The 288,358-nt window shown below is 41.9% G+C and overlaps 2 protein-coding genes across 2 annotated transcripts; one reads left to right on the forward strand and one right to left on the reverse strand.

Annotated features, from left to right (window-relative positions):
- Nucleotides 1-267: 267 nt before the first annotated feature.
- Nucleotides 268-105,192, reverse strand: LOC126195095 (E3 ubiquitin-protein ligase RNF14-like). Its single transcript, XM_049933558.1, has 8 exons — nt 104,948-105,192; nt 104,743-104,873; nt 69,380-69,797; nt 67,039-67,304; nt 25,413-25,571; nt 22,891-23,119; nt 12,020-12,192; nt 268-1,224 (listed from the first exon to the last, which is right to left on the reverse strand). The coding sequence occupies exons 1-8, from the start codon at nt 105,114-105,116 to the stop codon at nt 988-990; spliced, it is 1,782 nt and encodes a 593-aa protein (XP_049789515.1). The 5' UTR covers nt 105,117-105,192; the 3' UTR covers nt 268-987.
- Nucleotides 105,193-105,442: 250 nt separating this feature from the next.
- On the forward strand, nt 105,443-192,956 carry LOC126194913 (ribonucleoside-diphosphate reductase large subunit). The gene is made up of 14 exons (XM_049933284.1): nt 105,443-105,572; nt 108,581-108,669; nt 124,305-124,482; nt 134,860-135,020; nt 143,574-143,776; nt 145,530-145,755; nt 146,949-147,190; nt 170,861-171,062; nt 171,151-171,300; nt 171,515-171,736; nt 172,789-173,001; nt 184,519-184,614; nt 184,688-184,876; nt 191,019-192,956. Exons 1-14 carry the CDS (start codon nt 105,530-105,532, stop codon nt 191,232-191,234), a joined length of 2,430 nt encoding a protein of 809 aa, XP_049789241.1. The 5' UTR covers nt 105,443-105,529; the 3' UTR covers nt 191,235-192,956.
- The last annotated feature ends 95,402 nt before the right edge of the window (nt 192,957-288,358 follow it).

The following is a 288,358-nucleotide window of genomic DNA, read 5'->3' on the forward strand; positions in this document are numbered from 1 at the left end:
TTTGGACCACTGCAATGAAGAGTGCAACTTCTACTACAGATTCCAAATATATAATTTACTTTCACAGACAATGTTATGATAACTGTTGTCTTTCACACAAGCCAGAGCTGACAAGTGTTGCTCTTTGGAGGGCTGAAAAGAAAAAGAAGAAAGAAGCTGAAAAGAAAAAGAAGAAAGAAGGAAGGAAAAAAAAAAATCACAAATATACACAGTTTTAAAGAGACAAAATTATTCTTGTTGGATGACCACAAAACAGGAAACCTCACTTTATCTTATTAGATGTTGTTTAAATTAAAAACAGATGCTTAAGAAATTTTTCACTGTGTTTCAAAACAGTAAAAATATACGGTGAACATTATTGTACATAGACCAACAAATTATATATTTACACTTTTTACATACAAGTTCCATAACAAAATATGCTGCATATGCCTGTCCAAGTATAAGAGAAAGCTGCCCATTTGAATTTTTTAGGGGAGGTTGAAAAAAAAAATTAAAAGGAACTTCTATTTTGAAACACCAAAAGTCTTGGTTTCAATACCCGTAATGACAATATAGTATACAAATAATAACAGCAAAAATAACAATAAGTGTATTAGAAACTTGGCGAGACATAAGAAAACAGTCAGAACCTTCCACTTTGATCTATACCTAGTTGCACAGAGCTTGTTACTACCCAAGTACAGCTCACTATCTAACAATTATTTTCCAACATTTCTATAAAATTATTAAATCAAAAATATATTCTTGTGTGTTATCTGATACAGTCAAAGTGTTTAAATACACAACATAATTTGTTTCTGCAACGGGGACAGATGATACTTCAAGCATAATACTACAGTAATAATTCTGTTAGCACTCTTGTACCCGAACATGATCTTAGAACACGCTAACTGTACAATGTTTAATAGTCTATGACCTGTAACCCTGAAAGAACATTTGTCTTAACTTAATCGAGAATCATCAGACATCTGAACCAGATTCCAGCTATGCAACAAGACCTATGAAGGCACCAAATTCTTCCTCTTCATCTTCCTCTTCTTCATCCATTTCAGCATCAAGCTCAGCATCAAGCTCTACTCCATGGAAAAGCAGATTGAAGCACTTAGATGATCTGCTACTAAAATGCAGGTAAGGGCACTGTGGATTCAGACGAGCACTACAAATCCAGCAGAAATAGGTATTGCATCGCCAGCATACCATTTTGTTGCATCCATCTGATTTCTGTAATGTTAGTAGCAGTGATTCACAAAACATGTTAACATTTTCTGTATACAATGCATATATATAATGAATATTATGCATTTCATCTACAAGGTGAACAACCACTAATTTGGTGTACACAGTTCTCACGTAATTTAGTCTCAAAAATCATGTACTAAAAAGATATATGAAATTAAAGATGGGTGGGTTGCTTAATGTTTATGTAAATGCATATTCAATCAAGTACAGAGTTGTTCTCTTCAAACAACGGTCAAATTTTGACATCATAATGTTTATTCTTTGAATTTAGTTAAAAAACAAATTTATATTAAATTCAAATAGCCAAAGGGCAATGTAAACCTCTAGAGGTGAAAAATTTTTGTGAGAATCATTCAGAAGGAAATGTTAGATATCAATTGGGTGCACAGTTTTGTCAGTAATACGTTACACGACAAAGAAATAGGAATTTTGCAACTATCATAAACTTGGCTCCTAATTATTCATCTTCAGGTAAAATTTCCTACCAACAACTACAGATGTGATGTGTTAGCACGCAGTATGAAAATACGTTAACATGAGTTAACAGACATTAACTGACAAAATTATACATAAAAAGCACAAAATTGTCATAGTTCAACAGTATACTATAGAACTAAAACAATTCTGTGTTTTTCATTTATAATTACAAAATTGTTCCACTAATCAGTAATGAAAGAATCACACTTAACAGGATATTAACTGACATTACCTATATGCAGCTTTACTGTACGATTAAACGATGATGGCGTCCTCTTGGGTAAACTATTCCGGAGGTAAAATAGTCCCCCATTCGGATCTATGGGCGGGGACTACTCAGGAGGACGTTGTTATCAGGAGAAAGAAAACTGGCGTTCTACGGATCGGAGCGTGGAATGTCAGATCCCTTAATCGGGCAGGTAGGTTAGAAAATTTAAGAAGGGAAATGGATAGGTTAAAGTTAGATATAGTGGGAATTAGTGAAGTTCGGTGGCAGGAGGAACAAGACTTTTGGTCAGGTGAATACAGGGTTATAAATACAAAATCAAATTGGGGTAATGCAGGAGTAGGTTCAACAATGAATAAAAAAAATAGGAGTGCGGGTTAGCTACTACAAACAGCATAGTGAACGCATTATTGTGGCTAAGATAGACATGAAGCCCACGCCTACTACGGTAGTACAAGTTTATATGCCAACTAGCTATGCAGATTATGAAGAAATTGATGAAATGTATGATGAGATAAAAAAAATTATTCAGGTAGTGAAGAGAGACGAAAATTGAATAGTCATGGGTGACTGGAATTCGACAGTAGGAAAAGGAAGAGAAGGAAACGTAGTAGATGAATATGGATAGGGGCTAAGAAATGAAAGAGGAAGCTGCCTGGTAGAATTTTGCACAGAGCGTAACTTAATCATAGCTAACACTTGGTTCAAGAATCCTGAAAGAAGGTTGTATACATGGAAGAACCCTGGAGATACTGACAGATTTCAGATAGATTATATAATGGTAAGACAGAGATTTAGGAACCAGGTCTTAAATTGTAGGACATTTCCAGGGGCAGATGTGGACTCTGACCACAATCTATTGGTTATGAACTGTAGATTAAAACCGAAGAAACTGCAAAAAGGTGGGAATTTAAGGAGATGGGACCTGGATAAACAGAAAGAACCAGAGGTTGTACAGAGTTTCAAGGAGAGCATAAGGCAACAATTGACAGGAATGGGGGAAAGAAATACAGTAGAAGAAGAGCTTTGGGTAGCTTTGAGGAATGAAATAGTGAAGGTAGCAGAGGATCAAGTAGGTAAAAAGACGAGGGCTAGTAGAAATCCTTGGGCAACAGAAGAGGTACTGAATTCAATTGATGAAAGGAGAAAATACAAAAATGCAGTAAGTGAAGCATGCAAAAAGGAATACAAACGTCTCAAAAATGAAATCGACAGGAAGTTCAAAATGGCTAAGCAGGGATGGCTAGAGGACAAATGTAAGGATGTAGAGGCTTATCTCAAGGGGTAAGATAGATACTGCCTACAGGAAAATTACAGAGACCTTTGGAGAAAAGAGAACCACTTGCATGAATATCAAGAGCTCAGATGGAAACCTAGATCTAAGCAAAGAAGGGAAAGCAGAAAGGTGGAAGGAGTATATAGAAGGTCTATACAGGTGCGATGTTCTTGAGGACGATATTATGGAAAGGAAGATGATGTAGATGAAGATGAAATGTGAGATATGATACTGTGTGAAGAGGTTTGACAAAGCACTGGAAGACCTAAGTCGAAACAAGGCCCCGGGAGTAGACAACATTCCATTAGAAGTACTGACAGCCTTGGGAGAAGGCTCTCCTGACAAAACTCTACCATCTGCTGAGCAAGATGTATAAAAAGGCGAAATTCCCTCAAACTTCAAGAAGAATGTAATAATTCCAATCCCAAAGAAAGTAGGTGTTGACAGATGTGAAAATTACCGAACAATCAGTTTAATAAGTCACAGATGCAAAATACTAACACGAATTCTTTATAGACGAATGGAAAAACTGGTAGAAGCCAACTTCGGGGAAGATCAGTTTGGATTCCATAGAAATGTTCGAACACGTGAGGCAATACTAACTCTACGACTTATCTTAGAAGAAAGATTAAGGAAAGGCAAACCTACGTTTCTAGCATTTGTAGACTTAGAGAAAGCTTTTGACAATGTTGACTGGAATACTCTCTTTCAAATTCTAAAGGTGGCAGGGGTAAAATACAGGGAGCAAAAGGCTATACAGTTTGTACAGAAAGCAGATGGCAGTTATAAGAGTCGAGGGGGATGAAAGGGAAGCAGTGGTTCGGAAGGGAGTGAGACAGGGTTGTAGCCTCTCCCCGATGCTATTCAATGTGTATATTGAGCAAGCAGTAAAGGAAACAAAGGAAAAGTTCGGAGTAGATATTAAAATCCATGGAGAAGAAATAAAAACTTTGAGGTTCACCGATGACATTGTAATTCTGTCAGAGACAGCAAAGGACTTGGAAGAGCAGTTGAACGGAATGGACAGTATCTTGAAAGATGAACATCAACAAAAGCAAAACAAGGATAATGAAATGTAGTCGAATAAAGTCTGGTGATGCTGAGGGAATTAGATTAGGAAATGAGACACTTAAAGTAGTAAAGGAGTTTTGCTATTTGGGGAGCAAAATAACTGATGATGGTCGAAGTAGAGAGGATATAAAATGTAGACTGGCAATGGCAAGGAAAGCGTTTCTGAAGAAGAGAAATTTGTTAACATCGAGTATAGATTTAAGTGTCAGGAAGTCATTCCTGAAAGTATTTGTATGGAGTGTAGCCATGTATGGAAGTGAAACATGGACGATAAATAGTTTAGACAAGAAGAGAATAGAAGCTTTCGAAATGTGGTGCTACAGAAGAATGCTGAAGATTAGATGGGTAGATCACATAACTAATGAGGAAGTATTGAATAGGATTGGGGAGAAGAGAAGTTTGTGGCACAACTTGACCAGAAGAAGGGATCAGTTGGTAGGACATGTTCTGAGGCATCAAGGGATCACCAATTTAGTACTGGAGGGCAGTGTGTGTGTGTGTGTGGGGGGGGGGGGGGGGGGTAAAAACTGTAGAGGGAGACGAAGATATGTATACACTAGGTAGCAGTAGGTACTGGGAGATGAAGAAGCTTGCACAGGATAGAGTAGCATGGAGAGCTGCATCAAACCAGTCTCAGGACTGAAGATCAGAACAACATTACCTATATGAACGTCCAAATAAATGTGTCTAAAGACTGCTAACTAGCAGCTATATTTGATCATAAAACTTGATTATTATGTTTCAGACTGTTGATAAACTTGTTATTTTTTTTTACGATTCAGTTATTTTGGTATATTTACAGAAAATTTTTAAGTTGTGGGTCGAATAAAATTATTGTGAGTAAAGGGACCACCGTGCAGTTCAGGACAGACACAAAAAGAAGATTAGACACGAAAAGAAGATTGAAATCATCACTAAGCTTTTGAACAATTTTCAATAAATAATGTGTATATAAATCATAAAAACCCTGACCAGGTTTCAGCATCATTAAGGCTATCTTCTTCAGAAGGAAAGTCGCATTAATGTTTTAAACATATTATAAAATAAACATCTAAAATACTTCATAGTTTTAAAAAAAATTAAATGGAGTACACGGAATAAAATTATACATAGGATTCAGCATCTGTTAAGAAGTAAGGAGGCAAAGCTGTTTTCTCCACGAATAGTCAGGGGTGGGGTGGGGGGGATGGGGTGGGGGGAGGGGGAATTATTATCCATCGCCTGGGATATGTGCCCGGTGTTTAATATCGGACAGACTGGTAGAGCTTTTGACATAAGATATACGTAACATTTGCTAGGGAAGAAGGGTACTAATGTTCATAATTCTACTTTCATGGAATATTTCTTAATATTGGGACACAAACCAAAAGGAGTAGAAAAAAATGATGATTCTACATATAGAGAAGACACTTCGTGTCTTGAAAGAACTTCAGGTCCTTATGAATATGAACAATAACTGTGGTCTTGTAAACAAGCAACTACAGTTAAGAAACAAACACTTCTTGAACATTTCAAGCCATTGCTCACAACTATATGAGGTTTTGGTTCACGTTTCCATGTACTTCCATTTCAAAACATCATTTCTCCCTTTTCCATATGGACTCTATACTTTGTTACTGACAGCATACCAGATGACACTGTATACCACATTCTGTTTTGTAGATTCTATGTAAAGTATATTTCCTCCTTTTTCACTTATTGTAACATCTTGATAAAATCCTGCTACAGTAAGTTCTTTATTCTTAGCATGTATTTGTAAATAACCACTTAATTTATTTTATGCTACATACTGTTGTTGTCATTTTTATAAAAATTATTTTATTCCTTTTATTATCTTTTATGAATTTTTTTTATACTACATACATTTTACTCTGTTTAAAACATCTAAATATATAGCATACTTATGTATTACTGTAACAGTCTTGTATTTCATGCCGTTGAATGTTTGTCACAATACCAGCACCAAGTACGTGGTGCACTCTACACTACATTTACCTGGTGTCACAACTAGTTGCCACATGTTGAGTCTAATGTCTGCTATTTTTACAAGCAGTACCTGTTTAACAATTTTTACTGTTTCCATGGAGGGCTTTATTCCATGTTTTCTGCTGTCTGACTTTAGCTTCATAGCTCATCACATAAGTTTACAATTTTAACATAATGTAACTTACATAAGTACCAGTTTCATTCCACATACTCCGTTTCAATGTTGTAAAGTATTAAGTATTTTAGACATTTATTTTATATTTAAAATATTATAGGTAACTTTCCTTCTGAAGGAGATACCCTCAGTGGTACTGAAACCTGATCAAGACTTTTACACTCATCTTCAGGAAAAACAGAACAGCTTGAATGCCTAGAGATAGGATGTTCATATTCACAGGACGTGTACATTAGTAAGTTCTGCAGAAATGATTACCATTTCAGTCACCTCGGTTCGGCACGTGTCCTGCTGCCTAGTAGGCCCAGGAACTGCCATGGGTACTGATAACTTGTTCCATACCAACGCTTATAAAGCGTGAATGGCATTATGTCACATACACCTGGTTCCAAAGTTCACCTGTGGTGGTTGGCATTCGGTTACAGCACTGCTCCCATTGTTTCACCATATCTGACACATCTTCACTGATGAAAAGTCTGGTAATACGGTGGGCCAGAGCAAAAGGCTGACATTCTGTGACACCAAGAAGGCATTCGTATGTGCAGCAACATGTGGTCATGCATTGTCTCACTGAAAAATGGCGTGTGGGGTGCTGTTCACAAGGTCACTCTGGTCACAGCACTCTGGATATACACCAACTGTGATTTGTGGTTGTATGCAATAGCACTCCCACACCACAAGACCTTGAGTTGGCACTTTATGTCTTGTGCAAATGCAAACACTGTGATGCTGCTCCGCATCTTTGGCAAACCAAAATACAGCCATTATTTTCAAATAAACAGAACCTGCATTCATCCAAAAACACTAATGCCATTCCTGTCCCCATTGATGTCGTTCCAAACACCATTGCCGTCTAGCATGTTTCTGCACATTCGTCAAAGGTGGAAAGAGAAGGGGATAACACACATGTAACCCGTGCTGTAATAAACGGCGAGGGACTGTCACCACTGATAGTGTACAATGTGTTACACTGTTGCCCCAGAGCCGAGGAGGATGCAGATCTGTCCTGCAACCTGCAATGCCATTTTGATGGGGGGGGGGGGGGGGGGTCTGGGTGGTGCGACCTGACCCATCTTGTCGTGTTCTACGGTGTTCTGTGAACCATTCAGCAAACACCTGTTGCACTGCCGAAACACTTTGTCCCACACAAGCAGCAATTTCCCGGATGGATATGTCACATTCTCTCACACCAATAACGCATCCTCTTTCAAACACACTGATTTGATGGTACAGTTCATTCATACATCTGAGAGGCATCCTGCATGTCTGCTCAAGTCAAGCCACACTGATCTGTTATCTTCAGTTTACAGTGACAATGAGAGCCACAGGCACATTTTACTGGTACGTGACTTGCGCCACAATATTGATATTGACCTAGAACCCGTAGGCCGACATGGTCCAAATGCCAATCATTTCTTCAGAACATACTATTGTAGATGTCCTGTGAATAAGAATGTCTTATCTCTAGTTGTTCAAGGTCTTTCATTTTTTCTGAACATCAGTGTAAAATAAATTTATGCAGCCTGTTGACTGTATATTCCTTTTACTGAAAATTTATTTACGGTTGCTGCTGTCAGCCACTTTTAAAATTGTGCAGCTGAACAATGTCCATCCTGTAAGATAATTAACAAAATCACACACAGACAAAAACAAACACATGTGCATATACATGGCTACACTGCCCCAGTTGGAACAGTGTAACCACCCATCTTTACAGGTTTCATGATCGGTTTGTTTGGGGCAGGGGCCCAAACAGCGAGGTCAATCAGGATGGCTGGATGCAGGTTTGAACCGTCGTCCTCCCAAATGCAAGTCCAGTGTGCTAACCACTGCGCCACCTCGCTCGGTAGGTTTCATGGAACAGGTAGTTAACAGCATTGAAAACTGTACCTTAAGAAAGAGGCCAACTGTAGATATATATGGAAAACTATTGTCTGTCGTGGTTCACTGGTGATTATGTGTAAGAACATCAGAAAGTGTGTGGTAAGAACTCTGTACAGGCAAACGTTCAAATATATAAATATTTTAGCAACTGAACCTGCTGATTTTCCTTGTGGTTTATTGAATACAGTATCCAATTGTACTATGGTCAGTGGACCAATTCCTTGGCTTTGAAATTTATCTGTCAAACTTCTTGGACTTCTTTCTGCGCGGGTTATGTCATAGTGATTGTCTACGAACTTATGTGAATAATGACGTATTTTTTAAAAAAAACAAAGATGTGACTTACCAAACGAAAGCGCTGGCAGGTTGATAGACACACGAACATACACAAAAATTCAAGCTTTCGCAACCAACGGTTGCTTCATCAGGAAAGAGGGAAGGAGAGGGATAAAGGATGTGGGTTTTAAGGCAGAGGGTAAGGAGTCATTCCAATCCCGGGAGCAGAAAGACTTACCTTAGGGGGAAAAAGGACAGGTATACACACACACACACACACACACACACACACACACACACACACACACACACACACACACACACACACACCTGCACATATACAGACACAAGCAGACACTTGTAAAGGCAAAGAGTTTGGGCAGAGATGTCAGTCAAGGCGGAAGTACAGAGGCAAAGATGATGTTGAAAGACAGGTGAGGTATGTGCGGCGGCAAATTGAAATTAGAAATTAGCGGAGATTGAGGCCTGGCGGATAGTGAGAAGAGAGGATATGATGAAGGGCAAGTTCCTATCTCCGGAGTTCTGACAGGTTGGTGTTAGTGGGAAGTATCCAGATAACCCAGACGGTGTAACACTGTGCCAAGATGTGCTGGCCGTGCACCAAGGCATGTTTAGCCAAAGGGTGATCCTCATTACCAACAAACACTGTCTGCCTGTGTCCATTCATGCCAATGGACAGTTTGTTGCTGGTCATTCCCACATAGAAAGCTTCACAGTGTAGGCAGGTCAGTTGGTAAATCACGTGGGTGCTTTCACACGTGGCTCTGCCTTTGATCGTGTACACCTTCCGGGTTACAGGACTGGAGTAGGTGGTGGTGGTGGTGGTGGTGGTGGTGGTGGGAGGGTGTATGGGACAGGTTTTACACTGGGGACGGTTACAAGGGTAGGAGCCAGAGGGTAGGGAAGGTGGTTTGGGGATTTCATAGGGATGAACTAAGAGGTTACGAAGGTTAGGTGGACGGCGGAAAGACACTCTTGGTGGAGTGGGGAGGATTTCATGAAGGATGGATCTCATTTCAGGGCAGGATTTGAGGAAGTCGTATCCCTGCTGGAGAGCCACATTCAGAGTCTGATCCAGTCCCGGAAAGTATCCTGTCACCAGTGGGGCACTTTTGGGGTTCTTCTGTGGGAGGTTCTGGGTTTGAGGGGATGAGGAAGTGGCTCTGATTATTTGCTTCTGTACCAGGTCGGGAGGGTAGTTACGGGATGCGAAAGCTGTTTTCAGGTTGTTGGTGTAATGGTTCAGGGATTCCAGACTGGAGCAGATTCGTTTGCCACGAAGACCTAGGCTGTAGGGAAGGGACCGTTTGATGTGGAATGGGTGGCAGCTGTCATAATGGAGGTACTGTTGCTTGTTGGTGGGTTTGATGTGGACGGACATGTGAAGCTGGCCATTGGACAGATGGAGGTCAACGTCAAGGAAAGTGGCATGGGATTTGGAGTAGGACCAGGTGAATCTGATGGAACCAAAGGAGTTGAGGTTGGAGAGGAAATTCTGGAGTTGTTCTTCACTGTGAGTCCAGATCATTTTTTAACACAGGTTGAGAAACCACAAGCCCATACCAATTATGCTAGGTTCATTTGAATGTGTCTAGAATTCACTGAGACAGTAAAATGTAAACGACGTGTGATTAGGGCCTCCCGTCGGGTAGACCATTCGCCAGGTGCAAGTCTTTCAATTTGATGCCACTTTGGTGACTTGTGCGTGAATGGGGGATGAAATTATGATTAGGACAATTGACAGTGAACTAAATCATGTGTTCTGGCAGCAAGTGGACATTTTGAAGACATTATGTGAGGTTTGTTACTTATTTGTAACACACCGAAATGATAAGTGTAAGGAAAGTTGACGCAACTGACACATGCATGCAAAAATACTAAGCGCTTTCGGACTTGTGTTGATACAGCCCTATTTTTTTTAATTTTTTCATGATGCATCCAATTCATAAGTACTGTATTGTCCTCTATTTTTGATACTGCATCCACAATCAATTACCAAAGTAACTGGAGACAAATGTGAAATGCAAGCCATAAAAAATAGGAGAGAGAAAGTTCAGCAGATTTTTGGGGCCAAATGTGAGAATTAGCTGAGGGAGATAAGTGTGTAAAAAGTAATGCAGTCAAATAATGATGAAATACCACGAATAAAAGAAGGAAAAATGTGCTAAATATGTCCAAACGCACTTGTAGATTGAAGGCACATAACCAAGATGGAGTAACTTTTGGAGCTATCAGTTCCTTTCACAGGGAGAACAGAGGGATAGGTTGAGAAATGTTAGAAAGAGGTGGAAGTCACTCACCCCAAGTTGAGAGGAACCCACCTCATGTCTTTGCAACCTCCCCAACCTATGCCTCTTTCCTTCCTGCAGAAGGAAAAGATAGTTCTGGAAGCTAGGAATAATTCTTTACTTTCTAATGAGTTTACTGGCAGTCCTAGAATTTATTGCCCTGAAGGTAAAAACTATCCAGCAATTCTGTGCCTTTGTAATTAAATGAACAATCACCATCAGTGATTGGAAGGGGGTAGAGTAGCATGGGGAAGTACTGCAACCCGTGGAACCCAAGTGGCTAACAAGAACTGGCTAAGGGATAGAGATGGTTATGACAACCAAGGCTGGGTGAGAGGGTGACTGGGAATATAAGTCTAATTATCCCATGAATCAAGATGCCATAGCAAATTGAGTATCTCAAGATGAAGCCCCCATAGTACCAACTGTCACATTATAATGACATGCCACACTGCTCATTCTTCATACTTCTACATAAGAATTCTTAAGTTAATATCAATTTTCTCCAGGCTCTATAAAATATTGCTACATTTCCTTTAAAAAACTCACTCATTCCAATACAGGGATCGGAAAGTTAACTGGAAGAGTTTCTCTTTACCACTGTCAGCAATTGTCATGTTGAGATGTTGAGCTCATTACCTTAACAGCAGAAGTTAATCTAACTTCTTTATGAATTTTACACCCAGAATACTAGAGGTATTATTTTAGGTCACTGTCAGGCTGATCAGGCATAATATTTATGCATAATTGTTTCACACCATTAAAAAAACCATCAGAACAAGAGAACTCTATTTGTCACTGTAAGAGACTTCTACAAAAATCAGTGCCATCCATTGAATTTACATGAAAGTAAAGCTGCCACGATGAACCTGAAGCCTGATTTGAACACACAGTGCTTTACTAGGCATGGCTCTATTGGAGGTGGTATTCTATTGCCTTCCTCCAACCTCTGAACTATGGGCAGCTTTGCATTTTTCACATTAACAAACATGACAAGTGGTGAAAGAAGTGGTAAGTGACAAACAGAAATTTAGTAGCATAATACAGAACAAATTATTGAAAAGGTACCTTCTAGCCAACAATTCAATTATTCTTACCTCTATGGCAGCATTACAATTAGGACAGTTCTTACTGTTGCTACTAATCCATGCTTCTGACATTGTATTGTCAACAAGTAATTGTAACTGCCTTCTACCATAACGCTGCTCCAGCACTTCCTTTTGCTTCTCATCTGCTGACCGATATTCCTCCACAAGCCGCATTTTTTCATCTATGTGCAAAGTGAGAGGGCAAATTGTTTAACAGAATATAAAGTTTATATGTTTTAGATTGAGTAGTGCACAAAAATGTTAATTTTACCAAATGTTCTTTGGCTGCAATCTTTTAACGAAACATAGCCTAAATGTTGTTTAACATAATCCTTTTACCCAGAACATAAATGCCATTAAAATGAAATATGATAAGAATTTGAACTCTACACAAAATAGGCGCATTGCCTTAGGGGAAAACAGACTGTCTTCTAAATGGAATTTTTTTAGTTACATATTTCAGACTCGGTTAAAAAATAAATGGTATCATTACGAGTCTAGACTTTTTAGCAAGTCATCATCAGATAATCTGTTTAAAAAAGAAAATGGGAGATAGTAAAATACTATGAAATTAAACTACAAAACCACATCAACACCTATACACAACTACACACAATTTTCTATCCAATCATTTTTTCAATACTTTTTTCCTTGGCTCCGGTTGCATTCAGTGCAAACAAGCAACGCATGTTATGTACAGGACAAGCCACTAATGCCTGTGTCTGGCTAGTCAGCAGATATTGTAATGACAAGTGGCCCATGTGTGAAAGTACGTTGAGAGGCGTGCACACTGGTCATAATGGTGCAGTTACTGCAGCCTCTGAACAATCAACTACATGACTAAAATTATATTAAAATCTGTTCATAATTAATAAAGAAAGAAAAGACTCAATATTCCTCAAAAGACACCAAAGTACTACAGAAGACTGTAATAATTTTGCAGTTATGTGGGAATCGGATTGTAGCCTGATCAGCAGCAATAATTTATGAAGAGGTATGAAGGGGAATTCAAAGTTATAACACCACTGATATTAGAGTCAGTAGAGTCTGAGCCCCCATACATACCTGTCACAATAGTCAAAGGGTGGCCTACCTTTGAATCCGGTACAACATTGTAAATGTTCAGTTTTAGGTGACAGTCTACAATATGTGTACAACTACAGTCAGTGCAAGATGGCAACTGTTGGGAGGGCGGAAGTAGAGATGGTTTTGCATCAGGAGGCGCTCTCCCAGTTTGCTCCTTGTCTTTTTTTCCTCAGGAGGAGGCTGGTGACCTGTTGCCACAAGTAGACGCAGTGAAAGAATGTTCAGAATTAGTTATTTATTTCCATAAGTTTCAGTCAGTTTTTCAACTCGCTGTTGACATCGGCTGTCGACGCCTATTGAGGATTTGTGTCTTAGTGGCCTTCAGCCCGCTTGAGGTAGCTGCTGCTGCATCCTTTGTTCCCTGCTGTCTGCTTAATGGCAGTTCACTGACTGTGGTGGCTCCGGCACTGCCCATACAGTGAAGGCGATGCGTGTGTTGGACTTACTCATGTCAATCTGGACAGAACTCTGTCGCCTCCCATTCACCACTGCTTTTCTTCATCTGCTGAAGTGAGATGACGGTTGAGGTGTAGCTGCTTAGTACGATCATCCTCTGAAGTATCAGAAACACTCATGTTCCGATCCAGGATGATAGGGAAGACCCCCCAGGTTCACCCCTCTGCTACAGCGATGGACTAATGTTGAACTCTGCGACTGGTGATCATAGCGAGGCACCCATCTTTTCCAGTAGTGGTTGTCGTTGTTCAGTAGTGTGCACTAAATCTACAACACGTTACTGTAATCTGGGAATTGAGTGTGAACGTTATTCACATCATCGATCTGTCTGACCAACTGCATTACAAGCTAAAATGCTGGGGTATTTATGGAGCAAAGTCGTGGCCAATGTTTACCCAACATCACTTGTCATGACCGTATAGGTCTAGCTGTTATGAAGGTATCAGCCAGGGGTTCTCACTCTTCCGTGCATGCTTAATGAGTTTGTTATAGTATATGACCGGCTCATAAAAACTTTTTGTGGCAACTGTTGCTTTAGTAATAGTATTTCTTTCATCATGTCACAAAGTAGGCGTGATCCCACCTAGCTGCTCCACACCACTACATTTCTGCTGAGGTCCATTGTTTGTTTCACCGGAAGTGCCAATGTTGTGTTTTCCCCTGACTCACTCTCGGTGCTGAAATATTCTTCTTCTTGCCCCTCATGTTGACACTGCCGTAATTTAAGTGAGATAGCTTTGCTCTGAGACTTTCAAAATGTTAACAGTCTGCTGCCTTCTACGAGGCTGGCCTGCAATCCCTCTCCTTCAAAAAATTTATACAAAATTTTAGTAAAAACAAAAATCTTAATACAAAATATTTCTCTACTTACAAAATTCTTTACCAACTTAAGATTGTTAAATTTCTGTGTTCTTTCTGGCACAACCCACTTAAGGGGGATCTCATGTGTGGTTTCTAAATCTGCTTGCATAATTTTGAATCTTAGGAAAAGATACACTGCACAAATCACCACTAGTATGGTGATTATACTAGTGTCCGTAAGACTAATGGTAACTGTGTTCTGCTTTCATCCATGGTGATATCCCTGAAGATGTCTTAACATTTGTTCGACAGCAATTTGCCAATTTTTTGCACCAATTAAGCTGTATATGTCCTACAGTATGGTAGCATCTGGCGTGTAGTTTACAAAGGAAACATTTTAAATAGGTAAAATTCTGAAGGGATTTTCTGTCCAATACAATGCTGGTTGTGCACTACAAATTACTGTAGTATGCATGATGGTTGTTCATAGGTGAAAGTATACTCCTGCTATAGCACATTCTGTTCCGTTGATTAATATACCACTAATCTGCAATTCCACTCATCATTCCTGTAAAAGTATCGTTTTTGTAATGGTTCACTATTACCATTTGTGGCTTGTACACAGTATAAATCCAATGATTTCCAACCCACTGAAAATGTGTTTCTGGCTTCATAACCACCTTCTTACAATTGGGTGCATTCATATTTCCTTAAAGTAGGTTTGCTTCGCAACATTGGTTATCTGTTTGAACTACTAATGCAGGACAAATAATAATAGTTTCATTAATACAACTACCAAGAGATCTACTGATAGAACTACGCACATTTTCAGTTATTTAGACACACGTAGTAGTTCATTAACCAAGAATTTAATCCATCTGTCAACAACACTCCGCGCAAATGGATATGCACAAATCTTATAACATTTAAATTGTAAATTATGACTTACAGCTAGTTACAGGGACCTGTACATTAACATTAAAACACACACACACACACACACACACACACACACACACACACAATTTATCTTGTATAAACTTGTTGCTCTCATTTATGGAAATATCATGCCACAGACACGTGGTAAATTCCTTTTTCCTCTTGAAATATTCCTTACAAAAATCTTTTTAGTGTTAACAGTGTAGTGGTTAATTGTTTATTTGTAGGATGCTGGACAGCTTCTCTAATTGAAACTTTCCTGGCAGATTAAACCTGTGTGCCGGACCGAGACTCGAACTCGGGACATATGCCTTTCGTGGGCAAGTGCTCTACCAACTGAGCTACTCAAGCACGACTCACGGCCCATCCTCACAGCTTTACTTCTGCCAGTACCTCGTCTCCTACCTTCCCAACTTCATTCTGGGAGCTTCTCTAATTATTTTTGATTTTATTCAATGGTCACAAACTGTTTGCTAATTCTCTTGTTAGCCTAGCTAACCCTACCACCCTGTGTAACATTTTCAGATGACTATGTTACACTTAAAATTCTTATTCATCGCAATACTTGTATCATTAACATATTGCAGTAATTCAATTGTTCTTTTATGCATCCTTTTTAGTTATATTTAACAATCCTCACTCCAGACCCATAATTTGTGTCATATGCCAACCCACTATTGTTCCTGTAGTGTCTTGTTACTTCTTGCACTTTAAAAATTGTACTATTCAGACTTGAAATATCATTATCTGAAGTGTCAAACATGGTTTTTAGTAGTTTACCACCCACATTCAGCCATCCTCTCTTTCTCTGTATTAGAGAATGTTTTACCCATTACTTGCTGCAACAGCTCTCTCAGCTTATCATAGCAAAACTTAAGCTAATAATTATATTGCCCCCATTTGGTGTCTTTCGCACTTCTGACATGTCTTGCAAACGTTTCACTTCATTCCTAACCTCCCAGATATTGAAGGTCAGTATCAACAACCATCTGTGATTTTTGTGATCTTACTTGTTGTAATACCTCTGTTCGCAAAGCTGCTGAGACTACAGCACATGCACCACAATTTTGTGTGTGTGTGTGTGTGTGTGTGTGTGTGTGTGTGTGTGTGTGTGTGTGTGTGTGATTTTTTGTTTTTACTGCTGAATGCTATGGTTGAAAGCTTTGTGTAGGTGTCTTAACTGTGCCTGTCTGCAACTTGACATGTCCTCTTTATGGTAAGTAGCAATCTATCTTTTCCTGCATTGTTAATTGTAACTTTACATTTACAGGTGACTATCTTCACCACCTGATAAGGACCCTGAAACTTAACCAAAAACGTTTTTTCCTACCCTTCGGAATGCAAGGGTTCACAAGTACTACCCAATGACCCATCCAATACTGTGGTAAATTCCTCTTACTTAACCCCACATGCTCTTTACAGTCTAGCACTTTCATGTTTGCCTATTTTGCCCTTTGCCACACTTCCTTTAGAATTCTTGCAAACACCTTGTCATGTTCACCATCTTTTCCCAATTTTAGTTGAAGCACACCAAATGGAGATGGCACTCTGCATCCATGTACAACCTAGTAATTTGATAACTCTATTCCTGTGCAAGTTTTTCAACTGACGACACTAACTACAAAATCTAAATATATGTCACAGTGTATGTGTTGAGAATTCATATAATGGCTTAGCATCTTTGGTTTAGCCCTATGAACTCTTTCTGTATGACCATTTGCCTGAGGGTGGAATGGACTCTTAAGTAATTTCTCAATTCTCAGGAAGCGACAACTGCTTAATGAGATCAGACATGAAATTTTGGCCCATAATAATTGCTTGCAGCACCCAAAATTTAAGTATCCAATGATTTACCATAGCATGAACTACGGTGCTCGCTTTCTGGTCCGGTATTGCTATAATTACTAAATATCTCTAGAAGTGATTGATAACTGTTAACACATACTTGTTACCCGATGGACTCTCATGAAATTACCCCAAAATATCAGCTCCTATCATTTGAAATGTATAGTCGGACTCTGGCAGTCCTTATGATTTTATCTTCTCATGGCAAAAAATCAGAATGCTGCAAACACAGAATACAGTTCTTGACACACTGCTGAACGTCAGCACGTTTTGTTTGCCATCAGACGCTTACTGCTACTCTTCTGTGTGTTCTCCTCTTACCCCTGTGACCTAATAATGTATGATCATGTTCTTGCTGTAATACCTCTGTTCGCAAAGCTGCTGAGACTACAGCACATGCACCACAATTTTTTGATCTGCATAATATCCCATCTTGTATGACAAACTGTGGCAGTTTGCAATACGCCTGACAGTCTTTTTTATTGCACTTTCTTCAGATCTTTGATATCAAATCCAGAGACTTGCAATGCCCAATCTTTTTACTAAGTGTATCAGCATTTTTGTGTTTTAACACCCAGTTCGTGGATTACATCATACTGAAATTCACTTAGTTCCAAATCACATCTTGTTAGAAGACTTGATGGAATTTTTGCCATCGTAACCATTCTAAATCTGCATCATGATTAACCAAAGTGACAGATAAAATCAAAAATAAGAAATACCATATATCAATACCAACATCTTTTCAGTGGTAGAATAATTTTGCTTGGCCTTATTAAGATGATGAGAGATATATGTGATTGAGTGTTCTTTCCCATCAATGATTTTTCCAAAAATTACTCCTAAAACTATACTACATGTATCACAACACAATATGAATTCTTTTGTGAAATGTGGAAAAATTGAAATTGGATCTGAAGTTAATACATCTTTTAAATTTTGAAACACTGTCTGACACTCAGGTGTCCAGCTAAACATAACATCTTTTTGCAATAGTTTTGTTAGTGGTTGTGCCACTTCAGCACATCTCTTCATGATTTTTCTGCAGTAATTTGCTAATTCAAGGAAAGATTGTAATTGTTTAACTGTCTGAGGGACCAGAAAGTCATGTACTGCTGATGTAAAGTGTTGATTTGTCCTTATTCCAGTTCTGCTAATTATATGCCCCAGACAGTTTACTTGTGATGGTGCAAAGAGACACTTATCAATACTAAGCGTAAGTCAAGCCTCTTCCAACCTTTCAAATACCATCTCCAAATGCTGAGCAAGCTCTTCTAGACTTTTAGAGAATACAATTACATCATCTAAAGAGACCATGCATTTGTTTGGCACCTCTGAGGACTCCATCTAATAAATGTTGGATATAGCTGGCACTTCCAACCCAAAAGGCATCCTACAATAATGGTAGTGACCAGAAGACACAGTAAAAGCTGTTTTATTTCTATCCTCAGGGTTTACCTCAATTTGATGGTATTTACTTCTTAAATGTAGTGTTGAAAAGAACTTGCACTGACCTAAATTATCTAATGTGTTAGTGTATCCGCTATCCGTCAGCAATTTTTTAAAAAATAGGAAGGAGGAGAGTATACAGTTCCAACAAAACCAGTATTTATTTCTTCCATCTGGTGACTTTTTTAATTTAATTACTACGCTCACTGGCCATGGCCTAACACTATCTTCTATAAACCATTCTAATAATTGCCGATCCATAAACCGATTTACTAAAGACTCTAAATGCTTAGGTAACTGATACTGTCTTCCAACTACTGGTGAATGATTGTCTGTATTCTATGCTGTGTGATTGGTGTGGCAGGTAACACTTCTTGTGGATTCAACAAATCCTTATATTGTATTAGCACCAATTCCAGTAACAATCTATCTTCACCCTTAAGATACTTCACTTTTTCTTCAATGCATGTATGTCAACAGTTCGCTCTGTTCTGCCTTGTACCCTAGAATTTTCAATATCTTCCTTTTCTATAGCATCTAATCTGGCTATAAGTAATCCCTTTGGAAGAGTAAGTTCATCTTCCCCAACATTATCCATGCTTATTGGCACTGTAACCTAACACACAATAATAACCCTTGTATGCATTATACATCTACCTAAAAAAACAATGCTGCTCATCCAACATGTTATTAATTGCTAGTAGTTCTATGAAACACCCTTTGGAACATTAATATTACTGGTACCCAGTAGTGCGCAAGCAATCAACACCAGGCTTGTGCCAGAAGTCACTTTTGTGCAATCAGGCAATAGAGTGCAAACATTATGTACACCATCGATCCGTGTGACTGACTGCCTTATAAGCTAAAATGCAGGGGTATTTATGGAGTGAAGTAGAGTCTAATGTTCACCCGACATCACTTGTAATGACCGCATAGTTCTTGCTATTATGAAAGTACCAGCAGTTTTCACTCTGCCGTCCTTGCTTAAAGAGTTTGTTATAGTACAGGACTGGTTTGTAAAAGTTCTTGGTACGTGTTGATGCATTAGATATAGTGTTTCTTTCCTCACGTAATGAAGGTGATGTGATACTGAAAAGCTGCTCTGCTCCACTACATTTCTGCTGAGGTCTGCCGTCTGGTTTGCCTGAAACGCTAATGTTATATTTTCCTCTGACCAGCTCTCAGTGGTGAAAAGTTATTCTTCATGCCCGCCTCATGTTGACACCACCTTAATACAAGCGAGATAGCTTTGCTCTGGAACTTAAAAAATGTTAACCATTTGTTGTCTTGTATAAGGTTGGCATGCAACATTAGGCAAAAAAATCTTGTGTTGTTTTAGTGGTGTAATGATGATAAGTGGAGACTCAATTATGTGAACCTCAGTTATAAGAAACTGGTTATAAATTAGCCAATAAGTATGATGTAGGTACTTCTGAGATAAGTGATATAGAGAAGAATACAGATTCAATTCTGACGAACACCTGCAAACTTGATAGTGAAGACTGGAGTCACTCCTATTCTTCTGAGGAGATCCTTGAAAAGTTAAGCGGATTCCTATGTTATATATTTAAAAAAAAAGATGATGTGACTTACCATACGAAAGCACTGGCAGGTCAATAGAAACACAAACAGACACATACATGTTTGTGTGTATGTATGTGTCTGTTTGTGTTTCTACCGACCTGCCAGCGCTTTCGTATGGTAAGTCACATCATCTTTGTGTTTAAATATATTTTTCCCGCGTGGAATGTTTCCCTCTATTATATTCCTATGTTATATTGTTGATTGTGTTTAATTAAACTCGTAGCTTGACTTTTTTTGGGTTCATACACCTTTTATTTTATCTGTTATTACTTTTATATTGTAATTTCATGTACTGGGACATTCCATGATCTTTGAGATTTGCTCCTCAATTTGGCCCTATGGAACTAGATGTGTAAATAAATAAATAAATCAAGAAGTGATGAATAAACTGAAAAATGAACTTGTGGAATAAACTCTGTACTACTGATTTTTACAGGAACGATCACCTTGACATTATGTATTAATGGTAGAAGGATAATCATATGACAACTTACACAAAAGATAACCATATGTGGATGATGTACATTGTCTTTCTAGAGTTAATAATTAAAAAAAATTGCTTTTCTTCATCATTCAGTTATCCAGATTTTTGATTATTCAAATGACATGACAATAATTAATCAGGATAATGAAGTTGGTTGGTTGGTTTGGGGAAGGAGACCAGACAGCGAGGTCATCGGTCTCATCAGATTAGGGAAGAACGGGGAAGGAAGTCGGCCGTGCCCTTTGAAAGGAACCATCCCGGCATTTGCCTGGATCGATTTAGGGAAATCATGGAAAACCTAAATCAGGATGGCCGGACGCGGGATTGAACCGTCGTCCTCCCGAATGCGAGTCCAGTGTCTAACCACTGCGCCACCTCGCTCGGTGGATAATGAAGTCTCCACTGTACTGTGTACCTTGTTGTTTATCACTGATACTGAACTGCTACCATCACGGAGTGTGAAGCAGTATAGAAGTATTATCTGCATACAGTGTCTTATATTATAAGTAGTAGCATAACTGCTTATTAATCAAAGTAACTCATGTATGTCAACTGAAAACAACTGGCCACATAACTATTAAACAACCATACAGTAAGTGGGAAAAATAGTGCATCATTTACAACAGGAAATGTCGAATGTACGTATAATATGTAATAATACAGACTGCTCTACTGTTCCATCCATCAGCTGGTGGAGAAGAACCACGACAAACAATGACTTAAGGAATAATAGAGGCAGTGCACTTTTGTTAGGTACCAGGAACGTTACCTATGTAAAGGGACTGATAAGTACCTGCAACATTATAGTTAACATAATTTTGTAATTTAATTTTCCAGTATTTTACTGTCCCCCCTTTCTTTTTTAACAGCTCATCTGATAATGACTTGCTAACTTGCTAAGAAATCACAATAGTTTTTGCATACCAGAGGCGGAAAAAAATATCAGCAATGTTACCAGCCTTAGTCTTAACTAAGAAACTGGGACTTCATGTGGAGAAATTTGTAAGTGTGAGTCACATGACAACTGTAAAAGCGCAATTAAAAGAAAAAGTAAGTTGGTAATCGTGATCAAAGCTGTGTGTATGTACAAACACTGGTAGACAAATAATATTAAGATGGCTACAATATGCATTATGAAATTAAATTCGGAAACTTACTATCTGTACAGTGATTCCAGAATGAAAAGCTAGTATGGTGATACATATTTGTTGCAGCCACGAAGTCTAGAAATGAGGCTGAAAGTTCACAAGTAGTGCAGTAGCTGTGGCTTATGCTATTCATCATCTTCAGGCACAATGTGTTGAGATTATGAACGACACAGCAACTATAAAAGATATTGTGAAAGGTAATGCCAAGTGATACTGGATGACATTTCAACAACTGTAAACAGCCATTATGGTCCAGCAAATGAAATTGTGCAGGAAGTGCTCTAATTTCACAAAGTAGCTTCAAAATTGGTGCCCCGGCAGTTGACTACCGAACTGAAATAGTGATGCGTGTCAATAATTTCTATGATGCGCTGAACAAAGTGAAGCTTCTCTTCATGAAATGGGTTTGAAACCTGAGTCCACTAGCACAGACCAGAAATATAATGACCAAGGAATGGCACTCAGCCTCACAATCCAAATGAAACAAGTATAAAATACAGCATGGAAGATTATAGCAACCTCTTTCTGGGATGAAAAGGAGGTTACACAGAGGCACTGTAAGTCATGAAGATTCATTGTCTCTCATGCAATAAACAAATACACCCTAAAAGACATCCACACACTACAATCTAATTAAAACAACAGTTTGCTATCTGCAAGTGCACTGCTGCAACATGACAATTCATGATTTCATACAACCAAACAACAGTTCTGGCCATTACAGATGTAAGGTTTGGGTGCCTTCTGCATTCATCTTACTCAAGACCCTAACACATTTAAGAAATAGAAGTAATTGTTGCCATTCATTACTAACAACAGGTACACAACACAACACAACACCTTTCATGTAAAATGTGTGTTAACATTACATGAAATCCAAAACACTCTCTCTTACTCAGTAAAGTACAGAACTACTCCAATGCAGCATTACATGCATAAAAGTTATTTAGAAAAAAAAAGTAGTTTCCTATGTTTATATTATGAGACATGTATGTACTTTATTCATGCCCTATTTCTTTAAAGTTGATGAATTATGTATAAAAATGAAATCTCATACATCAACAGTGTGTGTGAGAAATAACACATACCTGACTTATAACGGCATGGTTCAACACCGTGGTAGACCATCTTGCAGTACACACAAAAAACATAATTGCAAGCTGGGCATGTCGCCATTTTCTCATCAGGATCACGTGTTGTTGGGTACTGGCAAAAGGACCTCGGACAATAAATTACATCCTCCATTGAATCTAACATAGCGTTTAGAAGCACAGAATCATATTTTTGAAATAATTCTCGGCTCACAAGTTCCTGCACCTAAAATGAAGAAAGGAAGTCTTTTTTTTGAACTTTTAAAGAGTCTACACATTAAATCTACAATATTTTGTTCGTACAATGTGTGGTTTTATTACAATATGCTTGTACATTTGCATAAAATGTTGCGAAAATTAATAAGCAAACAGTGTGAGTGCAAAGACTTCTCACTATTGCCAACTTCAATGACTTAATACAGAATACAGTAGTTCTGCAGTGCTCATTATGAATTTGATATTTCATTTCACTGTGCTTCGTTTCTTCAACATCTGGGTAAAGGAGCATTTCCTAATTCACTGAGGGCACTATCTACCTGTACACTTCTAATTTCATGTACCAGGCACCATAAAACATGTCTTCCAACTACAGTGCTAGAGGGAGTCAGATTTAGCAAAATTTGTTTCCTGCCGGAGAACGTACTAATTCAAGAGTATTAGCAACTGAAATGTAATTGACCAAAAACATTTTCATTTAATAAATGACTTTTCTGATTATTTTAAAGAAGCATTTCATTTTTGCATCCTGCTGCAATAATGACAGTACTGGAATTTATATTTCAAAAGCTTAGGCAACAAACAAGAAATGAGTCATCTCCCTTGTGCCACCAATCCTTCAGTAACAAATTCTGTAAGGGAACAAATTGCAAAAATGCAAGAAAGCCACACTAGATAAGATAAAGTCAGTAACTCATAAGTGTGAAATTCGTACATCCAGAATTTCCAAACTAGAGACAGTGAAGGACATCAAAAATCATTTGTTGCCCTAAAAAATGAGCAACCAAATCATTGAAGTCATTATGATATTTAATTACAGACAAGTTAAAGCAAAGGACAAGAAACTGAGTTATGTGCCCTGAACACAGAAAACAGTGTCATTGGCACCACTGATATTGATATTGACCTCTTTGTTACTGTTCCACAGTCAAGAGTTCTGTTTCATGCTATACTTAACACAAAACTGGTTTCTCTTAAATTTTTGGAAAGGAGATTTGGTAATTGTTGGCTGCCCACAATTCCAGCTCTTTATGGGAACCTATATGACTGAACAATTAAAAAACACGTGGCAATTGTTCCAAAGGTATATGCCAATATATATGTATGTCTGTGCAATCTAGTTAGCATACCTTCTTTGTCTTTTAGCGTATGTATTTTGTTCAGCTCTTCTCATTCGTATAATTTTGAATTTTACCCTGGCTGTTTCGAGCCAGATAATGTCTCTATATAGAGATGTGGGTTGCACCATACTTTTAACTGTTTATTGACAATTTTGTAGTCAATAATACTTTGTATCCATCAACAGTAAGTATATTTGCTTATATCTTTTGTCTGAAATAAAATTAGTTATTTTATTTTTTAAAACAGTTGTTCCTATCAATAGAATTGTGTCTGCTGTACGGATTCCTAATAGAGCTTGTTTTCACTTTTCTTTTTCACGTAGGTGCAGATAGTAGTCTAACAGTGTACTTTCCCCTCTTTGTTTTCAGATCTGCTAAATTATTCTTCCATGACCACTATGTTAGCCTTACCTCTAATTTAATACCTCTTTGGATTCTTAGTCCCTAGCCCTCTTCTGCTCAGCAGCAATTAAAATGTTAATTTTGCACAGTTCCATGGTGTTTTATTTCTCTCTGGTTCAATGGCAATAACCAACATTCCATAGCATTACTTTAAAGGCTGGATTAACCCTTTTGCTGCAGTGAATTTTATCACCCTGAGATCCACCTAGTCCTTTGACTTAGGAGTAGGAAAATTTAAAGCTGAAAATAATATCAATGTTTTGCAGAACCCCTGATGGACCTGGGCTTTCTATTGAGAGTTTTTTCTACCTGCATTTGGAAGGCCTCCATTTTAGGGCACTGATGACATCCTCCCTCCCTGCTTGTACCCTCTCTATTTGCTACACTTCTGAAGAACTGCACTGCCTTGAGAATACAGTGAATATATGGAAGTGTAATTTGTAAGCAAGTTTACTAAGCAATAATACACAGGCATTTCCCAGGGTTTTATCGTTCTTGCCCGTGTGCCATAATCAAGTCTCTTGATACTGTACCAATCTCGAGGAAGTAGAAAAAGGGAAATTTAATAAAATGCATTCCTGTGGAAAACAGAATAATTTCATGTCCCAATGAAGAAACTAAACGATATTAAGTGTAGAAAAACTTTCTAGCAGTAACTAAAAAAGGCATTAAACACTTCAAAATTATCTGGAATTGTAAGAGGTAAAACAACACAATTTAAAATCCTGATTGAACTGCTTAATAAATAACATGTTACTAATCGTAAATAAAAAAATGTACCTGTGCAGGTGTCGCTTCTGAGGTGCATTTATCCTCAGGGCAGGCTATATGATGGACAGTGCCCTCTTTGATGCGGACTTCAAGGTACGAGGAGATGCAATTGCGACAAAACACATGACCACATGGGTCAAACTTTGTGCTCTGTGCACCCACTTTATCCTTCAAAAATAAGAAAGTATGCTTATAACATATTGCAAACACTGATTTTTACACAGGGATAGGACTCATGTGGCAAGAGGGTTGGGAGTGGATATGATGTACCACAAAATTGTGTAGATTCTATGGGTGGCAGAATACCACTCTGGGAGGAATGAAAAGGATGGTGGGCAGGATGTTCCTCATTTCTGGACATGATGAGAAATACACAAAGGGTATTAGCAATTGCATTTTTGATGTCTGGTGGTGTCTGTACACACACCACATTCTTCAACTCTAATGGAAAATTCAAGGTATAAAATTATCTAGTGTCAGAGGAAGAAACTCCACAATGAACTAAGGTAGAACACAGATAGGCATTTTATTAAGTATGTAAGATGCTAATAAAGAAAATAAATAAAAAAATTAAGTAAAAGGGAGGAGGAAGAAGAAGAAGAAAGAAAAGAAAAAGACTGTGAAGGTAGCCAAACAAAGTTATAATGTTCTAGATGTGTTAAGTACCATTTCTTTCAAAAGTGATTTTACTCGCTCTAAATGTGCAACATCCATGCGAGTATTTTATACTACTGAAATTCAATGTGGAATTACATCAGTTTAATGTGCAATAGTTGCACACTGTTTGTTGTGTTGTGGGTACTTACAGCATTTTTATGTCACAACTGTACTGTCTATACATTCCATTGTATGTGGAGAAAAATGGGGAGAGTTGTGCAGCATTTAACTGCACAAATAAATTCAGGAGTGGAACCAGTATTACCTTCCACAGGTATGTGGATATGTTTGGATGTTTTATATTTGGGACTTAATCATAGCACTTACATTTTCAGAAGGGCTACATCACTGACTTTACATTGTTTCATCGGTAGCTGTTATTTTTTGACAGTACTGGTGGACATGAGGCTCCAAACATTTCAGATCCTGGTGCTATAACATAGCTTAGATATTGGTAAGACCACCACACGATCAGGTATCAGGGCAATATTGTAGTGTAACAGATGCCAGAACACTCATGTGAAGCTAAATACATTTAACTTTGAAAATTTGGAGCACTAAACAACGAAATACTATGATTCACGCCCATGCTAATGTAATAAGCAGCACTTAGTTGTGAATAAACAGTTATGGCAAATTTCTTGTTGCAAGTAAAAAATAAAAAAATAAAATAATAATAATAAAAAAAATCAGTTAGCTGAAATTGCTTGCTGTTTGTTTATAAATTAAATTCCTTTCTTGTAGTTATACAGGGTGGTCCATTGATAGTGACCGGGCCAAATATCTCACGAAATAAGCATCAAATGAAAAAACTACAAAGAACAAAACTTGTCTAGCTTGAAGGGGGAAACCAGATGACACTGTGGTTGGCCAGCTAGATGGTGCTGCCATAGGTCAAATGGATATCAACTGCATTTTTTAAAAATAGGAACCCCCATTTTTTATTACATATTCGTGTAGTACGTAAAGAAATATGAATGTTTCAGTTGGACCACTTTTTTTTGCTTTGTGATAGATAGCACTGTAATAGTCACAAACGTATAAGCAGGTGGTATCACGTAACATTCCGCCAGTGCGGACGGTATTTGCTTCCTGATACATTACTCGTGTTAAAATGGACCGTTTATCAATTGCGGAAAAGGTCGATATCGTGTTGGTGTATGGCTATTGTGATGAAAATGCCCAACAGGCATGTGCTATGTATACTGCTTGGTATCCTGGACGACATCATTCAAGTGTCCGGACCGTTCGCCGGATAGTTACGTTATTTAAGGAAACAGGAAGTGTTCAGCCACATGTGAAACATCAACCATGACCTGCAACAAATGATGCCCAAGTAGGTGTTTTAGCTGCTGTCACGGATAATCAGCACATAAGTAGCAGACAAATTGCGCGAGTATCGGAATCTCAAAAACGTCGGTGTTGAGAATGCTTCATCAACATCGATTGCACCCGTACCATATTTCTGTCCACCAGGAATTGCATGGCGACGACTTTGAATGTCATATACAGTTCTGTCACTGGGCACAAGAGAAATTACGGAACGATGACAGATTTTTTGCATGCGTTCTATTTAGTGACGAAGCATCATTCACCAGCAGCGGTAACAAAAACCGGCATAATATGCACTATTGGGAAACGGAAAATCCACGATGGCTGCGACAAGTGGAACATCAGCGACCTTGGCGGGTTAATGTATGTTGCGGTATTATGGGAGGAAGGATAATTGGCCCCCATTTTATCGATGGCAATCTAAAGGGTGCAATGTATGCTGATTTCTTACATAATGTTCTACAGATGTTACTACAAGATGTTTCACTGCATGACAGAATGACGATGTACTTCCAACATGATGGATGTCCAGCACATAGCTCACATGCAATTGAAGCGGTATTTAATAGCATATTTCATGACAAGTGGATTGGTTGTCGAAGCACCATACCAGGGCCCGCATGTTCAACGGACCAGACTTCCCCGGATTTCTTTCGGTGGGGAAAGTTGGAGGATATTTGCTATCGTGATCCACCGACAACACCTGACAACATGCGTCAGCATATTGTCAATGCATGTGTGAACATTACGGAAGGTGAACTACTCGCTGTTGAGAGGAACATCGTTACAGGTATTGCCGAATGCACTGAGGTTGACGGACATCATACTGAGCATTTATTGCATTAATATGGTATTTACAGGTAATCACGCTGTAACACCATGCGTTCTCAGAAATGATAAGTTCACAAAGGTACATGTATCACATTGTAACAACCGAAATAAAATGTTCAAACATACCTACGTTCTGTATTTTAATTTAAAAAAACCTACCTGTTACCAACTGTTCATCTAAAATTGTGAGCCATATGTTTGTGACTATTACAGCACCACCTATCAAAATAAAAAGGTGGTCCAACTACAACACTCATATTTCTTTACGTACTACACGAACATGTAATAAAAAAAACGGGGGTTCCTATTTAAAAAAACGCAGTTGATATCCATTTGATCTATGGCAGCGCCATCTAGCGGGCCAACCATAGCGCCGTCTGGTTTCCCCCTTCAAGCTAGACAAGTTTCGTTCTTTGTAGTTTTTTTGTTTGACGCTTATTTCGTGAGATATTTGGCCCAGTCACAATCAATGGACCATCCTGTATACTTAAATGAGACAACATGGGGGGAGGGGGCAGGGGCGGGGGGAGAGGAGAGAGAGAGAGAGAGAGAGAGAGAGAGAGAGAGAGATATATAAAGGAAAGAAGGACTTACTTCCTACGTTACTGTTTATACCACACCACCATATACATTTTTTTTTCCGATTTGTGCAATGATACTACAAACTGATTATCTTTCTTTTGTATTGTTTACAAGTCTTAAGACATTTACATTTAGTCATTGTTCATCAACTATTATAGCACAATATCTCTGTTGGACTTAGCCCGTTTCGACGGAGTAACGTAATGCTTGGAGTAACGTAATGCTTGAGACATCTTCTGCTCTCAAATTTTTAGTTTTCTGTTTCTGGACAATCCAATGCAATTTTCTCTGGACTTGTAGCATAGTTTATGTTTTCTGGATGACCAAAAATGTTTAATATCATTAAAACATGGTTGCTAATTCATATGTCACACAATTTTTTTGTTGTATCTGAAAACATTACTTTTGGTCCTTAGCACATTTAAAATGAGAGACCTTCAAATGATAAACAGTAAGTATAAGAGTGTTTAAAATAATTCTTCATAAATGTAACAGAGGCAGATGGTGTTTTAGTGGAGTATCTGTGTAAAGTAAATCCCTTTGGACTTCATCACAAAGCTGAACATCTTGCCCACTTTTGAAAATTTTTGATAAAGGCTGTGGGAAATTTTACTGTATTAGCCAAGCACCCTTTTTTTCAAGAGGCTTCTTGAGCAAATTTTTTAAACATATTCTGACTAATCACAATCACAAAAAGTTTTACTAACAAAGAATCTGCCTAAAATGTTAACATTACACCTATTCTAAATTTATGCCATTTATTGATTGTCTATGTTTTGATAATACCAGGAGAAATCAATTAAATGGTTTACATTAATCTGACCATTTGTTTTATAATTTTACACTTGCTAACCCTGTCATCTGTGATACCACTATTTTTAATCATCATCATCATCATCATCATCATCATCCCAATACCACAGCTGTGAAATTTATATCCTCATTGTCACAAATATTTGTCTGTTTCTACCACATATGTGGCAATTTCGGAGGTTTTGGTTACTGCGGGACCTGGGAACATAGCTGGTTCTATCTGAATACCTCAATGAAAATGTTTGTGGAGAACCATCGACCTAGTGTACCGAAAATGTGATTCAACTGAAGAGCCAACAGGCTTCCACTGACTGACGGTCGAATCCTGATGGTCCCGTGCCCACTGCGTATCATAATTGATGAGGTTGCTGGGTCAACATGTGGACACGTAGGGGCGGTCTGTTGCGGAGCTCCATCTTCAACAGTGTACAATGAACAGTGTGCTCCGAAACACTTGTGCATTCACCAGCATTGTGCTCTTATTCTGCTCAGAGTCATGTAACATATTTCCACCCCAAAACAAACTTAACAAATCTTCAATTTCCTGAACACCTTTCCACTGCTGAAAGTTTATGCTTCATGGTTTCAAAATCCTTTGACAATTGCTGTTTCGCTCCGACTGCACTAAGAGAAAGCACAAGAAGCTTCACTTAATGTAATTGTGTTCCCCAAACACATCAAGTGTGCAGAACCGGAAAATACACTTTGTGCTAACGAAATTGCAAATTTCAGCATAGCAATATATTAGACTGTGATAACACATCAATGTGCCGTGCCATCTTGTCAAATCTGGTTTAATTTTAGGTGATGATGCAGAAAAAATTCCAAGCCCTATTGAGAGAACACTTGATATCCTAAAAAACTAGTGCCAGTTAAAGGAACTGAAAGCGAAACTGCAAAAACCATATGGAGCATTTTGAAACCAAACATGTGGAGCTTAAAATGCAGCATAATTATGAACTTATCGAGGAAACTCACTTGACTGAGTTCCTTGGGTTAAACACTGACAAGAACTTAAGCTGGAATAGGCATATTGACTTCCTATTAAATAAATCTAAGTATTTTGCTTATGCAATGGAAATACTAGCAAACGATACTGACTTTACCACTAATTAATGGTCAGAATGTAGTTAACATGAAGCTAGATACTTTAGAAAATGCTGTAGTGGATTCTGTGTGAGAAATGTTACTATTCTGCATAAGAATTCAAGGATTAGGATCTGTTATTAGCCGCCCATCAACTGCTCTGCATTTAGAGTTAATGGTTTTGACTTGTCTCCTGTAACTGAAGTAAATGATTTACATTACACATGTTATGAGACTAATAAATCACAAATTCACAATGACACTCTTTGGTACACACTTGTGATCTCCCACATTTATGACCATTTAATAGCACTCCACTGCATAGTCTTCAGGTGCACTGATCCTATGCCTTCCACTACAAGACTACTGGTGGCTCTCTCTCTCTATGACTACTTGGCTTTAAAACACACTATAAAATGTGTGATTCAGAAGTTTCAAGACTGATTCATTTCTGAGTAGGGGAGCGCGTGCGTTCTGCCAGGTGGGGGAAGTAGTGGGGGGTCTCAGGGAACGAACTGTAAGGGATGAGCCAGACAATAAGAGATTTTACTTTATTATATGAGCCTCCAACCGGTAACTTCATTTTTCCATTACGGCCAAGCCACGGCCGGCAGTGTTAGCTGCCTGTAAATTCTTTCGTCCCACGGTCTAGTAACAGGAAGTCAGCACCGAGGAAGGGCACCTTGTTCACGCGCCTCTCTCGTGTGCTGACGAGGTAACGCCGTCCCAGGCGTCGCTTAGCAGGCAACGCTCTGGAAAGTTCCATGCCGCCCGCACGGTTTGCTCGGTCCTGACCAATCAGGGCGGAGGAAGCCGCGTGGTGCGTCGAATATACCCGTCCGCCCGTCGCCGGGCCCGCGCTCTTGTATTCTTGCTCACCCGCGAGTCGGATGCGCGCCCTGTAGCATTGAACATCTCCCGCTTCTCCCGGTGCTACGGCACTGCGGACTTAGTTTTGGCAGACAACCACTTCCGGTAGCTTCGCGAACAATGTTCGCCAAATTGTAAGCTCTGGCTCACCCTCACCTCCCTAGGCCTATGTAGCCCCGTTCATCATGCTTTAGCCAATAAATGGCCTTTCTCTAAAAATTACCCTATTATTCCGCAACGCCCACCGCCTGCCCATACCCGCCATCCTGTACAAATTGGTGTCAGAAGTGGGATTGCGTTCCCGTAGTGACTTTGTCGCTACACTAAATTTTTCCCGGCAAAACGCCGTACACTTCGCGCATGGAATGCGCCAACCGGCCGCCACGTTTGCTCCACGTGGGCCGTGGCTGCTCCACTAAACACGCACAGGGCGCGCGCTGCAGCGAGGCAGCCCACGCTAGTCAGCCACGTGAGCCGGACGCCGCCGCGCTGCCCGCTGCCTGAGTTCGAGGGGCCTGCGCTGCGCTGCGCGACCGGCCGGGCCGCCGTCATCCGCCGCCGTCATCCGCTGCCGCCGCCGCCCGCCGCTGTCACCGACGCGCCAGGGGCCTGCCGCCATCGCCGACCGGCCGAGCCAGCGCCGTCCGCCGCCAACACATCTGCCGCCGCCCGAGGGTCCGGACGCCGCCGCCGCCGCCCGCTGCCGCCCACCGACCACCGCCGCCGCAGCCACTGCACCATGCCGTCGCCGCCACCAATGCGTCGCACCGCATCCATCGCCATGTAAGTCGCCGCGATGCTTGCAACTATATCTTCGATCTTCCACCGCTGGATTGTGAATCTTTGTGGCCGTCCTTTTTTTTGTAACAATCATTACTTTTTTCTGGTCACTAGCGTCCCATAAAATTGTAAACATGCCGATAGGGACACGAGCGACGGAACGGGATACCCCCGTAGAGGCACCTGTCTCGCAAGACCCGCTCGAGGCCATAAATGCACAAATGCGCCAGTTATTCGCACAAAATCAGGAGCTACTTGAGCAAAACCGCGTCTTGAAACAGACGCTGGAAGCTAGTGCGCGAACTTCCATACCTGTGGCTAGCTCCACCCCTGTAACAAATGCTCAAACAGAGGTAACTAACACTAATTCTGTTTCTAATACAAACGCCACACTTTCTGCTAACATGGCGACTGTAAGTAATTTTCCTGCGGCTGATTTCATTCCCACGTTTTCTGGGAAGTCCCACGAAAATGTGGCTATGTTTTTACAAAACATTCGTGATGTGGGTCGCACGTGTGCCTGGCCGGATGAAGTTGACAGGGGAAGCCCGAATGTTCATAGAAACGGTGGACGAATTGCGTGACACGCACGAATTCGAAGTATTGGCCCGCGGATTGACTATGCGTTATTCCGATACCAGAGGTACCGCATATTACAGAGATCAATTGTCAACCCTTAGGCAGAAGCCTAATGAGGATTTTGATGCCTTTGCAGATCGCATACGAGCAGTGTCTTGTCGTACCTACAAGCTAGGTGGAAATGCCAGTGAAAACAGAATTTTGCGCTCAGAAGCGGAAGCGCGTGCAATTGATGCATTTGTTCGCGGTATTGACCCCCGCATCGGAGGAGAAGTCAAAGCAGCCTCCCCCACTTCTCTGTTTGAAGCTGTTCGTTTGGCAATGCTTCGCGAAGAGGTGTTGCGTTTTTGCGCTGCGGCACCATGCCCGCCGGACCCAGTACCGGTCCCAGCAAAAGAAGTATTTTGTCAGCGTTGTGGGAAGCCCAACCATACGGCAATGCGCTGTCGCGCGCCGTATTGCACTATTTGCCAGACAGTAGGTCATGCTAATAATGTTTGCCCCACAAAGTCTCCATTTTCTAATCAGATGCGCGGCCACCGCCGCAACGTGGGGTCGAATCAGGGAAACGCTTGGGGGGCAGGTTCCGCCACCCACCCGCGCCCCCGACAAAAATAATACACCCGGTTAGGACCGAAAAATGTAAAGAGGTGGAACACGTTAGTCTATTTGGCGTACTCGGGAACAAATCAGTTAGAATTTTAGTTGATACTGGTGCTCAAGTTAGTGTATTGTTTGTGGAGAAAAATGATCGAAGGGTGTTACAGCCACCCCGGTACCATATCAGTGGCCTTGGAGAGGAAGTAATTGTCCCTGCAGGTTCGTGTGTAGTGAGTCTGCAAATCGACGAGGGTAAATACAGTCAGAGGATGGAGGTAGTAAGGTTAAAGAAGGGTGAATTTGACATCATACTAGGGAATGACTTCCTGCACCGTTATCAGGGGATAGTGGATTATCGAACGCGAACTGTGCAGTTCGGCGAAGCAATTCACCGATTTGCCAGTGCGCACCCCCGTCAGACGCGAGGGAGCTGCGAAAGGCGCCGTTCACAGTCTCCCATAAAACCGCAGATGTGGGCGATAAAAACCACTGACCATGTGAGGATAAAAGGCGGAAGTGGAAAGATTCTCTGGATAGATGTCAAAAATCAAGAACAGCCCAAGACAGACATTCTGGTTGACCCGCTCACCCAGAATGATGTTTTAGATCGTAAGTCAGTACATATAAAGAGAAGTATCTGCCGACCGGAGAGGAGACAGAAGGGTTTTGCGATACCAGTAAGTATAGATAATTTTGGTGTAGAAGATGTTGTGATACCGAAGGGTACTATTGTTGCCAGTGGTCAGGAAATTTTTGAGGAAATAAGAGGAACTGAGAAGCAGCGAGATAAAGATGAGAAAGGAAGGAGAAGAAAGAAATGTTCAGTTAGAGAAGTGCGATATGTCGCGTCGACGTTAAGGAGTCAGTTAGCAGAGAAGTTAGGTCATTTAAATAGTGAGGAGAAAAGGATGTTGCAGCCGGTATTAGAGGAATTTTCGTGGTTATTTGAAGAGAGGCAGTTTCTACCGGCTACGGATTTGGTTCAGCACGAAATTCCGACCGGAGAAGCTCGGCCCATTGCACAAAAACCTTACCGTATACCATATCATTTGCAGTCTGTAGTTGAAGATACGATTCAGCAGCAATTAGCTGCAGGAATCATACAACCCTCCTCGAGTGCGTGGGCGTCTCCCGTGGTCGTTGTGCCAAAGAAATCAGTAAATGGGGAGAAAGCCTATCGCCTATGTGTCGATATGCGGGCAGTAAATCGGGTAACGACACCAGACACATATCCGTTACCGCGCATTGATGAAACATTGGACCAATTGGGCAACTGTAAGTATTTTACCACCCTTGATTTGCGTTCTGGGTACCATCAAATCCTTGTTGCACCCCAGGACCGCCATAAAACTGCTTTTGTTGTACCTACAGGATTGTATGAATTTGTAAGGATGCCGTTTGGATTGAGAAACGCCCCTGCCACTTTTCAAAGATTTACAGACTTGCTGCTGCGTGGGTTGAAACCTACAACATGCTTGGTGTATTTAGATGACATTATTATTTTTTCTAAAACGATAAAAGAACATGCAGAAAGACTGAGGGATGTTTTGCAAAGGTTAAAAGGAGCTCATTTGAGTGTAAAATTAGAAAAGTGTGCTTTCGCCCAGTCACAAGTACAATATTTAGGTCATATAATAAGTGGAGAAGGTGTCAAACCGGACCCCCGTTTGACCACCGCAGTTAAGGAATTTCCAACACCGACAAATGTCAAAGAACTACAGTCATTTTTAGGCCTTGCAAACTACTACAGACGTTTTGTGAATAATTATGCCACCCTTGCTAAGCCCCTGACTAATTTATTGAAAAAAGGAGTTAGTTTTATTTGGACCAAAGAATGTGATAAAGCTATGCAACAAATTCAACATGTTTTAACTAGAGCCCCTGTACTAGCGTACCCGGATTTTGAAAAACCATTCATACTCTCAGTGGACGCCTCAGATTATGCTGTAGGAGCCATTCTGTCACAAGAGATAGATGGCGAAGAACGACCAATTGGTTATGCGTCTCGACAGCTTAATAAAGCAGAGTCAAATTATAGCACAACTGAGAAGGAACTTCTAGCACTCATGTTTGGTGTAACTTATTTCCGATGTTATTTGTATGGGAGAAAATTCACTGTCATCACTGATCACGCCGCGTTACAATGGATGTTGAGCTTAAAAGACCCTAGTAGTAGGCTCACTCGTTGGGCTTTGAAATTGAGCGAATTTGAGTATGAGGTGAAACACAAACCGGGCAAGTTACATCAAAACGCCGACGCATTAAGCCGAAAAGTCAGAGTGATCGTAGCTAATGACGTTTCTATTGAAGAATTAAGGGAGGCACAGCAAAGAGACGTCGAATGTCAGAAATATGTGGCTTTGCCTGAGTTTTCAGTTGAAGATGGAATTTTATATCGAAAGACCCATTTGGGTAAACAGGTAGTAATCCCGAAAGAATTACGTTCCAAGATTATCGCACAGTGTCACGATAGCCTGCAGGCATGTCATAACGGCCTTCGAGCCACAAATTGCCGAATAGTCGCCCGTTATTTCTGGGCAGGAAGACGGAAAGACGTGCAAAAGTATATACAAAATTGTCTACCTTGCGTTAAGAGGTCATTACCACCTCGAACGAAAGTGCCTTTACAGCAGGTACCAGAAGCCACTTATCCCTGGGCAGTAGTAGCAGCAGATATTGTCGGTCCATTCCCTGTGAGCCCCCAAAACAATCGGTATATTCTGTCCCTTATAGATCATTTCTCTAGGTTCTTGATTCTCATTCCTATACCAGATATGTCTGCTGAAACAGTAGCGCGTGCTTTTGTCACCAATTTGGTGTTACCATACGGAAGCCCTGAAGCTGTACTCACAGACCAGGGTACGAATTTCATGTCTGCGGTATTTACCGAAGTTTGTCGGTTATTGCGAATTAAAAAGTGGCGAACGACACCATTCCACCCAAAAGCAAACGGTCGCCTGGAGCGAGTCCACCGCACTGTTATGTGCATGCTGTCTTACTATGTTAATAAACATCACTCTGACTGGGACAAGTATGTTCAATACGTTACGTCAGCATATAACAGCCGTGTCCATGAAGCTACAGGGTACTCACCTTATGAAGCAGTATATGGCCGCCCTATGAATTCGCCTTTTGAAATTGACAAACTGCCCCCTGGAATTAAATCCAAAGATGTGAAAGGTCTAGCTCGACGTCTAAAATCCATTTGGAAAAAAGTAAGAGGGAACAATGCCCGAGCCACCGCCCAACAGTTAAAGAGAAGTAATCAAAAAGCAAAAATGCCTGAGTACAAGGTAGGAGACCTAGTAATGTTGAGCAATCCAGTAGTTAAGAAGGGAAGAACCAAAAAGTTTACACCTACTTACGAAGGACCGTACCGTATCATCCGGCTTACTTCACCAGTAAATGCGGAAATTCAGTTAGCGGAACGGACAGTGATCGTTCATTTTGACAGATTGAAACTGTATAAAGGACCCGAGCCACCCCCACCTAATAGTGAAACCGGGCCTATTACGCCAGTAGTTCCACCCAAAAAAGCAAGAAAGAAGGTAATACAACCACCTAGACAGCAACGTAGATATGCTCTAATGGTATGTAAACAGTTGGAAAAGTCCTGCATGAAGCAAGAGAATCAATTGACGGTAAACACCGTCGTTACTATACATTTAATTCAATTGTGCATGTTAGTTATAAGTAGACATAAGAATTGGCAACTGTTGGTAACTGGTAATAGAATTTATGACTCACATGTTAATGGAAGAGATGAAAGTTATGTAATCATTTTGTCTTGTCATTTAACGTCTCCAGTAACGTTATCGTAGCAGTCGAGAATTAAAAACACAAACATTCTTTAATCATGGAATTAAGGGGAAAGTTGTCCTTGTCAACAGAACACTTAGAGAAAGAATCAGTTAATCTAGAATATATCAAAGGGATTCACATTTCACCTGTTAATTTAGTGAATAGTGCACGAACGCAGCTACTAAAGCTTTACCATAAAAACATGATAGTAACACGCCTTCGTAACTGCCAGTAGATCAGTGACTACATGCTGCCGTCTACCTGTCCTTTGAAATACGCCCAATTACGTGTATGTTTTGCTAAATGATCACACAACGATAATAACAAGAATAAATACGTCCAAGTTAAACAACCAATATGTTACTCTAAAGAAAAGGAGTCTTCCTCAAGTGCTGTTTTATTGTTTTCATGATGCGATGTGAACAGACAAGGTAAGTTTTCTTGGTACCACGTATTTCTGTATATTAAATGCCACGGAAGGAGTCGCGTAAATACCGCCGCTGTTGTCTACAGCTGTTTACATGCGCCGAGTCCCGCCCCTCCCTGTCAGCTGGCGACGCGGCCCCCTTCCCTTCCCTCTCACCGGCCTGCCGAGAGAGCGGCCATTGCAGTTCCCCCTTCCCCACCCGCCACCTCTGTCTTTTGCACGTGCAGCATCTGCACCTTCCCCTCGCCCCTCCAACGCACCCACCCTTCGCTCTGCACGCCACGTGCGTCAGCCACGCTACACCTTCGTACATTCGTACGTTGCAGTTTAAACAGCAAACCTAAAGGGATAGTTATAGAAATAAAATCACCAGCTTAATATTGCCCTACAGATTTTATTAGTCTTATCTAAAGACGGGAATCTATTTTTGATGTCTACCCGTGTTTTCAGTAAGGAACAAAATCGTGAGAGAGAACTTTTTCCTGGTACGCATTGTCTAAACCATCAGGATTAGAAAACATTGGAATTTCAGATCGATCTCCGGCTATGTTGTATGACCACCACGGTAAATAAACGGATCTATATGGCGTCAAGGAAGCCGGCACTTGTCGCTATATCTGTCCTGTAAACGACCGCTGTGTGGGAAACGCGTTAGCCAAGGAGTTGGGTTTGGAATGCCATCGCAAAATACAGTTTATCTAGAAGCCTAACACCTGCCAGTTACCTAAATTTTAGAACAGAGTGTTTACGTAAAATAATTGGAACCCGATAGTTTTGTGACCTCTAGCGATTTAAGTTATTAGAGTCCCTTAGAAAAGAACATCCTCCATGCATAACTGTCGTGAACAACATAAGATAATTCTGGAAGGAAGTTTAGTGACAGTACCGAGAGACTAAACTCCACGCGTAGCAAGAGGACGGACCGAGCGTGAACGCCAGTTATGCTGCCGAGCCAGTGAAACCGGACGCAGCCGTACTGTCAGCTGTACTGTCAGCAACTTACAATCTCACGAGGGCGACGCCTGTCGCACCTTAGCACCTCAAGCTGCACTGAATCTCAACACAGAAATTCTTAACCATTGTATAACGAACCCTTTGAATAACTTTATGCACATTCTCAATAGTCAGGAACTTACTTTGCTCCCTACACACTTTTTATATGACACATGAACTTTAATTTTATTGAAAACCAAAGCACCGACAGGTAAGTCATATCGACGTCTTCGAGATGCAACCAGCTTCGTCGAGCCGCCAATTTTGATTATATGGAAGCAGGTAAGTGAGAGAATTAACAAAAGGAACAACAATCATATCCTTGAACGATTGACTGGGTGACTGATAATCACAAATATTTGCAAAAACAAATCAACACAGCAAACAGCATATCACATGTTTAATAATTATTGGTCTGTTCATTGAAGGCGACACAAAACCACTTTTCATCAGAGTCTTGTTAAAGGAAGTATTAACGTGACATCACACTATTCCACAGCATTACACACAACATTGCCATTACTTAATGACAGTTTTCTTGTGGGTAGAAGTACCAAAGATTAGTTCGAATGAAAATACAAACGAGAGCATAAAGGAATACCAAGGGATGCTTACATTCATTTTGCTACGAAATGTAACTGGAGAGTAAGGAAGTTTTGTTTGAAGGAAATATTATTTTGAACCTTTGCTTTTGTTGCGGTTTTGCCACCGCTTGTATCACTATGATGAGTTGCCAATTACTTATGTCAAATTACTTATGTCTAATTACTTGTGTCTAATTACTTGTGTCTAATTACTTGTGTCCAATTGCTTAAGTCCATGTATTATCTTATTGTTGTTCATTTTGACTGTTTTATTACTACCTATTTAGAGAATTTTGCTAAAGTTTGGCCAGCACCAGTAATTTAGTATTTGTATCAACCTAGTGTTCCCATGTGTCACTGTGTTACTATATTGATGAGAATAATCATTTTGTAGGATTTCAAGTATGCTAGAGTAAGTTCCCGAGTACTGCCAATTATTTGTTTAATAATAATGATGTCTTAGGTGATAAATTGTTTTGGAAGAGTAGTTTAGGATGTAACCATGCTTTATTTTGATTTGTGTTTGAATGTTTATCTGGAGGGACATACCACATGCCTACCCCCGTGATAGATAACGTAAACAGAGTGAATCACACCCACAGAACGAGCAAGCTTTGGCCATATACCTAGTCTGTTGGATGAACAAGAGAACCACACCCGCAGGGGCACGTACCTGACGTGACGCGAATGGCGATCGCGCGGAACCCTAGCTGTCTATGCCGTTTCTTCACTTTTCATCTTCCCGGCATAGTCTGTTCTACCCACTTTCATCTTTCCACTATCAACAGAACAACACATGAAGAGTTATGCACACCCGCAAGGGCACGTACCTTACGTGACGCGGCTGGCACCCGCGCGGTCCCTCAGCTGTCTGTGTCGTTTCTTCTCTTTTCCGTTTCGCGACATAGTCCAACCTACCCAATTTCATCTGTCAACTTTCAACAGACACAGAACTATTCAGCCCAGACTTTGATCTTTCATCTCGAAGAAGAGTTCACGAGAACAGTGTTCCGTGCTCTCTGACGACAGCTGATCAGGCAACATCAGACGCTGACCGCGTCTAGCCCGCAGCTAAACGCCAGTAAGCGGAAATCTCTGTTCAAAACCTTGAGCCTTCTTTGTTCCCCCATTGTATTTTCCGAAGGAATACCGATTATTGAAGTAGTAGCATTTAACTGTATGACGTGTCCCAGGACACTGCGATACAAGCAAGGATAGACGGAGTTTTAAGCAACCAGCTGGGCCCGAGGAGGCCAGCACTACGGAGTTACAGAGACGGCGAGTTTAGTCGCAAAATGTTGAGAGGATGAAGACGGCGAATTTGGTCGCAAAGTAAGGTTTTGTTGCAAGATGTTGAGAGGATGAAGACGGTGAATTTTGTCGCACAGTAAAGTTTTTTTTTTTTTTTATGTAAGAGATGTCGAGTTTGAGGAAGAAGTATGAAGCAGCTATTTTGGAATCGCAGAATTGTCGTATACACAGTTAAGTAGGCGATAACGTCGTGTAAACGATGCGCCTTGCACTATACCTTCATAAAGGAAAAGTCCTTCAGAAATTACGCTCAAATTATATTCTAATCCAATTTCTTACGCTTTCTGTCTCCACTATGGAAATCTCTAGATTCCCTTCGAGTTTTATTTTTCTCCTCTTGTTAGCAACAGCCTTGACACCCAACGACACAATCTGCACCCCACCTGCACCAAACTGGTGTCACTTTTCTTTGTCAATTTTACTTGATGTTCAGCAAATAAACTGAGTTCCGAGAATGTTCTTCTCAAAAAGTGAATGTTATTACACTTAGATGGTTAGCCCAAGGAGGCATTTCACTTTTTTTTTTTAGTTATTGATATGGTATTTGCAGCAATTTATAGTATTTGTGTAACTCATTTTTATATTTTCGTGAACCAATTTACTAATGCATAATATAACAAAGCATCTAGCGTGATCTCACGCGTAATCCCACTTCTATTTTGTTTGTCATCGGTGAATAAACCATATCGATTACTCATATCTATTTCCCTTTGGAGAGAGTGTAAAATACAGACACCGCAATGAACAGCGTCGGTAAGCTTCATCGCTCTCTCTCGCTCTTACATCTGAGGCATGCTTCCTACGCCACGCACGTGCGCACTGCGTGCGCACGTAGCCGCCCCGGCTTCGCTTCTCAGCTGCCGCGTGCAGCTCTGACGCGGCCTGCCATTGGAAGTTATCTGCCGCGCGCCTTTCTGACGTAGCGCGAGATTGGCCTTGCAGTCAGCTGCCACTCTGACGTAGGCTCCGCGCAGATCTTCCACAAACGGTTCCTGTTGGAACACCACTTACAACCTTTTATGCCTCTACGGCTTACTCACTTAGTATTCGCGCCCCTTTAATTATGTTTTTTATACCTGGGAGCTTATCCGTGATTCCCTGCTTCATCTAATAAATCAAATGATCACCTCCTATCGTCAATTGATGACTTGCTAAAACATGAAAAAGGACAAATTTCTTACCTTCGCCTGTTGGCACACTTAAATGAATGGTAAACAGCCACAAACTAAACAAAAAAGAGAAAACAAGAACCCATCAGGCATGTGCCCTCCCTTAGTTTCAAGAGTGCAATTCTAATATCAATTAATGTGGAAAAACTAGCGTAGTGTAGTGAAGTGTTCCCTTAGTGATAACTCCCTTTTCAACTGTGTTTTGAAACATGTGGACTTCCCCTCATACCCCCCCCCCCCCCTGCGCTGAGTTCCAGTGCACGGACCTGGCCACGGCCACGCCCCCTACCCGCCGGCAGCCTGCGCGCTGCCCGCTGAGGACAACACACCACGCCGCCTCGCGCCAGGCGCCCCGCAGTGACTCACCAGTGGTGATATCTTTACATTTTCAACTTATTCCAACAAAAGAAAAAAAGACGTTTTTACTTCAACTTAGCAACAAGAACACTTGACATGTTTATCTAATTCACACTGCTATGTTGTGTCCTAATTTTGTTTTGATATTCTATGATATTTTATGACGTTCTGATGTTTTACAATGTTTTGATGTTTTATGATGATTCTTGTATACACACAATATTGTTCACATGTGTAAGTCCCCTTGCGACCCTTAGGAGGTCTTTAGAGTCTCTACACCCTCCCGTAGATTAAGACCCCTGCCGTCTTCCGTGAGGGCCATTCTTAATCAAGTGATGTTCACTTTCTTTTGCAAGATAAATTTGTTTACATTCAAATAATAATTACATTGAGCGAATTCACGTACGTTCTCCGCTCCCACGGAAGGGGGAGGAATGTAAGGGATGAGCCAGACAATAAGAGATTTTACGTTATTATATGAGCCTCCAACCGGTAACTTCATTTTTCCATTACGGCCAAGCCACGGCCGGCAGTGTTAGCTGCCTGTAAATTCTTTCGTCCCACGGTCTAGTAACAGGAAGTCAGCACCGAGGAAGGGCACCTTGTTCACGCGCCTCTCTCGTGTGCTGACGAGGTAACGCCGTCCCAGGCGTCGCTTAGCAGGCAACGCTCTGGAAAGTTCCATGCCGCCCGCACGGTTTGCTCGGTCCTGACCAATCAGGGCGGAGGAAGCCGCGTGGTGCGTCGAATATACCCGTCCGCCCGTCGCCGGGCCCGCGCTCTTGTATTCTTGCTCACCCGCGAGTCGGATGCGCGCCCTGTAGCATTGAACATCTCCCGCTTCTCCCGGTGCTACGGCACTGCGGACTTAGTTTTGGCAGACAACCACTTCCGGTAGCTTCGCGAACAATGTTCGCCAAATTGTAAGCTCTGGCTCACCCTCACCTCCCTAGGCCTATGTAGCCCCGTTCATCATGCTTTAGCCAATAAATGGCCTTTCTCTAAAAATTACCCTATTATTCCGCAACGCCCACCGCCTGCCCATACCCGCCATCCTGTACAGAACTGATGCTGCAGCAGTTGCCTCCAAAACCCTGGAGAGTGTGCATCGCTTGCAGTGTGGTTGCAGGTCATTGACCTCAGTCGAATAGTGGGATAGGCGAAAATGGAGTATCACTTGGAGCAGCGTTATGCGATTAGGTTTTGTGTGCGACTGAACAAAACTGCCACGGAGACTCTCAGTATGATTTAAGAGGCCTTTAAGGAAGAAGCCATGTCCCATGCAATGGTTTTCCTGTGGCACAAACGTTTCAAAGATGGCCGTAGGAATGTTGAAGATGACGACTGCTATGGGAGGCCATCATCAAGCCGAACAGATCAAAATGTGGAAAGTGTGCGGGAACTTTTAAACAATGACCATCGACTTAGTACTAGATTAACTGCCATTGAACTGGGACTCAGAGTGTGGAGTGTGGAGGATTGTGACGGAGAATTTGATGATGCGAAAAGTTTGGGCCAAACTGGTGCCAAAAGTTTTGTCGGTGGGTCAGAAGAAACGGCACCTGACTGTTTACCAGGAAATGCTCCAGCGGTTGAATGTTGATCCAAACCTTCTATGGAAAGTGGTTACTGGTGATGAGACCTGGGTCTACAAGTACGATCCTGAGTCGAAGCGTCAAAGCGTAGAATGGCACAATGCTTCTTCACTGAAGCCTAGAAAAGCTCGCTTGAATAAGTCATGTGTGAAGTGCATGCTGTTTTTTTATGGTAAGGGAGTGATTCACAAGGAGTTTGTTGCTCGTGGCCAGACTGTCACAGGTGGCTTTTACGCTGGAGTGCTCCGCCGCTTGAGGGATTGAGTTCGCCGCATCCGCCCGGCGATTGGATTCTCCACCACGACAACACACCCGCTCACACGTCGCGCGCTGCTGCCAATGTTTTGGTCAAGTTCAATGTGACCACACTGCCGCAGCCACCCTACAGCCCCGACTTGGCTCCAAGTGACTTTTTCCTCTTCCCCCGAATCAAGACTGGCCTAAAAATGAAGCGATTCGACTCCATCGATGCCATCAAGCAGGCTTCGATGAGAGCCCTTGACAGCATGATGCCTGAGGCCTTCCTGAAGGGCTATGAAGAGTGGAAGACGCACTGGCAGTGCTGTGTTGATGCTGAAGGATCATATTTTGAAGAATTTTAGACCACCATACTTAAATGTCCAATAAATTTCTAGTTCTGAGTTAAGTCTTGAAACTTTTGATTCACACCCTGTATACATCCTAAAGTGCTATTTCACAAATGACTGACTGGCAATTATTATTATTATTATTATTATTATTATTATTATTATTTCTCTTTCCTGTCTCAGACGTTATGTCTGGTTAAAAATGGAAAGTGACGCGGACCTTGCTCAAGCGTGACTTCCTTTTAACTGTACGGTATATGTTACATTGCATTTAGGAACTTTCGGGTAATTGAACATGTATCAATAATTACAGATTTCTGTAGTTGTATATATACGTTTGGATGTAGCTGTATTGCGTTGATGTACTGGTGGATATTGTGTGGTATGCCTCCTGTAGTTGATAGTATAATTGGTATAATGTCAACTTTATCCTGATGCCACATGTCCTTGACTTCCTCAGCCAGTTGGATGTATTTTTCAATTTTTTCTCCTGTTTTCTTCTGTATATTTGTTGTATTGGGTATGGATATTTCGATTAGTTGTGTTAATTTCTTCTTTTTATTGGTGAGTATGATGTCAGGTTTGTTGTGTGGTGGTGTTTTATCTGTTATAATGGTTCTGTTCCAGTATAATTTGTATTCATCATTCTCCAGTACATTTTGTGGTGCATACTTGTATATGGGAACGTGTTGTTTTATTAGTTTATGTTGTATGGCAAGTTGTTGATGTATTATTTTTGCTACATTGTCATGTCTTCTGGAGTATTCTGTATTTGCTAGTATTGTACATCCGCTTGTGATGTGATCTACTGTTTCTATTTGTTGTCTGCAAAGTCTGCATTTGTCTGTTGTGGTATTGCGATCTTTAATAATATCCTTGCTGTAATATCTGGTGTTTATTGTTTGATCCTGTATTGCAATCATGAATCCTTCCGTCTCACTGTATATATTGCCTTTTCTTAGCCATGTGTTGGATGAGTCTTGATCGATGTGTGGCTGTGTTAGATGATACGGGGGTGCTTGCCATGTAGTGTTTTTTTTTTCCAATTTACTTTCTTCGTATCTGTTGATATTATGTGATCTAAAGGGTTGTAGAAGTGGTTATGAAATTGCAATGGTGTAGCCGATGTATTTGTATGAGTGATTGCTTTGTGTATTTTGCTAGTTTCTGCTCGTTCTATAAAGAATTTTCTTAAATTATCTACCTGTCCATAATGTAGCTAAAAACAAAGATGATGTGACTTGCCAAACAAAAGCGCTGGCAGGTTGATAGACACACAAACACACACAAACATACACACAAAATTCAAGCTTTCGCAACCAACGGTTGCTTCATCAGGAAAGAGGGAAGAAGAGGGAAAGACAAAATGATGTGGGTTTTAAGGGAGAGGGTAAGGAGTCATTCCAATCCCGGGAGCGGAAAGACTTACCTTAGGGGGAAAAAAGGACAGGTACACACACACACACACACACACACACACACACACACACACACACACACACACACAAGCAGACATTTGTAAAGGCAAAGCTTCTAGGTCTGTGTTACTCCAAAGGAGTAGGTCAATATTGGTATAGCATAAGTATTTATAGCTTTTGTTTTGTTTCTTGCTGTCAATTCTGTTTTCAGTATTTTTGTTGGTCTTTGTCTATATTTTTCTTTTAGTTCTTGTTTAATATTTGTATTATCTATTCCTATTTTTTGTCTGTATCCTAGATATTTATAGGCATCTGTTTTTTCCATCGCTTCTATGCAGTCACTGTGGTTATCCAATATGTAATCTTCTTGTTTAGTGTGTTTTCCCTTGACTATGCTATTTTTCTTACATTTGTCTGTTCCAAAAGCCATATTTATATCATTGCTGAATACTTCTGTTATCTTTAGTAATTGGTTAAGTTGCTGATTTGTTGCTGCCAGTAGTTTTAGATCATCCATGTATAGCAAATGTGTGATTTTGTGTTGGTATGTTCCAGTAATATTGTATTCATAATTTGTATTATTTAGCATGTTGGATAGTGGGTTCAGAGCAAGGCAGAACCAGAAAGGACTTAGTGAGTCTCCTTGGTATATTCCACACTTAATCTGTATTGGCTGTGATGTGATATTATTTGAATTTGTTTGGATATTAAGTGTGGTTTTCCAGTTTTTCATTACTATGTTTAGGAACTGTATCAATTTAGGATCTACTTCGTATATTTCCAATATTTGTAGTAACCATGAGTGGAGTACACTATCAAAAGCTTTTTGGTAATCAATGTATGTGTAGTGTAGCGACCTTTTTTTAGTTTTAGCTTGATATGTCACCTCTGCATCTATTATCAGTTGCTCTTTACATCCTCGTGCTCCTTTGCAACAGCCTTTTTGTTCTTCATTAATAATTTTGTTCTGTGTTGTATGTGTCATTAATTTCTGTGTAATGACTGAAGTTAATATTTTGTATATTGTTGGTAGGCATGTTATGGGGTGATATTTAGCTGGGGGTTGCTGTGTCTGCTTGATATTTATATTTCAGATACGTTATTCCATGTGTAAGTGTATCAGGGAATGTGTATGGGTCTGCAATGTAACTGTTAGATGTGAATGTGTTGAGGTGAACTTCTTTAGCCAGAAATTTGCTATTTTATCTTTTCCAGGGGCTTTCCAATTGTGTATAGAATTAATTGCTCGGATGACTTCACGTTGCAAAATTATCGCTTCGGGCATATGTGGTATCATCTTGTATATGTCTGTTTCTACTTGTATCCACCGTGCATGCCTGTTATGTTGTACCGGGTTTGACCATATGTTGCTCCAGAAGTGTTCCATGTCTGTTATGTTTGGTGGGTTGTCTATTTTAATGTGTGTGTTATCTATTGTCTGATAAAATTTCTTTTGGTTTGTGTTGAATATTTGGTTTTGTTTCCTTCTATTTTCACTTTTTTTGTATCTTCTAAGTCGTTTGGCCAATACTTGTAATTTCTGCTTCTTTCCATCTAATTGCTCTATAGCTTCTTGTTGTGAGATTTTACCTAACCTTTTTCGTTTTTTGTCTGATAATTCATGTCTTATAAATTGTGTTAGCTGTCCGATGTCTTTTCTCAGTTTTTCTATCATGATCTGTAGCCTGTGTTGCCATGTTGGTTTTGTGGGTTTCTTCTGTGTGTTGGTTTGTTCCGATCTCTGCCTAGTGTGTATATTTAGTGTAATGAGTGCTCCTATTTATCATCATCATCATCATCATCATCATCATCATCATCATCATCATCATCATCATAATAAACTAACATCTTTTGGTATCTTCAACTCTCATTTTTATTATTACTTATTTCTATGAGGGTGGTTTGAAAAGTTCTCGGAATCACCACGAGAGGTCAACGCTAGCACAACAAATTGTTCACATGATATTCATTGGACTGCTGTCTGTAAACAGGTGCCATGTCAGTGCTCTTGGAAGAGAGCTGTGGCGGTGATGTGGCTCTGTTGTTTTTCAAATGAATTTAAACTGGGTGGGGAGAGCTTAGATGATGATCTGTGCAGTGGTCGGCCAAGATGCGTCACTACTCCAGAAATCATTGCAAAAGTGCACAAAATGGTCATGGAAGATGGCCGACTGAAAGTGCGTGAAATTGCTCACAGTTGCCAGATGGCATCTGAAAGGGTATATCTCATTTTAATTGAAGAATTAGAAATGAAGAAATTATCTGCAAGATGGATGTCGTGACTCTTGACGCTGGATCAAAAACCCTTGAGAATGGACATATCGGACCCATGTTTGGCCGTTTTAGGAGGAATGAACAAGATTTTTTGCACTGGTTTGTGACCACAGATGAAAATTTGGTGCACTACTATACCCCAGAGACAAAACAAAGTCAAAGCAGTGGAAAAATGTTGATTCTCTGCCACCAAAGAAAGCAAAGAGAATTCCTTTGGCAGTAAAGGTCATGGCATCAGTCTTCTGGGATGCGAAGGGGCTTCTGTGTGTAGATTATCTCCCTACATGGCAGACAATTACTGGAGAATACTATGCTAACCTCCTGGACAAATTGCAAGAGAAGACACACAAAAAAGGCCAGGTTTAGCAAGGAAGAAAGTCATCTTCCGTCAAGACAATGTGTGCCCACACACGTGCCGTCGCTATGGCAAAATTACACGAACTAAGGTATGAGTCCCTCCCCATGAACCATGGACCTTGCTGTTGGTGGGGAGGCTTGCGTGCCTCAGCGATACAGATAGTAGGTGCAACCACAATGGAGGGGTATCTGTTGAGAGGCCAGACAAACGTGTGGTTCCTGAAGAGGGGCAGCAGCCTTTTCAGTAGTTGCAAGGGCAACAGTCTGAATGATTGACTGATCTGGCATTGTAACAATAACCAAAATGGCCTTGCTGTGCTGGTACTGCGAACGGCTGAAAGCAAGGGGAAACTACAGCCGTAATTTTTCCCGAGGGCATGCAGCTTTACTGTATGATTAAATGATGATGGCGTCCTCTTGGGTAAAATATTCCGGAGGTAAAATAGTCCCCCATTCGGATCTCCGGGCGGGGACTACTCAAGAGGATGTCGTTATCAGGAGAAAGAAAACTGGCGTTCTACGGATCGGAGTGTGGAATGTCAGATCCCTTAATCGGGCAGGAAAGTTAGAAAATTTAAAAAGGGAAATGGATAGGTTAAAGTTAGATATAGTGGGAATTAGTGAAGTTTGGTGGCAGGAGGAACAAGACTTCTGGTCAGGTGACTACAGGGTTATAAACACAAAATCAAATAGGGGTAATGCAGGAGTAGGTTTAATAATGAATAGGAAAATATGAATGCGGGTAAGCTACTACAAACAGCATAGTGAACACATTATTGTGGCCAAGATAGATACGAAGCCCACACCTACTACAGTAGCACAAGTTTATATGCCAATTAGCTCTGCAGATGATGAAGAAATTGAAGAAATGTATGATGAAATAAAAGAAATTATTCAGATAGTGAAGGGAGACGAAAATTTAATAGTCATGGGTGACTGTAATTCGAGTGTAGGAAAAGGGAGAGAAGGAAACGTAGTAGGTGAATATGGATTGGGGCTAAGAAATGAAAGAGGAAGCCGCCTGGTAGAATTTTGCACAGAGCACAACATAATCATAGCTAACACTTGGTTTAAGAACCATGAAAGAAGGTTGTATACATGGAAGAACCCTGGAGATACTAAAAGGTATCAGATAGATTATATAACGGTAAGACAGAGATTTAGGAACCAGGTTTTAAATTGTAAGACATTTCCAGGGGCAGATGTGGACTCTGACCACAATCTATTGGTTATGACCTGCAGATTAAAACTGAAGAAACTGCAAAAAGGTGGGAATTTAAGGAGATGGGACCTGGATAAACTGAAAGAACCAGAGGTTGTACAGAGTTTCAGGAGAGCATAAGGGAACAATTGACAGGAATGGGGGAAAGAAATACAGTAGAAGAAGAATGGGTAGCTTTGAGGGATGAAGTAGTGAAGGCAGCAGAGGATGAAGTAGGTAAAAAGACGAGGACTAGTAGAAATCCTTGGGTAACAGAAGAAATACTGAATTTAATTGATGAAAGGAGAAAATATAAAAATGCAGTAAATGAAGCAGGCAAAAAGGAATACAAACGTCTCAAAAATGAGATCGACAGGAAGTTCAAAATGGCTAAGCAGGGATGGCTTAAGGATGTAGAGGCTTATCTCACTAGGGGTAAGATAGATACTGCCTACAGGAAAATTAAAGAGACCTTTGGAGATAAGAGAACGATTTGTATGAATATCAAGAGCTCAGATGGAAACCCAGTTCTAAGCAATGAAGGGAAAGCAGAAAGGTGGAAGGAGTATATAGAGGGTCTATACAAGGGCGATGTACTTGAGGACAATATTATGGAAATGGAAGAGGATGTAGATGAAGATGAAATGGGAGATACGATACTGCGTGAAGAGTTTGACAGAGCTCTGAAAGACACGAGTTGAAACAAGGCCCCGGGAGTAGACAACATTCCATTGGAACTACTGACGGCCTTGGGAGAGCCAGTCCTGACAAAACTCTACCATCTGGTGAGCAAGAAGTATGAGACAGGCGAAATACCCTCAGACTTCAAGAAGAATATAATAATTCCAATCCCAAAGAAAGCAGGTGTTGACAGATGTGAAAATTACCGAACGATCAGTTTAATAAGCCACAGCTGCAAAATACTAACACGAATTCTTTACAGACAAATGGAAAATCTAGTAGAAGCCGGCCTCGGGGAAGATCAGTTTGGATTCCGTAGAAACACTGGAACACGTGAGGCAATACTGACCTTACGACTTATCTTAGAAGAAAGATTAAGGAAAGGCAAACCTACGTTTCTAGCATTTGTAGACTTAGAGAAAGCTTTTGACAATGTTGACTGGAATACTCTCTTTCAAACTCTAAAGGTGGCAGGGGTAAAATACAGGCAGCAAAAGGCTATTTACAGTTTGTACAGAAACCAGATGGCAGTTATAAGAGTCGAGGGACATGAAAGGGGAGCAGTGGTTGGGAAGGGAGTGAGACAGGGTTGTAGCCTCTCCCCGATGTTATTCAATCTGTATATTGAGCAAGCAGTAAAGGAAACAAGAGAAAAATTCGGAGTAGGTATTAAAATCCATGGAGAAGAAATAAAAACTTTGAGGTTCACCGATGACATTGTAATTTTGTCAGAGACAGCAAAGGACTTGGAAGAGCAGTTGAACGGAATGGACAGTGTCTTGAAAGGAGGATATAAGATGGACATCAACAAAAGCAAAACAAGGATAATGGAATGTAGTCAAATTAAGTCGGGTGATGCTGAGGGAATTAGATTAGGAAATGAGACACTTAAAGTAGTAAAGGAGTTTTGCTATTTGGGGAGCAAAATAACTGATGATGGTCGAAGTAGAGAGGATATAAAATGTAGACTGGCAATGGCAAGGAAAGCGTTTCTGAAGAAGAGAAATTTGTTAACATCGAGTATAGATTTAAGTGTCAGGAAGTCGTTTCTGAAAGTATTTGTATGGAGTGTAGCCATGTACGGAAGTGAAACATGGACAATAAATAGTTTGGACAAGAAGAGAGTAGAAGCTTTTGAAATGTGGTGCTACAGAAGAATGCTGAAGATTAGATGGGTAGATCACATAACTAATGAGGAAGTATTGAATAGGATTGGGGAGAAGATAAGTTTGTGGTACAACTTGACCAGAGGAAGGGATCGGTTGGTAGGACATGCTCTGAGGCATCAAGGGATCACCAATTTAGTATTGGAGGGCAGCGTGGAGGGTAAAAATCGTAGAGGGAGACCAAGAGATGAATACACTAAGCAGATTCAGAAGGATGTAGGTTGCAGTAGGTACTGGGAGATGAAGAGGCTTGCACAGGATAGAGTAGCATGGAGAGCTGCATCAAACCAGTCTCAGGACTGAAGACCACAACAACAACAAGGTATGAGTTGTTGCCACACCTGCCTTATTCACATGATATGGCTCCATCAGACTTCCATCTCTTCCCAAAACTGAAAATTTTTCTTGGTGGATTAAGATTCATTTCAAACGAAGAACTTATAGCCGGAGTTGAGACCTATTTTGCAGGCCTGGAGGAAACTCATTTTCGAGATTGGATCAAGGCACTGGAACATCGTTGGACCAAGTGCATTAATCCACAAGGAGTCTACATTGAAAAATAAAAGAAGTTTCAGTGATGAAAGCACTTTTTTTTCCTGTTCCATGAACTTTTCAAACCCTCGTATGTTGATGTTGCAGAGAAGCAGTACAGAAGCCTGTCAAGAATTTTCAAACGTCAATGCAATACTACAATGATCACAATTGAAATTTCTTATTGATATAGCACTACTGCAAAAGTTAACCATGCGGTAACACCATGGCCACTGATCGATAGTGCACTTAATGAAGTAATTTAAGGTAAACATAAAAAAAAAATTCTCACAATAGCAGTCATAAATACTTGTAAACTTGTAAACAAGGCTTTAAGATAGTTCTTTCTTCACTGACCACTTCGTTGAAAAGCTATGCCATTTATGAAGTTTTGTAAAGTTTTTGAAATGGTAATCAACAGAGTTATATTTTGTAAAATTTGTGTTACTGTAACCAATTACAGTATATAATTTTAAAAATATTATTAAAAACATCACAGTGAGGGGAAGGAACAGACAGCAGCGGTTCCTTTTTTTTTTTTTAAAGGGAGAGTGTTGGGCTTGTTATTTTGTGTAATCAGACAACGGAAAATCCAGGATGGAATGTAACAACATAATGAAAAGGAATGTTGCTAATCACCATCGTTGCTATATACTGAGTAGAACTCCCCTTTTCATAATGTTGTTATTTTGAGTAAGTTATTTGTCATTTAAGCCGGACATAACAACCCCCCCCCCCCCCACGCGCACGCGCACACACACACACACACACACACACACACACACACACACACACACACACACACACACACACACAGAGACTGAAATTGTGTAATCAGTTTTAAAACTTTTAATAAGGGAGAGATGCAACAGGGCACACTCTAAATTGATAACTAAAATTTATATACCACACATGCACAACCAATGACAAAACATGTGCAGTGTCAGTTATTACGACTTATGATATAATAATGAAGATGAACAGTTTTAACGAAAAACTAGACAGCTACAGCAAAAATATGTGGCTTGCTGACAAGTAATCAAATCACAGTCTTTTAGTTAAATTGACATTTTATGGGATGATGGTACAGTCAACTAGTGGATAGATCATATCTTTTTTTTTAAAAAAAAAAAAATTGTACACAGTAATACAAGCAAAATAGTCCAGGGACATTATTCTGACTGGGGAGAAATCACGTATGGGGTTTCTCAAGGTTCCATCTTAGGTCCACTATTGTTCCTCAGATATATAAACGCTCTTCCTTCTCGTATATAACAAGCAGAATTAGCTCTGTTTGCAGATGACACAAGTATGGCAATCAATCAAGGCGTATTTACAGGAACAGAAGCAACAGTAAAAAAAGTTCTTAACATTACCATTGACTACTTTTCTGCGAACGGTCTCACCCTCAATTTTAGAAAGATACAACATACACATCTAGCATATTACACCAATGATAAGTGTAACACGTGGCGAGGAAACGATTGGTAGGGTGGAAACTTCAAAATTCTTACCGATCCATACTGATGAGAATTTAAAATGGAAAAAATACATATTGGAACTTCCAAAGCAACTTAGTGCACCCACATTTGCACTTGGAATAACAGAAAATCTTTGTGAAATAATGTACATAATTAATTACAATACCAGAAGGAGAAAGGACATTCATTACTCCACATTGTTTTTCATAGCACAAAAAGGGGTGCACAATGCTGCAACAAGATTTTTATCACTTACACAGTGCTATCTGGGAAAGTTTCTCCTTCACAACTATTACCAATAGGAGAATCTCTATTACTGTAACATGTAAAAGGTGGCGGGTAGGAATAACTAATTCATGTGTGTATATTTTTTTTCTTTTTGGAAAAAAAAAGACAAAGAAGAATGTAAAGTTCAGAAAGTAATCACTTGTACAAATATATTTATGGTGGGATGTAAGATGACTCATTCCACATCATAGAAATCTATTGTGCAGAATGACATATGGAACATGCAACTAACTAACTAACAAAAAATAAAATAGACGAGCCACCCACTCCCGTACACACTAAAATCGCCAACCTAAACCCTTAAGTCTGGAGTTCAGATGACACACAGAACATTAAAAGTTTTAAAACCCTTGACTCACTGTAAGCTGAAATACAGGACCACTTAAGCTACCATTTGTCCTCTTGTCCAAATACAAGGGTCACACAGAAAGTAATGCCCCACACTATGCTCTCTCAGATTTTCTCAGCATATAGTGCGCTTTCAGGTGTTCTGCTGAGTTGTTGTTTCCATTTTCTGCACAATATTTCAATGACAAATTCAGCCATCATTCTTCATATGCTGAAAGTGTTGCTGTTATGTGTGCTCACTGTCTGGATTCCAACCGCCCTGGTTGGCTTTCTAAACACAGTACAGAAAATGCTAGCAATGACTCTGCAGAACACCTGGAAGCACACTACGAATGGGATTGTACACTGGCACTAACGAAAGCAGGAGCAGACAACCTCTGTAAGCTCCCCATATGCTACATACAAACATTTCAAATTTCCCACAAGTTTTCAGATCTCTGAACAGTGATAATCTTGTTGGTTGATGAATGTAAGATGAGACCCTGAAGCCTCCCTAAATTTTTAGTATGGTCTTCCCTCCTTTTACATTCTCTCTCTCTCTCTCTCTCTCTCTCTCTCTCTCTCTCTCTCTCTCTCTCTCACACACACACACACACACACACACACACACACATAAATAGCACTCTGTGGGACACTTTACTGGGGACATAATGCTGCCCATAGATAACAAACAATATCATGCTTAATGCACTACCTTGAAGGGCACTTCTGTTGTTCCAAGGCATCAGAAAGGACACTACAGGTTACACAAGGATGGATTCATAAATCCGTGAATGATGAGAGAGCACGCTGAAATCACTTATTTCTTATTGGCACAGAAGTCATATTTACTCTGTGTATAATCTGAGAAATGTGCCAACAAGAGTTTCCAAAGGAATTGTTGAGAGTATGTTGTTTCGTGAAATTGGAGAATTGTGTTTTGATAAGAAACAATTTTTTGGTGGTATAGTGATGAAAAAAAGGGAGGAAAAACTGAGAAAATGTTATGGAGACCCTGCTCTGTCACAAGGCATCATTCACTGAATTTTTATGCGAACACTAGAGCACGGGAGATGCCAAGCACACATAACACATGCTTGATGTTTGATTTGTACGTGGCGCATGTTTTAGTTTTCATAGCTTGTACGGGCCACTTACTTGTCTGGCAGACGAACCAAGTGCCGCAGACTGTGAGTTATATTATAGCTGGCCACTCACTTAACATCATGTACCACTTGATTCCTACCACATGTAATGCGATCATCAGATATTTCACACTATAAGAATGTACTCCCTTTCATTGTGTCAACATATGCTTCATTTGCACTACTTGGAAATTAACAATCTATCCACAGCAAAGATATTTTTTAATTGTTATTGCTTTTACAAACGATAGTCTTAGCATAAAAAATACCTATGCAAATACTGCAACTGGCTGGATAAGATTGGCACTATAGTGAAGCTCAAACATTCATTGAAACTTCCATTCACATTTCCCTAGATATTTAATGGAAATAATAATAAACGGGATTTTGAGATTTGCTGATGATGCAGAATGTAACATTGCAAAAGTGACACACTAGCCTGAGAGTTGGGCTCAGCTGCATGGTCTTGTGACCCATCTGGGTGGGCCCATGTACAGGATAGCACATGATGCATGACACAGGTTGGGTGGGCTGAAACCAGCACAGTGCACGGCTAGTTGAGGTCACAAAAGAAGAAATCTTCAACAAAGTTTGTGATATTGCGATGGAAGACCTTCACATGAAAATCCACACAACAGCCAAGACCATAAACATTTTGAGTGAACATATAAATAATATTCTGCATGAAAATTTGGTTATGAGAAGCGCATGGGCAAGATGGGTGCCACAAATGTTCACAGTTAACAACAAGCATAGCCATGTTTCGTACCACACGAATGTTCGAACATGTTTAAGTGTAATCCTGACGAGTTTTTGCAGTGTTATATCATGGCTGATGAAGCATGGATTCATTACTTTCACTGTGAAACAAAATTGAAGCAGCAGATTTCCTCTGGTGAACATGCTCAAAAGGAAGCAAAAACATTTTGTCACTGGGAAAAGTCATGGCAACATAACACCCCCCCCCCCCCCTTTCTTTGGGAGGCAAGGGATTCTCAAGGTGTGATATTTAGAGACTACCTTGTGAAGAATAAAATAATCACTCTTTTATACTATGCTGAAGCACTGTATAAATTTCGCAAGACTGTTAAAGGAACAACCACATTTGATAAAGAAAAAGGTTCTCTTTCACCAAGAAACTGTCTGCCCACACATCTGTTGATACAATGACAAAATTTGCTGAACTGCATCATGAACTGCTATCTCATTCACCCTATACTCCAGAGATTGCTCCGAGGAACTACTTCCTCTCCAACAAGCCCGAAAAACTGACTTGGTGGGGAGAAATTAATATTCAAGGAAGACTTCATGATAGAAACAAAATCTTATTTGGCAGTCCTTCAAGAAGTGTGTCTTCCGAAACGGTTAACACATTGTGGAACTGTTTGAGGAGGAGTGCTGAACTGAAAATGCATTCTTGATAATTTTGGAAATACACCAAACAAAATGGAGAAGGGATGGGAGGGGTGGGGATGACCATCACACAGAAAGATCATAACACCATATGTTGAACTGTCCAAGGGCATTATACCTCCATCTAGTATCAAATGCTATTTCAAAACTGATGAAAATACGAATTAGGTGAAGCTTGCACAGCATAGCCTGTGACATGGCCACCTCAGCTAGGGTTAAATTTCATTCCAATCCAACACTGAAAAATATTGGAGAGTTGCCTGTATTATAAGATCCAGATAAAGCAAGGGCGACCATATGTACCAATGTCTTCCTGCCCTACTGGAGAAGTGTAAGTACTCTGGTATTTATGGTCAAATCCAGGTGTAAGGAAGGGAATTAAAATAGCTTCTGCTTTTAAGTCAAGAAAATTTTCCATTTCATAAATTTAATTAAAAAGGTATCATAATTTTTTTATAACTTCCAGTGATACACAATGACATGTTGAACCTTATTTTGTTATGAGCAGGTATGTGACAGACACCAATGAATTCAACTCTCACACGAGGATAGGCTAGTAAGAAAAATCGTTGCTAGAACTGAAGCCAAACCACTCCTCTCAGTGTCCACTTGATGGTCAGAAAGGTGCATTCTATGTGGCAGCAACAGTAATTCAAGTAAAATACTCTGCAATTTTCTGGGTTTTCTCTCTCTTACTGCTCTTGACAACACCATTTCCGATTACAAAACGTGTCCATACAATCAAAAGCTTAGTGTAATGATTTATGGAGCTCAGGAAACCTAGCTAGGATTTCTTGCAGCATTTGGCCCTCACTACCTGGAAGACAATGTGAAGTTCTCCCCAGATGATAAGTATTTGAACCTAGACAGTGCCATGTGCCCACCACTGATACGAGAAATATTCATCACTCTACTAAAAGGTAGGTAGTTGCTATTGCTGCCTTAAGGATTTCAGCATAGATGTATCATTATTTGGTGAATTGTATACATACAGAGTGTGGAAAAAATTTGGAAACACCAAATTCACAACACATTACCATGCCTAATGTGTTGTAGGAAAACAAATGGCATAAAAAAATTCCAGTTTTATCAGAATGGATAAATACAGGTCCTGTATTGTTTTCTAGGTAATTTTATACCGTTCTACCTGCAAAATAGTTGGGAGTTCAGATAATGACGATGGAGGTGGATAGTGATCATGCATTCTTCTCTCCAAAGTAGATAACAAAGGCTCAATAATATTGGGATCTGGTGACTGTGGTGGCCAAGGGAGATGTGACAATTCATCCTTGTGATCACAAAACCAGTTCTGGACAATGTGAACTGTGTGAACAGGAGTCCTGTCATCCTGGACCATAGCATTACCATTAGGGAACAAACACCGTACCACAGCATGGACCTGATCTGTCAAAATGGTCACATAATCACTGGCAGTAATGTAACCTTGCAGGGTAACCAAAGACTCATGGAATACCATCTTATGGTTGCACAAATCGCCACCGAACCCAGGTGTATTTAACTCTTTGGACATAAATTCCACCAAAAGTTGGAAACCGCAGAAATGACTCATCTTGTGCTGGCATACGACTTCGCCAGCACACAACTCGGCACTAAGAAACACTGTGTATAAGGCGCTGAATTATGCGGACCTACGACAAGAGAAGATCAAGAGACACCCCCCGACTACACACCGATAATGATCCCGGAGTAGTGTACATACAGGCCACAGCCACTGACAGACAGCTCAGTCTCAGTACCTCAGTATGTCACATCGGGACTAAGTTTGAATTGCACCTCAATACGTTGCACAGTACTCTAGTCTTCCACAGTGATAGTTGTCGCCTCGCACCTTAGCTAGCTGTGAGGGAATGTTAGTCATTGTATATAGCTGTGATATGACATGGACAAGATTCAGGAATTAGTCATTTGATTGCCGTTAACCACAGAACTTCAGATTGGACATCACTGAAGTTAAGTACACTATTGGTTCATATAATGAAGTGTATTTTGTGTTGTAGTAAGACCAAACCGGCCACCCACCTATCATACCACTGTCTCTTCATCCAGCCAGGAACCACAGAAGATCAGAGGAGGGAACACCAAGTGGCGACGATTCTGATCAAGTTTTGTGTGCTTTTCATGTGTTTTACATTGCTGCAGGGGAGCTGTCATAACAGTGATTCTTTTCACTAATTTGTTCTTGTTGTTGCATGTATTACAGGATGAGAGCTGCAAAACAAATCTAGTTCTCTTTTCAGAGGCTTTGCACATTGCTTTCATTTTGTCTTTTCATACGAGGGTCACTCAATAATTAAAGAGACAAACTGGTCTGGAGAAAAAAGCATTTATTTTTACAAAACAATACTTTTTCTACTTTTCAATATAATCCCCTTGAATATTTATGCACTTGTTCGAACGGGCTACAAGCTTTTTTATTCCAGCTGCAAAGAACTCGCTATCTTTATGTTTGAATCAATTTCCCACAAACTTTTTCACATCCTCGTTGTCCTTAAACCTCTTCCCACGTTTGCCTCCCTCAGTGCACCAAACAAATGGAAATCACTAGGTGCTACATCAGGACTGTAAGCGAGATGGGGCAGTACTTCCCAGCCCATTTTGTCAATGGTTCCACGGGTTAGTTGAGCAATATGAGGACGTGCTCTGTCTTGCTGGAGAATTACACCTCTCCTCTGAGTTCCACGTCATCTCTCTCTCATGACTGGCTTCACCTTGTTTAAAAGCAAATCCGAGTAGTACTGGGTGTTCATTGTATGCTGCTCTTCGAGATGATCACAAAAAACTGGATCTTCAGCATCCCAAAACACCGTCAATATGACTTTTCCTGCTGATGCTTGGGTTCTAAATTTTTCTTGACAAGTGAGTTGGTGTGCTTCCACTTGATGCTTTGTCTTTTTAATTCTGGCTCATAATAGTGAGCCCAAGTTTCATCAAAAGTTAAAATTTTGTTGAAGTGCTCACCTTCTCTTTCACAATGTTCCTTTAGCTCTGTGCACACTCTCAACCTTGTTTCCTTGTATAGCCGCCCCAACTTCTTTGGGACCCACCTTGCACGTGTTTTGCGGTACTTCAGCTTGTTACAGATAATGTTATGAACTGTACCAGTACTAACTTTAACCTTATCAACTATAATTTCCACAGTCACACGGCAGTCGGCATGAATAATGTCATCAATTCAACTTTCATGTGAGAGAGTTGAAACTGCAACTGGTCGGCCAGGACGGTGTTCATCAGTCACTGAGTCATGACCATTTTGAACTGTTCTACCCACTTGTAAAAATTTGCACAATTCATACAACCTTCACCATAAACTTTAGTCATTCTACAGTATATATTCACTGGTTTCTCACCTTCAGCAAGTAAAAAACGAACAACAGAATTTTGTTCTACTAATGTGGACGTTTCAAGTGGACTTGCCATCTTGAAATGTATTTTTGAGGTTATAAACAAAACAATGTTGATACATCAGCTGATCAGGGCTCATCCCAGTGATGCCAAATTAAAGCCATAAAAGTACCAAACTTGCCCTAATAACAGTTTTTTCCCCAGGCCAATTCGTCTCTTTAATTACTGAATGACCCTCATATTTTGCTGTAATTTGTTAGCGTCAGTATGGCTACTCCGCCCCCTCCATCCTCTGCCCCTGTGCCTCAGCCATAGGCTGCTCCTGCTCTGGAAGTAAACCAGATTTTTCAGTTTCAGAACCAGCAAATAGCCACACTGCTGTCTACTGTACAGCAACTGCTTGCTGCACAAGCAGGGTCGGCTGCCCAACTGACCAACCAACTGATCCAAAAAGTGGCACCAAACAACATTCCACTCTTTCGGCACTTCGACGAAAAATACGAGCAATGGCTCGAATATCCCACCCAGTTCCAGGCCCACTGTCAAGTCTGTCAAATTCCAAGTACTGTGAAATCTCACTATTTCCTGTCCATCGCGGGAACCCCTGTGTTTTGCTTAATTCAAACACTTTTCCCTGCGTTGTCTCCTGACGCTCTCTCCTATGATGAAGTATAGGTGTGTTAGGTCCATATTACGAATAGCAGATTCAAGTCACAGCAGCCACATTTCAGTTCTTCTGCCTTAAGAAAAAGCTAGTACAGATGTATCGTCAGTGATATGCAGACTTACAGCATCTCACTTGGAAGTGTAAATTCAAGTGTAATTGTGGCAACTTTTATAGTGACATGATGATCCTTGATACGATCACATACAATGTCCTTGATAGCAGAATTAGAATTAGAGAACAGATTATCAAGTACTCTGATCCTTCACTTCTTAAGTATTACAGATATTAGAACAATTCGATTCTGGCACCACAGCCGCAGATAAATTTGATCAGGACTCAATTCGTCGGGCCCAGTCGGCTCTTGGCAATGACTTCCCCACTCAGCTGCCACAATGAGTGCACACACAGATGTGCAGACAGCCCAGTAAACAAGTAGCCAGGCCTGTAAATCTAGTGAAGTCTTGCCCTCACTGTTTTGCTCGCCATAACCTGTAACTGCCTATCTTGCAATGCGACACGTAGATCACGCGTAGAGAAAAGCCATGTCCAGGCAATATGCTTGCAATGGCAAAAGAATGCAAATTCTGCCTGCTCTCGCAGCAACCAGTCTCATGCACATTCTGTGAATGCAGTGTTTGCAAAACTGACTACAGGTTCCTATTTGTTACTCTACAAATTGCTGGCCGCCACACTGACTTTCAATTGGACACAAGTGCTTCTGTAACTTTGCTTAATCTTGGAAAGTACAAACAGTTAGGCTCACAACACCTGTCAAACTCTAGCATGCACCTCATTGCATATAACAGACAGGAAATCCCAGTACTTTCACAGTATAGTTTGCCTGCCACTTACAAATCTCACACTAGGACAGTGAAATTTACTGTGTTGCAATCAACAGACAGTGAAAATATTTTTGGTTAAGATTCATTTGACTTGTTTGGCCTTAGTGTCCAACACAATGTAGCTTCTGTGACTGTTTTTAATCCAAACGACAGTGTAGCTAGGTTACTTAAGAAATTTCCTGAGCTCTTTTCTGATGGGCTTGGCAAAGCTAATAATTTTGTAGTGCACATTACCCTGAAAGAAAACGCACAGCCTAAATTTTTCTGGACTCGGTCTGTTCCCATTGCTTTAAGGGGCAAAGTAGCCAGTGAATTAAAAGAATTGCAAGGCAATCATGTGATTGCTCCAATACAAGCTACTCTGTCGGCAAGTCCATTAGTTTTGATGCCCGAGCCTGCTGATTGCATTCACATTTGTGTTGACTTAAACTACAATCAATGCACAGACAATAACCGACACTTATCCACTGCCTCACCCTGAGCTTGGCGCAGGCCATTACTTGTCTAAGATAGATTTGCATGATGCTTATCTGCAAATAACACTAATTGAAAAATCACAGAAAGTGTTCATTTTAATACACTGTTCGAACTACCTTGAAGATAGTCATCTGAGGTCATACGCCAGAGAAACGCATTACAAATTTTCGTACTCTTTTTCGAAAGTTCTTAGATGCAGGACTCAAGAGCCATCTCAAAAAGTGTGACTTGTTCCAGACAGAACTACAGTACTTAGGTTATATGATAAGCAGTCAGGGTGTGCACCCCCTCTAATTTCATTTGCCTGCAATCCATGACCTACCAGTTCCTCGCAATGTATTTGAACTGCAGTCAGTGCTAGGCAAGTTGACATACTACATTCGTTTCACTCTGAACGCTTCACAGATCGCTTGTGTTGGAAAAATGTGCCTTTCGTGGGGACCAAGGAGTGTCACTACGCATTTCAGAAACTCAAAAATGCCTTGCTCAGTGACAGATGTTTAGTACATATTGATCCTGCCAAACCAGTGATTTTGCAAGTAGACGTTTCCTCAAAGGAATTGGCGCGTACTTTCGCACAGAATTGGTGCACAAAAAAGACATATTGCTTTTGGCTCAAAATTATTAACACAAACTCAGTGCAGTTATTCACAAATTAAAAAAGAAGCTCTCATTATTGCGTATGGTCACAAGTTCTATTTAGTGACAGATCACAAGCCTTTTCAGTCCTTGTTTCAAACATCAAAGCCGATTCCTACATGTAATGCTCAAAAATTGCTACATTGGGCTTTGCTTTTATCCCTGTAATATCCTTTTACAACACTGAGAATGAGCACATGTGATTGTCCACTGTAAGATTGTACTGAGATCACACTTTGTTGTACTGAAAGGTTATGCCGATGAGCAAAGTATCGGCGCACTGCTGAGTTCTGAATACTGTTCAATGAGCAAGGCGAAGACGTGCGATGTGATGCAACAAAATCTTCAGATCAGGATCTGCTTCCGTGGTCTGAGCAATGTCTGCTATTCAATGGAAAAGATTGCAGCAATTCAAAGCCCTGCGCGTTGATCTGGCAACAAGATGTGTCAGAGGAAAGATCGATGAAAATAATCACCTCTTTATAAAATTTTGTAGTTTTTGCACTTGCTATTATTGCTGGATAGGATGTTGTAACCGTTATTTATTACACATAACCGCCCAGTTAAACAGTTTACTAATTTGCTGAAGGCCCAGGAGAACAGAGAGAATGAAATCACAAATATAAGAAGGGAAGAATCTCTGATTAAAGTCCTTGTTTTTAATGTTACAGACTGTCATATGTGAATGGACATGTACTATGAGGAAGAATAGAATGAAAAAAAAAAAATTACTCACACAAATGCAAGTAAAAGAAAACAATCACAGGAAATGCCAAGGTAAGTATGGTTGTACTCACAAAGATAGAAATGCAGCAGTCAGATAAAAGAAAAACAACAAATATTTTAAAATGGGAAGAGTTGGTGAACTTCAATAAGGATTTTTGGGTATATTTGCCATATTTAACAAGCAACTGAAAGCAGCTGAGAAAAATTGCACAGCAAAGCAACTGATACCTTCATACAAGAGTACAGTAAGAGAAGCTGTTGCCAGAACAGGTGCGATCTTTCAAGGTATCTCAGTGTGCAAAAATACATTACTGTATGGGTTAAGGCATTCTGTTCCAGTGCCTGCCTGTCGGCTTGCAGCAAGGCACCACAGGCACATGTGGGCAAACAGCTGATGTGTGAGCAGTAAAGCTGCTAGGTAAAAGTTCTCCAGCGGCTGAAAGCACACTGTCAGGGTTGGTCAAGTAGTTCACGCATGTGCAGAATGAATGTAATAGGGCTGCCAAGTCGGTAGCCTATACTGGCTGTGCCTGCTCCCGAGTAAGTTGAGCAGTGCTTGGTAGAGTTGAGACAGCCTGGATTAAGAGGTAACATTTTGTATAAAACCAACAAGAGAGAATATTATGAAAAGGATAGATTGCTACTCACTGTATTGTGGTGATGTATAGTTGCAGACAGGCACAACAAAAAGACTGCTTAACAAGTAAGCTTTTGGCCAAACGGCCTTCTCCTGAATTAGACTACACATACATTCACGCAAACACAACTCGCACACACATGACCACTGCCTCTGCCTCTGGCTGCTGAGGCCAGACTGCGAGCAATAGCACGTGATGGGAGAAGCTATCCTTCCAGGTGGTGAGGGTAAGCCTCCTAGGCATGGTCCTGTTGCGGTAATAGTTGTATTTACTTAATTGCAACATAAAAACAAATCGTAACTCTTATGACTCCTTTACTAGAAAATTATACAACAGAACAGCATAAAAACAAGTGAAGAAACATAAGTCCGAGACTGCACCAGAGATAATAATTACAAATGGCAATCACTTGCACACAGCATTACACTGCACTTCACCACTCCCCCCTTAGTGTCAACGGTACTTTCTGTTGAAACGGACATGTCGTCCAGAATGGGTTACAACGGGTTGTGCAGAGGCTGCTGATGGTGCATTAGAGGTAGCGTCAGCCCCATTGGAGTTGGTATGCCCTTACACTCCTCAAATCTTCGAATTGACTGATCCAGCTAGTTGCATGGAGTCCTATAGTATAATGTGAAGTCTGAACCATGGTGCAACTTCGAATTTTTCAGTGACAAATCAATGCCACAGGAGAAAAATGTGGTAAGAGACTGAAAAAATTCCACGATCACATCAAGGATTGAATCTCAGAGCTTTTAACATTTACCTACTTAGCTATCTGGTCTTGCACATAAATCGCAGCACATCGTATACGAGGCCAGCACTGATAGTTCTTTTTGAATGTGAAATTATGTTTCAACAACAGGCATTTGTGAGTATGGGGAGAAGAGACCTGTTTGATTGTTGGAATATGAAGAAAGCTTTTGTACTCAGAGTATCCACAATAACGACTGACATCAACTGAACACACGAGAACTGTGATTACCATTGGACACACACATACACATGTATTTATGGCCATATTAAAGGTTTTCTAATACCGTATGATTTAATGTGCTGTTCTTCCTCAGTAGTTACCATCTTTAGCTAACACTGTGCAGTGAATTTTTGTTAAATAGTGTGCCAGATTAAAAACTACTGACATCGCTGCAATACTTTTTTTACTAATTAGGGTTTTAAAACAAGAATTATTTATCTCTGCCTTGAGTATGTACACGTTAAGTGTGGCACTGCTCTTACAACCAGCCTGCAGTGAAGTTCATCCAGTGGTGATACACCATATAGAAGGGACACTGTGCCTGATGGGAGAAACAATATGGCTTGGGTGATGGGGTTACTTAGGTGGAATGGGGCAGCAAGTGGGAGGGATGGCAGGGTAGGGGTGAGGGAATGTGTAGTGCTGACTGTAGGAGCATGCACTGATAGTTATGTGGCTGTGAAAGCAGTCAAGTGATCTACAAACTTGGGTGCAACTACTGAGCCGCTTTCTACAAGGGTGTGACAACTATCAAGCTGTCTGTCGGCACAAATTGCCACAGACAAACTGTGCCTACAAGTAGTCACACCACTCAGTTGTTGAACATGCTGTCCAGCAAAATGTGCTTCATTCAATGGCTGCTTCACAGCCTGCACCATTTGGATCCTTCCTACCAGCATCAGTTTTTCTGGAAATGCACAGGTGCGAACCCTGCCTGCAACATATACTACATCCCCATAAACATCTTGCCCCAACCTTAGTTAATCCCTGCCCTTCCCCTCCTTATCCCCTTCCCTGCTCCCGCTCTAGTACTACAAAGCCTTTTATTCCACAAATGCACCCAACAGCCTTTTTCCTCTTCTCTCCTGCTCCCCTTCCCACCAACTCATCCCCAAATGTTGGATTGCTTCTCCCATCAGACACAGTTGCAGTCTGTAGTACAGACACAGAAAGTGGACGTGTGTGTGTGTGTGTGTGTGTGTGTGTGTGGTTTTCTACATCATGAGGTGGTCTTTTGGCCGAAAGCTTAGATGTATTGTAGTGTTTTCACTGTGCCTGCCTGTCACTCGTCTCCTCTACATGAGGAGCAGCAATATATTCTTTTCCTAAGATTGTTATTAATCCATCCTAGACTTTCCATTTTTAATCCAGAGGTGGTGGTATTTTGCAAATACCCATTCAGCTACTTCTGATGTAAAAGTATTGACACACACACACACACACACACACACACACACACACACACACACACACACAATATTATAGTGGTATGCCTGTAAGAAGGTAGCTGCATGATGTATTCTGCACAGAGACAGAGATGGATGGAGAATATTTTGTGGCATCGTCTGAGCATTCTGCCTCTGTCCCACATCACACACTCCACCCATAGCCTAACCTGATAACTAGCAACACTGGGTTAGTCCCACAGTGGGACACTGTTTCTGTTTCTGAATCTTCCTAAGCAACTTTATATGCTCAGACAACTACTGCTGTTGCATGTTAACATAATAGTTTATGCTATATGCCATCTATAATAAGACACAACAGCAGCCTGGTATCTTTATCAGACATAAACTGACATGAAAATCTAAGCTTAAATGTTCTACACTCAAGTCTAAGTGCATGGCAACAGGCCATCATATTGGAATGAAGCTACCTGCTTAACTGCCATGTGGCAATATGGCCCTTGCTGCTGCACATTGCTCTATCACCCACCTTATTACGTGCACACCACTATAGCAGATGTAGAAATAATTTTTTCACTGATAACAAAATGAGAGGAGGACATTCCAATGTATAAAGAAGAACAGTTATAAATAATGTGAGGAATAAACAGACAGTAACTAGGAGTATATAACATATGTAACAATTACTCTCTATTTGTTTCCACTACTCATGTCAGTAGCCACACTGCAATTGCTCGTTTCAATGACCTAAGTGCTTTCTTCTTACTGTGGATCAATTGCTGACATCCTACTCATTTGTCTCTCATATTTTGCATTTATATAGTATATTATACTTGACATTTAAGCCAAAACAATTGTCACATTCATATACATGCACAACATACCTGGAAACAGATCTTGCAAGTGTAGAAATTGCGTTTGAAAACTTCTTCATCTCTGATTTTATTGTAGTCCACAATCACTCTAACAACTGAAGTGAATGGACTGATGTCGAGAACGGCACGTGGGTCTCCTGTTCTGCTTTGCCTTGAAGTGAATGCTATGCCATTTGCTTGTGGAGCAGTTGCTGGCATTTCATATGACTTTTCCAGAATGTTTTCTTTAGTTTCAGTTTTCCTCTGTCTTATCCCTGCGTTATCTTCTTTAGTACCTGCCAGTTTTATAAATACTAAAATTGCTAAACAACTAAATATAAATTAAGGCTTATTTTATTATATCAGGCCAGTAGGTTGTAAACTGAAGACATTTTACAATTACGCTAGTGAAAATTCCAAATGACATGAGCATACATAGGATTGAAATTAACTGTTAAAAACCTTTATAACTACATTGCCTGACAAAAAAGTGAAGCACCCAGAAGATACTGTAAAGTGTCAATGTAACTTAGTAATCACACTTAGCACCGGTGGGTCTGGAAATGATTAAAATTGCAAATCTCTGTAAAAGGTAAAATTACCACTGGAGTGTATTAGTGTTGTGTGTTCTTACCAGGCCTGGTCAGGTATATACAGGCTGTGCACAGCATTACTTGTGAAGGACACAGAGATGCCATATACTTGTGTGAGACTGCGATAACACCTATTAAGAGTATGAAGGGAGCCCCATTTCAGGTCTCCATTTGGCTGTCTGGTCGAATCATGCAATATCCATATTTTTGAGGCATTCAGATGTAATTGTGTCAACATTGGATTGCACTGGAATGTGAGGACAGGCATACACATAGTCAAAGTTGTCAGGTCTGACCGTCACAAGGGAGGATAGCCATACTGTATATCAAGCACCACATTGTAACCTCTTAACATCTGTGCCTGGCATCCAAGAACAAGCAATGGATTCACTGCAACTTGATGTGTCATCCTGCACCACTGGTCAGAGACTAAAAGCAGCCAGACAAGGGAATAAGTATCTCATGCACATGTTGCTGCTAACACAGCATAAACGGCTTTGTTGGAGTGGCACCTTGAGGGAGGAAGCACAGACCGCTGATTAATGGCATCACACTGTGTTCAGTGATGAAATGTGGTTCTGCACTTCCCCAGATGACCATCAGTGAGTATCGCAGTGACCCGGGGACAGGGTCCATTCTTTCAATGTTTTTCGAGATGCACAGCCGTGTTAACCTGGCATTATGGCACTAGGAGCTACCGGGAGGGGGTGGGGGGTGGGAGGCACGTTTTTCCAATGTTCTGAATATAATAAGATTATTTTCTTTCAGAACAATCAGTAGAACACATCACTAGTGATCAAAATTATAAACTTTCATGGCTATGTAAGATTTGTTATCTGTACGACTGTTTCTCAGTATTTTAGGCCAATGTTCTGTATCTAATGTTTTTGTTCCTGTGAGTGGCCAAAATTCAACAACAGTAGTCACTTCATAACTGAAGCTTCCTTATATTGAGGCCACTGAATACACATCTCGCCATGTGCTATTGTACCAAAACAAATCTCCAAAGTCGTGGGTGGCTGGCTTTCCTACCTATTTCCGAAATAGTCCTATTTCCTGCAACATTTTCCTTTCTCTTGCTGTGCGAAAAAGCTTATCCAAAATCCAGTGTTTTTTATGTCTGCTTTCGTTCATCTGTTACTGCCATTTGCTACAAATCCTTTTCTACATTTTTAGTAATTTTTTTCTGCTGTTTCACACTTCTGTGGATTGAAAATAATGTACCATGTAAGGTTACAATTGTCTTTAATACTTCTTACACCCACAGTCTAAGATGCAACAAAATTTTTCTGTGTTTACAAAAATCCCTTAGTGTCAGGTTGTTTTACGTAACGAAAATTGTGTATAAGCTAACATTCACAATGGAAAGTCCTGGACAGAATGACAACAGTAGGGAAAGGACAAGTTGCTACAACCCACATAAAAGGGTTTGAGTTGCCGACAGGCACAATGAAAAAGAATTTCTGAAACAGAAGCACACACATTCACAGCTCACACACAAATGGCCACTGTTGTCTCCTTAGCACCGGGAGACGGTGTGTGTGTGTGTGTGTGTGTGTGTGTGTGTGTGTGGTGTGTGTGTGTGGGGGGGGGGGGGGTGCGCTATTTCTGATGAAGGGGACAGTCCAAAAGCTGAACATTTCTAGTATTCTTTTTCACTGTGCTTGTTTGTGACCCAATGCAATCTTTATGTGATGAGTAGCTACCTATTCTTTCCATATTGTAACTAACATTCACAATCACATTATACATGTGACACAGTCCTCAAGAAAACTTACCTGTATCACTTTCACTAGGTGGCGATGGAGTGTAGGTGTAACGATTTTCCCAGTTTCTTTGGGATTTCCAGTTAGTTCTATATCCTCTTCTTCCTCTGCTTGAGTAACCCCGACCACGAGTGTTGTGGCCTAGCTTCTTGTCTTTCCCATCTGTAGCCAAAAATATATTCCTGAGACTTTTGTTTCCATGTATGTTTTCATTACTGCTTGGATCAAAAATAACCTTCTGAATGCTCTCTGATCGATGATTGGCAATGAACTTCTGGTTGAAAGTGTACATTGCACTCAGATCTAGCTTTTCTTCATGGCCTAGAAATTTCAGTGCTTCCTCTTTCAGAAACTGAGTCCAAAGGAAAAGTATTTCCATGCCTTTGTTTTCTTCCCATATATCATCTAATTTCCTGCACAATTTTGAAATCTGAAACAAAATTTTAATGTATTTGGTAAAAATTTATTAGTGAGAAGCATGTTTACAGAGAGATGCTATCAAAATGTCCAGTGATACTTTAAAACACCCCCCCCCCCCCCACACACACACATACTTAGGACATTCAATGAGATTATCAGCACTATTGCATAAAATAGAGTGTTTACAGTATCTAATATTCATATTACTAAATGAAACATAATTAAAAGGTCCGTTACAAATGTCTCATTGTCTGCCACACATTTAAACTTAAGAATAATGCTTTTAAATACTGGTACTAGAGACAGAGAGGGGGGGTGGGGGGGTTGGGGGTGGGGTGGGCTGGGGGGGGGGGGAGGGAGAGAGAGAGAGAGAGAGAGAGAGAGAGAGAGAGAGAGAGAGCTAGCTTTTTCTCTGACGTTTCAGCAGATATTTGCAATTTCATTTTTCAATGTGTAGTTGGCGTCACCTCAAATGAATATTGCCCATTATGTGTTTCATTTAACACCCAGCGATGACAGAAAGCACTGGTTTGTTTTTCATTACAAATAAATTTGTTATTAAAGTGGAATTTCATGTGCCTGTTCAATAGAGCCATGTCAAGCAAGTCATTTTATCAATATTTATTATCAGGGACAGTAAAACACTAAGAATAACCAGTGCTCCAGCAACAACTGAGCAGCACTGCCTCAAGGTGGTAGCAGCCAGTATGGTTGACGGCACTGTTGTCCCTGCTGGAAGACTGGTTACTCTGTTTTAGTGTCCCTATTAATATGTATCGACAAAATGAATACTGCACCAAACAAATAAATTGCTTTAAAAATAATTCTGTTTGTAAAAGTAAACAAACTGATGCTTTCCATCAACATTGGGCACCACAAGAAAGATGTGATGACCACTATTTACAGCATGCGTGAAAGAATATCATGTCTGTTTTGCATTTTTAGAGCTATCACCAAACATGATTTCAGCGCCTTGGTATTCTCATAGAACTGAAAGAATGATATGCCTGAAAACAATATGGGGGTGACAGATTTTAGACTCTTGGAATAGGTTTAGCTGGACCTACGGTCTGAGTACACACCATGGGGTCTGGCCTGGACACGGACCACCAAACAAAATGGGAGGCAACATATACAAATAGGGTCACTCTCCAGGTATATTCGAGTTTCCAAATGCATTCCTATTTCAAAGCTTGAACTGGATCTCTCTCTCTCTCTCTCTCTCTCTCTCTCTCTCTCTCTCTCTCTCTCTCTCTCTCTCTCGTGTGTGTGTGTGTGTGTGTGTGTGTGTGTGTGTGTGTGTGTGTGTGTGGGGGGGGGGGGGGGGGGGGGGCGACATATTCCTGGAAGAAAAAATTAACAGTTAATTCAGATGGCTAGGGCGGGGCCAGTAACGTCATGTAAAGCTGCACATGTGCATTATATGCTGCACACATGCAGTCCATGGCTCAGTCTGTCTTGACACTACTCAGTATGTCTCGGCTTTGCTCAGTCCTTCTGGGAACTGTTTATGGAAGCAACAGAACCACTGAAACATTGTCATAGGCATTACTGTGCCTAGACCAATGCACTGAGGTAACAAGACTAGAAGAGTACATGTCAGATTGATGGCTGGGAAAGTGCCAAAGCTGCACTAAAATGTGCAGAGATTCCATCATTGAGATAACACAGGCTAAAATCAGACAGTAGTTGTTCTATCAGAGGACACCTTCCAAGGTGCTTTTTACTTCCCCACTGAAGTGCCTGAACATGAGGAATAGTTCCGGGTGAGGGGGGGAGTTGCTTTGTTGGTTGATCGTCTTTGGATACATTATCTTCCTGTCTCGAGAAGGCACATAAATACTACACCGGATGAATCAGAGGTCACTCAAACCCACAGGACTACCGCTGTACGAAGACGCACCCATTCACCATGAACATATGTCCGAATGAGCATACAGATTCCTCCTCGGGATGTAAGGGGCTGGTACAGTTCCTACAGAAGGGATGGTAAAGTTTGTAGGTAAGGTGTGGTTGCCAGAGAACTGTGCAGACTGCCAAGTAGGATGATGGTAAAACAGCCCATACATGATCATACTTGTTTGTCAGATTCACTTGTTTCTGCTCACAGGCTTGTCAAACAAGCCTGTACACATACCAGCAAAGTGTCAACTTAACTTCACTTCTGAAACTGACATTGTTCACATTGTGCAGTACTCTGACTGTAGTGGGAATGGCTACCAATGCAAAGTATTACTTGCATTGACTTTAGCACTGCGTAGAAAGAAAAACAAAACAAGATGCTGGTCCAGGGAATGGTTAAAATTTACAAAAATATATCCATGAAAATGTGCTACGAGAAATAAACACGCAGAACCTGATATTTACATCAACTTTCTCCAAATGGACAGTTAAACTTTTAAAAACTGAGTTATTTTGCCCTCACACAGAAAAAGGTTACACATGTAAGAAAAAAATCTCTTCTACTTTGTCCTCTAATGACAGTTCATTAAAATACCACAACATGGGAATATATACACTGTCTGTGGAAGGTCTGGAGAACTTCAACAACTTTTTTTCTTTCTCACTCTCACTTTTATATTGTGTGTTCAAAATTTATCTTCTTCTTAACCGCTTCCTGATTGATATATGGCTTGGAAGGATGCAACACCTCTACCATTTTGGTAACTGCCAGTGATATTTTATTCTTTTTTCTTTATTTCAGTCTCCATAGTTTTGGAAACTCATGGTACAGGGAGATAAATTTTAATCAAACTCTTTTTCAATAGACATGCACAGTGAAACATAAGACAATATCAATGTCTCTTACCTTGTAAAATCTGCCACCAATCAAAATTTCTCAGAAACACATTAAACACACAATATTTGACAAACACATCTAACAAGACACACGCCACATCAAATATTGGATATTGTGTAAAGAGGAATTGCTGTTACAGTTCAAGTGTGCCTGCACTTCTGGTCAGGTGAATACAGAGTTATAAATACAAAATCAAATAGGGGTAATGCAGGAGTAGGTTTAATAATGAATAAAAAATAGGAGCATGGGTAAGCTACTACGAACAGCACAGTGAACACATTATTGTACCCAAGATAGATACTAAGCCCACGCCTACAACAGTAGTACAAGTTTATATGCTAACTAGCACGCAGATGACAAACAGATAGAAGAAATGTATGATACGATAAAAGAAATTATTCAGACTGGGAATGGAGACAAAAATTTAATAGTCATGGGGGACTGGAATTAGATGAAGAAAAGGAAGAGAAGGAAAAGTAGTAGGTGAATATGGAATGGGGTTAAGGAATGAAAGAGGAAGCTGCCTGGTAGAATTCTGCATGGAGCATAACTTAATCATAGCGAACACTAGGTTTAAGAATCATGAAAGAAGGTCGTATACGTGGAAGAGGCCTGGAGGCACTGGAGGTTTCAAATGGATTATATAATGGTAAGAGAGATTTAGGAACCAGGTTATAAATTTTAAGACTTTTCCAGGAGCATATGTGGACTTTGACCACAATCTATTAGTTATGAACTGTAGATTAAAACTGAAGAAACTGTGAAAAAGTGATAATTTAAGGAGTTGGGACCTGGACAAACTGAAAGAACCAGAGGTGTAGAGTGCTTCAGAGAGAGCATTAGGGAACGACTGACAAGATAGGGGGAAAGAAATACAATAGAAGAAGAATGAGAGATGAAATAGTGAAGGCAGCAGAGGATCAAATAGGTAAAAAGACGAGGGCTGGTAGAAATCCATGGGCAACAGAAGAGAGACTGAATTTAATTGATTAAATGAGAAAATATGAAAAAGCAGTAAATGAAGCAGGCAAGGAGGAATACAAACGTCTCAAAAATGAGATCGATAGGCAGTGAAAAATGGCTAAGCAGGGATTGCTAGAGGACACAAGTAAGGACGTAGAGGCATATATCACTAGGGGTAAATAGATACTGCCTACAGGAAAATTACAGAGACCTTCGGAGAAAAGAGAGCCACTTGTATGAAGATCAAGAGCTCAGATGAAAAACCATTTCTATACAAGGAAGGGAAAGCAGAAAGGTGGAAGGAGTATATAGAGGGTCTATACAAGGGTGATGTACTTGAGGGCAATATTATGGAAATGGAAGAGGATGAAGATGAAATGGGAGACATGATACTGCGTGAAGAGTTTGACAGAACACTAGAAGACATAAGTCGAAACAAGGCCCCGGGAGTAGACAACATTCCATTAGAACTACTGATAGCCTTGGGACAGCCAGCCCTGACAAAACTGTACCATCTTGTGAGTAAGATGTATGAGACAGGCAAAATACCCCTCAGACTTCAAGAAGAATATAATAATTCCAATCCCAGAGAAAGCAGGTGTTGACAGGTGTGAAAATTACCGAACTATCAGCTTAATAAGTCACGGCTGCAAAACAGTGACACGAATTCTTTACGGATGAATGGAAAAACTGGTAGAAGTCAATCTCAGGGAAGATCAGTTTGGATTCTGTAGAAATGTCGGAACACGTGAGGCAATACTGACTCTACGACTTATCTTGGAAGACAGATTAAGGAAAGGCAAACCTACATTTCTAGCATTTGTAGACTTAGAGAAAGCTTTTGACAATGTTGACTGGAATACTCTCTCTCAAATTCTGAAGGTGGCAGGGGTAAAATACAGGGAGCGAAAGGCTATTTACAATTTGCACATAAAACAGATAGCAGTTATAAGAATTGAGGGGCATGAAAGGGAAGCAGTGGTTGGGAAGGGAGTGAGACAGGGGTGTAAGCCTATCCCCGATGTCATTCAATCTGTATATTGAGCAAGCAGTAAAGGAAACAAAAGAAAAATTTGGAGTAGGACTTAAAATCCATGGAGAAGAAGTAAAAACTTTGAGTTTTGCTGATGACATTGTAGTTCTGTCAGAGACAGCAAAGGACCTGGAACAGAAGTTGAATGGAATGGACAGTGTCTTGAAAGGAGGATATAAGATGAACACCAACAAAAGCAAAACGAGGATAATGAAATGTAGTCAAATGAAAGCAGAAGATGCTGAGGGAATTAGATTAGGAAATGATACGCTTAAAGTAGTAGATGACTTTTACTATTTGGGGAGCAAAAATAACTGATGATGGTTGAAGTAGAGAGGATATAAAACGTAGACCGGCAATGGCAAGGAAAGTGTTCCTGAAGAAGAGAAATTTGTTAACATCGAGTATAGATTTAAGTGTCGGGAAGTCTTTTCTGAAAGTACTTGTATGGAGTGTAGCCATGTACGGCAGGGAAACATGGACAACAAATAGTTTAGACAATAAGAGAATAGAAACTTTCGAAATGTGGTGCTACAGAAGAATGCTGAAGATTAGATGGGTAGATCACGTAACTAATGAGGAAGTATTGAATAGAATTGAGGAGAAGAGGAATTTGTGGCCCAACTTGACTAGAAGAAGAGATCGTTTGGTAGGACATAGTCTGAGGCATCAAGGGATCACCAATTTAGTACTGGAGGGCAGCGTGGGGGGGGGGGGGGTAAAAATTTTAGAGGGAGACGAAGATATGAATACAGGAAGCAGATTCAGAAGGATGTAGGTTGCAGTAGGTACTTTGAGATGAAGAAACTTGCACAGGGCAGAGTAGCATGGTGAGCTGCATCAAACCAGTCTCTGGGCTGAAGCACACCACCACCACAACCACCACCACCACCACCACCACCACAACAACAACTACAACAACAAGTTTCACTGAGCTATGTTACTTATCAGTGAGCCATCGTCTGAAAATTACTTTCATCCTGAAGTTTTGCACACCAGTGTATTATCCTGCCATTAAAACATCAAACAAAGTTAATCTTCACTTTTATTATATTCTATTAATTAGCAACTAAGTGCCAGAGGGTCCAATGGAAACACTATTGACTGTAAAGAACACTTTATTCTACTTCAGTACATGCTTCGCTGTAGCTCAGTGAGCCAGAACACGCCTCAGACTGATTACTCTGGCTGGCACTTGCGTACTTGCAGCGTCTTCCACCCTAGTCAGAGGATGCTGCGGAGGCAGCCTGCACTGGTGATGGCTGGCCAGTGGCCTCTGTAGACCACAGCTATGTCACACGGAGACTGTTGTGTGCAGGTTTTGACTCACTGCACTCGGGCAGGAGTCAGATGGCGGCTGGCACAGAGGCCAGCTTGTCCTACGGGGAACTCTCTGCTTGCAGCAACAAGCACAGCCTGGTCTTGAATCCGCGCCTGCTGCTGACAATGCCCAGTCGTCCTGTTGTCTGGTACAACCCTGGCATGGTGGTGGTGGTGGTGGTGGAGGACTCCGGCATAAGGAATGCTCTGCCTCAAAATTCAAACATATTTATGTTGGTCTGAGGTGCATTCATTTCATTAAAACCTGGCACCTAGTCACACTGCATATAAAAAGATATTTGCCCTGGTGCGGTGACACTGAACCACCTGCTACAGTTTTTACCGCTGCGTGGTGCACTTTTCTGCTGAGTGTGGCTAGCCTCGTCTCTCAGTCCTCCCCCATGTCTGTTACTCTGACTCACATGTCGCGTCACTACAGCTACCAGATGGCTTTCTCACCACTTCTCATTACTTTTGCTAAGTGACTGGGTACCGACACTACATCCCAGATACTGTCCCCAGGGACTGCAATATTCTTGCATCTAAACACTTGCATACAAGCTTGAACTGCCTCAAAATTCGAGTTCAGAGTGCTGGCTGAGTTTCCTTAGTAAGCGATCTAAGCATCAATGTGTTGTTAAACAGGCTGCTCTCAAAGTTCACAACCTGTGCTGAATGCTACCCATAATTGCTTTGTTCGTCTCTGGTAACCTCCTTGCAGCTTCTATTTTGTTCATTTGCTCACATTGCCTGTCTCTGCTGTCCCAAACTTGGTTTTCAGTATTTCCAGCAGCTATCCACACCCTTCTTACCCTCCTCGACTCATATAGCACCATCCCTATCACTTCCTGCATCTCCTGCTTCAACCATGAATGTGGCCAAAGCAACTTCTGTGTTCCTTCGACATCTCCCTAAAGTACTCTGTTACTATTAGCTAATTACTGCATGCCTGTGAATATCTACTCTAGCCTCCTTATCTTATTTCACTATTTCCATACATTAAATACTAAACCCAATGACCATCTGTGGCTTGATAATATTACACTTTGCTGACTGGAGAAGAGAGCTCCTCCGTCCAGGTGATGATCTTGGAACACCTCCACTCCATCCCTGGCAAAGATGATCAGCACTGTCAAAACTAGCATTCTTTTCTCACCTCCCTCTGCATACAAACCTCAGGGCAAAGACTATTATCACCAACCCTCTGCTCAGAAGCCTGCTGTCTCCAAACAGCATGTCTTATCACAGTGAAGATAATTCCTATCTTAACACAAACACACAACCTTGCCTCAAATAACTTTCATTATCCATACAATATACCAAAATAAAAAAAAAAAAAAAAAAAAAAAAACACAATACATATCAATTACTTCCTCTGCCTCAACCAAGCCTGAGGTATACAGGCCTCTCCTTCCCGTTGCTCATCTTTTCACTTCCTCTTCCTTGCCTCCTTCGTCAATTTCATCAACACGCCTCATGGAATTGCTTCTGGCTCACCCTGAATGATCATAGAAGCCCAACATGCACAACTGCTTACCTCTTTCGCAACTTGGTATGGTCTCTGGTACTGTGTTGCAATTTTTTTGCTTTCCCATTCACAGTATATGAACTCGACAACATCACCCATTGGCCTACTTTGTACTGAGGTAAGTTTCCACTTGCTTTACTGCCTCTTCTTGCTTCTCCAATGCCTTCGTCTTTGCTTGCGGGACCTCCTTCCGGAGTTCCCTCACAGTTCCTGCAAATTTTTGGTCCGACTCTCTATTCCTGCCTACTTTGTCTGACCATGTCGAACGGCAACACCATCTTCTTACCATACACCACCTTGAATATCGACAATCCTGAGCTAGTTTGCACTTTACAGTTATACGCACTCACTACGAAGTATAAATATACAGGGTGTTTCCATAAGAGTGTACAAAAATGTAACGTGACATGAGAATGCTCCGCTGAACAATTTGAGGTAGGGTACTGGATTCAGAGAAGCCAGCTTAAAAAGATATGGAAGTAAATTTGTCAATCACTTTGTCTAGCAGTACTGCTTTCCAGATTATTTACAACTAATATGTGCACAGGTTTACACATACTGTGATGTTTATTTATATGTACATTATTTCCTGTGAGGAAACAATAAGAATGAGCCTGATTATTAGGAAGTTATGATGCAGGTTTTGATTACTTTACTTGACAATAAGGGTCTCCGTTGTATCTCATTTACATTGTCCCATGACAGAACGTGCTATGAATCAATGACAGACCCATTCATTACTCAGTGCTATTCAGAGATGTACAGTACAATACGATGGAGCAGTAACAGTACTGTTTCGCAGAACTCATGGACATGCACATTGTGTATGGGGAAGTACGTTTCAATGCTCTCGCTGCTGAGAGACTGTACAGGGAACGATTACCTAACAGGCATCATACTAGCTGCACATACTAGCATGTGGCAAGTACTCCAAGAACAACAGTTACACCCATATCACCCACGAGTTCATGCAATGCTTGTGACTGACTTTGCACCAAGGGTTACATTGTATCAGTGGTTGCTCCAACAATGGATTGATTGACCAGATTTTCTCCAAATAGTGCTGCTTACTGACAAGGCCTCATTTGATTGTGATGCTATTTTGAACTGCAGCAATAGCCATACGTGGGATCAGAAAAACCCTCATGCTTTAGAAGTCACCACCATCAAGTGGATTTTGCTGTGAATATCTGGGCTTGCATTGTAGGCAACAACCTCAATGGGCCATCTGTACTTTAATAAGTTCATGCAAAAAGTTCTAACCGAGTTGTTGGATACTGTACCTTTGTATATTCGTGAGAGGATGTGGATACAACATGACTGTGCACAGTCTCACTTCAGTGTGGACATCCGCAACCATCTCAATGCTGTATTTCCTGGTCTCTGGATTGGAAGGGGAGGCCCTATTGCATGGCCTGCGAGGTCACCTGACTAGAATTCCCTTGATTATTTCCTATGGGGATATCTCGAGTCACTTGTGTATGACACCCCCCGTGGATATGGAGATGGAATTAATTGCCAGAATTGTAGTTGCCTGTGATATGATTCGAAACACACGAGGGATATTTGTTAGGGTGTGTCAAAATCTTGTTCACTGATGTCACGCTTGCATTCAGGTTGATGGTCATAACTTACAGCACGTTTTGTAAGATACAGTACACATGGTATGTTCATTGGATGGTATTTGCATTTAGTTAACTGCAAAATAACATATAAAAAAGTACACAGTAATATGATTTTATTCCTATTATCTTCTTAAGCTGGCTTCTCTGACTCCAGGTTCTCTACCTCAAATTGTTCAGTGCAGCATCTTCTAATTCCTGTTAAAATTTCTGCAGGGTCTTACGGAAACACCCTCTATGTCCCAACCCAAAAGGTGTGCATTCACGTAAGAACTAAGCATCTTCCTACCTGTTTGATGAACATGTTCTGTCCTCCTGTCAGCGTAAGGATGAAGTGGATTAGTTCTCAACTTCTTTACATTTAATAACCAGTAATTCTTCCTTCAGGCCTGACATTAAGTTCATCCCTTGGTCCGTTATTATTGTCTCAGGCACCCCAAACTTCAATACCTACTTATTAACTAATGCTTGTGTGACTGTGGCTGTCTGTTGTTCTGGCATCAGCACCATCTTAATGTAATGAGAAAAATTGTCTATTATGGTCAGCACAAAACGATTACCTCGTGTCTACTTGAATGGTCCTAACATTTTGCAATATTACCAGCTTCTGATTCAAATCCAAACACTACATACATTCTATACAGTTTTTGATGTACTGATTGACAACCTTCTTTCTTCCCTTCTGCCAGTACCTTTCTGCCACTTGCCAATTCATCAACCTGAATCCCCCCCCCCATAATTGGAAAAGTTGTGATCTTGCATTTCACATAGTACTTCCTTCCATCTATTCTGCTGGCACAGCCACCTGTGGTCCTAAATTTGTTTCTCTACACAATAACCCTGTTTACACTCTTAGTCAATGCTCTGTGCTGTTTGAAATTCAGCGAGGTCTGACCCAATTCTTGTAATACTGGTATTTTCCTGCTTAACCTGCTCACATTTCAGTGTTCCTTCCCTGACTTGTGGGTTACTTTGTACTCGAATTCACTCAGTTTTAATGCCCATCTTGTCTGTCTACTGGATCGATCCTTCAAACCTAGTAATCATTTCAAAGTTGTATGGTCTGCCACTACCTTGAACTTCCTTACATAAGGGTAACACTGGAAATATTTTACTCCACACACCAAGCTAAACATCTCTCTATCTGTTGTAGAATAGTTTTTCTATGCTCTGTTCACTGTCTTGATGCAAAGGCAACAGGATGTTCTTGAACATCAACCTTCTCGCTCAAGACATACCCTAAAGCATGGTGAATGCGTCGCACAACTATTTAAAGTTCTTCTGAAACTCCAGAAACACTAACACTGGACTCAGTGTTAACACCTTCTTTAATTCGACAAACACTCCCTAACATTCCTTCGACCACATGAACTTAACATCCTTTTTCCACAACTGTCCGAATGGTTGTGCAATATCCACAAGCTCTTTAATAAATATTCTATAATAATTTATGAGACCTAGAAAAGATTGTAACTCCTTAGTTTTGCCTTATACCGGAAAATATTTCACTGGTTGCACTAATCTAGAATCAGTTCTTACACCACCCAACTAATTACATGGCCTCAATAGTTTACTTCTAACGCAAAACAACATTTCTCAGTACTTAGTGTCTAATGGATTGCCCGTTCCCCTCCTGAATACTTCCCTCAGTCGTTGCCTATGCTCCTGCACAACCATGCAAACTAAGTCTTAATGGCACTGTTGGCAGTTTAACTGGATAGTCCTGTAAATATGACACTGCTCATGACTGATCAACACGAACAACTTCCCCTAGTCGGAATGTGTTCTCACAGAACTCCACTACACATCACAGAAGATTGACTATGGCGTGATATTGACGCAGATAGTCTAACATTAGGATGATGCTCTGGCTCTCACTTATATGACAGACCACTTCCACTGCCTAAACTTTGTTGTGTCAATGAAAAATTCATTATTGCCAACCCAAGTGGTAGTATATCACCAACCCCTATTCCATGCAACTTGTAATTTGTAATATGTTGGGTTCCAAAGCCTCCTACCAAAAAACTCTTGAGGACATGACACCTGTGCCCCTGTGACCAATAAAACATCATATTCCCTACCACCTTTGATGCCCACTGTGGCACATTCTGCATCTGCATTTATTTTTACTGCATGTATCTTTACTGGGAACTGCTTCCTGGGCCTCTGAGGCTCCTCCTTAAGTTTAACAGGCACTTCTTAACACATACACGCCCTTCCCTGGACCACTCCTATCATTAGTCCTATTAGATTGTTGGGAGTCTACGCTACCACTAAACCCCTCTGTGGTTGGTAGCATTGCCTCTGCACATGCCCTGTACATCCACAAAACATTTTACATTTGACACAAACATGTTCCTCCAATCCCTGACACTGCTGAAGCATCAATTCCCTCACACTCCAATGCTAATCTAACTGTTGTGTGGAGATCTTTAGGCATTCCAGTGCAATCTCTTCTAGATATCTCTAGTGCTGTACCTCTTAGAAAAGTGTTAAGCACATGTTGCTCTGCTTCCTGTACCAACACTTTGGTTACATCTTTAATCTGTGTTAATTCTGAAGTATGTACATTAAGTTTCCTAAGTCTATATGCAGTCTTCAACTGCTTCATTATGCATTTCAGAAACCACACTGCACTGTTCACAGAAAAACTGTGCACTGTTCTGCTTCCTTTATCTTTTTTCTAACCCCACCTGCATTGATCAAAAGTCTCTGCTCTGTGCAGCATACAAACCACTTCATTTCTCTTGTGAAATGTAACCCTGCTACCTGTAAATAATTGCTTATCTGATGAAACCTCTACGTTTACCGATGATTTCACACATGTGCTAACACATACTCAGATTAAATACAAGAAGAGGGAGAGAATAGGTTTGCAACAGCCAGATCCTTCTTAAAGTCTGACTAACAAATATCTCCTCAATTTTCTTTACTAGTTTATTCTCCAAAACCAACTTATCCACCCGTAACTGAGCTACCCAATTTGCCACTGACTGTACAGCTTCCTCTCTGATGACACCTTGTGTGTCTAATTTTGCTATTGCTTCACCATTACTCATTCTCATGATTAAAAATTAATAATCTAACACAGAAATAATAATCCAACAATAACCCAGGCAGAACACTCTGTGGCTACCTGCTCTACCAACCCATTTCTTTTGCCTAATCATGCGTCACCTGGACACACTATACTCTCTAGCCATGTGCCCAGAACAATTACACATAATGCAAACAAATGCTACAGACTCGGCACAAGAGGCAGAATGTCCAAGGATAACACACTGTGTTTAGCACACAGGTTCTAATCACTGATCTCTAGAACTGTCCTTATACTGTATAAGTCCACTGCTTTCTCCAATTTTATAAAAGTAACCCTTCTATTATAATGCCCCCAAATCCTTGACCCCCATGACTGTCACCACAAAAATTAAATAGTCTCAGCCATTCCAAACAATGATACTATAAGCTGTGGTTCCGACGTTGCACTGCGGGAGGGGTCACACCCTCTGCTGCTGACTGAGGCAACATTGGAGTCCACTTCTGATACCACTCTGAAGAGTGGAGTTGCACTCCATGGTTCAAGTGGTGAAGGTGACAGACAGGAGGGCCCAGAGGAAATAATGCTGACAATAAACAATGTGTTATTCAACATCAGTACAGGCTTTGTCATGGCTTGGCAAGGCAGAACACACCTCACTATTGAGCCTGGCTTGTGCTGATGTGTGGGCAGTAGCTGCCACCCTGGTGAAGGTATGCTGTGTAGGCACCTGCACTGCTGATGGCAGGCCTGTGAACAGCCAGCGGCCTCTGTCGGCCATGCCCACAATGTCAGTGGGATGCAGCTTCTCCAATGGCGATCGTGCCTTCAGTGGCCCCTCGGTCCCACACACATTACCCTGACGGCGTGTTGTGTCTGCTGTGCACGGCATTCAACTCACTGTCCTCTGGCAGGAGTCGGACGAATGCTAGCATTGAGGTACTAAGTCATGCGGGGAACTCAGTGCAGATGGCAGCAGCTATGAACAGCAGGTTGATGGTGCTGTGGCATTAAATCCTGCAAGGAAATCTGTGCTTGCGGCAACAGGCACAGACTGTTCTCGAACCAATGCCTGCTGCTGGCAAAGCACCTTTGTCTCTCTGTTCGGAGTGGTGGTGAAATCAAAGCATGTGCCAACTTCACTCTCAGTAACTGGAAACATCTTGTCAGGTGTGCAAAGAAGAGGGGGGAAAAACCCTCCACCCAACTAAGACTCCCCAGCTTTTCTGTACTAATTAGCTAGTTTGCCAGCAAATGTTTGTTTGTATCTATTTCTGAAAACCAGATGCCAATGCAACCAGAGAGGCCACAAATACCAACATTGACATGTTACACAAGAATAGCACCCAAGGGCTTAGCCTGTACCAGCTCAGGCCAAGAGAAAGCCTGTCAGTAAAGTCACCAGTGACCAGTGGCATGGCTCTGGCATAGTGATGGTGGTGCTGCTGGACCCCAGCAACGAGAATGCCTCTGCTTCAAAGTTCAGACACAGTTATATCAATCCGAGGTACGCTTGTTTAACTAAAACCTGACACCTAGTCAGGTCACCCATAACAAGAGACTCGCCCTGGTTCAGTGTCACTGACCCACCTGCTACCGTGATTACCGCTCCATGGTGCACTTTTCCACTGTGTGCAGCTAGCCTCATCTCGTAATGTTCCATGCTTATGTTATTCTGACCAAGATGACATCACACTGTGGCTACCAGTCCGTAGCTGCTAATTTAGTACTTCATGGCAGCTTTTTTATCACTTCAGATTTCTGGGCAGGGACTACTCAGGAGCATGTTGCTAAAAGACTGGGTAGCGGTGCTGAACCCACGATTTCCAGGTTGGAAAGTACCGCTCTAATTGCTGCACCAACTATCTACGCTGAACTAATAAAGTGTTTGAAAGTGATAACTGTTGACATCCATTTCTTTTCTTTTGGTAACTAAGTCCTAGTTACCTAAATCCTGTACAAACGCATTTATAGGGACTAAACTGCTCAATTTCCTTGTACTATCACCTTACCCAAATGGGAATGTCCTCCTGGAGTAAACTATCATGTTCGATGTTATATCTGCAAGTGGTGGCAGCATTCAGCTACAGTGACTGACACTCTAATGCAGCAAATTGTCACTGCATCATTTGTTCTATAACAGCCAATAAGATTAATCAATGTCAGATACACGCACCACCTTGCTTAGAGTCCAGCCACTTTATTCATGAGCCATAAATCGTTAATAGGCTATTTGCGACTGTCCTTGCTTTGGTGGAGGAAGGAAATCTGGTGGCAGCGGAGGCAGGGGCACAGTGCAGTATTTTTCAGAACACAGCGCAGTGATAGACAAAACAATATTGTGATGCGGGAGAATCCAGTAGGTGTGTAGGAATTCCCAGATAATGAACTTATAAACACGTAATAGCAACATACCATTTTAACCCTGACGCCCCCCCCCCCCCCCCCCCAATGAACCTTGATGGTGAAAGGGAGGCTTGCTTGCCTCGATGATACAGATACCTGCACCAAAGGTGCAACCAAAATGGTGGGGTATCTATTGAGAAGCCAGACAAACATGTGGCTCCCGAAGAGGGGCAGCAGCCTTTTCAATAATTTCAGACACAACAGTGTGGATGATTGAGCTAGCTTTACAATATCAACAAACATGGCCTTGCTGTGACAGTACTGCGAACAGCTGAAAGTGGAGGGGAAACTACTGCCATACTTTTCCCTGAAGGCATGCTGCTCTATTGTATGGTTAATGATAATGGCATCCTCTTGCGTAAAATATTCTGGAGGTAAAATAGTCCCCCATTCAGATTTCTGGGTAGGGACTACTAAGGAGCATGTTGCTACCAACAGAAGCAAAACTGGGGTCCTATGGGTCAGTGTGTGGAATGTTAGATCCATTAATTGGGCAGAAGGCTTAGAAAATTTAAAAAGAGATATGGATAGGTTGAAGTTAGATATAGTGGGAATTAGCAAAGTTTGGTGGAAGGAGGAACAGAACTTCTGGTCAGGCGAATATAGGGTTATAAATACAAACTCAAATAGGGGTAATGGAGAAGTAGGTTTAACAATGAGTAACAAAATAGGAATGAGGGTAAGTTAATATGAACAGCATATTGAATGCATTATTGTAGCTGAGTAAGACATGAAGCCCACACGCACCACAGCAGTGCAATTTTATATGCCAACAAGGTCTTCAGATGAAGATATTGAACATGTATGATGAGATATAAGTAATTGTCCACATAGATAAGGGAGATGAAAATTTAATTATGGGGGACTGTAATTTGATAGTAGCAAAAAGAAGAAGGAAACAATAACAGGTCACTTCAGACTGGAGGAAATGGAATGAAGAAGAAAGTCACCTGGCAGAATTTTACAAAGAGCATAATTTAATTATCACTAACACCTGGTTTGAGAATCATGAAGGAAGGTTGTGTATGTGGAAGAGACCTGGAAGCAATGGAGGGTCTCAGACTGATCGTCTAATGGTAAGGCAAAGATTTCGAAACCAGATTTTAAGTTGCAAGACATTTTCAGGTGCAGTGTGGACTGACCACAATTTACTGTGTTATACACTGTAGATAGGAAATCAACAAGATAGGACCTGGATAAGTTGAAAGAATAAGAGGTTGTTTATGGTTTCAGAGGGAGCACTATAGCCGAACACATATAGCTAACTCTGAGAGATGAAATAGTGAAGGCAATAGAGGATAAAGTAAGTAAAAAGACAAGGCTCGGTAGAAATCCTCGAATATTGAAGGAGATATTGAATTTTATTCATGAAAAGGGAAAATATAAAAATGCATACAATGAAGCAGGTGAAAGGGAACACACATGTCTAAAAAATGAGACTGACAGAATGTGCAAAATGGCTAAGCAGGAGTGGCCAGAGGACAAATGTAAGGATTTAGAAGCATACATCACTAGGGGAGGGATAAATACTGCCAACAGGAAAATTAATGACACTTAATGGAGAAAAGATAAGGAGCTGCATGAATATTAAGAGCTCAGATGGAAAACCAGTGCTACACAAAGAAGGTAAAGCTGAATGGTGGAAGCAGTACATAGAGGGTCTATACAAGGGAGATGAATATGAAGGCAATTTGCAGAACTAGAAGAGCATGCAGATGAAGATGAGATGGGAGATATGATACTGTGAGAAGAATTTAACACAGCATTGAATGAACTATGCTGAAACAAAGCCCCTTGAGTTTAGACATTCCATCAGAGCTACTGGTAGCCTTGGGAGACCCAGCCATGACATAACTATTCGATCTGATGAGCAAGATGTATGAGACAAGAGAAATAGCCTCAGACTTCAAGACAAATTCAGAAGATAGCAAGTGCAAACAGATGTGAATATTACCGAATTATTACTTTAATAAGTCATGGCTGCAAAACATTAATATGGATTCTTTACAGAAGAATGGAAAAATTGGTAGAAGCCGGCCCAGAGAAGATCAGTTTGGATTCCAAAGAAATGAAGAAACACACAAAGCAATACTGACCCTATAACTTCACTTAGAAGGTAGGTTAACTAAAGGTAAACCTACGATTATAGCATTTGTAGACTTCAAGAAGGCTTTTGAGAGCGTTGACTGGAATACTCTATTTGAAATTCTGAAGTTAGCAGTGGGTAAAATACATGAAGTGAAGGGCTATTTACAACTTGTACAGAGATCAGACAGCAGTTATGAGTTGTGGGCCTTGAAAGGGAAGTAGTGGTCGAGAAGGGAGTAAGACAACATTGTAGCCTATCCCTGGTGTAATTCAATCTGTGCATTAAGCAAGCAGTAAAGGAAACCAAAGAATAATTTAGAGTCAGAATTAAAGTTGAGAAAGAAGAAATAACAATTTTGAGGTTTGCCAATGACATTTTAATTCAATCAAGACACAGCATAGGACCTGGAAGAGTAGATGAATGGAATGGACAGTATCTTGAAAGGAGGATATGAGATGAATATCAACAACAGCAAACCAAGGATAATGGAATGTACCTCAATTAAGTCAGGGGCTGCTGAAGGAATCTGACTAGGAAATGAACATTCGTTGTTGCAGTTGTTGTAGATGAATTTTGTTATTTGGGCAGCAAAATAACTGGTGAGGTCAGAAGTAGAGAGGATATAAAACATGGACTAGAAATGGCAAAAAGTGTTTTTGATAAAGAGGAATTTGTTAACGTTGGATGTAGATTTAAGTATTTGGACACCTTTTGTGAAGGTACTTGTCTAGTGTGTAGCCATGTATGGAAATGAAACATGGATTATATATAGTTTAGACAAGAAGAGAAGCATGGAAATGCAATGCTACAGAAGAATGCTGACGGTTAGATGTGTATATCAAATGACTAATGAGGAGGTACTGAATAAAACTGGGGAGAAAAGAATTTTGACTAAAAGAAGGGATCAGCTGATAGGACACTTTCTTGTACTGCATGGGAGAGTATGTATGTTTATGTTTATGTTTGTGTGTGTGTTTGTGGGGGGGGGGGGGGGGGGAGTAAAAAATCTTACAGGGAGACAAAGAGGTGAATACAGTGATGAAATTCAAAAGGATACAGGGCAACAAAGAGATGAATACAGTAAGCAGAAGGAAACAGGTTACCATAGTTATTTGGAGATGAGGGTTGCACATAATAGAGTAGCACAGAGAGCTGCATCAAACCAAGCTTCGAACTGAACAACAAAACAAACAAAAACATTTTTAAATGCTATGCATTTCAAACATACTACTGCATTTCATGGTTCTGTGAGCAGAGTTCTGCAGGATTACAAAGGAAACGTGGCCACCAAGGAGAAACTCAGTGATTAATATCGACTCCACCTACTAGCATTTGCTGAGGAATATATTTATAGTGACTAGTGGTATGTAATTCTTCATCATGAATCAGTATATTCCACAACACATGGTGGTCCAGTATGAGTGTATAGCTGCATCATATCTGTTTTCACCTGAGTCATCTCACAGTGACCTAGTGTCTTTTAATAGTTGGGGGCTGAATTTATTCTTGTGGACTTCAGATGCTTCGCAGGATAGATGGTTGGTTTAAAAGAGGGGTGGAAGGGACAAAACTACGAGGTCATCAGTCCCTTGTTCCTAATAAAGCAATGCCGCAAGTGTGAGAATAAAACAGATGAGACATATAACACAAAAAGGGAAGACCACAAGAACGAAGGAAAGGCAACGAACAGTAAATGGAACATAAGAGGATAAGAAAACAACAGAGAGATGCAAGAAACAGTTAGAAGAGAGTAAAACAAGGAAGCAGATTACAGTGGCTGGCCGACCACAAAAATAGAAAGGAAAAGCCAGTCACCCTGTAACACATTAAAACCTCCACCCTAAAAGCACTAGGGTGTAGGACACAGAGGGACAAAGGACATGTTCTAAAACTCAGATCGAATGATAAAACCCACCCTCACAGATGAAACGTAAAACCAAATCAGCCGATGAGGCTCTGTCTGCTAAAATGAATGATAACGAGTCTGGCAACAGAAGATGAAGTCGCAGGGTAGCCAAAGAAGGACAGAGCAGAAGAATATGGGCCACTGTCAACCAAGCGTCGCACCAACACTGAGGTGGGTCTTCACAGTGCAGGCGGTTTCGTGGGTTGCCCGGGCATGGCCAATGCGGAGCCGGCAGATAACCACGGAGTCCCTGTGAGAGGCCCTCATCGAGAACTTCCACACATTCGTGGTCCCCTTAATGGCTCACAGTTTGTTGTGCATACTGAGGTTTTGCCATTCTGTCTCCGAGAGCTGAAAAGCCTTGCGGCGTAATAACGAACGCAGGTCAGTTGTGGGGATGCCGATCTCCAGAAGTGGTTTCCGTGCAGCCTGTTTGACCAGCCTGTCAGCGAGTTCATTTCATGGGATTCCAATGTGACCAGGGGTCCAGACGAATGCCACTGAATGACTGGACCGTTCCAAGGCGTAGATGGACTCCTGGATGGACGCTATCAAAGGATTATGAGGGAAGCACTGGTTGATAGTTTTCAGGCTGCTTAAGGAGTCAGTACATAAAAAGAAAGACTCCACAGGGCATGAACAGAGATACTGGAGTGCACGAAAAATGGCCACCAGCTCTGCAGTGAATACACTGCAGCCATCGGGTATGGAATGCTGTTCAATAAGGCCACTGGGAATGTAGGCAAAGCCAATGTGACTATCAACCATCGAGCCGTTGGTGTAAACGACTTCAGAGCCTCGGAACACATCGAGAATAAAGATGAAGTGACAGCAGAGAGCTGTAGGGTTAATGGAGTCCTTAGGGCCACGTGAAAGGTCCAGACGATGCTGCGGCTGAGGCATACACCATGGAGGCGTACGTGAACGGGCCGCATACAAACCGCAACAGTTAGCCCCAACCTGGTCCTCCAATGCGGGAGATGGACTGCCGTGGGCGGGAAAAGGAGACGGTAATTCAGATGCTCAGGAGAACTACGTATGTGTGCTGCGTAAATTGCGAGCAGTTGTGTACATCTGATCTGCAATGGAGGGACCCCAGCCCCCACCGGTACGCTGGTCACTGGACTCATCCTAAAAGCTCCTGTTGCTAGTCGAACCCCACAGTGGTGCACAGAGCCGAGTAAATGCAACACTGAGGCCACTGACGAGCCATACACCACACTACCATAGTCAAGGTGGGTTTAGACAAGTGCTCTGTAGAGCTGCAGCAACATAGAGCGATCTGCCCCCCCAGTTGGTGTTGCTCAGGCAGCAGAGGACATTAAGGTGCTCCTAGCACTTCCACTTAAGCTGACGACAGTGACTAAGCCTAGTCAATCAGGCATCGAAAACCAGTCCTGAGAATCTATATGTCTCCACTACAGCGAGTGGATAGTCATTAAGGTAAAGTTCTGGTTCTGGAGGAACGGTACAACCCCAACAGAAGTACATAACACACGACTTTGTGGCCGAAAACTGGAAACTGTGGGATACAGCCCTCAACTGCTCCTTGTGGATGGCTCCCTGCAGGCGCCGCTTAGCAACACCAGTACAGGTGGAGCAATATGAAATGTGGAAGTTTTCTGCATACAGAGAAGGTGAGATGGACAGCCCTACAGCTGCTGCTACACCATTAATAGCCACTAAAAATAGACATTCAACACGAGCCCAGTGGGACCCAAACCCCTGGATGGGGGGAGGGGGGGGAGGGGGGAGGGGGGGAGGGGGGGGGGAGGACACTATGGGAGGCACCAACTTGGACACAGAAAGAATGAAGCAAAAGGAAATTCTGGATAAAAATCTGGAGTGGGCCTCGGAGACCCCACTCATACAGTGTGCAAGGATATGTCGTCCCCAGGTTGTGTCATACACTTTTCGTAAATCAAAAAGGACAGCAACCAGGTGTTGGCATCTGGGAAAGGCTGTTTGGATGGCAGACTCTAGGGACATAAGATTATCAGAAGCCGCCATGACAAAAAGCCAATAGGCCACATGACTTCAGGATCCAACCCAAACGCTGACACACCATACGTTCCAGCAGCTTACAAAGACGTCGGTGAAGCTTATGGGCTGATAGCTATCCACATCAAGTGTGTTTTTACCCGGTTTGAGCACCGGAACGATGGTGTTTTCCCACCATTGCGATGGAAAGACACCATCGCACCAGATTCAGTTGAAGATGATGATGAGGTGTCACTTGTCGTCAGATGAGAGATGTTTAATCATCTGACTGTGAATCTGATTTGGTCCAGGAGCTGTGTCAGGGCAATGTGCAAGGTCGCCGAGGAGCTCCAACTCTGTAAATGGGGCGTTATAGGATTCACTGTGGCGTGAATTAAAAAAGAGGACTTTCCCTTCACACCGCCGTTTGAGAGTGCAAAAGGCTGGGGGTAATTCTTCGACGCAGAGGCTCGAGCATAGTGCTCAGGAAAGTGCTTGGCAATCGCGTTTGCGTCAGTAGATAACATGGCGTTTATGTTAACACCGGGAACACCTGTTGGGGTCTGGTACCTGAAAACACATTTGATCTCTGCCCAGACTTGGGAAAGTGATGTATGGCACCCAATGGTTGAGAAATATCTCTCCCAACACTCCTGCTTCCGTCGTTTGATCAGTTGAATGGAAGCACTGAGCCATTTAAAGGCTACAAGGTGCTCCAGGGACGGGTGCTGCTTATGTCACTGTAGAGCTTGCCGATGCTCCTTAATTGCTTCAGCGACTTCTGGCGACCAGCAAGGGATTGTCTTTCGCCGGAGGCACCCTAAAGAGCGTGGGATCTTGTTTTCTGCCACAGAAACGATTGTTGGAGTCACCTGCTCAACCATCACATTGCTGTTCCCGTATGGGGGAGATTCAACAGTGACAGCAGACGTGAAAGTTTCCCAGTCCACCTTGTTTAAGGCCCATCTGGGCAGGCATCCATGGGCTTGATGCCAGGGCAGTGACAGGAAGATGGGGAAGTGGTCACAACCACACAGGTCGTCATGTGCTCTCCAGTGGATAGATGGGAGAAGTCCTCGGCTTCAAATTGATAAATCAATGACCGAGTTACTACCTCGAGCCACACTGAAATGTGTTGCGGCCCCAGAATTTAAGATGCAGAGGTCGAACTGAGACAGTACAGTTTCGACATATCTGCCTTGGCCTGGGCATTAAAATCCCCCAAAAGTAGGAAAGGTTTAGGGAGTTGATCAATCAGTGGAGTTAATACATTCAGGGATACTACACCATCTGGAGGAAGATATACATGGCAGACAGTTATTTCCTGCATCATCCTTATTCTGACAGCCACAGCTTCAAGAGGGGTTTCAAGGGGGCACAGGTTCACTACAGACTGAATTTAGGACGTAAACACGAACTCCACCTGACACTCTATTACAGTCACTATGGTTCCTGTAGTATCCCTTATAGCTGCGGAGGGCAAGGGTCCACACTGCCGGGAACCAGGTTTCCTGGAGGGCAATGCAGAAAGCAGGTGTCAGCTTAACAGTTGCTGTAGCTCAGCCAGGCGGTGGAAAAAACCGCCTCAATTCCACTGGAGGATGACGTCATCGTGAGACTGGGAAGGCATGGAACACTCAATGAGGCAGTTTATGACTCAGGGTCACCAGCTGCCACTGACTTTTTGCCTGAGCAGTCTATATCCATTTAGTCAGAGGGTCTGGCGAGATCTAGGTCCTCAGCACATGCCAGTATCTCCACCTCATCCGCAGACGCACAGCTTGGAGGTAGCGGGTGGTGTGGGTGCGACCGCAATTCCCTTGATCTTGGGGACCTTCTTTTTGGATTTCTCTCACTGATCCTTGGGTTTCTCTGGCTGGGAGGGCATCACTGATTCTGTCTCCAGGACTGAGGATGAGCGTGAAGCCCTGTGACCAGCCGCTTTTGGGCTCTTCAGCCACTGGAAGAAACCTGGGAGGGGAGTGACCTGAGGGACCCCTTCCTAGCGAGAGCAGCTGAAGAAGTTGTACACTTCTCTGGCTTAGAAGTGGGGACGGACGTCCCTGATGGTTGGGGGGTGGGGTGTTGCTCCTGAAGTAGGTGGTGCAGTGTAGTGCCCCCCACCATCAAGGGGGCAGGTGTAGTCTTCTAGCTCTGAGAGGTGACTGTGGTTGGCAGAGCTGATGGAGCTAGAACTGTTGTAGTGGTGACTTAAGATGATGTCATGCGTACAGGATGTAAGTGTTCGAATTTCCTCTTTGCCTCAGTGTAGGTCAGTCGGTCCAGCGTCTTTTACTCCATGGTTTTCCTTTCTTACTGTAGGAGAATCCTGCAGTCTGGCGAGTAAGGTGAATGGTGCTCTCCACAGTTGACACAGATGGGAGGTGGGGCACATGGAGTATTGGGATGTGATGGGCATCCACAATCTCGACATGTCACGCTGGAAGTACAGCGGGAAGACATATGACCGAACTTCCCACATTTAAAGCACTGTATTTGGGGAGGGATATAGGGTTTTTACATCACAGCGGTAGACCAACTTGACCTTCTCAGGTAATGTATCACCCTCGAAGGCCAAGATGAAGACACTGGTGGCAACCCGATTATTCCTTGGACTCCGGTGGATACGTCGAACAAAATGTACACCTCGCCGTTCTAAATTGGCGCGCAGCTCAGCGTCAGACTGCAAAAGACGGTCCCTGTGAAATATGATACCCTGGACCATATTTAAGCTCTTATGTCATGTGATGGTTACAGAAACCCCCCAGCTTGTCACAAGTGAGTAACGCCTGTGACTGGGCAGAGAATGCTGTTTTGATCAAGAATGACCCAGATCTAATTCTGGACAATCCCTCCACCTACCCAAACTTGTCCTCTAAATGTTCAACAAAAAACTGAGGCTTCGTCGTCATGAAAGATTCCCCATCAGCTCTCGAACATACCAGGTACCGGGGCGAATAAGATCCACTGCCATCCTTAGCCTGACATTCTTCCCACGGTGCAGCCAGGGAGGGGAACGATTTGGGGTCGTACTTCTGAGTAACGAATTGAGCTCGTGAATGCTTAGAGACTGCTGGTGTTTCACCACCAGCAAGAGATGATGTACTACGCTTCATCGCGTGTCATCCACCCTGATGTCACTCAATCCAATCAGGGGTCCTCCCCACGGGCGCCACCCAGCCACAGCAAAGCCCACCTGGCAGGATGGCCATTGCCGGGAGTCCTGATGCCGCAGGGGGATGGGCATCTACCCCTTGGCATAAGTGGGGAGTTAATGGCGCAGGTATCAGCAGAGCGATACCTGTGTGGTTGGTTGGTTTTGGGGAAGGAGACCAGACAGCATGGTCATCGGTCTCATCGGATTAGGGAAGGATGGGGAAGGAAGTCGGCCGTGCCCTTTCAGAGGAACCATCCCGGCATTTGCCTGGAATGATTTAGGGAAATCACATATCTGTGTGGTCAGGGGGCTACAACTAACAGGGTACATGGTGGCCCCACCAGAATGGACTGGCTACCCTGCTGGATATCAGGTGCAAAAAAGTCTATGGTCATCATCGATGCAGAAAGCTACACTGCATAGTGCATGGTGGAAAACGCACCCAGGAAGGTGTCCTCGCCGAAGAGACGGAGAATGAGTGGGACTGAAATGCAACGACGAGAAAGTGGGCTAAAGATCTCAATGCACGATGGACACAATGCATCATGTATGTACAGCACCTTTCCCCAATTGGCTCGCTCTTCGGGAAAATTTTGAAGAATGAAGGTCAAACCCTACAGGGGACCATCACATAAAGGCCGAACCGTGCGAAACTCCTTTTAGTCGCCTCTTACGACAGGCAGGAATACCTTAGGTGGGGGCACAGGATAGATGGTTGATTTGAGTACCCAGTATACTCATATTGGGGGTAACATTGTGATCCCTTCAGAGTGACTGTATCAAATGGGACTGATCTGTTTGCAGGAGACAAATGCCAGCTATGGTATTGTAGTAGTTTGCAGAAAAGAATGAGATCTCTCTTCCTGGCTAGCCTCCAGCTGCAACTACAAACCACAGCCCTGTTGAAAATGTACAAGCAGAAATGAAACATACTTGCGAGAGAAGTTGCCTCATCTCGCAATGAGCACCTGCAATCAATTTTGGACTGTTATACTAAATGCCTGGGAGGAGGTAGCCGAAAATGGGAACATTACTTACCTGTCTAATTTATTGTGTACAGTTATTTTACAAATTTTATGAATGTCTGAATTGTATGTCCTTTTGTTGAAAGGTAGGAATTTAAGCTTGCAAGTGACGGGTTGGGTATAATTGGACATAATGTAGCCAGTGAGTGAGCAGGACAGGCAGACGGAAGTGCAGCGCACTACGAACAGTCAGAGTTAATACAGTGAGATAGGCATTCATCAGTGCAATCAATTCTCTGAAAGGATAATTTGTGTATCAAGATATTAAATTTTGATCAGCATGGTGTAAAGCTGTCATAGGAAGATGTGTACTGAATTTCAGGAGATTGAAGTGCACTGTTGGGCACTATTACAAAAGAATTGCTAGTTTGATGGAATTGCTAACCACTGTCAAGTTGAAGTCAAGTGTATGCTGTTAATGGATCATTAAATGAAGACTGAAATTATATTCAATCAAAAAATGTTTGTGAAAATAATATTTTTACCCATTTCACCCGATTGTATTAGGTAATGTGACTTTACAGCAAAACAGGGGTGCGTACACTTGATTATGAGGAAGAGCCTACAAATAATTATACAATCTGAAGCTAAAGGTTCAGTTCAAAAGTTTGTAAAAGTTTTCCACTCAGTCGAATCTGCAGGAGCCAACTGCCTACATAGCAGTTTGTCACTGCACTACGATGATCTCCGCAGTTTTATGCACACTGTATTATAATTATTATAAATGAAAAGAAATGACAGAACATTACAGGAATCACTCAAGTTTCAGAGACTGGCTGACCTACTACAAATATGTGATTTGCGTATATGAGGAAGCAGATAATTAATTCAGACTGATGATCTTCTTGGTGAACAAATCTTGGCAGTGTATGTAATTACTGGTGTGTGGTGAGATGATTGACTCTATACAGTTTACATTAACCTCCTGAGGATTACTTAATTTGTTGATAGATACAGGGTATATCAAAAAGAATCATCCAATTTTAGAAAAATCATAACTTTTATATTATTTGAGATACACACATGAACAACACACTGTTGGGAAGAGCAAACTCTCGAGTTTACATGGTTCCTGCTTGTAGCAGTAGTGCGCGCCCACTGCAGTTCTGGTAAAAATGGAGTCGGGCCAACAAAGCATTTTGTTTTCTACATTTTGCACAGTGCGGGTCAGTAATAACTCTTCATCATAACTTTCATACTATGTATAGTGAGGGTGGTCCTACAGTACAGAGTATTAGATGATGGTATGAACAATTGCGAGAAACAGGTTGTTTGTGTGAAGGCAAATTGCTGGGCCGTCCCCTGTTGTCAGACACAGACGTCAAACACATCCGCCATAGTTTTCACAAGGAGTCTGCAGAAATCTTGTTCACCGTGAAGCTCGACAGCTCAACATGCCCCCGATGTCACCTGGCGTGTGTTGCGTCGACATTTACACATGAAACCATATAAAATTCAGCTACTGCAAGCTCTTTATGAAAGTGATGAACAACAATGTGTGGAGTTGGGTAATTTCATTCTTGGCAAGAGTGAGTATGACAGTTTTCTTCCACACTTAGTGTTTAGTGACGAGGCAACCCTCCATTTAAATGGAAAGGTGAACCATCAATGTGAGAATATGGGATACGGCACAACCACATGAAGTTGTAATACAGCATGAGAGGACTCTCCAAAATTTAATGTGTTTTGTGCAGTTTCATGCGAAAAGGTATTTGGTCCATTTTTCTTTGTGGAGAACACTGTTACGGGAAGCAAATATCTTGATATGGTTGAGAACTTTCCCACAGTTGGAAACTGATTGGAACGACTTCATTTAGCAACAAGATGGGGCACCGCCATACTGGTATCTGGAAGTGCAGGAATTTTTAAATCAAAGGATTACTGAATGTTGGATTGGTCGCACTGGACCAAAGGATTACTGAACGTTGGATTGGTCGCACTGGACCAAATGATTCAGCCTTACATTACTAGCCTCCAAGGTCACCGGAACTGACTAAATCTGATTATTTTTGTGGGGGTATTAGAGGACGAAAGTTGCTACTCACCATATAGCAGATGTGCTGAATCGCGATAGGCACAACAAAAAGATTCACAGTTGTAGCTTTCGGCCATTAAGGCCTTTGTCAGCAGTACACACACACACACACACACACACACACACACACACACACACACACACGTCTGCAGTCTCAGAAGACAACTGAAACCACATTGCGAGCAGCACTAACAGTGCATGATGGGAGTGGTGACTGGTAGGGGTAAGGAGGAGGTAGGGATGGGGAGTGATGTATGGTCGGGGTGGCACAGTTTAGACAGAGGGCAGGAGAGAAGTTGGGGAGGGCGGGGGGAGGGGGGGGGGGTAAGTAGCAGAAAGGTGAGAAATGAAAAGAAATTAAAAGACTGGGTGTGGCAGTGAAACGATGGCTGTGTAGTGCTGGAATGGGAACAGGGAGGGGGCTGGATGGGTAAGGACAGTGACTAATGAAGGTTGAGGCCAGGAGGGTTAGGGGAACGTAGGATGTATTGCAGGGTAAGTTCCCACCTGCGCAATTCAGGAAAGCTGATGTTGGTGGGAAGGATCCATATGGCACACGCTGCGAAACAATCATTGAGATGAGGGATCTCATGTTTGGCAGCGTGTTCAGCAACAGGATGGTCCACTTGTTTTTTGGCCACAGTTTGTCGGTGTTCATTCTTGTGGACAGACAGCTTGTTGAGTGTGATGCCTACATAGAATGCAACACAGTGGTTGCAGCTTAGCTTGTAAATCACGTGACTGATTTCACATGTAGCCCTCCCTTTGATGGGATAGGTGATGTTAGTGACCGGACTGGAGTAGGTGGTGGTAGGAGGATGTATATTTATTAATTATTAGTTATTTTCTTCTTTGATCCTTGTGACTTCTTGCCAATTTTAGTGAGTTTTCACCTTCCACTATCATTGTCTTCCTCAGATTTCATTTCATCCTTTTCGTGTTTTTCACACGTATTTGGGCAGATTTTTGTGTAATTTTTCACACGTAATTCTATTTTTTTACATAATTTTTTTGCATTTTTTGCGCCACCATGGATCCTTGCTCCTTCCATCTGCATCAATACAGAAAAGTTTCCTTAACCCTAGCCAGATCCCAGTCCCACATACTGTTCCTGTGTTGTTGCTTGGCTCATGAAATCCCCTCTAATGGCCTTACCATCAAATTACCCATCTCTGGTTGCCACCCCTCCTTCCACAATGACCGCCACCTGTTCAGATTCCGCCAATCCTTAGCCCTCACCAACGTAGTCTTGAAAACCAAAATCAACCAAACCCAATCCTCCTTGCAGTACCTTCTCTCCATCCGCAAAATTCTCCTAGCAACATGCACACCACCACCTCAAAAAGCTCTCCATCCTACTCACTTCCTATTCCTGCCTCTGAGTACCACTGTCCACTACTTCTACAACAACCTCCAAACCGCCCCTCGCACCCTCACAGCTGACAAACCCTGCCTCGCAGACCTACTACAGTTACCCCATCCTCCAAAACTCCCTCCCACTACCACAGAGAATCCTGAACCTAAACATACCCGCAACATAGTCATAAACCTTTCCTCCAGAAGCCTCCATCCCACAGAAATATCAGTCCTTTCCAATGGGCTCACCTTTTGCCCCACTCCCAAATTCAATCATACAGGACTAGTTAAAGATCTTTCCTCCTTCCCCTGGTCCCTACAGGGGAAACACTTTCACTACCGACCCGACCAATCAGACTCAACCAAAGACCAATACTGACTGAACCTTGCCTAACTCAGTTCATTCCTCTATCCAACTGAAATCCACCCCCGCTGCCTCCAAACCACCCCCTGTTAACTTTCCAGAATTTCTTAACCAGTAACCTTGCCTCATCATCATTCCCCAAACCCCTCAACATGCAAACTAACATCACATCTGCAGGAAAAAAAAAAAAAAAAACCACAGTCCACAATCTTAAAACTAACCCTGACCTCATAATCCTACCTGCAGACAAAGGCTCCACCACCGTTGTTTTGAACTGCAAGGATTACGTGGCAGAGGGACTCAGTCAGCTGTCAGATACTGCCACCTACAAATCTTGCCACAGTGACCACATTCCAGTAATCCAACAGGATCTCCAGTCACTACTCAAATCCTTAGGCCCATTCCAGAGCCGGCCGAAGTGGCCGCGCGGTTCTGGCGCTGCAGTCTGGAGCCGCGAGACCGCTACGGTCGCAGGTTCGAATCCTGCCTCGGGCATGGATGTGTGTGATGTCCTTAGGTTAGTTAAGTTTAACTAGTTCTAAGTTCTAGGGGACTAATGACCTCAGCAGTTGAGTCCCATAGTGCTCAGAGCCATTTGAACCCATTCCAGAACCTCTCCCCAGAGTCCATCTCTCTACTTACCCCTACCACTTCCCGCACTCCCACCTTCTATATGATTCTTGAAGTCCATAAACCCAACCAGCCAGGCCACCCCATTGTGGCTGGTTACTGTGCCGCCACAGAGAATCTCTGCTCTCTTAGACCAACACCTTCAACCTATCCTCCTATATAAAAGACACAAACTATTTCATCCATCGAGTCTCCACAGTTCCTGTCCCTTTACCACATGGTGCCCTGCTCATCACTGTTGATGCCACATCCCTGTACACTAACATTCCTAATGCCCATGGCCTTACTGCTACCAAACACTATCTTCCCAGACACCCTATGGATTCCAAAACAACAACCTCCTTCCTAGTCACCATGATCAACTATATCCTCACCCACAATTACTTCTCCTTTGAAGGCATTACCTACAAACAAATCCAGCGTACGGCTATGGACACCCGCATGGCGCCAACCTATGCTAACTTATTCACGGGCCATCTAGAGGAATCCTCCTTAAAAAACCAGAATCCTAAACCACTCACCTGGCTCAGATTCATTGATGACATTTTTGTATATGGATTGAAGGTGAGGACACCCTATTCAAATGCCTCCAGAATCTCAACTACTTCTCTCCCATTTGCTTCACCTGGTCCTACTTAACCCAACAAGCCACCTTCCTAGATGTTGACGTCCACCTCAGAGATGACTGCATCAGTACCTCCGTCCATATCAAACCTACTAACCACTAGCAATACCTCCGCTTTGGCAGCTCCCACCCATTCCATACCAAGAAGTCCCTTCTGTACAGCCTAGCCACCCATGGTGGTCTCATCTGCAGTGATGAGCAGTACTTCTCAAAATATATCGAGGGTCTCACTGAAACCTTCACTGACCGTAATTATCCTCCCAACCTTGTACAAAAACAAATCTCCCGTGCCTTATCTTTCCAGTCTCCCACCACCTCACAAAGTCCCACCGTCCGGCCACAGAGGAGCATTCCCCTCATAACTCAGTACCATCTGGGACCGGAGCGACTGAATTACATTCTCTGCCAGGGTTTCAATTACCTCTTGTCATGCCGTCAAATGAGAAATGTCCGGCCCACTGTCCTTCCCACCCCTCCTACAGTGGTATTCCGCCTTCCACGGAACATACACAATATACTCGTCCATTGTTACACAACCCCTGCTCCCCATCCCTTTCCTCATGACTCATACCCCTATAATAGACCTAGATACAAGACCTATGCCATACATCCTCCTACCACCACCTACTCCAGTCCGGTCACTAACATCACCTATTCCATCAAAGATAAGGCTACCTGTGAAACCAGTCATGTGATTTACAAGCTAAGCTGCAACCGCTCTGTTGCATTCTATGTAGGCATCACAACCAACAAGCTGTCTGTCCACAAGAATGAACACCGACAAACTGTGGCCAAAAAACAAGTGGACCATCCTGTTGCTGAACACGCTCCCAAACATGATATCCCTCATCTCATTTCTGCTTCACAGCCTGTGCCATATGGATCCTTCCTACCAACACCAGCTTTCCTGAATTGTGCAGGTGGGAACTTTCCCTGCAATACATCTTACATTCCCGTAACCCTCCTGGCCTCAACCTTCATTAGTCACTTTCCTCACCCATCCAGCCCCCTCCCTGTTCCCATTCCAGCAATACACAGCCATCGTTTCACTGCCACACCCAGTCTTTTAATTTCTCTCCTTTCCACTACTTACCCCCCCCCCCCCAACTTCTCTCCTGCCCTCTGTCTAAACTGCAACACTTCACTGTCAGCCACCCCCACCATACTATCCCTCCCCCTCCCCGTCCCAGCCTCCTCCTTACGCCACCCAGTTGCCACTCCCATCATGCACTCGTGCTGCTGCTCGCAGTATGATTTCAGTTGTCTGAGACTGTAGGCGTGTGTGTGTGTGTGTGTGTGTGTGTGTGTGTGTGTGTGTGTGTGTGTGTGTGTGTGTGTGTGTGTGTGTGTGTGTGTACTGCTGACAAACGCCTTAATGGCCAAAATCTATTATTGTGGCTGGCCGAAGTGGCTGAGTGGTTCTAGGTGCTACAGTCTGGAACCGCCCGACCACTACGGTCGCAGGTTCGAATCCTGCCTCGGGCATGGATGTGTGTGATGTCCATAGGTTAGTTAGGTTTAAGTAGTTCCAAGTTCTAGGGGACTGATGACCTCAGAAGTCAAGTCCCATAGTGCTCAGAGCCATCTGAACCACATTTTCTATAATTGTGTGAATCTTTTTGTTGTGCCTATCGCGACTCAGCATCTCCGCTATATAGAGAGTAGCAACTTTCCTTCTCTAATATTGTTACATCCCAATCTGGATTTTCCATTGTTTGATTTTATTTTTGTGGGGGTTAATAAAAAACTGTTTACGTGTCTCTGTTGCCAACAATGATAAATAAACTGAGAGATCGCATAACAGCAGCTGTAGAAGCTGTAACTCAAGACATGCTTGCTGCAGTGTGCGAACAATCTGAATACCGCACTGACGTAAGCTGTGCATCTCAAGGGAGGCATATTTAACACCTATGAAGAGGTACGGGGGGGGAAAAAAAAAAAAAAAAAAAAAAAAAAAAAAAAAAAAAAAAAAAAAAAAAAAACTTTTTGAATTTCCCATTCACCAGAAAACAAAATTCATTACATATGTTCATTAATTTCAGAAATATAGATGTGGCAAATTGGTTGATTCTTTTTCATACACCCTGTACTTTATTGGTTTAATAGCCACGACATGAAGAGAGAACGACATTCTGAAGTTTATTTTGTGGAGAAATTTCAAATAGCAATTTTGATCATGCAGACTGACTGTATGTTTGTACTGTATGAGTGGGTGGATAGGACATACAAATGCGTACACCACTTACAACATATTTATTCGAGATCATTCTGTACTAGAGAGCCTTTCAACATACAATCAGATGACCACAATTACACGGCCACATAGTAACTAAGTGGTAGACATCAGTACACAGACACATACCTAACAACTTCACACTAATAATGGCAAGGACAATACATCTCGAAGATACCCCTCCTAAAAGGATGCTGGTGGTCACTGAAGTGTATGACCTTTGAATTTGACAAAGAGGGGTTAAATCCAAATCCTACTGTCATGCGCCTGCTTATGAGCCTCTTGAGTCCATCACCAAACTATGAAGTCACTCTACCAAGTTCTGCAATATTCATGTATTTCATACTGCTCTTCCACACTTGGTGCCATCTCTCAACTTTAAGTCCCTTTTCCACAGTACTGTACACTCTGGTGTTACTGGCTCTTGCATAACATGCAAAGCAATAAAAATTTCAGTGACAAACTTTTGCGCTGTCAAGTGTACATGATAACACTCCAACCTGCTTATAATGGAGTGGCTACTGAGTTTGGATCTCAGCCTACGTTGGGCTTCACCAAGGTCTGGGTGCCACGATGGCTGCACTCAGGTGGCCACCTGCTGTTACATTGGATGCCCTCCACTGCACACTTCACACAGAAAAAGGAATGCTTGGGAGCAGCACTGAGGTTGACATTAGGAGACTTACAGTGAGAGAACAGGTAGAGACTGCAATTGTGTAACAAAAAAAATTGGTGTACTGCAGTAATTCAGAGTTCATGCTTGCTTCTGTAAACTTACAAAATTCTTGAGCTCACTTAGTGAATTTCTAACTGTTCAGTTAATGAAATAGCAAATTCATTATGTTAACTACAACCACAGTTTAAAACAAGAGGAGTATGCTGTTTCCTGTGGTATGTCTTTTCCATAATAAGACTGAGCCGTTCAATTGGTTTTGATGGTGGCCCACTCCAGCCCTGACAAGTAATATTAGCAGTTACTGGGAATACGGAAGTGTCCAATTTGACCCGTCTGCTTTGACCCATGACGTCATCAATATGGTGGAAATGGCTATTCTGCGCATCTCCAATATGGGGCCTATGATAAAAATAAAAAAAATAATAATTTTACAAAATCTACAGGAATCAGACACTTCCCTAAAATTGTCAACTGCAGCTGACGATACCAAAACACCAACACTTACAGCAAAAACTACTGAAAATGGAATTAGACATTTCCCTAGACCACAGCTGATGGTGCCAAAACACCTATAACTACATATAAAAATAAGAAAATTGAAATCAGTCAACTATAAAGGTCAACTATAATTACTGATACGAAAAAACCAACACCTACAACCACAAAAAACAAAAACAAAACCACAACACCTCAAAAATTAAAAACTGACTAATTTCACAAGACATTCTCATGCTCTAATCCCAGTTGGTTTGCATACTCCCTTTTTACTGAAAAACTGCTCAAAACACAATTAAATGACTATTGTACAAAATTACAGGAGTGAAAGATCTTTAGAGCAAGTCTCATCATGAGGCAAGGCCATCTAGGTGAAGGTTTACTCACCAGCCTCAACAAATTTGCTGGGTATCAATATGGTTTGAGTAGATCTGCCTGCCTTGTAGAACTACATAAAATACATCTTTATTGAAGCTGGGATCAAACAAATGCCTTGTAAAACCACAGGAAGTGAGACCCCTGTGAACTCCCCAGCTTTATTTGACAATACATTTAAGAATGTGAAGATCTTTCTGGTATCTGATTTTCAGCTCCACACCATGCCAATTTACTACAAAAATGACACATTTTAAGTGTGAGGACTGCAACAAACAATATCAAGTGAGATATGCACTGTCAGTGATGATCAAAATTTGATGCTGGCAGTTTATTAATTAGTTACATGTTTGTAAGCTCATTTCAAAGTTTTCTCCTGAAATAATGTAGTATGAGTGAGTTTACTATTTATCAGACCACCACATGCAACTACAGTTAAAAACTAGTTTTTACAGGCTAACAGTTTTAAAATGAAAATTCATCTACGAAATAGGAGTAAAAGAAATGATTTCAGATTAGATTTGAAACATGCTTTGCTACCTGTCACACATTTTTATGTTATTGGCTAAATTTTTGAAAAAAACTGTTGATGCATATTGGACTCCTTCCTGAGCCACTGACACCTTTGTTAGCAGGTAGTAAATGTCATTTTGACCATTGCTGAGGTATGGACATGACTATTCATCTCAAAGTGCTGATGAATATATTTGACACAGCTAAGTGGCTCCAAGTTTGTGTTACATGCTCATGGGGTGGCTCATCCAATAACGTATGTCTGCAGAGGAGGAAGTAAATATGTTTACAAACTAGTTTTTTAATTTTTTTATTACTGTTATAGAGAAGTTATAGAAGATTTTACTTACAAGTGCACACATGCACAAGATTTCAATTAATTGTGGCTATAATGACTATGTCTATCAACTACAACTCTGTAATGAACTTATTTGTGTTACGCTGCCCTAGATCACTTTTAGTAAGTGACTAGTAACATAATGTATGTATATTAATTCAACAATAACAGTATTACTTTACAGGCAAACTACCTTCGTGCATTAATCAGTAACCCAACCTACTTGAGAACAATCAAAAGAAAATTTTTCTCCACTCTGTACAACTGATTTTTAACTGTGGTGACCCAGGTTAATTACAGTATAACTGCTTTCCTAGCGTTAGAGATGCAGGTATCATGAAAAAATTGAACATAGTGTGAACAGTTGTGTTGGTTTCATGCGAAGTACAGAAGTTCTTTCCTGCATTTGTTTTGTAATTATTTATACATGCAAGACGTACTACATACCTCTATCTTTCTCAACCATTTGCACGATAATGTGAAATCCGGTGGATTCGTCGATGGGTAATCGGGAGGTAAGCTGAAGTATAAAACCAATGGTGGCAAGTACCTGATACTAACTTCGGTGACTTCATTATCTGCAAAACAGTTGAGTTTCACAGCATACCATAACAATTATTTTAGACTAGCAGCAGACATTGCATCACAGTACCTTCTTTCCTTAGGTCACGATAAATGATTTTAAAATCAGACGAAATATCTGGGTACGCATAGAATTGTCCGCCAGATTTACCACTGTCTTCTATAATTTTAATTTCTTCTGCGTTATATATGCTTTCCAACGCAGAAAGTTCATTTTCTTGACTTTCTTTATCTGACATCTGTATACTTAATTTTCTTAACTGTACGACCGACTTCTGCTGGTCTTAACATTTGCTTACTGCAGAGTGCAGACTCTTTGATCCGCCGCCGTTTGTCGTAGCACTATTGTCTTATCATTGTTCTCTCGTTCGTTGTCGAAAATAAATTTGTTGTACTTACCCGGATATCGGTTTTGATGCACACTGTGCTGGAATCTAATTCCTTAAACTTCAAAAACTTCTTTCCGATTAAAATGATGCGTTACATAATTCTTGAATTTTCGAACAACAAGCAAATACGACAAGTCTGGGAAATTTAATTGTACCCGTTGGCTCACCTGACTACTATTTTACCCGCGCTTTGCATCGAAATACACCGTGGCGGGTAGTTGTGTACGTTAGGCGTATAAGCGGCAAACGTAGGCTTTTCTGAGATGGTTGTTGAAAGATCTGGTAAAATGTTTGTTTTGAAGAGAGGTAAGCTCGTAAATACACAAATAAAATTACATAAGCAGCAAAATAATTCGCATTTGTATGTTATTTTTACGAATATCAATGACTGAATTCGTCACTGTGTAGTTTTAAAGGATTACCATCATACATTTTTTTTAAAAATTTTTTACAGGAAGATGCACTCCATATAGATTCATAATACATAATTCTAAGGTATCATTGGAAGAGCACATACGATGTAGAACACTCATTCATATTTGTTAGAAGTAGTCATAGTGGCACGTATGCAGGGTCGTTTATTCAGTCATCTTCGTTGACTGGTAGAGAATAAACAACTGTTACTCCAACGCATGTATAAATAATTACAAAACAAATGCAGGAAAGAACTTCTGTACTTCGCATGAAACCAACACAACTGTTCACACTATGTTCAATTTTTTCATGATACCTGCATCTCTAACGCTGATTTTAGGAATATCGTCTGTCGTGAACCAGTAAGATTAAACCATCTAAAATCGTTAACGTACTTTACCTGACTCAAAAACAGTGTGGGGTGTGTTAAGAAGTTGCACTAACGGCCTTACTCGTCAATTAATATTACCTGGCTTTTAAGTAATCTTAGACATCGTCGAACCATTGGTAACTAATTAGGTAGAGGATGAGGGAAGACGGGAAATTTTTCAGTGGTTTTGGATGTTTCTTAAGCTGTTTTTTCGCAGCCAGTTGCTTAATATTCTTTAATTTGTGAAATGATGGTGCTTTAACGTTACTGACAAAGCGAACTTGAGAAAGTATAAGTGTAGAAGCACTATGGGACATTGGCTTGCAGGTAGAGCTGGTACTCGCAGTTTAAGTGTGAAATCAAAGTAACTGTGTTATTTACATTTATTTTAGGAGGATTAGTAATAGTGTGTTCCCAAAGTTTCCCATTAACTGTGGCTGTTTAAGTTACTGTGCAGATTCCAAGTTTCCAGTGTCTAAATAAATTTAAGTGTTAACCTAACTTAAAAATGTTTCTAATCTTCTTTTACTGTTGAATTCGTGTTACTTTTGCCAGACTTAGGTCACAAACAACAGATAATGAGGTGGCAGTGAACTGGGGGACTTACATATATGTCACACTTTTTTTTATCATTATGTAGCTCTACTAATTAAATTGGGGAACCGGAAACAAATGGAAAAGATGGTTTTCTTATAAGGTCACCTATTAAAACTTCAGTTGCATATAGGTTAAGCTTTTCTAACCAATTCACTTGGGTCCAGCACGTAGCAAAGATAGGGCCTATACTTAAAAATTGCTCAAGGTCTGCCCCCACACTTCCTGAATACAAGCACACAACTTGCACCAAATTACATGACACAGCCCTGCTGTACATTTTTAAAGTCATGGTTGTCAACAATAAAGTGCTGTATCTTTGTGTGTTGGATTGTTAGAGGGATGATGAAACCATTACAAAGTTTTTTGGAAATGCAAATCCACCATGGATGTAACAAAAACAACAATAATTTATGTAACAATCACACCACAAATTATGTACATGATCATTCAGAAATATTAGTATTAGAGCTGTACATCCTTGCTGATGCTAAGAACTTGGCATGGTTTGGAGTCCCTGTGCCAAAGAGTCAGTGTCTCTCGATATTTATTGGCAAAATCTGCCTCCAGGTGATTTGAAGTAGTAGTCACAAAGGATCAACAGGTTGCTGGAGAATTGTGATGAACTCGTGGGTGACCAACCATGTGTCAGGTATGTCTGATGGGCAACATGTCAGATGAATGGAGAACAGTGGTACCCATTATTCTCCAAAGGAGGCTGGCCATAAGTAACTAAGTATTGCTGAAATATAGCAAATGGGCCGGCTGCAGCAGCTGAGCGGTTCTAGCCGCTTCAGTCCAGAACCACGCGACTGCTACAGTCACAGGTTTGAATCCTGCCTCGGGCGTGGAAGTGTGTAATGTCCTTAGGTTAGTTAGGTGTAAGGAGTTCTAAGTTCTAGGGTACTGATGACCACCAATGTTAAGTCCCATAGTGCTCTGAGCCATTTGAACCATTTATAGCAAATGGATTTAACTTTTGAGATGATCAGTACCTCAAGCTCTAAACCTTTCTTGAAATGTCAGTTGATCAGTGTGACCACATAATGCAGAAGTGGGGTGTGACCACATAATGCAGAAGTTGAAGACACATTTTATGTTCAGCATAACCTACCAATACTGAGCAGTAGCTTCATCCGGTGACGTAATGACGTGGCATGTGAATCCATACATGCACAAACAGGAAAGAGAACTGAACACTGATTTTTTTTTTATTTATATATATTTTTTGGAATGTAGGCCTAGGTTGTGATGACAGATCTTTAGTGTATTGCCAGACATATGTTACTTTGAGGTGAAGTCCTATTTGTAGCTCCAATTAATCCACATGTTGTACCCTTCGGTGGTAAAAATCTTCACGTTAAGAAATTGTATTCTGTACTGCTCAGTGGAAACTGTCAGAAATGAGTCACTGTGTTAGGTCCTAACATGTATGCAACATGCTTTATAGTAGGCCTATGGTATGAAGGGGAAATGTGTGAAATAATTATGCCTACTTTATATATTTGAGTCCACCAATAGTCATTCATTTGCCCATTGCAGCACTGGTCATTTGTTGCTTTTGGGCATTGGAAGCCTACGCGGTTAACATAGAGGGCAAAGCTGTAGGCCTGCACTCCCTTAGTTGCTTATATATAGCACTCTGCAATCTTTTAGTCAGATAGTATGAAAATCAGTTAACAAGATACCGTACAATACTGTGAACTGCAAAATGAAGAGCTATTGAAAAATCAGAGAGTAGTAGTTTATCATTCAAGTTTGGTATAATCTTCTTTTAGTCTTCCTTTTTTCGAGTGGTGGGTGGGGCATCAGCTTGAGTAGGGTGGATGGTAGAAAGGGTTTTGTATCACGTAAGGCACAGTGTTCACCTCTCATTTTGTGGCTTAGGCCCTGCATCAAGTTTTTTCTTAATCTATAATTTTGTGGTGTTTTACAGATGGAAGGAAAGAGGAAGTCCATTTTGACAAGATCACGTCCAGAATACAGAAACTGTGCTATGGATTGAACATGGATTTTGTGGATCCAGTAAGTGGTATTCTGTTGTTTTATATAGTGCAGACCAATATATTCTTGTCTAGAAATCCTGTGTTCGTGTCGTAATTGAATTTGCATTGGCCATAAATTATTTTACAACTTTGAAATTCACTGCTGAATTTGTTTTCCTCAGTAACAGCTCTCACATGTTTTTATGAGTTTAAAACACACATAAAAGTGTAAATACCTATTACAGGGTGTATACGACCTGAGAGATACGGGAAAAACTCGGGAATTTTTTCATCCGGGAAAAACCCAGGAATTTTGTAGAAATCTGGGATTTTTCATTGTTTTAGATTTTAGTTAAATTTTTGTAGGTTTGATGTGTAAGATTTGATACGCTGACAAAGAACTTTAGCCCACTACTGCTGAATAACACTGCAGCAATGAAACATAAATCTGAGAATAACAGCAAAATAAAAGTTTAGTTGCATAGAAAATGGGTAATTTAGACAATGCACAGACCAGTTTGCCGACACCAAGAAGTGTCAAAAGGCTTTATTTAGGTCAAAGATTATGCTGTACGTCCTTAACAACTAATGTGCATTCAATGTGTGTGACGTCACAATTGTTTACATTTGTAACAGATCACTGGTAAATATTCCGAATAGTGGCTTGAGAAGTGTTACTTTCAAAGTAAATTTCCACACAAGATTATTTATGTTACGTGTAAGAATGTGCAGTGAATTTCTTAAATCACAGGGCATTATAACTCTCATTCAAAATGTTATACTTTGAGGATCAGCCATTTGAAAAAATTCTGGCCCAGAATATAAGTCATTTATGCCACCATTTAAAATTTTACCGGCACATTTGTATTTGATATGACTTAACGTGTAACACATGCTAAAAGAAGATCGAGCTTCTAGTTAGTTTTCATATTTAATGTTGTTCTTTCATAGATAAAAAATTATGCAATCGATGGCAAAAAGTATAATTGACCTTAAAAAAAGTGCATAATGTGTTACTGAGCAATGTCACAAGTCTCTTCATGCAATAACACTTCGACTTTTCTATAGTATAGAAAAGATGAAGTGTTCTAGCATGCAGAGCCATACCAGTTGGCTTCTTATCTACTCTTTTTGCCGGTGAATTGCCTCTTCGTCTCTGAACAGCTCTAACGTTCGCTACTACTTCTTTCTAACTAATACTATGAATGGGCAACAGAAGGCAGCACCGGTCAAGTGACAGGTAGCGGGACATCCGTACCTTGCTCTCGTACGAAATCGGTCCAGTTTTAGAGCGAAAACCTGTGTCAAGCACAGCTACTATATTCCCCGCTCTAAAATTTGCTTTCAGTAAGGACAAGTATGTCTTTTACCTCTTCCATTCCTTAATTTTTCTGATTTTATTATTGTTTTTATTTAAATACAAAAGCTTGCGGTTTAACCATTGTTAAAGACGTTTAATTACTTTCTTTCGTTTTAGAATAATAAGAGATTTTTTCCGTAAAATTTGTCCCGAAAGTTTTGCAGATAATAAAGTGACATATGTCACAATGACTAAATTAAGACTCATCTACGAGCTTGCCACTTTTAGTGAGGAATACCCAGAATCTTTTTCACACAAAAAAGCTACTTCGAGAAAAGGGGCCAAGGGTCACTCCATCGTGTAGAATACAATGAAAATCGAAAGAAAGAAATGTCAAGAAAGAATTGATCAGATCCAGTCCAATCCTGATGTTCACCTTGACCCAGTATCTTGAATGACAGGCCTTCTTTTCCGTTAGTAGCCTTTCCTCTGCACCATTCTTCTGTTTTGTCAAATAAACCTTTGTAATTGTAAGGTTGCCAGAAGGAAGACGACTTCTTTTCGCCTTCCCAGTCTTTGCATTATCCTTGTCAGACCCTATGCTCCTTCTGGACCCATCTCCGTGCCCTACAGCTCCTAATCCAGTGAACGTCCCCACTGCAAGACGTGCCCAATGCACCCTCCTACCACCACCTATTCCAGCCTTGTAACTGACAAAACATATAGTAATATGAAAGGGAGAGCCACCTTTGAAACGACACGTCATATACCGTCTGTTGTGTAAACAATGTTTTCAGCCTTTTACATTGGCACGACTACCATCAAGTTATCTGTTAGGATGAATGGGCATAGGCAGGGGGTGTATACTGGAAACACACAATATCCTGTAGCTGAGCATGCTCTACAGCGTGACAGTCATGACCTCGGTGCCTGTTTCACCACATGCGCCATCAGCATTCTTCCTCCAGACACCAGTTTCTCTGAACTCTGCAGGTGGGAACTAGCGCTACAACATCCCCTTGGTTCTCGCCACTCACTTGGCCTTAATTTACGTTAACTTCTTCCATGTCAACGTATCTTCACAGTAACTGATCCTTTCTTCACTCTGTTTTAGTTTTCCACATCTTTCATTTTATGACTTGTCTTTTTTTTTTTTTTTCCTGTCTCCCTCTCACCTCTGTTGCATACAGTGCACTTAGCTTTTCACTCTTATTAACTCATGCATGATGTTTTAACTATAACCTGTCCTAAACTTCTCCAGTCCTTTTCCTTCACCCCTCTTCATTGGAATCTTCAACGTTTCTGCCAGAGGAAGGAGCCATGGCTCTGAAACCTTGCATAAGTAAAACCTTTTTTTTATATGTGTGTTCTTCGAATGCTGATTGGTGATTTTTTTAGCCATCCAGTTGAATTATATTGTTAAAAATTGGTTAAACTCTTATAATATTGGTGGTGGGTTATATACTACAGCACATATTGTTTCGAAAGAAAGAAGTGAAACATGTAGAAGCTCTGTCAATGTAGTGAGAGATGAGACTGTTAAAGATCAGATGAATTGATCATCCAAGGGACAAAGTGGTTCTGCAATGAATAAATGAGAGAAAGTGCTTGTAAAGAACATGGGAAAAATGAAGTGGTTTGGCACATTGTGACATGAATAATAACTGAAAATTTTAATTGATGGATGGAGAAATGAGAAGAAAAACACACACACACACACACACACACACACACACACACACACACACACACACACACACACACACACATTACAGAGCCACATTTTATGGGTTCCTTCATGTTAGTATTCATATTTAAACATTCAGTTGTACGGCAAGCAGTACTGAAACACCATAAAACATGAATATATCGTATATTTGTGACAAGCCAGTGCAAACGTAAAGTAAAATAAATAACATGAATATCTGTCATTTAGTTATGTGTGCATTCAGCAAAATAATCACAATTAACAAATATCATATCCGTAATTATCTAAAATACATTTGGACTGTGCTTGCAGATCTGTGGCTTATGACTGAAGTGTCACATCTAACATCTTGTGGGGTATCACTAAGAATATAAATCATTAATTTGTATGTTGGCGTGGGGTTATCATTTAAGACATTACCTATTATAGTTATTGCACATAGTGGTTTCACATGTAAGAAGTTCAAGTGAATAAAGGCAATGTGCTCGGAGCTAACATAGCAAAACTAGCATAATTAACAGACAAGACAAAACTTTGTATTCCCAAGTATGAGAGACCCCCCAGGGGGCTTGCCACTCTTTGGTGGGTTCATGCTTGGCTGCCACGGGGCCCCAGTCTTTGCAGCATCTTTTCACTTCTGTGGTGAATGTCTATTCTCTTGCTGTTCTTTTTCCCTTCCCTTGGGGAACATCTCTCGGGTGTTATTTGGAATGTTCTGCATTGTCTGTCACTAATGTAAGAACAGTCTCACCACTGTTTTTCATTCCTTTACCTTTCTCTGTTTCCCTTCTCCTCTCGTTCCTCCGCTGCGGGGTTTGAGGGTCCTTTTTTCTTCTTCCCCCCTGTGCACTCCTGAAGGCCAGCCCATGCGTCTGACGCATAACAGGTGACTGGGTAATGCGTAATTCCCAACCCCGGATCGACAGGTAGGGTTCGCACATACCCCTGGCACTGGCCAGGCCCAGTGATTGCCTGAGCTGCAACCTTCGGTCCCTCTGTCAGGTGTTCAGGACGTGTGGCCTGAGGTGTGAACAATCACCTAAGGTGGGTGTGTCCGCTTGTGATGAGGGCCCCCAGTTGGAAGGAGTGCGTCATTGGAGACGCCATCATCTTTCCAATCAACGTCTACAAAACGTAAATGTAATGAGGCTAACAATTCAAAGACCCTTCCCACTGCACCACGGTTCCTCGTGGTCTCATGCACAGAAGACTGTCAGTCCTTTGCCATGGTAAACACGTTTATTATTCAGAAAGGTGTTGATGCATTTGCTGGCCCTGTGAAATCCTACTTTCGTTTATGGAATGGCACTTGGCTTTTGGAGACTATTGGGATTCTCAAGCACAACAACTGCTTGTTGCCTCGCTTCTCCACGGTTACTGTGTTCGTTTCGAGGGACATAGAACTCTGAATTCTTCCTGTAGTGTAATTTACGCCAGGCTGCTTGACGGTCTAACAGAGGCCAAAATCCAATCTTACCTCTCTGATCAGGATGTCATTGGGTGATGCAAAAGGTAGATTCCTCCATAGTGCCTACCTGCGCTCTTTTTCTCACCTTTGATAGAGTAGTGCTTCCATCCGAGATCAAAGCAGGCTATGAAATTATCACAGTCTGACCATACATCCCGAACCTGATGCGCTTCTACCTGTGGCATCGTTTCAACCACACTAGAACGTCTTGTCAACACCCTGCCAAATGTGTAACCTGTGGTAGGGATGCATATGAGGGCTATTGTCTGCTTCCTTCTCCCCGCTGTATCAACTGCAATGGCGGCCATGCCACCTCCTCTTGGGATTGCCCATGTATCTTGATGAGTGGGCTGTCCAAGAGATGCGGGTAAAGGAAAAAGTGCCTTGCACAGTCGCTCGCAAGTTATTGGCTAGTCGCAAACCCTGCATTCTCGTGTCTGGCACTTACAGATAGTTCTGTTCTTGTTACCCCCTCGGTCCATGAAGGACACGGCCACACAGACATGCGACCTCAAATTCAGCTCCGAGGTTGTGAAATCGCCCAATGTCAAGGTAGCATCACCATCCTCCCATTCAGCTGTGCAACAAGCCATCAAATGCTTACCTCAAGGGGCGTAACCACCAGCTACTCAACCGGTAGGCCGGAAAGGGTAAAAGGAGTACTCCCGTGAAGGCTTCCTACGTCCCTCCAGCCAAACAGCGCCCGAGACTTCCTCTGTTAACCGAAAGGCTCGAAGAAGTTCACTAAAGGCAAACATTCTTCTCCTTTGCTGACGCGAAGATCCTCTTTGATGGTGTTGTCTTGTGATACCTTAGCCCGGCTGGCCTCCGTGTCGCTGGTGTGCACCACCAACCATTTCTCAGCATTGGACTCCACTGACCGACAGCACAAGCAAGCCGATGCTTGTACGGACCCCAAAGAGCAGGTTCCTCGTGCTCCTGTGCCCTGTAGCAGCGACTCCTCACAGGTTGTCGCTCAGCAGATGCCGAGGTGACGCCCCTTCATTTTTTCCTTACCATGACTCTCCTCCAAATGGGATGTTCGCGGCCTCTGGTCCCACAAAGAGGATTTATGGCTGCTTTTAGCATCTTAGTGTCCCCTTGTACTCTGCCTACAGGAAACGAAATTACATCCTCATGACCGCTTTGGTGGACTGAGGCATGTTGCGACGCAATTTGTGCAGGGAGACGCGCTCTCCACATTTTTAATTGTCATCCTCCAGTGGCAAACTGCATTCATTATAAACAGATGTGTGCAAAGTGTCGTTGCGTTTGTTGGGATAGCAAAAAATCTAGCTGGGTTTCATTCGCCAGTTCTTTTACCACTTCCACCCCTTCCTACGTCGTGTAGGCCAACTTCCGATGGCTCTCTGGGCCAATTTCTATCGTGACAGTAGAAGATGGTGTTATCATGGACCCTATTGCTGTCTCCAACACCTTGGGCCGCCATTTTGTGGAAATTTTGAGCTATTCCCTCCATCACCCAGCCTACCTCCATTGGAAATGAGCGGAGGAGACTCGGGCGGTACCCTTCTCTTCTCAGAATCATGAGTGCTACATTGCCGGGTACACTCTGAGGAGCTAGTTCATGCTTTCAGTTCATCCTGATCCCCCTGCCCCAGGGCCAGGCGCTGTCCACACTCAGATGTTGCTGCACCTTTCTCTTGCAAGCAAGAACTTTCTGCTTAACATGTGCAACCACATCTGGCCAGAGGGCTCATTTCCCGGACATTGGTGTGAAGTCACCATCATACCCATACCTAAACCCAGTAAGGACAAAAACCTTCCTTTAGCTACTGCTCCCCTCTCTCTCACCAGCTGTGTTTGCGAAGTGATGGAATGTGTGAATTGTGTCCAGCTGGTATGGTGGCTTGAATCTCACAATTTACTAACGTCTGCACAGTGTGGATTTAGAGTGCGTCATTCTGCAGTTGACAATCTCGTTACTTTGTCCACCCATGTCATGAATGGTTTTCTGCATAAATCCCAGACTGTGGCCATGTTTTTCGATTTGGAGAAGGCCTACGACATCTGCTGGAAAACACGTCTTGTCCGTACTCTTTACACATGGGGCTTCCATGGCCGCCTGCCCAGTTTCCTTCAGGAATTTTTAAAAGACCAATTTTTCAAGGTGCGTGTGGGTTCTGCCTTGTCAGGCGCCTTTATAGAGGAAAACGGTGTGCTTTGGGTTTCTGTCCTGAGCATCATCCTCTTTGCTATCGCCATTAACCCTATAATGGCCTGTCTACGCCAGGGCATCTCCAGCTCCCTTATTGCTGATGATTTTGCCATTTATTGCAGTTCTCCACGTAGCTGTCTCACTGAGCGGCACCCTCAGCGATCTCTTGATCATCTTTACTCCTGGAGCATCGACGGTGGCTTTTGTTTTTCTACTGACAAAACCGTGTGTATGAATTTTGGATGGCACAAATGGTTTCTCTCACCATCTTTACATCTTGGGCCTGTTGCCCTACCATTCATTCAAACTACGAAATTCCTGGGGCTCATGCTGGATAGGAAACTCTCTTGGTCCTCCTGTGTGTCTTACCTGACAGCCCACTGTACGCGGTTCCTCTATGTCCTGTGTGTCCTTAATGGTATTTCCTGGGGTGCTGATCGGACCATCCTCCTCCGTTTGTACCAGTCCCTTGCCTGTTCGAAACTTGACTATTAGTGCTTTGTTTTTTGCGTATGCATGTCTGTTCCTCTTACACTGTCTGAACACTATCCGCCAATGTGGCATCCGTTTGGCCACTGCACCTTTTATACTTGTCCGATTGGGAGTCTCTATGCTGAAGCTGCTGAGCTACCACTGTCTTAACACTGTGACTTTCTCCTCAGCAGCCCCCCCCCTCCCCCCCTCTCCAAGGGGTCCGCAACTCTTTTGTGAATACGTGCGTGGCGAGCACGGGGCCCCGAGCTAGTGCAGTTATCCTTCCTTTCCGGGCTGCCCTACCCCCCTTCCCCATCCCTCCTCATCCCCAATCCTCCCCTCCCTCCCCCCCTTACCACCCCTTCGCACTCCCTCTTCTTGGGAGTAATGTATCGAGCCTTCATCCGGAGGCAGACGTTAGAAAACTCCAGGATCCTGTTTCCTTTGTTTTTCCCCAACCTCACGCTTTCTTCCTCTATTGGTCTTTCCCTATGTTCACTCTTCTCCTTGCTTTCATGCCCTTACTTCTATCTCTGCTTCATTCTCCTTGCCCTATTCTCCTCGTCTTTTCCGTGTCATATTCTCCGCTTCGGCATTTGAGATTCATTCTTCTATCCCTCTCTCTCTCTTTCCTCTTTTCTTTCATCCCTGTGCGTGTCTGAAGGCTGCCCCACGCGTTCCCACGCGTAGCCGGTGACGGGGTAACGCGTAACTCCCCGCCCTGGGTAGACAAGTAAGACACGCACGTACCACCTGGTAAAGGTCAGGCCCAGGGAGGGGCGATTGCCTGAGCTGTTACCTTCCAAACGTGCCGATTGGTCCCCTGTCAGTTTCTAGGGAGGTGTGACCTGAGGTGTGGACAATCACCTAAGGCGGGAGTGCCCTCTGAGAGGGCCCCCACGAGGAAGGAGTGCACCATCGGAGACGCTGGCAATCATGGGGGATTCGTCCGCAATGGATTTCTCTTCTTCTTCTTCTTCTTCTTCTTCTTCTTCTTCCCTGCCTTCTGCCCAAAAAAGAAAGCTAGATGAAACTCCTGTTCCGAAAATTCTACCACCAGCACCGAAGTTTCTTGTTGTCATAAGATCTGATGGTCACGATTTCTCAACAGTCAACCATTTCGTCATTCAGAAGGGTGTAGATGCGATTGCAGGACCAGTGAAATCTTGTACTCGGTTGCGCAACGGTACCTCGCTGTTGGAGACACAGAGCGGCTTCCAGGCCCAAAAATTACTTCAAGCCCCTCTCTTACACACATTTCCTGTACAGGTGGAGGCCCACCGCACCTTGAATTAGTCACCTGGCATGATGATGTACACCAGGTCACTCTACGGACTAACTGATGAGGAGATTCTGTCTTTCCTCTCTGATCAGGGAGTGACGGCCGTCCATCGGGTCATGAAAAGGGTCGACAAGGACCTCATACTGACCTGAACCATATTCCTGATATTCGACAATGTGCAATTGCCTTCACGAATTAAAGCGGGTTATGAGCTCATTTCTGTTCGGCCGTATGTACCCAGCCCTACAAGGTGTTACCAATGTCAGCGGTTTAACCGTACACGGCAGTCTTGTTCAGGTGCGGCTAAATGCGTTACCTGTGGCAGGGACGCCCATGAGGGTGACTGTCCACCTCCGTCCCCTCATTGCATCAACTGTATGGGTGACCATGCTGACTCCTCTCGCGACTTTCCCGTCTACAAAGATGAGAAAAGTATACAGGAAATTCGAGTGAAAGAGAAGGTGTCGACCCCGGCTGCTCGCAAGTTATTAAATAGCAGAAAGCCCACTGTGCTTTCGGCAGGTAAATGCAGTACCGTTCTCGCCTCTCCTCGGCCTACCAGGGAGGTAGCTACACAGACATGCGATCTAGCATTTAGCAATTCAGTTGTCAGATTGGGCAGTGCTAAGATCACCCGATCAATGTCTCCTCTTCCTCCAACCAACCCTAAGGCTCCAACATCATCATCTGCTACTGCTAAGATGAGGACCTCTAAATCAGATGCTCAGACCTTCAATAAAGAACCGACACACGAAGATTTCTTGCGTACACAAACTTCACAGCCATCAACTGCTCTTTCGACAAAACGTAATTCTTCAAAGAAGGCTCATAGAAAAAAGAGTTCTCCATCTCCGCCGAGGTGTGTTTCTTCTCCTGCGCCACCCAGCGGTTGCTGTCCCCGGCCATCTTCAGTTTCCCCAGGCCACACCGCTGGTAGCCGATCATCTGGCCTTTCACCAGCCGAGGAAGTTGCCATCCGCGTTACTCTCCCCACTTTCGCATTTTCCGTTTGTACTGTTTACACTCCATCATCGCCTACCTTTACTAGGGCAGACGTGGTACACCTGATTGCTCAGCTTCCTACACCATTTTTGTTGATTGGAGACTAATGCCCAGCATCCCCTTTGGGGCTCTCCAGCATCCTGCCCGAGAGGCTCCCTCTTGACCTTTTCAACCACCTCAATCTAGTCCGCTTAAATACCGGAGTGCCTACCTTCCTTTCAGACACAACGCATACCTTTTCCCACTTGGACCTCTCAATATCCACTATCCAACATCCACGTTGGTTCGAGTGGTATGCTCTGTCTGACACATACTTGAGCGACCATTTCCCCTGCGTAATCTGTCTCCTACATCACACCCCTTTTCCATGTTCCACTAACTGGAAGATCTCCAAAGCCGACTGGGGGCTTTTCACCTCCCTGGCGACCTTCCATGATCAAAACTTCTCCAGCTGCGATAGTCAGGTCGCATACCTCACGGACGTTATTCTCACTGCTGCTGCATATTCCATCCCTCGTACTTCCTCTTCTCCATGTCGAGTCCCAGTCCCCTGGTGGACTACAGCATGCAGCGACGCTATTCATGCTCGGCGACGTGCTTTATGCACCTTCCAATGCCACCCTACCAATGCGAACAATATCAGTTACAAACGACTCCATGCACAATGTCGTTGTGCTATCAAAGAAAGCAAAAAGGCTTGCTGGGTGGCTTTCACCGCATCGTTCAACAGTTTTACTCCTCCTTCGGTTGTGTGGGGTGGCCTGTGCCGGCTATCTGGCACCAGGGCCCACTCCCCGATCTCTGGCCTGACTGTAGCGAATGAAGTCTTTGTGGATCCTGAGGATGTCTCAGATGCCTTCGGCCGCTTTTTTGCGGAGGTTTTGAGCTCTGCCCATTACCATCCTGCCTTCCTCCCCGGAAAACAAGGATAGGAGGCATGGCCACATGTTTTCCAGTCTTTGAATAGTAAAAGTTTCAATGCCACCTTCACCGTGCGGGAACTCGAAAGTGCACTCGCGCAGTCCTGATCCTCTGTTCCGGGGCCGGATGGTATCCATATTCAGATGCTGATGAACCTTTCTCCTGCACGTAAAGGCTTTCTTCTTCACACCTATAATCGCATCTGGACTGAAGGTCATGTTCCCACATGCTGGCGTGAAGCAATTGTTGTTCCCATACCCAGACCAGGAAAGGACAAACGCCTTCCTTCCAGTTATCGCCCCATCTCCCTTACCAGCTGCGTGTGCAAGGTGATGGAGCGCATGGTAAAGTCTCGATTGGTTTGGCTCCTTGAATCTCGACACCTCCCTACCAATGTCCGGTGTGGCTTTCGTAGGCGCCGCTCTGCTGTTGACCACCTAGTTATCTTGTCGACCTTTATTGTCAACAACTTTTTGCATACGCGCTAGATGGTGGCTGTGTTCTTAGATTTGGAGAAGGCTTATGATGCCTGTTGGAGGGCGGGCATTCTCCTCACCATGCACACTTGGGGCCTTCGCGGTCGCCTCCCTTTTTTTGTTAATGCATTTTTAATGGATCGAATGTTCAGGGCTACATGTGGACTCTGTTTTGTCAGATGCCTTTCGCCAGGAGAATGGAGTGCCCCAGGGCTCCGTTTTGGGTGTGGTCCTTTTTGCCATAGCTATCAATCCAATAATGGATTTCCTTCCAGCTAACGTTTCAGGCTCCCTTTTTGTGGACGACTTTACTGCAGTGCTCAGAGAACATGTCTCCTGGAGCGCTGTCTTTAGTTTTGTCTAGACTGTCTATATTCCTGGAGTGTCGGTAATGGTTTCCGTTTTTCTGGTGAGGAAACGGTCTGTGTGAACTTCTGGCGTTACAAACAGCTTCTTCCACCATCCTTACATCTTGGTCCCGTTGCTTTGCCATTCGTGGAGACAACAAAATTTTTAGGTCTTACATTTGACAGGAAACTTTGCTGGTTTCCACATGTGTCTTACTTGGCTGCTCGTTGTACCCGTTCCCTAAATGTCCTCCGTGTTCTCAGTGGTACGTCATGGGGAGCAGATCGAATGGTCCTGCTTCACTTATATCGGTCCATTGTCCGATCAAAGCTAGATTATGGGAGCTTTGTCTACTCTTCTGTCCTTATGCTGTCTAAACTCTATCTACCCCGTCTCTAATGACCTCGTTGTCGACGGGACGTTAAACACTAACCACCACCACCACCACCACCTCTATCTACCATCGGGGGTTACGTCTGGTGAGTGGAGCATCTACACCAGCCCTGTTGAGAGTCTGTATGCCGAAGCTGCCGCATTACCGCTAAACTACCGGCGCGATATGTTGCTTTGTTGGTATGCCTGCTGACTGATGTCAATGCCTGACCACCCGTCGTATTTCTCCTTCTTTGACGACTCTGTAAACCTCCAATACGGCCTGTATGTCTCTGCCCTGTTACCTCCTGGAGTTCGCTTTAGTCGCCTGCTTCAGCAACTTGATTTTACCCTCCCTACGACTTTTCGAGTGGGTGAGAGCCCGACGCCACCTTGGCTCCAGACTCAGGTTCGCGTGCACCTTGAACTCAGCTCGCTCCCAAAGGAGAGGACCGCGGATTCGATATACCGCTTGAGGTTTGTCGAACTTCGTTCGAGGCTCACTAATAATGTCTTCATTTACACAGATGGCTCAAAGACTACTGCTGGCGTCGGATGTGCCTTTGTTATTGGGGATGATACCTTTCAATACCAGCTCCTTGACCAGTGTTAAAGCTTTGCAGCTGAGCTTTTTGCTCTCTATCCGGCTGTTGAGTATATCCGCCGCCATTGTCATTTTCCCTATGCCATCTGCTCTGATTGATTGAGTGCCATTCAGAGTCTCCGTGACCCATATTTGCACCACCCTCTCATGCAACGAATTCAACGGCCCCTTCAGTCGCTAGCTGATATAGGCGCTCGTGTCTTTTTTGTTTTTTTATTTATTCCTGGCCACGTTGGTGTGCCTGGGAATGAAGCTGCTGATGCTGCAGCCAAGGCTGCTGTCCTCCTGCCTCGGACAGCTTCCTTTTGTGTCCCATCAACTGATGTTAGTGGGGTTCTTTATCGGCGCGTTTCATCATTGTGGCATGAGGCTTGGTCCTCTCTCCATGAAAATAGCTTAGGGCCATCAAACCGATCCTGACAACTTGGATGACGTCCTCACGCCCTTCCCGACGAGAGGAGGTCATTTTGGCCATTGTGGATTGGGCATTGCCGATTTAGCCACCGCTACCTGTCGTCCAGTGACCCGGCCCCGCAGTACCCCTGTGGTCATCCATTGATGGTGCGCCATGTTTTATTGTCCTGTCCCCATTTTATTCACTCTCGTGTTGTCCTGTCTCTGCCGTCTACCTTACAGGAACTTTTAGCTGATGATGCTCGAGCAGCTGCTTGTGACCTTAGTTTTATGACATTGACGGACTTGTCCAAAGAGATCTCTTTTATTTTGTTTGTCTGCGTCTTTGTAAGTACTTTCTGGTGTTGCTCCCTTGCGTTTTTCTATACTATTAGTGCACTAACGTTTGTGACTGGGTGCTAATTACCTTATTAATTGAGGAGGCACTACCCCACCACTTTGTACACATTGCGCCCAAGTTTTAACTGCCCACCACGTACCGACAAAATGCCCATTTTTTTTAACTGTTTACGTTCCTTTAGGGTTTGCCGTCTGAGTTATCAGCCGTTTTGGCAAATGATGCGCGGACTGTCGACCGCGTTTTACTTTCTATCCACCAAAGGCCATTTAATTTATAGTCTTGGACCTCCGTTTCTATATGGTGTCTTTTTAGCCCTTTCCCCACGTCCCTGTTTTTCACTGTCTTCTCTTCTGTCAATTGGGGATGACGTATAGTCGTTTTTTTAACTCCTCTCTGTCTTCGTGTTCTATAGTTTTGACTTGGGCGCGTACAATCCCAGTTGTTTTTGCGCCCTAAAGCAAAACAAAACATACCAACCTTGACTTTGGAAGTAAAACTTTGCAACTTGATCTGAGTAAAAACCCCAAGAGATTTTGCTTGTATGTAAAATAAGTAAGTGGGTCAAAATCACCTATTCATTCACTCAGTGACCATACTGGCACCGAAACGAAAGATGACAGAGAGAAGGGTGAAATAATGAATTTGGTTTTCCAAAATTGTTTCACCATGGAAGATCATAACATGGTCCCTCCTTTCAATTGTCATACGAATGTCAGAATGGCAGATATTGAGATAACCCATCGCGGAATAGGAAAAAAGCTAAAATTGCTTAGCAGTGGAAAGGTGTCAGGACCGGATGAGATACCCATAAAATTCTACAAATATTATGCAAAACAACTTGCTCCCCTTCTAGCAGTTGTTTTTCAAAGATTGCTTGAGCAACGAAGGGTACCTAGCAACTGGAAGAAAGCGCAGGTCATTCCCATTTTTAAGAAGAGCTATAGGACAGATGCACACAATTATAGACCTATATTGTTGACATTAATCTGTTGTAGAATTATGAAGCATGTTTTCTGTTCAAGAACTATGATGTTCATGGAGAAGGAAATTCTCCGCTATAAAAATCTAGATTGATTCAGCAGACAGAGATCCTGCAAAACTCAGCTCACTCTGTTCCTCCGCAAGATCCGTAGTGCCATATACAATGGCCCTCAGGTTGATGCCATGTTGCTTGACTTCAGGAAGGCATTTGACACAATCCTGCACTGCCGTTTAATGAAAAAAAAAAAAAAAAATACAAGCTTATCGGGTATCAGAGCAGGTGTGTGACTGGGTTCAAGACTTCCTTGCAGACAGAACTTAACAAGTCGCTCTTAACGGAACAAAATCCGCAGGAGTGCCCCAAGGAAGTGTGACAGAATCATTACTGTTTACAATATATATAAATGACTAGTAGAAAGCATCAGGTGCTTTCTAAGGCTGTTCGCAGATGATGTGGTTGTCTACAACAAAGTAGAAACGCCAGAAGATAATAACGATTTGAAGAGTGACCTCCAGAGAATTAATAAATGGTGAAAGCTCTGGCAGTGATCTTGAATGTAAATAAATGTAACATATTGTGCATACATGGGAAAAGAAATCCAATACTGTGTAGCTATACTATTGATGACAAACTGCTGGAAACAGTGTCTGTCGTAAAATACTTACGCAGTTTGACCTTAAGTAGAACGTTTATATAAACAAATAGTGGGAAAAGCAGATGCCAGACTCAAACCCACAGGAAGAATCTTAAGGAAATGTACTCATCCACGAAGGAAGTGGCTTATAATGCACTTGTTCGGCCCATTTTTGAGTACTGTTCATCTATCTGAGATCCCTACCAGAGAAGATGGAACAAAGAGTGGCATGTATCATCATGGAATCGTTTAGTTGGCACGAGAGTGTAATGGAGATGGTCAGCAAACTCCACTGACAGACATTGCAAGAGAGGCGTTTTGCATCTTGGAGAAATTTACTATTGAAATTTCGAGAGAGCACTTTCTGGGAAGAGTCGAACAACATATTACTTCCCCCGACGTATGTCTTGCGTAATGACAACGAGGAGAAAATTCGAGAAATTAGGGGCAATACAGAGGTTTACCAACAGTCATTCTTCCATTGCGCTATTTGCGAGTAGAATAGGGTTGGAGGGCTTAGTTAGTGGTACAAAAAGCACCCTCCGCCACACACCATTGGGTGACTTGCGGAGTATGATGTAGATGTAGAGACAACTACTTGTAACATGCTTGTGATGGGTGATACTGCTTAAAAATGCATTACATGTGTTTTTTTACCTCACTTGTATGTAATAAAATATTTAGATGATAAGGCCTAAAGTAATCAAGCAATTGTATAAGGTTCTTTACTAAAGAGATTAGCTTTATTGGATGTAATATGGGCTTAGAGTATACGATTGCATATGAATTTTAAGAGGGCAGAACATTAACCTCCCTGAATATATAGATACACTTATTTAACCATTATTTGCCAACTATATAGTAGTCACCTTTGGGGTAATGCCATTGTTATACACATTGTAATAGCAAAAGAAACCACGCAATCCCCATTTGCGAGCAAAGCACAGTTGCTCCTCAGACAGCAACGTATTTCCAACAGTGTAATAACAAAAAAATTTTCATTGAAGATAAACTTACTGTTTTGCAAGTGGTGCAATACTAGCAAAGCATTTATCATCATCTCTCATGCAATTGTGTTGTGTAAATAATCTTTCTTATGTGCATTACAAGAGTTATTTGTCAATGTTTTGAAGTTTACCACAGCTAATACAGAAGTATCTTACTGTTACAGCCAGCGATCACTCTGAAAGTTATCAGTGGTCTATACTCTGGTGTAACAACAGTGGAGCTGGACAATCTTGCAGCAGAGACTGCCGCCACAATGACAACCAGACATCCTGATTATGCAGTACTGGCAGCAAGAATTGCAGTTTCAAACCTACACAAAGAAACTAAGAAGGCTTTCAGTGGTAAAAAATACTTTTGTCACGCTATGAAATGTATACACAAGTTTTATGAAATGGTTTCTTAAAATAGTTATAAGTGTCTAAGATAAATTTAGTATTACTGCTAAAATGAATCGGGTTACAACCACCTGCCTCAGTCGTCCTGGAAATTTTGTGACTGTCTTTGTTCACTGTGGACAATTGCTGGCTGAAAAATGGGAGCATACTGCTAGTCATGAGCATGTATAAAGACTGGTGATGGGGAGGTGCCCAGAAGCAGACTGCTCTTTATTACAATTAAAGAAACAAGTTAAATTTTCCCACATTGGTGGTGTAAAGTGCTGATGTTGGCTATGATCATTGAATACTGGGAATAATAAGATGTTGGCATTAGCCAATTGGCTGATGGTGTACGGTATCCAATGACATTTGCTGTTTTGGTTTGGTGGATTATAAAAATGCAGGCCATAAGCAAAATTTTACTGTTTACGAAGATAATTAATTTACTGGGCAGATAAGGGTACATACAAGAACGTGTCAACCATAGAGCAGGAACAGCATTAATTAGTTACTTCATGGTCAACACAAAAGACCAGTCCTCTCATTCTATATGGTTGGGTTTTCAAAGAGTAGTGATATCTTGGACAATAAATTTCTAGCGTCTTGTTGATTATAATGTTAGTTGTCACAATTGTTTCATTTTTTTTTTTTTTTTTTTTTTTTTTTTTTTTTTTGTCAGTGTCTCTAGTTACTAGAAAATAATCACTTCAGTTTTGCGACAAAACTACATACAATAGTATTACTTCTTTTATTAATGGAAAACACCGGATTATTTTCTGTGTGGTTAGGTTTGTAGAGTCTATTTTCACACGGGCAGTCTGTTCAGCCGTTTCACATCGGACAATTTTTTGTAGCAAATTTGTCTGACACTAAAACATTGTGCACATTCTGCTATGAATGCCTGGCACTACTTACGTGACATTAAAGAATGCTTCAGTCAAGCAGTTTGCGATGTGTTTTGCCATCGGTGAAACAATTCTAGGAGCTCTTACTGCTTGTGTGAACCACGTACATACTAAAATTTGTGCACTTGGCAAGTTCTGAATTTAAACCACAAACCAATATTTGTTCCACTTCGTGGAACTGGAACTCCCAGTCGACCTTATCAAACTAATTAAGTTTATTGTGGGAATAAATTAGGTGTTACCGCCCAAAATCTGATTGGCTGCCTGCATATGTGTCACAGTTGGTCATCGTGAATTCCCAGTATTCAACAGTCGTTGCCAACATCAGCACACCGAGCGAGGTGGCGCAGTGGTAAGACACTGGACTCGCGTTCGGGAGGACGACGGTTCAATCCCGCGTCCGGCCATCCTGATTTAGGTTTTCCGTAATTTCCCTAAATCACTCCAGGCAAATGCCGGGATGGTTCCTCTGAAAGGGCACGGCCGACTTCCTTCCCCATCCTTCCCTAATCCGATGAGACCGATGACCACGCTGTCTGGTCTCCTTCCCCAAAACCAACCAACATCAGCACGCTATTCCAACGTTGCTGCAAGTAAAATTTTACCGAAGCAACTTTGTGATTGGCATTTCAGTGAGTAGAGTGATAGAGCCAGCCACCAGCAAATTGTAGATCTTTTGTGAGCTCTGTGTGCTCACTTTGTTGGCCATTTTATTGGCACATGTAGAGGGTGTGCACTGGCAACACTGCCCGTTGCCTTTGCACACTGTATCTCAAACTTATTTTAATAGAGCCATGCCATGAGGTATAATAGCTGGTAGTGTAATAAAACCTTGCCAGTTCTACATTGCTGAATTAATGCTGAATATTTACCAACAATTTTCATGATGGTGTGTGTCTTACCATCTGCTGTCCTGTGTTGTTCATTAATGGGGGGCAGGAAATGGATATTGTCATACATGGGTCACTCTCAATTTCAGTTGCTTCTTTGCCCATTTTTTGAACAGTGTGTGTGAAGTACACTGACTTCCCACGTGTTGCACAGCCCAGAATTGCCACTCTATAGGTCAACCAAAGCAAGTGATGTGGATTAACAGAACTACGCTATTAACTGATAACCAGTTATCTTCATCAGTGTTTGCACTATGCATTTGAAGAATTTTAAGCTCTCACCAAATGAATTTTTTAAAATAAAGATAACAAACTGTTTTATATAGGCTGCTGATATTCTGGGTGACCCGTGCTAGAATCTGAGAGCGATTCTAGTTTTCTTCAAAGTCACACTTTTCAGTACAGAATAGAAGATCAGAGTAACTTCTTATGCCAGTTCATGAAAAGTTAAGCTTGCAGGTTATATATGATTGGAAATGCAGCATGTGAACACTGTAAGCCAGTCATAAAAGTTGTCCAGAAAAATGTACATACAAAATATCTTTGTTATAGTTTAAATAAATCTACCTTTGGGGGGGGTCGTATTCTCCTAAACATATTGTCAAAAAATAAAGGTGGCTAGTATCGGTTATTGGTGCATTCGCATTTGTATTCACATTCCACAGTTTGGTCCTACATTAAATGTTCACTCTAAAAATGATACTATCATTCAAAAAGGAAGATCAAACTGGCAGTATGAGGAAGTATTTCGTCCCAGTACAGAACTGTGGTTATGTACCTTAGTACAAGCACACTGCACTACCAAGCCTCAACATCTCTCACTACAATAAAGGCAGCAGCTTCTTTTGTGTTCTCAATGAAATGCGTGCATAGTCTGTTCAAAATTACTTTAGGATGGACAGTTCGGCTGGAGCACATGGAGGTGCGGAGAAGTGTCAAAGATCTTCCACGTGGAAGAGACGTGTAATCATACATTTTATTCAGCTCTCTCAAACAGGGAAACTATTCACTGTATAAATATGGAACTGGCATCTGTGTGTTCTGTAGAAGTTGCACTATGTTTTTATTCTGGTTTCATATGTGGCAACAAATTATTAAGGCATTATACAGACGATTTACAAAATTGCATTTTCTGTTGATGATACCGAATTTTCCACATGCGTGGAAGTTTTTTGTTATTGATTTAAGGTGAAGATGTTAAGTGAATGAAATCTTAAAAATACAGGGTGGCCCAAAAAGGATGGTCACATTTTAAATAACTATAACTCCATCAGTTTTACAAATTAATTTTATTCAATTACGTAACTAAATGCTCCCAGGCACCCAATTACAAGAACTAACCACAAAAAATCATGTACGGAAAATGACTTCCGGAAGATGGTGTCCTTCCTCGGTGATGCATTCCACAAGTCTTTCCTCGAAATTTTCCATCACTTTCACTACTGTTTCTTCTTGAATTGCCATAATTTCCGCACTGATTGCCTCCTTCAGATCAATTAAGTTTCGGGGCTTCTGTACGTAGACTTTTGACTTTAGGTATCCCCAAAGAAAAAAATCACAGGCTGAGAGGTCAGGTGATCTCGCGGGCCAGTGGACATCTCCAAAACGCGAGATGATGTGGTGGGGGAACATCCGCCTTAAAACACACATGGAGTCATTGGCTGTGTGGGCCGTGGCCCCGTCCTGTTGAAACCAAATTCGATCTCGATTTACATGTAACTCTCGCAGTTTCGGCACCAAAAAGCTACGTAGCATGTTAACGTAACGTTTCGAGGTCACTGTGACTGTAGCGTTGATCTCCTCAAAAAAATAAGGACCAACAATCCCCAATCTTGAAATTCCACACCAGACTGTTACCTTAGCACTATGAAGAGGCTTTTGTTGCAATTCTCTGGGATTATCTGCTGCCCAGTACCTGCAGTTTTGTTTATTGACATAGCCGTCTAAATGGAAATGGGCTTCATCTGACATAAGAAGCACAACATCATTATTAGAGTACAAGATGTCAAGCATTGATTCACAAAATCGTCTTCGCTGCTCAAAATCACGATCATACAGCTTTTGCGTGATCATAATTTTGTATGGGTGAAACTGTAACTCACGGCTTAAAATACGCTGCAACGAACTACGGCTGAGGCCTAAAGTTTGAGCACAACGCCTAGTGGAACGATGCGGGCTTTGCAGCACTGACGCTCTAACATCATCAATGTTCTGTGGAGTAACTGCCGTACGTGTACGCCCTGTAGATTTACCACTTTTGACAGACCCTGTTGTCCGGAATGCAGTCACCCAACGTGATATGGATCTGCGATCTGGAATGGGTCCATCACGCGCTACACCAAAACGTTGTCGAAACAATCGTTGCACAGTAATAAACGATTCATCATTTCTGAAAAACTGTTCCACAGCAAAAACACGATGCTCGACCATCCACTGCGCCATCTCGTGGCAAACTGGGTGTAATGGCCGACTTGCAGACGGCCGGCAGTGGTCCCCCCCTCCTCACCTTTCAATGGTACTACGCAGTTCAAATCCGACCATCCTTTTTGGGCCACCCAGTACATTGCATTTTCATCTACTTCATACTGACTGTCAAAGTTTTCTAACACGAGATAACGTCGGCTGAATACGATCTGCTATGGTCCGCTGGTGCGTAAAGTACTAAGGGGTTGCCTATATGGTTACGTTATGACAAACTGATCGCTAAGTTTATAACTAACCTGTTATCAAGTTTTTTGTTCCAACTGCTTATTTCTAACATAACAAAAGATAAGATGTGAGAAATCTTATTTTGTACAATATGATATTTGATGAATTCTTGAGGAGACAAACTTCATTTGGAGTTTCACTGACAAAGCCTTGTTATTAAAATGTCAAAACTTAACAAATTACAGTTATGTAACTTGTGCACTTCAGACATGCATCTTAATCCATCCACATTTCATTTTGAAGGTGATAATGGACATTGCTCTCATTGCTATGACATACTTGAAATATCACTGTAACTGTCGCTGTTCTTATTTAATCACATAATCACCATCCACATGGAATCTTTGTGGAACAGTTTTATTGTGCCATGCTCTCGCCATCATGCTCTACATATCTTTGTCTTATTTGTTCCAGTATTCAAAGATGAGTTTCCTAACATCAGAGTGCTTTCATCTGCAGAAAAGTAAATTTATTACTGTTCTTGGAAGCATAACCTTTAGTTTGAGCCTTTATTAACTCTGCTGGGTTGAAATGGCAGTGGTAAGGTGGTAGCCCAATGCTTGAATGCCCATACATTTTTGCCAGCTCGTAGATTCCATATATGCAAAACTGTGGTTAATGATGAGCCGTTAGTTCCATAAGCTCCAACCTTCAAAGGTTAGCACTTACATTGATGTTATGAAATTGAAGCCAGTCAGTCATTTCCCCCCTTTCGCCTTGGTATGGTAGGTGCTATTTCAGCAGCTGAATGATAAGAAGCATTATCAACAAAAATCTGTGACAGTTTTCCCAGATTTTGAATTAATGATTCTACAAAACTGCACTGTAAACATGATGTGGTTAATTTTTTGTGATCATCCCCTGTCTCTTTTGATTGATTGATTTTATTCATTTATTTATTAACATTACAAAGTGACTCCCTTCCTTGGTAACATTGGTGGGTCTTTTGCCATTAAAAATTAGTAATAATCTTCAGACGCACACTTCATCTTTTTCTGCAGCTTCTCTCAGTGCTGTTGCTTTTCTTGTGTTTTACATAATTACATTGTTAATTAATCCTGTGATTTAAAAAGCAAGAGACTGTTTGAGAAAAAGCAAGAAACCATTGGAGAGAGAACCTTGTGGTGGTGCATACATGGCAAATAATGAGTATGCTGGAAGGTTTTGTTGAGATTGTTCCTTACCTTTCACCTGTCCAGCCATATTTGACAACATGTTCAGAGTTGACATGTTTCATACAGGGTGTATACAACCTGGGAGATTCGGGAAAAACCCGGGAATTTTTTCACCCAGGAGAAAACCGTGAAAAACCTGGGAAATTTTAAAATTCTGGGTATTTTTCATTGTTATAGTTTCCAGTTACATTTTTGTAACTTTGACTGGTAAGAATCAATACTCCAACATCGGATATTATTTACATTTTTTTTTTAAATTTTAAATTCAGTGCATTAATACGATCTTAGTAAATAAGTGTTTGTAAAATGATTCTTTCATATAGTGTTCATTAAAAATCATTCGACTTGGAACCCGTGGAAGGTACATTAGCTTATTTGTTTCAGTTGTAAATATTTGTCATGTATTATTGTTTTTCTGACATGTTCTACATCCTGGAGGACCTCCTCACTATGGATCAATTGGAGTGAAAGTAAATCTAATCGTATCTGTATCTCGCTACTGCAGAATAATACTGCAGCAATAAAACATGAACAAGAGAAAAAGAATGTAAATTGCAAAGGAAATGAATTCTATACAAAAACAAAACACAGTGCTCATATAAGTGTCCGCCAACAGCAAAATGTGTCAAAGGCTTTAGAAAGACTATGCATTGCTTGATAACAGCAAATTGCCTTCGATCAGCGTGATGGCACAACTGTTTACATTAGGTTTGTTTGAGCAGTTGCGAGCGAGCACATGTGCATGCGCAGTTGAGTCGTGTATGAGTAGTACCTTCTCCCGCTTCTGGCTTCATAAGTGTGGCAGTTAGCTGTATAAGCAATAGCAGCAAGCAGCCAGATGCTACTCGGAAAAATTTTATTCACGCGCCTAAGTTGCCAGATTCGTGCAGACCCAACGGGCCTGAATTTAGGAGTGAGGGCAAACCGGAGTATCTGCCCCGGGCAGCAATTTGCGAGATGGGGAGGGAGCGCCAGATTCATGTTTTTGAGGAAAAGACCTTGTTTTACACAGCGACTAGCATCCAGCGCACGTTGGTCTATCGATTACTCATGATTTTGAAACATATCCCTGTTGGTATTTGAACGAATTCTAAGTTTATTTCTGAATGAATCGTAAGTTGATTTTTGAATGCGTGCATAGTGTACATGTTGTCTCCGGTAGGGGAATCCTCGTTGCATCTAGAAATAAACTGTCCTGCAGACAAAAGGGGACAGGGCTATACCAGCTGAGCAGAATAAAATCGAACGGGTGAATGCCAGTCGCTGTTTATGTGGTTGACTGGGTTTGCGAATGATCAGCGTTGTTATAATTATTAATGAAATCCATTGATCCAGACTACCGGAGTGGAAATAAACGACTATCAGGAATAACAGGTAAGAGAGATTATGTATTATCTTCTCGGTCTATCCAAGAAAATGAAATGTTGACAAAAGTTTTTGGTCAGAACGCTACACTAGTAAGGGCCAGTTTTACAGTCCCTGGCTAGCAGCCGCTAAAGTTCTATTCTGGGAGCAGCATGGAAAACGCGTTGTACGAACACGTAATAACACCTAACCATAGAGTAAACACGGGATAACTAAACTGGTGATTGTGGCAGGGGTAGTGAAGTTAACTGGAGAATAAGTTTTGACACTGGCAGGAATTGTTACAGAATTAGCGATGACAAAATTGTTTGTTAGAATAAGGAAGGAGAAGAAACGGGGACATCACATAATTGTGGAAGAATATGACAATTCCAAATTTATATAAAAATTTCGTAGTAGTACTTTTCGGTTTCATGCTTCAGAAGCTGGAGTGTATGAATGAAATGTGAAGCTGTTTCTTAACATAAAACGTTTTGCTAGTATTAGGCAATACTATCTAGTATTGTCCTGGTTGTGAAATATCGTAGATCTGGTGCTGATGCGCAGCGCATTCTGAGTTACAGTGGGGAGATGAGTAGTTTCCACGTGACCTTAGTTTGCGTTCAGTGATTTTGTTGTTTCTTTTAGTTTCATGTCAAATGAAAACAAAACAATTTCTGTGGCCAGGAGCTATCAATACAGTGGATTAAAATACATTGACATAATTATGGAAGGCTAAAATATCTTATTAATTTCATGTTTTATTTTATTTCCACCTTTCTGACAGACAAGCATTAATCGCCTTGCGAAGCAATGAAGTTTTTTTGTCGGTTTTCTAAAGAAATTTTGCTTTTATTAATCTTTTCCGCTGAGGCAGTCAATTTATTTGGAATGAAGTGTTTAATTCCACACTATTGGCTAGTTTCAACTGTTCACTGCATTTCAAGTGCACGTTTTCATCTGCTAGCATGTATGGTATTATGCCACAATAACGAACCAACCATGAGAATACAGTATCGGCACTCCAAGAAAATTTACATCCGAATGTGCATTTAAGCCAAATTATGCATTTTTAGTATTGTTCATGAAATTCCGATGCTCTTAGGGTATTCTCTAATGTCTTGTTTCTTTTAAGACATAACGTAAAGTCGTTTAATGTTTTACACGTACAAACATACAGGCTTCCTGCGTCATTGTAGCTGCACAAGCTCAGTGACTCCTGTTATCAGGTGCTCTCTGGCAGCTGGTGAAGCAAACCTGTTTCTAACAAGTCTCTGGAAAATCCTGCGAATGGTTGTTTGAGAGCGTTACTTACAAAGTAAATTTCCTTTAAGCAAGATGAACTGTGTGCGAGAATTTACGATAAATTTCTTAAATTACAGAGCGTTTGACTCTTATTTAAAAATCAACTCTTTGAGGACGACCATTTAGAATAAGTTCGAGGCCAGAAAATCAGACATTTGTGTCATTAAAAATTATACTGGCACAATTGTGTGATGTATCGTAAAGTGTAAGATCAACATTACATGTGAAAGCTTAGCTTCTCTTGTTGCTTATTAACCTTTGAGATCAATGTTAGATGTGAAAGCTTTTCTTTTCTTGTAGCAACACCATGTATATTGATTTAAACCATTAACTTTTCCTATTTCTGTGTTTGTGCTATTTAACAGTGATGTTGTTATTGGCTGACTACATGAGTGTCCTATGCTCTGAATATCCATTGTCATCGGCTGGCGAGATCACGTGATACGAGCTATGACTGGCTTACAAAAGCACATCAATGTCTCGATTTCAATGCTTCGGAAAGTAATATATGGTATTTGGTGTAATTAGAGTTTATACTTTCATAATACGAAAATATGCAGTTTACATGTTACTGAAAATTGGACATCTTTCCAAAACTTGTTTTTTTTCCGCTATGTTTTGTTTCCTAAAGTGCCGGGAAATTCTACGCCGGTGTATAAAGCTGTAACCATTCAAAGGACTGATAACTTTTATAGTTCTGAGGAAAAGTATACTATCACTTAACACAGAAAAAGTGTAATTTCACCCGGGAAAATCCATGTACACTCCCTGTTCATAAAATTTTATCGGTATTCATGTTACTGATCTGCCTTAAGTCGGCACTGCATTGCAGCTATATGTTCCCTTCCCTTTACACTATGCAGTGACAGAAATGTCCAAATTAAATCCTATGTCGTGCAAAACAATGAAAATGGTATGTGTGACTGCCTTGAATAGCACCTGACTCCTTAAGGATGACTAACCTGCTGTGTGTCAGATGATCCTTTCTACGATAATAATTTTAAACACGACAAATCGCGTCTTCAGCAAATTAATCTATATTGGTAATCCACTTATCCACATAACACTTTTCCCCCGAGTTTCAAGCTTCAGTGTTTCTTGAGAATAGGGGTTTTTTATTTATTCAAATTTGGAGAAGTTCTATTGATCACGTGGTTAATAGATAGCATCGGGCCACTATTAAGTTTTTGAATCTCAAAGCAATCGCATATTGTGCAAACCATTTTTCTCATCTTACCTCATAAAGCAACCCACTGGCTGAGGGAATGATGCCAAACTTAACCGCTCATAACTTCTGATTAATTTCCTTCTGGTACTGCTGAGAACCCCATAACAACTAACAGTGACAACAAATAAAATAAAAACTTCTACAAACAGTGAATACTATAACAAACAAAATGTCAGGGTGCAGCGAACACACGGGGCGGCAAGCTGTCTAAAACGCCAGCAAAGTGCAAGAGGGAAGTGTTGTGACAATGGGGGTGAAGGTTTGGCAACTGTGAGTGCCTGCTGTGGCTACAGGTCTCGTGGTATTGGTGAAATATGTGCTGTGCGGCCTGTGTGGTCTCGCTCTCTATTGCTTCTGCCATAGCTGTCAATCCTAAAGTAAGTTTGAACAGACTATAATTGATGTGTACTATAGTCATCTCAAACTTAAATAATGTGTATTTCGAGCTTGCCCTTTCGTTTCTCACTGTTGGGGTATTTTTAATTATATTAAATGTTATAATGGTTTGTAAGTAATAAATAAGGAAAGTTATGTGGCTGTAGATCATATGTTGTGCGTAACTGTTTCTGACTGACTAGACTAAATATCTTATTTGTTATATTCTGTAAACTTACTGCTGATGTTTCAGGGACAAAATTTAAAGTGTACTGGAACACATTAGAATGCTTTTTGATGTGTTCCTTAAAACACTGTAGGATTATATTAATAATTACAGTATGTTGTTTAAGTTCCTTATGTTAACATTTTAACTTCTCTTGATTTGCTTATGACATTTCTTCCCACAGATGTAATGGATGATTTGTATAATATGGTCAATCCTGTGACAAAAAGGAAAAGTCCACTTATATCAGAATTCCACCACAACGTTATTATGAAAAATGCAGACAGGCTTAATTCTGCAATAATTTATGATAGAGATTTTAGTTACAACTACTTTGGATTCAAGGTAATGCCTCTAAAAATAATCTCGTTAGCAAGTATTGTATTTAAACTTTGCTTAGTGTCATGGGGATAAGTAAGTAATTGGAATTGTTTACTTGGTTACAGCTTTCAGCTGTAACTTGCTTGTGGCTGCTCTTTGATGTTGATACCTGGTAATTTAATCTTAAGTGCCACTAAACTTAGGGAATTTCTTATTACTAGTATTTGAATTTTTATAAAGTATCTGCAGATTTTTTCCCCTTAAAACAGCAGCGTTAGTTTTTGCGCTTTGAATGGTTCTTACACTTTAGCTTTAATTTGTATACATAGTTATTGTTTCAATGTCTTAAGCTTCTTTCTTCTTTTGCTTCTTTCTTCTTTTCTACACCATGTTTCCATCCCTTTCCTTTGCAGCTTTCTCATAGCTTACAATTTTATTGCCTTTTCCACCTCACTCAAAGAAATGTGTAAATGACCTCCTTATAACTTTTACTTTCATTACAGAAGGGTTTCGCACATTGGTAATTGATCTTTAGGTTCTTTACTTTCCGTAGCTTGCACATACATAGTCTCTCACAATTTTTGTAGAATTATGGTGGTGTATCATAAATGTGGCTTTAGGTGAGAAGTGCAGTTGCTGGAAATGACTCTGTTTAACCTAAGAATGTAGACATGCAGGGAAGTTGACTGAAGGTGGTTTTTGTCTGAATTGTTAGTCATGTTCCACTGGATAATAGTCTCTTTTGCACCCTGCATCATATGGTGTGGATTGTAGCTCTGAGCATAAGGCAAGAGGTTGATTCTAGATCTGATCACTGAAAAGACTGTTGCACCCTGGAGCTTTTGGCCAAAGCTTTCTTTAGACAAGAATGGAAAATGCACACATATTCACACAAGCACACACCTCTCACATAATGACTGCTGTCTCAGCTGTTGAGTTGAACTAAGGCAGCAGTCTGGAGTGAGTTGGGGAAAGTAGAGGGTACGGGTGGGGAGAGAAGAATGCTGTCAGGCGGAGCATGCATGGACTAAAAGGTGGCAAGCAAGGCTGCCAGGTGCGGCTTGAGGCTGTGGGGGAAAAGGTGGAGGGAGGGTGGTGAATGGTGAGCAGAAAAGGAGAGGAAAATACCTGTGAGTTCACTGGCAGAGAGCGATTCACAGTAAGGATGAGGGATGTCAGTTGGGAGGCGGTGATAGGACAGAGGGCCGAAAATGTTGAGTGGAGTGGAGGGGGGGAGGGGGAGGGGGAACGGTTGAAACTGCATACACTCTAACATCCGACCACACTATATCAATGGTCTCATCTGCGTGCAATACACCACTACATGACCAAGTTGATTGTTAGTGCAGCTTATCATATGCCAAATTCTCTCCCCCCTGCAGGTCCAGGGATTATAATAGGCCTGAGGTATTCCTGCCTGTCATAAGAGGCGACTAAAACGAGTCTCTCACTTTTCGGCCCTATATGTTCAGGTCCCATTTTCTGATTTGACCTGGCACTTTCCAAACTCTGCAGAAGTGCAGGCCATATGGGGAAGGACGCCTTAAGTGGTGCAAATCCACAGCACTGTCATCGACACCCACTTGGCATCCTCATATGCCATCTTGTTTATGGATCATCTAGATGAAACCTTTCTAGCCTCCCAAAACCCCTAACTCTTTCAGAGGGTGGGCCACCTGTAAAAACTACCATGCCATATGTTAGCTGTCACAATCATTGTACATCTTTTCCCCTCTTCCAGTGCAGGTTCATTGATGATATCTTCATGATCCTAACTCGGGGCCAAGATACCCTATCCTCATTCTTTCACAGCCTCAACACCTTCTTTCCCATCCCCCCCCCCCCCCCCCCCCAGCTGCTTCTCAACCTAGTATGCCACCTTCCTTGGCGTTTACCACCACCTGTCTCATGGCTCCATTCACACCTTTGTTCACATGGAACACGTCAAACACCAAAAGTACCAGCATTTTGGCAGCTGCCATCCATTCCACATCAAAAAATCCCTTCCTTGCAGCCATACCATGCTGGGACAGCATATATGCAGTGAAAAGAACACTCTTGCCCATTATGCTGAATGTCTGACTAGGGCCTTCACAGAGGCACTGTATAGGCACTTCAGGAGACAGGAAAGTGAGGGGATTCCAAAGAAGATACACTAAATAGATACACAAAGGAAATGACCAAGAGGAAAAGCAAGGGACAGATGGCTTTAAGATGTGGTGGAGTGTATTGAGAAAGGATACGAGAACTGGACCAGAGTGAACACTGAAAGGTGGTGGGAAAACAGGAGTAGATAGTGAGGCTTATGTTCCAAACAGATGGTGGTGGTGGTGGTGGTGGTTGAGCTACCAATAGGGGTACATAGTAGGTAAACATAAAGGAACAGTGTTGATATTGTAACCAAAGGACCACACAGTATGAAATGCATGTAGTATTGGAAGTGTTGCAGGTGTACTATGATAATCACATCCTTTCAAATTGTACTATCTGTAACATAAAATGGAGATGCTCAGTGGAATGATGTCGATTGTGAATTGTTTCAGTTTAGGTAAGAGAAGTAACATGGCACTATGATTTGCACCTAATCTTTGCTTGTTTCAGAATTAAAAAGTTACAATTAAGTGTAGATTTAATTCTGGTCAAAAATAACTTATTTTATCAGGAGAAAGTTTTAAATCACAATCAAACTTCTGTCTGCAACAAATGACTTGGCTGCTGCCTCCACGCCAGTATCAGCAGTACACCAAAGGAATAATACTACAGTGAGTGGTAATAGGGTCATATACAGAGGAAGGCAGAAAGGTTGTCATGTTGCCTCTGCCAGTGACACAGTTTATAAATGCTAAGGATGAAAAATTTGGCCTCAATGCATCTGAATTTGTGTTGCAAAGTTTCTGTAGTTTCTTGTTTCAGGAAAGTGCTCAGTCATCCCCGTGTCCTTTCAGTGTTACTTCTTTCATGAACTGCCTTTTTCATTTTGCTGTTGTTGTGTGTGTGTGTGTGTGTGTGTGTGTGTGTGTGTGTGTGTGTTTTGAGCACTCCACATAATTTTTGCTCAGCTTCATATGTGAGCAGTGAATTAAATGAGCTGTGTATATCTTATTTATGTCCTTCGTTTCTTCAATTTAGAACAAGGTGTTCTGTACTTTGTACATGCAGTTATATGTAACATGTACAACTATTAAAGTTTCTTCTCCCCCCCCCCACCCCCCCACCCCCCCAACCTCCACCCCGGGGTTCACTACTCTTTTTAAGTACGTGCTTGGCTACCACGGGGTCCTGGCACGCCAGCCTTGCCTTTGCAGCATTGGTTCCTCTTTCTGTCCTGCAAACCTACACTTTCTATCAGATGGTCCTTGTGGTACATACTCTACTTTTATTCAGTTTACAATTTTGGTCTTGTTTTCTACTTTCACTCCCAGCCCTATCTTCACCTTCCATTATTACAGGGTCACCATCATTGGGTTTGACTTGCCATTTTTTCCAAATTTTATGAAGTGCATGTCGTGCAGGGAAGGTCATCCATTGTTGTGTATTCAATGCCTCCATGTCCTTCTACCCTGTCAGCCTTCCTTCCTGTTGTCGTACTCCCAAAACCCAGCACAGTAACCATCCTGTAGGGGGGGGGGGGGTTGTCAAGTACATGGACATGGTAGCCACCTGATCACACAGGGATTGCACTGTTAGTGCCGGCGTTGCACATTCCCCATGTACGCCATGGTGTATGTGCCCATCATGACTGTGGCACGTCTCAATATGGTCCAAGTCGTCATGTTTCACTGTGATGTTCGGCAACTTGACGATGAGCTGCAGGCCAGCTTAGAGCGACAGTGTGTGCACTTCACCTGTTGTGCCCACAGGGGACCAAGGGAAAAAAAGAGTTGCTACTGTGGCCTTCATATTGACTTTTGAGAGTGATACATTGCTTGAGAAGGTCTAGGTGATGGTCTACAGTGTGACATGAAACCCTATGTTCCTACTCCTATGATATGCTTCAGGTGTATGAAGTTTGGACATATATCTTTCCATTGCACTGCTACCTTTGTCTGCAGGAGTTGTAGACATCGACTCCATGTGAATGTTCCTTGTGCCCCTCCCTCCATCTGTGTAAACTGCAGTGGGCTTCACTCTCCCTGTTCACCAGATTGCTCTGTTTTTAAGCAAGAGAAGAATATCCAAGAATATAAGACCCTGGACAAGCTCACATATCAAGAGGCCAGAAAAAAGTAAGCATCTAAATCCAGACAAATGACGCAATCTTATGCTACATCGGCAACGATGTCACCTTCAGTGACGACAATGCCTTCCTCTGTTGTGTCTCTTACGGTGGACCTTCTGAGCTACCCACCAAAACCTGCCCCCAGGCAGTTGGGCCCCTTCTGTGCTTCCACCACACCTACCTTGGGAGCATTGGTTCCCCACCTGCTGGGAACGCCTCATCCTCCTCCGGCTTCTCTAGCAAGGGAGAGACACTTGGGACTCTTCCTTCCATGGTTCCTGCTGCCTTCCACGGTTCCTGCTGGTCCACAGCCGTACGCCAGCTGGTAGCTGAAGGAACTATAGGTTGCTATCCGTCAGACTTGTTGTTGCTCCTCTGTACCTGAAACCAATTCAGGGAAGCTTTCTCACTCCTTATCTTCTAAGGAGGAGGAGGACAAGGACAAATAGGAGTCCTCTAAGACTAAACAGCTGTCAATAAAGAACTTTGATATGAAGGACCAGTTAAGAACACTGATGGGGGAGCATTTTAAGGAGCTTCTAAATTGTGCAGACAACCTAGAGGAAAAGATGAGACAAGTTCCGGAGGAAGTCTGAGCATATCAAGATAGAAACCTGCAGCATCCCACAGTGGCTGCAATTAGGAGTGCTTTGAGAAGCCAGAAAGATGAAAAGGCTCCATTCTTAATCAACATAGCACCAGAACTCTTAAAATCTGATATCGAAAGTACTTTAAAATGCTCGACCCATTGCTGTGTATTTGGCTGGAAGAGAAATCCTAAAGGGGTGGAAAATTGGGTTTGTGGTTAAGTTTCCAAAAATGGAGAATCTGCCAGCTTGTAACAGCTCTCATGGTATTACATTTATGTTGGTGCCCAGTAAGGTCCTGATCAAAGAGGACACTTTTTGGGCACAATATAATTTCGTTGAGCTTATGTACACTCTTAGGGTCATATTAAAAAAAAAGGCAAAGAATTCCAGGCAACGATGTGTGGTATTCATTGATTTTGAAAAGGCCTTTGAGTCTATGAAACATAAAGTATGTGACAGGTGTCGCAGAAGTTTAGTATACAACAAAATGTTCCAAACATGAGAGATCTGTATAATGGCTACAGATGTTTTGTGTTCCACAAGGGAAACCTCACAGAGCCAGTAAGACGCCAACTGGAGTCCGGCAGTTTTATACACTCCTGGAAATTGAAATAAGAACACCGTGAATTCATTGTCCCAGGAAGGGGAAACTTTATTGACACATTCCTGGGGTCAGATACATCACATGATCACACTGACAGAACCACAGGCACATAGACACAGGCAACAGAGCATGCACAATGTCGGCACTAGTACAGTGTATATCCACCTTTCGCAGCAATGCAGGCTGCTATTCTCCCATGGAGACAATCGTAGAGATGCTGGATGTAGTCCTGTGGAACGGCTTGCCATGCCATTTCCACCTGGCGCCTCAGTTGGACCAGCGTTCGTGCTGGACGTGCAGACCGCGTGAGACGACGCTTCATCCAGTCCCAAACATGCTCAATGGGGGACAGATCCGGAGATCTTGCTGGCCAGGGTAGTTGACTTACACCTTCTAGAGCACGTTGGGTGGCACGGGATACATGCGGACGTGCATTGTCCTGTTGGAACAGCAAGTTCCCTTGCCGGTTTAGGAATGGTAGAACGATGGGTTCGATGACGGTTTGGATGTACCGTGCACTATTCAGTGTCCCCTCGACGATCACCAGTGGTGTACGGCCAGTGTAGGAGATCGCTCCCCACACCATGATGCCGGGTGTTGGCCCTGTGTGCCTCGGTCGTATGCAGTCCTGATTGTGGCGCTCACCTGCACGGCGCCAAACACGCATACGACCATCATTGGCACCAAGGCAGAAGCGACTCTCATCGCTGAAGACGACACGTCTCCATTCGTCCCTCCATTCACGCCTGTTGCGACACCACTGGAGGCGGGCTGCACGATGTTGGGGCGTGAGCGGAAGACGGCCTAACGGTGTGCGGGACCGTAGCCCAGCTTCATGGAGACGGTTGCGAATGGTCCTCGGCGATACCCCAGGAGCAACAGTGTCCCTAATTTGCTGGGAAGTGGCGGTGCGGTCCCCTACGGCACTGCGTAGGATCCTACGGTCTTGGCGTGCATCCGTGCGTCGCTGCGGTCCGGTCCCAGGTCGACGGGCACGTGCACCTTCCGCCGACCACTGGCGACAACATCGATGTACTGTGGAGACCTCACGCCCCACGTGTTGAGCAATTCGGCGGTACGTCCACCCGGCCTCCCGCATGCCCACTATACGCCCTCGCTCAAAGTCCGTCAACTGCACATACGGTTCACGTCCACGCTGTCGCGGCATGCTACCAGTGTTAAAGACTGCGATGGAGCTCCGTATGCCACGGCAAACTGGCTGACACTGACGGCGGCGGTGCACAAATGCTGCGCAGCTAGCGCCATTCGACGGCCAACACCGCGGTTCCTGGTGTGTCCGCTGTGCCGTGCGTGTGATCATTGCTTGTACAGCCCTCTCGCAGTGTCCGGAGCAAGTATGGTGGGTCTGACACACCGGTGTCAATGTGTTCTTTTTTCCATTTCCAGGAGTGTATTTTGTTACAAAACACTTTCTATGGTCTATGACTTTGTTGTGAGCAGAATCACAGCAGGCAGGAGATGAATCCATGAATTCGCTGAAAAAAGAAGCAGAGACTGCTGAATTGAAGATATGTAAGTCAAACGAAGGAAGTGAGAGTAAATTCTAGGAACGTGGAAGTGTCGCTGTGTGTAGGGGAGCAGGAGGGGGAGATTATCAATTCAGTCATGTATCTGGATAGTGATGTGAAAAAACTAAAACCTCTATTTTTAATACAAGTGTGAAGGCAGTCCAGTCCGTCTGTATGCTAGTGAAAGTTGGTAAGTAGACAAGAACAGAACATCATAGTTACAGAGTTTCATAAATGCGTGTCTCCAGCACATAATGAATGTCCTGTGCCCAGAAAAAATGTGGAACAAAGCTCTCTCAAGAAAAATGAACCAGATTCCTGTAGAAGAACAGAATGCGAGAGAAAGTGGAGGTGGCCAGAGCACACATTGAGAAAGCCAGACAGAGCAGTTGGGAGGAAGGCATTGGAATGGTATCTCCAAAGAACAAGGAAGAGAGGCTGATCTTAGAGATACATGGAAGAGTGGTGAATGGGGAAGCAAGGAGAGTTGGCAAGACCTGGGTGGAACCATGTGAAATGGATAAAGACAAACATGGATGGCAAGTTATCCTGGGTGCCCTATGTCCCCATAAGGGCCAAATGAATTAAATCATGTAAGTTTACCAAAGAATTTTAAGAATCAATTTCACAGATAAGATACAAAGTGAAGCACTAATGTAAAAGATATGTGAGGATTGAAGTGTTTGAAAGACGCACAGCAGAAGGGACGGGTTAGTGGGACATGTGCTATGGTATATCCTGAAGCAGTTAACCTGGCTGTGAAAGGCGCAGTCAAGGGGAAATACTGATACAAGAGCAGGCTGGTCACCAGCAAATAAATAATACAATTAAGAGTTGTGAAAGAAAGGAAGTGGTAGCAATGTTTCATAGGTGATAGCTGTACTGTAAGAGAAAAGTGTTCCAGGTCCACAATGAAGAAACGAAAACAAGTAAAGAAAGTGTGCGATCATAAGTAGTAGTAAGCTTTCATACCAAGCACTAGTGTCTCAGTGCTGACATTTCCCTTATGTGTTACTTGTTCGTAGACTATAGTAAAGGTCTATGTTAAATTCTTGTGTTTTTTGTAAATGTTGTAATTTTTACTGTGAATTGCATAATGTTCTCATGGTGTGTTGCCAGATTGTTCCTGGGACAGTAGTTCTGCCTAGCTTATCATTGAGCATTCTGTCATTCTGAATTCATGGGGACTGCCCTTCCTTTTACAACTGCTGATTACCCCTCCTGTCTCCTTTCCATGGCCGTGGCTTTCCATATGTCACCCTTGCCTATCTGAACCATTCATGGTGTTCAGGTTGTGTCAGTGACTGAATTCCTGGTTTGTGACCCGAGTTGAGTTTCCTGAGACACTTGTTGAATTTAAGCCAAGATCCTGTGTCTTTCTCTGATTATAGCTGGCATGTCCATTAAGACAACTGAATCTCAACTGACTCTGTAATTATGCTACTATATAACCCTCACCTCTGAGCCAGGATTTTTGTAGCACTGCAATCCAGGGAGTTTAAGTTCCAGACAGTGTTAAACATGCCTCTAAGGCCCTACTGTCTGGCAGCATATGTGTGTGAACATTATGCAGCACCACACTGGCAATACGTAAGATCATTCTTATTGTGAATTATTTAAAATCTCTATGTTTAGACACTAGAACGTTCATATTTGCTACGCATTGATGGAAAAGTTGTTGAACGGCCTCAACATATGTTGATGCGTGTATCTGTTGGCATACATGGTGAGGACATAGATGCTGCCATACAAACATATAATCTGTTATCTGAAAGATACTTCACACACGCTTCGCCTACACTCTTCGGAGCTGGTACTCCTAGACCCCAGTTATCAAGGTAAGTATTGTGATAGTAATTTATCATTAAACTATAAAATTACATGAATTACAGTAACAAGTACTTCACAGATGTTAGTAGGTGCTTTAGTCTTCCAACTATGAAGAATACTATAATAGAAGTTCGAAATGTAGATGAAGAATGTTCAGAAATTTAGTTTAAGCTGATACTTAAATAAATAACTCCATTAACTTACAGTTTTAGGTCGTGAATATTATTTTGCTTTCGGCCTTCATTGCCAACAAAAAATTCTGTCATATCTGCATTTTTTTGGTCAGGGTCTTAAAGGCAGATTCTTTCCATGCTTAGATGCATCCCTTGTATCCCTGTAGTCTGAGAAACCTGCTTTTCTTGTTTAATATTCCCCACTCTATCCATCTCTCCTTCCCAAAGAAGGAACTAATAGTTACAAAAGCTAGGATAACATTATCACTTCTACTTTAATGTATGTGTATTGGCAGTGCTTAATATTGTCTGCTAAAGGTAAGTAGTGGCTGGAAATTCTCTCATATTACTCCTGCCATTTGAAATTACCTTCAACACATTACTAAGTGCGCTATGCACTGATGTGGTAAGTTGTGAGATAGTGGTGTGCACATATACAGATGGTAGTATCGTGTACACGTGATATAAAAGGGCATTGCATTGGCAGAGCTGTTATTTATAGTCAGATGATTCATGTGAAAAGGTTCCTAATGTGATTATGGCTACACACAGGAACTGACAGACTTAGAACTCGGAACAGCAGTTGTTGGAGCCAGATGCATGGGACATTCCATTTTTAAAATCAGTAGGGAAATCAGTGTTCCCAGGTCCACAGTATGAAGAGTGTGCTGATAATAGCAAATTTCAGACGTTAACTCCCACCATGGACAGTGCAGTGGTCAAGGATCTTTGATTAACAACCAAGAGCAGTGGCATTTGCGTAGAGTCGTGACAGCTAACAGATACGCAACACCATGTGAAATAACTGCAGAAATCAATGTGGGGCATACAACGAACATCCATTAGGACAGTACAGCGAAATTTGGTGTTAATGAGCTATGACAGAAGCAAGTGCCTTTTCTAACAGCACAGCTTCACCTGGAGTGCCTTTTCTGGGCTTGTGATCATATTGGTTGAACCCTAGATGACTGGAAAACCATGGCCTCGTCAAGAGTCCGGATATCGGTTCATAAGAGCTGATGATAGGTTAGTGTGCCGCAGCCCATGAAGCTGTGGATCCAAGTTGTCAACAAGCCACTGTGCGAGCTGGTGGTGGCTCCATTGTAATGTAGGCTGTGTTTACAGGGAATGGTGGGTCCTCTGTACCATCTGAACTGATCATTGACTAGAAATGGGTATGTTCGGCTGTTTGGGAACCATTTGCAACCATTCATGGACTTCATGTTCCCAAACAACAATGACAGTTGCTTGTGGTTGCTTTGAAGAACATTCTGGAAAATTTGAGGGAATTGTTTGGCCACCCAGATATCCCGGGCTGAATCCCATGAACATTTATACAATATAATCGAGAGGTCAGCTCGTGCAGAAAATACTGCACCAGCAGCAGTTTCAAGTGGCTTCATCCTGGAGGCACCGACTTTCAATGTGTAATTCATTTTCTTTTTCATTCTTCTGCTTTCTTTTTTATGTGTAAAATGTGTTGAGTACAGCATATTTGAGAGGAAAAAGTGTACTAAGTATAATGTGTAATATAAACTGGAGGAAAAATGGATCTGCTGACAGAATAATCGAAAATGTATTTTTGCAGCTGTTTTCTGCTGTGCATGAAAGAGGACAGCATTGAAGGTATTTATGATACTTTGAAGCAGTGTGCAATGATTTCCAAATCGGCGGGAGGTATTGGTCTTAGTGTACATTGCATACGAGCTGCTGGAAGTTACATTGCTGGCACCAATGGCACGTCCAATGGCTTGGTTCCTATGCTGCGTGTATATAACAATACATCCAGATATGTGGACCAGGGCGGTAATAAGGTACGCATTGAGCTGTAAATTTAATCACAATAATATAATTTAATTCGCCCATATCCTTCCTTTGCTTAGAAGTGCTTTAAAGGAAAAACATGTATATGTTAAAAGAAAAATATTTTCACACCATTTATTTAAGGAAAACTGCTGTGTGCGAAAGTGTCACATATTCTTCTTGATCCTTTTATTATTTTTTTCTTAAAGCAAATATTTGCATGCTAGCTCACATGAAAATGAAGTTTCTCAAAATGGCATCATGGTATAAAATTTGTTCACTCTTCTTGGCAGTGTGATGTCACAAAGGTGTAGGCTCACAAATCAGCGTCAATTACAACAGGCAGCTGCTCCTGACAAAAGACAATGGATGTTATCATTGAAAGATTAGAGTTCTTACTCTAATTAAATGCTGCAAGCAGACCGAGCAAACAACTTTTCCCTTGTGCATGAGAACATCTGAATTTTTAAATAAAACTGGCATAGAATGTGATTTTTAGTCTTAGGAGATTAATAAAGCAAATTAGAGTTTTATGGTTTTATGATCTGTCTTGTTACCTAAAATTTTAGGTAGATGTTCTTAACAGGGTGTCTGGCTCGCCCATGTTTTTTTGTAAGTGGTCAGCTGTCACATTTCCCCATGTCTTTCTTTTGGCTCTTCTGTGGTTTCACTTGTGTTTTAATTCCATGTGTAGGACCTTTTGCCTTTATCCATTGTACCAAGACTTGAGAGAGTGATTGTACAGATCAGCATGAGTGCAGTTCACTACGTGACAATGGTTTTAGTCATTTTATCCACATTTGTTTCTTATAATATGTATAAGGGTTCAGAATTAAGCTCTAGTATTGACTGTCATTAATGTCTGCAAGTAATGGTGCACCCTATTTTGGCATTGGAACTTTGAGGAAATTTGATTTGTTAATTTACACTGTCCGTTATTGATTTAACTTTCTTTCTGGAAGTTGACGTGAATTGGGGAGAACTGCTATAAAAGAACACTTAATTTTTGATTATATATTTACAAATTTCTTAAATGTGCAGATTGTTGCAAATGAAATAGTTAAGGAGAAATATGCCCCTGAAATGCCATTTACTGTAACTGAGATTACAATAAACTTGTAATGTCTGTCCTGATCTGTTTCTAAGTGAATAAATAAGCAGTCATGGCAAATATGATGTACATCCTTTGGTTCACTACTTACAGAGACCTGGAGCATTTGCAATCTACCTGGAGCCTTGGCATGCAGACGTCTTTGAATTCCTGGACCTGAAAAAGAACACGGGGAAAGAGGAAGTTCGTGCTCGGGACTTGTTTTATGCTTTGTGGATCCCAGATTTATTTATGCGTCGTGTGGAGGCCAATGAAGAATGGAGTTTAATGTGTCCCCACAACTGTCCTGGTCTCCAAGATTGTTGGGGTGAAGAATTTGAAAAACTCTATACAAAGTGAGTATACCAAGCATGTGGAAAATTATAGACATGTTTTAGATTTGAACATATGTGCTTCTGTTTCTCTTCAAAACCAGTTTCCTGTGGCACCACATTTTGGTCCACTCTCCTCCGTAAAGAAAGAGCAAAGCTTATTAATTACCTGTAGTAGACAGGGTGCATTGGTGTTTGTGCTTCTAAAGCTCCCTTTACACTGAAACAGACAGAAGCAAATTTGCATATGCAGAAACAAATGTGCATCTGCTAACAATGTACAGAGTATTTGGTAGTGTGTAGTGTCATTGACTTGTACCTGCCCATAAGCATTTACACTGGAGCTAATGGAAAAGAAAGTGAGAGACTGTATTGTTTATTAGTGCTAACATTATTGCAGTAAAGTTGCTTAAACTTATACTTTATACACTGTATTACAGTTCTGATGGCGAACAGAAATGTACATATTGGTGTAGGAAAGGGAGAATGTAGTTGTACGGTCTGTACGTACACATGTAATAAATGGAGGCAGTGTACTTCACTCTGAATTGCAACTCCAGCTGTCCTTAACATTAGCCCAAAACAATGTACATATTTCATGTGGTGGTTTTTGCTGTCTTCACTTTATAATGGATGTGGAAATTTGAAAACAGAATACTAATTACTGACAACTAACATAATATAGAGAGAGGCTAGCACTTACACTCAGGTTATTAGCAACTGCGAACATATATGCATTTCAGTAACTGATTTATATCAGATAGTTTCTGACGTCTGCAGTGATCTAAGAAAGATAGTGTAGATGAAATATAATTAATGGAAATGTGAAGTATACATACGACCAGTCGCATACCGTATGTACTCGAATATAAGCTGCACTTTTTTTCAGGTTTTTGTAATCCAAAAAACCGCGTGTGGCTTAGAATAGAGTGCAAAGTAAGCGGAAGTTCTGAAAAATGTTGGTAGGTGATGCCACAACTAACTTCTGCCGTCTAATATATGTAGCACTACACAGGCATGCTTTGCAGGCACAAAGATAAATACTGGCGCCAAAACCTATGCGTCAGTAAATAAATTAAAAGAAAAGGTAGAAGAATGTAAACATTATGCCATGCATTCTTTTGTGTTTGCTGCTATCTCATTTAAATCCTGTCTGCCTAATAAACTACAAAACTAGTGAGGCAACAGCAAGTGCGGAAGAATATACATATAATGCCATGTTTATATTCTTATTATTCTTATGCTGAATAGTGATACAGTCAGAAATGAAGCACGAATCTAAGATGACTCTAATTTCTGTGCAGAATGTAATGTACTAAAGAGGCGTCCGCAAAGATTTTCAAACGGAGAAAAATGTTCGCTAAACTCTCTTCCGGAACAAATTCTGTCATACGCAGTCTATTATTTGGTTCTTGTTGATCATTATCAAAGAAAGCAGCAGTGTAAGTAACAACAAATAGCAGTCTCTTGCCATTGTTTCGGTTATGAGACAATTCCTCTCCTTTTTTTTTTTTTTTTTTTTTAATTCTAAGCCGCGGTAGCGCGCACAAAAGCAAGCCATGCTGCAAGCGGCGACAGGTCGTAAACACTCATTATCAGAATGCGACAAACAATGCAAGACACAGTACAATAATGCATTTTCAGCTTAGAGTGACGTAAACACGTATAACAAAGAGAACGGCACTGATCAGATCAAAGCAAAATAAGCAATTGATTCAAACAAGACGAAGCACGTGAAAAAGGAAGGGTACCCGTATAAATACGGACGGAGCACCTGACACATAGCAATGGGTACTTGGTAAAGCTTAACTGTTAAGCTTACGACTCGAACCAAACTATTGTAGCTGTATCTTCATCCATTGGACCTCATTTGTGTGTCATGTTACAATGGACCAACTTTGTTTCTGTTTGGAGGGGCGGTCATAACTTTTCTCCCCTCTTGAATTTCGAGTCTGAAATTTCAGGTGCGGCTTAGATTCGGGAAAATTTTTTTCCTTGATTTTGAGTCTCATTTTTCAGGTTCGGCTTAGATTCGAGTAAATACGGTAGGTTACTTGATAAAATCTGCTTTAACTGTGGTTTGTTAGGGGACAGATAGTGTGATTCTGGGTAAACAATTTTTATTTATCATAAAAAATCTCTTAACATAAGATACCATTAACGTAAGCAATTAGAATGATAAGTCTTTTGTTTATTTTTAATTTTAGTCAGCATACTAGATATATATTTTCACTTCTTTGCTTTCAAGGAAATTTATTGTTTTTCTCCTTTTCAATAAAAAAAATTGAACTTATTCACTCCATTCATTCCTGATGCAAGCATCTAATAATATCATCATCTTTCTCACATCTCCAGTAGGGCATTTTTAAGTGTTTTGCAGATTTTGACCAATCGTAATTTTTTTTTTCCCCCTTCAGCACTTCCGCTGTAGATCTCTTGGAACCTAGAAGCACATACATGTATACTTTTCTATCAGCAACATTGCACTCTCTTCAGACCATCCCATTGCTCATGGAAATCCTGTCAGCAACACAAGTAGACAAAAGCTTTCTGCATTGCTACAGTGAAGTGGAGAGGATTCAAACTTCCTTTGATGGTTTGCCGGGAAACCAACTTTTGGCAGAACATGTGAATGTGAATACAAGGGGCGATTGAAAAGTCCTTGCAAAGTCCAAGAGATGGCACCAATGGTGCGTATCAAGTTAGTAGCATCTTTGGAAAGAAAGCACACCAAGTTTCTGCCATATTGGTCTATTTCTTTGCATTTAGTATTTGTGTGTGTCAAGGAAGTAGAGTGATCGTCAAAAAATGAACAAAAAAGAATTTCGTGAGGTGATTAAACATTACTTTATATGAGGCAAAACACCTCAGGAGACCCCCCCTGCGGGTCCGGGGTAAGAATAGGCCCGAGGTATTCCTGCCTGTCGTAAGAGGCGACTAAAAGGAGTCCCTCCCCCTCAAGGGGGTAGTTAGCGCCTGCGTCCGGAGACGGACGGTTCCACGACCTCTATTTGCGGTCATTTTGCTTTTTCACTTCTCGTTTCTTCCTTCCTTTGGTTGGTTCCTTTCTTTGCTCTTCTCCACCTCACTGTCTTCCTTACTCTTCCCCTGCATAATCTCCTTGCCTTCTCATTGCCTTCTTCTCCTTGCCTTCTCATTGCCTTCTTCTCCTTGCCTTCTCATTGCCTTCTTCTCCTTGCCTTCTCATTGCCTTCTTCTCCTTGCCTTCTCATTGCCTTCTTCTCCTTGCCTTCTCTGGTCTCCGCCTCGGCGTTTGAGACACTGTCCTCTCTCTCTCTCTCTCTCTCTCTCTCTCCCTCTCTCTCTCTCTCTCTCCCTCTCTCTCCCTCTCCCCCCCTCTCTCTCTCTCTCTCTCTCTCTCTCTCTCTCTCTCTCTCCTTTTTCCTCTTCTTCCTTCCTCCCTGTGCGCGCCTGAAGGCCGACCCACGCGTTCGCACGCGTAGCCGGTGACGTGGTAACGCGTAATTCCCCGCCCTGGGTAGGCATGTAAGGCACGCGCGTACCCCCTGGTAAAGGCCAGGCCCGGGGAGGGGTGATTGCCTGAGCTGATACCTTCTGACCATGCCGATTGGTCCCTCCATCTGTTTCTCGGGAGGTGTGACCTTAGGTGTAAACATTCACCTAAGGCGGGAGTGCCCTCTGAGAGGGTCCCCACAAGGAAGGAGCGCGCCATCGGAGACGCTGGCAATCATGGGGGATTCCTCCGCAATGGATTTCACTCCATCTCTCTCGACTTCTGCCCAAAAACGGAAACGTGACCAGCTACCAGTGACAAAAGTACTACCGCCTGCCCCACAGTTCCTCGTCGTTTCTCGATCTGAGGACGGAAAGGATTTTTCCTCTGTCAACCCTTTCGTTATCCAGAAGGGCGTCGATGCCATAGCCGGATCTGTCAAATCCTGTACCAGGTTGCGTAACGGTACCTTATTACTCGAAACTGAGAGCGCCTTTCAGGCACAAAAACTGCTTCGGGCCACACTCCTGTACACTCCTGTACACTTTTCTTGACCTTCGATAGTGTTCAGCTGCCATCGCGCATCAAAGCGGGCTACGAGGTTATTTCCGTTCGCCCCTATGTCCCGACACCTACGCGCTGCTACCAGTGTCAGCGTTTCAATCACACTCGCCAGTCTTGTTCCAATGCGGCTAAATGTGTCACTTGTCACAGGGATGCCCATGAGGATGACTGGCCACCTCCGTCTCCTCGTTGTGTGAACTGTCAGGGTGACCATGCCGCATCCTCCCGCAACTGTCCTGTCTATCAGGAAGAACGCTGTATCCAAGAAATTCGGGTCAAAGAGAAAGTGTCCACCTCGGCTGCTCGCAAGCTATTGGCTAGTAGGAAGCCCACGCTGCTCCCAGCGGGGAAATACAGTACTGTCCTCGCCTCTCCTCGGACTACCAGGGAGGTGGCAACCCAGACATGCGATCTGACCTTCAGCACCACGGTCGTCCGTTCGGCCAGTGCTAAGATCGCGCGGTCGACGTCTCCTCTTCGTCCCATCACCCCACAGACACCAGCCCCTTCATCAGCTTCTGCTAAGACAAAGACCCAGAAGTCAGATGCACGGGCCTTCAAGAAGGAACCGTCCCGTGCAGACTTCCTACGTACCTCGACCTCCCAGCCTTCGTCCGGTACTTCCACCAAACGACCTTCCAAGAAGGCTAATAGGAAGCACAGTTCTCCTTCTCCGCCACGGCGCATTTCTTCTCCTGCGCCACCCAGCGGTTGCCGCCCCAGGCCGTCATCCGTTTCGCCTGGCCGCACCGCTGGTGGCCGAACATCTGGCCGTTCACCGGCGGAGGAAGCTCCCCCTCCCGGCCATCTTCCCAAGATGGCCGATGAACCTATAGACCCAATGGACGATGACTGTCCGCCTACTGATAGCGGCGGCAGTGCTCACTCGAAGCCAGGCCCTCAGCGGCCTTCGAGGTGACCCCTTCTTTCGTCTTTCCTTTTTTTTTTCTTCTTACGATGGCACTTATTCACTGGAATATTTGCAGCATTCGCTCCAACCGAGAGGACTTGAAGTTGCTGCTTCGCTTGCACCATCCGCTCGTCGTAGCCCTCCAGGAAACGAAGCTACGCCCATGCGATCAAATTGCCTTGGCACACTACACCTCTGTGCGTTTTGACCTACCCCCTGTGGTAGGTATCCCAGCTCATGGAGGGGTTATGTTGCTGGTCCGGGATGATATTTACTACGATCCCATCACGTTGCACACCGGCCTGCAGGCAGTTGCCATCCGCATTACTCTCCCCACTTTTACATTTTCCATTTGTACCGTTTACACTCCATCGTCGTCTACCGTTACCAGGGCAGACATGATGCAACTTATTGCTCAGCTACCTGCACCATTTTTGTTAACTGGAGACTTCAATGCCCACCATCCCCTTTGGGGCTCTCCAGCATCCTGTCCGAGGGGCTCCCTGTTAGCAGACCTTTTCAACCAGCTCAATCTCGTCTGCCTCAATACTGGCGCCCCTACTTTTCTTTCGGACACATCTCACACCTATTCCCATTTAGATCTCTCTATATGTACTCCCCAACTTGCACGCCGGTTCGAGTGGTATGCACTTTCTGATACATATTCGAGCGACCACTTCCCGTGTGTTATCCATCTCCTGCAGCATACCCCCTCTCCGTGCTCATCTCGTTGGAACATCTCCAAGGCAGACTGGGGGCTCTTCTCTTCCAGGGCGACCTTTCAGGATCAAACATTCCCAAGCTGCGATAGTCAGGTCGCACACCTCACGGAAGTCATTCTCACTGCTGCTGAATATTCCATCCCTCACCCTACTTCTTCTCCACGTCGCGTACCGGTCCCCTGGTGGACCGCAGCATGTAGAGACGCTTTACGTGCTCGTCGACGTGCTTTACGCACCTTTAAACGCCACCCTACAGTGGCGAATTGTATCAATTATAAACGATTACGTGCACAGTGTCGTCGTATTATTAAAGAAAGCAAGAAAGCCAGCTGGGCTGCTTTCACAAGCACCTTCAACAGTTTTACTCCTTCTTCTGTTGTCTGGGGTAGCCTGCGCCGGTTATCTGGCACTAAGGTCCACTCACCAGTTTCTGGCTTGACGGTCGCGAATGACGCTCTTGTGGCCCCCGAGGCTGTCTCCAATGCCTTCGGCCGCTTTTTCGCAGAGGTTTCGAGCTCCGCTCATTACCACCCTGCCTTCCTCCCCCGCAAACAGGCAGAGGAGGCTAGGCCACCTAACTTCCGCTCCTCGAATCGTGAAAGTTATAATGCCCCATTCACCATGCGGGAACTCGAAAACGCACTTGGCCGATCACGGTCCTCCGCTCCAGGGCCTGATTCTATTCATATTCAGATGCTGAAGAACCTTTCTCCTGCGGGTAAAGGTTTTGTTCTTCGTACTTACAATCGCATCTGGATTGAGGGACATGTTCCCGCATGCTGGCGCGAGTCTATTGTTGTCCCGATTCCTAAGCCGGGGAAGGACAAGCACTTGCCCTCCAGTTATCGACCCATCTCGCTTACCAGCTGTGTCTGTAAAGTGATGGAGCGAATGGTTAACTCTCGATTGGTTTGGCTGCTCGAGTCTCGACGCCTCCTTACCAATGTACAATGTGGATTTCGTAGGCGCCGGTCTGCTGTTGACCATCTGGTTACCTTGTCGACCTTCATTATGAATAACTTCTTGCGGAAGCGCCCGACCGCGGCTGTGTTCTTTGATTTGGAGAAGGCTTACGACACCTGTTGGAGGGCGGGCATTCTCCGCACTATGCATACATGGGGCCTTCGCGGTTGCCTCCCTCTTTTTATTCGTTCCTTTTTAATGGATCGACAGTTCAGGGTACGTGTGGGTTCTGTCCTGTCAGACACCTTTCGCCAGGAGAATGGGGTGCCACAGGGCTCAGTTTTGAGCGTCGCTCTCTTCGCCATAGCGATCAATCCAATAATGGATTGCCTCCCAGCTGATGTATCAGGCTCCCTTTTCGTGGACGATTTTACCATCTATTGCAGCGCGCAGCGTACGTGTTTCCTGGAGCACTGTCTTCAGCGTTCTCTTGACCGTCTTTACTCGTGGAGTGTCGCCAATGGCTTCCGTTTTTCTGCCGAGAAGACGGTCTGTATTAACTTCTGGCGCTACAAAGAATTTCTCCCACCGTCTTTACGACTCGGTCCCGTTGCTCTCCCATTCGTGGAGACAACAAAATTTTTAGGTCTTACATTTGACAGGAAACTTAGTTGGTCTCCACATGTGTCTTGTTTGGCTGCCCGTTGTGCCCGTTCTCTCAATGTCCTCCGTGTTCTCAGTGGTATGTCGTGGGGAGCGGATCGAACCGTCCTACTTCGCCTATATCGGTCGATCGTCCGCTCCAAGCTGGATTATGGGAGCTTCGTATACTCCTCTGCACGGCCATCCATCTTACGCCGCCTCAACTCCATACAACATCGGGGTTTACGACTTGCGATTGGAGCGTTTTATACTAGTCCCGTCGAGAGTCTTCATGCAGACGCTGGTGAGTTGCCACTCACCTACCGGCGCGATATACTGCTTTGTCGGTATGCCTGTCGGCTACTGGCAATGCCCGACCACCCATCTTATCGTTCCTTTTTTGATGACTCTCTCGACAGTCAATACGGGTTGTATGTCTCCGCCCTGCTACCCCCTGGAGTTTGCTTTCGTCGCCTCCTTCAACACCTTCATTTTTCACTCCCTGCCACCTTTCGAGTGGGCGAGAGCCACACGCCACCTTGGCTCCAGGCTCAGGTTCGCGTCCACCTTGACCTCTGCTCGCTCCCGCAGGAGGTTACCCCCAATTCAGTCTACCACTCCCGTTTTGTCGAACTTCGTTCGAAGTTCATTAATATGACCTTCATTCATACAGATGGCTCTAAGACCAATGACGGGGTCGGGTTATTGTCAGGGCACAAAGTTTCCAATATCGGCTCCATGGCCATTGTTCGGTCTTCACAGCTGAGCTCTTTGCCCTCTACCAGGCTGTCCTTTACATCTGCCGCCACCGACATTCTGCATATGTCATCTGCTCCGATTCCCTGAGCGCTATCCAGAGCCTCGGTGATCCGTACCCGGTTCACCCTTTCGTGCACCGGATCCAACGCTCTCTTCAGCAGCTGGTGGACGTCGGTTCTCCGGTTAGCTTTATGTGGGTTCCTGGCCATGTCGGTATCCCTGGGAACGAAGCTGCAGATGCCGCGGCCAAGGCTGCGGTCCTCCAGCCTCGGACAGCTTCTTGTTGTGTCCCTTCGTCAGATTGTAGCAGGGTAATTTGTCGGCGCATTGTCTCGCTGTGGCATGCCGATTGGGCTGCACTTCCAGACAACAAGCTTCGGGCCTTGAAAGCTCTACCCGTGGCTTGGACGTCCTCCTCACGCCCTTCTCGGCGGGAGGAGGTAGTTTTGGCCCGGTTGCGAATTGGCCACTGCCGGTTCAGCCATCGCCATCTGTTGACGGCTGCGCCGGCGCCGTTCTGCCCATGTGGGCAATTGCTGACGGTCCGCCACATTTTAACGTCGTGTCCGAATTTTAACACCCTGCGTCTCGATATTGGCCTGCCATGTACTGTAGAAGCCATTTTAGCGGATGACCCACGAGCAGCTGCTCGCGTTCTTCATTTTATCAATTTGACAACCCTCTCAAAGGACATTTGATTATGCTGTTTTCTTTTTCAATCCTATGTCTGTCAGTATGTCTTTCATCGTGTTTTCCGTTTCGTTGCTGTTTTAAACTTGTGACTCGCGGTGCATTCCTAAAGTAGTCTGGGCGCTAATGACCGTTGACGTTGTGCGCCCTAAAACCACCACAAAAAAAAAAAAAAAAAAAAAAAAAACAAAAAAAAAAAACACCTCAGGAGACTAAAGAGAAGCTTGATAAACATTACAGTGACTCTACACCTCCGATTAGAACAGTTTATAAGTGATCTCAAAATTTTTGGAGTGGCTGTATGGGCACAAGTGATGCCGAACGTTCTGGACGCCATGTGAAGGTTAAGACTTCAGACATCATTGATAAACTCCATGATACGAGATTGATGACAGAAGAGATAAGGTGCGTGAGATTACTAGTGCTGTGGGCATTTCAAATGAATGGGTACATAATATTTTGCATAAACATTTGGACATCAGAAAGCTATCTGCAAGATGGGTTCCGCGATTGCTCATGCTTGACCAAAAATGGAATCGTGTGAAGTGTTGCAAGGATTGTTTGCAGCTGTTCAGGAAGAATCCGCAGGGCTTTAAGCGTCATTTCGTCACTGTGGATGAAATATGGATACGTTACTATACTCCTGAGACCAAACAACAATCTAAACAATGGGTTACCAAGCGAGAATCTGCACCAAAAAAGTCGAAGACCATTCCTTCGGCCAGAAAGGTTATGGCGACTGTCTTTTGGGATACCGTAGGTGCAACCACAACGGAGGGTTATCTGTTGAGAGGCCAGACAAATGTGTGGTTCCTGAAGAGGGGCAGCAGCCTTTTCAGTAGTTGCAGGGACAACAGTATGGATGATTGACTGATCTGGCCTTGTAACACTAACCAAAACGGCCTTGCTGTGCTGGTACTGCGAACGGCTGAAAGCAAGGGGAAACTACAGCCGTAATTTTTCCTGAGGGCATGCAGCTTTACTGTAGGATTGGACGATAAATAGTTTGGACAAGAAGAGAATAGAAGCTTTCGGGATGTGGTGCTACAGAAGAATGCTGAAGTTTAGATGGGTAGATCACATAACTAATGAGGAGGTATTGAATAGGATTAGGGAGAAGAGAAGTTTGTGGCACAACTTGACTAGAAGAAGGGATCGGTTGGTGGGACATGTTCCGAGGCATCAAGGGATCACAAATTTAGCATTGGAGGGCAGCGTGGAGGGTAAAAATCATAGAGGGAGACCAAGAGATGAATATACTAAGCAGACTCAGAAGGATGTAGGTTGCAGTAAGTACTGGGAGATGAAGAAGCTTGCACAGGATAGAGTAGCATGGAGAGCTGCATCAAACCAGTCTCAGGACTGAAGACAATAACAACAACAACAACAACAACAACAACAAGGGATAATCCTCATCGACTATCTGGAAAAGGGTAAAACTATTACAGGTGCATATTATTCATCGTTATTGGACAGTTTGAAAACAGAGCTGCAAGAAAGACGCCGGCGATTGGACCACAAAAAAGTCCCTTTCCATCACGACAATGCACCAGCACACGCCTCGTCAGTTGTGGTCGCAAAGTTAATGGAAATAGGATTCCAACTCATTTCACAACCCCCCTCCATTCCCCGGACTTGGCTCCCTCGGACTACTATTTGTTCCCCAATTTGAAGAAATGGCTGGCAGGACAAAGATTTTATTCAAATGAGGAGGTGATTGCAGCAACTAATAGCTATTTTGCAGACTTGGCCAATTCCTATTATTCGGAAGGCATCAACTGTGTTGAAAAATAAAAAAGGTTTACCACAAACACGTAAGTAGTTTTTATTTTTGCACAAACTTTTCAAAAGCCCCTCATAGTGCGTGACTGAATGCTGTATGTGCACACATAAATAGTTGTAATACCAAGAGACTTCTCATTCACTGTTGCACGTTTGCTTGGGTTTGCTTCGGTGTAAAGAGGGCTTAAAAGCAGAAGGATTTTGGCTAGCTTTTGACGCACACGCACACAGAATAACATATGGCATACTTACAGTGTAAAATTAGTAATAGTTTCAAAAGTAGTTGTGCTTTTAAGAGTATAAGTGAGAGAAAAGTCTATATGTATCAGTTTAACTACAGGCGAGTTGTTTGCTCTCCCTCATTTTGCTGTACTGTTTCCATTCTAAAATTCCAATTATTATGGTAAAGATTTTTTTCTGTTGCACACAACTGAAAGATAAAATAAATATCATGTTTCTTCTACCCTAACGCAAGCCTTTTTATTTCATTTTGGATGCTTGTCAGCCATTCAAAGTACATATTTATTTAAGAAATTTATTATGTGGCTTTACAAAACTGGTAGAGCTTTGTCTAAAAAGAAAAATTCCTAGGTATTTGCGAATGAAACACCAGTGTGTTTCCATTGGTTCCAACTTTCACTGGATGAAAAATGCTAAAAGGGAAATCTAACTCTTAATGCATAAATTACATTGGTCCGGAATTAATATGTGTGGGAAACTAAAAATGTGATCTCATTTTATCATCTTCGTCATCACAAGACACTCTTTCTGAGATGGAACAAGACTGTTAACTTGTCTGGAAGAACACACATTGTGATAAAGAATGTTAAGGAATTTCACTGTAGGGGTTCATGGATTACAGCCGTATTTCACTGCTTATGAAATCTTAGGCTCATCACATAATACACTAAAATTCAGTATTGCATTGCTTTGAGTCTTGCTTCAGAGTAACTCGGTATTGGTTTATGAGCTTGCTTTCTACAAGGGTAGTCCCAAAAGTAAGGTCTCCTATTTTTTTTATAAGTACAGAACTGTTTGTGTGGCAGTTGGTCACACTGTTATGAAGAGTGCTTCATGCACTGTGTGTAAACATGCACACGCCACACTGAGGTGCTCAGTCTTGGCTTGGCAGCCGTTGAGAATGGAGCTCCCGTTGGATGTTAACGCCAAGTGCGAATTGCATGCAGTTATTCGGTTTTTGAACGCAAAGGGCACTGCACCAATTGAAATCCATCACCAATTGACGGAAGTGTATGGTGAGTCATGCATGGATGTCAAAAATGTTCGTAAGTGGTGTAGAGAGTTTACAGCTGGTCGGACTGAAATTCATGCCGAGCAAAGGAGCATGAGACTGTCAATTTCTGAGGAGACAGTGTTGGAGGTTGAGCAAAGTATGCGTGAAGATTGGCGGATCACCCAGGACGATCTCTGCACTTTGGTTCCTGAGGGTTCCCGAAGCACTGCTCACAGAATTTTAACGGAAACATTGAACTACCAGAAGGTGTGCGCAAGATAGGTGCCACGCATGCTGACTGAGGGCCACATGCAGCAATGAGTTGATGCTTCCTGTGCATTTCTTCACCGCCTTGCAGACGAACAGGACAACTTTCTGGACTCAATTGTCATGGGTGACGAAACCTGGGCATACCACTTTACACCTGAGAGCGAGCAACAATCATGCCAGTGGTGGCATCCTTCTTCACCAAAGCCGAGGAAATTCAAACACAATCTGCTGGTAAAGTCATGACAACCGTTTTTTTGGGATTGGAAAGGGGTATTGTTGGTAGACTTTATGCCCACTGGGACCACAATTAGTGCTGACAGGTACTATGAGACTGAAAAAACTCAAATGAGCAATTCAGAACCAGAGAAAAGGAATGTTGAACAAGGGTGTACACATTCTCCATGACAACACTCGCCCACACATCGCTCAGCAAACTGTTGCTCTCCTGCTGCAAGAGTTGCAGTGGAACATAATCACCCACCCACACTATAGTCCTGACTTGGCACCCAGTGACTATCACCTGTTCCCTAGGTTAAAAACATTTGGCCTGAAAGCGATTCAGCTCCGGCGACGAGGTAAAAGAAGAGGTTCATAACTTTCTGAACAGCATGGCAGCGAGCTGGTATGACATAGGCATACCAAAACTGCCACAGCGTCTACAAAAATACATAGACATAAATGGTGATTGTGTCAAAAAATAGGTAAATGTTCAAGCTGTAAACTGATGTAAACCATTGTTGAAATCAACAGGTCTATGTACTTATAAAAAAATAGGAAACCTTACATTTGGGATTACCCTCGTACATTTTAATCTGTCAGTGATGTACTGGTTAATGAAAACGTTTCCCAAAAACTGATAAAGTGATTGGAATAGTAAGATAATAACATTTGTTGTTAGTGTATTTCAAATGTCAAGGTTATTTGAATGTGCTCAACATTGTAAATAGAATGCCTATATGAGGAAAGGTAAAGACACCAGAGAAAGTGAAGGAGTATTACGAGATCTGATAAATGGAATGAACAAGTACAGAATATGAATTGAAAGTAAATTGAAGAAAGATTAAAGTAATGAGAAGTAGCAGAAATGAACAACGAAAAATGTATCATAATAGTTTATCATGAAGTAGATGAAGTTAAGGAATCCTGCTACATAGACAGCAAAATAAAGCGCGATGGACAGAGCGAGGATGAAATAAAAAGCAGACTAGCACTGGCAAAAAGGGCATTCCTGGCAAATCATTACCAAACATAGATAAAAATCTGCTCACCAAGCGGCGACAAAACACACACATAAGACTGTTATGATAGGCAAGTTTTAGAAGCCAGTAGCTCCTTCTGTCGGCAAAAGGGTTGAAGGAGAAGGAAGAAGGGTGAAGGAAAAGGACTGGAGAGGTCTAGAAAAGGGAGTAGATTTTGAAAAAGTCTCCCTGAACTGCGGGTCAGGGCACATTTACTGTATGGGATGAGAAGGAAAGAGGACAGCATCGTATGTTAGTGAAACATGGACAGTGAGAAAACTGGGAAAGAAGAAAATTGAAGCATTTGAGATTTGTTGCTACAAAAGAACATTGAAAACTAGATGGACTTGATATGGTAAGGAATGAGATGGTCTTCAGAGAATCAATGAGGAAAGCATTACATGGAAAACACTGATAAGAAGAATGCACAGGATGGTAGTACATCTGCTACAACATCATGGAATAACTTCTATGGTACTAGAGGGAGTTTTGGAAGGTGAAAACTGTAGAGGAAGACAGATTCGAATACATCTAGGAAATAATTCAGGATGTAGATTGCACGTGCTACTCTGAGAAATAATTACATAAGTATATAATAAGGAAATGTTGTGCCTTAATCAAACACAATTTTTCTTGTTTAAGTACTGAAACGGGTTTCTGACGAGTTTCTCTGTCATCAGTGAGTCCAATTATTCTCTGTTAAATAACATATAAAGAATTTATGCATTATAATATATTGATGTTTGTTGTGGTCTTCAGTCCTGAGACTGGTTTGATGCAGCTCTCCATGCTACTCCATCCTGTGCAAGCTTCATCATCTCCCAGTACCTACTGCAACCTACATCCTTCTGAATCTGCTTAGTGTATTCATCTCTTGGTCTCCCCCCTCCACACTGCCCTCCAATACTAAACTGGTGATCCCTTGATGTCTCAGAACATGTCCTACCAACCGATCCCTTCTTCTGGTCAAGTTGTGCCACAAACTCCTCTTCTCCCCAATCCTATTCAGTACCTCCTCATTAGTTATGTGATCTACCCATCTAATCTTCAGCATTCTTCTGTAGCACCACATTTCGAAAGCTTCTATTCTCTTCTTGTCCAAACTATTTACCGTCCATGTTTCACTTCCATACATGGCTACACTCCATACAAATACTTTCAGAAGTGACTTCCTGACACTTAAATCTATACTCGATGTTAACAAATTTCTCTTCTTCAGAAACGCTTTCCTTGCCATTGCCAGTCTACATTTTATATCCTCTCTACTTCGACCATCATCAGTTATTTTTCTCCCCAAATAGCAAAACTCCTTTACTACTTTAAGTGTCTCATTTCCTAATCTAATACCCTCAACATCACCCGACTTAATTCGACTACATTCCATTATTCTAGTTTTGCTTTTGTTGATGTTCATCTTATATCCTCCCTTCAAGACACCATCCATTCCGTTCAACTGCTCTTCCAAGTCCTTTGCTGTCTCTGACAGAATTACAATGTCATCGGCGAACCTCAAAGTTTTTATTTCTTCTCCATGGATTTTAATACCTACTCCAAATTTTTCTTTTGTTTCCTTTACTGCTTGCTCAATATACAGATTGAATAACATCGGGGAGAGGCTACAACCCTGTCTTACTCCCTTCCCAACCACTGCTTCCCTTTCATGTCCCTCGACTCTTAAAACTGCCATCTGGTTTCTGTACAAATCGTAAATAGCTCCCTGTATTTTACCCCTGCCACCTTAAGAATTTGAAAGAGAGTATTCCAGTCAACATTGTCAAAAGCTTTCTCTAAGTCTACAAATGCTAGAAACGTGGGTTTGCCTTTCCTTAATCTTTCTTCTAAGATAAGTCGTAAGGTCAGTATTGCCTCACGTGTTCCAGTATTTCTACGGAATCCAAACTGATCTTCCCCGAGGTCGGCTTCTACTAGTTTTTCCATTCGTCTGTAAAGAATTCGTGTTAGTATTTTGCATCTGTGGCTTATTAAACTGATTGTTTGGTAATTCTCACATCTGTCAACACCTGCTTTCTTTGGGATTGGAATTATTATATTCTTCTTGAAGTCTGAGGGTATTTCGTCGGTCTCATACATCTTGCTCACCAGATGGTAGAGTTTTGTCAGGACTGGCTCTCCCAAGGCCGTCAGTAGTTCCAATGGAATGTTGTTTACTCCGGGGGCCTTGTTTCGACTCAGGTCTTTCAGTGCTCTGTCAAACTCTTCACGCAGTATCATATCTCCCATTTCATCTTCATCTACATCCTCTTCCATTTCCATAATATTGTTCTCAAGTACATCAAGTACATAATGCCTTAATAAGTGCTGACAGAAATATTTACAGGAAAAATATATAAAATAGTATTACATATTGGTGTTCACGTGGCACGGTTATTTGCAGAAATAATTATTGCTTTCTAGTATATCATCTGCAATTAATAAGAGTTCTTCATTGCTTTGATATATAATTGGCCAAATTTTAAGCCTAATAGGAAACTGTAGATTTTTAAAATTAGTGACCATTCATTGTTTTTTGTTGTAGACACTGATTTGCTGTGTTATCCTTTGACTAGTGGTTTTTTGTAACTACTAGTTTCCGAAAAATGTGTTAAAGTACATGCTGATTGTTAATAGGGTAAATTTTTCGTATGGTTCATTTTAGGTCATACGTATTTGTGTATAAAATATAGCCAACATATTGAAATTGTATTTAAAGTTCTCTCTTAGTTCTGGAGATTTCAGATGGTATGTGTGGCGGAAGGGTCATCTGCATCATGAATAATATGGTCATGAAAATTGTCATTTTGTAAACAATTAAAGATATTGAACTTTGTAAAGTTCTAGTTTTCTGCTAGCTGTTTAAATGAGGTGTCAAAAAGTTCATCTCTTCAAGGCCTAGATATTTTGTGCGTAAAAGATGCACTGGTGTGATACTTAATTGTTAAAAAGGCTTCATTCTAATTGTGTACTAAATTTAGGACAATTCGAGAATAGAAGATGCTAGGAAGGTGAATGAGGTTTCAGTCAGATCTTACTTTCTGAATAAAACTTAAATAAAAGAATGAAAGAAATCAACCAAATACTTTGTGAAACGCTATGTCTAAAGGAAAGAAACAGAATAGAGAAATGTTTTTTGTGGCTTTGAATTATGCTTGAAATCGTACACAGCAAATGAGGGCATCAGGAATTATTTTTCTCTGTTTCATATCATACTTTTAGACAAAGCATTTCACTAAGTGTTTGACGTTTTTCCAAAAATTTTGTATGCTTTATTTATGCAGACTACTTAGATTAATCAAAACACTTGGCATTAACATCGATTACCAATAAATTAAATTTCCAGCAATCAAATATCAGTAAAATTTCATGGTTGTTCAATGTGTTTCATTAGGAATAAGAGATATACTGGGACAGATGTGTATACACTGTTTCAGATCGAGTACTTTAGCAAGACCTTAAAGATATACTTTGAGATGCAGTATAAAGAGTGTAATAAAACTTAGTACACAGAACAGGTGATAGGACTGTAGTTGAGTCAGTTACAGTGTAGCCTGTGCTGATCCCGGACCCATGATGATTCACATTACTGGGCAAAGATGCTACTGTTGCACAGCAGACACCTTGTGGGAAAGTCATTCATTTTTCTGTATTTACATTGGTCAATCATTCTTCTGCACATATTGGCTGGTGAAAGTTTTTGGTCACACAAGAGGTCAATTCATTAATGAAATAGTCGAATGTATCTCTGCTCATTGTGTATAACTGAAGAATTTGTGTAGGGATCTTCATAGTTGATATAATTATGAAATTCTCCATGAAGATCTTTCCCTCCATAAATTTCATGGAAAGCACTCCTTACTGCCATACTTTCCTAAGTAAAGCTGTCGACAGGGGATGTCAAATTGATTCCATATTTTTAGATTTCCAGAAGGCTTTCGACACCGTTCCTCACAAGCAGTCCCCTAACCAAACTGCGCGCCTGCAGAGTATCGCCTCAGTTGTGTGACTGGATTCGTGATTTCCTGTCAGAAAGGTCACAGTTCGTAGTTATAGACGAAAAGTCATCAAGTAAAACAGAAGTAATTTCCGTTGTTCCCCAAGGAAGTTTTATAGGCCCTCCATTCTTCCTGATCTATATTAATGACATAGGAGACAATCTTGAGTAGCTGTCTTAGATTGCTTGCAGATGATTCTGTCATTTAGCGTCTTGTAAAGTCATCAGGTGTTCAAAACGACTTGCAAAATGATTTAGATAAGATATCTGTATGGTGCGAAAAGTGGCAGTCGACCCTGAATAAGGAAAAATGTGAAGTTATTCACATGTGAGTAGTAAAAGAAATCAGCTAAATTTCGATTATGCGATAAGGCTGTAAATTCAACTAAATACTTAGGGATTACAATTACAAATAACCTAAATTGGAATGATCACATAGATAATATTGTGGGTAGAGCAAACCAAAGACTGTGATTCATTGGCAGAACACTTAGAAGGTGCAACAGGTCTACTAAAGAGACTGCTTACACCACGCTTGTCCGCCCTATTCTGGAGTATCGCTGTGCGTTGTGGGATCCGCATCAGGTGGGACTGGCGGATGACATTGAAAAAGTGCAAAGAAGGGCAGCTGGTTTTGTATTATCACGAAATAGGGGAGATAGTGTCATAGACATGATAGGTGAATTGGAGTGGCAATCATTAAAACAAAGGCGTTTTTCGTTGCAACGGGATCTTCTTATGAAATTTCAATCACCAGTTTTCTCCTCCGATTGCGAAAACATTCTGTAGGCACCCACCTACATAGGGAGAAATGACATTACGATAAAATTAGAGAAATCAGGGCTTGCACAGAAAAATTTAAGTGCTCGTTTTTCCCGCGTGCCGTTCAAGAGTGGAACGGTAGAGAGACAGCTTGAAGGTGGTTCGTTGAAGCCTCTGCTAGGCACTTTATTGTAAATAGCAGAGTAATCACGTAGATGTAGATGAAAGCTAATTTTATTGCCTTACTCTTGAGCTACAATATTCTGCAATTTATGGGCACCATTTTATAGACACAAATGGTTGGTTCTAGTAACTACACTATAGCAGGAGTTTATTGCCCGCATGCGGGACACTTGGGCGTACCACCTGATGCTGCCACCTGTAGCTGGAGAGTGTCACATACCTACATATCGTGCATTGTTGGTCACTTCTGTTGCTTACGTAGGACACGGCCTTAAGTTCGCAGGGTTACTTGATTCATTCCTGCTTTGTGAGAATTAGACCACCACAAGGAATCAAGACCCTATTTGTCATTCTATGCCTCGTCTCGGTTCATGAAACTTACGATTTGACGATCAGTAGCTGTAGGAAATATTTTTCCAAATTACTTATGAATGTGAATTTCATGACTGCACTTACCGTGGGTGCAAATGTGTTGTTCAGTTTTGACATATGAAAACTTGTGGCGGCTGGGACTTGAATCTGAGTTTCCCATTTATTGTGAGTGGATGTCTTAAACAGTTAGGCTATTCTGTTCATGTTTGATAGCCTGATCCAAAGCTGCCTATGTCACAGCCCATGTCCTTACGTTCTTTATGTTCATCTCGCTAAGTGGAAAGCAAGAAATGTTGCGAGCTTAAAGGGAGGCGTACATATGACTGAGATATAAGGATGTGGACTGAGACATATGGAGGTTTGGGGTGGGCTGTGAAGTGTGCACAGATAGCCAAAGTTGTTAAGTCGACTGCTTGCAATAATTGGAAAATCCAGGTTCAAGTCACGATCCAGCACAAATTTTAATATGTCGCGATTGGTTAATACATCTATATCTGTTGCAGCTGATGTCCCAAAAACTCGTATTCAGTGAATAATTTGGAATACTGTTTCGTGTAGCTGGTGGTTGTCAAATAATATATAAACAATGTAGGAAAAGATGGATTGCTACTTACCTTAAAGAAGGCCCCTTAAGTTGCAGACAGGTACAGTTAATACAGTTAAGACACTTACACAAAGCTTTTGGCCACAGCCTTCATCTGCAAAAAAGAAACGGAGAAATAACTCAGTTTGTACACACAGGCAAGCACACATGACCACCAACTGTGGCAGCTCGGGCCAGAATGTGTTTTGTGGCTCGAGCTTCCAGAGTTGGGCGAAAGCTTTGTGTAAGTTTCTTTTAATTGAGCCTGTCTGCAACTTAAAGTTCTGTTGCATACTGCTGTGTATTCACTCATTACTTCTTTGGCTTTTTGTATATGGTAAATTTCTTCTCTTGTAAGTTTCTGTGCTGTGTTTAAGAATGTTTAAGTCTGTGTTTATATCTGTTGGTCTGTTTGGTGATCAACAAATGCGGAATGACTGCCGTTACTTTAAAGTGCCCCTCTGTGTTCAGTGTATGTGATGACAGAATTTATACTTTTTGTCCAATGTAAATTGAGTTGGTGTTTTTATATGTTAGTGGTAGATTCCAGTTGTGTTGTTTCTTTGTATTAGTTGCCCTCAGTTTCTTTTGGATAGAGTTGTCTGTTTTGTAGATGATTTTCAAACCTTGTTTTTGGAATATGTTGCGTATTCTGTGAGCTGCTTTGTTTTTGTAGGTGCCATTAGTTGTTGAGGATGCTTCTTTTTTAGATGTGTTGTTTTTTCCTATGTGTTTTTGTCCTGTGTGCCAGTGGTTGTGCTCAAGTGCTAATCTGTTGACAGCATTGTGTTGGATGCATCATTGTTGTTTTAATTTTTTGGTCTAGTTTGTCTGTAATGTTTGTTTTTGTATCCATTTTCAACAACTGTTTGCTTATTTGTAGCTCATTTTCGTAGTTGTTGCCATTGAGGGGGTACTTCATTCAGTCTGTGTAGCACCTGTCTGAAACTAGCTTTGTTGTGGGTAAGGAGATGGTTAGATTTTTTTTGTTTGGTTGTGCCGGTGTGTGTGTGTGTGTGTGTGTGTGTGTGTGTGTGTGTGTGTGTGTGTGTGTGTTTTCTGAATATTGAAAATTGCTGTTGCTTATTGTGTCTGTGAATTGTGATGTCTAAGAAACTTAGCTTTTTGTCGTTTTCTGATGGTAAGGTGAATTTTATTTGTGGTGAACTTTGTTTAGGTCATTGTGGAGTTGTATATCTATGTACATCAGTGTATGTTTAACCTCTAACACATTCTTTTTGTTACTATCCATACTGTGTGCCGCGTCTATAAATTAGCATTTCTTGCCTACTTTTTTATGTGCAGATTATGTACTGCCATTTATGTGCTCTTCGTATTGCATGCTTGGAAATATTGGTACGCAGCTAGTGGTCATTGGAAGAGGTTCACTCCACAGTTAACTCTTGTTTTGCTTGTGGCTGTGTTTGTTAATGTGAAAAATACCAGTGGCACCATGGTTCATAAACCATGAGTTTCCCTCCCCTGTAATGTGCTGACTAAGTCAGCTCAAATATCTGAGAAAAGTAGGGTCATTCCACACCCAATTGGACCATGCCCAGTAAAGCATTCAAACCAGCCATGGGTTGGTGTAAACTTCGTTATCAGATAAAGCAAAATTGCTGAAGCAGTTATTTTGAAAAGGCAATATTTCTGTGATTACAAAGAAGATCGGATTGAATGGCCAATGGAAGAGCATCATAGGGACATTGAAAAAGCTGAACCGGCAGATGGCTTGAAGATACACTGATGGAACTGGAAGAAGTATTTGTATCTGATACAGTGGGAAATATCTTTGCCCTGTATTCAGTGGTTCGCAGAGTACTGACGTTAATTAACATTTATTGCAGAAGTATTTTATGGAGGTGTTGATGTACAGCATTAATGAATGTTAGGAACTGCTTTATGCAATACACAGCTGTATCAGTATATTTTATTAGAGACCATCGATTTCGGTCTAGGATCAGACGATCTTTGGTTCCCCAATGATTTTGTGATCCTAGACCAAAATCTGTTGTATGTAATAAAATCTACATATACAGCTGTGTGTTGAATAATGCAGTTCTTAATTTAACATTTGTTATTCCATCCTGAGTAACTCACTTCTCTCACTAACATTTTACCAAATATGGTGATGAAATGGTTAAGATACAGGGTTTACATTCCAGTGGAGTGGTGCTTAGGGCATTCCCTAAGCATCAAAGTTTAGGTTGTCTATGGGGTCTTGAATTAAGCTGCATATCTGGATGATTCTTTTGAAACAGATGTCTGATTTCCGTATCTGTCCTTCTGGAATTCAAGCTTTTGTTTCATCTCCAGTGGCCACATCAGTGCGACATTTAACCATATCTCCTTTACTTGTGCTATTAGCCTCCAAATTTTAGAATTTTATACAGGGCTGCCTTCAGCAATGCAGCATGTAAAAACTTTATAGAATTGTAAATAATGGCCAACCAGTTGCAGAGTTGAAAAGATTTACTAACCCTTTATCATAATATTTCAACAAATACAATAAAACCATGGTTTAATGACTCTCTCGTTAACCAAATATTTCTTCGTTAAATAGGGGTTGTCCATAAAAGGGGGTTTTGTCAGAATACACAGGAGGAGTGACTCAGCATTGTAATTAAACCACATTTAGGTGATGATATACCACAGCCTGCCTTTGTGGAACAATTTAACACAGTGTATTGTGTTAATAGCATTTTCATGTTTTGGAATCACCAGAGGTTTAATAGTGGCATCAACTTTTCCCTCCATAACTATTTAGTTTACATGCAGTAGCTCATCGTCCTTTCTTCTTCTTCTTCTTCTTCTTCTTCTTCTTCTTCTTCTACCTCTGCGGCATTTTTCTCCGTTCGCAGAATAGGATTTCGCAGGAAGTAAATCATAAATGATGCCAGTTTCATCAGCATTCAAAATGTATCTCGGCTCACAGACCTTATTAATCGTGGAAATGTTATGTTCTTCCAGTAGTTTACACTTCCTGTGACAAGGGCCTCACTTTCTCCTCTTATACTTTGAAAAGACAGATTGTCGTCTTTTAAAATGATTAACCAGCCTTTCGACGCACTGAAATTTTCACTGTCAATCTTCAGAGTGATTTCATGTGCTTTCTCTTGCAGTATGTTTTCACTTATAGGAATGCTTTTTCCACATCATTGAATGTAGACATATGAAATTTGTTCCCTTTCGGAGCCACAGAAATCATTAGCTTAGGGATTTAAGAACGCTTCCTTGTTTTTGAATATGCAACACATGTAGATGAGGCAAAATTGTATTTCATCGCCGTGTCTGAAAGATTTACGTTACGATTGTGATCAATATCACAGACAATTGTCAGCGTTTACTGAATTGTAAGTTTCCTGTGTTTGCAGCCCAGAACTTCACAAAAGTAAAACTGATAACTCACCACTTCAGCGAACATACAATTACACGTTTCTCGCTTCATAGATACAGTAAGGCAACATAAGATCACGTGACTTGAGTCGCATGGAAATTGATTTCATTTCAACGCCTGTGCTGATATTGCTACAAGGGAAGTTGAGTTGTTATTGACTACGATCTAGGTACATCGGAAATACGGAAGAGTCCGATCCCGCCCGTCTGCTTTGACCCATGACGTCACAAATATGGCGGAAACAAAAACAAACACACACACTTTCCACAAGAAGCCTAATGACACTAACGGGACAAGTGCGGGAAATGGGATGTTTTGGGTGGGGGGCAAACTAAATATAAACAAATTTAGACGCCTTGTGTAGCTACAACGTGTAAGTGAAGACAGCCATGCATGAATACCCACCCACCTCCCCAGGGGTCGTAACCCCTGCAACCCATAGAAGATAAAGATGCTTCAGTAGCTGATTAGTGTTTTTTTTTTGTCTTCAAAAAAAAAAAAAATCTCACGGGATAGAACGAACAGATCAGAAAGATAAATATAATAAACTAAAACAGAAATTGGAGGAAACAGATAATTAAAATAAGTAATAAGTGTTTTTAAATTAAAAAAAAAAAATCTCACGAGATAGAACAAACAGATCAGAAAAGTAAATAAAATAAGATAAAACAGAACTGGAGACTGCCACACTCAAACCAAACTCCGCGCCGTCATGACGTCACACACGACAACACCCTTACGTCACGGGTCAAAGCCGACGCGTGGGATCGGACGCTTCTGTCGACCCGGTACATCGACTGATTTACTCTATTACCATTTTTGCATCATATAACCTGTGTGAAATGGAAAGAAATTAGAAACTCATTTGAACACATTAGGATTTACATGAAAACTGTATGTCAGTTTGCAAAATGTTTCATGATTTTTCCTTAAAAGTGGATTTTTTTCTCAAAGTGAGGTTCGTCAAGAGCACGGAGAAGTAACATTGTTCTTATGAGAGTTTCGCTGGGATGGTTGGAAATATTCGTTAAAAGCAGGTTCATTAATTCGAAGTTTTACTATGTAAATTTGTATTCTTCTCAAAGGAAATGGACTCGTGGAACCACACATTTACAAAGTCCCCCCTCCCTCCCCTCCCCCTTCCCCCCAACTGTTAAATTTAGCAAAGTGTTGATATTACTTTGTGACATTTTTAACATACCATCTAATATAACTTACAGATATGAAGCTGAAGGAAGATATGTACGCAAAGTGAGGGCTCAGCAATTGTGGTATGCTATTATAGAGTCACAAGTGGAAACAGGGACACCTTACATGTTGTACAAGGATGCCTGCAACCGAAAGTCTAATCAACAAAATCTGGGTACAATAAAATCCAGCAACCTGTGTACGGAGATTATTGAGTACACATCACCAACAGAGGTAAATATCGTGGTTTCATAATTATTTCATAGGTCTCATTGTGGAATGTTGTTGGAAATTGTTAACTATATGCACCATGTATTTTCAGATTGCTGTATGTAACCTTGCATCCATAGCTGTCAATATGTTTGTGAAACCTGATAAGACGTATGATTTTGACAAGCTGAAAGAAGTCTCAAAAATTGTGACCAAAAATTTAAATAAAATAATTGAAGTCAATTTTTATCCTGTACCAGAGGTAAGTTGATTAATTTTTTGTGTTGTGCTCGCTTAATTTCAAATCCTGTTGCTAATATTCCATCAAGTAAACATATAGTTGTGAAGGGTGTACTTCATGCAGTTCTGTGAAGAAAGGAAACAGATTTTGAATTTGGGCATGTCTGTATTAAGTTCGATGAGACAGTGAGTTAAGATAAGCGTGCATCTGATAATTCTTGATACTTTCATTTCAGGCAAGGACGTCAAACATGCGACATCGTCCTATTGGTATTGGTGTTCAGGGCCTTGCAGATGCATTTATTCTAATGAGATATCCTTTTGAGAGTGAAGAGGCTCAGAAGTTAAATATCCAGATATTTGAAACTATCTACTATGGAGCTCTAGAAGCAAGCTGTGAACTGGCAGAGACCTTGGGTGCTTATGAGACTTACGAAGGAAGTCCTGTCAGCAAAGGGGTAAGTAAGTGTGAGATCACGATAAAACAGCCAGTTATATTTTTTTCTATTTAAAATGTGGCGCCCACTAAAAAGTAGGACTTTAAATAGCTGTTTGTCAACCAAATAAAAATTGGTGTTTGGGGGGGGGGGGGGTGACAATAGAATTGCGTGTGAGCTCTTTGTGATTAACATTCTTCGTAATTTAAGCATGTTCTCACTGCTTAGGTCACATATAGTGACTAGAGTGTATTTTTAAAGACATTGAAATTAAATCAGTATGTGTTAGTTGCATGTACACTCTTTTGACAATGAATGGGGTTATTTCATAAAGAAACAAGGTCACTGAACTTTCAGGAGAATCAGCCAGATTTATGCTTTCCTTCATTATTTTATATGATCACTGGCATGAGTTATTTGAAATAGCTGTGGTTGACTGCACACATGACACTTGCCTTATCTGAGCTTGCTTTACCCCAAATGACTGTGTTTGTGTTGAGATATTGAACAGTTATCTTCCTAGTTTCTACATTTTTTAGAGACTAGTTTTTTAAACTTCACTGTGTAACTTAACAGTGATAGTGAAGGTTTGAAGTCCAAAATGCATCTGAAGGGATAAATAGGTAAAATTGTAGAAGAAATATTTCAAACTATTTCTTCTTATAGTTCCATTTATTGTTAACCCCCACCCTCCAATAATGTGCCCAAGTGACCCACACTTCCTTTGTATTCTGCCTCAGCCTGTCTCTATTTCCCTATTACTTCTGTCATGGAAGGAAATAATACCTCTGAAAGCTAGGATGTGTCGTCACTTTAATTTTATGTCTCTGTTTGCCTCCTGTAGGTAAGAACGGACCATTGATTCTGTCCCATAATTTTAGTTTTATCAATTGAATTTTCAGTTCGGTAAAATTAATACCCTCCATTGTAAAGTTGCTGAGAATGTGGAATGTTACTTGTAACAACATCGCATACTCAGAAGTCATATTAAAACTACGTATTTTGTCCATCATAGTATTAGAGCTTGTGTTTGCAACTGTGAATACTAAAGTTTTGGTAATTGTTTTTTACAGATTTTGCAGTATGATATGTGGGATGTTAAACCTACATCACTTTGGAATTGGGCTGCTCTCAAGGAAAAAATTGCAGCCCATGGTGTCCGCAACTCTCTCTTGTTGGCACCTATGCCAACTGCATCAACTGCCCAAATTCTTGGAAACAATGAGTCGTTTGAGCCATATACCAGCAATATCTATACACGTCGTGTTTTGTCTGGAGAATTTCAGGTATGACAGATGTGTTTTGCGTGTACAATTTTTAGAGATCTGTAAGTAAGACACTTTTTTTTTTTTTTTTTTTTTTTTTTATACTTCCTCATTGTTGTAAGATTGGTGTCCTTTCATGACCCTTTCCATGTGCAGAATTTAAAGATAAAGTTGCACGGAGCCAGGTCAGGAAAGTAAGTGCGTGGAGCAGTGGAACAGTGCCATTTTCAGCCGAAAGCTATCTTAACAGGGATGGATGCATGTGCAGGTGCGCTGTCGTAGTGGAAGAGCCAGTCTCCTGTGTGCCGCACTGTTTCTTTCTCTCTTCTTCTTCTTTTCCCACTGTTACGCAATCTACTTAAAACTGCCAAATAAAAGGTTTAATTGGCAGTCTGACCAGGAGGAACGAACTTTGAGTAAACTATGCCCTTGGCATCAGAAAAGCAAATCAACATTGTTTTTGGCGTTTGATTTGACAAGACATTTTTTGGGACGGGGTGATGATGACATTTTCCATTGCCTTTACTGTTGCTTTGTTTCTGGGTCTCAACCATAGCACCATGACTCATCACCACTAATGACCTATGACAAATCTGGATCAGTTTCAAGCTGTTGCTTCAAAGTATGACATGTTTCAACTTGATGTGCCTTTTGGTTATCGGTCAGAACCCAAGGAACAAATATTCCGTTATAATTCGTTGAACCGAGCTCCCAAGATAATCCACTAATCTCTAACAATTCATCAGTTGTCTGTCGGGAACTGTGAGTGCAAGCTCTGCAATTTTTTCAATATTTTCATCGATTCAGGTAGTTCATAGATGTCCAGAACGAGATTTGTCATCAGTTGGTAAGTCAGCATTTTTAAATTGAGCAAACCACTCGTAAACTTGAGTTTTCCCTGTAGTGTCATCTTAGTAAGCTGTTTTCAACATTAAAGCAATTTCAGCAATATTTTTACCAAGTAGAAAACAAAATTTCACAGCTGCATGTTGTTGACTTAAACTTGCCATCATAAAAAACGAAACAAGAACCAAACAGTGCTAGCAAAAACAATCACTGCATATGAACGGAACAAGCCAGATTGACATCATAGGTGGCACTGAACTGACGGTGAGTTGTGCTATACACGGCTAGTAGCAGAAATGCCTACTACACAAGCTCCACCCATGGCAATGTAGAGATTGTGGACATCTGTCGCACTCGAATGCTCCTTGGGCCTTGACCCTCATCTGTATCAGCTGCGAGGAGCGCTATTCCCCGGTTCACTGGAGTGCAGTGTCTTCCAAAGAGAAGAGGAAAGAAAATCCAAGAGTACAAGACTCCTGACTAGAAAATCCAATCCTACAAAACACGTGACCGACTCTTATATCAAGATGCCAAGTAAAATATTGATTTCTGTACATCCTACATGTATGATGATATGCTGCAGCTATGACATCATCCTCTCTTAACGACTCTAGCCTTGCCGTCTGTGTCCTGTACGCCAGGTCCTTGGGGCCACTCGACTAGATCCACTCTCCTGGTGGTTGGGGGCCCGCCTCTCTTGCTTCTCCCACACATGGTCCTCTGGTGGTTGGGGACCCTCATCCTACTGCTTCCCCCACACCCCCTTTGGGGCTGCTGACTCTGCACCCATTGTGATTGTCTGTCCCCAACCCCCGGCATCGCTCTCTCCAGCATATCTTACCAGGAAGGGATCCCTTGGGATGCACCCTTCCCAGGAATGGGTCCCATGGGACACTCCCTTCCCAGGAATCTGGTGATCTGTGGTTGAGTCATTGTGTATTAGCGCCATTTTTCTCGATTCCAGTGGCAGCAGGTGGCTATGAGGCGTGACCTGCCTCCTTGGTCCTTTCGTGCATTCCAACCTCACCTCCCCCCCACCCCCCACCCTCTTCACCAACTGGCTGAGATACGTTGTCTCTCATGTGTTTCCCCTGAGTTCCATCGCCCTCCAGGAAACGCTGTTCCCACCAATGCGGACCTACCCATCATGGCTATCAGGGCTATTTTAAGAACAGTGCTGAATGTTGGGTGTTGTTTGCGTGTATGTTCTGGACTCTGTCTACAGTGAACATGTGCCACTCAATATGACACTGGAGGCTGTGGATATTCATGTGGCTCCGAAAGCTTGCCTAATTACGACCCTCTTTTAGGTGTGTGTTCTGCTGTACTTGGTGAGTAGATTTTTTATGTACCCAATTAAATTACTTTGTCAAAAGTTGTTTTCATTGTTATAATAGCCCAAGTGATCATTGTCAGATTGTTTTGGCCCTCCCTTGATGTCACTTGCCTGGGTGTCCACCCCAGTAGGCTCTCAGCAAAGCTGATTGAGATGCCTTTGCCTCTATCATTGCTATTAGCATCCCACCAGGTGCGGAGGTACCAGTGAGGCTGTCCAGAGTGCAACTGCAGCCACTCTATCGGCAGCTGACTTAGAGGTCCCCTGCTCCTCAGGACCTCTCTGACAGAAGACTTGTTGGACCTCTGAAATTGCTGTGGCTATTAGAGATCTCAGAGGGACTCTTCAGTGCCATAGACAACATCTGTTGATGGAGCACCTCATTGCCTTTAAATGGCCCTGTGCCCAGGTCGTCCACCACTTCATAAAACAAACAAGAATACTGGGAATGGTATGTTGTTACCATTGGAAATAGTACCAATCCCTCAGGTTTAGGCAAAGATTAGACACCTCTGTGGACACCAGTTCCCCACAGGTGTATCTGGCAGTTTTCACTGAGGTTGATCCACTGCTGAAAATTTGATCTGCCTGGAGTCTATCTGGTCAGCTTTGCCCTTTATGAAAACCTTGTCGCTTTTTCTTGTCGAGAACTTCTTGTTACACTGTACATTCAAGATGGTGCTTCCCACAGTACCCCACGTATAAAAGAGAATGGGGTACCGCATGACTCAGTATTGAGGGTGTCCCTTTTACTAGTGGCTTTAAACAGTCTAGCGCAGCTGTAGGCTCTACAGCATCACCCTTCCTGTATGCTGATGATTTTTGCATTTACTATTGCTCCTGAATTGTGGGTGTTGCTGAATGCTTACTGCAGGGTGCCATACAAAAAGCGCAATCCTGGGCTCTCGCCCATGGGTTCTGGTTTTCTGTCGCCAAGACATGCGTCATGCACTTCAGTCGCCATCTTACTCCATCCCCAACCAGAACACTACCTCGACTACCAATTGCTCAGTGTGGTGGGGCCTTACCACTCTTTCGGACTGGTCTTCAGTGCTCTCTTGATGTGCCTTCCTCGTCTTTACCAACTTCAGCAAAGGTGCTAGTTACAACTTAATACCCTTCATACCCTTAATACCCTTGTGCCTCAGTAACATCATCTGGGGTGCAGATTGCTCTACACTCTTTCTGCTCCACAAACTCTGATCCTGTTCCATCTTGATTACTGGAGTCTGACGCATGGCTTGACATAATGTTCAGTTTGTCAGAGAGCTGAACCAAATACACCATTGTGGGATCCGACTTGCAACAGGTGTCTCTTAGAACAGCTCTGTGAATATCCTACTTGCAGAAGCTGGGATCCCATCCTACGGATCAGATGCCAACACTGCTGTTCATCTGTGTGATACTTACTCCCTGCTCCAATGAGCATCTGAACTACCGTGTCCTTTTTCATAGTGGTGAGATCCACCTCCAACAACAGAGGCCCAGGGCTGGAATCAAGCTTACAGTTTACATACAGGCTCCTTGCTCTGAATTCAAGCTACCATCATTGTTGCATCTTATTAAGAAACAGTCATGTACACCCCATGGTGTGTACTCTGTTCTCAGATCTGCCTTGACGTATCCTTTGAACTGAAAGACTTGATGCCATTGTCTTCTACCAACTTTCCCTGTCTGTGCTTGATGCATTTCTTAGTTTGGACGTAGTTTACACTGATGGCTCCACTGTTGACAGACAAGCTGATTTTGCCTCCACGCATGCAGGGCACAGTGAACTACATTCCCTGCCAAATGAATGCAGTGTATTCACTCTAGAATTGGTGAGCATAGTTCAAACCCTCAGCCACGTCCATTCTTGCATTGATGAGATGTTCTTAATCAGCAGTGACTCCCTGAGTAGTCTTCAGGCTGTTGACCAGTGCTACCATCGACACCCATTGGTTGCGACTAACCAGTACCTTCTTTGTGACCTCATCAGCAGCTCGAGGGATTGGAAGGGTGTCTTGTCACCTGCTCCGACCCAAGTGGCTCACGGCTGCTCTTATTCAGTCGCCCGACTGGCTTCTGCCCTTCCCATCTTTTTAATTTTTCTTTCTAATTTACATCTGTCATTGGTTGAGACTCATCATTGTTCTCTTCTTGAGATTTTATCTTGTCCACTTAGTTAGCTTTCTTGTGGTAATGGAGTGTGTGGAAGCTCCAGTCAGATGCAGAGGGTGCTTCTCCAGTCACATAACATGTCCCAGGGACCTCCAGCTGCTCTATGGGTGGGAGAACTCTACCACCTTCATTCTTTTACCCCTCTCTCACTTCTGCATGCTTCTGTCTTTTGGCTTTATTGATTCTCGGATATAATCGAGTCCATTAGGATTTGTCTTTTGTCTCTCTGGAGACCATTCCCGGCTTCACACACAAGGGATTAACAGACCAATGACCTCGTGGTTTGGTCCCCCTTTACCTCATCAATCCATCCTTCCATACATCTCTCCATCCATCCAAAATACCTGCGAACAACCCTGAAATTGTCATCGCACATCAGTTCCGTCCTGTGTGTGTGTGAGGGTGGGGGGGGGGGGTCACTTGCCATGTGTTTTCAGTACTTTTTTTAATACTGCTGATTGTTTTTGACCTTTGAAGTGAAATATTACTGCAGTATATAACAGACCTTAATGATATATTATTATGAGAAGGAAAGTTGCTACTCACCATATAGCAGAGATGCTGAGTTCCAGATAGGCGCACCAAAAAGACTCTCACAATTAAAGCTTTCGGCCATTAAGGCCTTCGTCAATCACACACACACACACACACACACACACACACACACACACACACACACACACGACCACAGTCTCTGGCAGCTGAAGCCACACTATGAGTAGCAGCGGTAGCAGTGCATGATAGGAGGAGGCGGGGGGGGGGGGGGAGATAGCAGAGTTGCAGTGGGAGTGGTAAAGTGCTGCTGGGGAGCATGCAGGGACGAGGTGGAGAGAGGGGAGGGCAGCTAGGTGCAGTCAGGTGGTGAGACGGTGGGTGGGGAAGGGGGGGGGGAAATAGTGGAAAAGGAGAGGAGTAAAAAGTGGTGTTCGTGGAACAGTGTGCTGTGTAGTGCTAGAAAGGGGACAGGGAATGGGCTGATGAGTGAGGTCAATGACTAAGGAAGCTTGAGGCCAGGAGGATTATAGGAACATAGGATATATTGCAGGGAGAGTTCTCACATGGGCAGTTCAGAAAAGCTGGTGTTGGTGGGAAGGATCCATGTGGCACGGGCTGTGAAGCAGTCACTGAAAAGAAGAATGTGTTGGGCGGCGTGCTCAGCAACAGGGTGGTTCAGTTGTTTCTTGGTCACAGTTTGTCTGTGGCCATTCATGTGGACAGATAGCTTGTTGGTTGTCATGCTCATAGAATGCAGCACAGTGGTTTCTGCATTATATGTGGGAAAGACACCAACACCAGCTTTTCTGAATTTCACAGGAACTAACTCTCCCTGCAATACATTCTACATTCCATAATCATCCTGGCCTCAACCTTCGTTGGTTATTGTCCTCACCAATCAGCCCCTTCCCTGTTCCCATTCCAGCACTTCACAGCACTCTATTCCATGAACACACTATTTACTTCTCTCCTTTTATCGGAGATTATCTATGTAAGATTGTGTGTTTAGCTGATTCGTATTTGCTAACTCTTGTGCGCCACTGACCCGGGACAACCGGGAAAATCCAGGGGAATTTTTTCATCCGGGAAAAACCGGGAAATTTTTGGAATTCCAGGAATTTTTCATTGTTTTAGCTTTCAGTTAAAGTTTTGTAATTTTGATTGGTAAGAATTGATTCTCTAGCAAAGAATGTTACTGTATCCTGCTACTGGAGTATGATACTGCAGCAATGAAATATAAACAAGAGGGCAAAAAAATGAAACTTTAGTGGCGAAGGAAATACTCCATTTACAACAACGAAACACCATGCACGCACAAGAGTCTGCAAACAGCAAAAATATGTCAAAGGCCTTAGGATGAAGACTGTGTAATACTTCCATGTATCTTAAAGTATAACAAACGCAATAAAGATCAAAAGCTTAAGTTCTCTTGTAGCTTATTAATATTAGACACCAATATTATATGTGAAAGCTCAGCTTTTCTCGTAGTTATACTCTGTATATTAATGTAAACCATTAACTTTTCCTCTGTGTGTTCGTGCTACGTAACAGTGATCTTGCTATTGGATGACTATTAACACGTGTCTTATGCTCTGAATATCTGCTGTCATCGGTTGGCAAGATTACGTGGTATGAGATATGACTGGCTTACAAGAGGACATTGCAATCTAGATTTCAATGCTCCAGAAATTAACCTGCTGTGTTTGGTGCAATTCGAATTTATACTTTCGTAATACGAAAATATGCAGCATTTATGTTGTTGCACTTAAAAGGTCATTCCAAAACTTCTCTCCTCCTCCTGCTTCTTTTCCTCCCTTTCCACGTAGCTCTACGCCAGTGTATAAAATGATAACCATTCAAAGGATTGATAAGTTTTATAGCTCCAAAGGAAAAATCTACGGAAAACCTACTATCACTTAGCACGAAAAAGTGTATTTTCTCCCGGGAAAAAGTATATTTTTTAAATGGGATATGCAGGAATTTTTTTCCTTGTCCACGTTTCCATCCTGGACTTTACAGAATTGTCAAGAGAAATAATTCAAAGTCACGAGACTCTCACTCTGCTGACCCCATTTATGACAGCACAATCTGGCTATTTGGTTTGTGCAGGTTGAAGCCAGCTTCCTCTGTGGTGGTGTTACTTTGGACTCCTCAAAATTTGTACTGGTCGTCAGTCATTTATACCATCTTTACGCTGCGGAAGTACAAGATGTTATCACTGAACCATCAGCAGTCAATTCAAACAAGAGATAGAGATGCATAGCTGACATGATGAGTTTCCGCAACGGAAGAGGAGTGTATATGACAGGTGTTAACTCAAGTCATGGGAGACCACATACCTTTGCAGTTTTTGTGGCACATGCATGGCAAGGTAGACATTGGTACTGTGCCTGATAGCCTGCTGGGTACATTGTGGAGTCGCTGTCTGCTGCCACACATACAAGCCAACATAGCATTGCAGACTGACAGGCCCTTGGAAGCACTGGCCAGGTTGCCATTGGTATGTGAGTAGCAGCATGCAGTGGTGCGCCGGAAGCGTTAAACAACCTAACACAATCCATGCTGTCTGCAGCTTTTACTAGTACACTGGCAGCAACACATTTGGGCCTACAGCCGGCAAGAGTCACATATGTTGATCATGATAATCTGGCAGCGAAAATCAACCGCCTTTCCAAATGAGTTGAGGAGCTAATCTCTTGACAAGACAACAGTTCCGACCTGCACTGGTGCCGCAGGAGGTCCAGAAGCCGTTCATCAGCTACCTCTTCCACTACAGGACAAGAACAACCCCCCTCCTGTTGGTACCATCATAAATTTGGAAACTGGGCATATAAGTGTACATCTCCTTGCACGTACTCCAACACCAATGGTCATCACATGTCAGATGCTGTCTCCGGTTGGAAATCATCATTCCAATGCCTCTGTCAGTGACAGGAAGACAGGCTACAAATATCTAGTGGATACTGGCTCGGATTTGTGTATTCTTCCCGGAGAGTAGTACATTGTTGTAGAACCACATTATTCTACCTGTCTGCTGCCAATAATTCGTCCATCAAAATCTATGGCACCCAGCGCATGAAACTGGACCTGGGACTACACCAAGCATTCATGTGGGACTCCACCGTCACAGACGTCACCAAACTTGTCAACGATGTCGATCTGTTGGCGCACAACAACATGCTGCCCGATGTCAGGAATGCACTGTTGGTTGAAGGCATCAACGGGCTGTCGATTTCTAGATTTCGCAGCTGAGTGCTCTGTTTCTCATACAGGCAGATGCTGGGGAGAATGCCCGCCTACTCAAATGGTTTCCAGCCATGACACGGCCCCCAGGAGGACCCAGAGAGGTATGTCACGACATCTTACATTACATAAAGACCACAGGTGGCCCTCCAGTCTCTTGCCACTCTCAGCATCTAGCGCCCGACTGGTTAGCTGTTGCAAAAGCAGAATTTGATGTTATACTCAGAGAAGGGATCATATGTAGCGGTCCCTTGGTCTTCTCGCCTACATCTCATGCCTAAGAAAAGTGCTGCCTGGCACTCATGGTGATTACCGTGCTCTCAATGCCCGGACAGTACCAGATCGATACCCTGTGCCTCTACTGCGCAGCTACAATTACGCACTACAAGATGTGACGATTTTTACTTTTTTGGACTGCGCTGAGGCATATACACTGATGCCAGTTGCAGAGGAAGACATTCCGAAAATGGCAGTTGTCACCCCTTTTGGCTCATTTGAAAGTCATGGCATTCAGCTTGAGGATCACTGCACAATCTTGGCAGCATTTTGACTCAGTACTGCAAGGACTGACGTGCTGTTTCAAATATGTAGATGACGATTTAATTTTTTCCTGGATCACAGAACAACACAAACCTCATCTGCTACAAGTTTTAGAGCAGCTGAGCAAATAAAGAATAGTGTTAAATACAGCCAAATGTGTGTTTGGCCAGTCGCAGATTGATTTTTTAGGACACACCTCCCCTCCCAGAACAAGTGGAAGCTATATTACAGATCACACAACAGCGCACAGCTCATGAGCTACATCAGTTTCTTGGTATGCTCAATTTCTGCTGTCTGCATGTGCCATACTCTGCTGAAGTACAAGAACCACTCACTGCAGCACTGGCTGGTCCGAAAAAATGGGGGATCTTCATTGATTCAGTGGACTGAAGACATGAATTCTGCCTTTGAAGCATGTAGTAGACTCACTGCTTGCACTAGAAGTAGACTTGAGCCAGGTGCTGCAACAATTAAACGAAGTCGCGTGGCAACCTTTGGCATTTTACTCACTCAGGCTGTCGGCATCTTAACATTTGTGAAGTGCGTGTGACATGAACTACTCACAATATAGGAGGCAATACTTTCGACCTCAACTGGAAGTGAGAGAATTCACTATTTTCACTGATCATAAGCCGTTGATGTATGCATTCAGACAGAACAGCAACAACTGTTCACCATGCTGGCACAAATAATGTTTATTGCACAGTTTAGTACAGACATCAGACGTGTCCGGAACCGACAAGGTGGTAGCGGATTGCCTGTCTGATGCTGCTGCCAAAGGAAAACCAAGATCATTCTTGTCGGCAGGGTTTCGTAAACCACCTTTGGGCAAAGTACACTATTGAAGTCATCCTGGTGTCAGGGCAACAGTTCACGTCGTCGTCTCGCACCAATTTGCGTGACCCAGTGTGCAAAAAGACAGCCGGTAATAGGCATGTACTTGCATACACTGTCAACAAAGCAAGATTCGTCGTCACATTCATGCGCTGATTGGAAACTTTCCAGTGACCTATGTGAGATTTGCACACATCCACATCGACGTCTTAGGCTTACTGCCTCCTTCCAACGAACATAGATACATTCTAACAATGATTGATCACCTCATACGCTGGCCTGAGCCAACTCCGATAGACAACATAACAGCAGAAAAAATAGCTTCCGTGTTTACCTCAAGCAGAATTTCTTGCTTTGGCTGCCCACTACATGTGACAAGGGATTGCGGCCATCAGTTCCAGTGGGAACTAGTCTCTCAATTAGCCAAGTTCTGCAACGCAGTGCACCACAGGACTGCTAGTAACCATCCAGCCAGTAATGGTTTAGTTGAGTGCTGGCATTGCACACTCAAGGGGGAGATAATGTGCCATGGATCAGACTGAACTACTGTGTTACCGATTGTTGTTCTGGGTCTCTGCATGGTGTAGAAACCTGGCTTTGACACTTCACTGGTGAAACTAGTGCGCGGCAAAACACTGCACCACCTGGAGAATTCATTGAAGCGCCACTGCCACAGACATTTGGTCAGGATCATGACGACTCTGTAGTTAAGCTCATGGAACATGTCACTCGACTTCGCCCTCTCCAAGTTTCAAGACATAGCATTCCTGCTACTGACATGCATCGAGGCTTAGTGTCCTGTAATAACATCATGCACCAAACAGATGGCACCGGACCTGCACAAGTGCCTTACACTGGCCCAAGGAGAGAAAACCTTTGAAATACTGCTAAATGGAAAACTGTATACAGTGCCAATTGATAGAGTAAAACCAGCTTACATTCCGCGAAACCAGCTTACGTTCTGCATGAGGATCCTGCTTACAACTGTCCACAGCCACAACTTCCTGCTCAAGCACCGGTGTCGCCTACCTCTGTCGCAGAACAGCCTCCAACTGTTGCAGAACCACCTCCCGATGGTCACAGAACCACCTCCTACCACCATCACCTCGCACAACGAGATCGGGACGGCGTGTGTGCTTCCCTGCGCATTACCTGGATGGTGCTCTGCTAGTCAGTTGGCTTTCCATGCTAACCACCAGGCGCACTGCAACCAGCATTGAATATTTCACAACCACCACGGAGTGTAGATATTGTTTTGAGAAACAATAGTTCTGTTGTTATTTTCTACTCTTATTATTCTCTTGTAGTTACATCAACTAAAAAAACATTTTTTGGAGTACATTTATCAACGTGAGATTGAGTATTTATCTTATCTGTATTTGCTAATTCCAGTGCACCTCCTCATTCTTTCAGCATATGCAAATAAAGTTTTGTTCTGCAAGGCCACAGTGATAATTTCTTACGCCTTCAGGCTATTAACTAACCGGTCATTATTGGTACATCAGTAACAGCCAAAGTTCAAACATTAACAGGTGACAATGTGATTGCCACATAATTCTATAGTTAAAAACTGTGCCATTTGTTTACGTAATCTTAAAGTAGTCAGGCATGGTCTCTGGAAAAACATACAGTGTAGATTTGTACCAAAATGCAAAAGTATAGTAGATACGTAATGAATGAACCCTGCATCTTATGAATTAAGAAGACATTTTCCATTGATGCTTTGAAAGCTTCAGGGCTTCTTTTCACACTGTAAATCTGAACAGAAAAACTTACTCAATTTCAAAAAATTACACAAGCAGACTGTTGTGGACTAAATATCAACTGCTGTTAAAAATAGACAGCTAGATACATGTCAGTTCAGTTACTAATACTTGTAATGTTTAAGTTGTTGAAGTAATACACTGTCAACTTTTCCTGCTGATATGTAAAAGGTGAATTACCAAGCATTTTATGAAAATTACACGGTGATAACAGAAATCATGTTGCACTTCTAAAATCTATTTCTTGCACAACTGTTCTTGTAAAGTTATGCAACTTTCCTTAATCCATTTTAATTTCATTTCAATTATTGTATGTTGCAGGTTGTAAATCAACACCTCTTGAGGGACTTGACTGAGTGTGGTCTGTGGAATGATGATATGAAGAATGAAATAATAGCAAGTGGTGGATCAATACAGGCAAGCATCTAAGATTGCACTCTACAGTAAACCAAAATTTGGACTTCCTTAATTAAATGTGGTTTGTTTGCAGAACATTGCTGGCATTCCTGATGATCTGAAGGCACTGTACAAAACTGTGTGGGAGATACCTCAAAAAACTATTATCAAGATGGCAGCTGATAGAGGAGCTTTCATTGATCAGAGCCAGTCTCTCAACATACATATTGCTGAACCAAATTATGGAAAGCTAACATCAATGCATTTCTATGCATGGCGAATGGTAATTACATTATAGTTCCTCCATAGCATTACTTGCTTCGTCAGCACAATAATTCACTAGTTTCTTTCCAGAATATTGTGACACAAGTTGTTTTAAAAAAAATAGTTTTTGCAACCAACTGTAAAAGAAAGAGGACAAGGAAAAGCTAATGTCGAAAATCAGTTTACTGTTAATTGATGTTTAGTCCCATAGTGCTCAGAACCATTTGAACCATTTTGTTAACTGGTGTAGAATTTTCGTTTTTACAAAATAAAAAAGTGTACTTGATGTTACAAGAATTAATATTTGTCAAGTAAACGCATTCAGCTGTATTATCATAGATCTGTTACTATGGTTAGTGTAAAGTATATCAACAAGCTGTAAAAGTATTTTATGCTTAGTGTAAAGTATATCAACAAGCTGTAAAAGTATTTTATGCTTAGACGATTTGCCTTGTTGACCTGTACCTAAGGTGCAACCCACAAGGCTTTGTACGTGCCAGAGTGAGGAAAGTTACACCCTTTTAATCGGGCAGAAAGATTAAACGATTTAAAAAAGGAATGGGTAGGTTCAAGTTCAATGGAGATTAGTGTAGTGTAGTGACAGGAAGAAAAGACTTCTAGTCAGATGAGTACAGGATTATAAATACAAAATGAAACAGGTGTAATGGAGGTGTAGGTCTGATAATGAATAAGAAAATAGGAATGCAGATAAATTAATATGAACACTATAGTGAATGCATTACTGTAGCAAATCAACATTAATCCTTAGTATAAGAATCATGAAAAAGGGTTGTGTAGTTGGAAGAGACCTGGAATTGAGAGAGATGTGAAGACACGAAGTTTATGTAACGGTAAGACAGATTTCAAAATCAAACTTAAAACTGTAATACATTTCCAGTTGCAAGTATATACTCTGACCCTGATTTATTGGTTATGAACTGATATTTAAAACTGAATAAACTGCAAAAAAAGTAGGAAATTAAGGAGATGTGGTTTTTCACGTATTTGGAGGGAAGAGTAGGTGACGATTGATGGACACAGAAAAGGAATACAATAGAAGACTATTGGGCAGCTTTGGCATATTAGATGGTTAAGGCAGCAGATGATCAAATTGGTAAAAAGATAAGGCCTAGAAGCAGCCTTGGATTGCACTGAAGATAGTAAATTTAATTGATAAAAATAGAAGGTAAGAAAATGGTGCAAAAGGGAATAAAGACCTCTAAGGAATGAGAGAAAGGCGAGAAATTGGTTAAACAGGAATGGCTAGAGGACAGATGTGACATTGTGGAAGCATGCATTACTAGAGTAAACATGGAAGCTGCCTACAGGAAAAAATAGACCTTTTGAGGAAAGAGAAATCTCTGAATGAATATCAAGAGTTCAGATAGCAAGCTAGCACTAGGCAAAGAAGGGAAAACAGAAAGATGGGAGGAATTTATTTAAAGGCTATACAAGAGAAATGAATTTGAAGACAAATTCATAGGAAGGGAAGTAGTAGTATATGAAAATAGAGGGTCACATTAAAACTGTTACAAGAATTTCATTGAGCACTGCGAGGCCTAAATCTAAACAAGACCCATGTTGCCTACAACACATCCTCAGAATCATTAAGTCTTGGGAGAGCCAACCCTGACCAAGCCATTCCACATGGTGCAAGATGTGAGACAGACGAAAAACCCTTAGATGTCAAGAAGACTCTTAATAATTCCCAATCCAAAGAAGGCGGGTGCTGACAGATGTGAATATTACCAAACCATTAGCCTAATAAATCATGGGTGCAAAATACTGACACAGTTTATTGACCAAAGAATAGAAAGACCTCTGGAAGCAGACCTCGCAGATCAGTAGGGCTTCAAAGAAATCAAGTAACATGTGAGGCAGTACTGACCCTACATTTGTGGCATATGCAGATTGAGAGACAGCTTTTGGCAAAGTTTATCGGTAGACACTCTTCGAAATTCTGGAGGTAGCAGGGGTAAAATGAGGGAACTGTTACCTGCAAGTTGTACAGAACCTGAACCAGAGCCTGGACATTAAAGGGAAGCAGTAGCTGAAAGGGGAATGAAACAGGTTTATGGCTTAGACCTGGTGTTATTCAAACTGTACATTTAGGAAGCAGCAAAGGAAATCAAAGAGAAATTTGGAAAGGAAATTAAAGTACAGGGATAGGAAATAAACAGTGTGGTTTGCTGACAACATTGTAATTCTGTCAGACAGCAAAGGATTTTGGTGTTGAACAGAATGGAATGAGTCTTGAAAATAGGTAATAAGCTCAGCAATAAAAGTAAAAGTAATGGAATGTAGTCGTTAAATCAACCGAGGGAATTAGATTAGGATATTAGGCACTCATAGTAGTAGATGGGTTTTGCTATTTGGAAAGCAAAATGGTTGACAGTGGCTGGATAGGACATAAAATACAGCCTGCCAATAGCTTGGAAAATGTGTGTGACAAAGAGGTATTAGTTAATATATATGACACACACACACACACTGAAATAAGTTGCTTGCTTCAGACTGTATGTGCAGGCTAATCTCAGGAACTGCTGTAGGGATTTTGATCTGATGTAGACTAATAGGCACACTCACTTGCAAGGAAGGCTTTTGTGTATAATTTATAAATATTTCGTACAAATTTTCTGAATTATGGTGATTTCAACTCAAGTTGTAAAAAAAATGCCATTGCCACTTAACGAACAGTTGCTATAACTTGAGAGAGCAGAGGACACAGGAAGTGCAATCTGATTTGCATCCGGTGTGGTGATCTAGTGATAGGGCGTGTGGCTGGTATCTGAAAGGGTGTGGGACCGAATCCTTTCACTCTACCATTTAACCTTTTGACTGGCTGAGTTAATGTGTGGTTGCTGTTATCCCCGGGTGCCCTGGATATGTTTACTCACACCTTTGATTCTTTCATCAGGTGCTCTAGACATGTGTACATCCACTTCCTTGCTGCCACCTTTATGCTCCTGGTAGATTAATGTGGTCAGCCGCTAGAGTCTGTACGATCCAGGCGCATTAATGCACGAGGCACTTACCAATCAGATAGTGTTCGCGTAGTTGCATTTCTGCCCTGAATACTCGGCTACTTTCCATTGTTCGTCCTGTGTGCATTTGCTCGTGTGATCTTATTTGTGTTGGTGTTTTCATCTTCTTGGGTTTTGATTGAGAAAATGGCACACTGTCGTGGTGGTGCAGAGGAAGCAGAATAAAAAAAAAATGAAGCAGAGTGTCTGACACCTCCATATAAGAATTGTTGTGTTCTGCAGACCCACCAGGAACATAAAAGATCGGCAAAAGACATACGACATCCTTTGATTGCACTTTGTTGATATAACATTCTTTGTAGTTGTGGACTGGTTTATATTGGTACCACAGAAAGCAGCATTAGTACCCGTCACGTTGAACACAAGAGGAATTGTTGCCTGGGACATGTGCATTAATTGGCCGTACTGGAACACGTTTATCAGGAGGGTGATATTGAAATAAAATTCACCAAGACAAGTGTCATATCGAAACATTGCATTATCATGCTCATATTTATAAAGAGGCTATTGAGATTTATAAACGCCATAATAAATTTAACAGAAAGGAGAAAGTTATTATATAAGATAAAATTTGGATGTCAACATTGCAGCATAAGAATGTTGGCGTTACGAGCAATAATCAACACTACTTATATATTCCGCACTCCCTCGAGTTCTGATTGTAGTTCGCCATTTTGCCCTTGAAGGTGTCTCTCACAGTCAGAGAGGAAATGTTAGGAGAAACTTTTATGCATCTAGTATGGCCTAATAGCCCAGAAGTTTTAAGTGATTAAGTTACTTAGCAAATACACATTGTAACATAACGACAAACAGGTTCCGATTGTAGCTGAGTGTCCTACATAGATGATCATAAATATTATTGTGTGTAATCCCAGAGTATTCCTTTTTGACGAGATATTAAATGCTGTTCAGACAAATACAACTTTCCATTCAAAAAAATTATAGTTGCATCCACATCTCAACCAATGAAAAAGTTTAAAGTATTAGTCAGACGGCAATATAATATACGCATTTCGGTGTGTGCTGTCATTTGCCAAAAACTCGTTTAAATATCTTGAATCGTTTATGAAGAACTACAAAATTTTATCTATGTTTCATATGCAGCAGTCGGTGCCCTAAAACGAACCACCTCTGCAAAACAAGTAAAATTTCATTCAATGTTTTCTTAACTGGATGCAGCACAGTAACTAAGATGAATAATGAAAGGAAACTCAGCCTTCTATTGAGCAAAGAAATCATACTGTAAGGTGTGAAAGAAAAAAATTTTCCCACCAGATAGTTATCGTAAAATCAAGTGATAAGTATTTCATTAGCATGTCCACTCAGTCACCTCACTGACAGTTCGTGAACAATATCAACAAATGTGGAGCAAAAAAGTTATTACTGTGGTTCCCAACAACAGCTGAGTATTACAGCGATACTAATTGTTACAGCTATACTAATTGTTACAGCTATACTAATTGTTACAGCTATACTAATTGTTACAGCTATGAATATATGTAAGATAGGGGGTTTATGGAGAGTAACTATGGAAGAATACTTACGTTACTGAGATGAATCCAGAGTGAAACTTCACTTTCATCAAAGGCTTCTAACTTACTTATAAAACCTCCAGAAAAGATATAATTCCTAGATGTGAAACACTATTGACATGCGTATGTGTTTTGAAAGTGAAAAACTTATGTTGTTAGAGTAACTGTACTTACATCCCACCAACAGGGACATAATGTAAGGATCAGAAATGAGCTCTGTATGCTCGCTTTAACCTCGTCAGCGGGTCTTGCGACATCTCTGAACACGCCATCTCCATGTGCACATAGACTTGACTCGTGAGTCTCCGCTGCAGGCCACTCGTCGCTTGTCTGTTGTCAGGTGCAAGTGGAAATTAGAGCAAGTACACGAGTTTGCAGACTTGCAGCATTCCTGCTACATACACAACAGTTTTGAAAGAAATTCCCACCATGAAACTGTAAATAACTATTAATTTATTTCACGCAGTCATGTTTTCTGCTGTATAGCCATTCTCAAGTGCAAGCTGAAATGTCACAAAATATCCGACCTGCCTAAATGACAGAAGCAAGTTATGTACTGACGTAATGGACGTAATGACTGATTGGTTAGCAGTAAATAATATTCTGTTCATACATAAAACGTTTTTGAAGACTGCTATAAAGTTATTTTAATATTTAATATCTATTTAGAGAATATCTAAGGATTACGTTGACACATAGACACTTTTGGTGTTACAGAGTCTGTAATGTCAGAACGAGAAAATATGAAATAAATTACGGAAATGAATGATAAGCCAGGCACCTTATTTTAGTCGACAAACGCAAGTTACCATGACCAAATTGAGTACAGTATTATTAGTGCACTCTTTTGTCACAGTGCTATAACAGTGACATTGCTAGGTGTCCAGTTTTTGTTTGATGCAGCAGATATGTTTTCTCATGATTGAGGTGGAATAAACAAGAATGCAAGCATTTTGTTTGCATTGGTTTACATTGCATGAAATTTGTATTTTTCGTGTGAAGTGTGGACCGCTGTTTGAAACTTTCTCCAGGTATCACTCCTCCATTTGAATTGTATACCTTCATCAACTAATTTTTGTCTTACTACACACTCCACAGACTCTCAAAACACAGCTTGTTAGTTCTACTTTAAAGTAGCAGTATCATCCACTCATCTTCTATGCTCTGCTTGCATTATGTAAGTTATATTAAACTGATGGTATTCAGTTAATTAACATTGTTCTCTGAAATGTAGTCATAACTCTACTCCCTGGCCCACAAACAGAATACTGTACAGCAGTTTGAAGCATTGTATTTATTTTGATTTAATGATATAACAAAGAATAAGAGTATTAATGGAAGTAGACACCTTTGACGTATAGGGACAGTAGATTCATTGGCCTACAGAGAAACAAGATAATGTACTTGTCTTACGAAGAAAGAAAAGTTACAAGAAGTAACCATCCATGTAGATACATGTGGGAGCTATTGCTTGTGTCCCATAAGGAGATAAAGTTATGGAAAGCAAAATATTACAGTAATTCTTACATTTGTTTTTATTGTTCTTATAATGGTTAAATTTCTTCTTTTTGTATCTGTTCATTAGGGGCTGAAGACGGGAATGTACTATCTTCGTACTAAGCCTGCGGCTCAAGCAATCCAGTTCACAGTCGACAAGAGTAAATTATCACGCAATGTTAGCACCTCAACAAATGGCCATTCCACCCCAAAGGTGCAAAACAACAGCGATGAAGCATACAATATGAGTGCAATGGTTTGTTCACTAGCCAACAAGGATGAATGTTTAATGTGTGGTTCATAGAGTATTTACATACAATGCTTAAAAGTGTATCAATGTGTATAACATACAACATTGCAATTGTTCTGAGCCATATTGGCTAAGGAGAAAAATATTTTTGTGCTGTTTCGTTTAATCAAAACTAGTCACATAGATGTTTATTACATCCTGTATATCTTTTTTGAATGCTGCTTACATCCATTAACTATTACATATTTTTGATAGATCTGAAGCTTTTCTTTTTTATGAATATGTATGTTTTATGGGAGGCATTTTAGTCCTTCATTTTATATTTTTCTTGTAGTGCATGTGATACAGGATTCCATCCTTGTGGCTAACTATGGTTAAATGAAATATGCCAGGAAAACAGTTATGTCAGATATTTTTCAAGAAATGTAATACATCACATGAACACAACTTAAGGTTCTGTTACAAACACGAATACTTCGGGTTCGATTTTGAAGTGTGCAATATTTGATGTTGCAGATAACTGAAAGTATCAGATCATCTTTTTCATGTACAGTGCAGTCCATAGTGTATCATGTCTATCTTTACCAGTTTTTTCCCAAAGGATTCTGTAATTTCAGTTAATCAGATAAACTACTGGTAGTATGAAAGTTCAATATATTGTTTGGAGTAGGGAAGAAGTGCAGCAGTTCCCTGTAAATCTCTGTCTGTTTACAATTTATTTCTGTATTTAAGTTTTAGGTTACCTTGTATTTAACTGGTTTAATAGAAAGCAATTGCTTTTACATTTTAAATGAAATCTCAGTTTTAAATGAAATCTCAGTTTTATATGAAATCTCAGTTTTACATGAAATCCCAGTTTCTTTTATGTATATTTTGATTGTGTTGTGTGCATTATATTTAGAAATGAAACTGGTATTAAACGAAGAAGGTTGGTAATCAGATTTTCAAAGTCTTAGAGAATTTAATGCTGTGGGTGAATGATGTTGATATTTATTATTAAAAATGGAGTCTCATTTGTAAAAGTAAAAGGGTATCTTACAGCACTGACTCTACCAAAATCAGATTATGCAATAGAAAAAATGATAGTGCCCTTATTGAGAAACGTAATATTTGTGTATGTGCATACATCTGAACATAAAATGGGTTTCACACACACAATGCCTTATTACTGTATATTAATAACTCCCATTCATTTTGTGAAAAAAGTTTTGTGGTTCATTATGTAGATAACTCGTATTATTCACTGGGCTGACAGCTGTTGAAATTGTTTCTTTGTGTGTACTGCCATTTCTCAGCTTATTTTCACTTCCAGGTCGGAGTGTTATCACAACAATCTGTTCCTAATTAAAGTAAATAGAATGGAAGTGGTACTAATAGAATATTTATAAGTACTTTAGTGATTCATGAAGGTGGTGGCATTTTATGTTTGGCTTAGGAGTAATTTATTGCTGATCTGTCATTTTAGTCAGTGATGAGGTGTACAAAATACGTACTGAGAGGATCTGAGCACTCTTTGAAGTGAAATGGATATTTTTTATATTTTTATAATTAAGAAATGTTAACTTACATGTTTCTTCCTGCTGTGTGCACTGTTATCTTCATGGTATAGATATTAAAGTAGGAATTTTACGTGCACCATTGTTACTGTTGCTGAACATCTGTTAACATCTGAGTGTTATAAATGATTTCTACTGAGGTCACTGTGTTTCTGCACTACATTTGTATGTGAAGGATATGTACGTTGTCTGCTATATCATAAGTAAAAGGATTGTTTACAAATAAATTTCTTCCATATTTTCTAATTTTAATGCTCCCTAAAACTCCCATTAACTGAGGACAGTATTCAATAAATAGAATCAATTCTCAGGCACATTTTAGCTTCTGTTGTGGCATAGAAAATTATCTGGTGGTAAAGTTGTAGGAGCAAATGGGTTAAGGACCTCTTTGATTGAAGAAGTGCATAACCAAAATGCAATAATTGTTCACATTTCTGAGCTCTTGTCTGAATGTATGGTTCCAGTGCATGATCTGTAAGTACTGATTTATCTATATTGTCTAGACAACAGTTACTCATGCATTCCTTAAGGTAAATGTTAATTCTTCATTTTGCAATTCCTATGACACCTGATTACAACTGCAAAGGAGTTTTATATACTCCTGCTATGGCAAGTGGCAGGCTTAGGTCCTTTGCAGTATTCAAATATTAATACTGCTTTAATGTTGGTTTAAACACTGTCTCAATACCTTGTTTTCTGAGTGCTCTGCCAGTGACAATTTTTATAAGTGGAAGGATCACAAGCAACTGTGATAGGAATATGGATTAGTCAGCAGCAGATGATGCACTAGACTAGGGAATCAGTAAATTAGTTACTCTGGTATTGTGGTTTTATTAAGATCTAATCATTTCTGTGTTAAGATGTACAGAGAGGCCAAAGGAATTCAAAAGCAGAAAATTGACTTTAACACCAATAAAGGATTGAAATTAGACAAGTTATGGGTCTTTGTACCTACTATAACGTCCATAACATACGTCAGCACAATGCTACGATCTTAGTAGTGGTCTGATTATGCCACAAACCGACTGTGGCATAGTTATGTATACAAACAGTTCGTCTCACTGAGTTCGTTTGAGACTGTAACTGCTTTCTGACTCATTAAAGCCTCTGATGCTGTGTCTAGCATTGGAAGATGAAACAGGTAGGGAATTATGTCTTGGACCATGGCCCATAAAACAAAATTCACCTATAAAATTTTATCCTCGCTCGCCCAGTGGACAGTAGTTCCACAACTGGTATATGACCGATGATGCACAGAGGTTGTGTACGTGTTTCTTGACCCCATTCTGATTACCCTTAATGAACTGCAGTAAATTCTAAAAATACTAGGTCCATCACATTTCCCTTGTGACAACCTTCAAAGACTTTCGCATCCTACATGATCATTGCATTTCTACTGTTTTTCAACCAAAAATAGCCAATGGTAACAATCCATACTGTCCTACAGCTTCAAGCCCCCAACCACTCTGAACAGTGATTTCGGGCGTACAGGTTCCAACCAATTTAAGCTTTGGTTGTAGCCCAGCATCTATCAGTCCAAACCTTCATTCATATAGCAATGATCCCAGCCAATTGCTGGAGGATCTCTGTTCCTTTCTGACTGCTTTTTAATCTCAAATCTTGCATTCTTACTATAGATGTAACTACTATCTACCTCAGTCTCTCACATTCAGGTGGCTTTGAACCTTCAAAATCCTCTCCCAACATCCACTGAAAACACTTCCGCAGTCGTCTTCCTTTTCGCACTAGCGAACTTCGTCACTCATAACTTCTTAACCTTTGATGGTCAACAGACAGAGGTACAGCTATTGAAACTAGGATGTCCTCATCCCTTGCGCCACTTTAGTTAGGCTATGAGAAAGAGAAGGCATTCCTTAATTCACAGAAACTGCAACTCTTGGTTTGATGCAGCTTCATTAATGTTGTCTTGGTGGTCTGGGCTCCTCTTCTTCTAACAGTCCAGTGCCTTTGCCCAGCTACATTTCACCAGGTCTGTCTTCATCTACATACAAACTCATACTTAGCAGACCACTGTGAGGTGAATGGCAGAGGTTACTTAGCATTGTATCACATGTTTTTGTGGTCCTTATGAGACTGATATGTATGGAGCTGAAATATAATTACTAGATTCCAAACTTAAGCCTGGCTCTAGAAATTTTGTAATTAGTTGTTTGTGAGATAATTGGAGTTTATCTTCAGATGTGTGACAATGTTTTTCAGCATTTCTCTGACTCCTTTCTGTTAAACCCGTGACCATTTGCACTGCCCTTCTTCGTACACATTCAGTATTCCTGGAAGTTGAATGTGGTGTGAATACCACACACTTGAGCAACATTCTGAGATGGGATATGCAGGTGTTTTGTAAGCAGCCTTCTTTGTAGACTGTGTTTTCTCATTATCCTGTATGATAATTCCTGCCGTACATGCTAAACATTCATAGGGGGCTTCGTGTAATAGAGCCGATACTGATGTGTATGGATTGGTAATTACTGACTTGATATCTCCCTCTAACACTTGGTTCAAGAATCATAAAAGAAGGCTGCATACATGGAAGAAGCCTGGAGATACTGACAGGTTTCAGATAGATTATATAATGGTAAGACAGAGATTTAGGAACCAGGTTTTAAATTGTAAGACATTTCCAGGGGCAGATGTGGACTCTGACCACAATCTATTGGTTATGACCTGTAGATTAAAACTGAAGAAACTGCAAAAAGGTGGGAATTTAAGGAGATGGGACCTGGGTAAACTAAAAGAACCAGAGGTTGTACAGAGTTTCAGGGAGAGTATAAGGGAGCAATTGACAGGAATGGGGGAAAGAAATACAGTGGAAGAAGAATGGGTAGCTTTGAGGGATGAAGTAGTGAAGGCAGCAGAGGATCAAGTAGGTAAAAAGACGAGGGCTAGTAGAAATCCTTGGGTAACAGAAGAAATATTGAATTTAATTGATGAAAGGAGAAAATATAAAAATGCAGTAAATGAAGCAGGCAAAAAGGAATACAAACGTCTCAAAAATGAGATCGACAGGAAGTGCAAAATGGCTAAGCAGGGATGGCTAGAGGACAAATGTAAGGATGTAGAGGCTTATCTCACCAGGGGTAAGATAGATACTGCCTACAGGAAAATTAAAGAGACCTTTGGATATGAGAGAACCACTTGTATGAACATCAAGAGCTCAGATGGAAACCCAGTTCTAAGCAAAGAAGTGAAAGCAGAAAGGCGGAAGGAGTGTATAGAGGGTCTATACAAGGGCAATGTACTTGAGGACAATATTATGGAAATGGAACAGGATGTAGATGAAGATGAAATGGGAGACACGATACTGCGTGAAGAGTTTGACAGAGCACTGAAAGACCAGAGTCGGAACAGGCCCCCGGAGTAGACAACATTCCATTGGAACTACTGACTGCCCTGGGAGAGCTAGTCCTGACAAAACTCTACCATCTGGTGAGCAAGATGTATGAAACAGGCGAAATACCCTCAGACTTCAAGAAGAATATAATAATTCCAATCCCAAAGAAAACAGGTGTTGACAGATGTGAAAATTACCGAACTATCAGTTTAATAAGTCACAGCTGCAAAATACTAACGCGAATTATTTACAGACGAATGGAAAAACTAGTAGAAGCCGCCCTCGGGGAAGATCAGTTTGGATTCCGTAGAAATGTTGGAACACATGAGGCAATACTGACCCTACGACTTATCTTAGAAGCTAGATTAAGGAAGGGCAAACGTACGTTTCTAGCATTTGTAGACTTAGAGAAAGCTTTTGACAATGTTGACTGGAATACTCTCTTTTAAATTCTGAAGGTGGCAGGGGTAAAATAAAGGGAGCGAAAGGCTATTTACAATTTGTACAGAAACCAGATGGCAGTTATAAGAGTCGAGGAACATGAAAGGAAAGCAGTGGTTGGGAAGGGAGTGAGACAGATTTGTAGTCTCTCCCCGATGTTAGATTAGGAAATGAGACACTTAAAGTAGTAAAGGAGTTTTGCTATTTGGGGAGAAAAATAACTGATGATGGTCGAAGTAGAGAGGATATAAAATGTAGACTGGCAATGGCAAGGAAAGCGTTTCTGAAGAAGAGAAATTTGTTAACATCGAGTATAGATTTAAGTGTCAGGAAGTCATTTTTGAAAGTATTTGTATGGAGTGTAGCCATGTATGGAAGTGAAACATGGACGATAAGTAGTTTGCACAAGAAGAGAATAGAAGCTTTTGAAATGTGCTACAGAAGAATGCTGAAGATTAGATGGGTAGATCACATAACTAATGAGGAAGTATTGAATAGGATTGGGGAGAAGTGAAGTTTGTGGCACAACTTGACCAGAAGAAGGGATCGGTTGGTGGGACATGTTCCGAGGCATCAAGGGATCACCAATTTAGTATTGGAGGACACCGTGGAGGGTAAAAATCGTAGAGGGAGACCAAGAGATGACTACACTAAGCAGATTCAGAAGTATGTAGGTTGCAGTAGGTACTGGGAGATGAAGAAGCATGCACAGGATAGAGTAGCATGGAGAGCTGCATCAAACCAGTCTCAGGACTGAAGACCACAACAACAACAACATCTCCCTCTCAATATCCTATTTTTTTCCTTTCGTGGACTTAGTCTTCCATGCAGTTTGACCTGCGTTGGAGAGGGAAGTCGTGCTTACGTATATTCACAGGCTACCAAATTAAAGACGTCAGTTTTGAAGATGTAAATCTGTTCTTCCAACATACACAAATTCTAGAACCTCCCATATACAACTGCCTGCAGTTCAGATTTTGTCAGTTACGTAGAGTATTACAAATTTGTAGATGGTTCAGTGTCTACTCTCTCTAGAGCTGAACTGACTCTTTCATCATTTCATAACATGGTCCATTGTCATGAAGTGCACTACTTCATGGAGTGCAATGTGTCTGAGGCAGGGGCACAGCTGCATGGATTAATCGCAAACCAGCTGGTGCTACAAAGCAGGACCAAACTGCAGCACTGTCACTTGCAGAAATGCTGCGTCCATCACACTCGTAAACAATACATATTTCCTGCCCAATATGCTTATCCAAACTCACTAAAGCTGCTAATAAGAAGTAATTTGTGTGTTTGGCAACCATCATTTGTTGGTACTACAAACATTGTGCAACACATCACTTCGCTATGCCCTAACCATGTAACATTAGTAACATACTGAAAATAAAATTCCTTCAAACTCTTCATAGAATTACATGTTAAACATTACTCTGTTATTTCTATTAGATATTTATTTATTTCTTTCAACTTCAAATAAATAAAGCTATGAACCCTGAACACAATTCATTTGTATTCCTTCAGGTAAGTTCATTTTAACCATCTTTTTCCTTATATCTCAGATTAAAAGTGCCAGTACTCAAGGTTAGCTGATTCTAATTATTTAGTTTGTACACCATGTTCATTTAAAGCGTGCTATACCATTGTGACTGACCACTTTTGTTAGAACTGGTATTTGTACCTTTATCGTAACATTGTTTTTGGTACTACCCAAGTTTGTTACTTAAATTCACTTGTAGTAATGATTTCATCATATATTCTTTGCATACTATTACAATAGCTTTCCTAGTGTTGTAAAGCTGTCATGAACTTTCACATATAGTCAAACTCCTCTGGCAATTAATGGCATGTTTGCTACATCATAATCAGTTAAACTAAAGCGATTACATGGACTAAATTAACCACAGCATCTAAAATACTATTATAAATCCAACTATGTAATTTATATCTAAAAACAAAGATGATGAAACTTACCAAACGAAAGCGTTGGTATGTTGATAGAGACACTAACAAACACACACACACAAAATTCAGGTTTCGCAACCCACGGTTGCTTCATCAGGAAAGGGGGAAGGAGAGGGAAAGACGAAAGGATGTGGGTTTTAAGGGAGAGGGTAAGGAGTCATTCCAATCCCGGGAGCGGAAAGACTTACCTTACGCACGCGCGCACACACACACACACACACACACACACACACACACACACATCCATCCGCACATATATTTGACATATCCATAAAAGGTATAAGCATCCTTGTATCACTTAACAAACACGCCTCTTATTCATTGTGTGAATAGTGTACAAAACACTACAAAATTGCAGAGGAACCTTCCCTAGCTATGCTTAAAGATGTGGTTACTCCTTTGTTATCAAAACAAAATTTTTCGTGTAATTTCCAGGATACACGACAGCACATGAAGGTAAGTAAGTTTGCTATATCTTTATTATATTGAGGTTTAACCATCAACTAAGAGTCACATGCTCAGAACAGCTTGCAACTTTTTTTTACTGTAAGACTTTATTAGTTACGTACGTCCCTTGCACCATGATTTACTTAAAACTCTCAGATACTTGTCATTCAGTCTCTAAAATTGTTAGTTATTTGACCTGAATCTGGTAAGTTTATTCAAACGAGTTTGGAGTAAGCCTCAAATTCAGTGGGATCCTTCAACTGTAGGAACTATCCAATATACCTCTCGTTGCAGAAAGGTAACTGCCCAGTAATAATCCATTATATCTTCACACATATTTTTGGTGTAGATCATCCTTTTATTGGCACACCCATACGTCCCATTATTTCACCCAGCTCTGGGAAAGCACCTTAATAACTAATGAAGCGAAAAGAGTTCTGGATTCCTTGATTAATTCAAAGAAAGACAGACCATTTAATACAGGACTGTTAACATACTTGCGACATTATTAGATCCTATATTTAAGAAACTCGATTTCAGGACATTTCAAGAGACCGACAGATGCTGCGCCATTACTTCGGAAAGAGTATGCTGCTATTGTTGCATCAACACCAAGAATAATAACTGAAACAGAAGAATCCATGAGCAGTGCTAATACATATACTGATACGTCTACTAGTCTGAAATTGGATGGTAAACTTTTTTGCTCAATCAGTAACAGCGCAACATCGGCGTCGTTAAATCAGTCTGTGATTCCGTAATTGCCTTATGTCAGTGTTTTGAAAAGTGTAACAGACAAGCATGCTTGTGTGTTACAATAGTGGAAAAAATCTAATAGTATATTGTGTGTAACGACCACTAAATATTTGTGATGTACAGAGACTTCATTTCCTGCGGAGTGGGTTTTCTCCAAGGCAACAGAAATAATGAAAAACGCAACAGACTAAAGTAGGAGGGAGTTACCTTTATAAAACGAATTTTGCGTATCTTGTAATGTTGTATTTTAAACAATAAATTCGTATAAAGTTTTTTCATTTGAAATACTTGACCAGAAGAATCGGTAATAAATCAATAGTTCCTATAAACACTACCGATAATACCGGTAGGTGTCAAAGCAGTAGGTGGATCAAAACAAAATGTCCAGACACTCTGTGACCAAAATGGTACTGAAACAGAGGATGACAGACTAAAGGCCGAAATACTAAATGTCTTTTTCCAAAGCTGTTTCACAGAGGAAGACTGCACTGTAGTTTCTTCTCTAGATTGTCGCACAGATGACAAAATGGTAGATATCGAAATAGACGACAGAGGGATAGAGAAACAATTAAAATCGCTCAAAAGGGGAAAGGCCGCTGGACCTGATGGGATACTAGTTCAATTTTACAGAGTACACAAAGGAATTGGCCCCCCTTCTTGCAGCGGTGTACCATAGGTCTCTAGAAGAGCGTAGCGTTCCAAAGGATTGGAAAAGGGCACAGGTCATCCCTGCCTTCAAAAAGGGACGTCGAACAGATGTGCAGAACTGTAGACCTATATCTCTAACGTCGATCAGTTGTAGAATTTTGGAACACACATTATGTTTGAGTATAATGACTTTTCTGGAGACTAGAAATCTACTCTGTAGGAATCAGCATGGGTTTCGAAAAAGACGGTCGTGTGAAACCCAGCTCGCGCTATTTGTCCACGAGACTCAGAGGGCCATAGACACGGGTTCACAGGTAGATGCCGTGTTTCTTGACTTCCGCAAGGCGTTCGATACAGTTACCCACAGTCGTTTAATGAACAAAGTAACAGCATATGGACTATCAGACCAATTGTGTGATTGGATTGAAGAGTTCCTAGATAACAGAACGCAGCATGTCATTCTCAATGGAGAGAAGTCTTCCGAAGTAACAGTGATTTCAGGTGTGCCGCAGGGGAGTGTCATAGGACTGTTGCTATTCACAATATACATAAATGACCTCGTGGATGACATTGGAAGTTCACTGAGGCTTTTTGCAGATGATGCTGTGGTGTATCGAGAGGTTGTAACAATGGAAAGTTGTACTGAAATGCAGGAGGATCTGCAGTGAATTGACGCATGGTGCAGGGAATGGAAATTGAATCTCAATGTAGACAAGTGTAATGTGCTGCAAATACATAGAAAGATAGATCCCTTGTCATTTAGCTACAAAATAGCAGGTCAGCAACTGGAAGCAGTTAATTCCATAAATTATCTGGGAGTATGCATTAGGAGTGATTTAAAATGGAATGATCATATAAATTTGATCGTCGGTAAAGCAGATGCCAGACTGAGATTCATTGGAAGAATCCTAAGGAAATGCAATCTGAAAACAAAGGAAGTAGGTTACAGTACACTTGTTCGCCCACTGCTTGAATACTGCTCAGCAGTGTGGGATCCGTACCAGATAGGGTTGATAGAAGAGATAGAGAAGATCCAACGGAGAGCAGCGCGCTTCGTTACAGGATCATTTAGTAATCGCGAAAGCGTTACGGAGATAATAGATAAACTCCAGTGGAAGACTATGCAGGAGAGACGCTCAGTAGCTCGGTATGGGCTTTTGTTAAAGTTTCGTGAACATACATTCTCCGAAGAGTCAAGCAGTATATTGCTCCCTCCTATGTATATCTCGCGAAGAGACCATGAGGATAAAATCAGAGAGATTAGAGCCCACACGGAAGCATACTGACAATCCTTTCCACGAACAATACGAGACTGGAATAGAAGGGAGAACCGGTAGAGGTACTCAAGGTACCGTCCACCACACACCGTTGGGTGGCTTGTGGAGTATAGATGTAGATGTAGATATTAATGTTAAGTAACACTCTTTGCAGAACATAATATTGTGTTTTCAGATTTTTTTTGACATTTTCGTGGATAAAGAACTACCTTTATGTGACACTTTTATCCACTCGGATGGTTTATCACATTTGTCTTGCCCTCTTCACTTGGTTTTTGTTTGAATCGTAGGCCCTGGTTTTCTTTCTTCAGTGCATCGATGCTCCTTGTAAAGACTTGATTGAGAGTTGTAGGCTTGAAATTCATTTGTTTAGTGTTGTTTTTCAACTTTACAACTGTCACAGTCGCCCTTCTTGACCACACAATTGTAACTTTTCATAGCTTAGAATTACGTGCATCTATGCTCGCGGCCATGTTAATGTTCTGCATCATTCTTCTTCCTTCTGCTACCCTTTGTTTGCAATTTTCACAAAAATTCGTTCTTCATCTATTTTACTGCCTTGCTACCACATTGGCATAATAATAATAATAATAATAATAATAATAATATATTATTATGATGGAGCACAGAAGCACAAACTGCTGCTCAGCACGGATACTTCTGACCATGATGGGAATGGAAAACACGTCTCGAATCAGGTTGATTGTAACTCGTTCTTACTTGCATGAAAGGTAAATGTTGACAAATTCCTGTTTGCTCTGTACCATACATTTTCACAGGCTTGTATCTTGGGACATGTTCGAATTCTTTTAAAGAGAGAGAGAGAGAGAGAGAGAGAGAGTGTGTGTGTGTGTGCGTGTGTGTGTGTGTGTGTGTGTTTTTTTTTTTTTTTTGGGAGGAGGCGCAGTAGCTAGCACTAATGAATTGTAGGGTTCCTATACAGTAAAATGTGAAGGTAATGTCTAGCTGTGGATACTCTAAAACTGACAAATCACCCGGTGTTCTTACTTGTTTCCACAAAGTGAGAAGACAATGCATTTACCATCACTCAAACTAGCAACAAGCAGAACAGGCAGTTGTCCACCATTGCAAGCACTAATTTGTGTAGATTGCCTTGAACTGGATTGCAGTTCATGTTGAAAAGTAATGAGACATGTTATAAAGTTTATACATGTGAAAATTACAAAGTTCTGCATCATAGTTAATAGTACTATGCCACACAGTAAAATGCCATGACAAATTGCTTGTGAAAGTCTGATCTATATCTTGCTTAGCAGAGGGAGCGCGAGAACGTTTGTCAGGAGAGAATGGGTGGGCAATCGCATATGAGTAAGTTAAACACTAAAGCATGTATTAAAACTGTACAAAAGTGCATTGAAACATAGATGAAGCTAAGGCACACTGACTGAACACAAAATTAGTGAAAGGAATGAAAAACAGCCATAAAAAAAATCTATGTGAGATAAATTATCATTATTCTTAATCTGAACTTCTTGTCTATCTGTTTTGGCTAGAGGTTTGCAGTGTTTGGTGTGAGAGTACGCCAACAAATGATTTTTAGCTAAAGTGTGTCAATAATGTAAAGCAAACATTTTTTCCCAACAATATGGTGGCACAAGTACATAGTAATTTGATGGAGACCAGAGGCTGTACCAATTTTAGTATGTAAAATGTGGTTTAATAAATTTTGTATTTTGACATAATTGTCACTGAGGAGCGTGACTGAATAAAATTTAAAGTATTTATTTGACTCCACAAATGTTTGTCAAGCCACAGTCACTAAAACAATAAATTATTTATACATTTTTCCAGGTTTGTGATTGCATTTGAAAATGATGACTTAGTGCGTCTAAACTAGTAACCTTTATGGTTTAATAAAGTTGAATTACTAGGGTAGGTCAAAAATTATCTTGGCTTCCTTAAAGAAATGCTTTGGCAGTAGTTATACTGTGTTCTGCAAATGTGTGTTTACAGTTGGTACTAATGTGGTGATGTGTGCCTTTCTTGACCTTCATCAGAATAGTAGTGAGCCAGCAGTGGCAGTGTAAACATGCCCACTCCACTAGTGGTTTGCACAAAGGAAGAAAAAAGACAGTGATACTATTTCTTTGGCCAGAAGCAGTGAAACTGGCTGAAATTCATCGTAGACTGTTAGTGCAGTATTGGGACAGTACATTGCTGTGGTCAAGTGAATTGAGAAGTTCAAAACTGGCTGGACAATTTTGATGCACAACAGGGTGCCTGTCAATGTCCACAATGGCAGACATAATGGAGCAAGCTCAATTGATGGTTTTGACAAATAGGTAGGTTGCTATTGATTGTGTAGCATCTGCACTGAACATCAGTTATGGTTCTGCCTATACCATCATCCATTATAAACTTAGCTTCCGTAAACTTTGCTCGTGATGGGTGCCATTGACAACTCACTGAAGAACACGAACTCAAACATCCTGAGAGCTGTCATCGCTTACACAACCATTACGAAAGAGGTGGTGAGTCATTTTTTCAAGGATTAGTAACCTGTGACGAAATGGCTCATCACTCTGAGACAGAATCAAAACGTCAGAGTATGGAGTGAAGCACCCTGAATCACCAGTGAAGAAAAAATTCAAGTGTGCGACATAAGTGTGTATGGTTATGCCAATTGTGTTTTGGGACACAAAAGGGCCTATACTGGAAGATTACATGGAGAATAGGAAAACCCTCAACAAAGACTATTACTGTGCGTTGTTGCCTAAGGAACATGAAGCAGCAATTCGCAGCAAACAGAGATCTTTTGTCATGGAGAGTTTCTTTGTCACACAGTAACGCTCGTACTGAAACCCTCCAGAAATTGGGTTTTGAGCTGCTGGAACATCTTCCTGGAAGTTCAGATCTTGCTCCATCAGACCTTTATTTGTTGCATCAGTGAAAGGCACTTTGCAAGACATCTATTTTCTCACAAGGGAACCTCCCCATCGCACCCCCCTCAGATTTAGTTATAAGTTGGCACAGTGGATAGGCCTTGAAAAACTGAACACAGATCAATCAAGAAAACAGAAAGAACTTGTGTGGAACTATGAAAAAAAATAAGCGAAATATACAAACTGAGTAGTTCATGTGCAAGATAGGCAACATTAAGGACATTGTGTGCGCTGGAGCGCCGTGGTCTCATGGTTAGCAAGCGCAGCTACCAAACGAGAGGTGCTAGGTTCAAGTCATCCCTCGAGTGAAAATTTTACTTTTTTATTTTCGCAAAGTTATGCTCTGTCCGTTCGTTCATTGACGTCTGTGTTCACTGTAATAAGTTTAGTGTCTGTGTTTTGCAACCGCACCGCAAAACCGTGCGATTAGTATGGAGGCATTGGAGAGGCACATCCTTTCGTCTAATATTTGCACGGTTTTGCGGTGCGGTCGCAAAACACAGACACTAATTTTATTACAGTGAACACAGACGTCAATGAACGAACGGACAGATCATAACTTTGCGAAAATAAAATTTTCACTTGAGGGAAGACTTGAACCAAGGACCTCTCATTCCGCAGCTGCTCACGCTAACCACGGGACCACGACGCACCTGAGCTCACATTCTCATTGATGTTGCATATCTTGCACATGGACTACTCAGTTTGTATATTTCGCTTATTTTTTTCATAGTTCCACACAACTTCTTCCTGTTTTCTCGATTGATTTGTGTTCAGTTTTTCAAGGCCTATCCACTGTGCCAACTTATAACTAAATTTGAGGGGGGTGCGATGGGGAGGTTCCCTTGTCAGACACAGAGGTGCTCCAAAGCAGTGCATCAGTGACTTTGCAACCAACCAGAAACCTTCCTTTTGGCTTGTGGCTCACTGGACTGAGGGCATTTCAAAGAAGGGAGACTACTTTGAAAAGTAATGTGTAAATCAAAGTAAATTAAGTGTTTTATGAAAAGTCTGGATAATTTATGACTTACCGTCGTACAACAAATGTATTCTTGAAGCATTCAGAAACACACAAAATTTTGTCAGTGATCTATTATCTGCTGTAGCTTACAGTCTCATAATACTATTATTGTTTTTAGTTTATTTATGGTAATGGCTTATTTTGCCCCCAAGAAACTGTGCAGTATAGCTGTTAGGCACCTGACGCCATGAATCTCATAACACATGCCACATAGATAAACGGCCTCTGTTCCTGTTATATCACCAGTTCCTCTTAATGTGGGTTATGTGACATTACTCCCCTCTCTTTTCTACACAATGATTTCATCGTTTGTCCCCTGAAAAATGGCCTTGTTGCTCCAAGAGATAAGAATATTGCTTGATTTGTCTACGTCATCTTTACCAAAAGTTGTCTCCTACAGGTAAATACTTTCCATCCTGTCAGGCTCTTCGTGAATTTAACGAATTTGTGAAAGGAATATACCATCTTACAAAACTACTGCACAACTTAACAATGCAAAGAGAGAGAGAGAGAGAGAGAGAGATCTCCCAATACTTCACTGCCTCCCTTCCAGCTGCCCCAGACAGAGGGGGTTTGAACCAGTATCACTGAAAAAAGTACCAGTGCTGATTTTATGATGTTTCTAAGTGTTCCTATGTATTTCCATCACACATCTGTACTGAAGTGACTACCTAAAATTATCCTCTTTTTTTTTTTTTTTTACATTATTTTGAGTATTCTATGATTTACAGAATCCAGATTTTTTTTGAAAATAATGGATTGCACACAGCTGTATTGTCACTTTATTAAACAACCAGTTTTAGTCAAAAACGGATTATTCTCAGTATCAGCATACCAGAAGGAAGGAAGGGGGGGGGGGGGGGAATAGGCACAGGGAGTAATTACAAAAACAATCGTAATAAACTAATCATCATCCATGACCTATTCTATACTTACAGTACAGTGTGACACCATTAATCAAATGCATAACAGACCACAACTATTAACAAGTATCATGCCATTAGCTAAGAAATGAAATCCAACTATAAATACTGGAGTACATACAGTAAAAAGTTGGTAGTGTGCTGGAATGTGTGGCAATACTGAAGTAGGACGTAATCTTTAATCATAACATCATTTGCTGAGGTGGTAGAATCATAACCAATGCTAAACCCATCTCATGATACTTGGAGTTTAGTCCAAGGCCCTCACATCACTAGATGCCCTCCTATATGTGATCAGTTGGATTGGACACAGGTAAGCTGGGAAGCAAAACGTGCACCCTAAAGTATGTGAAGTGTTTCCGACAGTCTGAGAATGATAAGCTGGTGTGTGTATTGCCTTGCTAAAAACTCAGGTAGCCTGTGGTGGAGGGGAGAGGAGGAGGTGTAAGCAAACAAATGGATGATTGTGACTGGACAGTAAGTTCCAGTATCATTTGCTAGTGAGAGACAACGGCAACTGTGTCAGTGTCCACACACAAAAACTCCCCTAGACTGACAAGTGGGATGCCCTGCATTATTTTGCAGCATTTAATGTGCTCAGACACCACCATTAGCATAAACCCACATATACTGTGACTCGGCTGTCCATGTGACCTTTCTCCAAAATTCTAGTGTTCCATGGTGGTTTTGTAATGACCATCTTTTTCTTATGCCCTGTGACATACACTGAGGTAATACGAGGCGGAATCCAAAATTTTCGGAACTGGTGCTGCTATCTGGAAAGTAGGAGTAATAGATCTTTGCACTGCTAGGTGTCAAGAGCTGCCTATCTGATGAGTCAGCGTGCGGAGTGTCACTCAGCTGGGAGGATGTGTTGCATGTCCACAGGGATTTCCGTAATACTCTGTGTTTGGTAGGTGGTGATTTTACGAAGGATCTGCGAAGTGTTCAAGGACCTTCGTCAGACCGCATCTGATGATCCACCCTTCTTGTCATGGGTTATCACCATCGACGAGAGCTGGATTTACTGTTATGACCCAGAGACAAAGCAACAATCGTCCCAGTGGAAGAACCTGGGCTCTCCAAGACCCAAAAAAGTGAGACAGGTGAAGAGCATGATCATAGTTTTCTTTGATACCAAGGGAATTGTGCACAAAGAATTCATCCCACCCAACCAAACAGCGAATTCAGCATACTACAGTGACATTTTGCGACGGCTCCGTGAAAACATGTGGCGATGACGGCCTGTGGGGGCCCCAAGGCTCAATGAGCCAACACAACTGCCGGCACACCATACTTTCAAGCAGCTTGCACAAAACATTGATGAGGCTGAGAGGATGATAGCTATCCACATCCAGCTGGTTCTCATTGGGCTTTAGCACTGGAACTGGATACTTTCCCACGATTGCGACGGGAATTTGCTATCGCTGCAGATATGGTTGAAGATGGCAAGGAGGTGGCACTGGTAATCTGCTGACAGATGTTTAAGCATTTGGGAATGGATGTGGTCTGGGCCAGGTGATATATCAGGACAGTCAGCAAGGGCACTGAAAAATTCCCACTCGCTGAAGGGAGAATTATATGGCTCAGGGTGGCGTGGAGCAAATGAATAAGTGTGGTCATTCCACCCGCTGCTTGAGGAGATGAAAGGCTGGGCAGTAATTCTCAGATGCAGAGGTGTGAGCATCATGCTCAGCAAGACGCTTTGCGATTACTTCTGGGTCGGCAGATACAGGTCCATGTGTAGAAATTCGAGGTAAACTTGCAGAGGTCTGATAGCTGTAAAGACATCGGAGCTCAGTCCAAACCCAGGAAGGAGAGGTTTGTATTTCAATGGTGAAGACGTAGCATTCCCAACACTCCTGCTTCTGTCATTCGATGAGTATGTGGACCTGGGCATGGATCTGTTTGAAGGCAATGAGGTTCTCCAGGGTTGGGTGGCACTTACGACATTGGAGGGCCCGCCTCCGGCCTCTAATGGCCGCAGTGTTTCTGGAAACCACCAAAGCACTGACTTCAGATGGGGGCAGCCTGAGGAACAAGAGACTGCCAATTCAGCTGCAGCAACAATGGTAGTAGTGATGGTGTGGATCACATCATCAATGTTGCCATGCAATGGTGGTAGCGGAAGTGAAAGCATTCCAGTCATCTTTGGAAAGAGTCCATCTGGGCAAGCGTTCAGATGAGGGACACAGGCAGAGGGGACAGGAAGGGTGGAAAGTGGTCACTACCACACAACTCATTGTGAGCTCTCCAGTGGATAGATGGGAGAAGGTCAGGACTGTAGACCGAGAGATCAAAGGCCAAGTATGTGCCACATGTACACTGAAATGTGTGGGGACACCTGTATTTAGGAGGCAGAGGTCAAGTTAAGTTAGTAGGTCCTCAACACCTCTACCATGGCCTGTAACCTTGTTTCTGTCCCACAAAGGGTTATGGGCATTAAAATCATCCAGAAACAGAAAAGGTGGAGGGAGTTGGGAAATTAATGCAGCCAGTACATCAGGTGGCGCTTCACCATCTGGGGAAGGTAGATGTTACATCTGGTAATTTCCTGCATTGTCCGCACCCTGACAGCCACAGCTCCAAAAGGTGTTTGAAGGGGCGCAGGTTTGCTACAGACAAAGGTAAGGACATAGATACAAACTCCAGCTGACAGTCTGTCACAGTCAGTACATTTTTTTGTCGCAGCCCCAATAGTCATGCAGGGCAGGAGTCTGCATTGCGGGAAACCAGGCTTCCTGAAGGGCAATGCAAAAAGCAGGTGTAATGCTTAAGAGTTGATGTAACTCAGCCAGTTGTGAGGAAAAACTGATGCAGTTCCACTGGAAGATGATGCTTTCTGGAGTCGGGGACGGCATGTAGTGACCAAAGAGGCAGGTTATGACTCAGCAGCACCTGCTGCCACTGGTTGTATTTGTATTCTGGTAACTTCCAAGAACTTGTTGACTGCATGCCATTTCGAGCTGCTGCACTATGCTGGGCAAAAGGAGGTCTGACATGATATCATGAGGTATCTCGTGACTTTTGTCATTTCAATGTATAGTGAGCAGAGGCCTACATTTGGTGTGATGACCGCTGTATCTATATTAGCATCCACATATAGGCTCTGCAAACCACTTTGAATTCCAAGGCAATGGATACTTAGAATGATAGCACATGTTAGGGCTTCTCCTCATTCCATCTGCATGTAATGTGAGAAGAATGACTACCCTATGCCTCTGTGTGTGCTGTTATTAGTCTCTGGTCTTTAAGACGCTTGCTGGAGTGATATGCAGAGAGCTGAAGAACATCTCTTTATTTTTCAATTGATATTGCTTGTTGAAATTTTGTAAACAGACATTCATGGAATAATTTGTGTCTATCTTCAAATGTTTGCAAATTCAGGTTTTTCAACACTTGTGTGATGCTATCCCTTAAATCAAATGAACCCGTGAGCATTTGTGCTGACCTTCTTTGTAAGGGTTCGAGATCTTCTGTCAGTCCAATATGGTATGGGTCCCACACACTAAAGCAGTATTCTAAGATGGGACACACAAATGATTTGAAAGCAGGCTCAGCCTGCCTCTAGGCTTGATTAAAATTTTTCAAAAATAATGAGTGGAAATGTCAGTGACCATGAAAGTTGGAATCCCATTCTAGCACAATAACTTTCTGTTGTCACAACCTGTTCACCATATGCCCTGACACTGAACACCTAGCCCATCCAGCACTATACTGTCATGCTGATGGATAGTAGATGGTCTGAAGACATTTTAGTCATGTGACATGCTGAACTACACTGTCTGTCCAAACAATTCTGAGATTGATTTTATTCCTGGTGTATAAGTGAAGTCAGGACAGTAACTGTGGTAACAGCTTGAACTAGCAGCTGTAGACAACAGACACATATTCAAACAGTCAGTCATGAGCATGCATTGTTAAGTCGTGGATGTTACACCACAGCGCGTCAACGTTGTTGTCACAAACCAAACTTGAGCAACATTTCAAACAGTTCAAGACATTCTCCAAAATGTTTTGAAGAAGAGAGAAGAGTGTACAACATCTGCCCTGCACACCATGACTCTTGAACAAAAATGATGCTACTTGATTGAAATGTAAAATATGGACAATTATTTTCTGGGAACAATCATCATAGGTGATGAGACTTTGGAATAGTATGGTGGCTCAGTTTTGTATTTGCATTGGTGAGTGCACCTACTTTGTGAAGTGATCTGTCACCCTGATGCTGTTTGTAATACCAGTTACACTGAATATCTTCTTACAGTGATCATGTAGTCAACTCAAGGCTATGGCCCTGCTATGCAGTGCCACTAATTGTACCATGGAACTTTGTCTCCATCTGCAGAGGGTTAAGAGCTGTAAGAGAGCTTGTGTTCTCTAGGAACTAGCTACAAAATCACATATCCACTCTTTAAAGGACTCTTCTGTATTTCAGTTTTCTCATAAACTATTAAAGCATTGAGTGAACAGATCATTCATTTACAACATGCTTGTAGCGGGTCTGGACACGATAATTAATCAAATGATAGATAGTAAGTAAGAGATTTCGTAACATAGCTTATTTTGTTCTGAGACTAGACAGTTGTCATCATACCACTTATCCACTGTAGTCCACAACATCCCCAGAGCACGAATGCAATGTATAAATGACTTCACTATCGCAAATAAAAGCATTCACACTTTGTTGTATCTTCTTGATGCACTGTGCTCACATTTCTTCCTCCATGTCCACAAATCCAAAAAATGCATGCACAGTGGGCAGTCCTTTTTACACTATTAATTAAAAATCATATTTCTCCACAAATGTCTTTCAATGATATAGTAGAAAGAAGGGAGACATGTTGCTATATTAAATAACAACATGTTCCACTACATACCTCGAAACACCCTCCCTCCACTAAGATGAAAGATGTTGTGTAAAATAACTTATGTAACCAATTAGACTATCTGAAAACTATGACCATTTGATAAATTGTTACTATTTCTACATATTTCCATTCTGCCCGTAACAAAATAAATACATTCTGATATCTTAAATGAAGCACTTTTTAAATTGGTAATCACTTTATTAGCCAAGAGTAAATGTGAATGTTTATATTTCCACTAAGGGTAGTTTTATTGTAACATTAAGCTTCATTGATCACAAGGAATGCCCTCCTTTCATATCTACATTTAAACATGTGACTGTCATAAACTAGTAAATGACTGCATTACTTCTAACAGTCAATTATTTCACTCAGAAATCAGAGCATGGTCATAAAAACTACACAAATCCTTCGTCATGGTTGCTCATGCTCTATCCTGACTACATCACTCTTAATCGGGGCAGTCCTGTGTGATTACTTTGTAACAACATAGTTTTCTCAATTTGCTTAAGATATAAAAGTTCAAACATTTGTTTACATGGTGGCTATTCCAATCTACCTTGCTCTCCATGTCTTCAAATCTCACATTTGTATTCATTCAACATATATGGAAAATGAAGTTCCAAAGAATCAGCAGCAACCAGGTCAAGCCATGTGCCTTAAATTGTTTTTGAGAATACTTCCTTCATTTTACTTACATTCACTTTACAGTTTCATCTCTCTGTACTAGTTGTGCTTTCAACTCATTTTCTGAACAAAATACTGTGAACATACCTTATTGTATTCATGATGTAAATGTCCCTTTACTTTTCCTTTCCTACAAAAACAGTTAAAGTCAATCCTTCCATGGATTTTTAAAGGTTCGCCTAACCTTCCTTCCTCCTATCCCTACATAATTCAGATACACCCTCATCTTATAAATTTTTCAATTGCGTGCCCAGTTTTTGTCCCTTCCCCTTCACACCTACCAATTTTGAAGTTTTCTCCATAGCACAGTGACCTTCCCAGGCTATATAAAACACTTTGTTCCCTCCCTCCTTCTGTTACACCATTCCCTGTATTTGGCAGTATGTCAACTTGTTCCATATTATTGAAATATTTAATGCTGAGCTTTCCCTCTCATGTATCTGTCTTTAAAAACTGTTCTTCAAGAACCTATTTTCTGTTACTATATTATAACATTTTGATGTGTTTGATATTACAAATTGTCACACAGTAAAAACGAGCTTGGTTAAAAAATAAATAAAATATTAATAATAATAAAGAAAATAAAAAGACCCACAGGGTAACTGATTGTTCATCTCTTTTTTTTATTAATCTTAGCTTCTTATCTTTCAGTCATTATGAAATTCAAAAACTTTACTTAACAGCTTATCAGTCCCCACATTTTGTGCTAGAATAGGTAATATATCCTTCACTATTGCTTTTTTATTATATAAATGCCAATTTTTAGGCACTACCACACTCCTCAGAGCTAATGCAAGTTTCTTAGATAAATTTCACTCCTCATTTCTTTATCATTTCATTACTGTTGTCTTACTTGGGATACTGCTACTGCTACTGCCACTGTTATCTTTCATAGCAGTGGTGAAACAGTTTTATGCTCTGTGCATCTTTTACCCATCCTTAGTCGAGGGACATGAAAGGGAAGCAGTGTTTGGGAAGGGAGTGAGACAGGGTTGTAGCCTCTCCCCGATGCTATTCAATGTGTATATCGAGCAAGCAGTAAAGGAAACAAAAGAAAAATTCAGAGTAGGTATTAAAATCCATGGAGAAGAAATAAAAATTTAAGGTTCGCTGATGACATTGTAATTCTGTCAGAGACAGCAAAGGACTTGGAAGAGCAGTTGAACAGAATGGACAGCGTCTTGAAAGGAGGATATAAGATGAACATCAACAAAAGCAAAACAAGGATAATGGAATGTAGTCAAATCAGGTCGGGTGATGCTGAGGGAAATAGATTAGGAAATGAGATACTTAAAGTACTAAAGGAGTTTTGCTATTTGGGGAGCAAAATAACTGCTGATGGTCAAAGCAGAGAGGATATAAAATGTAGACTGGCAATGGAAAGGAAAGTGTTTCTGAAGAAGAGAAATTTGTTAACATCGAGTATAGATTTAAGTGTCAGGAAGTCGTTTCTGAAAGTATTTGTATGGAAGTGAAACATGGATGATAAATAGTTTGGACAAGAACAGAATAGAAGCTTTTGAACTGTGGTGCTATAGAAGAATGCTGAAGATTAGATGGGTAGATCACATAACTAATGAGGAGGTATTGAATAGAATTGGGGAGAAGAGGATTTTGTGTCACAACTTGACTAGAAGAAGGGATCGGTTGGTAGGACATGTTCTGAGGCATCAAGGGATCGCCAATTTAGTATAGGAGGGCAGCGTGGAGGGTAAAAATCGTAGAGGGAGACCAAGACATGGATACAAGATGGATACACTAAGCAGATTCAGAAGGATGTAGGCTGCAGTACGTACTGGGAGATGAAGCAGCTTGCACAGGATAGAGTAGCATGGAGAGCTGCATCAAACCAGTCTCAGGACTGAATACCACAACAACAACATTTCAGTATGTCATTTTCTGATTTTGTTTTTAGTATTTACAACCTTCCTCCCCTCCCCCTCCATTTTCAGTCAAGAAAAGTGATCTCTGATTTAGTTCTCATTATTGTAAGTAAATTATATAGTGAATAGCCACCATCATTCACGAGAAAAAGATAAGAGAGGATACAGTGTGCACAGACCCATACAAACTTTTATTACTCCAGTGTTCTATTTGTGAAGGGAATAGGATAGTGAGGGGCTCTGGTACTGCTGTTTACTGTGTTAAAACATTTAGTGTGAAAAAATTCTTTATTTGTACTGGAGTTGTTTCTCCCTTAATTTTAGATCTGCACCTAAGTGATATTTTAGAATTGCCATTATTGAATCTTGCAGTGGTAGTTAGGAAGCTTACTGTGGTGCTATATAAATTGCTTGATCATCATTGTGTAACATTCCTGTGTTACTCATGAATGCAAATATAACTGAACCATTACTGTAAAATGCTATCCTATAACTTTAAATTACAATTCACTATTTGAGACATATACTGATGAGCTAAAACATTATGACCACCGTCCACTGCAAGAATGAATGACACCTGGTCACGCTGTGGGCATGTCATGTGATAAGGAAACTGTATACGTGGAGCATAGATGAATGGGAAATTATTCTAGTGATGATGAGGAAACCCTCTGACATAAGCTACTTTGACAAATGGCATATTGTTATGGTCCTGTGCCTGGAAACGAGCACTTCAGTAATGCCAAGGCTAGTTGGCCATTTACATGCTACAATCATGAGCATCTACGGAAAATGGTTGAAGTACAGTGAAAGTACAAGTAGGAAACAAAGAGTTGGATGTCCACACCTCGTCACAGAAGTTGAGGTCAGTGGATTGTGCTTTCTGTAAAGCAGGGTAGAGGGTGATACACTATTTGATCAAAAGTACCTGGGTGTCACTGTACAATGCAAAATTGATTGCTAGATGTCATGAGAGGCAGATAGACAATTAGTTTGCATCCCACAGAAATGTAGATACACACAAGATAATACTGACTATACAACTTACCTTAGAAGATAGATTTTTAGAAAAAGGCGAACTTATGTTTAAAGAATTTGTAGATTTAAATAAAATTTCTGGCAATGTTGGCTGGAATACACTCCTTGAAATTCTGAAGGTAACAGTGATTAAGGGAGAAAAGATTATTTAAAACTTGTATACAAATTGGACTGCTAATTGTCAGAGGAAGACAACTGAAATCACTGACTGAGAAGTGTTATTAAGATATGTAAAGTTCTAAAAGTAGTAGATGAGTTTTGCTATTTGAACAGCAAAATAACTGATGACTGACAAAGTAGACAGGATATAAAGTGCAAACTGGCTGCAATAAGGAAAGCACCTCTGAAAAAGAGAAAGTTGTTAGTACCCAATATAAATTAACATGTGAAGAAGACTTTTCTGAAAGAATTTGTCTGGAGCATGGCCTTGTATGGGAGTTAAACTGGGATGATAAATGGTTTGCACCAGAAGAAGGAAGGAAGGAAGATTGATTGGGTTTAACATCTTGTTGACATCAAAGTTCAGACAAGAACACATGTGGTGCTACAGAAGAATGCTGAAAGCTAGGTTGGTAAATAATGTAACCAATGATGACTTGCCAAATCAAACTGGGGACAAAAGAAATTTATGGTTCAACTTGACTAAAAGAAGGGGCCATTTAATAGGACAGATCCCGGGACATCAATGAATTATAAATTTGATAATGGAGGCAAGTATAGTGGATAAAAATTGTAGTGGAAAGACAAAGGATGAATACAGTAAGCAGGTTCTATGGATGTAGGATGCAGCCGTTATTGATAGGTGAAGAGGTTTTCACAGGAGAGACTGGTGTGGAGCTGCATCAAACCTCTTTTTGGACAGAAGAATGCTGCAACAAGAACAACAAGGAACAATTAAGCAAAATGCAGTAGGAAGGACAAGGAAAAAAAATGGTTATTGAAAATAATGAGTGAAGTAACAACAACAACAATAATAATAATAATAATAGTAATAATAATAATAATAATAATAATAATAACAGAAAAGGAGAAATAGCAGCCAAAAGTAAAATAAAAATTACAGATTGCAGGGATATGCAAAGGGCCCTAACACTGCTGTTTGGATCTATTAGTGTTGTGAGTCTGTTGAACTTTATTTTCTCTGTCTTTAACAAGTGATAAAATATCTCAAGAACTTTTTTCTTACTATGGTGGGGACAACAGCATGGCAATGATTAATGGAACAGAACCAGCTTCATCCCAATGATTTATGACCTGTCATCCTTGTCTCCCCCTTATCAGTGATTTATGGCCCCCCTATCTTCACTTCTCCTCTTCTGCCTTTCCCTCTTGGCCAATTAGCAATTTGAAAATGGTGGGCTGTTATGCTGTTAGTTGGGCTGCTGATCTTGAATGTCTAGACATTTCCCACCCACTTTCTTCTTCCCCTTCCCCTTTCTTCTTTAGCCGGCCGAAGTGGCCGCGCGGTTCTGGCGCTGCAGTCTGGAACCGCGAGACCGCTACGGTCGCAGGTTCGAATCCTGCCTCGGGCATGGATGTGTGTGATGTCCTTAGGTTAGTTAGGTTTAACTAGTTCTAAGTTCTAGGGGACTAATGACCTCAGCAGTTGAGTCCCATAGTGCTCAGAGCCATTTTTGAACCCTTTCTTCTTTCCCTCCCCCAGGTATCTAGGTCCTTGAGCTGTGTTTGTTTAGGAGCTAACTTATTACCCAATTAGGACTACCCCTTTCTTTATCATTGTAATTTCTTACCTTATCAGTGGTGAAACTTCCTGGCAGATTAAAACTGTGTGCCAGACTGAGACTCAAACCCGGGACCTTTGCCTTTCGCGGGCAAGTGCTCTACCAACTGAGCTACCCAAGCACGACTCTCTTAATCTGCCAGGAAGTTTCATATCAGTGTACACTCCACTGCAGAGTGAAAATCTCATTCTGGAAAATCTTTTCAGTGGTATTTATTATCCAGGTAGTATAATTCATGACACAAGGCAGGATGCAGGAGTGTGGAACTGTGATATCACAATCAAACATGCCTGCCCAATTTGGTGGACACACAAATCATCCAAGAATTTCCCCTCCCCCCATCCCCAGTCCAAAATCGTTCTTCCAGTTCCCATAAAGCTGCTATGACCTATCCTCATCCATAGCATCTGGGCATGCAAGCTATCAACTGGACTTGGAATTCATGCAACACCATAGTGAAAAGATCAGTTATCATCATCATGAAGTGTCACCAGAGATCTGCAACCTACAGACAGAGTAAAAAACTGACCCGCACCGTCAAATGTAAGTACTAACCTTTTCCTTTCTCTCACTGTCCATTATAATAATTTCTTCTGGATTATTTATTATTACTACTATTTTTTCCCTTTGCACAATGGTACCCTGTTGCATTGGAGCAGAAATCAGCAGATGGACTGCCTGATATATCAAGCAGGCCATGTGGTTATTTCCATATAATATCTGCTCACAGCTCCTTATCAGTTGACTGTCAGTGGATTTAAACCTGTAAACATAGGCAGAGCATCAGACAGTGACTGCCAAGTACTAACAGAAACTGAGAATATTCATTGCAACGCTAAAGAGCAGTTTACAGAGATGGTGTGGGAGCATCTGTGTAACATGTTGGAATACTTCGATCACTGGATGACCCATGTCATCCTCCAGTCATCTACATCTTTAACAAGAGGGCATCCATTGCTGACATGTATGCAGTTCCAACACTGAAGTTAACATCAGGAGACTCTTTGTGGTCCATTTATTAGTCATTCAAAAGTTGTGAACTTGTGTGACCTATAAGCCCCTTCCGGACTGTGACAGACAGGCTGAGTTGGTGGCAACCCTATGAGAAGGTGCTATTCAATTATTCTGCGAGCTATGTGTATGAGAGGAGAGTACATGTGATAAGTAAGATCAATGTGTAAATTCATGTATTCATACAGTACTGAAGTCTGCTATTATTACCCCCATTCAGGCAGAATTTACAGACAGAATACCTAAGTATGTTATTATTCCTATCAGTTTGAAAGCAATACAGGGTGAAATTAAGGCATATAAAACCAAAAATTATTCTCATAATAGTGCTGTGGATGATGGTTATATATAAATAAAAGTGATTGTATCAAAAATATATAATAAAATAATACATCTTAAAAAAATTATGTTTTATTTCTCATCATCCTATCATTTTTTATAAAGACGTACAATCATTGTGGCTCAATTGGTAAGGTAATTGCAGATGTTTATTTAAAAAAATAGGGTAGTTGCATTACTATACTACTCCACTGGCTAAGCTATAATGACTGCACATTCTTTTGTTAAGGCTTACAAGAAAGAGAAAAAAGAATCACAGAAAAAAATATTATTTATTCCTTTTTACAATCATCACAGTGAACAGGAGGAGGTTCATCAACTTCATATTCTCTATTCAGCTCAAAATGCTTATAACAATAATCATACCTAGAAATAAGGGCATCTCTCTGAAACACTTGAGTAACGTGTAAAGGCTGCATGAAGCATTATATAAAAAGGGCCATCAGTTATTTAGGAAACAAATTGTATTTGAATTATAGCACTCTTGTACAAGTTTCTTTTTTTCTTTTTTTGAGAAGCAACTTCACACACTTTCAGATTTAAGCCGCTCAAACAAATAATAAGCATGGACACTGTCTGTCTTGGCAAATTCACAGTCTTCTAATAGTAGCATCATCACATATTCAGGAATAATTTGTTACAGAACATTTATGATGATTGGGCTTAGTAGATTTTGTGAGAACACCAACATCTTGCAGCCATCATTTTTTTTTAGCAGTGGCTTAATGGATAAGTTCAAAGTGCTGAAAGATCCTTCAGTGTTCAGAACCTGCACTATACATTCATCGCCACCACTTAAATTAACGACTGATACTATCACTCTGTGCTTATCAGGTTTGGTGTCAAGTATCGTAACCTTTAGCGGTGCTTGTGGTGATGACATGAGGGATAACCCGATAAACTGGCTGTAGAGACCAGTATATGTTTCTTTTATACTCAAAGCAGAGATGGTATAGCTGCACATTTTTTTGCATTTTAAAGGTGCAGACACTGCTGCAAGTGATATTTATTAACAACAGCTGAAAAAGCATTTTCCCAGTTGCATAAGAACTCTCAAAGGGTCAACGTGCTGGAACGTGCAGCAGCTACACACTTCCCCTCCTTAATTGCAGCTATTATGGAAGTATTAGTGACATTGATGATGGTTACAGAATATAGTCATATATATGTGTAACGTTTTTTTTTCTGGTTAGGTGAGGCACCCCACCCCAACTACCTCATGTGAAAATAATGTTGTTTAATTAAACATACAGTTTAAATAGCAGTAACAGTAAATGCATTATTGTGAGAATGATGTCAAACCATGAATTCTACCAAGTGGTGGTTTTCAAAAATCCTTGATATAGGGATATGAAAGTGATATTTTGCTTGAGTAAATGTATTCAACTATGTGAAAGTTCAATGTAAATTGCTACCACATTCAGCGGAGATGCTCGAACTGCCTCACTGATAGTAGGTGATCATACAATCTCCACAGGGTACTTCCTATGCACAGTTTAACTTTTTAACAAAAGAGAGTTACATGAGCAAATGGTTAAAAATTTAATTGTGCCACTTACATGATCCAGCGTACTCTACACAAGTGACTGAGGTGGCAGCCATATGTGTACAGGTTGTATGAGAAACCATAGACTAGTCTGATGGAGTTAGCACACCAAGCTCTGCATCCATCAGAAGAAATCGTTACTAGGCTTTATGACACATGCTGTGTATCAGTACACGGAAATATGTATGAACCTGCCATGCCAGATGTAGGCACAGAACTACACTCTTGTTTAAGCGTATTCATATATCCAAGTATATGTAAGAGTTTATAAATAAAAAAGTGTACGAGCGTAAGAGCCATATGTATGTGCCTTTTTCCTCCATAAAAGCCCTTGTATGGTAATATAAAAGTATAGTTATCATTAGGGCTGAGTGGACAAAACACCCTCATCCCAAGGACTTCATAGTAACTAATTGGTCCTGCAATACTACCAAAAACAAGAAGAAAAAGAAGAAGAAGAAGAACAACAACAACAATAGAATGTTTCTTCCCTATAGCTTATAGCTGATAACTGTTGGTCCGTGATACTGCAGCAAGATGAATGTTATTATGTCATTGTTAACACAACCTGTTAGGATTCGCTTTGATCATGTGTATATATTTTAAAATCATAATTATTCCAACCCACATAATAGTTATTACGGGAGATACTGTCCAGCATTGATGGTGTAACATACATGACATTCAGCAAAAGCAGTGATATCATATGACTAGAAAGAGTAAAGCCGAACACTGTTTTTATACAGAGTGTCCAAAATAAAAGAGGCCCCTCATCTTATAAACAATATACAGAGAATTCACTCATTCATTGTAAATACAAAATTCAGAGTAGTAAATTATTATTATGAAAAACAATGTGCTTAACATTCAATTGGTCAGTAGTTCACAGGAGGTGCTGAAAACGTCACCATAAACTTTATACACAACTCAGCACATCTCAACTTGTTCCTGGAAACTTTTGTCAATTGATTTGGTGTGATTTTTGCAATAGTATTGTGAATGTTTGTATTCAAATCTTCTGTTGTATATGACTTGTTACTGCAGAATTTGCCCTTTAAATTACCTCAAAATAAAAATCACAGGTAGGTAGATTGACTGATCTGGTAGGCCATAAACATTCAGAAACTGTATGTTCTTCTCCAAAAGCTTCATCGACGTATGACATTAAAAGCCACGAAGCACGAAGTATATGCCGTAGTGCCATCTTGCTGGAAAAATGCATACTCTCTTTCTTCCTCCATTAGCTGCCCTGTGAATGGTTGCAACAGTTCCGTTACATACACTTGAGAGCTTATGGTGTTGTAGAAAATGGTGCTTACAATCCATTGGCATGAAACTGCACACCAAACATCTACTTTCAAATCATGCAGAGGCATCTCAAAACATTTCCTGGGATTGTCTGTTGACCAATAGAATGTGTTGTCAGAGTGCAGATAAAGTCAAACCAAGCTTCAAACTAACTTTCTTTACCTGGTTACATTTGGAGTTAGTGACTTAACCTGTGGCTCTAAGTTTTGTGATCAATTTCTGCACAATGCTTTTTGCAGGAGCAACTGTATCTGAATGTTTTATCCTGATACTTTAATTTAACATTTTAAACAACTGACAGACAAAAAAGTTTCAACAATAAATGCTCTTTATTCAGCTGAACAAGGCATTCTGCTGAACTGTTTTTGCAACAAGCTTCAAACTGATTGCTGACAAAGCAGCACTGATCACTAAATCGCTGCTTGATATCACATCATATCATGTGACCATGCTCAAGTGACACCCTAGCATTACAAAACAATAACATAAGAAATAACAACACTCGAGATAGGTTCAAATATCATGTTCAGTAAAACACAGGGCCTCTTTTATCTTGGCCACCCCATATATGATGATGTTGCTATGGAAAACCAGGATCAAGTATGGAAAGATAATGGGGTTGATGTCTTTTATTTCACTGAAACATATTCTAGGATTTCAAAGCAGGTGGTAAGGGATAACACAAACTTTATTATTGCTTTCAACCAAGATAGTATGAGCTAAAACACATTTATGAAGCACACATAGGAACTGACCTAATTGTCAATGAATTGACAACCGTACATGGAGATTGATAGAATCACCTGCAGTACGGGTTACTTTTATTGATAAAACAACAGAACTGAATGATGGATGGCACAGAGGAATTTCCAAGATACTCTTTTTAAAAGGTAATGTACCAATATGTAACTGAGTCAGTATATTCCACACCATGGGCAAATTTGCATGCATATCATGCATTTAGTCTTAGGGTATGGTGCACAGGCCAAATATCCACATTTATGTTGATGCAAAAATTGTGTATTGACAAAAATAATGAAACTCTTTAAAGCTGCTCTGCAAAAATTAAAACCGTACCAGTGTGGTTAATGCAAATTCTTTGAGGGCTAATCAGCAAATTACACAAAGACTGAACAGCAGTTGAATGTGAAACTCGAGAGCACATGGCAAACAATGAATGTGCTAGCTGCAAGGCTTGTGGTACTTGAAGAAGATATCAAAGTACCCCATCCTGAAGACATCTGCAAAAGTACTGGTATTGTAGATACAACTGCCTGAAAATAAGCATGAGCAAAAGTATCAGGGATATAAATGCTATAAAAGAAAGCATCACTAAAATAATACAGGATATAAATGCCTGAAAAGAAAGTGTTAACAAGAGTATCATGAATGAAAATACTCGAGAAGAACACACTCACAAAGATATCAAGGATATGAAAATTGAGCACAGAGACAACATCAGAACCATCTTGAAATTAATTGATAGGTAACTGTATGGATAAATTAGCATGTATGTTATGCATTTATTCTTGGAGGGGGGGATATTGTATAGATGGATCCTCTGTTCATATGTAGACACAAAAATTGAAGCAATCAATGAAAGTCACAACACAGAATTGGATAGATTTATCAAGGTGGCAGCTATAAAATTGAGATATATGAATACTGGATGGAAGAGTTGAATGTGTAGGATAAAAACAAAGTAAACAGACACCACAATAATTATGTAGACACAAGCTCTGAATACATACATTTATTGTACTTTACACTACATGAAAGCTTCTTACAACAAGCAAAAGCACATTACAACCCAGAAAGTACAAAGAGCACAACATAGAACAATATCACTAACAATTTGTCTTTTGTTTCTTCAGGACTGATTGGTTAATTCTGAGGTTGCTACATCAACACCCGTCTCCTTCTTCTTTGTAACCCTGGAGCAGTGGGGATTTTGGGGAACTGATGTTTTACTCCTCTTCCTGCTCTTGTGACCACTGATTGTGGTGGTTGAGGTGTTTGTAGATGGTGTTTCTTATGCACCAGCGAGTCTTGCACCACATATTCTAAGGCCCCCTCATGTACAATTAGAGGAGATGGCCTGAAGTTAGAGCCCGATGGAGTAGGTGGTGTGATCCATGGCCTCCGGTCCATCAAGTTCCCCTCTATGTGCGATGGCTTCAGCCCTTTGATGCAGGCCATTTTTTCCCTATCATTGCTTGCTATCTTAAATGTGTTTGCTCCATGTTTATACAGTCCTGTGTAAGGTGGTCCTAAAGATAGTGGTTTTTGGTGCTGAAGGTTGAATTTGGTTCATGCTTCTTTGGAGAAGCTGTTCAGATTCTGTTGTGGCTGCCTCAGTAGGCAGAAGTCTTCATTTGTCAGACATGATTTCAGCCTGAAGTTTCCAGTGCTCTCCAAACACTAATTGCACTGATGTATCTGTAGCTGTTGTCTGTAGCACCGGGGGTAAAGCTTTGGGCCATTGCTGTCCTCTACACATAATTGTCACCTTCAAGGTCCCGTGGAGACTCTCCACTATCCCATGGCTAGTGGGATGGCAGCTGGCTGCTCTAATACATGAGTAACCACATAATCATAGCAACTGGAAGAACAGTGAGGATCTGAACTGTTATTATCATCTGATGTACCCAAAATCTTGTGATCAAGTCATTTACAAAAGTTCTGGTCACAGTTTCTGCAGCCACATCAGTGACTGAAGAGGCCTTGGACCAGCATGTAAATCTGTCAACCACTGTTAATAAGTAACTACACTGATCTGGTACATTGCTAAGGTGCCACCATGTCAATGCAAACATGCTTAAAGTGCACTATAGGCATGCTTTTGGTGCTAAGGGGCACCAGTAAGGGCCTGCCAGTCTTGTACTGTTGCCATCTGGTGCAAGCTTGAGCCAATGTTTGTCAGTCTTTCTCAATGCCCAGCCAAACTACTTGTTGTTATCAATTTGACAGTATCTCTCACCCCTGGATGTTCTAAATTGTGGAAGGCCTCAAAACCACAGAGCCAGAATTTTGTGGGTATAGAAACGAGCAGTAGGTTGTGTGATGCATCACTCCACAATGAAACTTGCAGTTTGCACATGTACTTGTGACAAGCTGAGACTGGAATGCTGCTGCTCAAGCATAAAATGTAGGTCATTGTCATTCTATTGTTGTTCCAGAATCCTATGCCATGGAATGGCCTTCATGTTTGAACAACAACGTGAGAAAAAAGTCAGCAACTATGTTTCTGCAGCTGCTGATGTGGTCTATGTAGAGGTTTGAGAAAGGCATTAACCTGTCTACAGCACCTTGTGAGCCATGTGCAGAGACTTTAGAAAATAAGGCTGTAAGTGGAACATTGTCTGTGTAGATATTCAAATGCTTGCCTTCCACTGAGTTGCGGAAATTTTGTATTTCAGTGAATTTACTGTACAACTCCCTATCTATTGTGCCTCATTTATATTGTGTTGTTGTAAGGATTTGTGAGAAAAATGCTAAAGGCTGCGAGGCTCCATGCACAAGTTGCTGGAAGGCAGTTCCAACTGTCACTTGGCTAGTGTCCACGATTAATGCCAATGATGCGTAATGCCATGAATGTGTGAGTACCACTGCCTGAGCTGCATATTCATTAATTGAGTTGAATGCCATGAGTGGTTCTTGACTCCACTTCACTTTTCTCCTGCTAGCCGTACATTTTCCTTTCAACAGGTCTGTGAGGGGTGCATGAAGTTCTAGTGCTTTTGGCAGGTGCCTTCTGTGATAATTGAGGAAATGCTGCAGATGCTTGTGATATCACTACTTTGCAAATGTTTTCTACCCTCTCATACACTGGAGCTATGGTCCCTGCTGACATGTCAGTACTGAGAAAGTTCTCATTCTTTTTCCCCAAGATGCGTTTTTCTTTGTTGGTGACAGCCCCTTATTGGCATAGCAATCAGAAACACTGTATGAGATGGTTCAGGTTCACATGCTGCTCTAGTGACTGAAAACACTAGAATATCGTCCATGTAACAAAACAAAAAAATCAATGTCTTTGAGGACCTGGTGAATAAAACACTGCCATGTTTGTGCTGCATTTTGCAAACTGTACTGCATGAACTGGTACTCGAACAGGTGTACCAGTTTGTTTGGCTCTTCAGTGTATATTTACATTTGGAAACTTATTACATAATTTAATTGCCATGTAGCTTGTAACTTTCTGATACAAACGTGTATTGGCTGGGAGTCACAGTTTTTTTCTAATATTGTTAGTATTTCCAATTAAATCACAACCTTATGGATCTGCATGTTAATGTCTTCTTGTGCAGCAGCATTATGCCGCTAACAGTGGTTCAGGCAATGTTCGAATGAAAAGCATAGTATTGTGTTCGCCCAAGGAGCTTGCCTTTTCTACTGACTCAATTTCTGGAAATTCTTATATGACATTGTTAAAGTTCTGGTTACACCATGTTGGTTCTGCTGTTGCTATTGATAATAGTTTTCCACTGTGGAAATCTGCTGCTAGCAGCAAGTGCTAAAGGGAAACTGCCCCTATTACGGGTTCAATAACATTCATGACTATAAAGATCCCCGGGAACTTCCTGTCCAAACTGAGGTCTGAATTCTACTGTCTCCTTCCTAGGTTTGAATAAAAGAGTCATTAGCTGCTGTCAAAAGTTGTGCTCCAGCAGAATCGTCTGTGAAACTGTCATGCAGGAGCACACGAAGATCATACCCTGTGTCCACCAAGAATTTGGTTTCAGTTAACCTGTCCATGACAAACAGTCTTTTGGAGTCGTTTCCAACAGACTGTGTGAAATCACAAAACTGTTAAGGCTTTCGTGGCCACTTGTTGACAAACTGCCTATTGGCTTCAGTCTTGCGTTCTTCGGTCAACATTCATCTGACGATTTTACTGATGTTTCGCCAGCACAAGTAGCTGGCATTGTCAAGGCTTCACCCTCCATTGCCAGTGGTGAACTGGAGCCGAGCTCAAGGCTGCAGACTATATGTACCTGGCACGCCAACGTCCGAGGGCTTGTCCGCGGTCATTTCTGGTGCAGTTCTCCGTGGAGAACGAGGTGGGTTTGTGTGTGTGTGTGTGTGTGTGTGTGTGTGTGTGTGTGTGTGTGTATGTGTGTGTGTGTGTGTGGGTGGGTGGGTGTGAGAATATTAATGAAACTGATTGTTTAGCAACCAATTTTTTTTTTCAAACAACAATATTGTTCCATTCAAAGTACCGGGTGATCAAAAAGTCAGTATAAATTTGAAAATTTAATAAACCACGGAATAATGTAGATAGAGAGGTAAAAATTGACACACATGCTTGGAATGACATGGGGTTTTATTATAACAAAAAGAAAGTTCACAAAATGTCCGACAGATGGCGCATCGTTTGGTGATGATTGCGTGCTCAGCCGCCACTTTCGTCATGCTTGGCCTCCCAGGACCCCAGACCTCAGTCTGTGCGATTATTGGCTTTGGGGTTACCTGAAGTTGCAAGTGTATCGTGATCGACCAACATCTCTAGGGATGCTGAAAGACAACATCTGATGCCAATGCCTCACCATAATTCCGGATATGCTTTACAGCCCTGTTCACAACATTATTCCTCAACTACAGCTATTGTTGAGGAATTATGGTAGACATATTGAGCATTTCCTGTAAAGAACATCATCTTTGCTTTGTCTTACGTTGTTATGCTAATGATTGCTATTCTGATCAGATGAAGCGCCATCTCTTGGACACTTTTTGAACTTTTGTATTTTTTTGGTTCTAATAAAACCCCATGTCATTCCAAGCATGTGTGACAATTTGTACCTCTCTATCTACATTATTCCGTGATTTATTCAGTTTTCAAATTTATAATGACTTTTTGATCACCCGGTAGTTCTCTTAGGCAGCTATACACCAGTGGAGGCGTTGTTCCCCGTCTTGGTAGCAGCGCTGCAAGGCTTCAGCTGGTAGGTCCTTTAACATGTCATTAGGCAATCATCGTAGATCGTACCACTCGCTCCTTCCAGCTTCTGGATTTCTCCCTTACTGTCTGCGCCCGTCCTGTCCGCCTCACCCCCACCCTCACCTACCTTGGCCTCACCATTGACTGTCACCTCACCTGGATTCCTCATCTCCGCTCCATCCAATCCAAAGCCCACAACCGCCTCCGACTTCTCAAACTCCTCTACGGCCGGACTTGGGGGTTGCACCCCTCTACCATCCTCCACACCTACAAATCCTTAATCCGTCCCATCCTCTGTTGTGCCAGTCCTGCCTGGATATCTGCCCCCCCCCCCCAAATTCTATAAGTCCCTCCAGATCCTTGAGCGTCATGCACTCCGCCTCGCCTTCCGTATATGCCTCCCGTCCCCCACGCGGATCCTCTATGATCTCATTCCTTTCCCCCGTCTGCTCCTATTCCTCGAACATATCCGCATCCTCTACACCTCCCGCCGTCTTGAACCCCCTCACCCCCTGGTTGCTCCTCTCCTCTCTGATCCCCGCCCCCTGCCACGTCTTCACCATTGTGTCCCCCCTACCCTCCATCTCTACACCCTACATCTCCTTTCCCAAGGTGGCTTCCATCAACTCCCCCTCCCGGATGATGCCGTCTCTCCCTCCATTTATCCCTCCTATCAACTCTGATCCTCACTCCCCCTCCTTTCCTCTGTCCTTTCCCTGGGCTCCCTCTTCCCCCCTTCTGTCCTGTTTTCTCCCCACTAAACCTCTCCCTACCTCCCTTGTCCCCCCCCCCCCCCCGAGTCCTTTTGTATTCCCCTCCTCTGCCTACCCCACTCCCTGTCGCGTCTGCCCAGCGCCCCCCACCCCTCTTATGGGTCCTCATCCTCCATCAGCTCCTTTCCCGGCTCCCTCCTTTTTTTATTTTCCCATCATCTGTCCAGTTTCCCCCCACCTGCTCTCCACTGTGGTCTGTCACTTTTGACAACTTTTTAGTGCAGTGTTCCAGTGACTGTTCAGTGTTGTTCGTCTTTCTCGTGTTGCGAACAGAAACCATGCTATCGCTGGGTGTGAATTTTATGTCTTTTGCGAACAGAAACCAGACTGTCGCCGTGTTTTTTTAATTGTCTGTCTATTGTTTTACCTGTCTGCTTTGTATGTATTTTCTTAGCGTCATCATCCCTCTGTTCTTTGTTTTAAGTTCCACGATTTCTTTTCGCCATGTTACTCTTTAAGTCTCCGATTTCATCGCCTGTTTTTGTTATTTATTCTCTTCATCTTTCTAACAAAGTCTGTAGGCTGAAGAGCGGCATACTAAGCTGCTGCCAGCCCGCCCCCTTCGGGGGGAATTGAAATTCAATAAAGGAAAAAAAAAAAACATGTCATTCATATTCTTTTGAATGTTCTCCAGAGTCCCCAAGTTACGTACTTTTAAGATATTTCTTAATTCTGGGAGAATAAATAAATCACAAGAACTCAGATCAGGTGAATAAGGGGACTGTGGAATAACAGGAAAGCCTTTTGAGATCAAAAATTCCATGATGGATGTTGCCATTTGACATGGGGCGTTTCCAAGATACAGCATCCACTTGTCTGCAATGTCCAGTCTCACTCGATTCATCCTTTTCCTGAGCCTTTCAAGGACATCTTTGAAATACAATAGGTTGACAGTTCATTCTGAAGGAACAAATTGTTTATGCATGATAGCTCCTTCTGTTAAAAAAGCAAACCTGCATTGTTTGGAGCTTTCACTTGCTCATTCGAGTTTTTTCAATCAGAGAGATCTAGTATGCCATTCTTCACTTTGCCACTTTGTCTCAGGATCATACTCAAAAGTCCGGAATTCGTCACCTGTGATCATTTGAGTGAACCATTCATGGTCATTGGCAATCCTCTCAAGAAGGTCAAGGCACATGTTCCTTCGATTGTCATTCTGCTCAATTTTGAGGATTTTCGGCACCATTTTGGCACAAACCGTTTGCATGTGCAAAACTTTGGTCAAAATCTGATATACGGTGATAGTCTTTAACAGATCACCCATCATCCTTACTGCTAAAAGTTGGTCTGATCTTACCAGAGCACGCACTCGTCCGACATTTTCGTTAGTTTTTGGAAATGAAGGTTTCCCCGTGCGAGATTCATCTTCAGCGTGGTCTCGGCCTTACAAAAATGATGTGTTTCAGTGAAAAACTTGCGATCTTGATAAGGAAACTTTCCCATAAGCCTCTTTCAACCTTTTCAAAGGTCCACTCGTGGATTCCCCAACTTTAACGCAAAACTTGATGACATAAAGTTGCCCTAAAGTCCTCTGTTCCATTTCCGAAATCCCGCGCCCGGGTTCCCGGGTTCGATTCCCGGCGGAGTCAGGGATTTTCTCTGCCTCGTGATGACTGGGTGTTGTGTGCTGTACTTAGGTTAGTTAAGTTTAAGTAGTTCTAGGGGACTGATGACCATAGATGTTAAGTCCCATAGTGCTCAGAGCCATTTCCGAAACAAACAACAAAAATATAACTTCACTGATGACACTAAAAAGTCACGTGATGGCTGTATGGAGCTGAAACTCGGGCCGAGCTCCTGGAAAGGATGAACACACTGGTCTACTCATGCAGAAAAACGCAGCACTGCCAGTCAGTCTCATTACGTTTCTCACACACGTTGTACATCCATCTGACTGATATCATTCAAAAATCGTGCGGAAATAAAAAAATAGATATCATATAACTATTGTGTGCAATCACAAATAATTTTGTCACTTACGTATGTATGAAAGACTATAGTCTATTCACCGAGAGCTGGGACGAAACATAAACAGTGTCACGTGAGCGACTACGCTCGTTTCCAGAGAAAGCATTCGGTGTTCACGTGATACGTAGGGGTGTGGAAAATCCTTGGCGCACGCTTTGCAGCTGGCGGCTTTCGGCTGGCTGCCGAGCTGTCACAGCGGACCGTGAGAAACCTGGGAACAATGTACGAAATAAATTTAACAATACCGTTAAAATAATGTTAAACTGAGCTCATTCTGTCGAAGCAGATTTATTTTCATTCAGGTTGCTAACAAAACGCTCCATTCAAACACAATTAATTGTTAATTTTAATAACAATACCAGTAATAATAATGATAAAGGACGAAACAAGGTTCACTCTGTCGAACTTGAACTGTTTTCATTGAGGTTTATAACAAACCGCTCCTCTCTCCCCTCTATAATGCAGTCTAATTTCGACATTTGAGTTTCCACTTTCTCTACGACGTGGAGGACGCACTTGCTCCAATCCTCTGCAGTCACTGTTCTTACTGTTTCTTCTAGCAGTACTTTGATTCTGGCCCACACTAACTCGATGCCGTTTAATTCACAGTGGTACGGAGGAATTCTGAGAACAGTTTTCCCTCTATTCTTCGCCATTTCATCTATTGCGTATTCGTTGTGCGCTGTTCTGTGATTTTTAACTATATCTTAAAGTTCTTTCTTCAACATACCTTCTTCGAAATCGATGTTTTTAGATTTTAGCCACTCTGATATTTCTTGCTTATTGGATTTCGCATTGGGAACTTTTTCTTTTCTCCGAGAATGGTACGGCGCGAATAACTGCATTTTCCCGAAGCCGAGGAAGAACATCTTGTAACCACTTCTCGAAGGTTTCGGCGCACATCTCCTCATGATAATCTCCACTTTTCTTGGATTCGAAAGTCTACAAACATCCTTCAACGAACACTGCTTTGCTGCCAATGTGTACAATAGTCAGACCTTTCCCTTTACCTGATGGGCCCTTGCTTCCGGTGGTTAATCCGGACAGAAACGCTTGTTTTGAGGAATTTATAGTGTCATCTACCCAGACGTAACTGCTGGTATGTCCTGCGTTCACCCACGTGTTGTCCAAATAGTAAATGGGTCTGCCTTCATCTCTCAACCGTTTAACGGTTCGAAGATAACGCCGCCTCCATAAAATGATGTCATTCCTGTCTATTAGCATGCTACCGCGCCCACGCCGGACATATTTGAAATTCATTTATCTCAATAACTTATAAAATGTAGTTCTCCGAAAATTGTCCAGATCTGCATCTTCGCTCACGACTGTAAGCACTTTGTCAATTGTTGGCAATTCGTTACGAAAAAAAAATTCGTGTACTTTCCTTCGTATCGCAATTCTATCGAAGTCATCAACACTTTCAGAAAGTTTCTGTCGTAATTTTCCTTTCTTGGGAGACTTCCAAGAGTGTGTGGCCTTGTACTCACTTATCACACAATACACTGAAGAACGTCCAACACCTGTAGCTGCAGCTGTTTTCGAAACAATGTCACTCATCGACTGCTCTGGATGTAACAGTTCCGTTTTATACACATTAAGCACCATGTGCTTCTCAGAAGAACTTAATGATTTCTTCTTTGCTCGCTTCTTTGGTGGACTCAGAACTGACACTTCGACCTCGCTCGCTGAATCCGTGGATGACATAATGAAGACAGCCGTATGTGATGCTAATGAAATAAGTGAATATATAAAATAAGAAACCATGCGATGCTATTGGATGCGCACATAAACAGTGAATGCTCAGCGTGACTACAAACACATATACTTAATCTAATAATCAACAACTAGTCTTTCAAGCGTCTTTACAGATAAGATATCCTGAAATCGCCGCTGTATAACACCCACTAACGAGCTCACACCTGCAACTGAGACGGCCACACTGACTGAGCGCCGCGCCTGCGAACCGCACAATGCATGGCTCATAAAGGACAAACGGTTGCACCCATTGCATTCGAACAAACTACAAAATTAAATTCAAACCTTTCTGAAACTTTTCTCGCTTACACCCCCACAAAAAAATTAAAGGGGAAAAGTTTGTCGCTTACTATATTTCGGATGATGATTTAGTAAAAGTCCTGCATCAGACGTGAGATTTTAATTTATTACTTAACTATTATTGACTCTATTGGGCAGAAAATTTGCAGACGACGTCAACATATAGTACTGAATGTAATTATAAAATTATTTTGCTGTGCGACACACAGTTTAGGAGATATGGCGTGATAAATTTAAAGTAACACTTTTCCTGAAAGCTTAAATATTTGTCTTTTTCAGTGACAATAAATTTTAATGTAACATAAAAAAAGGTGTTTGAAGGTAGTTCTCGGATCACTTTATCATGTTCAGGTGCCAAATTATAAAAAACGAGACTTTCATTTTTCAATTTCTGACGCTCCTGCCTTGTACACCCCTCGACGGCAGCGCTGTGGTCACGCGCCTTGCCGTGTTTTCAGTACATCTCTTGTTTCGGTGAATGGAGTATAGTGCTTATGAGCACAGTCATCATTGGTTAGTGGTGGTGGTTCTGCCATTCCGAACCAGCCCCCTCCTTCTTCCAGTCGACCACGTCCGACCACCACAAGGGAGGATTATCGTATTGCGCATGAAGCACATTGCAACTTCTTTGCATCCGTGCCTGCCATGTGAGAACAAGTAATCGTTATGACCAGACGAAGCTATAATCGTCCAGCCAAAATTTTGGGTTCTTTGTTCTGGGAGATGCCTCATTGGAATTACAACATTTGAAATACTAGTTCACTTTATTACACCAATCAATAAAGAGATTTCCATAACTTGATACAATCCTTTGCCACAGGAGTTGTCGATAATTTACGAGGGTGGCCCAGAAAGTAATGCAGCGCATTCTTTTTCTCAGCCGAGAACAAAGCTACGAATGCGAAACGTTACGTATGTATTATCTGAAGTATCCTGAGTGAGCGCGCCAAGTTTCAGTCGTTTCCCACAGATAGCGTAGCTGCAGGACAGTTTCAAAATGGCGTCTGTAGATGATGTACGTTACAAGCATTATACCGTCATTGAATGTCTCACTGCAGAGAAAGGAACCGTGGGGAATATCCACAAACGCTTGTGCAAAGTCTGTGGAGCATCTGCTATCCACAGAAGTACAGTTAGTCGCTGGGAACAGAGGGTGACGTCATCAGAAAGAGGTTCGGCGAAGCTCCACGATTTGCAGTGGTTAGGGAGACCATCTACAGCTGTCACACCTGACACACCTGATATTGCCCCCTCAGACTTCCACTTGTTTGGGCCATTAAAGAATGCTATTTGTGGAAGACATTTTGTGGACGATGAGGAGGTGATTCACACAGCGAAGCACTGGCTCTGCCACCAGGACAAGGATTGGTTCCGACAGGGCATACACAACCTTGTTTCGCACTGGAGGAAGGCCATACAGTGGGATGGAGATTAAGCAGAAAAATAGGATGTGTAGATAAAACATCATTCTTTTGTGTGTGTAATTCTCATTATGTTCAATAAAGAATTGTTGAAGAAAAAAGATGTGGTGCGTTACTTTCTGGGCAACCCTCGTACAACTGACTTGGCTATTAAAGCAAACAAACTGTTCTCTTGAAGAATAATGTTCAAGATTTACAATATTACATTACCATCTGAAACTTGAATAACTCTTTAGACGTACACAGCTGATGTTGATTGCTTCACCTGAGTTCATGAACTGGGGCTGAGTGCATCTATGCTCGGCTCTCTTTTGACTTCCACGTGAGGGTGCTGAGGGAGATAGCATGTCATCCTCAGCCTCTCGAAGTCATCATTGCAGATTGCAGAGAGGCATTGCTAATATCTTTGGTATTAATGCGCGTTGCCTATTGTGGTGTGACACTATAATCTTTGGACGATACCACAGTAATGGACTCCGTGCCTCATTGGTTGGAGACTAGCAGGACCTGGACTAGAGAATTATCGTCCTGTGTGTAGGCTGCCATGAACACCACAAGAGAAATGGCTGTGTCTGTACTGGTGCAATGACTGGGACGCATAGACTGCTAATGAATGGTGTTACATTGTTCAGTGATGAATTGCTGTTATGCACTACCTTGGATGACCATTGTGGGCGAGTATGACGATGATGGTGACTTGGTGGGGGGGGGGGGGGAGGGGGAGAGGGGAGAAGGTGCTTGCGTTCTTCAAACATTTTGGAGAGACACAGTAATGCTACTCGTGGCATGGAGATGTGGGGGGCCATCGGATATGACTTTCAGTAATGGCAGGAAGTGATTGAGGGATCTCTAATGGCTCAGCAGTAAGTCATGCACAGTCTGCATCCTCATGTGTTACCTCTCATGGGACTGTCTTAGCGCGATTTTTCAACAGGGCAATTCTTGTTCAGACAGAGCAAGTGTCCCTATGCAATGTCTATGTGATGCTGAGTTACTCCTATGGCCAATAGAATCCTCAGATCTATTCTTGGTAGAACATGTTTGGTACCAGCTTGGATGTCAATTCCATCACAGTGCCGATGCACAGGACATTAAGTAGGCCTACAAGTTACAACAGTTGTGGCTTATCTTGCATCACGAGAAGACGGAACGGGTTTACGGTATCTTTCTCAATCGAATCACTGCATACATCCAGGCCATATGGGGTGCAACGTCATATCGATAAATGGACTCTACTGCCAAGTTCTTTATAAATTTGACTCGATTTCGTAATCAACGAAATAACATCACTTACTCTCTCAATTCAACAAGTTTCATTTCCTTTCCTCTTCCCTTCCTGGGTGCTTCACTTTCCTTACTATGCAGTGTGTATCTCCACTGTGGACTCGTTCTCATTTTTCACAAACGAGAAAAGAAGGTTACCCTTGTCTGGTAGCTGTGGAGTTGAACAGGCGTAAACTGAGAAGAGTGCTTGTATTTTGTAACTGTTTGAGTAACAAATAAAGCGTAACATCATCTGCATTGCCAACATTACTTCTGCTAACACTAATATACATAGAGTGATTCCATGATGATATTACAAACTTGCAGGGATGATAGAGAAAGGTAAATAATCATTTTGAGGTAAGGAACTCTGGTTCGAAAACGACTGAGACGTTAAGTTATAAGTGAAAATCTTTCTGATACCTCAGTGTTATACGTGTGCCAATACTGTCCCTGCAAAGATTGTAGGTTTGTACTGTAGTAGAGGGACAAGCTATGTTCTGGGCAATTTTGTTAGTGTGAGTTGCCTACAAGCAGGGGCAGGTATGCACTCAGGGGCGAACATATTGTTCTCCTTTCATTGATAGGTACTTAACCTATTGTCCTGTTAAGTGGTTTTCCATGTCACCACCCTTAACCTATTGCTCCCCCGCCCCTATCCCTCCCCCCAAACCTCCCTCTCCCCACGCTACTACAGTCACACTTTCATGTCTGACTTTTTGGAATAGGACCTGTCACTACTATCAATTTGATTGACTACTTAATTAAGTTGATCAATTAATTAACTTCTGCTCATCTGGTAAATCCCCTCCTCTCCCTCCCTCTCCCCCAACAGGAAAATGGCGGGGAAAAAGACTCAGTTCATTGGTCATTTGGAGGGAAATCGATTGCTGTGTATGGAATATTGTTTTAGGGGATTAAAGGCTGTCCATGGAATATATGGAAAGGGTATATTGTTTATTTATAAAAAATTCATTTTTTTTGGGGGGGGGGTTGGATATCTCTTGCTAATGATTCTAGTCTGTTTGGAAACATGTATGTCTTGCAAGAAGCATGTACATGGGGCAAACATGTTGCATAACCTAATGTTTAGCATTGTACTCTGGGTTTCTTAACCTAATGCTTGGGCCTTTGTCGGCACTTAACCTATTGTTCTGTTAAGTGGTTTTCAGTGTCACCACACTTAAACTATTGTGCCGCCATTGATACGAAATTAAGTAACAAGTTATGTCCTCCCACCATTTTCTGGTACAGTTTTCAAATTTCACATGCTTTTGAACACCATTTCTGGCACAGTCTTCTTTGTCACCCACCCCTTAAACTATTGTACTTCGTTTTACATAAAAATTATTCAAATTAACTTAGTGGTCTGCATGTAACCTTCAGTTCCGCTGCATGTCACCAACTCACACACACCACCCCCTTAACTACTGTACCGCTAACACCACATTGAAATAAAAAAAATTAGGCAAATTAATGAAATCGATATTCTTCACATGTATTGGATAGTTTTTTTATAATTCGCGACATCCTATTTGTCTTAGAGTATTATTTGTCTGTATGAGGCCCTTACAAGTTGAGTCTGATTCAAGGGATTGAGAAGGTCCAAAGAAGAATGGCTAGAGTCATGACTGGTACATTTAACCATCACGAGAGTGTTACAAATCTCAGTGAAAGTTTGGAGTGCGGGCACACTTGCAGATAGACTGCATGCTAAACGGAAGGGGCTGCTCACTAAATTCCAAAATCCTATCCTTTTCCGAGGATGTAGAGCATATATCACCACCAACTTCCGTATCGCTCAATGATCACCAGTCAGAGATAACGGAAATTAGAGCTCATACTGAGAGGTTCACACAATCGTTCTTTCTTTGCGCGAACCGTCAGTGATACAGAAAGAGGGAAATATGACTTTGGCGCAAATAGTGCCCTCCACCACACACCGCTTGCTGGCCAGCAGAGTATATATGTAGATGTAGATGGAATATAGTTTAAACAAAAGATAGCTAATAATAAAAAACACATCCCACCACTCGATGCCCGACACCGACACCTGAGTCCGGGTGTACTGGCACTCCCAGCGAAGCTAAGATATGACAGTTCGGGCCGCCTATTTCATACTTTACACTTGAGAAATTCTTAGCGAAATACATGTTCACCTATGTACTGTTGCTGGTGCGATGACGCACAGCTGCAGTTTCGTCCACAGCCTTTAAGATTTCACAATGCTTCTCAGAATAGCACAGGGCACATTCCTAACAGGACAACCTGTCTGTCAGTGAATTTACCCATCAAACTACCAGTCTGGGAGCACCATCTGCCATTGTTTTCTGCAGACAAGACTTTCAGAGGCAAAATTCTTTTGCACAGATCGCTACACTGCGAAAGTTGTCTACAGATCATCAAATACATACAAAACTCACAAGAATATTTACCAGTGTAACTACAATTAAATATTACAATTTCTTCTACAGTCTGACACCGATCGATGTAAAGGTAATGTCTCCTCTTGATGGCTGTGCTTCTGGATCGAATCGCAGTTACTATAGCGCACATAATTTTCACGTAAAAAATCTCATACCCTTGCGGTCACCGATATGCTGAATCTGAACGTCCCTCACGATAGGACCACAGTCATCCTCTCTAGTCATGCCACAACATAACCCACAGTAACTTTACAATGCAATATATACACATTTTACACAACATAAGCCATAGTAACTTTATAATGCAATATATACACATTTTACACAAACAGAGCAGTTATCATTTATATCTGTCCAGCACCCAAAAAATTATGGTATGCCTACACTCACAGCAGCTATATGTCACGATGCTCTCCAGTCCTAGGGAAGCACCATCTGCCTTTTCTTTCTTTCTACAGACGTGACATTCAGCGGCAAAAAACTGTTTTACACTTATCGCCATATTGCACCAACAACTAAACCTCGCAAAGTGCCATGCATATCGTCAAATATGGTCGGACTCTTACTCAATTACGCTGCTCTCCCACTGAGGACAGGAGATTGAATATTAGAGCGACAAACCGATCTCCAACCTAGCAATATAACACCGCATACCATGTCGATGTAGTAAACAAACAATTCATATCCTCCACCATACAAAATCACCCCTTTTACATCAGATAGGGCATTCCAGTGTGGCTGAGCGGTTCTAGGCACTTCAGTCTGGAACCGTGAGAACACTACAGTCACAGGTTCGAATCCTGCCTCGGTCATGGACGTGTGTGATGTCCTTACGTTAGTTAGGTTTAAGTAGTTCTAAGTTCTAGGGGACTGATGACCTCAGATGTTAAGTCCCATAGTGCTCAGAACATCAGAAAGCCAACAGTGGATCGAAGTTACTCTCAGAACTATTGTGCAAAGACTGGCTCGTTTCCCCCCCTCGGTACAAACGTGTTACTGTTTCTGGTGCGGACCTGCCTGCTTGCTCGCGTTTCTAAACTCATCTCCAGACTCTGGGATTACAAGAACATATCTAATTTCACATGGTTCACACACAGCAGTATCCTAACGATCGCTCAAGCAACATAATTCCAAAGATATAGATTGGGAATTATTTCTATACAAACCCGAAGTCCAACACATCGCCGACAGTGCAACCTCGTAATAAAATTACTCAATTTAGAAAGTGATTTGGTTAAGGAACGTCATATGAAACCAGTATTTGCGAATCCGTCACGCAACCGCAGCTAGATATTTCTACAGTACTTGTAACGTATTCTGTATCGATCCCGTGTCAGAGGTTTGGTGATATATCCACTGAGCTAAAAGCGATGGTTGATTGAGAAAGATCACAAACAGTAGTAGATGGTGCGCTGATTGAGATTGTAAGAAAACGTACACCGGCTTTCCAAATGTCTAGTGTTACGCTATCTGCTAGAAATGGTGTCCATTATTTGGTTGGTTCAAATGGCTCTGAGCACTATGGGACTTAACTGCTACGGTCATCAGTCCCCTAGAACTTAGAACTACTTTAACCTAACTAACCTAAGGACAGCACACAACACCCAGCCATCACGAGGCAGAGAAAATCCCCGACCCCGCCGGGATCCATTATTTGGAATCAAGTCTTTCCATTCAAGCAGATACCTGCTTTGGATCACAGCCACAAGTGAATCATATTTCTGGCACTCTCATATCTCGAAACGAGACACCTTTCTCGAATATGTCTGCTATAGCAATAGTCCAACGTGGGTTTAGTCCGCCACTACGCATCTTGCAACTGCTGCCATTTCTACATTCGCCATTACTAACAATCATTTTATATAGGGCTAATGCTGGTATAGTATAATTTCCGAACCGTGATCGGATGTGAACATGGGCGCTATACAACTCCGGAAAGCTGTATTGTACTCGTAACACACAGAGCCAATATTTTAAGGAAGCAGTTTTTTTCGTTTTACGGTTCGATAACATAGTATATCATAGAAAAAACGTGAAGAAGGATGTATGTCCTGCGCTTGAAATATATTTCTTACAGTTGAATATTAACAACGCTACATTCCATACCACTGATAGGTCGGATGCGCAAGTTACCTAACATTATAGCCCATTTTACGTGCAAAGCATTGTAGCCTTAGGAGTGCGTGTGTTTATGTCATCTCTTACCAATACCTTCCAGGTACCGATCCTAGACTCTAGAACAATACTTCAGAGTTGATAGCTTGGTTGATTTACGTAAAAATACGTCGAACTCCATCTGTCTGGAGCTCCATCGCGCATAAAAATAATTCGTTTCTTGTTCTTCTTAACTGTCTGCTATTACATCACGACACTTTGAAATGTGTTACTATACATCGATAAGGAGTGCTAAGCTCCTCAACATGGGCCCATCTCGAGAAATCTCGTGCACTTGGATGGGTGAGGACTCGGAAAGCTCTATTCATTCACGAGACGTGGAGTGTAGTGGTATACTTCTGATCGGTTGCAGATTAATTCGGTAACGGTGGTGCAAGGCGGGTTGGTCAATAACAGTATGATGAGGGCCTTTCACTCTCTAATTTTACCCTAGGTCAGTGAGAATGCTCCGTGACTCTCATACGCAGAGAGATAGATTGTAAGTTAAGAACTGTGCTCTAGATGTTAGAAATATGTAGAGCGCTGTCTGGTATACTTTGATGATTTATATGTTCGAGAATTAACACTGAATGGACGTACTGGGCAGTCTTCTATCTGCATTCCCAATGATGCTCGCAAAGTAGGGAAGGGACAGTTTAGCTGTGATACTGAAATAGGGGAAACATGCTGTCACATGATTGGCTGGTGTTGAAATTACTGTAAAATTGCTAAAATTGTTCGCACCATCATCTGTGATGTTTATTATTACAGCACATCAGCAGTGTCTTTTCCATCCTATCCGTGCATTGGCATGCTGTTGGTTATCACATAATGATTGACTGACAGCTATTGTTTGAGTGGGGAATGAGTTTTGTGGTTGGGTGACACCTTCTGGAGGTTGCTAGCACCAAAACAATGATCGCGTAATGAGTGCAATATGAGGAATCAGTCGAATGGGCATGCAGAGCCATAATCTATTCCATCACTGTAACAGATGAGTTTAAATGTAGAGGTCGTCAATCACTTTCGGACATCAGTTTGGAAACTCTCCAAAACGCAGCCAAACTCTTCTAGTTTCCTTATGTTGTAACTGTATTTTATTTAAAATCGTCCAGTGTGTGGCGTGTTATGGTAGCCGCCATAACAACACGATTTACACCGTGTGATGCCTAGTTTTCTGCGAGAGGCTGTGGATCAGAACGTCTTAATGTCAGTTTACAACCTAACACAGGTGTCGAAGTCGTGGCAGAAATAGAAAATGTTTGGCAGAGTACAAAAGCGTGTTAGAAAACAATGTTTCAGACAACGACACAGGGTCACAGGGAGCGTCTCTTGCGACCTACAGTATAGTCTGTGGGATACGTTCATTCTCCTAGAGTATAGGTGATGAAACTTTAAAGTGGCCTTTGCAGTGGGTCAGTATGTGTATATTTAATAGGATCGTCCCACACAGGGCAGCAGCAGCAGCAGCAGTTTGAGATAAATTCAGTGACAGACAAGGTGTTCTATTAGGAATGCTATTCTGGGGGGGGGGGGGGGGGGGGGCATCGCACAACTCTCTCTGTGTGCCATATCCATATCGCAGTTATGCGTCATTGTTCCTCCAACGGCGTCTAGATGAGTTCTATATCGGATGAAGTTAGTGGAGCTTTCATACATCGTAATTTTTCAGAATGAGATTTTCACTCTGCAGCGGAGTGTGCGCTGATATGAACTTCCTGGCAGATTAAAACTGTGTGCCCGACCGAGACTCGAACTCGGGACCTTTGCCTTTCGCGGGCAAGTGCTCTACCAACTGAGCTACCGAAGCACGACTCACGCCCGGTACTCACAGCTTTTACTTCTGCCAGTACCTCGTCTCCTACCTTCCAAACTTTACAGAAGCTCTCCTGCGAAACTTGCAGAACTAGCACTCCTGAAAGAAAGGATATTGCGGAGACATGGCTTAGCCACAGCCTGGGGGATGTTTCCAGAATGAGATTTTCACTCTGCAGCGGAGTGTGCGCTGATATGAAAGTTTGGAAGGTAGGAGACGAGGTACTGGCAGAAGTAAAAGCTGTGAGTACCGGGCGTGAGTCGTGCTTCGGTAGCTCAGTTGGTAGAGCACTTGCCCGCGAAAGGCAAAGGTCCCGAGTTCGAGTCTCGGTCGGGCACACAGTTTTAATCTGCCAGGAAGTTCATATCAGCGCACACTCCGCTGCAGAGTGAAAATCTCATTTTGGAAACATCCCCCAGGCTGTGGCTAAGCCATGTCTCCGCAATATCCTTTCTTTCAGGAGTGCTAGTTCTGCAAGTTTCGCAGGAGAGCTTCTGTAAAGTTTGGAAGGTAGGAGACGAGGTACTGGCAGAAGTAAAAGCTGTGAGTACCGGGCGTGAGTCGTGCTTCGGTAGCTCAATTGGTAGAGCACTTGCCCGCGAAAGACAAAGGTCCAGGTTCGAGTCTCGGTCGGGCACACAGTTTTAATCATCGTAATTTTTCTCTGTTGGATGGTGCAGAATAACGATGATAGCATGTTGGACTGATAGATCTGAATGGATGCGGATCTGCTTCAGACAGTAGTATCTGTATCTGGTTTTGCGACACACCACAATGCGTGCATTTCCACCAAATGGTCAAAACACAGTCCTGTTGCACTAACTCACATCGTTCTGTTTCTACATGGGCCGCAGAAGGTGGCGGATATGGCTTTCTCTGACTTCTGCTCAGTTCCGACATAAATTGGAGCGATCACATGCGCTAAGCTGTAGAAATGGCAGCAGTTGCAAGATGCGTAGGGGCGGACTAAACCCACGTTGGAATATTACTATAGCAGACATATTCGAGATATGAGAGTGGCAGAAATATGATTCACTTGTGGCTGTGATCCAAAGCAGGTATCTGCTTGAATGGAAAGATTTGATTCCAAATAATGGACATCATTTTTAGCAGATAGCGTAACACGAGACATCTGGAAAGCTAGTGTACATTTTCCTACAATCTCAACCATCACACCATCTACTACTGATTGTGATCCTTCTCAATCAACCATCGCCTATAGCTCAGTGGATGTATCACCGAACCTCTGACATAGGATCGATACAAAATACGTTGCAAGTACTGTAGAAATATCTAGCTGCGGTGGCGTGACGGATCCGCAAATACTGGTTTCATACCATGTTCCTTAGCCAAATAACTTTCTAAATTGAGTAATTTTATTACGAGGTTGCACCGTCGGCAACGTGTTGGTCTGATACTTTATACTCCTATGGTCGCCGTCACGGTATTTGTCTGGGCAAAAAACCACCTCATTCAGAGGTAATGTCGTACCTCGATTTATAAAGCCAGTCTAGCTTTTAACATGGATACTTGTGTGCACCTGCAGAACCAAGACCACCTCTGACAGTAACATACAGTAGTTGTTGTGATCGGGTTTTTTAACATCTGGCCAATTACGGCTCTCTTTCTAAAACACAGTGATATCACTCACAAGAAAAACTTATGAGACATGTCCATCTATCGCTGATTTTCTCTCAGTATTATTTTGTATCGTAGGTAATCAGTTATTGATGAAGTATTATACTTAGTAGTAGGTGGTGCGTGATAGGTTCGCCTTGAGCATCAGGTTTATAAGGTATGTGTTTGTGTTCCAACATATGCAAAGGAAGTGACTGTGTATATTCATAAGGAAGGTATGGATTTGAGGTCTAGTACTGTGATAGCAAAGGGAAGAGTATGTCAAGTCATAAGAATGGTACTGATATTTCTATCTGCAGAGCCATTGCTGTCAACAGGGCAAATTTCCGATACTTCGCTCATTGTCGAACGTCGTTCAATGGAGACAGAGATCATAACATTTAGTTATAAATAGAGGGATGAAATATATATGCGACCGATTTCTTAGGATGATTGATTCTACCTGTGTGTGCTCGGCCTGCAGTGCTGGAGACCTGCGCGGGGATGATTCACATTTCCCTTTAACGGTAGGAGCTGTCAGAATGGAGAGGCCTGTTGGAGTATAGGAATGTAGATGAATTAAGGTGTTGTCCTCTAGATTACCGAATAGTGACCTAATACTTAATATGTGTTGGATAGCTTTCGTGGAAATTTGAGAATGGAGGTGTGATTGCACTGTACCATTATTCCCTCTGATGTAAATTGTTTGGTTGACTGCTTCTGCACATTTCACGCCTTTATTTAGATGAGAGAAGATCGATTGTGGGGTGTGCTTCTAACATGTGGAAGACATGTTTGCCGGTTCTCTAGACATGAGAAACACCCTCGTTGAACTTGTAAATTATAGGGATGATTTAGAATCTGTTACATCACAGAGATCGGTATTTGCGGGTGGAAATATCATTTTTCATCTGTTTGTTTCTGGTTACTCTGTGGTCTAGAGCAAGCTCCACATAGTTAAAGCTTCGGGTTTGTATAGAAATAATTTCCAGTCTACATCTTCGGAATTATGTTGCGTGAGCAATTGGTAGGATACTGCTGTGTGCAAAACCATGCGGAATTGGATATGTTCTTGCAATCCCAGAGGCTGGAGATGGGTCTAGAAACGCAAGCAAGCAGTCAGATCTGGCCCAGAATTAGTAATGCGTTTATACCGAGGGGGGGGGGGGGGAGGGGAAATAGCCACTCTTTGCACAACATTTCTGAGAGCGACTTCTTATCGACTGACGGCTTTCTGATGTAGAAGGGGTGATTTTGTATGGCGGAGGATATGAATCGTATGTTTACTACATCGACATTGTATGCGGTGTTATATTGCTGGGCTGGAGATCGGTTTGACGCTCTAATATTCAAGCTCCTGTCCTCAGTGGGAGAGCAGTGTAATAGTGTAAAAGTCTTTCTGTGTTTGACGATATGTATGGCACTTTGTGAGGTTTAGTTGTCGGTGCAATATGGAGATCAGTGTAAAATAGTTTATTGCCGCTGAATGTCACGTCTGTAGAAAGAAAGAAAACACGGATGGTGCTTCCCTAGGACTGAGGAGCATCGTGACATATAGCCGGTGTGAGTGTGGGCATACCATTATTTTTTTGGGTGCTGGACAGATATAAAAGATAACTGCTCTGTTTGTGTAAAATGTGTATATATTGCATTGTAAAGTAAGTGTGGTTTATGTTGTGGCATGACTAGAGAGGATGACTGGGTGTCCTATCGTGAAGGACATTTAGATTCAGCAGATCGATAACTGCGAGGGTATGAGATTTTTTACTTGGAAAATTATGTGTGCTATAGATACTGATATTCGTTCCAAAAGCACAGCCATCAAGAGGAGACATTACCTTTACATCGATCGATGTCAGACTGTAGAGGAAATCGTAATATTTAATTGTAGTTACACTGGTAAATATTCTTGTGAGTTTTGTATGTATTTGATGATCTGTAGACAACTTTCGCAGTGTAGCGATCTGTGCAAAAGAATTTTGCCTCTGAAAGTCTTGTCTGCAGAAAACAATGGCAGATGGTGCTCCCAGACTGGTAGTTTGATGGGTAAATTCACTGACAGACAGGTTGTCCTGTTCGGAATGTGCCGTGTGCTATTCTGAGAAGCATTGTGAAATCTTAAAGGCTGTGGACCAAACTGCAGCTGTGCATCATCACACCAGCAACAGTACATAGGTGAACATGTATTTCGCTAAGAATTTCTCAAGTGTAAAGTATGAAATAGGGGGCCCGAACTGTCATGTCTTAGCTTCGCTGGGAGTGCCAGTACACCCGGACTCAGGTGTCAGTGTCGGGCATCGCGTGGTGGGATGTGTTTTTTATTATTAGCGATCTTTTGTTTAAACTATATTCCATCTACATCTACATATATACTCTGCTGGCCAGAAAGTGGTGTGTGGTGGAGGGCACTATTTGCGCCAAAGTCATATTTCCCTCTTTCTGTATCACTGACGGTTCGCGCAAAGAAAGAACGATTGTGTGAACCTCTCAGTATGAGCTCTAATTTCCGTTATCTCTGACTGGTGATCATTGAGCGATATGGAAGTTGGTGGTGATATATGCTCTACATCCTCGGAAAAAGATAGGATTTTGGAATTTAGTGAGCAGCCCCTTCTGTTTAGCATGCCGCCTATCTGCAAGTGTGCCCGCACTCCAAACTTTCACTGAGATTTGTAACACTCTCGTGATGGTTAAATTTACCAGTCATGACTCTAGCCATTCTTCTTTGGACCTTCTCAATCCCTTGAATCAGACTCAACTTGTAAGGGCCTCATACAGACATATAATACTCTAAGACAAATAGGATGTCGCGAATTATAAAAAAACTATCCAATACATGTGAAGAATATCGATTTCATTAATTTGCCTAATTTTTTTTATTTCAATGTGGTGTTAGCGGTACAATAGTTAAGGGGGTGGTGTGTGTGAGTTGGTGACATGGAGCAGAACTGAAGGTTACATGCAGACCACTAAGTTAATTTGAATAATTTTTATGTAAAACGAAGTACAATAGTTTAAGGGGTGGGTGACAAAGAAGACTGTGCCATAAATGGTGTTCAAAAGCGTGTGAAATTTGAAAACTGTACCAGAAAATGGTGGAGGACATAACTTATTACTTAATTTCGTATCAAAGGCGGTACAATAGTTTAAGTGTGGTGACACTGAAAACCACTTAATAGAACGATAGGTTAAGTGCCGACAAAGGCTCAAGCATTAGGTTAAGACACCCAAAGTACAATGCTAAACATTAGGTTTTGCATCATGCTTGCCCCCATGTAAATGCTTGTTGCAAGACGTACATGTTTCCAAACAGACTAGAATTATCAGCAAGAGAAATCCAAACCCCAAAAAGGAATTTTTTATAAATAAACAATATAACCTTTCCATATATTCCATGGACAGCCTTCAATCCCCTAAAACAATATTCCATACACAGCAATCGATTTCCCTCCAAATGACGAATCAACTGAGTCTTTTTACCGCCATTTTCCTGGTGGGGGCGAGAGAGGAAGGAGGGGAGGGGGATTTACCAGATGAGCAGAGATTAATTAATTGATGAACTTAATTAAGTAGTCAATCAAATTGATAGTAGTGAGAGGGCCTATTCCAAAAACTCAGACATGACAGTGGGCCTCTAGTAGCGAGGGAAGAGGGGGGATTTGGGGGAGGGATAGGGGCAGGGGGACAATAGGTTAAGTACCTATCAATCAAAGGAGAACAGTATGTTCGCCCCTGAGTGCATATCTGCCCCTGCTTGTAGGCAACCCACACTAACAAAATGGCCCAGCACCCCCTTCCTGAGGGGGGAGGGGAGTGGGAGGGGTGGGGGAAGAATAGGTTAAGTGCAGTCACATGGAAAACCACTTAAAAGAACAATAGGTTAAGGACCTGCCAATCAAAGGAGAACAATAGGTTCGCCCCTGAGTGCATACCTGCCCCTGATGTAGGCAACCCACACTAACAAAATGGCCCAGCACCCCCTTCCTGAGGGGGGAAGGAGTGGGAGGGATGGGGAAACGATAGATTAAGTGCAGTCACATAGAAAACCACTTAACAAATGGCTCTGAGCACAATGGGACTTAACATCCGAGGTCATCAGTCCCCTGGAACTTAGAACTATTTAAACCTAACTATCCTAAGGACATCACACACATCCATGCCCAAGGCAAGATTCGAACCTGCGACCATAACAGTCGCGTGGTTCCAGACTGAAGCTCCTAGAACTGCTCAGCCACTCTGGCTGGCAAACCACTTAACAGAACAATAGGTTAAGGACCTGTCAATCAAAGAAGAACAATAGGTTAAGTACCTGTCAATCAAAGGAGAACAATATGTTTGTCCCTGCGTGCTTACCTGCCCTGATGTAGGCAACCCGCATTAACAAAACGGTCCAGAACATAGCCTGTCCCCCTACTTACTGTGCCTGCCGTTTCGTTTAATAAGATTTAATGTTGTACCATACTTTGATGTTAATTACGGTTTTATCAAGCAATAATTACACTCCACTCACTTGTAACAAGACACAGTATGTACACGAGAAAAATATATACTTAAAAAAATAATGTGCGTAAGAGTATCTGATGTACTGTACCGATTCCAGTATGTAGTTTCTGACAAGGATTTAACTGAGGATTATTAATTTATTGGTTCCCGTTATTCTATTTGTTAGAAATGCGTTGTCAGAATTTGTAACACTTCTTATTATTTATCAGTTATCTGTCATCATTTCCAGGGTAAAGCCAGAGAAGAAGACCAACTTTCTCCTCCAACATGATAACGTCAGGCTCTACACCAGTTTTGCGACCACACAACTCATTTGCAAAATTCGACTGGACTGCATTACCACATCCACTGTACAGTCCCGATTTAGCGCCTTCAGATTTACATCTCTTTGGGCCTCTGAAAGATGGACTACGTGGCGAACATTTCCAAGAATCGGATGCTGTTGTCAGAGATGTAAGAAAGTGGTTATCCTCAGCTGGTTCCGATTTGTACGAGTGCGGTATGCAGGCTCTGGTTCATCGTTGGCAAAAGTGTGTATCGAATGGTGGTGCCTATGTGGAAAAATGACAGTTTGTAGCTGAAATATTTCTTTGTTTAGCCGCGCTGTTGTGGTTTATGTATCTCCTGTCGCTTCCATGGATAAAAATAGGAGGCATTACTTTCGGAACGACCCTCGTAGAACACAGCCCTGACCACGACTGACACTTGCAGTGTATTGAGGTCACTGCGCAGGGGCCGTTCGTGGTCAAGTATAACAGCACAACCTGCAGGTTTGGCTGGCATCGGCATTTATGTTCGAGCATGAATTTCTCGCGGTGTTTCCGTATTTTTGTCCAACCCCTTGCATATATACCTGTGGTATAAACCACCAGCTACACACCTGGCAATTGCCACTAACAGAGAAGTCCACCTACAGAGGATAGGCAAAATAATGTGAACAGTGGTACTAATGGGATGGTTGTGTTTGACGGTCGACAACGCAGGTAAAGCCGGCCGAAGTGGCCGTGCGGTTAAAGGCGCTGCAGTCTGGAACCGCAAGACCGCTACGGTCGCAGGTTCGAATCCTGCCTCGGGCATGGATGTTTGTGATGTCCTTAGGTTAGTTAGGTTTAACTAGTTCTAAGTTCTAGGGGACTAATGACCTCAGCAGTTGAGTCCCATAGTGCTCAGAGCCATTTGAACCATTTTGAACGCAGGTAAGGCACGTGCCGCGTTGGACTGTGGGTGTTCAGTCAACACCGACTCACAGGAAGGCCTCGGCGCTTGTTCGTGACGTCACGTCAGCTAGGCACGGCGAACGCCAGGTCTGTTGCAGGCATACTCATAATGGTGGTGTCTCCCTCTGACACAGGAAAATGTGAAACTATTGGCGGTAGTTGACCAACACACATTGTTCTGAAAGATTTCTGCAATCAATTAATTGTGCAATTCTTTACACTTCTTAACAAATAGTGTACTCCTGAACTTAAATTTCCACCTGTTTTAGGGACTGACATACAAAAACAACTTCATGGTCCAGCAGCAACAGAATTCGTGCTTCTTTACCTTATTTATACTGGGTTGCTTTTACAAGAAACTGTGCACGTATTGGTGCTCTTCTTTAGGTGTCTTGGTTCACTATGGTGTGAGGAGCACTGAATGTTAATGAAATACCTTGCGATTGTACACGCTGGGGGAGGGGATGGGGGACAGAAGAAGAGGCGAAAGAGAGATACTTGTTCTATCAAATAAAATTTTTGTATCTTACAAAGTTTCTCCTTTCAGTTGCAAGAGGGGAATATTTATCTTTTCTAATGTGCATGTTTAAAAAAGTTTAAGCTCAGCAGTATTTTCGATGTATGAAGCTATTTTGTTTCCTGTTTTGAATTCCTTTCGTTGAAAACGACTGTAATGTAATGACTGGCAGCAGTTGGACATTTACACATGTAAATTAGTTCACATTTCCAGTGACGATGTCAAACGAAAATAAATAAATAAATAAAAGAAACGAGTTCATTGTAAGGGGGTTGGGGTAAGTTTAGATAGCAAAATGGATCAAGTAAATATAGTTACTTGAATGTAAAATTTCCGAATGGGGCAAAGCATCTTCTCATATTGATCTACGTTTATTTCGACAGGATTCAGTAATACAGAACTATATGATCTTCATTTGCAGCTTTACGATAGTAAGAAAATCTTTCATCTAAGTAAAACTCCAGAATCCAAAACAATACCAAACATTTTGTCCAAAAATAAGAAATTTATAGTGATAAGCACGCCCAGGCGTTTCTGCCTGCAACAGACCTGGCGTTCGCCGTGCCTAGCTGACGTGACGCCAGCGCCGAGACCTTTCTTTGAGTCGGTGTTGGTTCAGTACGGACTAGGCATCAGCGCAGGTTGTTTACGAGTAGTGCACACTTCTTATTTGCATTCAGTGGCCGAGGTCGACGTGCAATGGAAGACCTAACAGAGTTCCAAAGATGGCGGATTGTGAGGGCCCCGATAGCTGTAGCATCAGTAACCAAGACAGCCAACTTATTGAATGTTTCAAGAACACCTGTTTCAACAGTCACGACAGTCTACACAAAACATGGATAGACATCATCAAAACTAAATGACAGTGATCGTCGTACGCTAACACGAACTGTATCAAAACTACGGCGGCAAAAGTGACTGCAGAGCTCAGTAGCCATCTTCGAGACCCCATATCTATCGGCACTGTCCGCCGAGAACTTCATAAAGCGAATATTCATGGACGAACTGCTATACCGAAACCATTAGTGACGACAACCAACGCAAAGAAGCGTGAAACATGGTGTCAGGAGCATAAATCATGGACGGCTGATCAGTGGAAGCACGTCATATGGACTGACGAATCAAAGTTTTGGTTATTTCCAACATCGGGCCGGGTTTACGACCGGAGAACGCCAAAAGAAGCCTACAATCCAGACTACTTGAGTCCCAGGGTTAAGCATGGAGGTGGAAGTATGATGGTGTGGGCATCAGTATTATGGTATTCTGCTGGTCCCATCATTATTCTCAAAGGCCGTGTTACAGTCAACGATTATGTGAACATTTTAGGTGATCAGGTGCACCCTATGATTCAAATGTTGTTCCCCAACAATGACGCCATATTTCAGGACGATAATGCACCCATTCACACAGTCGTGGTATAAGGAGCATGCAGCTGAACTGCAGCGTCTTCCTTGGCCAGCGCAGTCCCTGGACGTGAACATTATCGAACCCTTGTGGGCGGTATTGGTGCGCAAACTCCGGAGCAATTTCCGCCTCCCGCGATACTACAGGAATTAGAAGAGGTTCTGATCGAAGAGTGGCATAAGATTCCACCCGAAACTAACAGGGGAACCTCCCCATCACACCCCCCTCAGATTTAGTTATAACTTGGCATAGTGGATAGTCCTTGAAAAACTGAACACAGATGAATCGAGAAAACAGGAAGAAGTTGTGTGGAACTATGAAAAAATAGGCAAAATATACAAACTGAGTAGTGCATGCGCAATGTAAGCAACATCAAGGAGAGCATGAGCTCAGGAGCGCCGTGGTCTCGTGGTTAGTGTGAGCAGTTGTGGAACGAGAGGTCCTTGGTTCAAGTCTTCCCTCGAGTGAAAAGTTTAATTTCTTTATTTTCGCGAAGTTATGAGCTGTCCGTTCATTCATTGACGTCTCCGTTCACTGTAATAAGTTTAGTGTCTGCGATTAGTAGACGAAAGGACGTGCCTCTCCAATGGGAACCGAAAACATTTGATCGCAAGGTCATAGGTCAACCGATTCCTCCACAGGAAAACACGTCTGATATATTCTATACGACACTGGTGACGGCATGTGCGTCACATAACAGGAATATGTTGTCGACCCATCTAACTTGTACACTTGGCGAATGGGTAAAAAGATTCTTCTACCTTGCTCGATTTAGGTTTTCTTGTGGATGTGATAATCACTCCCAAAAAAGTGATGAAAACTTAAGAGTTTGTCACATAAACTGCAACAAGTGAATGCAACAGTTTCACAGTCGCACAGTTTTCCCTGTGCTCTGCCAAAACCTATGTTCTTAACGTTTTCAAATTTTTCCGTGTGTAGACCGTCAAATCCTGCATACGTCCAAGCAAATCTGAACATGTCCTGGAATTTTGGAGAGCGAAGTTAATTATATAAAAAATTGAACTTTTCACACCAGGGAAGACTTGAACCAAGGACCTCTCGTTCCACAACTGCTCACGCTAACCACGGAACCACGGCTCACATATGCTCACGCCTTCCTAGATGTTGCGTATCTTTCACATGGACTACTCAGTTTGTATATTTTGCTTCTTTTTTTCATACTTCCACACAAATTCTTCCTGTTTTCTCGATTGATCTGTGTTCAGTTTTTCAAGGCCTATCCACTGTGCCAACTTATAACTAAATCTGAGGGGGGTGCGATGGGGAGGTTCCCTTGTAAGTATGCAATCATTGTATGCCAGTATTCCAAGAAGAATCGCAACTGTATTACGGGAGATGGGGGTCCGACCCCTTATTAATAAACCATTCCCAAGTAAGTACAAGTGTTTACATTATTTTGTCTATTCGCTGTATAGCAGACTACCTCACGTAGAGGGACGCTGACAACTTCGAAGGAAGCGACATCTGAGCTTAGTCTCAGACGGACTGCTGTGTTCTGGGTTCGCTCTCCCTTTGAGCAGTTACGTAACGCGGGCGGACAGAACTGCGTGGACGGACGATGTTGCCCGCGTGACCAGCCGCGCATCAGATAGAGCGCGCGTAGGCCCCCACACCCCCGCAACGCCCGCGCCATTGTTCGTGGGCAGTCGCCACGCCCTTTCCCAGAACGTCCAATCTCCGCCGGCTGGCTCCGGTATGGCCCTATGGCTGCTGCGCACATCGTACGCACTGAATTCCGCAGCCCGTCGATATCTCACTGCTTTTCTACCTGCGCGACTGTGTAACTACTGTCTGCAAACATCTCAGCTACAGTGGATGCAACCTCACAAGGAACTTGACTTCGACACGTGTCTCGGCCAGTGAATTACTGTTCAGGTATCGCAAGGATTAATTTCTTTGTGCAGTTCCTCAGTCTTCTTAGGTTTCCCATCTCTGATGGGGTTCTACACAATTTTCTCGACTCTGTCAATCTCTTTATCTCAGAGTTGCAATTACACCGAACGCCATCAATTACTTGTTGGATATACGAGGACAATCTCTGTCATTCTCTACAATTTTTAACCACTAAGGCTTCCAATCTTCACTTCCTGCCCTGCAGTCTGTAAAGGGACTTTCTCCTCTAACATTACTTTTCCTCAACAGTAGTAGTCGACACCAGAAATGTTATTCGAATTTTGGTCAGGTCAGTTTTATCTCAACTATTTTCCTGAAAAGCTTCATATAATTTTATACACAATATATTATATTTCAAGCTAAAATTTATGAAAAGCAATTACTTTATTTTCGTTGTTACAGTCGATATGTACTAGCTCTGAATGTATAGAAACATTTGAAATTACGAAATACGAGGTGCATTCAAGTTCTAAGGCCTCCGATTTTTTTTCTCCGGACTGGAAAGAGATAGAAACATGGGCATTGTTTTAAAATGAGGCTGCGTTCATTGTCAATACGTCCCAGAGATGGCAGCACCGTATGGCAGATGGAATTTTACCGCCAGCGGCGAGAATGAGAACTGTTTTAAATACTTAAAATGGCGACGTTTTCCTTACTTGAACAGCGTGCAATCATTCGTTTTCTGAATTTGCGTGGTGTGAAACCAATTGAAATTCATCGACAGTTGAAGGAGACATGTGGTGATGGAGTTATGGATGTGTCGAAAGTGCGTTCGTGGGTGTGACAGTTTAATGAAGGCAGAACATCGTGTGACAACAAACCGAAACATCCTCGGGCTCGCACAAGCCAGTCTGACGACATGATCGAGAAAGTGGAGAGAATTGTTTTGGGGATCGCCGAATGACTGTTGAACAGATCGCCTCCAGAGTTGGCATTTCTGTGGGTTCTGTGCACACAATCCTGCATGACGACCTGAAAATGCGAAAAGTGTCATCCAGGTGGGTGCCACGAATGCTGACGGACGACCACATGGCTGCCCGTGTGGCATGTTGACGCGCAACAACAGCATGAATGGGACTTTCTTTTCGTCGGTTGTGACAATGGATGAGACGTGGATGCCATTTTTCAATCCAGAAACAAAGCGCCAGTCAGCTCAATGGAAGCACACAGATTCACCGCCACCAAAAAAATTTCGGGTAACCGCCAGTGCTGAAAAAATGATGGTGTCCATGTTCTGGGACAGCGAGGGCGTAATCCTTACCCATTGCATTCCAAAGGGCACTACGGTAACAGGTGCATCCTACGAAAATGTTTTGAAGAACAAATTCCTTCCTGCACTTCAACAAAAACGTCCGGGAAGGGCTGGGCGTGTGCTATTTCACCAAGACAACGCAACCACACATCGAGCTAACGTTACGCAACAGTTTCTTCGTGATAACAACTTTGAAGTGATTCCTGATGCTCCCTACTCACCTGACCTGGCTCCTAGCGACTTTTGGCTTTTTCCAACAATGAAAGACACTCTCCATGGCCGCACATTCACCAGCCGTGCTGCTATTGCCTCAGCGATTTTCCAGTGGTCAAAACAGACTCCTAAAGAAGCCTTCGCCGCTGCCATGGAACCATGACGTCAGCATTGTGAAAAATGTGTACGTTTGCAGGGCGATTACGTCGAGAAGTAACGCCAGTTTCATCGATTTCGGGTGAGTAGTTAATTAGAAAAAAAATCGGAGGCCTTAGAACTTGAATGCACCTCGTATTTGGAACACTTAAAATTTCTATTATTAATTACGCAATCTAGTACTGTGTATTATTTTTATTTTTGGATTCATTTATGAAATACTAATCTAAACTAATAGAAATTCATTTGTCAAGAAAATTTTTAAATCATTTGGAATAATGTTATTAACGCAGAGTGAAGTAGTAGTAAGCATCCCTCTAATGTGATCGGACGTATTTTTGTATTTTGGGCGAACAATGCAACTTCGGCTTTCTTAATGTAAAAATTCAATAGACGGTATGATACAGTAAAATGTGAGATAATAAATTATTGTGAAAACAAAAATTCTGCAAAGACATTCTTCAAAATTATTTAGATCAATTGAACCACGAGAGCTTAAAACATGAGAATTTCAGCTTCGAGAATCAGACTCCTAGGCATGAAGAACTGGAGCTAACTGTGCGAGAAAAGTTAAATAAAAAGTTTATTGTAAATCTTACTCATCTCGAATCTTCTTAAAAGGCCTATGTGGACAGTGGCAACAACAAGAAAGGGAGGGGCAGGTTACAAGTCCCTACCCCCTCACTAAATATGGTCGTCGCCACGGTAGGGAGCCTTGCGTGCCTCAGTGATACGTACAGGGTGTCCCAGGTGAAATGGTCAGTCTTCAGAGATATGGTAGGAACTATCATTCGAAGCAAAAAGGTCTAATAAACATAGGCTCTAAAATGCTTACCTTAAGAGCTAAGAGTACTTCTTGATCTTCGATACTGTGAAAGGAATCTCTTTTACTGCATGCTCTCTGCTTTTTATATTTACGGTGTAGGTAGTACGGACAAAAACTAGAAAAAAAATGTCCAGTAAACGTGGGCTATAAAAAGCATACCTTAAGAGTTATGAGCAGTTGTTCACTATAAGATAACAAGTACTCGTAATTCCTGAGTTATGCACTGTAGAGGGCATGTTTACTGTGTGGTGTCATTGCCAGACACCACACTTGCTAGGTGGTAGCTTAAATCGGCCGCGGTCCATTAGTACATGTCGGACCCGCGTGTCGCCACTGTGTGATCGCAGACCGAGCGCCACCACACGGCAGGTCTCGAGAGACGTACGAGAACTCACCCCAGTTGTACGACGACGTTGCTAGCGACTATATCTGACGAAGCCTTTGCTCTCATTTGCCGAGAGACAGTTAGAATAGCTTTCAGCTAAGTTAATGGCTACGACTTAGCAAGGCGCCAATTGTATCAGTGCATGTATCTTACGAGTCTCATTTGTATAGTCAAGAGAGATGTACCAAAGGAAGCATTAAAAGTTAAGTATATTCCAAAGCTACGTATTTTCTTTATAGCAGTCATAACTTATCCTGTTCCAGACTTGACGCCAGTCGGCGTGTGTGTACGCGTGCCTTTCGGCTTCCTCCTCAGTGTGGCGTGACTAGCTTGTTACGCCACAACATACTGTACCTTTTTTCTTTTTTTGGTTCGTACTATCGTAAGGAAAGCAAAGAGCTATCAGTAGAAGAGATTTGTTTCACAGTATCGAAGATGAAACAGTGTTTATAGCTCGTTAGGTAAGCGTGTTTACTAGACATTTTGCTTCGAATGATCGTGCCTGTCGTACTCCCGAATACTGACCATTGCACTTGGGATACTTCGTATTGTTGTATCCTTGGTGCAATCTCAATGGAGGGGTATATGCAGAGGGGCCAGACTACTATGGTACTTGGTTCCAGAAGAGGGGCAGCATCCTTTCTCATACTTCCAGGAATAACTGTCCGAATGATGGACGGATCTCTCAATTATTAGCCAGGACTGTCTTGCTATTTTGGTACTGCGGACGGCTGAAGAAAGGGGAAACTACAACCGTTATTTTCTCCGAGTACACGCAGGTCTAGGATTAAATGATGATGAAAATTTATTTTGTAAAATATTTCAGAGGTAACATAATCCTCCATTCGGACGGGCAGGTGGGGGATACTCAGGACGCTGACGTAACTTAAACAAATAAAAAATAAAAAAAATAAACTACTGGTCGGAATGTTGGAAGTTGCGTTCCATAATCAAGTAGGTAGGCTAGAAAATTTAAAAACAGAAATAGATAGGCTTAAGGATACGTGGACGTGAACGGCCTGTGTTTTTATACTTCGCTATCGGTGCGCATTACCCGTAACCTGCAATGCGGAGGAGGTTGCGGTTTTGTACCAACACTGAATGACATTAACTGAAGCTGTACAGCCGGCCGCGGTGGCCGAGCGGTTCTAGGCGATTCAGTCCGGAACCGCGCGACTGCTACGGTCGCGGGTTCGAATCCTGCCTCGGGCATGGATGTGTGTGATGTCCTTAGTTAGTTAGGTTTAAGTAGTTCTAAGTTCTAGGGGACTGATGACATCAGATGTTAAGTCCCATAGTGCTCAGAGCCATTTGATCATTTGAAGCTGTATCCAATTTATTAAATTGTCAGTTATAGTTTGAGAATTACAAAATTTTGTCCAGTAGATGGTTTTATAATACTCGTTTCATTTCTGGTACTATTTTCTTGTGCATCATTCATACTGTGGCAGGCTGCTTTCAACATTCATAGGAACACATTATGCCTCTCATTTTGTAGTTTGTAGTGCACCTGAGGAAACAGAAAAATCTTTATTATACCACATAATTATTTTGCCCAGAAGTTACCGCTAAAATTATTCACAGAATGACAAACACAGAAATTTTCTGCAATGTATTAGGCGTAACACAATGAGAGTATACCATTCTTCCGTTGGGAGAAATTTGGTGAACATAGCTCAAACCACAGTGAAGATATATGTACCCAAATTTCGTATAATGTAGTTTCGAGAAAATGAGAAAAGACTTTGTTGTAGTGAGACACATAGTGCGTAGTGGGGCGATCACTCTGTTTTAGAAATAATTCAAAGAGCAAGATCGCTTAAATACTGTTTACTGGATAACCGATTTCAACACACTAAACGTGCCATCATTGGATCTGAATGTTAATTAAATGTTAAGCTACATTCAGATCCGATGATGGCACCTTTAATGTGTTGGAACCGGTTATCGAGTAAACAGTATTTAAGCGATCGTGACTTTTGAGTTATTTCTACTGAGAAAAGACTGTTCACAGTGCTTTTGACTCACCGAATGCCTCTTTCAGAACATTCCAGCAGCATGTTCTTGCTGGCTAGCTGTTTCTTTATCCGCTACACTTTTTCAGGAGTCCTTTCCTTACTCTGAATTCTTCAGTGGTGGCCTCCGCAGCCTTTCAGCTTCAACTACTTTCTGACGATCTATGGCAGTCGGAGGAACTATCATATTATTTTCTGGTTAGATAACCAATTTGTCCATTGTTTTTGTCCCGCTAATTGCACCATCATTGAAACAGATGACAGCATCCGTCACACCTATTTTGTGTACCGTCCTTTCAACAGACACTGTTTTTGGTACTTGTTTCCACACACCGCTGTTGAAACTCTTATTATGGTTCTGTGTGTGACCATGTAGACATCTGCTAAATAATATTGTATCTGCAAAGTCCCTGTATGTTGACTTTGTCTGCATGACTGCGGCAGTGCGACAGTGAACCGAAAGGAGACGTGGCTGGTGTACAGACTTTTGTTCAGAGAGCGTTTAAGAACAAATAACCAAGTTGAAAGTTGATAATGGACACATTTTTGGAAACGCGAGAAATTCGTCTTTCAGATGGAGATAACAACTTTTTTTTCTATTTTTCAGTCATTTTCACATCGAGGTCCCGTTAAGTTAGATATTGTGGGAATTAGCGATGTTGATTTTGGTCAGGTGACAACAGCGCTATAAATTCGAAATCAGATAGGGGTATTTGAAAAGTAGGATTAATAATGAATAGGAAAATAGGAATGAGGTGAGCTACTATGCAAAAGATAGTGAACACATTATCGTAAACAAGATAGAATCACTGAAGTAGTGTAATTTCATATTGTAATAGTGGCCACAGATAAAATAAATTAATCGGATCGTTAAGGGAAATGAAAATTAAGTCGTGATTAGGGACTGGAATTTATAGTAAGAAAACGGAGAGATAGAGGTGGAAAAAGAAACAAAAGCAAAACCTCTTGGAAGAATTTTGCACAGAGCACAAGCTAGTTAAAGCCCGAAACTGATAGCAGCGAGATTTTTGGCGAAAATCTAAATGTACATCGAAAGGAAAGACTAATGGCAAATGAAGGGAGCGTATGTGTAGCGGTAGATAAGAAACTCAAACCCACCAAAACACAAATTGAAACTGTATTCGAGATTTATCTAAGCAAGAATTTATATCATGGGTGGGCATGGGATCCTTACATCGACTACCATATTCATCTCTAGATGTATCCGAAAACTTAAAAGAAAACGTAAGTTCACTAGTAAGTAAGCTCCCCAATCATATTGTCAAAAACGCGGGGTACTGTAATCATGCAACAATCATTTGGGAAAACTATAGCTTTTTAAGTGTGGGCGTGACAAGACATCCTGCGAAACATTATTAAATGCCTTTTGGAATATCCGACGGTGTGTGAAACCTGTCAGAGTAATTGACTTACCCATTCTCTGTCATACTCCTCTCAACTATGTAACTATTCATTTAATCAATAGCCGGCCGGAGTGGCCGTGCGGTTCTAGGCGCTACAGTCTGGAACCGCGTGACCGCTACGGTCGCAGGTTCGAATCCTGCCTCGGGCATGGATGTGCGTGTTGTCCTTAGGTTAGTTAGGTTTAAGTAGTTCTAAGTTCTAGGGGACTGATGACCACAGCAGTTAAGTCCCATAGTGCTCAGAGCCATTTGAACCATTTAATCAATAGAATAAATCAATGAATTGAAGGGAACTATGTGCTGTTTCAAATACAACCGCTAGTAAAACATAAACCGATTATTTATTATGTCAACCAGTTACAAAGTTTTTGCATCAACATTTTACGAAAAAAACTAAGTTAATTGCTGACGACAACTAACAAGATAGGCAGGAGGAGAGATGGCTACCGTATCCTAAATGCACATCAAATCATTAAACCAATACATACAATCCAATGGTTAATTTAGAAACACCAGTGGTCAGTTAAATACCGCATCAAATGATACTAAGGTATGAATCGGGTTTAGCGGAGTTGTGACAACGGTACACTTCCTATATAAACGTTAACCCCCAACTAGTGAGTCGGGCGGCTGTATACTCTCACCAATATGCTGTGAGATAAGTAAGGGGACCGTGGTCGTAGCGGAGAACCAGAATCACTCTCGTTAGGACTCGGACACATCCAAACGCCACGACATCCCGAACCAGCGATCTGTCTCTACCCACCATCAAACCAAGAGGGTTTTCTAAAATACACTTCCCCGTAATAAGTCAACGTAATGAGACTTTAAGTAGATACGACTAAAGTGTCCTGCCTATCACCAGTCGTGACATGTGGCAGATAAAATTAGTGTAGTATAAATGGAAGGAGGCAAACCGGGCTGCTTGTAACCTTCCACCTTCTCTGAGTCCAACCTAGAACAGATTGTTCGGAAGCCCTTTCATGATGGAAATATATTGGATCTCAAAGCAACAAACAGACCTCACATAGTATTAGTGACCATGATGCAGTTGTGGTAACAACGATAAAGAAAGAAACATTAGCGTCGTACCTAAATGACGAACTCGAAGCATTTAACTCTGGAGGGAGCGTGTAGAAGAACTCAGGTTTAGAAGAATAGTTCACCATGCACTTGATAGAAACGTTCCTCATGGGAGGATCTCTCCATGGTATACAACATGTGTAAGGAAACTTCTAAAGAAACAGAGACGAGTGCATAATGGGTGCAAAATAAAGAATGGGGCAATAGATACGATGTTCAATGAAATGCATTTGGCTGTCAAGAGGGCAAAGCGTGGACCCTTCAACAACTACTGCAGCAAAATATTGTCGAAGGATCTCTCACAAAACGGAATGGAATTCTGGTTATATGTACACTACTGGTCAAAAGTTTTCAGTCACCCATAATAAAAACTATATACTTAAGTTCAAGATACAAACACATCGTACAAACTAAACAGACCAAAACAATAAATATTTTCTCTATCTATCATCAAGTACAATACAGCATGGTTTACATTTTTGCCTCTTCACAATATCCACACTTTGCCCTCAGAACAGCTGCGCAAACTTTTAGTATTCTGGAGATAAGATATTGTAGTGTTTCTGCAGATACTGGAGTCCAGAACATCTGAAAATCATTACAGACGTCTTCAATGTCAGGTGGCTTCAGTTTTCTAGTCTCCCTGTCATGTTCATGGATTTAAGTCAGGTAATTCAATAGTCATGGGTGACTGGAATTCGATAGTAAGAAAAGGAAGAGAAGGAAATGTAGTAGGCGAATAAGGGATGGGGGTAAGAAATGAAAGAGAAAGCCGCCTGGTAGAATTTTGAACAGAGCATAACTTAATCATAGCTAACACTTGGTTCAAGAATCACAAAAGAAGGTTGTATGCATGGAACAGGCCTGGAGATACTCGAAGGTTTCAGATAGATTATATAATGGTAAGACAGAGGTTTAGAAACAAGGTTTTAAATTCTAAGACATTTCCAGAGGCAGATGTGGACTCTGACCACAATCTATTGGTTATGAACTGTAGATGAAAGCTGAAGAAACTGCAAAAAGGTGGGAATTTAAGGAGATGGGATCTGGATAAACTGACAGAACCAGAGGTTGTAGAGAGTTTCAGGGAGAACATTAGGGGACGATTGACAGGAATGGAGGACAGAAATACAGTAGAAGAAGAATGGGTAGCTTTGAGGCATGAAATAGTAAAGGCAGCAGAGGATCAAGTAGGTAAAAAGACGAGGGCTAGTAGAAATCCTTGGGTAACAGAAGATATATTGAATTTAATTGATGAAAGGAGGAAATAAAAAATGCAGTAAATGAAGGAGGCAAAAAGGAATACAAACGTCTCAAAAATGAGATCGACAGGAAGTGCAAAATGGCTAAGCAGAGAGGCATATCTCACTAGGGGTAGGATAGATACTGCCTACAGAAAAATTAAAGAGACCTTTCGAGAAAGGAGAACCACTTGTATGAATATAAAGAGCTCAGATGGAAACCCAGTTCTAAGCAAAGAAGGGAAAGCAGAAAGGTCGAAGGAGTATATAGAGGGTCCATACAAGGGCGATGTACTTGAGGACAATATTATAGTATATAGAGGGTCTATACAAGGGCGATGTACTTGAGGACAATATTATAGAAATGGAAGAGAATGTAGATGAAGATGAAGTAGGAGATATGGTACTGCGTGAAGAGTTTGACATACCACTGAAAGACCTGAGTCGAAACAGGGCCCCGGGAGTAGACAACATTCCGTTAGAACTACTGATAGCCTTGGGAAAGCCAGCCCTGACAAAACTCTAACATCTGGTGAGCAAGATGTATGAGACAGGCGAAATACCCTCAGACTTCAAGAAGAATACAATAATTCAAATCCCAAAAAAGCAGGTGTTGACAGAAGTGAAAATTGCCGAACTATCAGTTTAATAAGCTACGGCTGCAAAATACTAACACGAATTCTTTACAGACGAATGGAAAAACTGGTAGAAGCCGACCTCAGGGAAGATCAGTTAGGATTCCGTAGAAATGATAGAACACGTGAGGAAATGCTGACCTTACGACTTATCTTAGAAAATACACTCCTGGAAATTGAAATAAGAACACCGTGAATTCATTGTCCCAGGAAGGGGAAACTTTATTGACACATTCCTGGGGTCAGATACATCACATGATCACACTGACAGAACCACAGGCACATAGACACAGGCAACAGAGCATGCACAATGTCGGTACTAGTACAGTGTATATCCACCTTTCGCAGCAATGCAGGCTGCTATTCTCCCATGGAGACGATCGTAGAGATGCTGGATGTAGTCCTGTGGAACGGCTTGCCATGCCATTTCCACCTGGCGCCTCAGTTGGACCAGCGTTCGTGCTGGACGTGCAGACCGCGTGAGACGACGCTTCATCCAGTCCCAAACATGCTCAATGGGGGACAGATCCGGAGATCTTGCTGGCCAGGGTAGTTGACTTACACCTTCTAGAGCACGTTGGGTGGCACGGGATACATGCGGACGTGCATTGTCCTGTTGGAACAGCAAGTTCCCTTGCCGGTCTAGGAATGGTAGAACGATGGGTTCGATGACGGTTTGGATGTACCGTGCACTATTCAGTGTCCCCTCGACGATCACCAGTGGTGTACGGCCAGTGTAGGAGATCGCTCCCCACACCATGATGCCGGGTGTTGGCCCTGTGTGCCTCGGTCGTATGCAGTCCTGATTGTGGCGCTCACCTGCACGGCGCCAAACACGCATACGACCATCATTGGCACCAAGGCAGAAGCGACTCTCATCGCTGAAGACGACACGTCTCCATTCGTCCCTCCATTCACGTCTGTCGCGACACCACTGGAGGCGGGCTGCACGATGTTGGGGCGTGAGCGGAAGACGGCCTAACGGTGTGCGGGACCGTAGCCCAGCTTCATGGAGACGGTTGCGAATGGTCCTCGCCGATACCCCAGGAGCAACAGTGTCCCTAATTTGCTGGGAAGTGGCGGTGCGGTCCCCTACGGCACTGCGTAGGATCCTACGGTCTTGGCGTGCATCCGTGTGTCGCTGCGGTCCGGTCCCAGGTCGACGGGCACGTGCACCTTCCGCCGACCACTGGCGACAACATCGATGTACTGTGGAGACCTCACGCCCCACGTGTTGAGCAATTCGGCGGTACGTCCACCCGGCCTCCCGCATGCCCACTATACGCCCTCGCTCAAAGTCCGTCAACTGCACATACGGTTCACGTCCACGCTGTCGCGGCATGCTACCAGTGTTAAAGACTTCGATGGAGCTCCGTATGCCACGGCAAACTGGCTGACACTGACGGCGGCGGTGCACAAATGCTGCGCAGCTAGCGCCATTCGACGGCCAACAACGCGGTTCCTGGTGTGTCCGCTGTGCCGTGCGTGTGATCATTGCTTGTACAGCCCTCTCGCAGTGTCCGGAGCAAGTATGGTGGGTCTGACACACCGGTGTCAATGTGTTCTTTTTTCCATTTCCAGGAGTGTAGATTAAGGAAAGGCAAACCTACGTTTGTAGCATTTGTAGACTTAGAGAAAGCTTTTGACAATGTTAACTTGAATACTCTCTTTAAATTCTGAAGGTGGCAGGGGTAAAATACAGGGAGCGAAAGGCTATTTAAAATTTGTACAGAAACCAGATGGCAGTTATAAGAGTCGAGGGGTATGAAAGGGAAGCAGTGGTTGGGAAGGGAGTGAGACAGGGTTGTAGCCTCTCCCCGATGTTGTTAAATCTGTATATTGAGCAAGCAGTAAAGGAAACAAAAGAAAAAATCGGAGTAGGTATTAAAATCCATGGAGAAGAAATAAAAACTTTGAGGTTCGCCGATGACATTGTAATTCTGTCAGAGACAGCAAAGGACCTGGAAGAGCAGTTGAACGGAATGGACAGTGTCTTGAAAGGAAGATATAAGATGAACATCAACAAAAGTAAAACGATGATAATGGAATGCAGTCGAATTAAATCGGGTGATGCTGAGGGTATTAGATTAGGAAATGAGACGCTTAAGGCAGTAGATGAGTTTTGTTATTTCGGGAGCAAAATAACTGATGATGGCCTCTCTCCAAGAGGCTAATTTGGATACGGCACCTTAAGGAACTACTCCTGGGAGTAAAGTAGTTTATAGCCGATGAATTACTACTACCCGCCTTCTGTAACCCTCGCACCTTCACAATGACTAAGTGACACGGAAATTGCATAGCGATTGAAAATTACAGCCTCCAGGACGTCTTCTCTCCAAGAGACGAATGTGAATATATTCACAGCAAGTAACTACTCCTGAGTGACCTGTAGTTTATAGCTGATGGGCCACTATCCCCTTACTGTAACCGTCTCACCTTCACAATGACTATGTGACATAGAAATTGCGTTGCGGTTAAATACTACAGCCTCCATGCCGTCTTCTGTCACCCGGGAATAGTTCATGCGGTGAATGTATTCACGTTAGTCTCTTGAAGAGAAGACGGCATGGAGACTGTAGTATTCAATCGCGACGCCATATCTGTGCCACGTAGTCATTGCCGAAGTTCGAGGGCTAGAATAAGCGAGTAGTGGTGCATCTGCTATAAACTACTGGACTCCCAGGAGTAGTTCCTTGAGGTGATCGTATCCATGTTAGTGTCTTGGAGGGAAGACGGTATGGAGGCTGTAGTTTTCAATTGTGACGCAATTTCTGTGATACATAGTCATTGTGGAGTTGCGAGTGTGACAGTAACCGGGTAGTAATTCATCGGATATAAACTACTGGACTCCCGGGCGTAGTTCCTTAAGGTGACTGTATCCACAGTACCCTCCTGGAGAGAAAACGGCATGGAGGCCATAGTATTCAATCGTGGCACTATTTCTGTGTGACATAGTCATTGTGAATGTGCGAGGGCTACAGGAAGTGGGTAGTAGTGCATCGGCTATATACTACTGGACTCCCAGGAGTAGATTCCACCAGTCACCGAATTTACGTTAGTATCTTGAAGAGAAGACGGCATGGAGGCTGTAGTATTCAATCTACATTGTGAAAGTGCGAGGGTTACAGTTAGCGGGTAGTGCTGCATCGGATATAATCTACTGGACACCCAGGAGTAGTTCCTTCCGGTGACCGTATCTACTTTAGTCTCTTTGAGAGAAGACGTCTTGAACAGAAGATGGCATGGAGGCTGTATTATTCAATCGTGGTGCAATTTCTGTGTCACATAGTCAATGGGAAGGTGCGAGGGTTACAGCAAGCGGGTAGTGTTGCATCAGCTATAAACTACTGGGCACCTGTAAGGGGTTAGTTGTGCATTCGCTATAAACGACTGTACTCCCGGGAGTAGTTACTTGCGGTGATCGTAAAGACGCTGTTGTCTTGGAGAGAAGACGACATGGAGAATGTAGTATTCAATTGCTACACAATTTCTAAGTCACATAGTCATTGTGAAGCTTCGAGGATTACAATAAGCGGGTATGGGTGCGTCGGCAAAAAAATACAGGACTCCGAGTTGTAGTTCCTTATGGTGACCGTTTCAACGTTAGCCTCTTGGAGAGAACAGGCCTCGAAGGCTGTAGTATGTAATCGAAACGCAATTTCTGTGACACATAATCATTGTGAAGGTGCGAGTGAACAGTAAGCGGGTAGTGGTACATCGGCAATAAACTACTGTACTCCCAGGAGTAGTTCCCTTCAGTCACCGAATCCACGTTAGTATCTTGGTGAGAATACGGCATGGATGCTGTAGTATTCCATCGGAACGCAATTTCTGTGTCACATAGTCACTGTGAAGGTGCGATGGTCACAGTAAGCGGGTAGTGATGCATCGGGTATAAACTACTGGACACCAAGGAGTAGTTCCCCTCAGTCAGCGAATCGACGTTAGTATCTTAAAGACTAAGTGAGGACTGGGTGGTTTGTGCTGTCCTTAGGTTGGTTAGGTTTAAGTAGTTCTAAGTTCTAGGGGACTGATGACCATAGATGTTAAGTCCCATAGTGCTCAGAGACATTTTTTTAGTATCTTAAAGAGAAGACGGCATGGAGGCTGTAGTATTCAATCGCGACGCAATCTCTGTGTCACATAGTCATTGTGAAGGAGCGAGGGTTACAGTAAGCGCGTAGTGGTGCATCGGCTATAAACTACAGTAGACCCAGGTGTAGTTACTTGCGGTGAATATATCCACGATAGTCTCTTGGAGAGCAGACGGCATGGAGACTGTAGTATTCAATCGCGAAGCTATTTCGGTCTCACGTGGTCATTGTGGAGGTGCGAGGCTTAAAGTACCCCGGTAGTGGTGCATCGGCTATAAACTACAGGACTCCAAGGAATAGTTCCTTGCGGTAACCGTATCCACGTTAGTGTGTTGGTGAGAAGACGGCTTGGAGGATGTAGTTTTCAATTGCAAGGTTCTCTTTTAACTTGGAGTGAAGACTGTATGGAGACTGTAGTATTCAATCGCAAGACAATTTCTGTGTCACATAGTCATTGAGAAGGTGCGAGGGTTACAGTAAGCGTGTAGTGGTGCATCGGCTACGAGCTCCTGGACTCTCAGGAATAGTTTCTTGCGGTGACCGTATATACGTTAGTCTCTTGGAGAGAAGACGGCTTAGAAGCTGTAGTATTCAATCGCGATGCAATTTCTGTCTCACATAGTCCTTGTGAAGGTGCGAGGGTTACAGTTAGCGGGTAGTGGTGCATCGGTTATAAACTACTGGACTCCCAGGAGTAGTTACTTGTGGTGATTGAGTCCACGTTAGTCTCTTGGAGAGAAGACGGCATGGAGGCTGTAGGACGCAATGGCGACGAAAATTCTTATTCACATAGTCATTGTGAATGTGCGAGGGTTACAGTAAGCGGGTAGTGGTGCATCACCTATAAACTACTGGACTCCCAGGAGTAGTTCCTTGCGGTGATCGGATCCACGTTAGTCTCTTGGAATGAAGACGCCATGGAGGCTGTAGTTTTTAATCGCGATGCAATTTCTATGTCGCACCAACAGTGTGAGGCTGCGAGGTTTAGAGTAAACAGGCAGTGGTGCATCAGATACAAGCTACTGGACGCCCGGTGAGGTTTCATGTGGTGACCGTAGCCGCGTTAGTCTCTTTGTGAGAAGTCGGTATGGAGCCTGAAGATTTAATCGCGATGCTATTTCTGTGTCGCATCGTTAGTGTGATGGTGCTCGGGTCACAGTAAAGGTTCAGTGGTGCCTCGGGTATAAGCTACTGGACTCCCAGGAGATGCTCCATGCGGTGACCATAGCCGTGTCTTACTGTTGCAATTATTTTGTTCGGCTGACCGATTTATGGATGGCTGCAAGCCTGATGTCTTTTCTATGTGCCATCTTGCAGAATGATTTTGGTGGATTTTGATGCAGAGTGACAGAAATATCCATCAATACCTGTTCCTTAACGTGTAATTATTGGAAAGAAAGTCTGTTATTGTATGGGAAGAGAATGTATTAGAGAATTAATTTCAAATATTCGCAGTCGCTTGGAAAGTAGAATGATTGTACACCGAGATGGCAAAAACTATGGGCTACCAACAAGCACATATACACTGTACTGTTGCGTACATAAGGTACAAGAGGGCAGTCCATTGGCGAAGCTGTCGTTTGTACTCAGATGATTCATGTGAAAAAAATTTCGACATGATTATGGCCGCACGATGGCAATTAACAAACTTTGAACGCGGAATGGTAATTGGAGCTAGACGCATGGGACATTCCATTTCGGAAATCGTCAGGGAATGAAATATTCCTAGATCCACAGTGCCAAGAGTATGCTGAGAATACCTTTGACTACGGACAACACAGTGGCCGACGGCCATCATTTAACGGCCAAGAAGAACGTTGTTTGCATAGAATTGTCAGTGCTATTAGACAAGCAACATTGCGTGAAGTAAATGCAGAAAACAATGTGGGACGTACGACGACCATATCCATTACAGCACTGAGACGAAATTTGGTGTCAATGGGCTATGGCAGCAGACGACCGACCGAATACCTTTGCTATCCGCTCGACATCGCCTGCAGCACCTCTCTGGGCTCGCGACGTTATTGGTTGGACCCGTGACGGCTGTAAAACCGTGGCCTTGTCAGATGAGTTTCGATTTCATCTGGTAAGAGCTAGTAGCATGGTTCTAGTGTGGCGCAGACCCCACGGAGCCATGGACCCAAGTTGTCAATAAGGCACTGTGCAAGCTGGTGGGGGCTCCATAATAGGTTGGGTCGTGTTGACATGGAATCGACTGGGTCCTGGTTGTGTTCGGCTACTTGGAGATTATTTGCAACCATTCGTGGACTTCATGATCAAAAACAGCGAAGAAACTTTTGTGGATGACAGTGCGCCATATCACAATTGTTCGTTGCTCGTTTAAAGAACATTCTGGACAATTCGAGGGGATGATTTGAACACCCAGATCGTCTGACGTGAATCCCATCGGACATTTATGGGACGTAATCGAAAGGTCAGATCGTCACAAAATCCTACTCTGGCAACACCTTCGTAATTATGAATGGGTATAGAGGCAGTATGGCTCAATATTTCTTCAGAGGACTTCCAACGCGACGTCGGTGAACCGTGTTTTTATTTTCAAAGAATTTTCTTAAGAATTTATTTTATTTACTAGCGATTCATCAAGAATATTAACACATTTAATCACACTATGTGAGTGTGGAAGTCGTTGCCAGGGAGTAACTGATGAAATCGTAATCAAATTGCTTTTAACAAATGGGAATTTTATTTCTAAAAGTGTTTTTTTTCCAGAAACAGATTTAAAATTATAATCAGAATGCACCCTCTAAATATCAAGTTACAATTTATTCAGAGGCAGAAAGAAACAAATTTTTGAGAGTATGAGCTTTCGGGTTGAGAACCTTGCCGCACCCTTTTGACACGGCCGTAGTCACGACCGCTCACAACAACCTCTGAAAGACTACACTGGTGCCAATCTGCAACACGCCAGATTACTTTAAACTAAAAGTTTTAACAATTCATACAAGCACACAAACTATGCACCCTGTAGGAGGGATGGAAATGGTACAAAACACTAAAATTAAAAGATTAACTTGCCACCGAAGGTGCAACTTGATTTGAACTTCTAAGAAAAGTCTTACGGTGGAAGGGTGGCAACTTTATATACTAAAATGACCATTTAAATAAAAGCCCGTGAAATGCAATCTTATATAAAATTATACAATGTTGGCCAAATGAGTTAACATGCTCTACGGTACACATATACCGCCTCTCAAGATGATAGGCAAGATAAAAACATATTTCAGGAATTAGGCCGTTACACTCCAAGCAATAAATTCGTTAACACACCGAATCCGACAAACATGACAGAGGCAGCTCCGAACGACAAACATACTAGCACTCCGACCGACAATATGACCGATTTCCAACCCTCAGATCCAACTGCACTAACAACAGAGAATATCGGCTAATGTCGAGTAAACCAAGATATCTACACCTTCTAACTCGGCCTCACCAAGATCAAGGCATCAAACACCACTCAAGACATTTCTCTGCCTCGTGATGGCTGGGTGTTGTGTGATGTCCTTAGGTTAGTTAGGTTTAAGTAGTTCTAAGTTCTAGGGGACTGATGACCATAGATGTTTAGTCCCATAGTGCTCAGAGCCACAACTCAAGACAAGTTTAAAAGAATACAGAAAACACAAGTCACAACTGTCAAATCACTACGGAAGAAGGCTGCGGGTTCTAGACAACAACACACACCACTTGCTGTCACACGGGTGAACGGCTGAGGAAACAACAATCCACAAATAACGAACAAATCGTAACAGTCGAGATTTAAAAAGAAGTAACTAATTACTCAACTTGAGGATCCTGCTTCGGAGGAATGCGAAAAGTCGCTCTCGCAGCTAGCGCCTGCAAATGCAACAGCGCGTGCCCGCCGAAAAAAAACCCAGGCCTGGCTTCGCGCTGTGGAGACTACGTCGCTGCTCAGTCCCAACGAACCAACAAGGTCCAACCATATCCCTACTCGGAAAATGGTGTTCATCCTGAGGATACAAGACGTCGTCGACTGAGTGGCCGAGCAAACGACTAACGGCAGCCCGCTTTCGGCGACAGCGGTCCCGCCGAATACTAACGCCATACGGACCCGACTGTTGCTGGCTGCCAGCTCTTCCCGACTGATCCTGGTGTCAGTCCTCGGCAGACCACATGTCGCCACCCGACGACCAGCCGACCGATCGACCAACGGCCTTCCGTCTGCGTCCACCACGGTCCCGGCGCTTACCTGCACCGTGCGGACCTGCCAACTCGTCCAACCGCGGAGTAACGACGAACCCGACTCAGTCCACAACCCAACAGCGACTGAAACTTAGAGCCGACTGACTAACATGCGAGTGTCTTCCTTCCGACTGACTCTGTCGACTCACTTCACCGACTCCCAGACTGATTCCGACTGACCCCCTGGCGAGTTTTTTTTTCTTTGTTGTGATTTTAAACACCTGATACAAAGGCGGGCTGTCAGCAGCACAGTACGCCGCTCTTCAGCCTTGAGTTTGACAATAAGTAGTACATATAGGTGGCACAGAGAGTACAATCAAAACGGCGGGCAAAAAATGTAGACACTAAAAATCAAAAAAACATGGAGCCGTTCACGCTGGACGAGAAACATCACGAACACTAGTTGACACGGCGCACATAACATGGATGATGGCGACGGCACACGTGAACAGTGGTGGCGTGACGGCGAACAAACACGAAACACAAACGAAGTCACACACACGAGACACTGATGGAGAAGATCTCCGGCGCGCGAATGTTCACTGAGCGCGTGCAAGTCCGGGGACCTGCCAAGATAGGAAGAGGAGGAAGGGGAGTGCCCCCTGGCGATTTTTTTTTTTTGTGGTGGTGCTGAAGTCTGATCAACTTCGTTGATTTTTACTTCTGTAGGGAATGGAAGGGGTAAAAATTTTCTCTTTATTTATTTATTCTTCTTTCAGCTGTAGTTTGGGCACACAGAAGGGTCCTTTAACTCGCTGCTTTTGGTGTGTGTTTGAAAACATGTGTGTAGAAGTGCTAAAGGACGATATGTCCTTAAATTATGGAGAATTCCGTAGGGACATCATTTACGGAGGCTCAAATACTATCGCCTTCGGTACTTTATATTTGTGGTTGCGTAAGGGTTCTACCGCACCTACTGTGGTGAGTTGTGGTGTACTGTCACGTATCATGTCCAACTTCCGAAATAAGGTTCGTGCCTTCTCCTTGACCTTGTCTGAGAGGTAAGATTCGCTTAAGGCTCGATGAATGTCACGATTTCGGATCCACCATTGGGCTCCTGTGATCCATCGTAGGCATCTGCTTTGTACAACCTGTAACTTCTTATAGTTAGTGGCACACGTAGTACCCCAAGAGGTCGATCCATACAAAATAGATGGTTCGACTGTGGCATGGTACAACTGGAGTTTCGTACGTTGGCTGAGGTATGAGCTCTTCAGAAAGGGGAGGAGAGCTCCCAGCATTTTGAGGCCAGACGTCTTCTTCTCCATAATGTGATGACTATACAACAGTTTGGCGTCTAGATGCACTCCCAGGTATTTTACAGTTGTTGCCCAGGGGAGTGGCTGGTCTGATATCCGCAGGCGGTCATTGACGATGGGTCTCCGACGTGTGAAGACAATAACTTCGGTTTTTTCTGCATTGACCGTTATTTTGTTCATGTGGGTCCAGTGGTCCACTAAATCTAGTTGGCGCTGCATCCGTGTGACGAGGTGGTCCACTCTGGTGCCTGCAGTCAGGAGCGCTGTGTCGTCGGCATAGAAACTGGCAGTAACATGTGGCACCGTCGGGAGGTCGTTAATATATAAATTAAACAGCAGTGGAGAGATGACCGATCCTTGTGGAAGTCCTTCAAGGACAGGCCGTGTTGTTGAATTCTTGTCATCAATGCGAACATATAATCTGCGATCCTGAAGAAAATTGTCAAGAAGTTTTAAATAGCAGTCTGGTAGGGGAGTGGTACGTCGGAGCTTGACGATCAAGTTGCGTCGCCATACTTTATCGTAAGCCTTCTCTATATCGAGAAAGACTCCAATAGTATGTCGTTTCTTGTTGAAATTGTCTTGGATAGATTCCGTGATGCGCAGTAGTTGTAACTCAGCCGATAGCTTCGCCTGGAAGCCAAACTGCTCCGGTCGGATGATGTTGTGTGCCACAAGGATGTCCAGCATACGTTTCAGTAGGACACGTTCCAGTACCTTTCCCAGCGTCGGCAGTAAACTTATGGGTCTGTAGCTGTCAGGGTGTGAGAGATCCTTGCCCGGTTTTGGTATTGTCACTATTCTGGCAATCTTCCACGCCTCTGGGAAGTATCCAGTTCTGAGGCAGCTGTTCACTATCCGGGTGAGAAGCACAACAGGCTTTCTCGGGAGGTGTTTCAATTCCGTATTGCTGATTCTATCTGCTCCAGGTGAGGTGTGTTTGCTATACTTGATAATCCTCCGAATTTCCTCCGGCGTTGTCAGCCGGGGCATAGTGTTAGTCGGGGCGTCCCGAATAGCTTCCCATTCCGCCGCTGTGTCCTCCTCTGCACGGTGGAGTGCATCATCTCCATCCTCCGTGGGGGGCGTAGTCATCACCCCCTGGCGAGCTCGTAGCGCCCCTTAAATGCACGTGAATAGGCAACCTTTCCCACCAGAGGGAGACACGAAAGCTGCGATTTCCGCAGCGGCGCCACCGCCAGAAACGGAGGGCGACTGCTTCACACTACTCGCTGCGGGGCGTTCTTCAAAACAGCAATTTTTACCACGGCTCAGTCGGGTTGCTGCACTACGCTAAGAAAAAGGAGGTACGACACGTTAGTAGGAGGTAGCAAATGGCTCAAATGGCTGTGAGCACTGTGGGACTTAACATCTGTGGTCATCAGTCCCCTAGAACTTAGAACTACTTGAACCTAACTAACCTAAGGACCTCACACACATCCATGCCCGAGGCAGGATTCGAACCTGCGACCGTAGCGGTCACGCGGCTCCAGACTGAAGAGCCTAGAACCGCACGGCCACACAGGCCGGCAGTAGGCGGTATCCGCTGACTTGTCATCTCAGTGTACGAGATCTGCTCGAAAAATTCCGGAACGTTCGTAATTTCACGCCAAGTGTTGCAGCAAGGTGCGGTTGGCATCCCTGCATACGCCTTTGTTTAATGTGTAACTGCCGGACGTTTCATTCTTGTATGTCTGTCTGTCACAAGGTCTGTTCAAAAAATTCCGGAACTTCGTCCACAAAATTTTCATACGCTTACCTTTTACTTACTGTGCTTGGTCTCCTTCGAAATACTCTCCTCCACAATTGATACACCGCTTCCAATGCCGTTCCCACATCCGGAATGAATCTTGTTACGCCTCTTGCTCAATCACACGAAGCTCAGTCTGCGAATTTTCTTTTATCTCGTCTGTCGTTGCAAATGTTCGTCCATTCAACGGGGTTTTCAACTTTGGACATAAAAAAAAAGTCTACGGGGTCTGGAGAATACGGAGGATGACCGCAGAACATTAATTTCGTTTTTTGTGCAATAGTCACGCACCACCAGGGATGAATGTGCGGGTGCGTTATCGTGAAGCAAGAGCCATGAATTGTCTCGCCACATTTCTGGCCGTTTGCTTCTCACATGATCCAGCGAAATGATACATTCTTCTGCAATTTCTCGGACAGTCAGTCTTCGATTGGCACGCATAATAAAATGATTGTGGTTCGACGAACCCTCTGCCAAGCACTTAAATGTGAATTGCAGAGTAGTCATGTAGATGTAGATGTAGATTTCGTTGACGTTCTTGACGTGAACGTCGTCGGTAGACGTCGAAGGGCGTCCTGAACGAGGCTCATCTTTAACTTACGTCCGGACATTTCCAAACCGTGTGAACCATTCGTAACACCAAGTGCGGCTTGAGCGCTCATCGCCGTAGGCTTCCTGCATCATTTGGTGGGTCTCTGTAAAGGTCTTCTTGAGTTTCACTCAAAATTTAATGCAGACATGTTGCTCCTCTAACTCACCCATCTCGAAATTCGCAAACACTGAACAGCAGTGAACAATATTTATATTCTAATCCTGTCAGTATTCCAAGTTTTCCTCCTTATAGAACGGTAGAAAGGCAGATACTTATTCTTCTCGACAATTAATAGTTTATTAACCAATTATCGGTACTAGAGACTCAACTCAATTCTACCCAACACGCAGTCGATGTCATTCTCCTCTGCTAAGTTAATAAGACAAAATATACAAGAGGTATACGCACTGCGCATGGAGCGAACGTCTAGGCTGCGAGTGCATCGTTCTCACATGTACTCTTCGAGACACAAAATAGTGTGCTTAGAAATATGTTTAATTACAGGCGTAGTCACTTTTCAAACTCAAGGCCAGTGTCAAATTAGTTCAAAAATCAGTGGTCTTCCAGTTCGTTCGGCATGTAAAACTGAACCTGTCTCTCTAAATTTCTCAATAAGTCGATGAACAGCCTTACGACGAGGCACAGCCGTTTCCTGGGATTTTTGAGAAAGTGTGTTCTGCACTAAATCTGTGAATTTATGAATGTGTCGAAACACATGTTCAGCAAGAAAAACGCGTTCCTCCGTTGAAAGTACCACAATTCAAAAACAAACTGAACATCTAGACACAACACATCGCATTCAACAGCTTTCATCAACTGAACCAAACAGTTAAACGTTTGTTGTAGAACGATTAAAAAGCAATCGCTTATCTGTGAGAGTCAACTTTACTTACAAACAACGTAATCTATATCCAAAATCCGTAGCCCTGTGCACAGCGACTTCCGAAGGCATCGTATTTGTTCTTTTTATTGCAGTATAAAGCACTCTGGGGTCGGAGAAGTTGAAGCTGTCCATGAAAAGTATTCATTCTCGTTCTGTGAATGATTCCGCAAAAGCGTCGTATTATTACATGCTGTGACGTCTTCAGATACTTATCGACCCTCAGAAACAGACAGTTACTTATGATTTTATCTTACCTTTTTAAATTTTTGCACTTGATATGGTAAACGAATCTTACAATACCTAAATTTACAGTCTATGTACTTGTTAGTGCAGTGATTTGTCTTCTGAACTAGCTTCAAAGCAGAAATATACGAATGCCTAAATAGTATTTACATTCGCTGTATAAATTCCATGTGCGTAAGCGTAAGTAGCGCTAGGCAGACGTCTTATTCGTATAGTAAGCAGCCAACAGTTCCAAAATCGTTTACTAGTTTATTTTTCGCAATTTTATCTTGTGTTTTTGTCTCAGTGACAGAGGTACAACAGTGGACTTTTCACTGTTCGTGCGTTCCGCCGCAGTGTGGACGAAACATAGGCGGCCGTAGCGGCGTACATAAGCTTTACACCACGGAACACCGAAGGGTCAGAAGTGCAAGGCCCGTGTTACGACGCGGAAACAGAGAAAAACAGCAGCGCTCCAAGAGGCATGGCAGTGAACTTTGATTACGAGAAATATGGCGCGGAAATCTGCTTCTCTAAATACCAGTACTAGATGAAAATATTGTTCATTTTTACTTTATGGTTCAAATGGCTCTGAGCACTATGGGACTTAACATCTAAAGTCATCAGTCCCCTAGAACTTAGAACTACTTAAAGCTAACTAACCTAAGGACATCACACACATCCATGCCCGAGGCAGGATTCGAACCTGCGACCGTAGCGGTCGCGCGGGTCCAGACTGAAGCGCCTAGAACCGCACGACCACCGCGGCCGGCTTTACTTTATGTTTGGGTCTGGTGGTAAAGCGTATTTATTAGTAAAACCCAATGTTGCAGTTTCGACCGTCTGGCTGTTATCAAGTGGAGGACATGTTCTTGGTTACGACCGTCTTGTGCGTGTTGCTGTCTTTGAATTGCAAAGTAAATATGTTGCTCGCTTCTGCTTAATTTTTGCTCTCATCCGCAATAATGGGTGGGGTAAATGGTTCCATATTTGTTTTAGTTTCATATGAAATAGAAACTGGTTTCGTCACATAGTATTCTGTGGACTCATGTATGTTTGTTGTTGCTTACGAATCCGTGTGTGAACTGCTCGATTTAAATGCACTGTACGTATAATGCTGGTTTTGTACTTTATTTTAGTTAGCATCCATTTTTCGTACTCTAACATTTAATGGAAGCCACAGAAAGTTTTATTGACTTCTCCTAAAACGTACTTTTGTGTTGTGTACAATTTCTTAACAGTGGTAAGGAGAGATGGGTTACAGAGAGGTGTGGCAGCTGTTATCATAGTACAGCTGGACGGGAGGAGAAATGATTAGGGAACAAGTTAACACAGTAAACATCGGACCGATGGCCTTTGTAGTCTGGTCCCTTCAACCCCCACAACCCAACCAACCAACCACAGTAAACAGAAGATTTGGTTGGCTCTGAGCACTATGAAACAGAAGATTTACGTAACTCTTATTTCTCCAAGCAAACGAAGACTTATTACAAACATTGCCGAAAGAAATAAAGTCCAGCTCTATGTGTCAACACGAGCGCGAACGATGGAGCGGCGACGAGGCAGCATCTGCGTTGCATCCAGTAGCGAAGAGGCTCCAAGCATGAGCGCGTGTCTGGTTGCTGCCGGCCACCCTACATAGTGGAGGCAGTGGGTACTCGTGGTACGGAGCTGCTGCAAGCGTGACTCAGCAGGTGTGCACCATTGGGTCCACTGGATCCTGCACGACCACTATTGGCATCTGATGGAAACTTGGGGCTCCATTGCCAACTGTACGATACCCGTGGGGAGGTATCGCTACATGCTGCCACAGTCTGTAGTACCTGTTACTAATGTGTCAAAACATTTGCATAACTACTATCGCATTTTCCAAGGAAGAGTGCTCTAGTCGTCAACACTAGAAAGCATAGGGCTTGTTCATCTACATCTACATCCGTACTCTTCAAGACATCGAGAAATGCATGGCACTTACAATCAGTGGCAAGAAGCAACGCCATTCAAAGCACAATTGCATACTCATATCGTGGCAGGATATAATGAAGCTGAATACCAAAACTGTCAAAACATGATAAAATTGAGAAAGTATGGAAAACGGATGCAAACAAAAATAACGTAGAACATGAGCAATAACACTTTCAAAAAAATGGCTCTGAGCACTATGGGACTCAACATTTTAGGTCATAAGTCCCCTAGAACTTAGAACTACTTAAACCTAACTAACCTAAGGACATCACACACACCCATGCCCGAGGCAGGATTCGAACCTGCGACCGTAGCAGTCCTGCGGTTCCGGACTGCAGCGCCAGAACCGCACGGCCACCGCGGCCGGCAGCAATAACACTTTACCTGCCAGGTTAGCCGAGGGCGATATGTGCTGTTTCCTGGACTTAGATGGGCACGCCGACCCCGGGTCCAATCCGCCCGGCGGACTAATGACGAGGACCGGTGTGCCGACCAGCTTGGATGTGGTTTTTAGGCGGTTTTCCACATCCCACTAGGTGAATACCAGTCTGGTCGCCATGTCCCATATCAGTTACACGACTCGCAGACATTTGAAAAACGTTTGCACTATTTCATGACTTACACTAGATGTAGAAAGTTGGGATACACTAATTCTGTCCCGGTGGGGGGGGGGGGGTACATGGTGGAGACAGGAAGGGCATTAGTAACAGGGCCGACCCCGCGTTGAAGTGGGGCAAAGGCCCAAGGAAATGACGATGATGATGACGAGCAATAACACTTTAAAATACATTTAAAGCGAGCAGTTCACACTCAGATTCGTCAGCAATAACAGACACACATCTCAAAATTTTCTGCATGGCTGCACGTTCAGAGACCGTGAGTAGTTTCAATTGAAAGAAAACAGCCCTCGGTCACTATTTTTAACGAATTAACCGGGTTTCAACACTGCTAGGAGTGTCTTGCTCAGAATTTAAATCAAAGAATGGTCTACAACATGGTCACAGAATTATGACTAAAAAACGTATGATACAGAGTATGAGTACGGAATCATCGTGAAAGGCTGGCAGTACTTACATGTCATTTATAAAATAATAAAATGCCAAAAGGGCATTAGTCACAAAGATCCGTAAGATAAAGAAAAACGGACTCTACGTTTTGCAACCTGCACCACGCAAGTAACGAGCAGCCCTTAGTCGCTCGCCACCACAGTTTTCTTTATCTTAAATATCTTTGTGACTAATGCCCTTTTGGCATATTTATTATTTTATAAATGACATATAAGTACTGCCAGTCTTTCACGATGATTCCGTACTCATACTCTGTATCATACGTTTTTAGTCATAATTCTGTGACCATGTTGTAGACCATTCTTTGATTTAAATTCTGAGGAAGACACTCCTAGCAGAGTTGAAATCCGGTTAATTCGTTAAAAATAGTGACCGAGGGCTGTTTTCTTTCAATTGTAGATACACATCTCTCTGTTATATGAAACAAAATCATATTTCGAATCATTTGCCCCACCCAGTACTACGTATGCAAGGAGAACGCAACCAGAATATGTCTAACATAGTTATATCGCTGTACAAAGGGTGTAGTACACACGAGAAATCGTAATCAGAAGCACACTGTGATGAAAACAACTTGTGTTAACTACGATACGAAAACAAGCACGGAAGACTAAAAATCAGACAATCAGAAAGCGAGCTGGTGGACGGATAAACTTGCAGCGCTCCAAGTGGCGTGGCAGCGAACCAAGGGCGTGCTACCAGACGTCCGTATATGAGTTTCACCTCCGGGCTCTGTACGCTCTTGTTTCTGCGTGCGGCAGTTCCGGCCGCAGATCTCGGCCTGACGGCCATTAAACAGGAGTGCGCAGGCGCAGTGAGGCCGAGTGAGTGACGAGGCTGTAAACAGGAACACGGCCTACTCTGGTGTGAGAGGGCACGCGCTCGCCTCCTCGATTCGCAGTTTATGGCGTCTCTCTAAGCGCGCGGCGGCCGTATTTTTAGCCGAAACTTCTCGTATTCCGTTCCGAGATGAATTAATGCGGCGAGGAAAAAAAATGAGCCGACGCATAAATATTATAGGAGAAGCGGCCTCTGGCTACCGTCACGTGCCGGAGGTAAGCGTCCGGCGGAATTTTATGCGATCGTTCGAAGGCCGTCGCCGGCATAAATATTTAATGCCCGGGACATCTGAATTCCATTAGCGAATGCGAGCGTAATTAAAATAGAAGACGGTGCCGCGGTCGGGCGGAGGGATAAATATCTAGCGGGAGGCGAGGGGCGAGCGCAGCAGGATGTGGGAAATTTGTGGCGCTTAAAGATATCGTCTGGCCGGAATCCTCTAGCTGACGCTGGGATCCGAGAACTGCAGGTCCGCGGCAGCTTCCGAGGATGGAGAAGAGTCCACACGTCTCTCAGTCAGTACTGACAAGGGAACCTCCCCATCGCACCCCCCTCAGATTTAGTTATAAGTTGGTACAGTGGAAAGGCCTTGAAAAACTGAACACAGATCAATCGAGAAAACAGGAAGAAGTTGTCTGGAACTATGAAAAAAATAAGCAAAATATACAAACTGAGTAGTTCATGCGCAAGATAGACAACATCAAGGAGACTGTGAACTCAGGAGCGCCGTGGTCTCGTGGTTAGCGTGAGCAGTTGCGGGACGAGAGGTCTTTGGTTCAAGCCTTCCCTTGAGTGAAAAGTTTATTTTCAGATAATTATTATCTGTCCGTCCGTCCGTCTGATGCAGTCACTTTTTTGGGAGTGATTATCACATGCACAAGAAAACCTAAATCGGGCAAGGTAGAAGAATCTTTTTACTCATTCGCCAAGTGTACAAGTTAGGTGGGTCGACTACATATTCCTGTCATGTGACGCACATGCCGTCACCAGTGTCGTATAGAATATATCAGACTTGTTTTCCTGTGGAGGAATCGGTTGACGTATGACCTTGCGATCAAATGTTTTCAGTTCCCATTGGAGAGGCACGTCCTTTCGTCTACTAATCGCAGACACTAAACTTATTACAGTGAACAGAGACGTCAATGAACGAACGGACAGATCATAACTTTGCGAAAATTAAAAACGTAAATTTTTCACTCGAGGGAAGTTTTGAACCAACGACTTCTCGTTCCGCAGCTGCTCACGATAACCACGGGACCACGGCGCTCCTGAGCTCACTCTGTCCTAGATGTTACCTATCTTGCGCAAGGACTACTCAGTTTGTATATTTACTTACTTTTTTTCATAGTTGCACACAACTTCTTCCTGCTCTCTCGATTGACCTGTGTTTAGTTTTTCAAGGCCTATCCACTGTGCCAACTTATAACTTAATCTGAGGGGGGTGCGATGGGGAGGTTCCCTTGTGAGTTGTCTCTGCGACAGGGCTCCGAGAAGCTGTACGTTCTTTTTGCGATACTGCAGAAAGACTTGGCAGGAATGGAGCCACTGAACACGACTGCTGGCAGCGATGATCTCGTAGTATACTTGGAAGGAGAGACAGCATTGGTCGTATTTTTTGTTTTATTAAACGCAAAATCGATTTTCGGTCACTTAGTGACCATCTTCAGTCCTGTAATATATAATTTAAATTGGTAGGCACTGGTGACACAAGCTTACAGCGATCACGACCAAATGGCACTACCGAGAGGGAAGACCATCGTCTTTGGCGTATGGCTCTGGCACTTTGAACTGCATCTGCAGCAGCAATCTGAGCAGCAGTTGGCGTCACAGTGACACAGCGAGCTGTTACAAATCGGTTACTTCAAGGACAGCTCCAAGCCAGAAGCCCTGCAGCGTGGATTCCAGTGCCCCTGAACCAGTGCCATTTGTGACTTCAGTAATGTCAAATGGTTCAAATGGCTCTAAGCACTGTGGGACTTAATATCTGAGGTCATCAGTCCCCTGGACTTAGAACTACACTACTGGCCATTGAAATTGCAACACCACGAAGGTCACGTGCTACAGACGCGAAATTTAACCGACAGGAAGAAAAATGCTGTAATGTGCAAATGATTAGCTTTTCAGAGCATTCACACGAGGTTGGCGCCGGTGGCAACACCTACAACGTGCTGACATGAGGAAAGTTTCCAACCGATTTCTCACGCACGAACAGCAGTTGACCGGCGTACCATCACGTTTCCGACTTTGAAAAGGTCGGATTGTAGCCTATCGCGATTGCGGTTTATCGTATCGCGACATTGCTGGTCGCGTTGGTCGAGATCCAATGACTGTTAGCAGAATATGGAATCGGTGGGTTCAGGAGGGTAAGACGGAACGCCGTGCTGGATCCCAACGGCCTCGTATCACTAGCAGTCGAGATGACAGGCATCTTATCCGCTTGGCTGTAACTGATCATGCAGCCACGTGTCGATCCCTGAGTCAACAGATCGGGACGTTTGCAAGACAACAACCATCTGCACGAACAGTTAGACGACGTTTGCAGCAGCATGGACTATCAGCTCGGAGACCATGGCTGCGGTTACCCTTGACGCTGCATCACAGATAGGAGCGCCTGCGATGGTGTACTCAACGACGAACCTGGGTGCACGCATGGCAAAACGTCATTTTTTCGGATGAATCCAGGTTCTGTTTACAGCATCATGATGGTTGCATCCGTGTTTGGCGACATCACAGTGAACGCACATTGGAAGCGTGTATTCGTCATCGCCATACTGGCGTATCACCTGGCGTGATGGTATGGGGTGCCATTGGTTACACGTCTCGGTCACCTCTTGTTCGCATTGACGGCACTTTGAACAGTGGATGTTACATTCCAGATGTGTTACGACCCGTGGCTCTACCCTTCATTCGATCCCTGCGAAACTCTACATTTCAGCAGGATAATGCACGACCGCATGGTGCAGGTCCTGTAAGGGCCTTTCTGGATACAGAAAATGTTCGACTGCTGCACTGGCCAGCACATTCTCCAGATCTCTCACCAATTGAAAACGTCTTGTCAATGGTGGCCGAGCAACTGGCTCGTCACAATACGCCAGTCACTACTTTTGATGAACTGTGGTATCGTGTTGAAGCTGCAAGGGCAGCTGTACGTACACGCCATCCAAGCTCTGTTTGACTCAATGCCCAGGCGTAACAAGGCCGTTATTACGGCCATAGGTGGTTGTTCTGGGTACTGATTTCTCAGGATATATGCACCCAAGCTGCGTGAAAATGTGATCAGACGTCAGTTCTAGTGTAATATATTTGTCCAATGAATACCCGTATATCATCTGCATTTCTTCATGGAGTAGCAATGTTAATGGCCAGTAGTGTACTTAAACCTAACTGACCTAAGGACGTCACACACATCCTACCCGAGGCAGAATTCGAACCTGCGGCCGTAGCAGCAGCGCGGTTCCGAACTGAAGCTCCTAGAACCGCTCTTCCACAGCGGCCGGCTCAGTGGTGTCAAGCGAGAGCACAATGGAGTGCAGAGTGGGGGTTTGTTGCGTTCCCTGATGAAAGCTGGTTCTGCCTCGGTGCCAGTGATGGCCGTGTGTTGGTTAGAAGGAGGCCAGCTGGGGGCCTGAAGTCAGCTGACTGCGTGCTAGACACACTGTAGCCACACCTCGAATTATTTGCTAGGGTGCCATTTCGCATGACAGCGGGAGCACTGTCGCACCCACGCACACTGACTGCAAAATTGTGCGTCAGTCTGGTGATTCAACCTGTTGTGTTGCCATTCATAAACAGCACTCCAGTGAGTGTTTTGTAACAGGATAACGCTCGCCCACATCCAACATGTTCTCTGAGTGTCGGCACGTTTCGTTGGCCTGCTCGATCACCAGATACGTTTTCAGTCGACATCATCGGACGAAAACTCCAGCGCCATCCATTATCAGCATTAACCGTCCCTGTACTGATCTACCAACTACAAGCGGCATGGAACTCCATCCCTTAAAGTGACACCCGGCACCTGTACAACACAATGCATGCACGTTTGCATACACGCATTGAACGTTCTGGCAGTTACACCGGTTATTACTGAACCAATATTTCACACTTGCAATGGCTTACCTCGCGCTTACATTAACATGCGATGTGACTATGTAGATTTTCCCTGCGTATTAACAGGTTAAATTCTTGTCGGGTGTTCAGCCGGATCAAATTAATAATAAATGGCTAGCAAGATAAGTGAACGAAATACACAACAAATAAATTAGTAGCCGAAATGAGTCAACTTCTTCAGTTTCTTATTTGCTTCTTTATTGTCAGAGAATAAGTCACGATTCCATAATTTAAGCCTGTAAAAAGTGTCTCACTTTGACAAACTGAATAACACTAGTTTACTTTCTTCACAATATTCAGAAAGAAAGTTTGGGATACACAACAACAAGTCTACAAATTACGCACCACAATTACAGTTACAAGCGAATCCTGACGATACAGTTCAGTGACACGATGTTATGTACTTCTCAGAGTCCTTAGGGAAACCTAACTCAAACGTGGTCTGTTCCTTTTGTTGTTGCTGCAATTTTATTGCACTACAGACGCTCCCGTTTGTAAGAGCCACACTGCAAACCAATATAAACAGTATCATGATCCGCTTCCGCTTTCACAAGATTCCGCAGGACCTAGCAGTTCTCGCGTCCGTCGGCCGTCGTAATTTAATATATTATTATTGTTATTATTATTTTTTGATTGTTGCCGACTTACGTGGTGGGCCTTAATAAAAATGATATTTCATTTAATTTTGATTTTACAATTAAATGCTTTCCTGAAGTTCTCCTTTTTAACTATATTAATTTCAAATTATTTGTTACGTTAATGAATATTAGACTCGCTGAATCTTAAAACATGAGCATATAAGTTGAACAATGTAATAAACTTTTCATATTAATTTCCTCGGCTAGTCAGTTCACTTTAAAGCAAGAAATCTTTAGTTATTAATTACAATTGCGGCCCACACACGCGCGAGAGTATTTTTCTTACCTCCGTTAACCATTGTATTGTAGTCGGAGTCCTGGCTCTGGCTCTCGGCTATGGTACTGAAAATAAGAATCTTAAAGCTACGTATTTCTGCAACTTCGTGCGGCTGTGGAGAAAATTGTTAATAGTGGGCGAGTATTTCGCTTCCGCTAATTTTTCATAAGTTAATATCGCCACGTAATGGCGTCGTTGGCTGCATCGGCCGCTGCGATTCTTGAACTGTAAATTACTTGAATGCAGGTTAATTCAAGGAAGGCGGACATGAAATCGGGATCACCTCTTACAAATTAAAAGTGCACAATAATATTAAATCAGTATATATATAATCTGCTTAACTCATACAAATATGCTTACATTTGCCAGCACTCGCAAGATGTCCGTCTATACACCATCAAGACAAGAGAAGAAGTGAAGCCGACTAAAAAAATTAACAGAAGAGCGTATCTTGTCGTCTCTTTAGATCACTTTGTTATATTTCTTTGCATTGCATTTCCTTGCATTTCTCGACAGAGAAATTATTGTTTTACGGCTACATGATAAAAACATTATTCAATTTTTAAATGTCTTTTATTTATAAATACTGTTTTTTAAGTCTTTTCGTAATATAGCACTGGGGACGCTATATTGCCCCCCGAAACATCTATGTCATAAAAAATATTTGTGTTTTTTGACATAAATATTTCCTCTTTCATGTCCACTATATCCACGCGCAGATTTTTCTTTCACAGTCTACATATGTCACATCGTATGTTTAAATCGTTGTAATTACTGAGGTGTGTTGCACACAAAGTGTAATACAGATGAAGTTATCTACATAACAATGTAATATACAATTGGTTACGTACACAGTCATGTACAAAAGAAAAGGACATAGAATACAATTAGTTTCATTTTGGCTCCTTCTTTTTAGGGTTGCAACTTTTGCAGTGTTCAAAGGTATACAATCACGAGTTAGTCCGGAATATTTGAAGTCCCAGGGGTGTCAACTGTTCGCTCCCCATTTGGCGCGGCCGTAGGGAAACCCTGGGGAACCCCTCGGCGGAGCGACAGACCAACTGCTTTGGTTACTTTCACTTAATTGTTTCTGGGATGTCATTGGAGTACAGGAAGTGCATACATTACAAATATTTTTTTGTTGCACTATGCAAAGAAATGAGGTCATTATAACAATTGATTGCGGTGTCGTTGATGATCTACGCCGCGACGTTTAGCTCGCGACGGCGTCGGTTGGTGTGTTCGGTGCTCGGCGTTCGCGGCGGCTGCGGAGAGGTCAACGCCCGCTCGACGTCAGCGTGTCTCTCGCCGTCGCGGAACGTCAGGATCAGCTGATCGGCTGCACGGTTGGCAATGCGTTTCTGTCTCGGCCGGGCGTGGCGGAGTGGGATGATATTCGCCCCCCGCTCTTGTTGGCAGGAGTCAGCTCTGCTACGCATCTCCGACGTATTACATGAAACATACACACAACCAACGTAATATTTGTTTCCCGCTGCAGATGGTTACGCTAGTGGGAAAGAAGCATTTATTATTGCGGCAGTTGTTGTTAAGTTTTCGCCAGTTTCCGAGTGTCAAGCTAGCACTGTCTTGCAGAATACATGACATGGATCTTCTCCCGTGAATGAATTTTTGATGCGCCACTGTTTCCATTACACGTCAGTTTTTGTCTTGATAAAATTTTTTATGTTTTCGCCGCACTCGCAGGCACTGGTGAGTGTCCCAATACGAGCTTAGCACAAACATTCGTCGTTTCTGCGGTCGCTGTTTTGCAACAGTCCACGCATCGCATTCCAATCTCGCATTATTGTACTCACTGAAATTACAGTCTGTCCCAAAAATATTGACTGTGGGTTCACTTCACGTTAACAGTTCACATTTATAAGCAAATTCACAGTTTTTCGTGTGTAATATTGGCGTTTGGCGTCCTTACCGCTGTTGAACGTTCAATACTAGCACTTCACTGTCCGTATCACAGTTTCACCTTCACAGTTTTTCACACTGCTTAAAGTAACTTTCGATTAGTTCACAAACACTAATGTATTTCATTCAATCTGAACTGGATTTTGGCTCGTGCTGGATTTTACCAGTCTCTCGCACTAATTATCTCTTTACATTTTCCACTTAGAGTCGTACTTGCCTTCAGATTTTTTTTTTTTTTTTTACTATACAGTTGTATTTCCGTCTCATCTGAGGTAAGTCCCCATGTCATGTCTGCCCACTCATTGCGTACTTGCCCTCCAGAGCCAGGCTCGACTTTACAAAACTTTGCCTCTCGCATTATTGTACACATTTTATAATCTAGGCCTAGCGTGCAAGTTCCTAGACTAGTGTTAGATTTGTGACTTTTGTTTACACTATAAATTCGTGCAAATCTCAGCCTTAGCAGATGGCAATATATTTTAACAGTGCTTAGTGGTATTCGCGTTTACTGATTTGCTTTGTACCTTGTCCACAACACATGAGGTACCTTAGGTGATGTACACCCTGCACTCATGTTGTTTAGTAAATTATGGCTCTGAGCACTATGGGGCTTAACATCTGTGGGCATCAGTCCCCTAGAACTACTTAAACCTAACTAACCTAAGGACATCACACACATCCATGCCCGAGGCAGGATTCGAACCTGCGACTGTAGCGGTCACGCGGTTCCAGACTGAAGCGCCTTTAACCGCACGGCCACACCGGCCGGCTTAGTAAATTATGATTGAGCATATTTCAAGATCGGTATAGACATAAATACATGGAACAACATATACACTATAATGGCTCTGAGCACTATGGGACTCAACTGCTGTGGTCATTAGTCCCCCAGAACTTAGAACTACTTAAACCTAACTAACCTAAGGACATCACACACATCCATGCCCGAGGCAGGATTCGAACCTGCGACCGCAGCAGTCGCACGGTTCCGGACTGCGCGCCTAGAACCACGAGACCACCGCGGCCGGCCTACACTATAATATTGAATTTCATAAGTTTCATTACTGCTACAGTTCAAAAATATTCATGACACACTAATGAAAAATTGTTTCATCATTAAATGCTGTTGAATTTTTTAAAACTATTTTTAAAGCATTTTTAAACATGAAATTTGTAAAATATTCGTAAACCTACGTACATTTTTTTCCTTCAAAATGCAATTGTTTAAAAATACTGTTATTCCTTAACATCTACAAAATTAAATCGCACTAATCTTGTATGCCTCATTGTCTTTACCTGTTACACTAAAATCTGAACATTTACACACAGAAAAAAATACACTCTAAACTTAACCTAATACACACATATTGTAACCTCCCCGCAAAAATGTTAGTCAATATTAACTGAATAACAAAATGAGCCAAGCATAACCTCCCAACAGAATTAACGTTAAGGAATGAAGATTGATCACAAACCCACACAATAATATTAATTAAATAATGAACCATGAACTGAATGTAACATCTCAACACAAATAATTAAACCTGATAAATTTTATAAGGGCAGCAACGCTGACCTTCGGCCCTGTGAAATAATTAAACCTGACAAATTCTTACCTGAGTAAAACTGCATCTATATCTGCTCTTATTTTTCGGCACAGCTCCGTGCAATGCTGGCCCATATTAAAATTTGATTCTTGGAGGGAATGCATAGGAAGTATTATTTAACTTGAAATGAATCTTTTTCTTTAAAACTGTAACTTTATATAAAAAAAAATATTATTGGGGCAATTCTTGAACGAATTAATTACAATTAACATATGTTATTAGCTGAGCGCAATGCTGCTTCATTACCTTCTATAACAATATACCTCGTCTCGAACCGTGACCAGAGATGCAACGAGAGCACGCCGCCGACGCATGCCGACGCCCGCTCAGTACAACCGTCCACTCGCTACAACTACTGCCGACTGACTACTACTACTGACAGAGTACAACACGCAACTGAACTCTCGCGCGGTCAAGCGCAGACTAGCAACGATAAATAACTCTCTGGTCAGAGATTCTGTCATGCCTCGCCATCGCTGGTAATGAATACATACGTGTTTCATAACCCTCCACTAGGGGGGCAAAAATTTGGCAGCGATGGTGAGTCATTTGGACTTGCCATGAGCAACAAATTTTTTCTTAACTAATTAACTTTACAATTACAGAATATATACAGATATATATAGGTGTAGAACATAAAGTAAATATAGTGCACAAGCACTGAGTACAGAACATGTCAGGCAAAGACAAATTATATACAATGAGTACAGAACATATCAGCAAATCACAAAAAATGTATATACAAATCATATTGATAAATGACAAAAGTGCACACTCACTGAAGTTGTGAACATATCAGGAAATCACAAATGTATAAGCAACGAGTACAAATCATATTGAGAAATGACAAAAGTGCACACTCACTGAAGTTCAGAACATATTAAGTAAAGACAAAATGTATATACAATGAGTACAGAACATATTCACAAATGGCAAAAGTGTACATGCACTGTAGTTGAGACCAAATCACAAAAATGCATATGCAATGAGTAGAAATCATGTTTACAAATGACAAAAGTGCACATGCACTGTAGTTCAGAACATATTTGCAAATCACAAAAATGTATAGGCCATAAATACAAGTCATGATAACAAAAATTATTATTATTTTTTTCACTATGTCACAAGAATTAGGATAGGAAAGGGAAGGATTGCATCATGGTTGTAGCACGTAGCTGCACTGAAAGTCCATATCATTCTACAGAAGCACAACACCAAGTGAGGCAATCTAAAGCTCTTTTCCTTGAAGTATTAATCAGTGTAGCCAAGACACTGAAATGTCGTAATAATATTCCATATTATCATTTTGCTAGTACATTAGGTACACCAAACAGTGGGACCATAATAGCATCTCCATCGCTCAAGGAGGTGGACAGCATGTCGTGTTAACACCACGTTCTTGTCTGTTACAACAACGTAGAATTAGTGCAAAAACCAAATATAGTGCTCCATGATCAAGAGGATATACAGGACAAACGGATATTGCAGTAATTCCAGGTAGTTAGGTCAGAAGGTGAAGGACATTAAGTCACATACTAGTCTTCATTGAGAATTACACTAGTAATGGGTGACACTGAACATTTCTGTACCATGTATGTAGTATTACAGAATAATGTTCATAAAATTAACTGAATATAGTAATTATTGGCATCATGGGTAATCTTATTACAATAAACAGTGGCATTCATTGGCCAGTTACAAAGCATCATTTTTTTGTATTATTAAGAAGTCATTATTGAAAATGAGTTAATTATTGGCATAGCATTTATACATAATTAGTCTAATTATAGTAATCATGGGCATCATAGG

This window comes from Schistocerca nitens, chromosome 7 (genome assembly GCF_023898315.1).
Source record: "Schistocerca nitens isolate TAMUIC-IGC-003100 chromosome 7, iqSchNite1.1, whole genome shotgun sequence".
Classification (NCBI taxonomy): Eukaryota; Metazoa; Arthropoda; class Insecta; order Orthoptera; family Acrididae; genus Schistocerca; species Schistocerca nitens.

Coding starts and splice junctions, on each gene's coding strand:
- LOC126194913 (XM_049933284.1), top strand. CDS start 105,530: ATGGTTGTTGAAAGATCTGGTAAAATGTTTGTTTTGAAGAGAG. Junction 147,191..170,860: donor TTTGAAAAACTCTATACAAA/GTGAGTATACCA, acceptor TATAACTTACAG/ATATGAAGCTGAAGGAAGAT. Junction 184,877..191,018: donor ATTTCTATGCATGGCGAATG/GTAATTACATTA, acceptor TCTGTTCATTAG/GGGCTGAAGACGGGAATGTA.
- LOC126195095 (XM_049933558.1), bottom strand. CDS start 105,116: ATGTCAGATAAAGAAAGTCAAGAAAATGAACTTTCTGCGTTGGAAAGC. Junction 69,798..104,742: donor AATGGTTGAGAAAGATAGAG/GTATGTAGTACG, acceptor ATTTTGTTTCAG/ATTTCAAAATTGTGCAGGAA. Junction 23,120..25,412: donor CAGAAGCGACACCTGCACAG/GTACATTTTTTT, acceptor TCTTCATTTTAG/GTGCAGGAACTTGTGAGCCG.